Source organism: Dasypus novemcinctus, chromosome 11 (genome assembly GCF_030445035.2).
Source record: "Dasypus novemcinctus isolate mDasNov1 chromosome 11, mDasNov1.1.hap2, whole genome shotgun sequence".
NCBI classification, from domain to species: Eukaryota; Metazoa; Chordata; class Mammalia; order Cingulata; family Dasypodidae; genus Dasypus; species Dasypus novemcinctus.
This window is the reverse complement of record NC_080683.1, coordinates 18777767-19061119: the sequence shown is the minus strand read 5'-3', so window position 1 is coordinate 19061119 and position 283353 is coordinate 18777767. Positions and strand designations below refer to the sequence as shown.

At 38.9% G+C, this 283353-nt stretch overlaps 5 protein-coding genes and 2 pseudogenes across 37 annotated transcripts; 2 read left to right on the top strand and 5 right to left on the bottom strand.

The window, feature by feature from the left end:
- Nucleotides 1-217: 217 nt before the first annotated feature.
- ANKRD66 (ankyrin repeat domain 66) lies at nt 218-50577 on the bottom strand. Of its 28 annotated transcripts, XR_011650058.1 has the most exons (9): nt 43537-44002; nt 41383-41432; nt 40754-40853; nt 34254-34481; nt 28344-28518; nt 26867-27095; nt 10230-10323; nt 1002-6531; nt 218-912 (listed from the first exon to the last, which is right to left on the bottom strand). XR_011650058.1 is itself a non-coding variant. In XM_071218480.1 (8 exons), the coding sequence occupies exons 1-7, from the start codon at nt 43891-43893 to the stop codon at nt 10266-10268; spliced, it is 1197 nt and encodes a 398-aa protein (XP_071074581.1). In that variant the 5' UTR covers nt 43894-44002; the 3' UTR covers nt 218-6531; nt 10230-10265. The 28 variants fall into 28 exon arrangements, 27 of the variants coding, with proteins under 27 accessions (XP_071074581.1, XP_071074582.1, XP_071074585.1 ...); XM_071218480.1 differs by having other exon boundaries at nt 218-6531; XM_071218484.1 differs by lacking the exons at nt 218-912; nt 1002-6531; nt 10230-10323; nt 43537-44002 and adding exons at nt 20814-23071; nt 42364-42438; nt 50320-50458 and having other exon boundaries at nt 40754-40858; nt 41383-41447.
- Nucleotides 44112-93643, top strand: PLA2G7 (phospholipase A2 group VII). Of its 4 annotated transcripts, none has more exons than XM_058306833.1 (13): nt 44112-44240; nt 69700-69759; nt 72196-72338; nt 77843-77943; nt 78548-78692; nt 83608-83701; nt 85776-85844; nt 86454-86562; nt 87392-87505; nt 88982-89073; nt 90246-90416; nt 92670-92818; nt 93256-93643. In XM_058306833.1, exons 3-13 carry the CDS (start codon nt 72230-72232, stop codon nt 93378-93380), a joined length of 1278 nt encoding a protein of 425 aa, XP_058162816.1. In that variant the 5' UTR covers nt 44112-44240; nt 69700-69759; nt 72196-72229; the 3' UTR covers nt 93381-93643. The 4 variants fall into 4 exon arrangements, with proteins under 4 accessions (XP_058162816.1, XP_058162819.1, XP_058162815.1 ...); XM_058306834.2 differs by lacking the exon at nt 44112-44240 and adding an exon at nt 50568-50660; XM_058306836.1 differs by lacking the exon at nt 72196-72338.
- A 1462-nt stretch (nt 93644-95105) lies between these two features.
- On the bottom strand, nt 95106-109862 carry TDRD6 (tudor domain containing 6). The gene is made up of 5 exons (XM_058306831.2): nt 103711-109862; nt 102259-102383; nt 100486-100575; nt 96446-96509; nt 95106-95662 (listed from the first exon to the last, which is right to left on the bottom strand). Exons 1-5 carry the CDS (start codon nt 109775-109777, stop codon nt 95619-95621), a joined length of 6390 nt encoding a protein of 2129 aa, XP_058162814.1. The 5' UTR covers nt 109778-109862; the 3' UTR covers nt 95106-95618.
- Nucleotides 109863-122525: 12663 nt separating this feature from the next.
- Nucleotides 122526-124086, bottom strand: LOC101433686 (nuclear receptor subfamily 5 group A member 2 pseudogene; annotated as a pseudogene).
- Nucleotides 124087-147812: 23726 nt separating this feature from the next.
- Nucleotides 147813-175428, bottom strand: SLC25A27 (solute carrier family 25 member 27). Of its 2 annotated transcripts, none has more exons than XM_004454191.4 (9): nt 175067-175428; nt 171621-171812; nt 169397-169481; nt 166534-166656; nt 163738-163850; nt 160378-160462; nt 155682-155774; nt 154940-155042; nt 147813-149446 (listed from the first exon to the last, which is right to left on the bottom strand). In XM_004454191.4, exons 1-9 carry the CDS (start codon nt 175170-175172, stop codon nt 149375-149377), a joined length of 972 nt encoding a protein of 323 aa, XP_004454248.1. In that variant the 5' UTR covers nt 175173-175428; the 3' UTR covers nt 147813-149374. The 2 variants fall into 2 exon arrangements, with proteins under 2 accessions (XP_004454248.1, XP_058162813.1); XM_058306830.2 differs by having other exon boundaries at nt 148815-153390; nt 175067-175391.
- Nucleotides 175429-175591: 163 nt separating this feature from the next.
- Nucleotides 175592-280569, top strand: CYP39A1 (cytochrome P450 family 39 subfamily A member 1). Of its 2 annotated transcripts, XM_058306827.2 has the most exons (12): nt 175592-175996; nt 199650-199785; nt 213928-214102; nt 215548-215697; nt 216583-216676; nt 224764-224871; nt 229446-229536; nt 254752-254885; nt 258812-258907; nt 259771-259859; nt 276777-276864; nt 279845-280569. In XM_058306827.2, exons 1-12 carry the CDS (start codon nt 175820-175822, stop codon nt 279914-279916), a joined length of 1410 nt encoding a protein of 469 aa, XP_058162810.1. In that variant the 5' UTR covers nt 175592-175819; the 3' UTR covers nt 279917-280569. The 2 variants fall into 2 exon arrangements, with proteins under 2 accessions (XP_058162810.1, XP_058162812.1); XM_058306829.2 differs by lacking the exons at nt 276777-276864; nt 279845-280569 and adding an exon at nt 260440-260586 and having other exon boundaries at nt 175668-175996.
- Nucleotides 248167-253066, bottom strand: LOC139440042 (tumor necrosis factor alpha-induced protein 8-like protein 3 pseudogene; annotated as a pseudogene).
- Nucleotides 280570-283353: the final 2784 nt, after the last annotated feature.

The following is a 283353-nucleotide window of genomic DNA, read 5'->3' as shown; positions in this document are numbered from 1 at the left end:
CCTTCTCTCTTTTCCTTTTTCCTTCCTTTCTCTTTATTTTTCCTTCCTTTTTCTCTTTTTTCTTCCTTTTTCTTTTTTCCTTCCCTTCTTTCTCTTTCTTTTTTCCTTCCTTTTTCTATCTCTTTCCTTTTCTTTTTTCCTTCCTTTCTCTTTCTTTCCTTCCTTTCTCTTTCTTTTTCTTTTTCCTTCCTTTCTCTTTCTTTTTCTTTTTCCTTCCTCTTTCTTTCTTTCTTTCTTTCTTTCTTTCTTTCTTTCTTTCTTTCTTTCTTTCTTTCTTTCTTTCTTTTTCTGTTTCTTTTTCACACACACTGGAACAATTGTAACACACACACTGACATTGAACAAACACAAAAGCAGTTTCAAATCTATTAATCTAGAATTTCTTCATTGTTTCCTCTAATAATTCAACATTTCTTTTCCAGTTTTCCTCCTCTCAATTTCCTTCTTAATCTCTTTCTATCTCCAAGCCATACTTGCTTTATGATGCCATGCTTGAAAAAGTTCTGTAGTTTGATATAAAGCCATTCTAGTCTTCGGAATGAGACCCAGCCATTTCGTTTTCAGCATCCGTCTCTCCATCTGCATGACCAGAGGTTCTGGGTTCCACAGGTACTTTCCTCATCTCTTGGTGTTCATGGTATGGCTTTATCCGATGAGCTGGTACCCAAACAGAATGTTCTCCGTCTCCTGGGCAAATGCAAGCAAACCCTCGAAGACTTTGAAGGCTTTCCAAACCACTCAGGGCTCTGTGCTGTTACATTAACTTTAGTTTCACTCGAGGTGATCCCTTCTTTCTTTTGGGTCCCTGGTCAGGCACCAGTTGCTGCAAGCCTTCCTTTAGGCCCCACATTGGATGCCGGTTGCTGTGATCGGCTCAGCGATAGGTTGGCTTGAAGGGAAGTCGACACAGAACTTTACAAAATAAAGGACAGAGAGAAACATGAGAAAGGAACCAAGGATGGAACCAGGGGGCTTACAGCTTCTGGAACTGAGAACCTCACCTCTGGTCTCCACCATGCATGTACTGGAAACTGCCAAGCAGCTGTTTGCTATCTGAACTGCAACACCATCTACAACAATAGGGAACAACTGCAACATCCACAATAAGGCGATATCTACAATAAGGAACAGATCACACAGAGCTCAAACACAATTTAAACTCTTTTCCTCACAGATATGTACACGTAAAGTTTGAGATCTGGGGAACTTTGCAGGCAGCTCTTGTGTTGCATGAAGGGCAATCCCAGGGGCCAAGTTTAGAGAACCAAGAATGACTTCTACTTACCTGATGACCCTGATAAGTCTTTCTCTCCAGATGGGCATAAAAATGGGTTTGTTTTCAGGTTTTCTCCTTCATAGGCCCCAAGGAACACACGGTTGCTCTTCTTTCACAATATGAGGAAGAACTAGAGGAAGGCTTCCTTCATTTTTTGCCAATTCACTTCCTAATTAATGAATCCCTATAGAGTTCTTGAAATTGAAGGAGACTCAGATGCAGAGCTATAAGGCTGATCCTGATTTCAGGAATATGACCTCTGCTAATATGAGGTCTATCACTATCCAGGAATCCAGGTTGGACCATGGCAACTGGGAGGAGAGACAAGGAACATTGGAATTGTTGAGTGAAGGGATCTGGCTTTTCTCTGAAGGGAAGTGTGATTCTAAAGAGGAAGAGGTCTAGCTGTTTTCTACTGCCCCTGAAGTAGGGTAGGCTTGAATTGCAAAGGGGATGCACAATTGTTACATGCAAAGAACTTCCAGACCTTCTGGCTCCTTAGATCCTAACCTGTGTTAAGGAGGGAGACAGGTTAGTCACAGAGAATAATGCCACAGTTATAGTCTGGGGTGAGGCAGGATGGACAGATGAAATTCTTCAAAAAAAGGTGGTGATAGAGAAAGAACAGATGGAGTTTCATTTGAAGATTTTAATTTGTTCTAGGAGAAGTCATTCAGTTTTAAGTTCATCTAATAGGAGCAAGATGACGGTAAGTTTCATGTGTAACTTGATCCAGAGAACAAGAGGCTCAGTTCAGGCTTCTGAGAAAATAAATGGAATTTGTAATCCTATATTCCTTTTGAAAACCTTTGGGAGTGATGGAAATTCTCTGTATCTTGATTGTGGAGGTGGTTATACAACTGTATGTATTTGTGAAATCTTATCAAATTGTACACTGTTGAAACTGATCGTTTTTATTTCATGTAAATTATACCTCAATAAAGTTGACTTATAAAATGTTGGAAATCCTGGGGTCCACACTCCACTTCCTCCACCAACATACCAGATGATGTTGCACAAACCATTGAATCTATATTTTGGGTTCTTAATTTTAAAATGGGACTAATGAGAAGTGGTTTGCCTCTCTGTTACTAGGATAAGAGAATTCAAATGTGCAGGTGTATTAAATTCTACGTAAATAGGCAACTTATTATTTTTCCCTCACTGAGGGCTATTCTATCCCAATTTACAGAGGCCTAGAGTGAATTTAATTTTTGTCAGGTTTCAGAACATGTTGTTTTTTGGTCTTGCAAGAAGTCAGCCTTAAGACTGAGATAGGACTTCAGAGTCCTGGGTCAGCATGTTTTTGAGAAGACCCAACCATCTGTTTTGGATTTGACCCAAGTGGCTGAGCAGATGAAAACAACTTCTTCTGAAGCTTTTTGCCAAGAAGCTTGTATCTGAACATACTTAACAAGTCCTTGTCCCCTGTATGGATGGAGGAGCGAACACTGCTGAGGGTGGATCCAAGAAGCCTGATTATGGAACCAAATGAGCAATTAATATTTGCCTTTTTTGTTTCCTTTTTTCTCATCTAGGGGTTTAACCCCTTAATGCTGGCTATTTTTCTGAAGAAGCAGAAAAGTTTTCTTCTCAATTCTGAAGACAATTCTTCTGCCACCAATTTTTATTTATATTTTTTAATGAAAAAAATTAAATTTCATATTCTTTAATAAATATTTCATATGTATTTTATTTTATTATAATTCAGGATGCCACTAAGTTTTAAACTATTCACACTAAGAAGGAAAATGAATGGCACAGGTGATTCAGGTTGACATATGAACCATCCAACCATATTTATCTGCTCACCAATATGTACTTGGCCCCATGCTTAGGGGAAATTAAGAAGCATATCGCACATTCCTTGTCCTCAAGAACTTTAAATTTAAATTTTCCTCAGTGTTCAATATCTTCACATATTGGTTCAGGAAAATATTGTTTATAAAATTATAACATGTGCACAAATATTTTTAAAGAATTAAAATGATGAAAAGAAGAAGCACCATTAATCCTACTGCCCACCTTTGGCATATAGTCTGTTTCCTTGCAGTTTTTAAAATTATTTATGTATGCGTATTTTATAATAATAGAAATTCTTATCCATTGAACTTTCTAGAGCTCACAAGGAGTCACTGAATTGGAATGAAGCCTACTTTTCCTAAATTATCCTTCCAAGAGTGCTCACCAGTGTACATTCCTCCTCCAACAAGGCTTTTACCAATGCAGAGCCCCACCACAAGCACTGTGGGGCCTCAGATGCCTCAGCTATTTTTAAAATATTACTTGGTAAGTTCTCCTATGTTCACAGTTAATAGTTATTCAGTGGAAAAACAAACTGGAAAACAGAGTAGGAAAATGCTAATCTTAATTCCATGATCCAAAATAACCACTGCTAACATCTTAGTGTATGTCCTTCTAGATTTCCCTCTCCTTGTTTTTCTTTAAAAAAATGTTAGTTACGTTTATTGCCTGACTTATAAATGTTTCTTCATCTCAATAGATATTTTTCAACAACAAGATTTTTAGTGGCTATTTATATTTCCATTGAACAACTATGCCAAACTTAACTCCCCAGGTCTACGTTGTAGAGGTAGAAGTTGTTTCCAGTTAGTTTTGCTGACCAACTAAAATAAATATCCTCGCATTTGTAGTTCTTTGTATCTCAGGGAATAGCCATAGAACAAATTCCAAGAAGTGGAATCATTGAGTCAAAAGTATTGTTTTAGAATAAAAATGAGTGTAATTACAAAAGGACCCCAATCCCCCACCACCTGAAAGCATTTCCCAGAAAGGAGAAGGCAGTTTGAGCTCCTTTAGCCAAGATCTTAATACTGTGGGAGTTAACTCCTCAAGAAAAAAACAAAGTCAATGTACTTTGGCTTGATAGCTTTCAAAATGCAACACACGTTGGGGATTGCCATGGCTTCCAAGGCTTAGCCATCCCACAGCTCCAGCCTCAAGTGCCAGAAACTCATGGTTTTAACTTGAGCAATCAGTTTTTTTTGTCACGGTCTCTCAGATCGATGTCCTGAAGCCTCCTGCTTTGTGGGTTCCCAAAACAGCTTACTCATGGAGGATTTTGTCCCCACTCAGTCGTTTTTTTGTAGGAGAGATGATGTGGGTGGACTTACTCCAATGCCATCTTGTGGCTATGGAGACACCCAGGTCCTACGGTCATGGCAGATGGCTCTGGAATTCAGTGCCTTGCCAGTGGACCCTACTTTGGAATTTGTGCTCCTGAGTGTGATGGAGTGGGACTCAGATGTGAACTCTCTACACGTGCCTCTTCTGTCACTTTTACTGACTCTGCAGTTGGCACTAGGGTTGGTGGATTATCAGGAGACTTGAATCTTTGGACTGTCTATGTGCCAGCTGAGCCTTGAGACTCAGCAGATTTGCAAAACCTACTCTCTGGTTCATTGGACTTACCCAGGTGAGGATGGTCAACCACCACACCAGGGAATGGAGAGAGTCTACAACTGCAAGCAGGAGATCCCATCCATCAGCCATGTGGGATCTAAGCCCCCTCTCGATTCAGAGGTGGAGTGGACATCACCATCCCAGGGTCCTCAGGATGAAGGAATAAAATATGGATTAGAGTGGACTTACTGGTATTCTACTATAGAATTATTGTGACTCTAGCAATGGAAGAAATTGTACCATTGATGTGGAGACAGTGGCCATGGGAGTTGCTGAGGGCAGGGAGAAGGAAAAAGAGGTGTGATATCTTTTATTTTATTTTCGTATCATCTTTTTTTTTTTTAAGATATATGGATCACACAAAATGATACATTAAAAAATATAAGAGTTTCCCATATACCCTGCTCTCCACAGCCCCACAGCCCCCACTCCTCCCTCAGGGCCGGCAGTGATAACCAAGCTTCACTTCTTAAAGGACAAGATTCATAGATACTTGCAACAATGCTGAGGGCTTGATACATTAGTCTGTCCTCCTGCTTTGGGAGCTGCCCATGCTCTTGAGAGACATGCTCCCCTCTGTTTGAGAATATCAGGCTTCCCCAGGATGGGGGTATAACACCTTGCCACTCATTTATGGGTCTACACCCACTGATACAACACACTATGACATGATGAGCACTCACACACTCCCTAGAAGAAAAAAAAAAGACAATAAAAAAATGCAAATGTGAGGATATTAGGACTTACAACCTAGAAAAAAAGGAGTGCCCACTCTCCTGCTCTTTCTTAGATGCCGTGACACAGGTAATAGTGCACAGACAGAGTGATAAAAATGTAAGATTCCTATGGCAGGCCCTTTTAATGGAATAATAGATATGGATACAATAGACATGTCAGGTTTCTTAAGCCAACTTTCATTATCTAGATGCTACATACAAAATGGAGCCAGGTATTTGGCACCATTTTATCACTTAATCTTAATGCAAACTCTTAATGTGTGTATCATTGTCATCATCCACGTTATAGATGAGAAAATTTTGACTCAGAAAGGTTAACAGTTCATACAAGGTCACACATTAAGTGGTAGCCAGGTTTTGAAATTCATGTCTGCCTGTGCCATAGCCTGTGTCCTATCTATTCTCTTGCTCTGACTCTTCATGAAGGGAAAGCTGGTGACTATCTTTGGGATGTGATTTGAGACTCTGTTTGGACCTTCTCAGTCCCAAGACACATCCTTTACCATCTGAAGCAGTTCCTGAAAGGCCATTGTTAAGGATCATTGCTGAAGTTCCAGTGTCTTCTGCCATTTTGGAATTCTCCCGTTCCGCCCCCCCCCCCCATGCCAATTTAAAATTCTTAAACCCTTAGAAAGAGTAATACTTCAAGCCAAGGGATCTGAAAAGTAGCCCCATCCCCCAAAGTACAGTCAACCTGAAATTTCAAAAGCATTGCCTTTACATAATTAGTTAGACCATGAGTAAGGAGACCAACCAGACCAAACCAGTTGTCTATCAATGCAATTATGTTACAAACAAATGTCAAACAAGGAAGTTTGAAATAACAAATAATCATCATTTAAGTAAATGCAATTATTATATCTTTAGAGCTACTTAATTCTATAATTACATCTTGAAACTGCGGTGTTATGAAGGCTTACTAACAAAAAGAAGACAAAGAAGAACAAAGTGTCCATTATGCTCGTGACTTCTTTTTTTTTCTTTGAGTCTCATCAATATTTGTAAGCCAGATGTGGACCTTCTCTAATCTCCTTGCTATCAATTAAATATCCATGCAGGCACACTCATACAAGATTTCAGATCATATGGCCTGCCCTGAAAAAAAAACAAGTAGATAAACCGGTTATTAAATTTTCCCAGCCATCATTTTTTATTCAAGGTTGCTCTTGCTCTTGTGTTTCCTACCTCAGTTACTATCCACCAAAATGCTCCAAAACAGAAATTTAGCAACCATCTTTGTCTCTTCCCTCTCATGTCAATTATCAATATATTCTGGGGTTTCACCTTTATAATTAATTCTCACAACCATGTACTTCACTCCAAGGCAAGTCAGCAGCCCTTCTCCCTTCTATGATTGCACCTGCCTCTTAACTAGATCTTCACCAATTCACTCTATATAATGTGAGAAACTTTAGGAAGGTTTAAATGTTCTAGAAAAGGCATTATTATAAGTTTTTGTATGTGTCATATCACATATTTGTATCTATCAGGGCATGTATCTCTACATGGTCTTTTTTATGGATGCTCAGCATGGTAATGCTATTTTTTTGAAAGGTCTTTAATTCTAAGCACGGCCTCAGATCTGTGATGTTTTATGATCTGAGAACAAGCTACAGTTTCTCTGGGCCTTCATTTCCTCATCTGTAAAATGGAAAACTACACCTTGATAGTACAGTTCTCAAAGTCTGAGGTTCTGTGATGTGAGTTAATTACCTGGATATAGATACTTGTAGGACAAAAAAATAGATAAAATTGAGTAATAAAAATCTAGTTTCTTTCTTGAAGTGTATTTACTTGAAATTTCCATCAAATATAAGAAAAGTACTCACAGAAACAGAATGTCTGCACTCAACGGTATCATACCATTTATACTATATGGTGGGTTTATCAAAATAAGGCCATTGAGTAAAACACTGCTTTACAAATGGTTTCAGGGTACAGTTCTTCACAAAAACAAAGACAATTTGGAAAGCAAACAAGCAGTTTTGAGGGAAGATTCTTCTAAATATTGAGAAAAGTTGATTCAAGAATCTGTGTTTATGGGCTTTAGATAAATTATCATAGGATTTGGTAGGGTGATGGCAGTGATGATGGTGGGGGGGCAGAATAGGGAAAAGGGAGAGGAAGGGGAAGGAGGGGAAGTTTTGGGGGTAGGGGGAGAGTCAGGCAAAACTGACAGAGGATCCTGTGGACAGGCAGACATTAGGTCAACATATCAGACACCAGAAGGCAACCACCAGGCACACTGGATACCAGGAGAACTCAAATAGTCATGTAAAAGGCAAAGCAGCCACCCAGCCAGCGGGTCAGGGCATGGGGAGAAAATGTGAGAGATGCCGGCTACAGGAAAGTCTTCTTATAAGGCCATAGAGTTGGTGGGAAGTATGTGGGCTTTCAGTGTGGGTTTGAGTGACCTTCAGCAAGTTACTTAATGTCTCTGAGCCTCAGTTTCTTCAACTGTAGAATGAGGATCATATTACTACCTCCCAGTGTTGCCCTGAGGATTTAACGACGTCATAAATATATAAAGCAACTGGCCTGGCGCATGGTGAGTACTCCAGAAGCAGTAGCCCTAACATCACTATCATGTGAGGTATGGTTAGAGGATCATATTTTTTTTTGCTTATGGATATCCAGTTGTTCCAACCCTATTGAAAAGATTTTTCTTTTTTCATTGAATTCTATTGTTGCTTTCATTTAAAAAGTCTTGCCTATATTTGTTTGGGTCTATTTCTGCAATTTCTATTCTTGTTCCATTGATTTATATGTCTATCTTTTTTTTTTTTTTTTACCAATACCACACTGTCTTTATTACTGTAGCCTTGCAATCAGGGGCCATGAGTCCTCCAACATTAGTATTTGTGATGGTTAGACTATTGTGTCAAATCAGCCAGATAATTGTGCCCAGTTGTTTGGTCAAGCATGCACTGGGCTAACTCTAATACAAGGGCATTTATGGACTTTAGTCACCATTGACTTTACTGCAGTGGTAAATCGTAGATAGCTGGTTGTAATTACATAAATCAGGGATATTGCCATCAGCAGTGAGTGACACTTAGCCCAATCAGAAGCATTCCTTAAAAGTGATTCCAGCACTGAGAGAGAATTTCCCAGCTCATCTTTGGACAGCCAACATCCCCCAGAACTTGTCAAGAACCTTCACTGGACTTTCATTGCAGCCCCTGGTTACAGCCTGCCTGCGGAACCTGGACTCGTGCATCTCCATGGCTGTGTGAGAGACTCTTATAGAATCGCATACTATTGATGGATATCTTTTGTTGATTCTGTTTCCCTAGAGAGCCCTGACTAATACAGCTTGGTACTGGGAGTGGTTCTTGAGGAACAGAGACTTAAACATGGGGTGTCTGAGGTAGTTCTGGGAGATTTACAATTGTCTCTCTACTCTAATTAGACTCAAGGGTACTGACAACTCCTTTTCCAATAACCAAGAGGCTACTAATAGTCCATGGCATGAGTTGGCAATCAAGACACGCAAAATAGCATCACTGGATTCCCCTACTTCGATGCTTATAAGAAGCAAGTATCTGGGTGAGAGTGTTTTCAACACCTTAACAGAGTTTGTGGAGTCAAACTGTATAATGATGTTGGCTGGCTTCTCCTAGATACTCTGGAGACTGTTAAAAAAAGAGAGATTAGTTAAAGTTTTCAAATTTGAAACTTAAACACCAAATGGATCATGCAAAAGTTTCTATGTGTGTTCTGAAAGAAAATCTTGTTTCCTGAAACTACAGGCTCAAAATATCTGAGAACCAAACTCAGACTCTCATTACACAAGTAGCGGAGTTACAAAGGATACTAAAATCTCAACCCCACAGGTTTTCGGCAGTTAAAGTGGAGGCATTGATTGGAAAAGAATGGAATCCAGAGAATTGGGATGGAGACATATGGGATGATGATGATATTGATGGAGACATTGGAACCCTGAATTCTGCTGAGACTTTACCAGATAAGCCTGCCATGGCTTGCCCTGTCCAGGCCACATCTTGTCAACCTTGTATTATCCAGCCTCCAGCATGCCCCAGGGAGTCTGAAACAACTTCCAGCCCTGAGGTGGGTACCAGCCAAACTGAAGCCTGCCCTACCCAGGCTCTGGCCTGCCCCAGGGAGTCTGGACCTCCTCCCAGCCCTGAGGCATATACCAGCCAAACTCCAGCATGCCTGCCAAGCCTCCAGTCTGCCCTGAGGAAACTGCCTTCCAATCCCTGCCTGAAGAGATTAATCCTGTCTCACCAGAAGAAAATGCAAGGGAATGCCCTGAGGTCAGTAGTTTGCAAGACATTTCTAATCCTTCTCCTTACATCTCTTGTCTTCAAGACCTATTACTAGACTAAAATCAAACAAGCCCCCAAAGTTGAAATATAAATTGTGACCCATGAGGAAGTAAGATATACTCAGAAAGAACTGAATGAGTTTTCCAAACTATACAGACAGAAATCAGGGGAATATGTATGAGAATGGATACTAAGGATATGGGATAATGGTGGAAGGAATATAAAGTTGGATCAGGCTGAATTTACTGATATGGGCCCATTAAACAGAAATTCTGGATTCAGTGCTGTAGCATGAAGGGTTAGAAAGGGCTCTAACAGTTTGTTTGGGTGGCTGATTGAAACATGGGCTGAAAGATGGCCTAGCATGTCTGAGGTTGAGATGCCTGATTTGCCCTGGTACAGTAGAAGAGGGAATTCAAAGGCTTAGGGAGATTGGAATGCTAGAATGGATTTACCATTTGAGAACTGCCCACCCACCCCAGGAGTGTCCAGAGAACATACCTTTAAACAGGACTGTGAGAAATAAATTTTGTAAGACTAACTCCATCTTCCATGAAGAGCTCTGTGGTTGTTCTTCTCTATAGTCCAGATATTACTATAGGGAGAGTTGTGATGGAATTAGAATCCTTAAACATTATGGGGATGATTGGATGTCGGTCTGGTGAAAGTCAAGTATCAGCAGTTAATCACCAAAGTCAAGATGGGCAGGCTACCACAATGAAAGGCAGATTCAAAAAAGCACTCAAAATAGTCTGTCATGTAGAGTTATGGCAATGGCTAATACATCATGGGGTACCAAGCAGTGAAATAGATGGACAGTCTACTAAATTTCTTTGGGATCTGTATAAACAGAAGAGTTCTGGGTTGAGTGAATGAAACCCTAACTCAAATTACAGACTCAGAGAATCATGGCCCCTTAATCAATTCCCAGACTTAAGACAGTTTAAAAGACTGAGAGCCCCTTGAATGAGGAGGGGACCAGGTCTCCTTGGGGAAGGATCCTGTTAAACTGCCCAAATTTATACTCCTAATCTTCCTCCCACCTTTCCCCAAGGAGATCTTAAGGTTTTTACCAGAGTAACTGTGCACTGGGGAAAAGGAAATGATCAGACATTTCAGGGATTATTAGACACTGGCTAAGAAGTAACATTAATTTTAGGAGACACAAAATGTCACTGTGGTCCACCAGTCAGAGTAGGGGCTTATGGAGGTCAGTTGATTAATGGAGTTTTAGCTTAGGTCTGTCTCACAGTTGGTGCAGTGGGTCCCCAGACTCATTCTGTGATTATTTCCCCAGTTCATAATTGGAATAGACATACTTAGCAACTGGCAGAATCCCCACATTGGATCCCTAACATGTGGAGTGAGGGCCATTATGGTTGGAAAGGCCAAGTGGAAGCCACTAGAATTGCCCCTACCTAGAAAAACAGTAAACCAAAAGCAATACCAGATTCCTGGAGGGACTGCAGAAATTAGCGCCACCATCAAGGATTTGAAGGATGCAGGGGTGGTAATTCCCACCACATCCCCATTCAACTCTCCTATTTGGCCTGCACAGAACACTGATGGGTCTTAGAGATGACAGTAGATTATGGTAAACGTAACCAGGTGGTGACTCCAATTGCAGCTGCTGTCCTACATGTGGTATCATTGCTTTAGCAAATCAACATGTCCCCTGCTACCTGGTATGCAGCTGTTGATTTGGCAAATGCTTTTTTCTCAACTGCTATTAGTAAGGACCACTAGAAAGAGTTTGCTTTCAGCTGGCAAGGCCAGCAGTATACATTCACTGTCCTGCCTCAGGGGTATATCAACTCTTCAACCTTCTGTCATAATATTGTCTACAGGGATCTTGATCATCTCTCTCTCCCACAAGACATCACATTGGTCTATTATATTGATGATATCATGTTGATAGGACCTAGTGAGCAAGAAGTATCAAAGATTCTAGTCTTATTAGTAAGGCATTTGCGTAAGAGAGGATGGGAGATAAATCCAACTAAAATACAAGGTTCTTCCAGGTCAGTGAAATTTCTAGGTGTCCAATGGTGTGGGGTATGTTGAGATATCCCTTCTAAAATGAAGGATAAGCTGTTGCATCTGGCTCCTCCTATGACCAAAAAAGAGGCACAACACTTAGTTTGTCTCTTTGGATTTTGGAGACAACACATTCCTCATTTGGTTGTGCTACTCCAGCCCACTTACTGGGTGACCAGAAAAGCTGTTGGTTTTGATTGGGGACTAGAACAAGAAGAGACTTTGTGTCATGTCCAGGCTGCTGTGCAAGCTGCACTACCAATTGGGCCATATGATCCAGCAGATCCAATGGTGCTGGAGTTTCAGTGGCAAATAGAGATGCTGTCTGGAGCATTTGGCAGGCCCTATAGGAGAATCACAATGCAGACCCTTAGGATTTTGGAGCAAAGCCCTGCCATCCTCTGGAGATAACTACTCCCCTTTTGAGAAACAGCTTTTAGCCTGCTACTGGACCTTAGTAGAGACTGAACGCTTAACCATGGGCCATCAAGTTACCATGAGACCTGAGTTGCCTGTCATGAGCTGGGTATTGTCTGACCCACTAAATCATAAAGTTGGGCATGCACAGCAGCACTCCATAATGAAGTGGAAGTGGTATATATGAGATGGGCTTCAGTGGGTCCTGAAGGCATGAGTAAGTTACATGAAGGAAGTAGCCCAAATGCTCATGGTCACCACCACATATGTTACCTTCTCTTTCCCATCCCATAGCTTTGGCTTCTTGGGGAGTCCCCTACAATCAATGGACTGGTTTACAGATGGTTCTATGATATGCAGGTACCACCCCAAAGTGGCTGTAGCACTGCAGCCTCTTTCTGTGACATCCCTGAAGGTCAGTGGTGAGAGAAAATCCCCCAGTGGGCAGAACTTTGAGCAGTGCACCTGGTTGTTCATTTTGCTTGGAAGAAGAAATGGCCAGAGGTGCATTTGTACACTGATTCATGGGCTGATGCCAATGGTTTGGCTGGATGGTCAGGGACTTGGAAGGAACATGATTGGAAAATTTGTGACAAAGAGGTCTGGGGAAGAGGTATGTGGATTGGCCTTTTTGAGTGGACAAAAAACATGAAAATTTTTGTGTCCCATGTGGATGCTCACCAGAGGGTAACTTCAGCAGAGGAAGATTCTAATAATCAAGTGGATAAGATGACCCATTCTGTGGCTAATGCTCAGCCTCTTTCCCAGCCACTCCATCATTGCCCAGTGGGCTCATGGACAAAGTGGCCATGGAGGTAGGGATGGAAGTTATGCATGGGCTCAGCAACATGGACTTCCCCTCACCAAGGCTGACTTGGCTATAGCCACTGTGGAGTGCCCAGTCTGCCAGCAGCAGAGACCCACACTCAGCCCTCAATATGGCACCATTCCTCTAGGTGACCAGCCTGCTACCTGGTGACAGGTTGACTACATTGGACCATTTCCACCATGGAAGGGGTAGCAATTTGTTTTAACTGGAATAGACACATATTCTAGATATGGGTTTGCATTTCCCACACTCAGCACGTCCTCCAAAACTACCATCCATGGACTTAACTGAATATCTTATCTACCACCATGGCATTCCACACAATATTGCTTCTGATCAAGGAACCCAGCAAATGATGTGTGGGAATGGGCACATGCCTATGGAATTCACTGGTCTTACCATGTTCCCCATCACCTTGAAGCAGCTGGATTGAATGGTGGAATGGCCTTGAAGACTCAATTACAGTGCCAACTAGGTGGCAATACCTTGCAGGGCTGGGGCAGTGTTCTCCAGGAGGTTCTGTATGCTTTCAATCACCACTCTATGGTGCTATTTCTCCCATTACCAGGATCCATGGGTCCAGGAATCAAGGGGTGGAAAAGGGAGAGGCACTACTCACTATTACCCCTAGTGACCCACTAGAAAAATTTTTGCTTCCTGTCCCTGCAACCTCAAACTCTGCTTGTCTACTTTATGGTTTTAGTCCCAAAAGGAGGAGTGCTGTCACCAGGGAACACAACGATTCCATTGAACTGGAAGTTAAAACTGCTGCATGGCCACTTTGGGGTCTTCTTACCTCTGAATCAACAGTCAAAGAAGGGAATTACTGGCTGGGTGGTTTCCTGACTATCAAGGGGGAATAGGACTGCATCTACATAATGGAGGTAAAGAAGAGTTTGCCTAGAATACAGGAAATCCTCCAGGGCATCTCCTAGAACTGCCTTGTCCTATGATTAAAGTCAATGAAAATTGCAACAACCCAATCCAAGCAGGAATAACAATGGCCCAGAATCTTCAAGAATGAAAGTTTGGGTAACCCCACCAGGCAAAGAACCACGGCCAACTGAAGTGCTTGCTGAGGGTAATGGAAACATGGAATGGGTAGTGGAAGAAGGTAGTGATAAATATGAACTTTGACCACATGATCGGTTACAGAAATGAGAATTATCATGGTCATGAATCTTTCTTCCTTGTTTCATTATGATGATGATTGTATATGTACACCAAACGAATTTCTTTGTCTTCTTCCCCAAGCTTTTCCCTTATCATATAACAAGTTGTATCCATTTCATGTCATAATATTTGAGGATGTCAACTTTGAGAGTGAATATTACCCAAGAACTTGCACCCTTTTCTGTATGGAATTAATGTGTTTCCAATTGTATGCAGGAGAGTTGAATATTGTCAGGTGGAAATATATATATATGCATGTCTTTTATTGTTTTTACTTAGAGACTAAGTACGGCTTAAGGTAATGTGCATGATTGCCAAGATGACAAGGGGGGGATTGTGATGGTTAGGCTATTGTATCAACTTGGCCAGGTAATTGTGCCCAGTTGTTTGGTCAAGCAAGCACTGGGCTAATTGTAATGCAAGGGCATTTAAGGACTTTAGTCACCATTGACTTACTGCAGTGGTAAATCATAGATAGCTGGTTATAATTACATAAATCAGGGAGATTGCCATCAGCACTGAGTGACACTTAACCCAATCAGTTGAATGCCTTAAAAGAAGAAGTGATTCCAGCATTGAGAGAGAATTTCCCAGCTCGTCTTTGGAGAGCCAGCATCTCCCAGAACTTGTCAAGAACTTTCATTGGACTTTCATTGCAGCCCCTGGTTGCAGCGTGCCTGGACTTTTGTACCCCTACAGCTGCATGAGAGGCTCTTATAGAATTGTATACTATTGACAGATATCTCTTGTTGATTCCGTTTCCCTAGAGAACGCTGACTAATACAGAATTCTTTTTCTAAATTCAATTCTGGATCCTTTGCCTTTCCTTATAAATTTTAGAATCGAATTGTAGATTTCTAAAAGAAAAAGTCCTGATAGGATTTTCACTGGAATTGCATTGAATCTACAGCTCAGTTTATGAAGAATTGTCATCTTAGCAATATTGAGTCTTCAAATCCATAAAGACTCATTCTGTCCATTTATTTAGTCCTTCTTGGGTTTCTTTCTTCAGTGTTACACAGTTTCTAGCATATAGCTATTGCTCATAATTTCTTAGATTTATCCCTAAATATTTTCTGTGGTACTTTAAATTTTTTTCAATTACCAATAGTTCATTGCTATATATAGAAATAGGACTGATTTTTGTATATTTACCTTTCATTCTGCAACCTTGCTAAACTCACTTATTAGTAGCATTTCTCTGCAGATTCTTTGGGATTTTCTAGATAGTCGTATCATCTGTGAATAGAGATTCCAATGTGCAATATCTTTATTCCGTTTTCTAGCCTTTTGCACTACCTAGAACCTCTAGTACAATATGGAAAGGAAGAGGTGAGAGAATTGTTACCAATCATAGGGGGAAAATATTCAGTCTTTAACCATTAAGATTATTGTTAGGTATAGTGTTTTTGTTTTATTTTGTTTCTGTTTTTGGCAGATAGCCTTTATATGTTAGGAAGTTTCCAAACTTTCTAGTTTTCTGAGTTTTCTAAAATCGTAAGTAGGCATTGATGCTTTTCTCTTCAGCTATTGAGATGATCATATGTTTTTGCTTCTTCTTCTTTGGTCTGTTGATATTGGTGAATTACTCAGATTGGGTTTTGAATGTTGAACCAGCCATGCACTCCCGAAAAACTCATCATCTTGGCCATGATATAATATCCTTTCTATATATTGCTGGATTTGATTTGCTAGTGTCTTGTTGAAGATTTCAGCATATACGTTCATGAGGAATATTAGTCTGTAGTTCTCTTTTCTTGTCTTGCCTTTGTTTAGTTCTGGTATCAGGATAATGTTGGCATCATAAAATGAGCTGGAGAATATTCTTCCTTTCTATTTTCTGGAAGAGTTTGCATAGAATTGGCATTATTTATTCCTTAAATGTTTGGTAGAACTTGCCAGTAAAGCCATTTGGGTTAGGAGTTTTCTTTGATGGATGACTTTTTTACTGCAAATTCAATTTCTAAAATTTGAAACTATTTATTTTCTTCTTGGGTGAAATTTGGCAAGTTGTGCCTTTCAAATAATTTGTCCATTTCCTATAAATTGTCAAATCATGGGCGTAAAGGTTTTTGTAATATTCCTTTATTAATCTTTTAATGTTTTTAGGTTTGCCCCATTTCAATCAAGTGAATTATATCAAATTGACAGTCAGGAGCTAGATTTGCATTAAGGAACTAAGGTTATCTCACTGAATTGATGTAATTCCAGAACAAAGCAAAAACTTGCTGTTTGAGTTAGTTAAACCAGTCTTACCTAGTAAGAACAACTGATTTCTACTAATCATTTTGAATTATTATTCTTTCAATGTCTCTGTTCACATGTTTGCAACTCAGTGTTCTAATGCCAAACACCTACTTTATAATAGAGTAAGCTGAAACCAGAAATGCCACGTATTTGCCTAGAAACCATTTGGATGAAGGCTGAGATTTGGGAACTCAGCAAAATTCAGAAGGGAAGTAGACTGGGAGAAATATATAAGTAGGGCTTAAGGAATCAAGCACAGCAGATACAGTTTGCAACCCTGCATCAGTCATTTATTTATTGTTTTATTTCCTACAGATGACTTTACTAAACTTATATTTCTTTATCTCTAAATATATTTGACCTAAGGGGTTAATGTGATGTTTTGAAGAGACTGATACAGAACAACAGGTACATGGTCATTGCTCAGTAAATAGAAGTATCTATTATTCATTGCTATAACTGGGTTAAAATTAAACTTGTGCCAGTTTCTAAAGATTAGGCTTGAAAGACAGAAAGGTCAAGTCCCTTTGAGTTACAGAGAGAGCCATCCTTAATTTCTGACATACCAAGCTGCAGGGTCTTTGAGTCTTTTTTTCCACAGGGTTGGAAGTAAAAATTTTTCCTTACCCTCATCTAGAAAGAGCTTAGCAATTCTCATTCAATCAAGAACTGTGTATTGAGATTACTTGTGCCTAACAATGTGCTAAGTCCAATGGGGGAAATCCCAAAGAAGTATATGCAGAGCTCGGGGTTTGTAGAGAGGTTAAAGTAAAAGCAAGCTTACAAAGAGGAAAAGTGATATCCATGAACCAATTAGGGAAAAGGAGGAAGCTAAGTCATTATATATTTAATTAGAGTTCAAAGCAAGACTAGTGGGAGCTTTGTTTTCTGAGAAGGCAGGTGTAAATAGTGCTGTTCTTGATCAGATTGGCTTTAAGAGTTTCCTTCCTTAGAGATTTTTAAATTCACATTTGAGTCACTTGACCTTCTGAATTTGCCATCTCTTAATTCACAAAAATGTGTGTGTGTGTTGGAGGGGATTTGAGACAAGTATTGTCTTCTAAGTCAATGTTGCAGTATTAAGAGAAGGTGAACTGAATGATCCCTTTGAAGTATTGCAAGATAATTCGTGTGAACTATGTGATCTGGTTGCTTCATTTTGTATTAGATGTGTTTTGTCTTCACTCACGAAGTTCCTCTTCCCAGCACTTTTAAGGAAACATTGCCTGCCAAGGGAGTATATAGGATGGAAACAGAAAGTAACACCTTGGCCTTAATATATAAGATCAAGGATGAAAGTGAGAAAAAGAGTAAGAAAAAAACTTTTACAATGTTTTTGGTTGAAACCAGGCTATTTGGGATGATTCTGAAGCAAGGACAAAGAGTTGATACTGTTAAAAAATAAATCCTACCAACCTCTTTGGTATCTTAAATACTAAACAACACATTGTGGACAGCATTTTCCACTTTTCTAACTAGTTGCTTTTATTTTATACAGACATCCCCTGAATATTCTGTTCTGTGATACAGTTCTTAGAATCTGTTCAGTGAACATTGATTTTTATAAATAAGATATAAAAATCTTTCATGGCCAAAATAAAAACCTAACTGCTACCATGAGGGACACTGAAAATATACAATGTTATTTATCTTTGTGGTGTATTGGAAGTAACTATAAACTAAGAGTCAAAAGCTTTGGGACCTAATCTTGATTCTGTCCTTCAAAATTAATAGTGTCCAATGGTACTGATTCAAGCAAAAGAAACATTTATTAAGCCTCTCCAAGATTCTAGGTAACTGTGCTCAGAGTTGCAATAATGAATAATCAGAGAATTTCTTCATTATTTGATCAGTACTGTAATTGAAAAGGCTTCTACTCATCATCTATAAAGCAAGACAAAGATATCTTCCAATATTTTGATGGGAACTCATTTCACTTTCTTTTAGGAAACATTTACAATTATTCTTCTAGGCAACAGGTTTCCAAAGGTGAATAAAGTACCCTCAAGAATATGCAGCCTATCCTGGCCTTATTCAAATCTTTTGATCCTCAGAGCCAAGCATAGGGCTAGACACAAAGAATGAGCTCTATTAAAAATTTAATGAATGGCAAAAAGGAAGGGAGGGAGGGAAGAAGGGAGGGAGGAAAGGATTATTTCTGCTTGCTTTAAATCTTCCCTAATGACAAAGTCATTGCTTGTCATTTCCTTACTAAGTTCAGGGCTTTGTATAGGTCCAAATCTAATGAACCAGGCAAATGTGAACATCTTAATTTAAATATTTAGGTCGAATGCCTGGTTTGAATTTATTAGGCATAACATCCCGCTTTATCTTGATTTCTTAGAGAGTCTAGGTCTAAAGGATCCCCTATCTACTATCTCTATCTCTATCTCTATGATAGCAATAGAGATAGAGATAGAGATAGAGATAGAGATAGAGATAGAGATAGAGATAGAGATAGAGATAGAGATACATAATTCCAAAATAGCTGCTAGGTCCCTGCTAAGTCAAGCCTAGAATGGCTTCCCTCCTCTTCCACCGCCCTTTTGACAACATGCTGCTGCCTCTGTTTTATACTACATGTGTAGCTAATTATTGCCCACGCATGAGGGTGGGAAGAACAGATGAGTACTCCAAATTCCAGACCCTCCATCTGCTGCAAATTCTCAAATGGGCCTCATTGAAATGAATTGTCTATCATGGCAGAGGGAGGGTGAGAAGTTCATCTGTCACCCTTGTGTCTTGTGAGGGATGGGCCCACGGTCACTGTGAAGTGACCTGAGTCACGAGAACTGCTTGGTTGAGAGCTAAATCTCAAGGGCAGAAAAATAGGTGGGCACCTTCATTCAGAGCTTTGATAACCTTCAAGGAGAACTCTGTTCCCTAAATCTCTTTCTTTGGATTGAGCAGATCATTAGCAAGCTATTCTTTGTTGTGTACCTGGAATGCTGAAGGGTGAAAATAAGAACAACGAATGTTTAATGATCACTTAAAATGTGGAGGGCAATGTACTAAGTGCTTATGATGCATTCTCTCATTTAATTCTCACCACACCCCATGGCATAGCTATTATTAATACCCAATTTGCTTGTGAGGAAACTAGAGTGGTTAAACAACCTGTTCGAGGTCCCACAGCTTGGAGTGTTAGAACTCCATCCAAATCCAGGCAGGCTTTATAGTCTTACATTCGTGTTCCAACATCAGCCATTTGGTCTAGGGCAAGTTACCCAAGGAATCAGAGCTTCTGATTGTGATATCAATTGGGGGTAATAAGACCTGCCTTCACTCTCTCCTGCACAATTTTTTTAAGTTATAGCAAGATATATAATGGCCTCTACCTGTCATTGCAATGTCATTCAGGACAATTCCCGAGTCGCAAAAATGCCCCCATATTACACCCATTTTTCCCTGTCCCTCCCCTCAGAACCTCCAGTGGCTACTGTCTCCACCTCACAATGTAAACTATAATCCGTCCTTAGTGGCAATGCTCCAAAATGTGGTCATCAGTTGTAACAAATGTACCACACGAATGAAGGATGTTGTTAATGAGGGAAAACGTGCAAGGGTGAGGGAGCAGGGCATATGAGAATCCCCCATATTTTTTATGTAATATTTATGTAATCTAAGTATCTTTTTTTAAAAATTAAAAAGCATATTATAAGAAAGAAGCTGAAATGTGGAAACATGGGCTATGTTTAAAAATAGGCACTATAATCTGAACCATGCCAAATACTTTGCCATATGAAAATCTATGTTAAAAAAAAAATGGCCTGCCCTGTAGGTATGTCATGTAAATTAGCAATAATACTTTTAAAGTACTTAATACAGAGTCTAGCATGTGACAAATTCTTCATACAGGGAAGCTATTTCAGTGTCCTCTTCATGTTATTCTCAATTACTATAAAAAACTTAATGGGAGAAAAAATATGTCCCCTATGTCCCAATAAGAATGAAAAGAGGCACGCTGTGGACACTGGAAGACCATGGGGGCATAGATATGGCAAGGGACCCTAAAGATACTTTAGGTATCACAATTTGGTCATATCTGTTTGAAGAATAGGAGACAAGCTATTCTTCATGCTATAAAATGAGACAATGGATATCTATGGACTGGACAATGAAAAGCCTCACCTGACCCTTAAAGGGCAGTATTCCTGGACCCCTTTCTGACTCTCAGGGGGAAACTGAGCTCACTTGTACAGTAATGCAATAGCCATTTCATGGACCAGTTAGAGAGAACCAATGTGTGCCTCATCTTCACAGCAACCCCATGAAGGCTAATTTTGATTGTTTAAGTCTGCTTGACTCATAAACCCATGATCTTAAAACATCATGCTTATTAGAAAAGACTGCATGCAAAGAGGAAAAAAATCAATATATTGTAAGCAAAGATGAAATTTTATTATGCAAGTAGTATTTCATAGACCCCTCAGTAAGGAAACAAGAAAGGAAACCAGAAAGTTGTCATCCCTCTCTCTCCATCTTTTGCCTGGGTCTTCTCTTTCTCTTTGCAGAACAACTCTTTATATCCCTTATACCTACTGAAAAATTAACTATACCAAAATTCGTAAGTTGTGTGCTACTCATCCAACCTCTCATGAAGATTTTGTTTCAAGTTCCCAGGAGAAGAATCTTATTGGTAACTGAAGTAAAGTGTCTTCCAGTCACTAAAGGATCAGAACAAGCATGGCAACCAGGAAACACCACTGTGCATTAGCATAGAGAAAGGGAATTGATGCTCAAGGAGTAGACACTAGAAAAGGTTTTCTCTTTGGATGGATTTTCTACAATGTGTTCGAACATTTTCTTTTCATGTCAAACATGGCCTGCATTAACACAAGCAGTAACTGAGGAATGGATAATAAAGATGTCAGCTGGGGAAGCAGACTTGGCCCAGTGGTTTGGGCGTCTGTCTACCACATGGGAGGTTCGCGGTTCAAACCCCAGGCCTCCTTGACCCATATGGAGCTGGCCCATGCGCAGTGCTGATGCACGCAAGGAGTGCCCTGCCACGGAGGGGTGTTCCCCATGTAGGGGAGCCACACGCGCAAGGAGTGCGCCCCGTAAGGAGAGCTGCCCAGCGCGAAAGAAAGTGCAGCCTGCCCAGGAAGGGTGCTGCACACACGGAGAGCTGACAGAACAAGATGATGCAACAAAAAGAAACACAGACTCCCGTGCTGCTGACAACAACAGAAGCAGACAAAGAAAGAACACAGCAAACAGACACAGAGAACAGACAACGGGGGCAGGGGGGAAAGGCTAGAGAAATAAATAAATAAATCTTAAAAAAAAAAAAAAGATGTCAGCTGGCTCAAGACATTGATTTAGGCGGAGAAGTTAATTAATCTAGAATGTGGAGTAGCCAATTAAAGTAAAATGGACTTGACTAGTGCATTTTATGTTGTCTGGGTTCTAAAACAGTGCTGCCCAATAGCAATAAAATGTAAGCCACATAGGTCATTTTAAACTTTCTAGTAACCACATGTTTTAAAAAGTGAAAAGAGCTAAAATTCATTTTAATATGTTTTATTTAACTCAATATCCAAAACATTATCAACTTGCATCAACTATTCAATATTATTAAATATTATCAATGAGATAGTTTACATTATCTTTTGCACCAAGTCTTCAAACTCTGATGTGTGGTTTATATGATAGCATATCTAAATTTGGATGCTATATTTTCTTTGGAAATACCCAATCTGTATTTAGATTTTATAAAATTACAATTGAAAAAGTAGACCTGTAATCACATTTTCCATTACTGTGTGCTCTCTTATTAGTTATATGGGATGAAGTTAATTCATGTCAGGGTTTCCAGTTATTTCTCCCTCAGCTGAGGGTCAATGCACACACTGAAATGATCCCATGAGAAATGATCATGGATAACAAAGTCCATCCTGGGATTGGGATCTGTACCATACAAAGAAAAAATAGAGCTGGAAACTTGAAAATACATTTGCTCACCTCTTTGCTTGGTGAAAATACTTTTTTCCCCCAGAGTTATTGAACTGAGAATGTTGGGGGTTTTAGAGATTTTGTTGATAATTTTTTTTGCATGAAAAATGAACAAGTTTTCTTAACAGAAGTCCTTTGTTTTCCCCCCTTAAATTATTTAATTGCTTATGGGGGTCAGAAGATACTGCCGGTGCAAAGCGCTGAAGACAAAAATGCAAGAAGCCAACATTTCTCCCCTCCTGGTACTTCTTGTGTACAGCAGGAATTAGCAAGAAGGCAGCAGGCTTTGTAAGAGCGCTCCCAGGCATGACTTCCTGAGTGACTGAAGATCATGAACTCCTGGTGGAAGCCGCTGAAGAAGTGCCTATAAGTAAAACCATGTAAACGCAACACACTCAGAGCAACTTCTAGGCTGGTGCCAGGAAAGCAAGAAAAAAACAGGTTCAAGTCCCCCAGGCTGCTTCTCTGAAGTCTTCCTCCTCACACTCTCCTCTCCTTGGTATTACCGAGCTTGGCAGGGTGTCGACTCTTTTTATTCTTCTTCTCGTTATTCTTTTGGAGCCGGGCCGGAAGAGATCGCTCCAGCTCCCTTTTCTTGGCGTCCCAGTCTTCATCCCGCTGATCCAGGGGCAGCCCCTCCCGGTGGGCGGAGCGGCGGTGTTCCTGGCACTGGGTCTCGGCCCTAGGGAAGCAAGCAGTGAGCGGCTCTGAGTGCATGCATCCCAGCAGCCGCTCGGGCTCTGAACTTTGCAGTCTGCTTCTCGTCCTTCCTTCTGAACACAGCACGGACAATTCAGCCGCTCTGTGAGAAGGAGGAAGGCCAAGTTTGATCACTTCCAAGTGTACATTCAGGGAGGTCTCGGACACTTTAAACTACTATGAGGTGGAGAAAAAGTGTTGCTGGGAGTGGGATGTGACTAGAATCAAAGACAGTGAGTGAGGCACGCAGCATGAAGAAGGCGTGGCTCATTCTTAAAGTGCTCACATCTATAGAGCAATCCGCATATTATTGGGATAACTGCTTTCCTTCATTTATTTTCGAACTGTAATTTTCTAATTACAGAAGTGATGCATACTTATTATATAAAAGTTAGAAGTACAGCGAGGTATAAGAAAATAAAATTAACTCATCTCATAGATTGTGTATGTAGAGATTGCTTATACACAGAATAGATATGGATGGATGGATGGATAGGTAGGTAAATGATTAGATAGACACATGGATGGATGGAAAGATCGTTATATACTCATGGATAATAGGGAGCATACATATGTAGTTTTGTGTATGAGTCTAAAGATGAGTGAGTGACTTGCTTAGAAACATTGGTGAAAACTACTTCACAGAGACAAAATTTGAACCAATATGAGGACAAATGGAATGTGAGAGGTAGGCGATCATACAGGCAGAGCAAAAAGCATTTTAAGTACACAATATTATTAAAAGTCCAGTTTATTCAGAGGACAGCAACCCTGCCTGTCCCTCACCACCCCTCTCACTGCCAAAGAGCTGGAAGTGACTTCTCAAGTCTCATGCTGAGTGTCCTTCTTCTGTCCTGCTCTTTTGGCCCTTGTCGCTTTCTACCTTGTATTAAAGTTATTTATATAAAAAGATATTTCCTCTCCCAGACAGGGAACTTCTTGATGTCTAGCCCTGTATCATTATAACTTATTTTTCCAGTACCTAGTTCAATGCCATACATATAGCAGGGCTCAAAAATATTAACCGAGTTTATTTATTTATTGAATGAGTGATTTACTACTTACAAAGATTGAGTCAAAAGTAGAATTGGTTCACAATGATCTCTAGGATATTCAGAAAACTGTCAACTATTTGTTTAGGCCTCTTTTGAAATTATTTTACATCCTTTTGTTTCTGTCATTATCATAATCATCTTAGCCCAGGAGCTCACCTACTCACAATAAGAATCTTTTTAAAAAATGCTGTTAGTGATCTCCGTGCCCATACTCTAAATGCCTCCAATCCTTCCTGCAGTGCACCACTGTTGCCACTCCTCCACCATGAGTATCTCTGCTAAAGCTTCTACTTCATCTTGTGAATCCCTTGAGGAATACATGCTCATCTGCTTGCACAGCTGACTGTGGTCACCCACCCACACAACCTCATCCTCCATTTTCCCCCAGCATGAATGCTCTATTCAACCAGGCCATTCTCACCCATCCACCAACCCTCTACCTCCTCATGCTGAGATACAGCCTAGGCACATTTTCAATTGGATGCCTTCTGACCAAATCCAACAACCAGCCTCCCTCCTCCATTAGCCAGGTCTTAGCTAGCTTTCAAAGTCCAGATTAATTTCCCCTCAATCCAGAATTCTTTCTCTAAATTCTCTGTCAAAAGGGAAGTTCCTGGGAGATGCTGATGAGTAGAAATGATTCACAGATGACATGGTTGAACCTTGCTCTTTTTGTCTGCTCAGCACTGCCTCTCCACTTTTCCTGGAAGTAATATTCCCCACTATTTGTAGAACCACTCCTCCACTCCACTTATGCTGAGGCTGTCCCTCGTGCTCATCCACCCAGTGGTTCAGAAGGAAAGGGTGGGATTACTCTGAGAAAATCTGTAGAAGAGAGCCAAGAATAGAAGCTTAGAGAAATGAGAAGAAATGGGCAAAGAGAGAGAAGGAGATTTGAAGAGATTAATACCAGAGAAAGGGAGGAAGAAGAGTTTCAGGAATGTCAAGTGCCAAATCAAGTAGAGGAGAGATGTCATTGAGAAGCAGGCACTGATTAAGCCACCGGCAGTTCAGTGGTAACTTGAGTGAGAGTTGAATCAGTGCAATGTCGGGAGGTGAGAAAGTCAAAACAAGTATGTAGTTTAACTCTCAAGTATCCTAGATGAGCGGGGAAGGAGAAGAACACAGGTGAAATGGAGGGGCCTCAGGGTACTTTTTTGATATTATTTAATAAAAACTACTTGAACATGTCTACAATCCAAAGAGACGTGAAGGGAAGGAATAGAAATAACTGAAAACATAGGAGACAGAAAGATGCAATAAAAAATAAAAGAAAGATGGTCTTGTCAGAGAGGTAAAAGATGGGATCCAAGGTTGATTTGGGAAGATTACTCTTGTCACAGGAGGAACAAGGAAGAGATGTATTTGCATATAAAATCTATTGATAAAGGAGGTTGGAAAATGTCTACCCAATGGCTTCAGTTTTTTCTTTGAAGTGGAAGGCATGCTCTCTGAGAGGCAGGGCTGAAGTGTGATGAGAACTTGAAGTTGTCAATGAGGGAGAAGGAGGGGAAGAGAATTCCAGCTTTTCTGAAGGTTCAGCTAAAGCTGGAAATCTTAGAAATTCTGGTAGTACCAATCTACCTATTTGTGGGATTTTCTCCAGCAGAACAAGCAAAGGAATGAAGAAGATAGAAAATTGATCCAAGGTTGGGAGCTTTAGGTATATGCTATGGAAGGATAAAAGGCTGGAAAGTTAAGAATAGTAGGAAAAGAGTAGAAGAAGCTACATATCATAGTGTACAGATGCGAAGGGGAAATAGTGAAACCTTCAGGCAGGTGATAGGTTGAAAGATAAAGAAGAAATTCAATGAGGAGAAGTTTGATACATTCAAAGACCTGTGTGATGATCCAGGACCGACACAATGAAGAAAGGAAGTTAAAGAGTTCAGAGAAAAATGTCTCCTGATGCCAAGGTCCAGAGTGGGTGAAGGCAATTGAATTTAGAGGGTGATGTGATGGCAGGAATTGGGGAGAGGAGAGGGTCTGCCAATCAGGACTCAAGGTTCTGCCTCTCTGCTCCCCAAATCACCTTTCTTCTGATTTTGGATATTTCTATTGTAAGACATCACCTTCTAACTAATCTCTTCATAACCAAAGAGTTTTAGTAGTTTAACTTTCTGATGTTAACTTTATTTCCAAGTTCAAGTTCTTAGGGGGGCATTTCACTGTCATCCCCCAAAATCCAGCCTTTATGATTTGTTATCTATTTGTGTAAATCATTTTGGTTTCCAAGGAATGCTGCCTTCATTCTGTTACTTTAGTCATTCTTCTATGGATTACTTATGGACCCAACCAAATTATAAACTCCTAGATTTTATTTCCATTCCCTTAAAGCTGTGAATATTATGTGCATAATTAGTATTTACTTTTGTTGGAATGTCTGGACGAATGCATAAATTAAAAATGTTAGAACATCTTTCATCTTTGGCGCTTGTATATTTACAAACTTATGTATATGCATGCATGTGTGTGTGTGTGTGTGTGTTTGGGGGAGGTTCATAGGTAAATAAATATTTAAAAACAATGGGTCAGTACAGTTTCCCACAATATTATTCATTTCAGTAAAAATTAATGACAACGCAAACCAAAGTCAACCGGCTAGATTTCCTTGTTTCATTATCACAGACCCTGACCTGAGACCACTGTGTCAGCAAAGACCTTAGTCACAGGCTCTTGTTTCTCTGCCCTGACTGTAGTTGGAAAGAAATGAGTTTACTTACTTTTCCAGGAATGCCACACAGGCTTTCTGCCCGTAGATCTGCGCAATCCTCTTTGGCGTGTCTCCGAAGAAGTCAGGGGCATCGATGGCAGCGTGCAAAGCATGGAGAGCTTTGAGCACATTCAGATGGCCTGACTCAGCTGCAAAATGAGCTGGAGTCCAGCCCACATCAGTTACCAGGCACGGCCTGGCTCCATATTCTATCAGAAGGTGCAAAACCTCCATTTGTCCTTAAACGTACCAAGAAGAAAAAGGATGAGATTAAGATAAAAACTGTCCCTGCTGGCCTGAAGCCTGGGTCAGCCTAGATTGCACAAAGGAGGGGAAGAGATTTCCTTCTGAGGCTACTCCAGTTTCCTATCACCATTCCCTCCTCTCTCCTCCCTTTTCCTCTCCTTACCAGTCACTCAATGTTGTCCCCCCCAAACCCTTCCCTGTGAGCCTTGACTCCACTGGGTTCGAGGCCCCCCACATCTTCCTTGTGCTCCTTCCTGGACACTCCCTGACCTGTCCATTCCCTCAGGCCCCACTTAGGAGTCTTGCTTTCTCTTTCAAGTCACACTATACCTACCTCCTCTAGCATTGTTAAGGCTCACACTGTGCTAATTTCAAAACAAGTATCTTAAGTCCCACTTAACACTGTAACACAGATATGGGTTCATATCTTGGCAATATCACCAACGGTGACACTTTGGACATGAAACAAACATCTGAGCCTCAATTTCCTCATTTGTAAATTAACGATATTGTCACATATCTCACGGAATTCTTATAAAGTTCAAATGAAATCATGACATAAAGTATATAGCACAGTGCCTAGCACATAGAAAATGTACACTAAAAGGTATTTTAGTATAAGCAACATCATTTGGTATGCCGTTATGAAAAAAAAAAAAATCTCCTGCCTGATTTATCTGCAATTAGCCTCACTTCCTGCCAATTCATTCTCTACACAGGAGTCCAAACAAAGTTTTAAATATCAAATTTGACTATAGCACTTTCCTACACAACACCCTTCAGTGGTGTTCTATTGACCAAGCCCTTCATAAGCCCAATAGCTGAGTTTTTGCCACTATCCTCCAATTCTACAATTAAGCCATGATGACAGTGATGGGCAAGACAAATCCCTGTCCTACTAAATGATGCTCCATTCCTACTAGTGGATGTGAGGGCAGGGGACTAACATATACTGAGAGCAGACTACATGCCAGGCACTGTACACAATTATCTTACTGGATCCTCATCACAGAACTCCAAAGCAGTATTATCATCCCCCTTTTATAGATGAATAAACTAAGGTTTATTAAGTAACATGCTTAAAAGTGCTACAATTAGTAGGTAGTGGTGCCAGAATTGGAACACAGGTCTATCTGACTTCAAAGACATGGCCCTCCCACTACCTCACACAGACTACTGACTAATAGCCTCATGAATGGTACACTCAAAGGGATGGATTGTACATAGACATTGCTACTCACCACTGATCGCAGCCCAGTGAAGTGGGGTTCGGTCATTCCAGTCCATATCCTTGTAGTTTGGATCACAGAGACCTTTCTTCAAAATTTTTTTCACTAAATTGTAGTCCCCCGTGGCCACAGCCTGGTGGAGCTTTGTCATGTCTGACATTTTGGTCAATTCCATGGCAGAAAGCAACTGCCAGAGAGATACACCACTTAGGAACTTTTCAACAACCTTTCATCTCTAGCAAATAATTCTATATATTTCTGTATCACTGACTTTCTCTCCTGCCTCTTGAATTTGTCTCCAGGGCTGTCTAATGTGTCTTTTCTGCTAAGGGTTATCTGGATCTTAGCTACTATGATTAGTGCTTGCCGGTCCCCTACAAAAACTATCAATTTTTGTTTTATTGATGGTTGTCCACTGTCTACAGGCTTATGCCTTAAACACGTGGGCTGGTATTTAAGGCCTTCTAGTATCTGGCCTCAAACTACTTCCCAGTGCTTTCTATTGCTACTCCAAAGTGCTAGCAGTATGACCTTGAGTAAGATGCATACTTATTTGCCTTAACTTTCTTACCTATAGAATGAGTATTATCTGTAAGGGTGATTGTGAGGATAAAATGATAATCCATAGGTAAAGTTTATACTGGATACAGAGCACATGCTCCACGGAAATTATATACTATAGCTATACCAGTAGTGGAGAGGGACAAGATGGAAACATACAAATAAAGTAGATATAAACTGTTATTAATGTTATGCTATAAACGAGCAGTTCTCAAACCACAGTCTACAGACTCCTAGCGGTCCCTTGAGACCCTTTTATAACAAATATTAATATATTATTGCCCTTGTTCACTGTGCTGACAATTCATGATGGTGCAAAGGCAATGGTGTGGAAAACTATTGGTGCCTTAGCACAAATCAAGGCAGTGACACCAATCTGGACTAGTAGTCATGCTATTGTACAACGCCACACCCTCACAGGAAGAAAACAACTAAAACACCAGAATCGCAGAAACATCCTTAAAGAAACATTTAGGATTATTGTTATAAAATCTTTACTCTTGAATACATGCTTTAATAAAGGCAAGTTTTAAATATTGTGTAATGAACAGTGCTAACATTTGGAAAATCTGCATAAGTCAATGAACCACTATTTTCTGTATGACAAACATATAATTTTACAAAATCATGCAAGGGTACAGAGATCCTTTCAAGACAGGTCAATAGACTTTAATGAAACAGAGTTTGAAAAGTACATCAATATCACTTCAGATTCCACATTGCAACTAACTTTTAATATATGTGTTCAGTTTTGATATACTAAGAAGGAAGAATATTCCCAACTATTTGAAAAGACTATTAAAATACTCCTCTTTTCCAATATTTTATATGTATGGCCAGATTTTCTTCATACACTTTAACCAGAAAAATAAACTGACTACAGCTATCTCGTATTAAGTCAGGCACTAAAGAGTTTTGTTTTTATTTTTTGGTGGGGTGGGAAAAAAAACAATGCTATTCTTCTCACATTTTTTTTTAATATAGATATCTTTCATAAAATGTTTTTATGTAATGAGTTTACTAATGGTATTTGTAAATGAATTAATAAGCATTTTAATTTTTTCTCAGTTTTAATTATTAACAGGGTAAATAAATAAAACATAAATAAAAGTTATCTGGGTTCTAAATAATTTTTGAGTGTACAGGGTGTCTGAAACCAAAAAGCCTGAGAACTGTAAATAGCAACAAATGAAGGAATGTGATGGTTAGGCTCATGTGTCAGTTTGGCCAGGTAATGGTGTCCAATAGTTTGGTCAAGCAAGTACTGGCCTGATTGTTATTGGGAGGATATTTCATGTCTTAAATCATTAGTAAGTTGATTGAGCCTATGACTGATTACATCTAAGCAACTAAGGAGATTGCCTTCAGCAATGTGAGACTTCTCATACAATCGGTTGAAGGCTTTAGATGGAGAAGCGATGGTTGTCAGCAGTCACAAGACAGACTGTTCCTCTCTACTTAGCCAGCCCGCTCCTGCTGGAGATTTCATAAAGGACCTTCATCAGAGTTCCTGGCCTGAAACCTGCCCTATGAAATTTGGACTCGTGCGCCCCCACAGTCATGTGAGCAATCTTATAAAATTTCATACTATTTACAGATATCTCCTGCTGGTTCTGTTTCCCTAGAGAATCCTGACTAAAACAGGGGCTGAGATAGAAGCAAAGAGTAGGAGAGAATCACTTTAGATGGGATTATTGGGAATGTTTCTCTGATCTCAACATTTAAGTAGTGATTTCAAGAAGGAACTGGAGTAAACCATACAAAGCACAGCCCAGTAGCAGCAGCACCTGGAACTTGTTAGGCCCCCAGCCCAGAACTTAACTGTGAGGGTTTATTTTCAATTCCCTTGCATTTTCATGTGAATTTTTAGGATCAACTCATCAATTTCTCTGCAAACAAATTATACTGTCCATTTAAGCTTCTATGTGAATTGCAACTCATCCAATGGAATTTCCTTGGTATGAACTCGAATGAGGAACAGATGGTTGGTGCAAGTGTAAACCTGCATAAGGCTTGTGCAAAAGGCAAGTAAAGAAGCTGCCAGGCACCTGTTCTAAAAATGGTTTGATTTTTACCTACCTGGCACCCAGGGATTACTACCAAGTACCAGCTGATGATGTAACAAGAAAATGACCTTGAATAAAAGGGTCAACTCGGACCAGCAGAATATCTCAATCTACATATAATACCAGGAGTTAAAAATGCTTTTTGACCTGAATCAAGGGGGAAATGGAAAGGACACATGAGTTTATATGGCTATGAGTCTCCAAAAAGAGCCGGGAGGTTATCAGAGGGGTTGCCCTTATGCACACCTCAGCAGAGTCCCAGAGACAGATAAAGTAGATACAACCCCGGTTATTGGTTCTTCTGAGGGCTACAGAGACCCACAGGTTCTATGGTCATGGCAGATGGAGTTCAGTGCCATCTCAGTTGGCCCTACTTTGGAGTTTGTGTTTCTGTGTGATGGAGCTGGACTCAGATATGATCTTTGTTCACAAGCCTCTCCTGTTACTTTTACCGGATCTGTAGCTGGTGCTGGGGTTTAATATATACCCAGGGGATCTGAATCTCTGGACTGACCATGTGATAGCCAGGCCCTGAGCCTCAATAGACTTCAGCTCCTACACTCTGGTTTATTGGACTTACCCCACTCAGCTAACATGGTGTTGAAGAATGTCAACCACCACACCATGGAGCCAAGAGTGCCTACAACTGAAAGCAGGATTGCATCCAGCATCCATGTGGAATCTAAGCCCCCTCTTATTACAGATGTGGAGTGGACACAACCATTCCAAGGTCCACAGGATGGAGGAATAGAGTATGGATTAGAGTGGACTTACTAATAATCTATTCATGAACTATTGTGATTAGTAATCAAAGAAAATGTGGCACTGGTGTGGAGAAAGTGGCCATGGTGGCTGCTAGGGGTAGGGAATGGGAGGAAGAGATGAGATGTGGAGGTGTTTTTGGGACTTGGAGTTGTCCTGGGTGATGCTGTAGGGACAGTTACTGGACATTGTATGTCCTCCCATGGCCCACTGGGTGGAACGTGGTAGAGTGTGGACTATGATGTGGACCATTGACCATGAGTTGCAGCGGTGCTCTGAGATGTATTCACCAAATGCAATGAATGTCTCATGATGATGGAGGAGATTGTTGTTATGGGGGGAGGAGTAGGGGGAGAAATGTGGGGGGTATATGGGGACCTCATATTTTTGAATGTAATATTAAAAAAATAAAAATAAAAATGGTTTGATTTTTAATGATCCCTGCAGATTAAATATACTCTTTTTATTTACCATTTTATCATAGATCAACTACTCCAGTGTTAAGGTTTTCTACTAAAACAAAAATGCAACCCATGCCATCTTCTCTGTTACCTAACATAAGCATTGAGCACCTACTTCATGCAAATAGGCATAAACTTTGTCCTGTGCACACAGAGATCCTGATTCACTTTGTCAGTGCTGAGACTCAGGCAGCTGTAGTTTTTTTAATCCACAGGTGACTCTCATTTCATTTAGTCACCAGGAGATGAGAACTGCTGCCTCCTTACTGCCTTTACTTTACTTCAGTTTTCCCATCTTTTTCCCTGCCAGTCTATGTAAGCCCTACCTTACAGCCAGACATATATGGTTACTCAAAGCGTTGTCGAGGAACTAGGATAGGAGCCCCTAGAGGGACTTGTTACAAATGCAGAATCTCGGCCCTTGTCTCCCCACTGCCCACACCTATTAAATCAGAATCTGCATTTTACCAAGATCCCCAGATGACTTGTAGACAACAGAGTCTGGCAAAAAATGACTCATCAGCCTAATCTGACTAGCCTTCTGTTTTGAGAAGCCGCGGGACACCATTCCAAAAAGCTATCACTGTGAGTCAAGGGGACCAAGTCTAGACATTCCCTCCCGCCCCGGCTGCCCACTCTGCTCCCAATACTGGTCTCCCAGGCCGGGGGCTGCGCCTCGCTGCCGCAGGGCTCTGGGAACTCCCACCGGGTACCAAGCTGTGGAATCACAGCCCCGGACTTAGTGCCTGGGCAAGTCGCCTCCCCTTTGGCCAGCTGCCCACTTCGGTCAAGCTCTCGGAGAGGAGAGAGGGACGCTCTGGAATCAGGGTGGCGCTGGAGCGGAAACTGACCATGTGGTCGGCCAGGGCTCTGCTCCTAGGATCAGTTGCTCGTTGTCCTGAGAATATCTCCAACTTAGGTCAGTTTACGGGGCCCAAGCATGCCTGCCATCTGACTCTGGGGCGTCTGATCCTAGGCGAATCCCGCAGGACAGAGCAGAAGTTTTTCTCTCCTCTTACATATAAATTCCTACATAATGTCTGCTCTATACGTTCAAGTTGAGACTACCTGCATTTCACAGAATGTGCTTCCCGGGCTTTATCGAGCTGTGCTGGGGTTTGAGATGCTCCACAACCTGCAGTTGTAGCCAAGACTCGGGATCCAGCTTAGATCTCACTTTCAGAGAAAACTTCCTTTTACTTCCCAGTTTTGGTGAATGGTCCTTTCTCTCTACCTCCAGAGAATCGCCACCATCAAGGCGCTTGGGGCATTGTATATTAACTAAGTTACTTACTTCCCTGTCTCTCCTACCTTAGGGCTGATCTCACATTATTATGCTCTCATTCCCCTGGAGTATAAATGTCCATCAAATGATAAATGGATAAATGAAAATGTGGTATATCTATGCAATACAATAGTATTTGGCAATAAAAAGAATGAAATACTGATGCATGCTATACCATAGATGAACCTTAAATAAGTTATCATAAAAATATGATAATTAAAAGGAGCTGGTCACAAAAGACCCTATATTATATGGTTTCATTTATGTGAAATGTCCAGAAGGAAATCTATAGGTACAGAAGTTTGAGTTGCAGGTGCTTGGGCTAGGATGCTGTGGGGTTAAGGAGTGACTAGTAATGAGGGCAGGATTTCTTTTGGGGGTGATGAAATGTTCTAAAATTAGATGTGGGGTGATAGTTTCACAACTCTGAATATATAACTAAAAGCCACTAAATTGTAACTTAAATGGGTCAATTTTATGGTATGTGAATTATAGCTCAATAAACTTGTTTAATGAGACTACTAATTAGAGGCTTTTTAAAACTACAAAGTTTATTTGCATAAAATACACAATCCCCTAACCTACCGCTGACTACTGAAATGTGGCAAACTTTCCTTCACATGAATCCTTATAAATTTGATTTAGTGTACTTGAATTCCCGTCTTTCTGGTAGAGATGTCTTAGTTAATTTACAAAGGAGTCAGTAAATATAAGTTCTAATAAGAATCAGTGATCTCTAATGACTATAGGCTATACCTGAAGCCAGAAGTAATGTAAAAATACTTACCGTCTTGTTTGCAATCCCAGGGGCTCTGTGTTGGCAGGCAGTCTTAGTTGTTTGGAGTCTTGTTGTGTTAACCATGGAAACTGACCCCTCCTTCCTCATTAAAGCCTGCAAATCAACTTCAGTATCACTAGGTGTCTGCTGGGATGGAGACTGGCCCTCTGTACAGCATTGAAACTCTTCAGCAATTCCTATCTGCTCCTTTAGTTCAAGTGTGGTCCTTCGCAGGTTCTGCCAAATATCAGAAAAAGTGAAAATTAAAACAAACAAAAACCAAATATCCAACATTTGCCAGCCCATATAACACTGCGAAGGAGACAGAGTGTTAGTCACCACCACCTGCAGAACCAGCTGTGAGATCTTAGGCAAGTTCCTTAATTTTGCCGAGCCTCTATTTTCTCACCAAGAAAATGAAGTTTTAAGATCTTTCTCATAGGGCAATTAAGCAGATTAGCTAAAATAATTTATGAAGTACCTTTACAGGCTAAATGCTTTTTAAAAAATCCACAGGAACAAAAATCTTTAAGTGCTTTCTCCTTGCCCTACCTTTAGTCTCCCTTGCTCTAAGCATCTCACATCTCTTCAATAATGCTCATCTAAACACCTTCTTCCTACTTCCCTACTTCTCTCCTTCTTTCTTTCTCTCAGCACAACCTGAATATGGGTCTATGTGGCTCCCATGCATGGGGTCTATAAAAGGCTCTATATTACTGTCTTAGTTTCTGGAACTGCTTCCACCCAGCCGCCCCTGGTCCCATGTCTCATTTCATCTGTTCTAACATCTCCTGTGAGCCTATTGCCCTTAGTTCAACTGCCTTGAGGGAGTCCATTTAGAGAATAAATTCATAACAAACACTTCCTGAGGGCTTGATCATACATTTGGAAAAAACAAAACAAAACATATCTTGCTTTAAGGAGATAATAATCTAGTGGGGAGATAAGCTACTACAAAAATAAAGTGTAATTATAATTATGCTAAATGCCCTAAAAGAGGCACTAAAGCACTTTACTACCTAGCATTTAGGAAACCTTAAATGCTAGATATCTTCCATTGTCGCTGTAGATCTTCTCAACCCTGGAAAGCTAATCTGTTTAGGTGCAATTCATGGACTCCAATGCCCTCTGGCTTCTAGATGGATTGGTCAATCTGGAGCTACAGATTGGAGGGTGGAAGAGAGGGTCCCTTGGTTCCCCTTCTGACTGGTTGCAATGGTTTTACTGGAAAGGTCACACTCTCTCCAGAGAGGTACAGTCTTCAGGTCCCAGTCATTGCTTCCTCCTATTCCTTCAGGTCCATGGGTAGTATAAGTTCCTGCTTTTTATTTGCCCAGAGGTACTGCACTATGTTTTGTTGGGTTCCCTAAATTCTGCTCTCGCTTTTGTTAATAGTCCCTCTACTAAGCACTCATCAGATAATACTGTTGGAGCCTGCCCTATGCTTCCTCAACAACATGGACCAATAAAGTAAGAATTCAACAAGCAAAGGGAATGCAGCAATATAGCATTCAAAATCATTGAATGTAAGGTGAGTTGAGGGAAGCGGACTTGGCCCAGTGGATAGGGCGTCTGTCTACCACATGGGAGGTCCACGGTTCAAACCCCGGTCCTCCTTGACCCATGTGCAGCTGGCCCATGCGCAGTGCTGATGCGCGCAAGGAGTGCCGTGCCACGCAGGGGTGTCCCCCGCGTAGGGGAGCCACACGCACAAGGAGTGCGCCCCGTAAGGAGAGCCACCCAGTGTGAAAGAAAGTGCAGCCTGCCCAGGAATGGTGCCACACACACGGAGAGTTGACGCAGCAAGATGATGAAGAGTTGACACAGCAAGATGATGCAACAGAAAGAAACACAGATTCCTGTGCTGCTGACGACAACAGAAGCGGACAAAGAAGAACATGCAGCAAATGAACACAGAGAACAGACAACTGGGGTGGGGGGGGAGAAGGGGAGAGAAATAAATAAAATAAATCTTTAAAAAAATAAAGTGAGTTGAACATGTGAGACCTAAATGAAAAGAAGGTTGAGGCCAGATTCTCGAGGTCCAGAATGTCAGTGTATCTGGACTTTATTTCTCCCTGTATATAAAGTGAAACATCAACGGTTTCTGAAAGGGGAAGTAAAATAATTGCAAGTCCACCAATTTAAGAGAAGTAATTTTGCCACAGTCTGTAAAATGAATTCTGGGGTGAGGGTCACTGGTGGAGGATGGAGAAGAATTAGAAGGCAGTAAAATGCACATACTCTGACTCAGAAATTCCATTTCTAGGTCTTTACCACAAAGAAATAATTTAAAATATGCATAAAGATTTAACCACAAGGATATTCACTGAACTACCATTTAAAAAATTAAAAATTACAAACAACCCAAACACTTAATAAGAAGGGATAATTATTATACAGATGTTTGAACCGCCGCTGTAAGTATGGATTTGGTGGCTTAGTGAATTTTAGTATTATATTGTTAAATGAAAATAGAATCTTATAAAAATGACCTGTAATTGCAGTATTTATTTATATATTTGTTTAGGTGGAGAAAAATTATATTAAAAGAATATACATTGAAATGGTAACAGAGGTTATCTTTGGATGTTAGAGTTATGAGTGATTCAGATTTTCTCCTGAAATTCAACTATACTTTCCAGTATTTTTTCCTATATTAAGTATGTATGACTTGTATGAACAAAAGCAATAGTTTGTAATTGTCAATGGTGGAGCTTTTGAGGACCTTGATTATCATGATAGCAGTAGGAACCGGGAAGAAGGAAATGAATGACATTGGGGATGTAGAATCCAATAACTCAGTAACTAGATTAAGGAGCTGGGTGACTGTGAATGATGTGGCCACCAGTAAAAACCTTGGGGTCTTGGACTTAGCACACAACCTCTTACCTCTTAATTGAATTCAGCGGTGGTACAGTAGGTGGTTGTTATCAATGACTTTGGCAGGGGAAAGAGTCCTAGAGACCAGTTTGGCAAGACAGATCATAGACTACTGTTACTGAATGCATACAAACAAGTCAATTGTGACATCCAAAGTCCCAGGATCTCCAGGTAAACTAAGCCCACCAAAGGCATAAAGACAATGCTAATGAGAAATGAAGGCAAAGCCTGGCAATGGATCATGTATTTTGTTACTCTGCCTACTACTGCAGGCCACTCGCGCCACCAGGGCCTTTACATCTTTCTCTTTTCAGTTCTCAAATCTTTCTCTCTCTTCCTTCCTCTCAACCCCCTTTCTCCCCTCCCTCTATACCTCTCACACATATGTGTCTGTATATATAGATACACCTAGGCTAATAACTAATATTTATTAAATGTTCCCTCTGCTTGCCAGACGTTGTTTTAAACACTTTACATACATTACCTCTTTTAATCCCCACTAGGTCTCTCTGATGCAAGAGCTATCATTATTTCCATTTTACAGATTAGGAAACTGAGGGGTTAAAAGACTACATAATTTTCCCAGTGCCTTTGACTGTGTGTGTGTGGGAGTGCCTTTGGATTCAAACCTAGATTTGTCTGACTTTGCCCTTTTAAAATCACTATGTGTGTCTAGAAAAGTGTCTGGAAGATATATGCCAAATTGTTAAATCATTACCTGATAGAATTGGGATTATGAGGGAACGTCCACTTTCTATTTTTACTATTCTATTTTAGGTTTAGATTTTTAACACCATGGTTGTATTACATCTAAACCAGACACAAGTTCAATCTTTTCAAATCACCATCCGTTTGCTCATTTCTTTTGCCTTTGACCAGTTCATTCTCCCAGTCCCTAAGCACAGATAACCCTCCTGTCTATTCTTGTTTCTGGACTAGCAAACTTTCCCAGGAAGAGCACAGCGCCACATGCACCAACTCCATGAGCAACAGGCAAATTCTGGCCTCACAGGCCTACATAGAGCTCACAAGGCTTCAAATATCCCAAGTCAGATCCTATTACCATCCCCCAGATTTTCACTCTCATCATTCCTTCTTACTCAAGCCATGACCAAATCTCTTTCCATTTCTTCTTCATAAAATATCTTGAGAGTAGTCTATACTTCCTGTCTTCCTTCCCACTTTTACTCCTTATCCGACTCCCAACTTTCACCACTCCATTTTACTAAAATTGATTTTAAGGCTGAACAACGCCCTCCTAGCTGCTGGACTCCAGAGCCCTTTCTTTAGACCCTGGTAGCAGTTTGGTATAATAGATGAATTCCAAAAAGAAATATTGGATTATGTTTGTAATCTGATCCGTACCTGGGCATGATTGAGTTATCATTAGGGTGTGTAGTTCCCACCCAGCCCCCACCCCTTAGTGAGTGGAGGCTCACAGATAAAAAGGCATGGCAAAGGACAGAGTTGGAGCTTCTAATACGAGGGTTTCTGATGTTGGAGTTTGATGCTGAAGCCTTAAGCTGGAGCCCCAGGAAGTAAGCCCACAGAGGAAAGAGAAGCCAGGCCCAGGAAGAGAAGAACGCGGAGCCCAGGAAGAAGCAAGCCCTGGGAAGAGAGGAACCTTGAAGCCAGAGTAAAGCAAGCCCAGGTATAGGGAGCCACCCGCTGTGAGGCCTATCTACAGCCTCCTCCAACATGGCGGAGTTCACAAATCTGCCCTGTCATTTCCTTATTCTTCTCCTCCCTGCTTCTTTGTTCTCCCCCTCCCGCCACTACTCAGGTGACCACAGCAATACGCATGCGCAAGGCGCGAAACTCCGCAGACCCGGTGTGAACTGTCGGCCAATCCCCTCCTTGGACGTCTGCCACCCACAAGACCAGCCTATCACCTATGTACACGTTCCCTTCCCTCTCTATATATTCCCATGTTCTACCCCAATAAACGAGGCTTGATCAGAACCTTGTCTTGCCTCCATTCTTCTCTGGACTCCTGCCCCACCCCGCTTCTTCCCACAGGTCCCTGGACTCACCCCCGCCGGCTCGGGCACCCAGGAACATAGGAACCCAGGAAGCCTGAACCCTCACAGACGTTGGCAGCCATCTTCCTCCAAATAGACTTTGGTAAAGGGAAGTAACTTACTCTTTATGGCCTGGTATCTGTAAGCTCCTGCCCCAAATAAATACCCTTTATAATGCCCAGCAGATTTCTGCTATTTTGTCTGACTAATACAGACCCCATCCATCCTAATTGATCAAGCCTCTTGATCATTCCTCCTTTTTAAAAATCCTTTTGTTGGCTTCTATAGAGCTTCTCTCCTCTTTTCCTTGCTCACTTTGACCAATCATTCACAATTTCAGTCACTAACACCTCTTCCTCCTACTGTCATGAATGGGGTTTTCTTTAGAGTTCTACCTTCTGACCTCTACTCTCTCTGTAAGCTCCCATTGGCCTATCTCATGTGTTCTCAGCCCTTGCACTTCCAAAGGCTACTTCTGTCCAGGTCTGTATACTGAGCTTCAGACCTACATAACTACCCACGTACGGGATGGTTCCACCTGGAGGTGTGCCAGCTCCCTGCAGGGGTGGAAGTGGAGGGGGGAATCCTGTTTTGTAGTATTTTCCATTTTTGGTGGCATAAAGAAATCTCCCACTTCCAATTTCAAGCTAACAATATGAAGTAATTGAATATAGTTTTGGAAAGAGGTGCATACAACCAGCTCTCACAAGCAAGTATAAGCCACTCTACACATTATTGGCTCTATCTGAGTCACTGAGGGCAATGCCTCTCATTTTTTGACAGTGGTAGAAAATATATTCTGTATTAGTTATGTACATATTTATGCAATGGAAATACAAGTTCCATGAAACTTCTCTACTCATCACACTGATTTCATAGGCCATGAATGGTTCAAGATGCACAGTTTTAAAAAACACTCTCTTCAGGCCCTTGAAACTTAATATACAGTGAATTGCATTTATCTTGCTTACACAACCTGTTCCTTTTCCTTACTTTTCTTCCTCAATTCATGTTTCCATCATCCACCTGGTTTTTCCAGCTAGAAATCTCAGGGCCATTTTGAACTCATTCCTCTTTTCTATTCTCCCCATGTAATTCTGCTTTGGAAATACCTCCCCAAAAGTTCTCCCAACCTCCATTCCCACTGTCACTAGCCTGGACCTCTCTCCCTTGGACTACTCTAGCCTCCTAATTTATCCCCTCCTTCTGATTTCTCCCCTATCAATTCATCTTTTACAGTACAGAATTATCTTCCAAAAACAAGTAATGCTCTCTCTCCACTTAAAAATATTGATGGCTCCCCATTGGCCACAAAATATTTTTTGTTTATTCATTTGGGAAACATTTATTGAGCAACTACCATTTCCTGGGCTCTGTAATGGATGCATGGGAATAAAAATGATATGGTTCCTGTCCTCAAGGAGTGCACAGTCCAAACTCCTTGGCATTACTCAGAAGATTCTTTTGATAGTCCTAGCTCATTTTCACCCTCACCTTCTGCTACTCCCTATCCATGCACCTGATGCACTTGCCACAGTGAGAACATGACATTCCCAAGGTATATTCTTCACTTTCAGACCACGGTGCCCTTGCTCATACAGTTACCTGTTCTGTAGAATATTCTTCTTCCCTTTCTGCCCGAAGAACTCCTGCTATTCTTGAAGGCCCTATCTTGGTGAAGCCCTCTTCTTCTTCTTCTTTTTTCCTATTCTTAAAAAGTTTTAAATGCTTAATTAATGTGTTCATGCACATAGTTCAAATAATTAAATAGTACCAAAGACATAAAAAGAAAAGCCAGATTTTCCCACCTTACCCACCCCCAAACCAGTCCCATTCCCCAAAGAGAATCACTCTTAGGTTCTATTTTTCAGTTTTCTGGAGTTTATCTCCATGTTTCCAAATTAATATGCCATATCATTATTTCGTGCATCTTAGACGTGTTCCCCAATGCCCTTTCGGGGTGTAGCTTACTTACATGCTGGTCTTATCTTTTCTCCTCCCTATCATTCTTAGTGGAGTTTTATTTCTATGCCCACTTCCCTCTCCTCTGAAAAGTTACTACCACCCAGACCTTTAGTTCCTGTTCTCTTAACTATAGACAGCATCTATGGACTCTCCACTTTCTAAAATGAGAAATTTAGTAACCCAGCATTGTCTCCATCTTCCTTCCTGCTTGTAACCCCTTCTACCTATTTACCTTTATCTGCACATTTAAAAAAATTAAACATGCTTACCTTTTGTAGTATAATCGTAGTTTATTCTTCTTTGACTTTGTAAGGTGGTTCTAAAAATTGAAAATCTATCAGCAGTGTTTCCATTATTATGAGTATGCAAATATTGTAACCTGCAGTCTAGTGGAGCCTCTGATATGTCCTCCTCTGTGCCATTCAGAAGAGAACATTCTTGGAATTTCAGGTCTAAATGGAGTCTCCTTTTTAGACATTACAGTTTCTGAAAATCAAACCATTTTAGATTACCTCATCCTTGCATCATGCCTTTCCCAGGTATATACCTCCTTGAAGTGCTTAGTTTTTTAATTTTTAAATTTTAATGTAAATAATTTAATCTTACTTATTTTTTTCTTTGCAACTGTCACCTTCTAACAGCCTCCAGGTTTTCCCAAGTCCCATCAACTTTCAGTTTTATCCATTCCCTTTTTCCCTCCAGTCTTCCTGGGTGGAAGATCAGGATGGGCAGCTTTTGGGTGTAGTTCTTCACCCTGGGACTTCATCCTCTGCCACCTTGGTTGGAGCCACTCTTCCTTGGATCCCATGTCCTGAGGGCTTTGTTTTCTCCCACCACTTTCTCAGGATAAATAACAGCTCACTTCTCTAAAACTCCCCACCCCCAGTCCTCTGGGTTCACCTACATGGGGTAGTACTTTATGTTGTTATTTCTTTACCCTCCAGGGCAAGGACTGTATCTTATTCATTCTTGAAATGGTACCTGGCGTACAGTTGGCCCTCAATAAACAATATGTGAATAAAAGTCATCAAGCATATATTACTATTTAATTTAACATCTTGACTAAAGGGAAGAGACATCAGTCTAGCTCATACTAAAGAGCAAATAAGCACTGCTACATTGGGGGAGAAAGGGGTGTAGAAATTAAGAGGTAAGAAATAGCTCAACAAAGAATCAATTTAGAAACATAAATACATTCTTTTTTTTCTTCCCCACTTAAAAAATTAACACAACACCCATGTGAGACCCACCTTATAATCTGTACATCTATGTTGACTTGATGACCTTGTAGAATGTGAGGCTCATTCTTTATTAATTCCACTGGACTATGGTTACCAGATTAAATACAGTTTGTATGCCCAGACAAATTTGAATTAAAAAAAACAACAAAAACAAATAAAATTTTAGTATAAAATAAGCCACAATGACTAATCATTTTCCCTATTGGGGTATACTTACACTGAAAATTGTTTGTTGTTTATCTGAAATTCAAGTTTAACTGATGCCCTGTATTTTTATTTGCTAAATCTGGCAAACCTACACTTTACATCTTCTCAGGGCACTGGCCTGCACAAAGGCCAACCACCTGGGAACCCTAGGACATGTGATCTGATGACAGTGGGGGAAGGTGTGGCTCTGGCAGTGAGAGAAGTGACTAAAATATTTGATACCTGCCTTCAGACCTGCCCTGATAGCCCATTACCTTTTTTTTCTTTTAAATAGCAAACCCATTTTATTGATACATATTAATAAAGCATACAATTCATCATCAGTGGTATAATCATATAGCTGTGTGTTCATCACTTCAATCATTAGAGCAGTTTCATTATTTCAATAGTAATAAAAAGCAGACAAACAAACAAACAAGAAAATTTCTCACCTCACAATTTCTGTACATTTCCCCCACTGTACATAGCTGCTGTTTCTGGCTATTTGATTCAATCAATGGCTTTTAGTATAATCACAATGTTGTACATTCATCACCTCAAAAATGTTTTAGCAATTTCATTATTCCAAAAAGAAATACTCCACACTCCTTAGCATTCGTTCCTCAGACCTACATAACTACTGATCTCTTTTCATCTATATAAATTGATTTATATTTCATATAAATGGAATTGTACAATATGTAGTAAGCCGTGTCTAGTCTCCTTCACTTAGTATGTTTTGTTTTGCTTTTTTGCCTGATATTAACATTTTGTAGTATTAACTTATATTTGTTCAGCTTCAAAGAAAAACAGTCTTATATATACATTTCTACCCATATGTCACATGATATATTTAGTTCATGACAGGGCAATCATACAGTATTTGTCCTTTTGTGTCTAGCTTGCTTCACTCAAAATAATGTCCTCCAGGTTCATTCATGTTGTCATATGTTTCATGATTTCATTTCTTTTTACTGCTGCATAATATTCCATCACCTGTATATTCCACAATTTGTTTATCCATTCATCAGTTGATGGGACAGCCGGGTTGTTTCCAACTTTTGGCTTGTTGAAAAATAAAAAGCATAACCTTGCAGAAAAAATATCTAATGAGCCACTTCTGCCCCCACTTCTGTAAATCAGCCTGTGAGAACATGGCCTTTGCAGGAAAATATCAAATGAACAACTCCTCCCCCCACTTATGTAATCTACCAAACCACTCCTGCCCCTACTTCTGCAAATCAGCCTGCAAAAGCATAGCCTTGCACCTGCATTCTGCTTCTGTAACCCTGCTTGCAAAATTTCGCCTAGCAATGCATTAGCCAATGAGCAAAAGTCATGCTGATTCCACATAAAATCCTACATACACTATGAAAACTGAAAAACGGGGCTCAGAATTTGGAGACTGACTCTCCTCTGGGCCCGCACATAATAAATCTGTTCCTCTGCCTCTACAAGTGCCATCTTGGGTTTCTTCTGTGGTTCAGAACTCCTGGCTTTGCTGCCAGGAACCTTTAAAGGTTCCCTGACCGGAAAACCAACTGAGCAGGCCCTTTGAGCCTCTGGTTTGGGATTGGTGGGTGTGGTCGGAGGAGATCTCCACACACGAACGAGGTGGCACCACCTGTCGCCTTGACTGGGCCACCCCGGCCTGACTCGGTGGAGAGGTGGATTGAACAATATCAGGAGACGTCAGAAAGGTAAGCCCCAGGGTTCTGAGTCCTAGTCAGGCCTGTCTCTGGACAGAAGGTGAGACCGATCACCTCCCCAAATCTCAGGATTTGAGATTCCACGATAGGATAGTCCCTTGGGTGGGGCTGTGTAACCTCTGAGCAACTGAGTGAATGAATGGGGCATACAGAGCTTGCCTCTGCTGATCCAGTCTGTGGCTCCACGGCCTGTGCTACAGAGTCCAAGTGGGCTCCAACCTGCACTCTGAAGCTACATTTTACAGCATAATGGCTAATCCGGGCTCTACAGGGATGCCTTAGCTAAGACAAGCCTAAATTGTCGTGAGAGACACGGACAGGCGGGCATCTGAGTGGCCGCGTGAGAGGCTCCCCTCCTTTGTCCTGTGACACTGGTTCAGGGATGGGATCATAACAATCCAAACTCACAGTCTTAAATTGTATGTTAAAAATTTCAAAAAAGACTTTTCCAGGGATTATAATGTCCGTATGTCTCCCAGAACTCTCCAGACTCTGAGCCAATTAGAGTAGCCTAAGTTTGGTGTTAACTAGTCCTCAGAAGGAACCTTAGAGATGCCCAAGGTTCGTGCAGCTTGGCAGGCAGTCACTGGTTACCCTGATCAGTTTCCCTACATCAATTCCTGGTTAAAAAGTGCCCAAGCCCTACCCTCTTAGGTTTGATTCTGTGTTGGAAGGATGGGTCAGAATAGGGTCCTAATAACTCAAACGGCTGGACCTCGAAAACCTATTATTCTACCAAAAATCTCCAGAAGAAAACACCGTATGTTCCAGCCACTCCAGGACATCTCCCTGCCCGGGAGCCTCCACAAGATGATCTCCCAGAAACTCCTCCTTCAGTACCCCCGGGCCCATCAGGATCCCCTAAGGGGGATCCTGAAACCTCTTTGGCAAAAAAAAAAAAAAAAACTCCAGGGAGCACAACCTGCTCTTCAGGTGCCCCTCCATGAAACACAGGGTCCAGCCCAGATCAGCCAGGCAGAACAGCCCAACCCAGGGGGCCAATTCTGCTTTATCAACCTTTTACAACTACAAATCTCTTAAACTGAAAGCACCATACCCCTTCATGTCCAGAAAAGCCTCAGGCTCTTATCAACCTCATGGAGTCCATTTTCCAAACCCATCGCCCCATTTGGGATGATTGCTGCCAACTCCTCCTAACCCTGTTCAATATAGAAGAACAACGCCAGATCCTCATGGAAGCCAAAAAGTACTTGCAAAAACAGGCTTCTGCAGGTGTCTTGGAGCCAGAGGAGTGAGCCCGAGAAGTGGCATCAAAAGTTCAACCGGCCTGGAACTTAACACAAATCAGGGATGGGCTGCCCTTCAGCGGTACGGGGAACCCCTCCTCAGAGGTGTACGTGAAGGAGCGAGGTGGCCCACAAACATGGTCAAAATGGCCTCCATCACTCAAAAACCTGAAAAAGCCTCTAGGAAATTTTTATGAGCGACTCTGCAAAGCCTTCAAGATTTACACCCCCTTTAATCCAGAAACCCTAAAAAGCCAGAGAATAGTCAATGCAGCTTTCATCGCCTAGGTGGACATCAAACAAAAACTTCAGAAGCTAAACGGGTTCACAGAGATAAACATCTCCTACCTCCTCAAAGTCACAAAGTATTCATCATTCAGGATGAAACTACCAAGACAGAAGCAAAAAAGCAAATGAAACAGCAGCTCTCCCTATTAGCAGCAGGCTTAAAGAATCCAGAGAAAGTCCACCCCAAAAAGGGGGGAATACTTTGCTCTGAAACTCCCCACTGCTGCCAGTACCACCTGGGGCTGCCTGGATTACTTGTCTGGATTTAAAGGACACTTTTTTTCTGCCTGCAGGTAGCTTCCCAGAGCCAGTTTTTATTTGCTTTTGAAAGAGAGAATCCCAGGACTCAACAAAAAACTCAATTATCTTGGACTTGACTCCTGCAGGTCTTAAAAAGACCTCCCCCACCCTTTTTGGAGAAGCCCTGGTGGTAAATCTGGCTTCCTACCCATGGAAAATTTTAAATTATACTCCCCTTCAGTACATAGATAACCTCTTGCTGGCTAACAAAACAGGAAAAGTATATGTCAGCTACTCTGACCTCCAAAGAGGCCACTTCTTCACCCAGATCAAACCCTATTCACAAACAGCAGCAGTTTTATCAGAAATGGAGAGAGGCTTGCTGGATACACAGCCACCACAGCTAAACAAGTAGTAAAAGCAACTCCCCTACCTAAAAGGTAGTCTGCATAGCGAGCAAAACTCTGGGTGCTAATTTGAGCCCTACAACTGGCCGCCTTTGCCCTTAGAATCCACTAATTCTAAGGATGCATTCACTACTGTGCATATCCATAAAGCAATTTATAAGAAAAGGAGACTCTTAACTGCAGGGGAAAAAGAAAGAAAGAAGGAAGAAAGGAAGAAAGGAAGAAAGGATAAAAGGAAGAAAGGAAGAAAGAAATCCTTCAACTACTGGATGGAGGCAGTCTGGAAGCCAAGCAGGGTCACTGTCATACACTGTTGGAGACATCAGAAGGGAATGGGTGCAGTTACTAAAGGAAATACACTAGCCGGTGAAGTGACTCGACAGGCAGTCAAGAAAATCCTCAAACTGCAAGCCCTGCCGCCCATGCCTCACCTGTCCCTTTTAGGGCAATACATTAAAAAACTAAACTATAGCTGGGAGAAACAGAAGTGGGCAAAGAGAGAAAAAAAAACACCAAGCCCCAGAAGAAAACTGGCTACTCCTGGATGTTGGAAACTGAGGCACAGTGGCCTCACAAGGAGAGACGTGCTGTCTCCATGGCTACGCTTGCAACCTAAGGAATGCAGTAATTAAGAGTTCTGGGCAAACGGGATGAAGCTGTTAAAGGCTGAAAGAAAAAATGAGCACATACCTTTTGTAGTAAATAGAACACTTAGACTTTTTACCTTGAGATAAGATGTTTTGAGTTCCTTAGTAATGCTGACAGTTAACTGCATGTTGCTGCTTGTTGTCATGTAGACTGGGGTATATAGAGAGCCCCTTGTAAACAATAAAGTTGTCTGATGAGTCTCTACTCACAGACCCTCTGATCCCAGCTCTCTCATTCTTCCTTTCTCTCTCTCTCCTCTCTCCTTCTCTCCCTCTCTCCCTCTCTCCCTCTGTCCCTCTGTCCCTCTCTCTTTCTTTCTCTCTTTCTTTCTTTCTCTTTCTTTCACTCTCCTTTTTCTCTTTCTTTCATTCCCGATACCCTTTGGGCCCAAATCTCCCCAACACCTGGATAGCTGAGTCTTTATCCCAAAAGGGGCCGCCTACCCCTTGTTCAACAATACCACCAGCTCACCCACTTGGAAAAGACTGCTTTAAAAGCCCTGCACAGGAAATATTACTACATTGCTCAGATGACCTCGCTCTGCACCACCGTTAGCAGCCGATGCCCAGCGTGCACTAAAAACAACCCCTTCCAAGGTCCCCAGGCCCTGGCTGGCATCCAACATACAGGAACTGCCCCTTTTGAAAACTTAACAAACGTTAGGAAAATAAAACCAAGTCAAGGGAATAGGTACTTATTAGTAATAATATGCCCCTTCTCGGGCTTGGTCAAAGCTCTTCCCATCCACACTGAAAGGCAAGAGAACTAAAGCTTTGCTCTGAGAAATAGTTCCCCCGCATGGGATATCTTTATCCATAAGCAGCAACAATGGCCCAGCTTTCATGGCAGCCGTCATCCAAGAGCTAGCAAACTGTTAGGAATTAAGTGAAAACTCCACACAGCACATAGGCTCCAGAGCTCAGGGAAAGTAAAACGCATAAATCAAACCCTCAAGACCATCCTAGCCAAGTTGTGTAAAAACAAACAAACAAACAAAAAAAACAAAACTGGCCTCCTGTGAGTAAATCTACTCGAATTAGCCCTCCTTAAACTCAGACAGCACCCCCCCCCCATCCTCAGGCTATTCACCTTTTGAAATTCTGTTTAAACAACCACCCCCAATTATTCAACCTTCAAGGGAAATCTCAGGCTCCTAGGAAAAACTGGCCAGGATTCTACCCTCCAGCAAGTGGAAAAAACCCTAGCCCAAACACACAAAACTGTCCCATCTTGGGACAGGTATTATGTCACCCAGTACACCCACACTTACCCGGAAACCTAGTTTGGGTAAAAGAAAAAAAAAGCCCCCTCCAGCCCACCTGAACAGGCCCACATACAGTTATCCTTGTAACCCTCACTGCTCTCAAAGTTTCGGGTATTGCCCCTTGGATTCATCATACTAAAGTTAAAGTTAAAGTTAAAACAAGACCACTGTACAACTCACCCTGTCCTTGACTGTCCCTTGAAAATCCAAATTACCCGGAGCCACCAAGAGTTGCCATCACCTGACTAGATGGACTCCTGTCTCGGTAGTTCTTGCTCCTCTTCAAACTGCTCAGGTTGCTATTTGGAACTGAACTAACAACTACAGCTCCCAGAAGCTGGACTGTAGTTCAAACAATACTAACTTAATAACGTACTTGTGTTTTGTAAAATGCTTTACTACCTTTAGTTGCTTTTCCACTTAGCTCAGGTAACACCCTATAAAAATTATAAAGGCATTAAAGGAGGGGAATTGTTGAGAAATAAAAAGCATAACCTTGCAGAAAAAATATCTAATAAGCCACTCCTGCCCCCGCTTCTGTAAATCAGCCTGCAAAAGCACAGCCTTGAACCTGCATTCTGCTTCTGTAACCTCACTTGCAAAATTTCACCTAGCAACGCCTTAGCCAATGAGCAAAAGTCATGCTGATCCCACATAAAATCCTATATAAACTATGAAAACTGAAAAACTGGGCTCAGAATTTGGAGACTGATTCTCCTCTGGACCGGCACACAATAAATCTGAACTTCCGCCACTCTGAGTGCCGTCTTGGGTTTACTCTGAGGTTCAGAACTCCTGGCTTTGCAGCAACAGGCTATTGTGAGTAACACTGCTATGAACATTGGTGTGCAGATGTCTGTTCGTGTCACTGCTCTCAGTTCTTCTGGGTATATACCTAGCAATGATATTGCCGGGTTCCACGGTAAGTCTAGTCTTAGCTCTCCAGTTTTTTCATCCCATCTTAAATTCACAGAGAAGGGGATTTAGAGATCTCTTGACAGAGTAACACCAGTGTTAATTTTAGATTAATATTCTGGGACGAAATGTTTAACAGGGGGTTATTTCAGGAAGTACAAGAAAATGTCATTAAGCTGATACACTTTTATTTAAAATTGTATCTACTGTTAGATTCAAATAAGTCACTTCTTTAAAGTTATTAATAATAGATTTCAGGAATTGAAGGTTTCCCACATCCCAGACTCTGTCCAAAGCATTTCACATACATTCCCACTTCATTCTTGGCACATGCTCTGACAGATGTACTTTGATTATCTCCATTTTACAAGTGAGGAAACTGAGAAGCAGGGAAGATAAGTAACTAGCCCAAGGTCATATCACTAGTAAGTAGCAAGTTCATATCACCAGTTAAGTGGGAGAACCGAGATATAACCCACGTGTTCTGACTGCAGAGTCTCCAGGCTTAATCACAGAATAACAGCAACAAAAATTTCCCGCAGTAAATCTCCAGGAAAGCCAGATCACCCTGAAAATATGAAAAAAAAAAAAAAAAAAACACTACAAATGAATTTCTCTATTTTCGCTAAAGAATGAACTCTGAAGCATTAAAAGACCATGGTTTTTTTTGTGTGTGTGTGTGTGTTTTTTTTTAATTTATGAGGAAGTAGATTTAGGAGTTGAAAACGAAGGTGGGAATTTCAGTTAAAACCCAAATAACTCCGGGTTAAACTGAGCTATGGCCCTTTCTGGCCCCATTTCCCTCAAAGTCGTTATAAATCCTCTTCCTGATTACCCTGCATTGTATTTCCACCGAGAAATGAAACTAACAGAGGCAGACCTTCCAGCCGCGACCAGAGATCTCGCAACTCCTGAATTGGCGTCCAACACACAAAACACCGAAATGCGGAAAGCCCTTCAAATTATAGGTGAATGCACAGTGATGAAAGAAGCAAGGGTGAACTAAGGAGGGAACAGGTCTCGATCTTAGAACAGGAACTGCGCGGCACGGGTTAAGTTACCCTCGGGTCAGGACTGCAGGAATGCGGGCGCTGGGGCTGTGCTCGCGCGCTGCGCGGTCCTGGCCCCTGCGAGGCCGCCGGCCGCACGCTCCTCCCCGGAGCCTCCTCCCCGGAGCCTCCTCCCGCAGCGCCTGAGGAGTGCGCGGCGCTGCGACCGCGCGCAACCCGCGGAGGGGAGAGCCGGGGCTCCGCCCAGCCGCCCGCGGCGGGCCGAAGCTGCCGGGCCGCCCCGCGGAGACCGTGCTGGCAGCTACAAGCCGGCTTGGGCGCGCTCGGGTCGCGTGGCTGCGCGGCGGAACGCGCCCAGGCCCCCCAGTTCCCGGGAGCAGCGCCGCGCCCAGGTGAGGCGGGGACGAGGGGCCGGTTCAGGAGTGACCATCGCCCGGGAGAGGCGGGGAGCGGGGACTGGGGGGCGTCTGGGACCGGACTCGCCCTCCTGGCGGGTCTTGGGCTCCCCGACCCTACCGCCCCGAGGCGCACAGCTGGGAGCGTTGTAGGGAGGATGACGGAATTCGGACTCAGTTCTTCCAAACCTTTATTCCGAGGAATCAACCCTAAGAGTTAAGTGCTGAGAGAGACTCAGTCCAGAGGAGCCGGGAAAACGCGGTGTTCTTAACTGTAGGTCTCCCGCTGGGGCAAACAAACAAACATACTGCATTTTTGTAGTACCGCGTCTTCAAGATCAGGATTATAAAAACAAAGCAATACTCGCCTTCCCCGTGCTCTTTTGGAGTTCTACTGCCAGCCTGAAAGGATCGCAGCTGCTCACCCCTGATTTCGGAGGAAAGTTCGTTTTTAAAAAGTCAAGCAAAATCATCATCTCCTGAAGACTTTAGTGGAAGTTTCTAGTGCCCTTTTCACTTTAGTAGTGAGGAACCAGACAGACCTAACCACACTGCCTCACCCAGGTGTAGAGCAGAAAAGTAACATTTCTCAATTTCTCATCCTCCCTGAGGCTCTTTCAGCAAAGACCTTCCAAAAAAAAAAAAAAAAAAAAAACACTAACTAGGTGCCTGAGCAACTGGGGTGAGAGCTAGCTGGGTTTTAGGCAGACCCCTGGGAACTGTGTTTCTCTGATACCCCAGAAGATAGCTATTTTCTAGAAAGGAAGGTGCTATTTACTTCCTGATACATTTTAAGCCTGATTTCTTTAAAGATGGAACTGATCCCTGGAAATGGTGAGATGTTTCCCTAAAAGTGAATCATTTGAAGAGAAAGTGTTGAATGAAGCGAAATTGAAGGGGATCATTTAGTCCACCATCACATTTCTCTAGAATCTGGGGGAAGATCTGTGGTTTGAGGGGCTGAGAAGCAGATTCTTGTTGCCTTTCTCTATGATACTGGGCACCTGTTATGTCTGCTCACTGTCTCTTTGCTCTGTTTTACAGTATTATTCATAACACACAAAAGTGTGTTAAAGGAACAGGCCAATAAACATAGCTTGGTAGTTTAAAATTTTTTAAACATAAACGTAGCAGTTGCGAAGAAAGAAAAACTATGCTATAAGAATAGATATTAAATTAAGTGGGCTTTCTGATTCCTAGTACAGAGCTTCATTTGTCCATTTGTTCATTTCAAAAATATTTCTTGAGTACCTACCATATGCCAGGCACTTAGCAGAGAACAAGTAAGATAGATACGGCCCCTGCCGTCTCTGGAATGGAGCTCACATTCTAGAATTGTGGGATAAACAAGGTAAATTTAGGTAATCCTGCAAATCCAATGGCTGTGTCATGATGATGGGAACGAGTGTTGTTGGGGGGGGGAGAGGGGGGTGGGGGGTGGGGTTGAATGGGACCTCACATATATATTTTTAATGTAATATTATTACAAAGTCAATAAAAAATAAAATAAAAAAAATAATTGCAAAAAAAAAAAATTTAGGTAATACTAGATGTTTTGAAGAAAAGGAGGCAGAGGGCTGTGGTAGAGTGTTATGGTGTATGTGTGTGTGTACAGGTAGAAGGGGCCAGGCTTCTTGGATTGAGTTTTGAGGAGAGACTTCTCTGAGGAGATGGTTTTGAGATGAGACCCCAGGAAGATCCAGGCAAAGCATCCAGGCAAAGGGAACCACCAGCACAAAGTGCCTGGGAACCAGTTGGATGTATTCCAGGCACAATTGGAAGGCTGGCCTTCCTGGAGTGCAGTAAGGTAGAGCGGCCAGGGCCACGTCAGGCTTGGCCTCGAAGCCCTCAGGAAGCAGTTGGGATTTGATTTTGAGTGCAAAATAGAACATTTGAAGGTGGGATTTTGGGAGATACAAAAAAAAAGTTAGCAGACCTGCCTTTGTCCCAGATATGGCTATGTACAGAAATCCATGAGGGCTGAGGTAACTGAAAATCTATATAAATCTATACGTAGCAGTGGAGTTTCTAGAGAGGCCTGTGAACCAGAGTTGAATAAGATTGTTTCTGTTAGTAAAGTATTATCTTGAGAAAGGGGGGCTCTTAAACTTCTGTAGTTGATCACTTAACTGATTTTTTAGAGGGTCAGGGAAGAGTTGCAACGTCATTTGCCAACTCGGGTGGGTATGACCTTCTCAGAGACAGGGCAAGTAACTGTCATAATGAAACAACCCTATTTCTCCTTTCTGTCTCCCTTTGACTTGCAACTTCCTAGAAGTAGATGAATCTGTTTTGAAGGAAATAGAGCCATTCAATAGAGACTTTCAAGTGGAGTAGGAGATTAAGTTCCTTGTGACTTAGTGGTCTCTAGGTTATCTTTACTCGCTGGTACCATTATTTATTGGTAATTGTGTCCAAATTTCAGCTTGAGGCACCAGTTTAGTGACTTAAATTGCAGACAAAATGTGACAGTAATTCCAGGATCTGTACAATTTCCCTTTTGCCATATCTGCTATCATAGTCCCAATGGGGTCACAGTCTGTCCTGGAGACCAACAATCTATTTTGTTTGGTTCTTATAATATTTTTAAATGTTGAACTAAAAATCAAGAAATTTTACATACAAATGTAGTTTTCTAGCTTAAAAAAAAGAATCAAAGGACCTAGTTACATGGGGCTATCATTCCTACATGGCAGCAATAAATGACAGTGGAGTGATGGCTACACTCCTTTTTCAATGGTCTAGTATGCCACAGTCCTCACCATTCCTTATTGTATTACACAGACCTGCTTAATTCATTTAAGTTACCTGGTTGGTCCTTATGGACTTCTATTTTTGACTTCAGTTTTAAGGTTATCTATTCTCACCTGTCCATTTCACTCAAACCTACATCCAATGCAGGAATCCCTCCTCTGGTATCCCTGTTGCTAGTCCACAGTCTGTTGCTTAAGCTGCTTTGGAAAATTCCTGCTAATGCAGTTCTACAAACGGTATCCACCAGAAAACGTCCAGGACCTTTTCCTCAGAACCTTAGCTGTCAACATGCTATCAGTTTCCCCCATAGTAAACATTCCTTGGTTCCTTTGATAGCTCCTTCTGTGACTTGCTGTGACTTGCTGCCTTGTTCCCTCGTCATTCTGGTTATAGTTGGGTTATTGGCCCTTTAAATGAGACTTTGTTAAAATTCTTAAAATTCCCTCTGTTCAGCACAGCGTCTTCTGGCTTGCACAGAATGTACTGGGAAGGTGACCTTCCTTGCTCTAAGATGTTAAACTTCTCTTAGGCAGCTTAAGGTATCTTTATATATTTTTGATAGTCAACATATTGTTATTTGGACTTACTTTTGGGGCTTATTTTCCAATCAGATTGTTCCTGAGAGTTTGCGGCAGAACTGTTGAGTATAGAGTACTAGAACAGTGGTTCTCAACTGAGGGTGATTTTTACCCCGTTAAGGGACATTTGGCAATGTCTGGAGACACATTTGGTTGTCACAACCTGGGTGTCCTATGGGCGATTAGTAGGTGGAGGCCAGGGTTGCTGCTAAGCATCCTACCCCACAGGACAGCCTCCCACAATAAAGAATTACCAGCTCCGAATGTCAGTGGTGCTGAGGTTGGGAAGCCCTGCTTCAGAGTCAGCTCACCCAGGTCCAGACCCTGGTTGTGCTCTTCCTAGCTCTGTGACCTTGGGCATGGTATTTAACCTCTCAGTCACCAGTTTCCTGTTTGTACGTTGAGAAACTCTGGGGACTAAAAGAGTTACTTCATGCAATATGCTCTGATTGGTGCCTGGCACAGAGTATGTTCTCTTTATTGTCACCTGCCACATCAAGCACTGTCTTTTGGATTTTTGAGCTTCCGTACTTTGTTCTTTTTTGGTTCATGAATCTCCACGTCTTTTCAGACAGTAAATCAGTAACATTTGATGTAGTGTTTCATTTTCACCCTCACCTGTGTGATGTGTGTTGGTGTATCCGGGTGTTGTAAGAAGCCACAAACATCTTAACAGAGCTACCTCCTCTCTTTGGCCCCTGTTATCATTTCTTCAGATTTCTTCAGCATTTTCTTCTGCTGGGGAATATAGATTAGATTTAATACTTACACCCGCATTTGGAGAACATGGACATTGAGTTTCTTTTCCAGTAGAGGGTCTGTGCCCAGTGCTTATTCCTGTGGACCGCAGCCTCCTCCGGGCCTTATTCACCAGCACTGGCACATCATGACGGGTTCTCAGGGTTGAGCAGAAGTTGGTAGACTTTGGGTAATAATAATGACTTTATTTACAGTCACCCAGGCAGTAAGTAGCAAATTCAGGACTCAAATCTTGGAAGCCTGAAGCCGAGCTCGATTTCTTAACCTCTCTGGTATTCTGCCCCAGGTAGGATTTCTCAAGGAGTATCCCTGTGACCACTACCATCATGTAGCCAGTTATGCATAGAACTCTGAGAAGATCCAGTACTTTCACACTTAGAAGTAGTATTACATGCATAATACTCTGTCTCTGCTCCGTTTCATTTGCTGGGGGCAGGGGCTGATTGTGGCTTTAATTTTTCATCATGCAAGGATCCCTGACCCTCTGAGAGAAGCCACATTATTCCTCAGAAGCTCACCAGATGAATGTAGAGGATGCAAAAGCTGATAGGCCAGTGTCAGACAGGCTTAGCCTGGAGCCATGGGCAGGGGGCTACAGCAGCCATCGCAGGGCTGGGGCCCTGACCAGCCATCCAGAGACAGCAGCACTCCCATCACACTGTTAGAAGCAGGTGTGTTCACTTTAAGAAAACCCAGTGCACAAAATAGCACACTGTCTAAAGAGGCAAAATTGGACTGGTGAGAGTTATAAAAAAATGTGCTTTAGATAAAACTGACCTGGCATTGTTTAAATATCAGTCTTTTTTACTGGCTTAAAATACTTTAACTGTTAAAAGTCTCAAAGAAACCCAGCCTTTTCAGAAACCTATCTTTTAGTTAAAGCGATTGCACGCTGCAGAAGTTGTAATTTCACAGTACTTAAGATGCCCCTTCCAATCATGCTTTGGAGATGTACCACTCTTCCTTAAACGGGGTTGGGACTGTCTCAGAGTATGAAAGCCTATGACATGAATCTGACCATTCTATAGCAATACACTCCCTTTGTGGAGTCCTTAGGGCTTTCCAACCTTCTTCTTGGATCTCAGAAAATGGTTTGTTTGTGCTGCTACTGGCCCCAACTACCCCAGACCTCTCCCAGTCACTTCAAAGGGATCGATCAGTGTGTTGGCACAGCCAGAACCCATTCTCAGTACTGTGCAAAGCCAGCCCTCGGGAAAGCTCTGTGGCCATTTAGGAACCTGTAGCTCACTGAGAATATCATCATCTCAGTGAATAAATAGCCTTAAGCTGAAAGTTTTTTTGTCAGGTAGTGTTCTATTTCTTTTCTTTCCTTTCTTTTTCTTTTCTCTCCTTTGCTTTTCTTCCTCTTTGCTTACCTTCTATTTCCTTCCCTCCTTCCCTCCCTCATTCCTTCCTTTGTAATGGGTCATTCAATTACTTTTTTTTTTTAAGATCTATTTATTTATTTCCCCTCCCCCCCACCCCGGTTGTCTGTTCTCTGTGTCTATTTGCTGCGTCTTATTCTTTGTGCGCTTCTGTTGTTGTGAGCGGCACAGGAATCTGTGTTTCTTTTTGTTGCGTCATCTTGTTGTGTCAGCTCTCCGTGTGGGCGGTGCCATTCCTGGGCAGGCTGCACTTTTTTTCGCGCTGGGTGGCTCTCCTTATGGGGCGCACTCCTTGCACATGGGGCTCCCCACGCGGGGACACCCCTGAGTGGCCAGGCACCCTTTGCACGCATCAGCACTGCGCATGGGCCAGCTCCACATGGGTCAAGGAGGCCCGGGGTTTGAACCGTGGACCTCCCATTTGGTAGATGGACGCCCTAACCGCTGGGCCAAGTCCGCCGCCCTCAATTACTTTTATAATAAAATGCATCCAAGAAAGATACTTTAATAGTTGGTAATGGTAGGAGTGGTGGAGAGGAAGCAACAGCTTATATATTATTTCTCTCTGTTGGTGATTTTGGGCATTTGGCAGAATGTGATAAAATCCTGGTTTTTAAAAACGATATTAACTTTGCTTAAGAACAGAGGCATGTGTCCTCAATCCTTGATCATGTGCTATTCACTGTCACCCACACTCATATGATTCCATCACCCACATCTTCCTTCAAACCATCACAGCAAACCAGAAAACAGCAGTCACGTGGGTAAGCACGGGTCTGCTTCATTTCACTGACTCCTCATTATTCCCTGAGAGGAAAGTATGATGGCTCCCTTTTCACCAATGAGCTAAAACTGGTCCAAGGTAGCTTAGCCAATTAAATATAGTTGGGGTTTTGGAACCCAGGTGCTCTGATTCCAAAGCTCACAATTGAAACCACTGCACCACCTTCAAAAGCTAGTGTTTTGGGATTCTGTGACCCAAAATAGTGTAATTAACCTTCAGCAGAACCTCCTCAGAACTGCTGGGAGATCCCACAGAGTTGGTGTGTGAGTGACCTGTTCATAAAAACAGAGGTTTGTCAGTCTTAGATCTAAGATCCTGGTCATCTCATCTGTCAGAGTTCTTATTGTATTAGAAGCCCAAGTGTCATGGAGAAGCATGGTTTAAAACACACTTCTCAACCTTGCCTGCATCTCAGAGTCAGTGGGGAAGCTTTTACAAGGTACTGATGTCCATGCATCACCCCCAGAAATTCTGGAGTCCAGTCTGGGCACTGGTATTTTTAAAGCTGGCCCAGGAGAGCCCACTGTGCAGTCATGGGTGGAGAACCCTGGTTTTGAGGCTTGAATTGAACTGTAAGACCAGGAAACTCCAGTATTGCATCAACCCAGTGATCTTAGGTAACTTTTAACCTTTATGGTTGTGAGGCATTAGAGGGCACTAAACATCTGGACATTCTGACACTAAATGCAGGTGAGTTCCCATTCTCAAAATGTGAGTATGATCAATAACTTGTTTTACTTGCAGCCTTTAGGTATGTGTGCTCATTAGCGGCAGTTTATTAAATTATTCCCACAATAGAGAACTGCTTCTTGTTTTGGAATTTTGGTTCCTGCCCCTTTTCTTAGGTTGTGAAATGATTACACAAGAATTGCATCAACTGTGTCCAAGATAAGAGACATTAGATACTTCCGCAGCAGTCCTTTGAGTGCTGTATGTTTGAGGTAATGTCCTGATTAAGTTTTGTTTTCTATTAGCTAATATGGAAAAGAAAAAGTAATAATAGAGTTGGTATTATGTTTTCTTTTCTGTTCTTTAAATATTAGCAAGTATTAAGGCTTATAAAAGGAATCATAAACTCTTAGAGAAAAATAAGACCTTGCGTCCACCTCAGCCCTTTTTCAGCATCACTGGCAGGGATGAGATAGCAGTGTTCAAATCCTTCTTTGTAAAGGGATTTTCCTATATTCTGAGGTTCACATGACAAACGGCCTGATTATTATAAATTCTTCTTTTACTGACCAGGCATTTTCTCCCTATAACCTGTTTCAGAATGAGGTGAATATTTCTTCCTTATTTTTAAACTAGGGCATAGTTTTCCCAGCATCCTCTCAGACCAGAGTTTCTCAACCTCAGCATTACTGACATCTTGGGCTGGATAATTCTTTGTTGTGGGGTGTCCTGTGCATTATTGGATGTTTAGCAGCATCCCTGGCCTCTACCACTAGATGCCAGTGGCAGCCCTCATCCCAATTGTCTCCCTAGACATTGCCAAAATTTTTCCTTGGGGGGCAAAATCACCACCCACACCACCCACACCTGGGTTGAGAATCACTGCTATGGGGTGATACTCTAGTTGCCTTTAGCTGTCAGAAGAAAGTCCTTCTCAAACAAGGGAATACTTGCCTAAAAAATATTGCTCATAGAAAAGTATATGAGGTTATTTACATCTAATGTGAATAGTAGTTTTCACTTCTTTAGCAGGGGAGGGAGTGGGTGACAAGTTACAGAGATTTATTCTTTCAAAGTTACATCTTTTTGAATTTTTAAATAATGGATATGAAACACATATAAAACAACAATAGAAGACTCTGCAATAAAAAAAATAGTAATGACTAAATACTTAGAAATGCAGAGCTGGAAGATCAGCCATCTCTGGCCTTGCTCCTACTATAAAATATCCCAAGTAGAAGATTTTATCATCTTCCTCAGTCATTCAGTCTGGTATTGGGTAAATTTTGAGATATTTAAACAACTTTTTTTTTTTACTTTAATTAAGAACTGATTTGGCCAATTATTTGTTCTCTGGTTTCATTCTGTAACTTTATACACTCTTATTAGTTTTCTGTTGCTGCTGCAACAATTTAGTGTCTTAAAACAGTACAAATCTATTATCTTACAATTCTGTTGGTCAGAAGTCTGCCATGGGCCTCCCTGGGCTGAAACCATGCTGTGTTCCTCTCTGAGGCTCTAGGGGGACTCTGCTCCCCTTTCTTGTCAGCCTTTAGAGGCTGCCCACACACCTTGGCTTCTGGCTCTTGGCTCCTTCCTCCATCTTTGAAGCCTGTCTCTTCTGCCACCTCCTTCCCCTTTTAAGGACCCTTGTTTTTACATCGAACCCACTGAATAACCTGGGATAATCTCTTTAAGGACCACTGCTTAGCCACCTTTGTTCCATCTGCAATCTTAATTCTCCTTGCCATGTTTGTAACTCACTCACAGGCTCCAGGTATTAGGATGTGGACATTTGTGGGGGAGAGAAGGCATGCATTATTCTGCCTGCCACATGCTCCCATACTAAAAATTAATCAGAAAGAATTCAACAAAGAGAATGCTAGTACCCATGAAAGGGTATTTTCATTTCTTACTCTTTACCAGTAACAACAGAGTTAAAGCACATGTGCCCTAATGCTTTTATCCTGGCAGCTTATTTGCCAGCTCTGGACATTGATGTTACAGACCTGAGACTGGACTTTTCACAATAGCAGGTGGAATAAGGATTCTGAGAATTTGACTTTTATTTCAAAAAAGGGAATGATGCCTGATAAGAATTTGCACTGACATACAAATAGGGGGAAATCAGAGTTAATGGTGTTCTTGGTGGTATATGGAGATCTCAGCCGAGATTTGAAGAGTTCAGGAAGCAGGAATCCATGGTTTCAGTGGTAGTCCACAGTGATAGTTCAGTGACATCCACAGAAGAAAGGCAAAAGGGTGATACTGATTTTTAAATGGGCCTAAATAAAATGTGTTATCTGAGCTCTCATCAAAATGCCTTTTTGAATAGTTTTTTTATTTTTAAAGAAGCTTTTCATTACATTAATGTTACATCAAGAATTTAGGGGATTCCCATGTACCTCACCCCTCCCCTTCCCATACTTTCCCATATTAACAACATCCTTCATTAGTGTGGTACATTTGTTACAATTGATGAACACATATTGAAGCATTGCTACTAATCATGGACTATAGTTTCATTATAGTTTACACTATAGTTTACACCATTCTTAAATTTGTTTTTCATTATTTTTATTAATAAAACAGTATGTTTTATTGTAGAAAATGGGAAAAATGTGAAAAATACTCATATTTCCATCACCCTTATGATATTTATTATCTTATGGGTTTTATTGGCAATACAATTTTTTCCCATTAAAATTGCATTGTAAACAGTTTCATAAGTCATAAAGGATTATTTTGTGCATATTGTGTTAATCACTGAATAAAATACCATTGATTAATATCATAGTTTATTTAATCATTCCTTTATTGCTTGACATTTGGAGAGTTTCCTGGTGAAGAAGGCTCTTATAAATTAGAGTTGGGATAAACATTATAATACATTAAGTTTTAAGCTTTTATTTTCTCTGTTTAAGATATTTTGGTACTAATCCCAGAAATTCAATCAATTGGTTAAAGGGTATGGATAATTTAAGGCTTGCCAATTTGCCTTCCAAAACTCAGTGTATTCATTTACCACACCCACCAGTGTCGCTAATTTTTCTCTGGCCAATTTGCAGTTGTACAGCAGAAGTAAGTGCTGTATTCTCAGGCTTTTGTTTAGGCAGTAATTGCTCTGTTTGGCCAGTTTCATTTTTCTCCTTTCAGATTTTTCAGAGTCCTAAATCTCAAATGTAAATACATTTCTGCTAATATTTCCCAAGGTTGAAAAAAAGGTATTTTTTCTTTGGAAAGAGCTATTTGAAGGTTAAAAGACTTTTTTGAAATGCTCCTCTGTGTTTGGATTCCAACATCTCCAGTGGTCAACCTCTCAGAGATTTCAATGACCATCAGAAGACTAAAGGAGCGGTCTCTGAGGAAGCCAGGGCCTTGCAGTCATTTACAATAAAGCTGTGTTCAGAAGGGCAAGGAGGGCTGTTGTTTTGGTAACATGGGAAATATTTGGTCACATTTACCTATAATTTATAATCCTTCAAGAAGGGATTTGTTGCTCCTTTTGATAAAATCATGTGAAACAGTAAGACAGTTGATATAAAAATAAAGTCAAAGAAATGGATCAGACACCAGAAGAATATATTGTTAAGAGCCCACCATTTGTACCACAGTAGAGTAGAGTGGGCATAGTTTGTGGGTGCTGGGGAGCACTGGGGGGAGCTGATGTTGCTGTGAAGGAGAAGATCCCCCTTGATTCAAGAAAGATGAAGGTCCACAGCATGGGATTGAGAGCTGGTTGTAGAGGAGAGGGTAAACTTTGTCCTGACCTTAATCAGAGGTACATGAAAGAATTTCAGGAGGGAGTGTAATCCTGATGTTTTCTCTTTTCTTTGGGGAACTATATTTTATGATCCTCGTTGTAGGGAAAAGGGAGTGGGGTTAAGTAGGACCTACCCATTTAAGGAGAGAAGACTGTAACCCAATGGAGAGAGATGAGCTAAGTAGTAAAGAAGAGGGCTACCTTGCAATCACTAGAACACAAGCATATCTGAACCACAGCCTCTGGGCACAGCTTGAGGCTCCAGACCCCTCTACTTTGCATTCCCTGCTCCCACCCCACACCCATGCACACACGTACACGCAATGGTCATTGGGCCAAGGACACACACATACACCATTCTGGGGTGCAGAAGTCACTCCCATGTTGATTCAGCAAACATTTGTTGTGGAACTGGTAGATGAAAGGCCTTCACTGCTGGGTGCAGTGGAAGATCACCTGTAGGATAAAAGTCCAAAATGCAGGTGTACTATGTGCAAGGTTTGTTGTGCTCTGGCTCTGCTCTTGCCTCCAGCCTCCTTCCTCCCTACTCCTTTTTCCCAACAGATCCAACTGCCCCATCTTACTGATTCCCTGGCTGCATCACAACCCTGCTTTCATTCACAAAGTTTCCTCCCGTCCGAATGCCTTTCTTCTCCATATCAACCCAGCTCAGCTTGCTAACACTAATCCTCCTCCAGTGTAACTTCTGCTAATGGGACTTTCATCCCTTCTGGCAACACCCACCCGCAGAATTAAACCCTCTCCTCTGTGAGGGCACTGAACCCACTGCTACCCAAACACTTCTAATTCCTAATTGCCCTTTTGAAAATTCCACTGAGGAGAAGGGGGTGTCTTATTTCTCAGTTCATCCTCTGTACTTAGCCAAAGCAGGATTAAAACCTTTGCAAGTCACAATTGCTGTAAATACTATGGCATCCTCATACTCTACATGTAATTCCAGATAAAAACAATGCTATGCCCCCCAAAAATCCCCCAAAAAACTCACAAGTATGTTGATTTTAGAATAACTTATGTCTAGATTGGTATAAGTGAAAACAACTGAATAAATTCACCAAAACTGAAATTTTCCCTTAATGTGCAGCACTTGCTGCAATGGCACCCTACCCAGGGCTTGCTCTGTCCTGGAAGCCAGCCATGCATTTAGTCTTCAGTGCTCAAAGCACAGATGGTGTTTAATAAATGTTTGGATAGATGGATGGCTCAGTGAATGGTCTGGTGTATAGTCTATAGCAGTACTATATATATATAGTGTGTGGAGAGAAGCAAGCACTTTAAGAGAGGAGCAAATCCAATGCTGTGGGATTGTGGGGAGGGTGCAGGTGCTTCTGCTGGGGAAACTAGGAAAGCCCTCATGGAGGAAGATCCCCAATAAGGTTGACTGGAGAATAAGATGAAAGGTAAGTGGAGGGTTGTCTACTTGTCTTCAGTTGAATTCACTGAGGAATTCACACATCTTGTATACCTAAAAAAGATCTGTGCACAGTTTTAGTTTGTCAAAGGGCTGCTGATGCAAAGTACAAGAAATATGTTGGCTTTTATAAAGGGTATTTATGTTAGAGCAAAAGCTTACAGTTCCAAGGCCATGAAAAGTCCAACTCAAGGCACCATAAGCAGTGCTGTCTCACCCAAGTCAGTTGCCACATGTTGAAGCAAGATGGCGGCAGTTTCTGCCGAAGTTTCTCCCTTCCACTCTGGGCTGTACCATCTCACCTTGAGCTGCTGTGGGCCCAGTCTCTTGGGGTTTCGTGATTAAGCAATCCTGTGGTCTTCTCCTGGCATAGGGATTCTTTCCTTCTGGGTCTCCTATATCAGTCTCATCTCTTCTCCTCTCTTCCCAATTTTAGCTGTAAACTGTTGTGCTGAAAGCAAAACACACTTTTAAAAGGGGATGCAGAATTAGTTTATTAAGCTAAAGTTGCGTTAATGCAGGAGCAGCACCAAAAGAGGTTTCTGCACAAAAGGTTGAGTTGGGAGAGAAGCTTATATGGCTGCTTGAGACATAGGGAAACTATAGGGCAGGAATGGGGAGGCATACTGGGGACATGATTTAGGTTTTCATGTGTTTTCCGTGTATTCCGAGGCTCAGGGGCTGTTTGTGCAGGGTGTCCTTGAGGCCCAGTTTGCTAATTAGCAAGCAGGATATTGATATAAGCTGTGGCTATCTGGTGAAGATGAGCAGGCCTTGCTGGTGTCAGCTTGAACTCTTTGTTATAGTTCTTACTCCCAGGCTGGGGCAGGGGTTTTATCGGCACCACACGGGATTATTGATATGTCAGCGTGCTTCAGTTAATCTCTGTTTTTTCTTTATAACTTCCTGGATAAAATGGAAGCTCAAGCCAGTCAGGATGATTAGTAAAATCATTTATCATTCCAATTTCACAAAGCTATCAGGCAAATGGCTCATCTCTCCCCCGGGCCTCAGCTGTTGTCCCATAGCAAGATCAAAAATGCAGAGCTCTCTCTCTACTTCTGTCTGTCTGAATGAATCTGTTTCTATCAGACCCAGCAAAGGGGCAGGGAATCAACCTGACTCACACTTCATTGACATAGTCCAATAAAAAGCCCTACAGCAATCTTATTAAGTAGTCTAATCAGAGGCCCCTCAGCTGAATTTAAAGCAATCAAAGGGTATCACACCCAGAGGAAAAGATTAGTTTACAAACATAATGTTTCTCTCTCTTTGGGATTCATAAAATAGTCTCAAACTGGCACACACAGTTAGATAAACCTGTTTGCTTAGCAAGAGGGCTCATAGTTACAGTTATTTCTTTTAAAGTACATGGTTTTCCATCCTGTTCCTTTCTGAGTGTTTGGCTTTGTCCAGTTTCGTAGTAATGTTTATGCCCTAACAGTGCCCACTCTTCCTTTGTGCAGCCCAGTGGCTCACAACTGGAGGAGATTTTGCCTTCCAGGAAATATTTGGCAGTGTCTAGAAGATATTTGGTTGTCACAGCTGGGGGTTGGAGGGCTACTGGCATCTTGCGGGTAGAGGCCAGGTATGCTCTAAACATTCTACACTGCACAGGACAGCTCCCACAACAAAGATTACTCAGCCCAAAGTTTTAGCAGTGCCAAGGGTGAGAATCCCAGAAGGAGCGGGAGCCTGTGTCACTGATGATGCCTTGGCAGTTTAGCAAGATAAAATCACCAACTTTCCAGTTGTCAGTCTCCACTGGTTCCTGGTGCAGGAGGGAAGGGGATATTGTGACTCTGTGTGTCTGACCCCGTGCTGGTACTTTCTCCTTTTCCCTGCCCTCACCACCCAGTGAGATTGTTAATCCCACTTTACCGATGAGAGTTAGTTTCCTGTGTGAAATGACTGGTTTACAGCTGACCTTTCTGATTGCAAACCCAGGCCTTTACCGTTGCCTCAACATTCCCTCTTTGCATCTCTGCAGAACCTGTGTTCTCCATACAAGAGTCCAGGGATACCTCGCCTACAGTGCGGGGCTCACCACTGACGCAACTCAGTGGCACCGTGTCCAGGGAACCTAGTGTTCTAATTCTAGCGCTGTGCTAATTTGCTGTGTGCAAAGTTGCTTCACCTTTCTGGACTTCAGTTTCTTGTATGTATACCAAAGGGATTAGACTAACTCGTCTCTCCTGGTTTGACCTGAACTAGAGTAGGTTACTCCATGCCCATCTATCGGGATGACAAAATTGAATTCTTTGAAGGGTGTAATTTTAAAAATATTTCTCCTTCTATACCCCAAAAGCCCTTCCCCTCCTCCTCTACTCCTACCTCCCCCACATACACTGTTATGCCCTTAAAGATCTAGCTCAATGCCTGGCTTATGGTTACTAATTTGAAATTATAGTAAGAAAGTACAAACAACTGAGTGTTTTCTGGAAAAATACCTACCCCCAATTTTTAAACTGGAGCTAAGCATATCTTTCTCTTAAAATTATTGATCTGAAGCAAAGCCTCAAAACCAACATTTTCTCTGAATTGGACTTGAAATCTGTGAGGGTTCAGCTTCTTTCTGATAAGTTGCCAGTTGTTTAGATCTAATTGCTCAAGGGAAGTGCTGGGTATTTGTCTCTTATTTTTTCTCACTCATGTAATGTATGTTCATTGTTGACAAATTTTAACAAGTACATGTTAAAACTAAAATCACTTGTAATCTTCTTAAATATAAACACTGAGAACATTTTAAAATTACATTTGTCTGGACTTCTTTTCTATTTTGTATATAAGTGTATGTATTTAAACTAAAAATGAGAACATACCCTACTGATTGTTCTTTCACTTTCCCCTCAGAGGGCTGTGTTTGTTGATCATGGCTTTGAAGCCTAACAGCCATATGAATCAGTCAATCTCTCCAAGCCTAAGTGTTTTAACTGTAAAATGGAGGTAGCAGATAACCTAACTCTACTTGTGAGAAACAGAGGTTGCATAAAATGCTAGCAAATTATAGATGTTCAATAAAAAAGAGCTATTATGCCTCATATCACCTTTATTCTTAAGTAAATCATTTATCATGTTTAGGGTTTTGAAGGTCTGAGTAGAAGTCAAAATACTTCTTTACTTTATCTTAAGGAGTTTTTGCTTAATGTTAAAGCAAAATGAAATGAATCAGCAAGTTGAGACTCTGGTAGACCATAGGGGGGTGTCCCAGGCATTACAAGGGCACTAACAGCTGTGTGTGGAGAGGAAGAAGAGCTGGTTACACAAAGCTCCCCAAGAAATTCAGGACAAATAATAATTATGGTTCTTAGGGGAAGTTGGAGCCTTTAATGAAATCCATAAAAAATCTGCTTGGGAGTACCACCAATGGACAAAGGAAATCATTGACCAAAGAGTGACTTCAGTCATCAAAGAAATAGTCCTCCTGTTCCTTCCTCAATGTTGTGATTGACACCTTAACTTTACTTTAGTTCACATGGATTGAGCAACTAAGCTGTGACAATGTGTGGTGCTAGGAATGCAACACGCACATGGTAATATTTGCAATTTGTTACATGTAAAACACGGCTTTACATGTGTTTATCATGTAACCTTGGGTTATACTATTATTGTCCTCATTGCCATTTTACAGATGAGGAGACAAGACACACAAAAAGATTAAGTTGTTTGCAGGAGGGCACGCTACAAATGTCAAGGCTGGGATTTGGCCCCGACCATGTATTGGGCTCCAATGTCTGACTGATTGACAGTGATTGATGGATAGAGTATAACAACCAAATTGAAAAGTCACATCCTGGTCTGTGGTCATCTGGGAATGGTTTCTGGTGATACCCAAAGGAATATAGGATCCTTTACATTCTCCATTCAAGAAGTACTTGCAGGAAGCTGATGTAGCTGAAGTGGTTGAATGCCTGCTTCCCATGTAAGAGGTCCCAGGTTCCATTTCTTGTACCTTCTAAAAACAACCAAAGTGGGGAAGCAGACTTGGCCCAGTGGTTAGGGCATCTGTCTACCACATGGGAGGTCCGCGGTTCAAACCCCGGGCCTCCTTGATCTGTGTGGAGCTGGCCCATTCGCAGTGCTGATGCGCGCAAGGAGTGCCGTGCCAAGCAAGGGTATCCCCTACGTGCGGAGCTCCACGCGCAAGGAGTGCGCACCATAAGGAGAGCTGCTCAGTGCGAAAAAGAGTGCAGCCTGCCTAAGAATGGTGCCGCCCACATGGAGAGCTGACACAACAAGATGACGCAACAGAAAGAAACACAGATTCCTGTGCTGCTGACAACAACAGAAGTGGACAAAGAAGATGCAGCAAATAGACACACAGAACAGACAACTGGGGCAGGGGGAAGGGGAGAGAAATAAATAAATAAATAAATCTTAAAAAAAAATAAAAACAACCAAACAAATCAACAAAGGAAAAAACCAACTCTTATTGGGGAGTGGATATAGCTCAGTGGTTGAGTGCCTGCTTCCCATGTACGAGGTCCTGGATTCAATCCCCAGGACCTCCTTAAAAAAGTGCTTGCTCTATGTCAGGTCCTTTGCTAAGCTGTGAAAATACAAAGGCAAATGATACCAATCCCTGCCTCAGCGAGCTCACAAATGATTAGGCAAAGCAGTTTTGTAAATGGAGCCTTGCAGCAGAGAGTGATAAGTGCCTGAATGGAGGTAGGTACAGGATGCTGTCAAGCCAAGGGTAGAGCTGCTAGTCACCCCACACAGCCTGACTGTGCCCAGAAAAGTGAGCCTCTGCAGGCCAAGGTGAGAAGTGTCTTCTCCTTTGGTACCCTTGAAGGGGCCTGAGAACTTTCCTGACTGCAAGGGACTCTTGGTGAGGGGTGTCCATGGCTTAGGACACTACTGTCTGGGCAGCAACCTGGGGACAGCCTTGACATATCTTTCCATCTCACAAAGCATGCCAACCAGAGGCAGGAGGGAAAGGAAAGATATTCTCTGATGCTGGGAAGGTGGGGAGAGGGGAGGGGTTCCATCTGGGTCCTTCTATCACTCAGGACAAGGACGGAGATGTGCCAGCTAGTCCTGCCCAGGCCAGCAACTCGCTCTGTGACCTCAGGCAGGTTGCACGGCCCTTCTGTGTTTCATGGATCTTCACCCCAAAAATAAAAAATGGAGAGCTTCTTTCTCCCCCACTACATCTTGTAAATAGTCTTTTATAGCATATATTATAATTATTTGAAAGTCACTCTCCCCACTGGGTATTTTGAAGGTAAAAATCACATCTACTTTTATAAACTTTTATCCCAAACATAGTGTCTGACACATAGGCACCCTTAAAATTGACAAAATGCATATAAAAAATAATTTAGCAAGATAAAATCACCAATGAACCAGTCAGACATTAAATTATTTGAGGATTTTTAGTTTGTTCATGAGATCAAATAGCATATATGACAGGGCTTTGAAAAACTTCTAAATACCTGGTACTACTGTTGTTCCATTGCAGCAGTTTCCAAACACTTGATTCTTGGATCAGCATCAGAGTCCCTAGGCAGCTAAAATGTAAATGCCTTCCAAAGATTCTGAGTCAGTAGGTCTGGGGTGGGGCTCAGGAGTCACTGTTCCAGGGCTCCTCAGGTATTTTAGCTTGCCTGAGGGCAGGTTGGGGACCCTCGTGCGCCCTTCCACCTGGCCTTCCTTCTGCGCTGCTCACTGTGAGGACGCAAAGGGATGGTCCTGGCCCAGGTCTGGTAGGAAACGTGGGGAGGGCCGAGCCCCACTGTCCCATGGCGAGGACTTGAGGAAGGTCTGCCAATGGCTGACTGCTATCATCGTTCTCCTGGAGGCTATTGACTAGGAAGATGGAATGAATATTAAGGTGCTGAGGACAGGCTAACCTTCCCTGGTTAGTGTAACGTTCCTAAAAATCACTGTTGGTCTCCTTAGAGGTTTCGCTTAGTTTTCCTTTGCATGTTTCTGAGTTATTTTCCATTTTTTTCTCCTCTTTAATTCCCAGTGATCTTCAAAGTAGGCTGAATGACAGTCTCCTTATTCTGTGATAGGCTGTAAGCACCAGGGGTAGGATTTTTTTAAAGCGCTCAGCTCATGATGCTGTAAATGCTTACTGTGGGTGATATAACCCGATAAAAAACCAGCTTGTGACGGAGAAGTTCTGGAAGCCAGTGAGTATATGGCCTGGCTTTAGTTCAGCTTCTTTTATTGCTTATTTGAGAAACTCAGTAGTTATTTCTCAGGATCCATTCCAGTTTCCAAGTGTCTCAGCCTGTTACTCCAAATGTAAATTAGGGCAGGAACAATTTCTGACTCTTAGTTAAGTCATTGTCTTGATGCAGGGAGCAGTCTCCAAATACCTTAGCATCATTTAGATAACTGTACTGTTCTTTAGAAGATTACAGGTTTAGAGCAAGGAGAAATTGACACTACACAATGTTGTTATGTTTTATGTTTTTCTTCATCTGTAGTAGAGCGTTGCAGTTAAAAACAGGGACTCAGACACTCTGGATGTAAGCCTTGCGTCCAGCACTTATTAGCCGTGTGACCTGGACAAGTCAGTTGAAGCCTCCTTTTTTCAGTCTCCTCATCAGTAGAATGGGGATAGTTAAACTTCCTTAGAATTCTTTTTGATGATTATTAAATAAGATACTACATCCCAAAAGCTACGCAAAATGCTTGGCATGTAATAATCCTTTAAATGTTTGCAATATTATTCATTCAGTGAACAAACATTTCTTTTAATAACTCCTAAGTGCCATTTTCAAATAAAAAGACAAATTATAATCTATGCATTGACATGAAAGGTTATCTATAACATATCATTAAATTAAAAAGGTACGTTTATGTAGAGTGACAGAAAGCAGACCTGGAATCAATGTCCTAGGAGAGTAATTTTTCAAATATCTTTCTCCTTTAAACCTCCATTTATTGAAATATTTCCAGCTCCAGGGCCTGCCAGGGGATACCAATTCACACCAGGGAAGGAAACATTCAGGAAAAAAAGTAAGTTGATTATATAATATGAAGTTTTATAAATAATTATATATATGTATATGTGTATGTAAATATATATATGTTGCAGATATATAGTGTGTATGTGTTTGTGTGAGGACACACATGTATTTAAGCACAAAAATTAGAAAACAATCTGCAAGAGGTGAGGCATAAAAACATTGTAGAAGGAAGAAATATGGTCACTCTACAATTAACCCAAGCAGCTTAGAGCTCCAGTGGTAATTTCCCCGTCTGTATTTTTCTAGCTTTTGTGATAAGAGATGACCTTATTACAGCCCAAATTCCTTGGAAACCTTCCTCTCTAAATTCCTGTTGCCCTGATAATTTGTACCATATCATGTAAGAATTTTAAAAATATGTCCCTGCAATTTGCTTTCTTCATATATTATATGTGTAAGTCTTGTCCCTGGAAATTAATTGTAAGTTATGTTAGAATAGGAATTGTGTCAACTTTCCCCGTACATACCACAATTGTTGATATAGCAGAGGGTAAGTAGTATTTGCTTAATAAATACCCATTGACTGATTGACTGCATGTCTGGTATTAGTCAGGTTTGGCCATGCTATGCTGCAGTAATAGCTTAACTCTGCAATTTCAGTGGCTTAACAAACAACAGTTTATTTTGTGCTCAAAAAAAAAGTCTGATATGAATTGACAGGGACTCTTCTCTGTTCAGTGACTCAGGGATACAGTCTTTCTCCATCTTGACAGCACCAACTCAACACATGGTTTCTGAGTTTGCTTTATCAGTGATGGCAAGGGCTGGAGGGGGCACACCAACACCTAAATGCCCCCAGGCCATTTCTGTTCAAATTCCCATTTATCAGAATTCAGTCCCATGGCTCCAATCCAACCACAAGGGAAGCCAGGAAATACAGGGAAGCCCTGAGATATTCGGGGAGCACTAACCTTCCGTGCCACAGGTTTATGTTTATATCCTCCTACAAAATAACTATGCCACCTAGTTAGTGCCTCGTTAGTGTCAGTAGGACTAATCACACATCACATGGATCATTAAACTTGGCTTAGTTTGTGTCAGTAACAACGTGTGTTAGAAACTGTTTGCTAGGATTCAGAATTTGTTCACTCAGCAATTATTTGTTGTGTGCTTCCTCTGAACCAAACACTATTCTAGGACCTGGGAATACAGCAGGGAATAAAAGTCAAAAGACTCAGCAATGATGGAGCTGATTTTCTAGTGGAGGAAGATAGACAACAAATAATGTAACAGAGTATGTCAGCTGGTGATAATTAGTATGGAGAAAATAAGGGAGAGAAATAAGGTATATCGGTGTGGAGGAGGGGGTTGGATTGCAAATTTAAGTAGATTGATCAGAGAAAGCCTCACTGAGAAGGTTACATTGGAGCAAGCAGCATCCCGGAGGTGAGGGGAACAGTCTATGGGTATCAGGGCAAGGGCATACCTGTTGCTTTTGGTTAATGGCAAGGGAGCAAGTGTAGCTGGAGGAGTGTGCAGGAGGGGGGAGTGGTAGGATTGGGGGTCTGTTGAGACAGACGGCATAGAGTATTCTAGGCTACTTTCAGGTCTTTGGCTTTTTGTTCTGAGTGGGATATGAACCCTGTTGGGGGTTTTGGTCAGAGGAATGACATGATCACTCTGGCTGCTATGTTGGGGCAAGGGTAAAAGCAGACACACCAGGTAAATGTTATTGCCTAGCCTCCAGGTGAGAGACGGCAGTGGCTTGAACCACTTCCACCATCCAAAAAAGTTGGAGGGAGAATTTTCAAGGGGAAAAGTGATGCACAAATACAAGGTAGTTATTTTTGCTAACGTGATGTTAATGTAGAGTCTAATTGGAATATAATTTATTATTATCAGTAGTCCAATAATCTGTTGTTTCATTTATCCATTCAACAAACTGTTGAGCACCAAATGTGTGCCAGGCCCATGCTAGTCACTAGGGACAACAGATAAGACCTGACTTCTGCCTTTAAGGAAGCATACATCATAGTAGCATTATGGAGATGACCTAAAATATAACATCATCATCATCAAGAAAAACAGCTTTATCATCCCTTTATAATTACAGTGAATGTATTAGTCAGCAGTTACTGAGTATTTACTATGTTCCAGACATGATGCCTCTGGATATTATGATGATGATATATGATTGTTTTTATTATTTTATTTATAGTAATATTACTCTTTATAACCATGCTATACTGTTACAAAGTTAGAGAAGTAGTGACCACAAACCTAATACAGATGCCTAAGAGTCAGTATTATTTCCATGCGCTATACTTATCTAAAACCCAGACCAAGAAATACATTATATTTTTCCTATTTTCTTTCCTTATTATCTATAAAAATCATGTTACTAGTACCTCATTCTCACTGATTTTTGTCAACCTGTCATGTCCTCTTTATTGCATTTTTTTCCTTTTAATTCTCTGCTTTGAAGAAGGTTAAGCTGAAATCGTTGCTCAGCCCCTAAGATGGTGCCATCTGCCTTGCACGGGCTTTTCTGCCTCTGCACCTGCCTCACTTTGGTTCATCCTTTTGACTGGCAAGACCCAAATCCTGTTACCTATATTAAATTCTCAGGTAAGAGGTATATTTGTTCAAGGATTTGAGCGACTCACGTGTTGCCAGATTCTGAGTGGCCCCAGGGGAATTGCACGGATGTGGGATGATTAAGCAAGTCCTATTAAGAAATACACTCATGGCAACCCTCTATTGTGGGGCCCTCACTTTCTCCTGGTTCCACTTGGAACTGAAGAAGCTCCGGTCTTCTTTAATATCATGACTGCAGGACAAAACCAGGGTGAAATATTTTAAGACAAACCAGAAGCTCAGCTTGAGAACTTCATCAGCTCCGTGCCCTTTCCCCCTTAGTACCTTAACTCACTCCCACTGCAGCTCAGTACAGTACACAGGTCCTTGGCATTCACTGAAAGGCAACTTCAAAACCTGCTTCCGCAAAGGTGAAGCAGAAGCAGGTGTCTTAATCGACAGGCATGGCCCGGGTTACTAGTGCAGCTGCTATGAGAAAGTGGCAGCTTAGGGTCTTGGAATTGGGAGGGAAACAATCTTTTCCACCTAATAACAGGGAGAAACGGAACAAGTAGTTGTGAAGGAGCTCTCAATGAGAACAGATCTCCCTTGCATGTCCTTTCTTACCTCGGGTTGAAGGGAATGGGAGGAAAGGAAGCCTTAGTTGAGTCTAGGAGGGATGGTCAGAGTGTGATGGCTATCTCCAGACAGGTATACCTAATGTCACCAAGAAGGACATTTATTTAAGGAAACCGCTTCTAGAGCCTTGTGAATTCCTGCTAACCTCAGAGAGTTGTGATGCATGAACTTCGCTACCCAGTCTCATGATGTGAGGAGGGTAGGTGGCCTCTGAATGGCATCACACCATCTTTACCCACAGACTTGTGTACCTGGGTAGATGTGGTCCTCCTGGATCTAGATGTTCAGGCCTGATGGATGATTCTTAGCGTGGCATTTACAAAAGAGCTTTTCATAACCCAGTGCCTTATAAATAAGCCATACTCTACTTTGTAGTGGGGGAAATGAAGTCATCAGGAGAAGGCAGACCATCTTTTATAGCAACATTTGCATTGGAAATGGAGTGATGCTTCACAGGTCCAGTCATTCAGTAATCAGGCAGCTAAGAATCAGGGATACAGTGATGACTGAGACAAAGAACTTATAGAAAACTCCAAGGAGCTTGCAGTCTGCCTGGGCCGGTGGGGGCGGATTCCAGGGACCTGTGGGAAGAAACAGAGTGGGGCAGGGGATGAGAAGAATGGAGCCTCATTTATTGGGGGTAGAACATGGGAATTTATACTGAGGGAAGGGAACGTGTCCATGGGTGATAGGCTGGTTTTGCGGGTGGCAGACGTCTAAGGAGGGGATTGGCTGAAAGTTCGTGCCGGGTCTGCAGAGTTTCCCATCTTGTGCATGCGTATTGCTGTGGTCACCTGAGTAGTGGCGGGAGGGGGAGAACAAAGAAGCAGGGAGGAGAAGAATAAGGAAATGACAGGGCAGATTTGTGAACTCCACCATGTAGTTGGAGGCTGTAAACAGACCTCACAGCGGGTGGCTCCCCACAGCAGTCTAGTTGAAAGTAAACTCATTTTTTTCTGTGCTTTTCACTTGGATTGAAAACACATAATGTCTTACATCATGGGCAAATTATCACTGAGGAGACATTTAGATCATTCTCTTGGTATAGGATGAGAATTTCAAAACATGATTTGTATCTTCTCATGTCTTAAAATAATTGGAAAGCTGTCATTGGACTGGCAGAAATTTGAGGACAGAAACACTGCCTTATTCACTTTTGTGTTTCCACGATTGCGCCCAATGCCTTACTCATTGTAAATGCTCAAAAAAGAAGGCATAAATATTTAAAATTATTAGAAACAGTTTATTAAATAAAAGATTTAAATAATAGATGACTCTTTATAATCTTCTTATTAAATTGATAAAGAAAATATGGCTATACAGGTAAAATATTTGTAAGTATGTGCTGGAGATATTCTATTCGCTAATGGAGAACATAAAGCCATGCAAAAGAAGGTAGTTTTCCTAGCATACATACAATTCATCTTCAAACCCAGAACTGAATAACAGGAACATTTGACAAATGAACACTGAAAATGCATGGCAAGATAATAGCATACCACTAGATTCCAGTGCTGCTGTTAAAATAAAGTTGAAGAAAAATAGGCACTTCGTTTATAAATTCTGACCCACAAAAGGATGTCATCTAGAGAGCAGCCATACAACTTGACAGATCTTCTCCTTGCCTCTTCCTGTATGACGAGTCCTGATAGATGGTTGAGCAAAAGGAAGTCCAGGACCATGACCAGGTTAGCTGCAGGCTGGCGAGCCATTTCCACAGCTGCCCTGGCCAGCCCAGGACCCCGTGGGGCCAACCCAATCCTGAGTCAGTTTCAAGTTTCCTGAGGCCATTTCATTCCCAGTATCCTGGAATAGGCAGGTCTATAGCCTTACTTTGACCTGTGGCTCTTGAATGCTGGGTGAGGAGACTTCTCAGATGGAGCTGGTTTGGAAAACCAGAGCACTCCTGTGTTACTGGAAAAGGTTCAAGGGTCTAGATGGAATTGAAATCTTACAGAGTGAGCCTTGTCCAGGCTGGAACCCTCTTGTTCCACAGTTCCAGAGATACTGTCTTCAAGGCAGCTGTTAGTTCTCTGGGCTCCTCCCTGAACCAAGTGAACTGGAAGTCTCCTCCGACCCCTCCATGACCACACCATGGCCATGGGAAGGGTGCAGTAGCTCTCAGGCTGCTCATTGCTGGAAGGCAGGCAGGCGTGGCCTACTCTGCTCTCCTCTGCACCCAACGTCTCCCCATTACACAGGAAGCATGGCGCAGTAGCCAGCCTTTAATGGGAAAGGAAGAGCTTTTTATAATTCTAAATAGATCTTGAAATAATAGCCTCACAGGAAAAAAAAAACCTGTTTTTGTTTTAAACCTCTAAGGAAATGTCTTCACAGAAAAAAATTTTGATCTGTCCAAAGGGAAAGTAGCATGCTCCAGTCTAGATTTCCTGCTTTAAGGGCTTTACCATGAATCTGGGTAACCAGAGTCAATTAGTTCTGGAGAAAGGGACTGATTTTAGTTGTCCACCCATAATGTGTCGGGTTCTGTGCTAAATACTTGACCTACATGATCACATCTTCCTTACAACTACCTGCAGGTTGGTCAAGTGCTTTTATCCCCACTTTACAAATGAGGATCAGAGAGGTGGAGTAAAGTGTCTAGGATAGAATATCATGGCCTGCAAGTGTTACAGCTGCAATCCAGGACCACCTGGCTCCAATATCCAAGACCTGTCCATATCACACCCCTGCCTTCCTCAGAACTTCCTGCCACCATTTGACCATGGATTACTGACCCATTGGCACAACTTTTCTGATTCATGAGAATTTTGGTGAGGCTCAAGATTCTGCATTTCTAAGTTCCCAGATGATGCCAATGATGCTGGCCACACTTTGAGGAGCAAAGCCTTGTGTACTGAGTGGCAGGTGCTTCACACATGAGCCATCAGTGTGGAGAACTAAAGGTTCTTCTTCCAATGACTCAGAACCTCTCTGGGTGATGCCATGTAGTAGCAGTACAGGTGCCATACCTAATAAAAGCTCATGTCTGAATGGCGAGGCAGAGAGTGATGGAAAGCAAAAGGAGTTCATCCAGGAAAGGTAATCTACTCCCACAGCCTCATGCAGGGGAAGGACTGGGCAAGATGGATATATTTTAAAGAGTGAGTATCTGGATAGACTTGTATTTGGCCTTGACATCGTGGAATAAAAGAAGAATTTGCTCAGGATTTAGATAGGAGTAGAACAAACAAAGCTGCAGGCTTTGGAAAAGTGTTGGCCCCAGAGAAGAGAAAAGCAGTTTCAGGAGGGGACATGTAAAAAAAAACATGAAATCAAGGGTTTGAAGGAAGCACAAGAGACATCAGTGGCAGTGAAAATCATAGTTAAACTCAATTTCACAAATATTTATTGAGTAGCCACAGAGTGCCAGACACTGTTAAGATATGTGGATACTAAAACTGAATTCAGCTCCTGAGAAATAGCCTATGTGAGAGGCAGAGCATGCTTTTAATATAATATGATAGGAATAATGACAAAAATGGATACAGGGCATCTATGTAATTGTGAGGATGAAATGATTACCTCGGGGATTAGGGAAATCTTCAGAGAAGACAGGACATCTGATCAAGGTGTTAAAGGTTGAATAGGGGTTTGTTGATGGGGATTTCAAGCATTGCGGATAGCATTTGCAAAAATGCAAAGACATAAAACATTCCAGTGTAGCGCAGGAGTTCTGGAGTCACGGAAGGGGTATAACTTAAGGGAAAGAAGCAAGAGAGGAGCAGGAGGCAGCAGGCCTCCAAATCATGGAGGGCCTTTCCTACAATGCCCATTAAATTGAGATTTAACTTGTGTGCCTGTGAACCTCAACACGTTTCAACTCCAAAATACTAGAAGGATAGATAAATTTTTGTCTTAAATAGCAGTGTATTTGCTTAGGTGGGCTTGTGTAGATGTAATCACTTCTTACAAACTGGTATCCATGTGGCGGGGCAGTGCCCCGGGGTGTGATTGCCAAGTGCAGTGAGTGTGCCACGGTGGTGGTGGGAGGTGTTGATGTGGGAGGAGTGGGGTGGGAGGGGTGTGGGGTATGTGGAAACTTCTTATATATTTTTTAATGTTACATTAAATGTTTTTTTAATGCTACATTAAAAATACTAATTAAAAAAGATTCCAATACATTTCTGCTTCAAGAATCATCACCCAATAAATAGGAAGCCATTGAAGGATTTTAAGAACTGTCTGGTGAAGATTTGTACTTTAAATGACTCATGGAACTGCGTTAAGGATGCATTTGAAGGGTCCAAGATACAAGGGACAATGGGGGTTTAAAGGAGGCAGTTGAGTTAGAGGATTGGAGATATATTGGATAAATAATTGTAAGCTAAAAACAAATGTTAGAAATTGTGACTTGGGTGTAGAGGGTTCATGAGAGAGAGGTAGCTTGATCCCCAGGCTTTTGTTTTTGGGATAGTAATTCTAGAGTTGCAGGCTGTATGGTTGGAGGGTGAGGATGGGGAGTTGGGAGATGGTCATTTAGTTTCATTTTGGACCATCGGCATTAATGTTTCATGGAATGAATGTCATGGTGGAGATATCCAATGGGAGGTTGGAAACATGAATCTAAAGTTCATGTTTACATAAAATACATCTGGGGAGTCACCTTTAATAACACCTGGGTAGGAATAAAAGTGTGTGCAAGGACTTACGTTTTGGGGGCTGATAGTCTTAAGCATCTTGGGAGAAGGGTTATATCTACCACTGTTTTTTTCCTCCAAAACCCCACAGAATGCCTTGCACACAGGAGGCTCTCAGTACTTATTTGTGTTAGGTAAAGAAATGAGGAAGGCCAGAAACCATGGAAAATAACTTGATTCTTTTGGAATTCTTTTGCATAATAAAGTCTGGGGTGCAATGGATGACAAATGAGATAATATTTACCTGTTTTTCATTCTGGGTCAATGACATACAAGCTCTGATGGATGCTGCAATCTTTGGCCAAACTGGAATCCCCAGAGGAAAAGGACCTTATTCTGTGGGCTGTACAGACTTGATGTTTGGTTACACTGATGAGGTAATACTTTGACTAATAAAAAAAAATTATATAAGGATAAGTTTAATTTAAAAATTTTTTATTAGAGAAGTTGTGGGTTTACAGAACAATCATGCATAAAATACAGGATGCCTATATACCACCCTTTTATTAACACTTAGCATTCATGTAGAACATTTTTTAAAGTTGATGAAAGCACAGCTTATAGACTTTTAATATTGACTCATGCTATAGCCCACTAGAAGTTGTTGAAAGTTTCACTTGCCCTCGCCTAAGAATCACTTTGCCACTTGTGTTGCTCCATAAGAAGTCTTTTGCTAGTTTAGCCATTCCCCAAGTCTTTGCTATCTGATTAGCTTATCTGTAAACTCTTTGTTTTCTTCTTTTACTTTAATGGCTGAAGCCAGGCTGCTCATGACTTTTTTTCACTTAGAAAGCATATTGTTCAATTTCTCTTCTCTTTCGTGACTGTTTTTAATCATTGTAGCAGCTTAATTAGGTCTCTGAAGCTTTTCATGAACTACAGAGGTATCTGGGATTCCACTAGATAAATATGCAAAATAGCTGTTAGTATATGTTTGAGAAGTAAGTTGACTAAAAATCCATTAATTTCCTTCCTCAACAGAGCACCTTCTTGCGTCTGTATTATCCAACCCAAAATGATGACCACTCTGACACTCTTTGGATTCCAAATGAAGAATACTTTTTTGGTCTCAGTAAATTTATTGGAAAAAATTGGGTTATTGACAAATTGCTGGGCTTGCTCTTTGGTAAGATTTCTATTTACTTTGTAAGTTCGAGACAGTAAGAAATTCTTGAAAACAGCAAGAATTACAGGCAATTAAAAGACCAAAGTAGATATTCTTTAGTCTAAACTTCTCCTAAAATGAAAACATTTCTTAAAAATCCAGCCATCAGAGAATCAAGGATTCTCATTTGACCCATTCTTAATATAATGGAAGTGGGTGGAGAGGGTGAGAGAACAAGTACTGAATCTAGACTAACATCCTTCCATGGCTGCGTTTTAGTTTTCTTTCTTATATACTATTGGAGAAAAATAATGAGAGAAGCCTGTGACCACTATGCTAAGGTTCATTCTAAAGGCAGTCAAAAAAGAAATTAAAAACCACCAGACCATTCCAGGTCCAAAAGAAGAGAATGAAGGGAAATTTCTTCCTTGTCATAAATGAAAGACTCTACTCTCATTTTCATCATGCAACCCCCAAGAGGGCAATCTTCCACCTCTGGAAATCTGATTTGTGGCCATATGTTAATTTGTCTGTATTTTTTTAATGTAGATTTTTCCTTCCTTTTCTGTTTGACCAGACAGTACTGGTAGCCTAATATTAACTGTGTCTTCAAATGTTACCCACAAAACCATGTACAAATTTTTAGATTTATTTTAAACATCTTCTGGGGGATTTCTTTAAAACCACTTAATCCACATTAATAGAATGAAGGAAAAAACCCTAAATGATCATCTTGATTGATGCAGAAAAAGACCTTGGAAGACCTACTCTGTGGTTCATTGGATTCACCCAGGAATACAAACAAGGAGATAATGATGGACCGTGCCCATCCCAAGGAACAGAGAGTATCTGCAACTGCAAGCAAGATAGTACCATCCTTCTGCCCCATGGAATCTAAGCCTCCTTTCAATTAGAAACAGAGTGGGCATCACCACCCCAAATCCTCAAGGTTGGGGAATGAACAGTGGACAAAAGTAGACTTATTATTGCCCTATTATAGATTTATTATTCTAGCAATGGAAGAACTTTTATCATTGATATAAAGGCAGTGGCTACCAGAGGTTCTGTGAGGAGGGAGAGGGAAGAATAGGTGTAATATGGGGGCATTTTTGGGGCATTGGAATTATCCTGTGTGATATTGCAATGATGGATACAGGCTATTATATATTTTGTCATAACCTACAAAATTGTGCTGGGCAGAGTATAAACTATAGTATAAACTATAGTCCACAGTTATTAGCAGTGCTTCAATATGTGTTCATCAATTGTAACAAATGTACCACACTAACAAAAGGTGTTGTTAATGTGGGAAAGTGTGGGAGGGAGAGGAGGTGGGGCATACGGAAATCTACATTTTTAATGTAACAGTTATGTAATCTAAAACTTCTTTTAAAGTTAAAAAAAAAGAAAAGAAAAAGACCTTGGACAAAATCTAACCCTTTCATGATTTAAAAAAAAAGAAAAACACTAGAAAAAGAGAAATAGAAGGGAACTTCTCCAATCTGATAAAGAAAGTTTATAAAATACCCACAGCTAATAGCATACTAAATGGTGAACGACTGAAAACTTTACCCTTAAGATCAGGAATGAGACAAGGATGCCCACATTCACCAATACCATTCAACATTTTACAACATGTTCTAACCAGAGCAATGAGGCAAGAAAAAGAAATAAAAGCCATTTAAATTGGAAAACAAGAAGTAAAACTATCTCTAGTAATACATAACATCATCTCACAAACAGAAGATCCCAAAGGATACATAAGAAAGCCTGTAGAGCTAACTAACAAATTTACCAAAGTTGTAGGTACAAGATCAACTTGTAAAAATTGGTTGTGTTCTATAATCGGCAATGAAAAATTCAGAAAGGAAATTGAGGAAACAATTCCATTTACAATAGCATCTAAAAAATAAAATATCTAGGAATAAATTTAATCCAGTAGGTGAAAAACTCCTTAACTGAAAACTACAAAACACTGCTGAAAGAAATTAAAGAAGACCAAAATAAATGGAAAGACATTCCATGGTCATGGATTGGAAGATTCAATATTGCTAAGATGTCAGTGCTGTCCAAAGCAATCTACAGATTCAATGCAATAACTATCAAAATGCCATCAGCCTTTTTAATTTTTTTAAACAAAAGGAAAAGCTGATTCTAAAATATGGTGTAGTAGGAACCCTAAACAGTTAAAACAAATTTCAGAAAAGAAGAACAAAATCGAAGGACTCAGTTCCTAATTTAAAAACTTACTACAAAGCTACACTAATCAAAACAGAGTGGTACTGGTGTGAGGAGAGACATATAGTATTAATGGATTAGACTTGAAAGTTCAGAAATAAACCTACATATCTATAACTCATTGATTTTCAACAAGTATGCCAAGTCCATGCAATGGGGGAAAAATTGTCTTTTCAATAAATGGTGGGAAAATAGAATTTACACATGGAAAAAAATTAAGTTGGACCCCTACTTCATACTAGATACAAAAATTAACTCAAACTTGCCTCAGTCACTTACATATAAGAGCTTAAACCAAAAAAACTCTTAGAAGAAAATCATCATGACCTTGGATTTAGCAATAGATTCTTAGGTACGACACCAAAAGCATGAGCAACAAAGGAAAAAATAGATAAATTGGACTTCATCAAAATTAGAAATGTTTGTGGATGAAAAGACTATTAAGAAAGTGAAGAAGAAAACCTTTAGTTGCAAATCATATCTCTGAGAAGTATTTAATATCTAGAATATATTTAGAATTCCTACAACTCAACAACAAAAAGACAGCCCAATTTTAAAATGCACAAGGACTTAAACTGACATTTCTCCAAAGAAAATATACAGATGGACAATAAGCTCACGAGAAGATACACAACATCATTCATTAGGGAAATGCAAATCAAAACCACAATGAGATATCTATCACTTCACACCCACTAAAATAGGTTAAAAAAAAAAACAAAAACAAATGTTGGGAAAGATGTGGAGAATTTGAAACCTTAATGCATCACTGATGGGAATGTAAAATGGTACAGCTATGATGGAAAATGCTTTGGCAGTTCCGCAGTAAATTAAACATAGAACTACCATATGAGCCAACAATTCTACTTCAAGGTGTATACACCAAAGGATTGAATACATCAATGTACATGACAGCATTATTCACAGTAGCCAGTAGTTGGAAATGACCGAAATATCCATCAGCTGATGAATGGATAAAGAAAATGTGGTCTATCCATACTATGGATTATTATTCAGTCATAAAAAGAAATGAAGTTCTGATACATGTGACAATGTGGACAAGCCTTGACGACATCATGCTAAATGAAACAAGCTACACACAAAAGGACGAATATTGTATGACTAACTCCATCTTTATGAAATATCTAGAATAAGAAAATTCTACATATTTCTGTCTACAGACAGAAAGTAGATTAGAGGTTACCAGTAGCTGAGAGGAGCGGGGAATGAAGAGTTACTTCTTAATGGTTACAGGATTTTTGTTTGGGATGATGAAAAGTTTAGATAGTGGATGATGGTGATGGTAGTGCAACATTGTAAATGTAGTGAATGCTATTGAGATGTACTTTTAAATGGTTAAAATGGCAAATTTTATGTTATATATGTTACAATAAATGTTTTAAAAAACACTTTATAATGAAAAGGCTATAACTGCACATCTTTGTGGTCCTGTAATTTTATTCATTACTTCCAAAGCAATCACAGTCAATCTTCATTTTCACATATCCATTTTATAGGTGAAACATTGAAACAAAAATAATTACTAATAATAATGATGACAAAATAATGGCGAAGAAGTGCAGGAAGAGAAGACGATGTCTTACTTTTTAAAAAAGCCCCTACAATGTGATTGGAGAGGTGTTCAACATATATTGGTTAATTAAATAAAATTCTCACAAAAATCCCATGAGGTAGATATCATTTCCACCATTTTACAGAAGAGATATCTGAGGCTCAGACTCACAGATATAGTTCCTATAACTTGCCCAAGGCCAGTATCTATTAAGTGACAGAGCTGCAACAAAAGCCTTATCTAGATATGTGGTGGTTTGGAGCTATGTACCCCAGAAAAACTTGTTCTTAAAGTTAATCCGTTCTTGTGCCTGTGAACCCATTGTTGATGTTACTTCAGATAAGGTGTGGCTGAACCAATCAGGATGGCTCTTACTCCAGTTACTGGAGTCCTTTATAAGCAGAGTGAAATTCAGAGAGCGAGAGAGAAAGCCACAGAGTGAGCAGCCAGCAGCTGAACATCAGTGGAAACAGGAAGAAAAGGGAGAGGGCAGGAGAGGCCTCCATGTGGATTGCCATGTGACAGAGGAGCCCAGGATGAAGGATCACCAGCAGCCAGTCCCAGACCACCCAGTTTTGGGGAAGAAAGCATTGCCTTGATGATGCCTTGATTTGGACTTATCCTCAAACAGCAAGCCAATAAAATTCCTTTGTTTAAGCCAACCCATTGGCCGGTATTTTCTTGAGCAGCCATGGAAACTAAGACAGAGTACAAAGCCCATGCTCTCTCCAATTTATGCTGGGTCATGGCCAAGTCAGAATGAGATGAGTCTCTTATTCTCAAATTCTAACTCTCAAGCTTATTGGGTAGTCTTTCAATTTCAGAATATTTCCTCTGAAGGTTTGTTAAAACCTGAGAATGGTAAGAGAGAGCAGCTTTTCTGAATAGATCTGCAAGTAGGGAGAACTGTTAATTAATGATCCTATTTTAGGAAAAGACACTAGGCTCAGATCCTTGGTTGATGTGTGTCTGGTAGCAGATTTGTAAATGAGAGTGCTGTTCACCTATAAAAACATAGTTATAAATTCCATGGGTCAGGATTTTATGCCAAAGAAATAGAAGTTGAATTAAATAGCTACATTCTATCCAAAGAAATCACTAATTACAATCTCCCATGTGGTCTAGGTTCAATGACAACTCCTGCAAAGTGGGACTCCCCTCTGAGGACTGGTGAGAAATACCCACTAATTGTCTTCTCTCATGGCCTTGGAGCATTCAGGTAATGTTTGAAAGGTGGAATAATTTTAGCCTCTAGGGATCAGTAACTGAAACTTTTGTTTTGTTTTTTTTTAAAAAAAAAAAAAAAGGGTAACAGCTTTTGGTATGTAATGTTGGTCCCCTGTCCCAGAAGAGTGCTGTCAGTCCCAGCCCTGCCTGGTGTGGGCACAAGTGGTTTGTTCCCTACCTCCAGCTTATGAGGATTAGCATCCAACAGACGACAGAGGGTGGTGCATTTTTGGTTGTTGCCCTTCTGTGCTATAGATAGCATTTACCTTGCAAAATCATCCTCTGTGAAGCAGGTGCCATGATTGGATTAGGCATGAAAGAGATTTATTGAGGGAAATGTCTCTGAGGAATTAAGGGGAGGGCACAGGAAAAGACAAGGAGAGCCTTCAGCCCATGAGGCAGTTCTGAGCATGAGATGGGCAAAGCAGAATGATTGGGTAAGAAGAGTCTCAGCCTTCAGCACAGTCCTAAGAAAGTTTGGGCCAATGGAGGGGGGGGTGGTGGTGGTGTGTATGTGTGTGTGTGTGTGTGTGTGTGCGCGCGCACGCGTGCGTGCTTGGGCTTGAGCCAAAATTGTGTGGCAGAGCAGTTCAGCGCCTCAGAGGAATGGGGCTATGTTTGTTCCCACACCATGCTCAGTCACTGACTGAGAGCTGCTCACAGAAGTTTTGCTTTGGCTTGAATGTGGTAGTGGGTCCAGGGGCCAGGAACTGGGTGGGATTTTCAGTCAACTACACTCTCTGTAGCAGGATATCTGAGCAGAATGGTTTCATGACCATCACACCCTCTCCACTTTCTTCTACTTCCTTCTCAACTGCCTTCCCTTCCTCGACCCCATATGATCAAAAGACTTTCAGAAAACAAAAGGTGGCTTTTAGCTGGGAGAAAATTGGGTAGGACTTGCCTGCAAGAAAAAAATTATCTTCAGCCTTTTAGCTGAAGTCTAGCTAGTTCTTTTCATTTTTTCTAGAGCAGTGGTTGGTTAAATGCTGCACAAATGGCAGCCCAAATCCAGCCCACTCTGTTTCTTTAAATAAAGGTTTATTAGAACACAGCAGCCACACTCATTCATTTTTTTTGCATTATCTGTGTCTGCTTTTGTGCTACAATAGTGGAGCTTAGTTGTGACAAAGATTGTATGGCCCACAAAGTCGAAAATATTTACTCTCTGTCCCTTTGTAGAAAGTTTGCTGATCTCTGTACTAGACTATTTCCTCTTTCTAAAAAGATCCTGTATCACCAGAAGCAGAAGACACAGTTTCTGTCCACCTCCTTTTTATTCTTCGTGGACATTTTCTATTAATAAGGAAAAAGATTGTGCAGAATGAAGACATGGAAGAGGGTATAAATGCACTTGCTTAGCCCCTGATTTTAGCTATTTCACTCTGGTTGATCATTTATGTAATAGCTAACATGTGTTAAGTGTTTACCCGGTTTCAGACATGGTTATAAGCACTGAAGGTATATTAACTCAATCCTTAAAATAATCCCGTGAGGGAGCATGCTAATAAAGCTTCACCCTTTTGCAGATGAGGAGCCAAGACAGAGTAACTTGCCCAAAGTATACAGCTAGTAAGTGGTGGATCCAGGATTCAAACTCAGTGGTCAGACTGCAGGTCCTATTCTCTTAACTATCACACTATAGTGCCCTCATAGATCCGTGGTCATAGTCATAGAGCTGTTAAGAGGCAGAGCCAAGATTAAAACCTCAAAGGCAATACTTGTAACCATTGCACCAGGGTTTCTCAGCCTCAGTACTGTGGACATCTTGGACTGGATGATTTTTTGTTGTGGGGAGTTTTCCTGGGCCTTGTAGGACGTTTAGCTACATCCCTTTACAAACTAAAATTAGAACCTTTCTCTCAGTCATGATAACAAAGAAAATGCCTCCAGATATTGCCAAATATCCCCTGGATGGCAGAGGCGCTCCCTTTGAAAACTAAGGCTCTACTACAGCAACGTGATGGCCTCCATGTTCCCAGCTGTATTATGAGCCCAGCCTCGTAATCATATTTTTTCATTCCATATGGTCAGTAAGTGAATGCTTTCTTCTTTTTGTTCTGAAGGACAATTTATTCTGCTATTGGCATTGACCTGGCATCTCATGGCTTCATAGTTGCTGCTGTAGAACACAGGTATGTCATCTGGTATGTAGCTGGGCTCTTTAATGCAATACAGGGATGCTAATGCCCCTATATACTTGTAACTTTAATAAGGGTTATTAAAAGTGTTGATGGAATTGCCAGCTATGATTACATGATGAGAAAAAGAGATGAAGTTAGATTGTCAAGAATTGAGAAATAGGCAACATTTCTAGAGTATATATTGGTGCCATGTACTGAGTGTTTTTTATAAACCATCTTATTTAATCTACATAACAACCTGATGAGCTGATTATTATCACCACTAAGTAGAAGGAAAATAAAGCTTTGAAAGGGTAAGTAATTTTCCCAAGGTGATGCAGTCTATAAGTGACAAAGCTGGCATTTGATACTAAAGAGTGACTTTTCAAAACTGCTGATAGTGCCTCCAAGATTTGTGAATATAGAATGAATTGAAATTACTCACCACAAGGTCATTTTCCTAGGACTCCTTTGGGGGCCTCTTTGATGAAAAAAAAAAAGTAGAGTGAAAGAGGGAAGTTAAGAAGATCAGAGGGAAGTTGTGTCAAGGCAGGAGATAAGGGACACTGGTGAAATAATGAAGGGAAAGAGCAAGTAAAAATAATTCTATTTATATTGTAGGGATGGATCTGCAGCTGCAACTTACTATTTCAAGGACCAGTCTGCTGTAGAAATAGGGAACAAGACTTGGCTCTATATAAAACAAGAGGCACCTGATCGAAACTTTCAGGTACATTTCAGCGAGGGGAGGGGTGGGTTGGTGATCAAAGAGCCTCTGCATAATGACCTTTGTTGTTTCTAGCTGTCCTACTTCCCATTCCCAAAAGGTCTGTCAGAAGATTCTCTGTGTAATAAAAGTTCCTTAATATCTTGTTCATAGTAAAGATAAAGGCAAACACGAAAATCCTGGGAGATAAGTGACTATTCAGAATTGCTTTGCATCAGAACTTTTAATTTTAGACTCTCAAAAGTGCTAGAAAATAATGATATATAATATGAAATAAAATTTAAAATGACTACTGTTTAGAGAAGCAATACAGAATAATATTAAGAGTACACACCTTAGAAACTGCCTTCCTAGTTTAAATTTTGGCTCCATCACTTTGCAGTGGGGTACAAGTTATTTAATCTCTTTTTTGCTTCCTTGTTTTGTTACAAAATGTATAACAGAGCTGTAGAGAAGAGTAAGTGAAATAAAACACTGTGGCTGTTGCCTTTGTGCCAAGCTCTATACTGGGTGCTTTAAATCTGTTATCACTTTTAATTTTAACCACATTTCATTGAGGTGGGCATTATTATACAATGAATGAAAGCTCAGAGAGATTAAGTAAGCATCTGAGGTCAAACGGATAAGTAATAGAGCCAGGATTTGCATTAAGTTATATCTACTTTCAAACCTGGTGTCTGTGTTATGGTAAGTTGTGGTCTAATCACTTACCGTTGAGATGTTTCCAGGTTATAATCAACCAACTATTTTTCCTGCGTGCAACCTCCATACAAATTTGGAAGTGTTACAGCTTCTTACTTTGTCATTTCCTTCTTTGAATAACCATATCTAGGTACAGAAAAGAGCCAAAGAGTGCTCTCAAGCTCTCACTTTGATTCTGGACATTGATCATGGAAAGCCAGCAAAGAATGTATTAGATTTAAAGTTTGATGTGAAACAACTGAAGGTGAGCTAAGAAAAAAAAAAAAGCCTGTTTTACCTTGTCCTGTAGTTCTTTATTTTTTATTTTTTTAAAAGATTTATTTATTTATTTTATTTATTTCTCTCCCCTTCCCACCCCCAGTTGTCTGCTCTCTGTGTCCATTTGCTGTGTGTTCTTCTGTGACCACTTCTATCCTTATCAGCGGCACTGAGAATCTGTGTTTCTTTTTGTTTCATCTTGTGTCAGCTCTTGTGTCAGCTCTCCGTGTGTGCAGCGCCATTCTTGGGCAGGCTGCATTTTCTTTCGTGCTGGGTGGCTCTCCATATGGGGCGCATTCCTTGTGCATGGGGCTCCCCTACACGGGGCCACCCCTGCATGGCAGGGCACTTCTTGCGCGTATCAGTGCTGCGCATGGGCCAGCTCCACATGGGTCAAGGAGGCCTGGGGTTTGAACCGCGAACCTCCCATGTGGTAGGCAGATGCCCTATCCATTGGGCCAAGTCCGCTTCCCTGTAGTTCTTTATTGTCTGCTTTTCTTCTATAATTCAAATTACAATGTGATAAGGGACAACAAAACACAGGCAAAATATTATAGTAATGAGGACCTGATTAGGTTGAACTATGTATGAAATCGCCAAGACTATCAGTTTTGACCTACAAAAATGGCCATTTCACTTGATTCAGTGAAAGTACTGTAATTTATTGAAAGGCTCTTGAATGTCTTTGAGTTTGATCTAAATTGTTAAAACATTTGGAGAAAATGTGGGAGGGAGTAGAAGAATATCTGGCAGAATGGACAAGAGCCAAGACTCAGAAATATGTGTATAGGGCATGGAGTACAGGGAGTAGAGAATACTATAAGTATTTGTTTTAACATAAAACTATGCTCTGTTGTCCCTCAACTGGTCTCTCTCTATCTGCCTGTCTTTGCACATTTTTCTTCCTTTGCCTGACACAATCTTCCCCCTGGCTAATTCCTGGTTAACCTTCCAGACTCCAGTCAGGCTTCACCTCCTCTAAGTTTTCCTGAGCCCTAATGCCCACCCCTGGACTGGGTTCCACATCTATCACATGCACTCCTTGGCACAATTACATTGTATTTGCATCATGTATGTGTATCTCTCTCATCTCTAACAGACTGGGAGCTCATTTTAAATGAGACTAGTGCCTGGCATTATTAACTCTCGGAATGAAAAAAACAAATAAACATGGGGTGGGAAGCTAGAGATGTAGGCATTGATGTTGAAGTTTCAAGTGTGGGCGACTAGAAGTAACTTTTGAATTTTTAAAAATTTCAACATACACATATATATTTGTATATGTAATATATGCAAATAATTAATGTATTATATGTATGTATTCTCTTTTTAAGAAATCAAGGTACTTAACCATGCCCATGAAATGAATAATAGCTGTATGATTCATAAAATCACTTTGCCTATTCTTCTAACACCCTGTGAGATATCTAGGTATGAATTTATATCATGCTTTTTCATGTAGGACTCTATAGACAGGAATAAAATAGCAATAATTGGACATTCTTTTGGAGGAGCAACAGTGATTCAGGCTCTTAGTGAAGACCAGAGATTCAGGTAAGAGAATGAAGTTGCATAAAAAAAAAAATAGTAAACTTTGGGAGGGGCAGTTACACATGTGAGATATAATTTTTATTAAATTCTTAGTGGGCAAGGGATCCTTTGGGTCTTTTAAGTCTGTTCCTTTGCCTCCCAAAATAGTCTATATAAAATTTCTTGTGCAGAAACTGTCTACTTTTCTGGCTATTAAAAATTCCCCTGCTTCTAAAATTTTGCATCATTCTTATCTGATCTAAGAGCTTAACATTTTCACATAGGCATTTATCTTTATTTTGTGTTAAAATGATTGTGATGATAATATTGCAATCTTACAGTATTTCTAGACTGCCAGTGCAAGGCATTTTTTATTTGTTTTTTTTTCCCCCATCTTTAAAATGGAGTTGGGTCTAAATTACACAGTTATTTGGGCAAGAGTTGGAAACAGACCCATTCTTCTAGCTTACAGAAACATTTTCTTTTTGAACCACTTCATCCCAGACTGATACAGTCACATAGGGACAACCATATAGAGAGTGGGCAGGATCATTTGTGAAACTTTACCTTCTCATATTTCTTAAAATCTTTTTCAGTAGAAAGGAATTCCCTTCTTTCATCCCATTAGCACATAATACAGAGTGTCTGAAAGGTCAGGAAACATAGGATAATCTTTCTTTTTTAAACAGAATGATGGTTATATTTTCAAATGATATACTCATTTTCTTTAGCCTCCAGGTACTTTTTCAGGTAAAGCACCCCGAAATATAAAGCAACGGGTCCATTTGTTGGCTTGAAAAAACTCTAATAAATCCACACAGAATGCTAAGAAAGTCTAAAAACATTAAAAAATAGTGCATTTGTGTACTTTTTCAGATGTCCCACAATTTTGACAATGTTATTTTTAAAATGTATTTTGAAAAAAGAAGTGTTTTAATTGAAATTTAAGGATATTATATCTTTCTAAAAGTTTGCAATTCCTAAATGCTGCCTAAGTAAAATGATTCTATAATTCCAGGTCTGCTATCTTATCCCTTTTATATCCCTTTCCCACACTTTGAGGTATAAAACCTCCTAAACCCAGCAAGATAACCCGTAATAAACTGGTATGTCCATTAATCTTAGCGTTAGGAGGTCCTATATACCAGCCAGAGTGTAACCAGCCTTCTTTTATCATTGCCAACCAATATCTGCAGATGTGGCATTGCCTTGGATGCATGGATGCGTCCACTGAGTGATGAAGTATATGCCAGAATTCCTCAACCCCTCTTTTTTATCAACTCTGAACAGTTCCAACACTTTGGAAATAACACAGAAATGGTCCATTTCTACTCATCTGATAAAGAAAGGAAAATGATTACAATCAGGTAAAGTATTAGTGACATTTCATCATCTGGAACAGAAATCTCAAACTTGGATAAACATCAAAAGAGAGTAATTGGTAGCCATTATAAAATTGTTAAATTGGTTTTTCTACTTTTAATAGTGGAGAATATTAGATCTCAGTTTCTAAGTCCATTTAGCCTTACTCTTTTGAAAATGAAAATGTTTTGAATAGTGTTAATGTATGAAGAGCATATAATGGTAATTAAAATTTATATTTGAATACATGTTACTTTATCAAAACACAAGAGCATGCCTACAGTTTTTGGGCATTGGAGAGGTCTTCCACTATAAGGCTGAGCCAGGTACTCTTTAAAGAAAAAGTCAAATTAACTGTTGAGAACTGCATTGTGCTTACCTGTTAGGGAAAAAAATGACGTAATCAAATCCTCAAAATGTGGTCCCTTGAACATCAGCAATATGCTATATATTAGACATGAAGAAAACTTCCCTATTGGGAAGTTTAAAACAGCAACTAAGCTATTACAAAGCAAAGATAGATCTCATCTCTCCTTTATCTGAAATCTATTAATAGTTTAATTAGATGGAGAAAAGGAGGGGAGGCAAGGAGGAAGCACATGCAAAATAGACAAACAGTACAGGGTCAGAGAATGGAGGATCTTTTCCCATTGAGGTGGTCAGAAAAGGCTTCTTGGAAGAGATGGGATTTTAATTGGGTATTGAAGGATTGAGAGGGTTTAGATAGCTGGTGAGGAAGGTCTAGGTATGTCAGGTAAGGATTTCAATTTAGTCTATTTGAATGTGTAAGTCTTTCTAATTCTGAAACACAAAGAATATACAACCTTCCCACTACCCTACTTCCTTGCTAGGCTCCTACCCCATCATTTTTCTTCCCTTCCCTGCTAAACTATTTGAAAGAATAGCCTATATTTAATATTTCATGTCCTCACATTCACTCTTCCCCTCCTGCCGTCTACTTACTGAGTCCCCACCAGTCTACTGCAGATCCATAACTTGCACGCCACAACCTGCAGCCTCTTTGCAGTCTCAAGCTTTCTCCCTGCATCCATTTAACATTGTTGGCTATTCCTATTTCTCCTCCTTTGATGACTATGACCTTGCTTTTCCTTCTTCTCCTAACTTTCAGACTGCTTTTTTCTCCTCCACTCTCTCCTCAGCCCATTTTCTGATTCTTGGTGGCATCCAGGCTTCTGCTGTTAGCTCTCTCAATACCCTGTCTTTATTTACCTTCTTTATGCTTCTGACACTCAAGTTTTTGTTGGAATGTGGGGAAGAGTAGGAGGGGTAAGTGATCTCTATTTTCAGCTTGTGTGACTAAAAGAATGGTGGTTTGCTTATAAGAAGCAGAAAAGCAAAGAGGAAGAGTTATACTAGATAGGGCTAGAAAGGCATGTTTTTAACCTTGGAATTTCTTAGCTCAAGACAGGGAAATCCAGGTAGAGAAGTCTAACCACACACTGGAAGTGCATACAATTTGTATGATACCATGGATGAAACCTTTGGAGTAAAGGAGATTGCAAAGTGAGAAAAGAATCTTAAGAAATGCTACATTTAGCTAATGGGAGAAGAGGAAAGAACTAGTGAAGAACGAAAGAGAAGGAACACAGAATCAGAAGAAAAGTACAATGTTGAGGAAACAAAGAGAAAGAAAATGCAAGAAAATCTTCAAGTGCCAAATGTCCGAAAGGTAGATGAAAACTAAAAAAAGGCCATTCTATTGATATTAAGCAGTTGATCAATTTAGAGAGCAGTGTGATATTTATAAGGTGCTTACAGTTTAAATAATACAAGCAAGAGCTTTTTTGTTTTTTCTTTTTTGAAATCTGTTTAATCCAAGGCTTAATTCCAAAGTGATTTGTCTAGTGTTAAATAGATGTCAAGTAAGTGGTGGTGGTGAAGGAGCAGGTTTCTGGCTCTGAGTTAGGGCCCCTTCAACACACTCCATCAACTCAAATTGGAAGTATTATAGTCCACTGAAAGGCTATAATCAATTCTAAAACCAACATACCAAGTAAGGCAGGATACTCAGAATAGTTTTTCTAGAGGGGAAGATGAATATACTCTAGGAGCCCCAGGTGAACAGCCTGTCATCTTGAAATATATTTAAGGAGATCACATATATAATCTTGACTCCTTGGTATTAGGTTCGAGCAAATAGGCCAATCAGTCCCATATCTTTCCTGTACCCTAACTAAAAAATAACTTTATCAAACAAGGTGTGCTTTGTAAATGTTTCCTTTCCCTTTCTCTTTTAGGGGTTCAGTCCATCAGAATTTTGCTGACTTCACTTTTGCAACTGGCAAAATCATTGGATACATGTTCATCTTAAAAGGAACTATCGATTCATATGTAGCTATTGAGCTTAGCAACAAAGCTTCTTTAGCATTCTTACAAAAGCATTTAGGTAAGAAACAAATATTCTTTCATGACATAAACCAGATGATTCTCATGACAAAGCTGTCTATTTATACAGCATTAGTCCCACTTTTAGTTATCTACAATTGGTTTACAATTTAACATAGCAGTAAATCAGTTTGAAAACAAATTAATTTTGCTGCCTTACATACAATATATCACAGAAAGCAAGTCTACCTGTTAAAGCTAATAGTCTTTCTGTGAAGACTGGGTAGACTTCCATGTTGTGGATACTGGCAGCAAATGCCCGAATCCCATCTCATACCCGAATGCAGCAGCTAAAGCAGCCACATGGTGGCTGACACAGAGACTTCTTTGCCTCTCCATAACCTGTGCAATTTATGGACTTTTAGTGCCACCTAGGGGCAGCTGACTGTTTAATGCTCTCAAGAGTTTAACATGCCTACTGATATTTATATATTACAGGACTTCGGAAAGGTTTTGATCAGTGGAACTCTCTGATTGAAGGGGAAGATGAAAATCTTATTCCAGGGACCAACACTGACAAAACCACCAGGATTCTACAGAACTTTACAGGGATAGAGAAATAGGATTTGGATAAAAGAGCTTTTTTAAAAAGAAATTCTGGTTTCCCAGCTGTCTAAATGAATAAAAACACATATACATACACACACACATAAACATAAGCATTTATATACATACATATGTATATATGATTTGAATGTGTATATGTAATTTGAATGTATATATAATTGAATGTTAAAAATTGTAGTATACTATAAATAGTGACTGAAGCTTGGACTAAGATTTTTCCTCTGTATATATAAAGAAAAAATAAAGTAAATCAAACCAACTTAAATTTTAATTTTACTAAGATGACCTATTTTAGTGTCAAAATTAAAAACTTCTTTTACATAATGGAAAAGTATATTAAAAGAGGTACAAAGCCAATGAAAACATGTTATAATGATATGAGGCTTCCTAGAAATAGAATAAAAACAGATTTTCTTGCCTTTTTTCCCCTATTATGAGCAATGGAGTTGAATTTTAGCAACATGGTATTCCAGGTAGAATTTATATTGGACAGCACTTCTCTTTGTCTTTTGGTCTTAGAAGGAAAATTAGATCAAGCAGATAATAAAGTCATTCATTTTGAGAAATTTGACTTTTCCCCTGCTCTAGCCATTCAGGTCATTGTTTTTTTAATAGCAAACTCTTTAGCTTGAAATGGAAGACTTCTTATAATCTGACACTAAAGTATCTTCTCCAGCCTTTTCTCTGGTAATTCACAACAATTTCTTCTACACGAATAAGCCCAATTTGTCAATTTATTATCCAAGGAACAGGTAATATACTCATCTACCTCAATTATTTGTAATGTAAAACCTCTCTCCTTTCAACCAGTTGAAATTATAGCTAGCTTTTAAGTTCTTTATTTTCACTATTCTCCCACCAGACTTCAGGGTCTGATAGTTTTACATACATCCACCTGCTTTCCAGTTTCATTTGGCAAACTTTTTCCCTACCCATTTGAGAAATGGATAAACATTCCAAATGTATTGATTTTTTATTCAGTAGTATCTTTTTACAATCCTTTGTTGGTGCTTCAAACATTCCAAATGTATTGATTTTCTATTCAATAGTATCTTTTTACAATCCTTTGTTGGTGGCACAAGCTAATGCTAAAAGGAGAAAATAAAGGATCCTATGAGTTAAGGCTAAAAAAAAAACCTAGCATAGTACACTGTGAATATCTTTCAGGGAAATAAGGAAACATTTATTGAATGCCTATTCCTTCCTCTTCAGGCACTTTACATAAATTATTTATAATCTTAAAAACACTACAAGAAAGGGTTTATTATCCCCATTTTACAGATGAGGAAAATCCAGGCTCAGACATTCTATAACCTTCCCATGTCACATATCTTGTAAACAGCATATAGTAAGGATCTGTTTTCAAAAAGTAGAATCTATACTTTGCATACTATAGGCTATACAAAGCCATATTTAAAAGCACATATTTAAAAGCACGGGCTTTGAAGTTAGATGGATCTGAGTTTGATCAAGAATGTAGAATCACTAGCTATGATGTGGGGCAAGTTATTCAACTCTAAACTTCAAATTTTCTCACCTATAAAATATGGATAATATTAATATCTATGTCTGAGTTGAGATTAAATGAGACTGAATTTAAAGTACTAGCTGAATGCCTAACATGTAACATCTAATATTTAATATTACTATACATCCCCCATTATAGAGAGAGGGAACCATTCAAGGACAAATATTTCCTTTTAAATGAAATGAGACTACCGTACCTTTTAGGGTAAACTTTATTCAAATCTTCTGTCACGTTAGAATATTTCCAAATTCAAACAGAAATATTACATTTAATTAGACAAGGAAATGCTTCAAAAACAAAAATTCTGAAGGACTTAACTGCTAACAAAGCCATCCTCTTAAGTAACATTATAAACCTGTCATAAACCTATGTTTTTCCATTTTAATTTAAACACTATATCCAAAAGCTACCAAAACAATTTTTTGAAATGTGAAAAGAATGTGTTAGCAAATTGTTTTAGAAAATAAATCCTCTCCACTGATTAGAGACGTAAGTTATTTAAAAGGAGAGGAAAGAGCTGAGATCTCTATATACCACCATACCAAAATGAATATACTACACTGTTAAACTGAGACCTATTGAGCTTTAGGCAGATAGTTTTCGAAAATGATAGCTTCTTGTTGTTACATGCTCACGATTTTCTCAAATACTTCACTGATCAGGGCAAGATGCCACTTGTTTAAGAGCAGCTTCTGACTGGCCGCATCTATGGATCCCCAGTTAAATCTGCATCATCTCCAGATCCCTTTTCTAAAACAAGAGAAAAATCTCAAGTTGAGAAAAGAAACACAAAAACAAAATTCTTTATGTGGATACTACAACACATTTAATGTCTTTTAATAAAAGGGAGGGTTAGGTATTCAATTGCTATGGGGAATTATTCCTACAGAATTAATGAATTTTTAATATTTTGGTTCTCAAACTGCACCTATTATGAAAAGTTTCCCTAAAAGATTATGAAATTAGCATAGTTTCAATTTTAGTAGAGTAATGTTAACAAGGCTGATACCAACTAACTTCTTTTTGATTAGCATGTACTTTTCGCATAATACTAAAACCACCGAAAGTTGGTATCATTCTCAATGTGCCTCAATGCTAAGAACCAGGGTACTAATGAACAAGATCATGCAATAACTGATATTTCTATTAAATTTCAACAAATTTAATCTTATCATATAGGTGAATTAAAAATCCAGAAAGAAGTTCCAAGAGATTTAACACACATAGATTAGAATATGTGAGCTAATTAACACTATGAGAATCCTTTAATATATGCACTTATCAGACTCACAATTTTACTTTCAAGATTAATTCAAACAATACATTTCTTATGACATTTCAAGAAATCATCTTCTTGGTTATTTATCACCATAAGCACATTTAACAGATTTAGCTAAAGTTTATTTTTTTTCCTACTACTAACTTCCAAGGAAATGGATAAATCATTTTTATTCAGGACATTAGGGTAACAGTATCTTTAAGATTTGGCAATTCTGGGTGATATTGGCATTTTGTTTTAAAAACACAAGTTACCTTTTATTGAAGTATCATCTGATGACATGAAGTAAAGATCTTTTCCCACTGTTTGGAATATAGCCTAACGAAAGAAATCTTTAGATTACTACCAATTCATTATTATAATTACAAAACAAAACCAGAAAAAGGACCACAGATACATCAGGAAAAAGTCAAACAACAAAAGGTTTTCTATTAAAATGATGACCATTAGATTTTTTTTTAGTAAGGAATCATCTCATGGATATTTTTCATTCTGCAAATACTCATTTCTCTGGAATATCTCTCCTGGGGCATTCCACAAAGTAAAATACTCTTTACCCAATTTTTTATTCCCAAACCCTGACAACTATGGTGTTTGGTTCAGGTAGGAGGAACATCATTGTTCACGGGGCTGCTATTCAAACATATGATCCATGGTAAGCCACAGGTGTTTTATTAATGAGGGGGATATTTCTCCTGCATGCTTTTCAATAACTATAGCATTATGTGCATGCTTGATGGGATACAGGGATTATTAAGACATACGTATGGTGAAATGAAATAGCTCAGCTGAAGAAAAATATTCTAAAACGTAATCAGTTTGGTGATGGATAGTAGTGATGGTGGCACAATGTTGCTGTCACTGAATTGTACAGTGATTAAAATGGAACATTTTGTGTTGTATAAGTGGAACCAAAATAAAAGTTAAAAAATACATATGTATCAGAAACACTCCCAGATCTTAGTGACTTGACATGGCAAAAAAGTCAGGCATAATTTAGTACTTCACAAAATTCACACCTTAAGGAAACTAGCTCATTTGCAGATAGGAATCCTTATCTAAAAGCTTGCTCAGATTTGAGAAAAGGGTAATTTAAATCCCGTTAATAACCAAACCAAAAATGCTAAAGCCTTACACATAAGAAGTTTCTACAGACTTGTTAACTGGCTTAGTTAAAGCCAAAGGTAGTTGTGACTGTTATTATTTTTATGGCTACTTTAAATAGTACTAAAAGGGTCTCTCCCATTTGGCAGGTGTGGTAGTTTATGTGTGTGAGTGTGTGTATGTATGTATGTATGTACTTGACTGGGAACACTTTAAAGTTCATGGATGGAAAAGAACGTAAAAGAAAATGGCCATAATTATTGATGCTATAAAAGTGAAGCAGGCTATTATTTTTGAAAAGCAAACAAAAGGAGTTAATATAAAAAGGTGAAGAGAAACGTTCAATCTTTTCAGCACTGAAAAATTTCAGATGACCTAAATGTCCAACACTATGATAACTGGTTTAAATTATGGCGAATTAATGCCACACAATATTATGTGGCTATCGAGAATTGTTTATGGTCTTCTGGTGCTGTTCAGGATGGAGTAAGCTGACTACAGCCTTTCTCTTACACTGATTAAAACTAAAAATTCTGGATAGAATACAAAAAGCAATGGCCTGAGGACACAGAAAAGTAAAAAGAAACAGATTGAGGACCAAAGTAAACTTTGAATAACAACCCATAACAGGGTTGAGTTTCCTAAGTTTTCCTTTTTTTACTCCTTTGATTCTGGGTTTGACCCAAAGGTAGGCCAAACTGCAGAACTGCACAGCTGGGATGGACAGCCAAAATTCTGGAAGAAATTCTCTGTTTCTAGCCAGAGGATCAAGAAAAGGGGCCCGTGTATGTTTAGGGGGAGGGGAATGTGGTGGGAAATCCATTTCTTTTTTGTTTTTATCCTTTCTATTTTCTTCTGGCTCCACCCTGAGGGCAGCCCTGGTCAGTGCCTGAGGGCAGCAGTGGCAGTGCTGGCACCCACAAATCCAGAAGACCTGTCTCTCTGGCCAATGGAACTAGGACTTCTATTATCTGATGAGAATGCTGGGGAAAATTCCCATCATTTTTTCTCTCTTCTCTATCTGCTTCACCCCAAAGGCAGGCTCTGTGCAGGACAGCACAGAGGGAAATGAGAGAAATTTGCTCTCTAGCCAGAGAAACTGAAAAAAAGCGGTCCCTGAAATCTGGAAAAAGAAGACTCTTGGATCCAGAAAGTGTGAAGGAAATGTCAGATAGGAAAGAAAAAATTTGAACCTCTAATAGTGTATAGGAACTGATGAGTCCCAGGGTCATTTTGAGTTAATGCATATGTAGAACATAACAAAAGAAGTGACCACTGAAACATAATAAAAACACTACATGTGGTGGTTTGAAGCTAGATGTAACCCCAGAAAAACATGTTCTTAAATGTAATACATTCTTGTGAGTGTGGACCCACTGCAAGTAGGACCTTTTGATGAGACTACTTCAGTTAAGGTGTGTCCGACCTCATTCAGAATGGGTCTCAATCCTATTATTGGAGTCACTTATGAAAGAATGAAATTCAAACAGAATGAAAAAGTCTCAGGAAGGAAGAAGCTGAAATGGAACCCAGAAGAGAAGGAAGAGACCAGCAGTTGCCACCAAGAGCTTTGCCATGTGGCAGAGGAGCCAAGGATCTCCAGCAGGCCTTGATGACGCCTTGATTTGGACATTTTCCTAGCTTCAAGACTGTTAGCTAATAAATTCCCATTGTTTAAACCAACTCATTTCAATGGTATTTGCTGGGACAGTCTAAGAAACTGAAACACTGTCCAAATCCCACACTACACACTGGGTGGCTCATGTACTGGGCAGACCCAAAGAACATATCAAAAGTTTTGAAAACTAAATCAACTTTGAAACCACCAACCAAAGAAAGACAGACAGAACTTGTGATATGAACTTAACCAGGTTGATCATCTGCTAAAACAAAAATTTCAGCATTATCCAGAGGATTTTAACAAAGTATTACAACATAATATTGAAAATGTCATGATACAATCTAAAATTACTTGACATAAAAAGAACCAGGAAAATCAAACCATTTCTCAAGAAAAAAGACAATTTGCAGATACAAACCTTGAGATGACCAGATTTTGGAACTATCAAACAAATATTTTAAAGCAAGAAATTCAGGAAACACCCAACAGCATAAACTCAAATGCCCAGACACAATATACTGTCCTATGAAATTGACCATATAGTGTTAAACGAAGAACACAGAATACGAAACAGTAACAGTACGCAAAATGAAGTCAACTATGTCCATAATATAGAGATGATATATTTCATATAAATAAGAAAAATTACAAAAGAATAAACAAACTGCTAATCCTGTTTGTCTCAGAATGGGTGTTTTACAGGTGATTGTTACTTTCTCCTTTTTAACTCTGCCATGTTTCCCAGATTGTCTGCAAGAAACATATATATTTTTATCAGCTGTATGGGATCAAGGTCCCCTCTCAATTAGAGGTGGAATGGGCATCACCATCCCAGAATCCTCAGGATTGGGGAATAAAATATGAACTAGAGCGGACTTAATGGTATTCTACTCTAGACTTACTGATATTCTAGCAATGGAAGAAATTATATCATTGATGTGCAGACAGTGAGCACCGGAGGTGCTGAAGGCAGGGAGAGGGAAAAAGAGGTGTAATATGGGGGCATTTTTGGGACATGGAATTGTCCCAAATGACATTGCAATGACAGATACAGGTCATTATATATCCTGTCTTATGCTACAGAATTGAGTGGGAGAGAGTGTAAACCACAATGTAAACTATAATTCATGCTTAGTAGCAATGCTACAAATGTGTTCATCAATCGCAATGAATGCACCACACATAATGAAAGAAGTTGTTAATGTGGGAAAGGGTGGGAGGTGTGGAGCGTGGGGCATATGGGAATCCCTTGTAATTTTTTATGTAACATTTTGTATAATCTAAGTACCTTTTAAAAAATAAAAAAATATATAAAAAAAAATCAACACCAATTTTCAGTTTTTAAATCCTAAAGTGAAAATCAAGTAGTAAAACATGAATAACAAATTTTCTCAGTGTAAATCCAGAAACCTCTGTTTTTGTTTTTTTTTTTAATTGCTCTTCATTATTGTTGTTACAATACTCTTAATTTTTTCTAGCTTTTCCTTGACACAAGGACTTTGGAAATAGTTAAGTCACCTTTCAAAAAGGACAATGCTCTCATTATTAACTAATTATTTGATTCCATACCTCAGATGGACTCTTATCCAATTTGGGTATGCCGTTCCAGACATTTTCAGGGTTTACCAACTCCTCCATGCCATTCGAAAGGTTCAAAACCTACCAGAGAAAACAGAAAACAGAAACTGTAATAAAAATTGGCAGGTTGCAAAACCTGCAACTGATTTACGTTCCATAGAAATACTTTTTAAAATGAAATACTTTTAAAAGGTAAGGAAAACGACTTTATTACACTTCAGTCTTATGTTTCAACTCAATGGTACTTTAGTTCGGCAAACACACTGAGTATCTGGAGATCAAAGATGGATAAAATATAGATCGTACCTCAAGAAATTAAAATCTAGTGGAGAAAAAGACCTCCAAGTAGATAATTACAATGTAGTAAGTACATGCTTCTGTAGGACAAGGTCTAGGAATATAATAGAGGTGCAATGCTTTTGTTGGTGGGGCTCAGGGGGGCAGAGATGGGGAGATTTAGAAAATAATGTCAGTAAACGCTTCCTGGAAGAGGCAAGCGCTGAACTAAAACTTTAAAGGTAAGTGGGAATTATCCAGTTTGGGAATGGGATTGAATTACATTATTAAAGGCATGGAAGCAGCCAAGAAAAATGGTATTTATAAGAGGACTCAAACAGTTTGATGTCTAATATAAAGTACAAAACAGAATAGAATAAGAGAAGTACATGAAGGCTTAATCCTAGAGGACCTCCTATATAATGTAAATGAGTATAATTTTTATATTGCAAACCAGAAGGTCTCAAATTTTAATGGCATAAGAATGTATATTCTTGGATGCTACCCCAGAAATTCAGATTCAGCACATCAGGGTGAGGGCCAAAAGTCTGCAATTTAAGAAACACACCAGGGAAGCAGATTTGGCTCAACTGATAAGAGCATCTGCCTTCCATATGGGGGGTCAAACCCAGGGCCTCCTGACCCATGTGGTGAGCTGGTGCATGCGCAGTGCTGGTGCATGCAAGGAGTGCTGTGCCACACAAGGGTGTCCCCTGCATAGGGTTGCCCCATGTGCAAGGAGTACACCCTGCAAGGAGAGCTGCCACATGCAAAAAAAGTACAGCCTGCCCAGGAGTGGCGCTGCACACATGGAGAGCTGAAGCAGCAAGATGACACAACAAAAAAGCACAGATTCCCAGTGCCCTGAACAAGAATGCAAGTGGACACAGAAGAACATACAGCGAATGGACAACAGACAATGCGGGGAAGGGGAGAGAAATAAATAAAATAATAAATCTTTAAAAAGAAAAAAAGAAACACACCAGGTGATTCTGATGCAGGTGGTTTTCAAATTACAGGAGAAACACAACCAACTGGAAGTCTCTGAAAAGTTTTACACACAGGCAGGATGTAGTCAGATTTGCATGTGACAAACTTAACACTGGAAGTATGGGGAATCAATTGAAGGAAGACTTGAGGAAGTAAACGAAATAACATGATCAGAATAATCCAGTTGTGAAATGAGGGACTCAACTAAAGAAGGGGATTAAGGGAAAAATGTTTTAACTAAGATAAAAAGTGTAAAGGGTGGGACTTGGTGACGACGGGATTTCAGGGGTAAAGGGGATGAAAGAGCCGGATAATATTTATTGTTAGTGTGCTTATACATGAACTTTTAAAATGGATGTTTGTACTATATCAAATTACCTAGGAGAATGAACAGATAAGTATCTGTTTGATTGTATCCTCTGGTCTAAAAGAGTTTGGTAAAAATTTCTCAACAGTCTGCAAGCATGTTTTGAGATAAAGTATGTAAACTTCACTTACCCTTGTGCCTTCTTCAGCTATTTCCAAAATCTCACACTTAGACCACGTGTTTCTTAGACCTGACCACATGACACATTTGGAACCAACAGCAAATCCTTTCAGAGTATAGGCGTTCTCTAGTTGAACTGTTAAATGGAATAGTGTGATGACTCCAGAATGTATACCTCTTAATTATCCCTTAATGCTAGATACACAAGCAAATCATTTTACTAATCTGCATTTACTATTCCTGTGTAACCAAGTTCATGTAATTAATACACCGATATATGTTCTAAATATGTCCCCTTTCCTCCTCATTTTAAATCTGTCTAGTGCCCCCTCTCACCATATAATCCCTTACCACTTCCTTAAAATAAAAAACACCACCATTATGAGGATGTAAACCTGTTTCTAACACTGAAAATCACTACTTAAAGCTGGGACTGTTACTACAAGTGGTGTGGTCTATAGTTCTAACAGCCATTCCTATAATGAAGATATTATATTGAAAAAGGAGAGTAAGTGGGCAGATAGTCTTATCACAAAACTATTCTTTATTACGAAAATGTGGCAACTAAAATATTTTGAAATGGGATTGACATGCAGGATTTAATACTGTACAAGAGTATCATTTCCACTTAGTTTTAAAAATTACATATAGACAGACATATACAGAGTGGAGAAAGGCAACGTGAAGGAAGTATGCCACAGTGTTAACAGTGGTCATTTCCTGGTGCTAGGATTATGATCATTTTCATTCTCCTTATTCTATTGCTTTTCTGTATTTTGTACAATGGTTCAAATTTAATAATATAAAAACTGACACTTAAAAAGTCTAATATTGATTATTTTAAAAACAGTAAGTTGGCTATTTAATGTAACTTCTAAATCTATTTTAAGAAACAAAGAAAATAGTAGTAGGAATAACATAAAGTTAATGATAATGCATGTTTTTGAAGCTTTCCTCCTTGCTATTAACTTTTTTTGGCTAATGCAAGCTCCCCAAGTCCCCCTCCCCCCTTAAGAGTTTCTCAATGAATGGCAAGAAAAATGCATGAAATAAAACAAATTTGAAAAATCTGTTAAAATAATCCCTATTTAAAATTTGTGCTCACAGTAATGCTTGGCAAGGAAACACTTGTTTTAACTTACAAAAAAAAAATAACCTCTTCATTTTAAAGGTGATTAATTTACATTTTAAATATGATGATCTTTTGGAGCCTTAGAGTTGAATCATTCTATTTTTAAATACAAAATTAATAATTCAGCATTCAAAGTTTTATTTTACATTGACTTCAGAATATCTTTTCCCTGTGCTTAAAACTCTCTTCATAAAATCCAGATCTTATTTGATTTAATCTTTCCCCAAGAAAACTAATTTAAAAATCACATAAGAAATATTTTAAGACAAATAGGTATTTTTGAAAGACACTAGGCTAAACCTAAATAAAAGTGAGAGAAAAAATCGCATACCTGAGACATGATCTGGTAAGGCATTATTGTGTTTCCTTGCATCCTTAGATTCTTCTTCAGAGAACGAAGGGGTCGATGATATGGCAGCCCTTTTATATTCTGTAAATTCTTCTTTATGTACATTCATTTCAGTCTGCATTTGGGGACCACAATTGTTTCCATGTAGGAGCAATGGTATTGTGTGTTGGTCATCAAAACACTCCATACAACTTGACTTTCTGGTGTCCTCAGAGCACTTGGATTCCTGGGCTTTCTGACTAACTGTTAAAGACAAAGGATTTACTTTGTCATCCAGTGACAGCTGAGCTGTAGGTAGTTCTAGTTCTGGCTGTTTCTCGACTTCACAGTTGAGTGGAAGCTGCACTGTAAATGGTTCCAGGGTGGCCTTTGTATCACAGCTTTGGGAGAGTAGCACAATAGGTGGCACCAGGCCTGGCTCTTCTTTTCCTTCATCCCCAACTAGAGAAAGCTGTAATTCAGTGGATTCTAGTTCTAAAAATTCTTTTGATTCATCATCAGGAGAAAGTGGGACCTCAAGTGAATTCAGTTCTAATATCTCCTTAGTTTCATTCGCATGTGGTTTCAGTTCTAATATCTCCTTTGTTTCATTAGCAGGTGGTAATGATGTATTAAATCCTGGAATTAGATACTTATCATCAAATGTTGCTTTGTCAATCAAATCACAGTCTACTTTACCATGTAGTATCTCAGTATCAACTTTATCTTTGCATGGGTTTTCAAATATGTTATCAGTTTCAGGGTCATAGAATTTACTTATTTTGGTTTCAATGTTTAAATCTTTTTCAATTCCTTCAGAGAGCTCTTCTGCTTGTGATTCCACAAAAAGTGTTTTATTTTGTACAGTTTTGTTACTTTGTATCTTAAGTCCAACATCAGGACTGGGGGACCTAAGGGCCATCTCCAGACCATTTCTTTCACGGAGCAGATCACTGTTAGGAATACCAAAATATTTCCTCATTTTTTCATTAATACTTTCACCTTTGCTTTTCAAGTCAACAATGGCTAAAGGAATATCACAAACATCCCTTTTGATGTCTAATATTGTTACTTCCAACACATCTTCTGTTACTATTTCATAAAAGTAGTCATTTCCCTCTGGAGGGCACACACCTTCTGAAATATTAAATCCTGACAGGCAACATGGAAAGGCTTGCATGGGAACCAATAGAAGTTCAGAAGGAATACTCCAGAGAGCTTCTGGGTCCACACAGTCTTCAATGTTTCCAAAGTCCACAAGCCTGACAGAAACAAGAAAATCTTCACAAATATTAGTGATAAGTGCCCTATAATAGTGTCCATCTTCTCTATATCTCACTATGCATGGATCTCCAATATAAGGACATGGGATACAACTTCTCCCATCTGTTACTTGTTCTCCAGCAGTTTGTACTTCCACTTCTAAACATTGAAGTTTCTCGGTATCAGCAAACTGACACCAAAAATATTCTGGTCCATCTATCACAGTGGCATAAGCGCTTACCATCTTCATTTTGGGATCATACCAGTTAAGAAACACTGAAGTGTCAATGACTTCTTTGTCAGCAGACTTTGAACAGGTTCCTTTAATTATTTGGGTAGAAAGCTCTATTTGAGATTTTTCTCTGAAATCATACCTGCTAATCATATCTTCTGCTATGATCCCATGTTCATCAGCAAGAATAACTTCCCATTTGTCTTGAAATTTAACAAATTCACATCTTATTTGAGTCTCATCTGTCCTTTGGGAAAAGTAATGCATCATTTCCTTACAGTTTATAATCTCAGGAACCCAAAGTCCCCTTAATGAACAATGAATGCACAACCCTGGCAGTAGCGCATTAATTAGGTCAAGCTTACCTATTTTGTCAGTATGGACAACAGAAACATTGCCATAATCTATAAACTGTACAGAGAGAAAGTCATTCGATTGTGGCTCCTTGACCACAGCACGATACCATAAACTGTCTTCTGGAAAAATGGCACATATCACATCTCCTCTTTGCAAAGATGGACCTGCATAGGATTTAGGCCTTGTTCTAACATCGTTTAATCTCTCTGAAAGACAACTAATTTCAGCTTCATCTTCCATTAGTTGAACATAAAAGTCTGAAGGGTCATTTATGTGAGAAACATATACAGTTGTTTTAAAGCCAGGCATTATAGTCTTCTGAGGGAATTCACAGAATTTAAGAGGCAAATCTTTGTTATGTTCTCTTTTCCTCTCTGAAACTGTGATTTCAAGTTTTGTGGCTTTCAAAGGTGGCTCAGTGAAAACATCTTCCATTTCTGTTAATGGAGAAATTTTGTTATTTTTATTTTCCACAGGGTCCTGATATTGAGTGGCTAAGTTTGTCTTTGTTGAAGTTCGTAAAAGTTGGGATTCCTTACATGCTGAGGTAATCTTAGATTTGCATGATTCTCCCAAGACCTCTGTATTGTTTAATTTGTTCTCCACTGGTTTACTTAAATACTCTGTAGGTGACAAGTTCATAACTTCTTTTTTTCCTTCAGGAGTTTCAGTTGTAGAGAGAATTGCCTTACTTTCTTTTTTTCTTGCCCCACCTTTGTAACCAAGTAACCCTAACTTCTCATTAATACTAGCATTAATTTGACTGCTTTCATCATATAGTTCTATAATCAGCCGTCCATCTGGATCTTTTGAAACAACCAAGGCCTTCAATGACTTATCTAAAATTGTCTCCTGAAACCATGCTGTGACTTCTTCCGGTATATGAGTAGGAATATCAGATAATGAACATTTAACAGCTTGCATGGGCAAAAGCAAGACATCATATGCATCACTAGGTATTGGAAGTAGATCATTTTTTACTACGTAAACATCCCCAAAATCCACAAAGAAGACTCTGTTTGGTTCTTTTTCTATTACTATCCCCCTGTACCAGTTTCCATCAGTATATTTGGCAAGGCACAAAGTTCCAGGGATCAAGGGAAACGTTTTTAAATTCATCAATACTTTACTTAATTGTGCAATATTACATGACAACTGTTCCAAAATGCTTGCATTTCTAGCCAACTGGCAATAAAATGTCCAAGGGTCATCAACATGTGTTACATACACTGACTCTTCACTTCCAATTTTCATATCATGTGTAGAATAGTAAAAGGAATGTAGCCGAACAGATGGCTCAAGTGGCTTCTGAAATTCTACTGGCCTTGCAAGTCTCTTTTCTACCAAAAAATGGCAGGCACTCTGAAAGGGTGTTAGCAAATCCACAACATTAAACAATTCTTCATCGCCTATTGATGCCAAAGCAAATATTGTGCATTTTAATTCTAGGTTGTGTTCCCATGCATTATCTACAAATTCACTAAAAGCTTGTGTTGCCTTTTCATCCCAAGCAAAGGGATTCTGACCCGTTGGTTGAATTAAATTGTAAAGACTACACCTAAAAGCCTGGGCCTTAACCTCGAGAAATTCTTCACTAATTGAATAAATATTCTTCACTGATATCAAATCTTTGTCTCCATAATCTACAAATGTTACTTCGACATACTCTGCAAATTGTGCCCCAGTAATCAAAGCCCTGGACCATTTTCCATCTACTGTTCGTTTTGCCAAACAAGCAGGGGTTGTACCCTGAAAAGGAGTTGCTGAATTTTTGCAATAGTCTTGAATATTACACATTAGAGTTCTAAATGCTTGTATGTTCCTGATCAGTTGGCACCAGAAACAGCCAGGGTTTTCAACATAAGATACTTTGACTTCTACTGTACTCCCAACTTCTAACCTTCCTTTACAAGTAGAGCCTGGCTTAGTTTCCAAGAAATTCTGTGTAAGATAAGAATAAACAGATTTTTTTTCCTCTTTTTCCTGCACAACTAGTCCAGGTAAAATATTTGTAACAAATGTTGTGTCACTCAAAGCTTCTAAGACAGAGGCTGTTTTAATGTCTCTCTTGGTTTTCTGTTCTTCTACTTTCTTGGCAGAAAGTATTTTATTATTCTCTGCAGTAAAATGGTTTGAAACATGCCCCGGGGAGTGGGCACTTATGGGGATAGTCTCCTTTGTTTCAAATTCCTGATACTTGGCATATCCAGCTTGTGCAATTACCTTACTGATGTTTTCTTCTGCTGTTCTTGATTCATCAAGAATCTCAATAACATATTGATGATCCTTCTTATCAAGAACATGGATAACTAATTCTTTGTGGAGCACAGTCTTTTTAAAAAAGGAAATTGCCTCCTGGCTCCAACTTTTTCCCAAAGGCCAAATATCAGCTAAGGTGCATCTCAGAGCCAATATTGGTAGCTGCCTAAACTGAGGAAGCAGCATCCTAACGTCATACCAGTCCACATTTTCTGAATTGCCTCGGTCAACTAAGAAGACATCCACACTTTTGTCATCCAATCTGGTGACTATGGCCCGATAATAGCCATTATCTTTCCATTTGACACAGCAAAGATCATCAGGTTCAGGTTTCAAAACTACACCATCCAGCTTACTGGCTGAGGAATAGAAACTGCACATTCTCCTCAACAGTTTATTGAAGGTGCCGTTGTGTTTCCTCAACCTAATCCAAAATTCTGAAGGACTTTTAACAAACTCTACCTGAGCATCATAAAAGGCATTAATCTTTAGCCTGATAGACCTTAAGGTTGGCAGTGAAATCTCTTCATCCAGCTCTTCAGCAGGAGACTGCCACTGAAGAGCTGTTTCTGGTTCTTCTTCCTCCTCCTCCTCCTCCTCCTCTATTCCCTGGCTCTGAAGGAATCTGTCAGCCAAGCAACACGACTGGACTCCAAACACACAGTTAAGATTAACCCCATCTTCTCCATAGAGGGTGACATAATACACATGCTCAAAAGAACAATAAAATTCAATCTTTGCATTCAGTGCCTGGCCCAGTATCAGTGCCTTCAGATCGCCGACTTGTGACCGAGACCAGCCTCTTCCACCGTCCCAGAGTCCATACAAAGCACAAGGGTAGGTCACCACAGGCATTCGGAAATATTCAGGCAGCAAGTACCGAAGGCTACTACAACTCACTAACTCCTTCCTTCCATAGTCTATGTGAAGCACCTGGGCACAGCGCTGCGGCCGAAAAGTCTCAAGCAAGAGCGCCCTGTACCAATGTCCGTCCAATCCACAGGATGCACATGGAGAACCCGGTTTGTCTGGGCTCTCCTCCCTCTCTTCCCGGCTAGCACAGGTGGACTTCTCATCCCCTGTCCCCGTGGAACCCTGGTATACCTGGGCCATGCTCTCGGACAGGCGTCGAATCTCCTGCGAGAGGCTCCGGAGCTGACAGTGAATGCGGTGAGGATGGCACACTTGCGTTACCACTACGGGTTCCGTCACGCCCAGTTGCAGCTGGGGAAAGAAGTAATCCAGGCCAGGCTGCTCTTGCTTGGGCGGGACACGCGGGAGAACTGGGGCCCCGGGGCCCATGCCGGCCGTGGCCGCCGACAGGTGGCGCTTGAGCAGCGAGCGGAAGAGGCTGTCGGGCACCTGCCGCGCCAGGCCGAGCTCCTGCATCTGCTGGAACAAAGCCGGCACCTCCAGAAGCACCAGGCGATGCGTGAGCAGCACGTCCAGCACCCGCCCGTGCACCTCCTTGCCCTGCAGGTTGCTAAGGAAGTCCACGGCGCCCGGCGGCCAATGCTGCGGCTCGCCCCCGCCCGCGCCGCCGCCGCCCGCCGGCACCAGGCCCGCCAGCACGCAGCCCAGCACCTCCGACGGCAGGTGGAAGAACTCGCTGCGCCCCGGCGCCAGCGAGCCCGCGCCCGCCGTGATGGTGCGGCCCTCGTCCAGCAGGAAGACGCGGCTGTCCTGCGCCTGCCGGCTGACGACGCGGCAGCGGTGCCACATGAGCCCCACCTGCACCAGGCACAGCTCGCCCGGGGACGCGGAGGCGCCGCCCAGCGCCCACGGCCCGCGCGTGGCCGCCGTCTCCTGGATCTCTCGGCCCAGCCGCACGTACTCGTCCCGCCGCTCGCCCACCAGCCCCCAGAGCTGCACCGGGATCACCTCGGGGTGCACGTCGATGAAGGACACCCGCAGGGCCAGCGAGGCCCCCGGCGTCGGCAGCCCGGCTGTCGAGCACATCTCCCGGGCGCGCCGCCGACGCGGGTAACCGAGCGGTCAGGGCCGCGAAGCCCCGGCGCTTCAGGAAGCCAAGCGCGACCCAACCGAGCGCAAAAACACGGAGGCGGTGGGAAGACAGCGTGGCGGAGGGCCCCCTAGCCCGCGAGCCGGACGCCGGACCTCCCTGACATTCGACGACTGGTAAGAGCCGGCGGCCCGACCAACTGCCCACGGTTGAGCTGCAGCTCAGGCATTTCCCGCTTCCGGCGGCCCCGCTTCCGGCCGCGGGCTGCGGGCAGGCCCTGCCAGGGGGCTGGAAGGGAGCCCGGCCGGAAGCGGAAGCGGCGGGCTGGCGGCCGAGGGGTGGGGAGGTGGGTAAGGGGCTGATTCGGGAGACGTTCAGGAGGCTGTGAGGTGGAGAGTGTGCAAGGTGAAGGTTTGGCTTTGGGGCTGTCTTGAGGGTCAGACGGAAAAGTTATATCCCTTTCCACCATTCGATTAATAGTTTTTGAGCGCTGTGTGCCTGGCATGGTGCTAGTCATTGGAGTTCCCCATGAGAAAAGGAACGAAAAACGGAGGCCTCAACGGCTGGTTACCAAGCCTTAGGCCCTGAGGCGCCCCAGCCAGCCTGCAGGGAGCGACCTCCAGCAGTCCTTCGTCCTTGACTGAGACAGTGAGATGCGCAGGCGCCCCACGAGGTGTTGGTGGGGGCGGTTTGTGCAGAATGTACTCCTGGTGTTGCGCAAATTGCCTAACCTCTATTCTTTATGAAACTTTTAACGCGTCTGAATTGACAGACTTGTTAAGAGAGTTGGAACAAAATATGAGAACATATGGAGATTGCTAAATGTTTCCTCCCCCCTTGATTAACCCTCTATGGGTTTTGTTTGCCTAACCCTGGAACTGACCTTGAAGGTAGAGAGGTGCGTCCTTACTCTCAACTTATTCACAGAGCTAACACCGAAATGGACTCATGAAAGGAGCTAAAGAGGAATGAATAAATATTACTTCAAACCCTTACTCTATTACGTAAAACAGGATTTCTTCTTTGGACTTTTGTCCTTTAAATTCTTAAAAGACTTCATCGCAAACTGAATTCACTAATTCTTAATAAAAACTGGCTTTATAAAGTGGCAGTTCCCCCCATATTACAAATATTGGAGTGGATTTCCTTACATTAGAATGACTACTTTGAGGCATTAATAACGTTGTGAATCCTTGGATCCCAGTAAGTGCTCAGCAAAATAGCCCAGTGAATGACTCAAAGCTCTTTTAAGTCTTCCCCATGACTACCTGAGGTGATTACTTCCTCCACATTTCCTTGAACTTACTTCTAGAACACCTATCAGACTGCAACATACTTTTGATACTTTTCACTTCTGCTAAATTGAGTGCTCCTTGAGAGAAGGAATGGTGTCTTTTCCATTTCTGTGTCCTCAGCACCAAGTAGATAGCCTGGCTCAAACTGGGTGACTTTGGGTTAATTGAAGGAGTGAGTGAGAAGTTATCAAGCTCCACCAAGACAGGCATACATTACCTTAGTTCTACCTATTGGATTACCTCAGGACAAGGTAGTGGTACCTGATTTCAGTTAGGTTCTTTGACTGTGCTGGAGAAATGAATTTCAAGAGCACCTCAGGTGAGTTAGGCCAGTAATTTATTCAGGTAGGGAGGGAAGAGAAATGGGAGAAAATAACAGAGCAGGGGGCCCAAGTAGAGAGGAAGGGGTGAAAGTGATAAAGAGGGCTGATTTATAGGCTACAATTCCCCATTATAGGTCATAAATGCCCAGGTTTTACTTGTGTAGTGATCCAAGCAGGGTAGAAGCAGCTGGAGCCGAGGTCCAGAGGCAAGAGAGCAGGACAGAGAGAACTCAGGCCCTGCACCGCTTTTTAAACTGCTGATTATTCCACCCCTATGCTAATGGCAGGGGAGGAGTTCCAGCTGGTTACCACCTTAATTGCTTATTTCCCCCATCAATCTCCCAGGAGGGCCCAGTGATAAAGTCCTTGGGGGGAATATCTGAGGCTACTCCTGATTCTGGAGGAAGTCTTCTGAGTGGCAGAATCTGGGGAGAGGGTCTTCCAGCAGCCACTTGGGATTGCTGTTGTCCACATGGACTCTCTGCCAGGTTCCAGATCCATCTATTAATTCCCAGTCTTATTGGGCTGCTTCATTAGGAAGGGAGCAGCAACTAGGTAAACAGTGATTTTACAGTATTTTCAAGTTATGGTGATAACAAGCAAAAGTGGGCTCTTTTCTCATGCTGCATCTTTAAAGCCAATTTCTGAGACACCGGGATTTCAAAGAGAGAAAAAGTTTATTTGGTTATGCAAGCAAAGATCAGTTGCCTTAGATGGCCCCCAAAATGCCTCTCTGATCTGCAGAAATTCTAATATAACACAGAGTACTAATGAATAATTGGGGTGGAGCTGGACAGTTTCAGTTTCCTTCATTAATAAACATTAAAGGGTTGAACAAGCTAGGGGTGGACCCCCAACCAGGGGGAGTTACAAAGTTACAATTATTTTCAGAGATCAAAGTTCTGAGATAGAAAGTACAGAGTAGAGGTCAGTCACAAGGCTTTCCACATGGATATTAAATGGTGGAGGGTGGAGTGGTTACCATCCCAGTAGTAAGCATACCCAAGGGTGAGCTCAATCTAGAATTGCCATCACAATAGTAAGCCTACACAAGGGTGAGGTTCAAGGATAGAGTAACCATATACAAGAGTGGGACCACTAGCATCAGTAATTTCAGGTATTAACCTTTGCTATTTTATGATGTAAACACATCCATATAATGATTTAGTAGCCAAAATTATTTCTTAATTCTTTTTTTTTTTCGAAAATCATATATTTTTATTAGTGAAGAGCTTCCCCAAATTTAAGTCAAATTAATGAGTCCACAGTATTTTGAACTATTTTATACTGTTTTTTTAATATCTTTCCACATTTGTTGGAAGACAAGTTACTGCTTTATAAGATTACTCTCCTAGAATTAAACATGTGTTTAAAGCAATATTCTTTTTCTTTGAATTTCTTAATTCTTAACCCTCAGTTGCAAGGGGGCAAGTTAGTAGACTTACCTCTTGTAGTGCATTTTGAAATCAGACCAGAGGACCTCCTAAGTTATAGCTATGTGACCTGCGGCAGTTAACTTAGCCTGTGTGTCGTGGTTTCTTCATATATAAAATAAGTGATGAAACTAGTATAGAATTATCCTATAGGGTTTCTAGAAATTATTTTATACATAAATAAATATTTTATAAGTAAATAATCCAAATTAGTTTATATGATGCTTGTCAAGGACCTGGCTTGTAGTAAGCTCTTAGTAAAATTATTATTATTTAACTACCCTTTCAGCCATTGTTTTAGCACCCATCCTGCTGGCAAGTGCAAATTCCAATGTGAAAACATTGGAATTTAGTGGAATCTTAGGACCTGAATCATTTCATAGTAATGTACATTGTGGGACACATAACATACATTTAAAGTTATGAAAGATTACAATTGGAATATTGGATCTTCGATTTAATCCAGCCCCCCCACCCTTGTCATATAGGCAATGTATATTGATTCATTCCTCTTGTCTATACCTCTTATCTATACTTCCACTTTGAATGTTCTCCTTTATTGCTTCCACAGCTCCCTGCTATTCCTTGTTCCTTTCCACACTATGAAGACTTGCTTGTCTTCAACTTTGAGCTATCTTACCATTCTTTATGGAAGGTAGTAAGATTATATAGTGGTTCAGGCTGTAGAATATGGAGTCTTTAACCCCACCATTTTTTGGATAAATTATTAAAATTTTCTCGGAACCAAGTTCCTTATCTATAAAATAAAGATAATAATAGTACCTACCAGTTTCATGGGGAAATTCAGAAGAAAAAGTGAGAGCATAAGTCAGCACAGAGCCTAATGCATTGGAAACTCTAAAGAAATATCACTTGATATAATTGTAAATTTCTTCCCAGGTAGAAGAGAAAGCTAAAAGCCAAAGCTGGTATTGTGTACCTGAAAACATTTTGACTCAGGGACATTTTGCCCTGCTGTTTTTTTTGGTTTGTGTCTTTTATTTTTTTATTTATTTCTCTCCCCGTTCTTCCCCCCTCACCTCCCATCCCCCATTTGCTGTGTGTTCTTCTGTGTCCACTTGTATTCTTGTCAGCGGCACTGGGAATCTGCGTCATCTTGCTGCATCATCTCTCTGTGTGTGCGGCGCCATTCCTGGGCAGGCTGCATATTTTTCATGCTGAGCGGCTCTCCTCACTGGGTGCGCTCCTTGCGGGTGGGGTTCCCCCACGTGGGGTACACCCCTGTGTGGCAGGGCCCTCCTTGCGCGCATCAGCACTGCGCATGGGCCAGCTCATCACACGGGTCAGGAGGCCCAGGGTTTGAACCTTGGACCTCCCATGTGGTAGGCGGATGCCCTAACCGTTGGGCCAAATCCGCGTCCCTGCCTTGCTGTTTTGAACCAGCATTTATTCATTGCCTCTTTAAAGATGTGGATAGTTTTTACATTATTCATGAAATGGTAAGTATATGGGACTTGTTCATCACCTTTTTGTCTAGGTTAATTAAGAAATAAATACAAACCTTCAGTATTTTAGCTGATAATTGCAATCACTGTTACAACACAAAATAAACCCGATAGCTAAAACTAGACATAGCTGATTATAATTGATAAAAATTTTCAGAAGACCTCAGTCTTCATGATGAAATTTATGTCTGCAAAATTTACTTTGGGAATTGGAGTTAGTTGGTAGAATGTCATAAAAGCAAAAGATATTAGTAAAATTTGATACAGACAGAATGTTAAGCCAATCAAATCTTTGTTGGAAAATTTATATACAGAATTGATCCCAATGAAATAATTTGACTAAATAAATATCCATATGGAAAAATAGAAATTAAGCCAACAATTACATAAATTAATGGAGTTTGCCAGATAAAATTAATTTGTAATGAAGATTTCACAATAGGGTTTAATTTAAATTAACATTGTATTTGGTAATCCATGGACTCAAAAAATCTCAAAGTGGTGAGATAGTAGTTATACTTGGGGGTAGAATAGGGACTGGGAAGGGAAAAGGGGGTTTTTAGAAGCTGGGAATGGTTTGCTCCTTGATTTGGGTGCTTGTTACATGGATATGTTCATGTTGTTAAAATTATTTGAGCTTAAAACTTACAATTTTTACCCTCTTTGGATGCATGTATCAACTAAGAGCTTACTAAAAAAGAAGAGGTAGAAATAAAACTTCAAAAATAAATGTCAGAGTGTCAAAAGGTCCTGTAAACTGACTAAATCCGTTGACCCCACTGTATTGTACATAACGTTTAGAGGACTGTTTCTCCTAGTGCAATAGGAAACCCTTGACTGCAGAGACCTTGTACTGTCAACTTCCAGTCTTCCGTTCCTTGTGCAGTGCCTGGTACATTTTGGGTGCTCCACAAATGTATGTAATTTTATAAATGAATGTATTGAATTGTGATGAGGATAGAAGTCCTGAAACCTAGAGTGAGTTGCAGAATGTCACAAACTCACAAGGCAAGATCACAAAGCGACTTAGGGACTTTTCCTCCCTTATTTCAAATGATACAGAAATGGATAAAAAAAATACCTAAGGAAGAGAATTTCATACGTATTGTTACCTAACATACTAGTAATTTAAACATTTATTTCAACTTATTTTTTTAATTTTTAAAAAATATAACTACTTATTTTGAACATCTTTGCATGTTACTATTTCTAAATCTACCTCATTGTTTAAATTAATTACATGTATTCTGTTCTCTGGGTGTTGAATAATTTATGTTAATAGTGCACTCCTAAAAAAAACATTTAAACTGCTTTGAATACTTTGCTGCCTACTGTAATCAGTGTTACAGTGAACTTACTTTATAATTTGTATGTTTTAAGTGGATAACATTGGTTATCTCTAGATTGCAGTAGGCTGATATTTTGGCCTCCTCTCAATTCCTATCCCTTCCCCCTGACCCTAGCCCTTTTTACTGCTAGATATGCCTAGTTTTTTATCTACCAAGGGCACAAAACTGCTTTTGTTTTTTTTGTGTGTGTTTTTTTTTTAAGATTTATATATTATTTCTTTCTCTCCCTTTCCCCCCCCCAACCTGGTTGTCTGTTCTGTGTCTATTTGCTGCATCTTCTCTGTCCACTTCTGTTGTTGTCAGCAGCATGGGATTCTGTGTTTCTTTTTGTTGCATTATCTTGTTGTGTCAGCTCTCTGTGTGGGCGGCGCCATTCCTGGGCAGGCTGCACTTTCTTTTGTGCTGGGTGGCTCTCCTTATGGGGCGCGCTCCTTGCGCGTGGGGCTCCCCTATGCAGGGACACCCCGTGTGGCACAGCACTCCTTGCGCACATCAGCACTGCATGTGGGCCAGCTCCACAAGGGTCAAAGAGGCCCGGGGTTTGAACCGCAGACCTCCCATGTGGTAGACGGAGGCCCTAACCACTGGGCCAAGTCCGCTGCCCTGTGTTTTTTTTAAAGATTTATTTTTTATTTATTTCTCTCCCCCCCACCCCGTTGTCTGCCCTCTGTGTCCACCCACTGTACGTTCTTCTGTGACCACTTCCATCCTCATCAGCGGCACCGGGAATATGTATCTCCCCTTGTTGTGTCATCTTGCTGTGTCAGCTCTCTGTGTGTGGTGCCATTCCTGGGCAGGCTGCACTTTCTTTCGCGCTGGGCGGATCTCCTTACAGGGTGCACTCCTTGTGTGTGGGGCTCCCCTATGCAGGGGACACCCCTGCATGGCACAGCACTCCCTGCGTGCATCAGCACTGTGCATGGGCCAGCTCACCACACGGGTCAAGGAGGCCCGGGGTTTGAACTGTGGACCTCCCATGTGGTAGGCAGACACCCTATCCATTGGGCCAAGTCCACCTCCCACAAAACTGCTTTTGGAGACCACTTTAGCCACCTCTCACAAGGACAATTATATCTGAAATGTAAAAAACTAAAAATTACAGCCAAACATATAATCTGATTTCTTTCCATATATTGCCTTAAAGAATTTCTCAAACATAGCAGTCAAAAAAGAATTTAAGTGATCATTGTGATAGTCTATAATTACACATATAACACTGAAAGCCAAGCAAAAGAATTCTCTAAAATTTATGTTAAAATAAAACATGGAATTATTTCAATTGTTCACAGGTTTTCATAGTCCAATTTTGTAGACTAAATTTAAACTTTCAGGAAGTATTTTGTGTTTTATTAACCCACAGGGAATTGAATGAATCATTAAAAGCTAACTAAACTTTCTAAAGTCTCTCTCATAGCTTAAAAGTATATCTTCACAATTAGGCAGGCACCACTACTGAGTTTACAAAGGCATTTAAGTTACAGTTTGCAACTTCAACTTACAACTTTTTTATTTTAAAATTTACCTGTTATTTTCCACTCTTTTCTAATCCTTTCACTCACCGTGGTGACAAATGCCACTCCTCATACAATCTATTAAAAAGTAAGCAGGTTATCAGAACTTCAAACTTATTATCCTTTTCTGCTTAGGTGAAAAACATGAAAAACAAATATATGCACATACCACTGTATATAGTATTTTGTCCTTGAGTGAGCAGGTAACTTAACATTTTAAGCCTGATTTTTCCTCCATTTACAAGATGGTGATAAACATGCTTTTCCCAAAGATTGTGTAAGGATGAAATGAAGAAAATGCAAGTATATTTCCCGATGGCAGGTGGCAGTAAAAAGTTTCTTCCCTTTCCCACTATTTCAACAGGGCAGCCTTGGTGTTCTGGAATTTTGGACTTTAGATAATATTGCACTAATCCTGGAATGATTTTCCCAAAGATGTCATCTTTTGACCCCAGGGTCTTTCATCACAAATCCTATACTGCTAAAGCAATGGTTCTTCATCAAGTGGCATTTGAGAATCATCTATGAAACATTATCAAAGTACATATACCTGTAAACACTTTGCTTCTCTTTCTAGGTTTTGATAAGCCAAGGGATTTAGGAAACACAACCCAGCTGATTTATGATGATTTCTATAGAATGATATTCTAAAATATTGTGGCTGGAAGGTATGGGGACAGGTAGAAGAGGTGACCAGATATTGTTTGGTAAAGCCCACAAGTGACTGCCACATAGCCCTTCTGGTTGAGAATAATTTTGGATTATAGATAATCACCCTTTCTTCAAGAAAACCAGCTATGTTATTGACAGGATATATATGGTTGACAGGGAGTTATACAGGGTATATGCCCAGGGTATATAGTAATCTCTAGATATACTCATAGTGGAAACAATTAAAAATAACAGCTGGGGGGGGGGTACTGGGCCCCTGGCTGGGGGGTCACTGTCGTGGACCCTGGGGGAGCAGCGGCAGTCCCCCAGATGCAACGGCAAGAACCAGGAAGGAAGGAGGGCCCAACAGTGGGCTCCTGATACTAATGGCTATGCTTTTGAGCCTATACACCTGCAATAAGAACAAGGCCTAGAGTAGCACTGTGCCTGGGAGTTTCCTCCTGACAGCCTTCATGTTACTCAAATGTGGCCACTCTCACAGCCAAACTCAGCATGTAGATGCAGTGCATTCCCCCCAGCGTGGGACATGACACCCGGGGATGAGCCTCCCTGGCACCGAGGGATCACTACCACATACCAGCTGAAGATGCAACTAGAAAATGACCTTGAATTAAAGGTTCAGTACGGATCAGCAGAATATCCCTGTCTACATATAATAACATGACTTCAAAATGCTGTTTGACCTAATGTAAGGGGGAAATGGAAAGGAGAAATGAGTTTATATGGCTACGAGTCTCTAAAAAAGAGTCTGGAGGTTGTCAGAAGGAATGCCCTTATGCACAACTGAGCAGAGTCTAAGAGACAGATAAAGTAGATACAACCCCAGGTAATGGTTCTTTTGAGGGATAAAGAGACCCACGGGTTCTATGGTCATGGCAGATGGGGTTCACTGCCATGTCAGATGGCCCTTCTTTGGATCTGGTGTTTCTGCATGATGGAATTGGACTCAGAGGGGATCTCTTCTCACAAGACTTGCATGCTACTTTATTGGAATTGTAGTTGGTGCTGGGGTTTAAGATATATTTAGGGGATTTGAATCTCTGGACTGATAATATGACACCCAGGCCCAGAGCCTTAACAGACTTCAGCTCCTACACTTTGATTTATTGGACTTACCCCACTCAGCTAACATGGAGTTGAAGAAGGTCAACCACCACACCATGGAGCCTAGAGTGTCTACAACTGAAAGCAGGAGGAGTGCATCCAGTATCCATGTGGAATCTAAGCCCCCACTTGATATAGATGTGCAATGGACACAACCAATCCAATGTCCACAGAGAAAATGTGGAATGGGTGTGGGAAGGGTAGCCATGGTGGCTGCTGGGTTTGGGAAATGGGAGGAAGAGATGAGATGTGGAGGCGTTTTCGGGAGTGGAGTCATCCTGGGTGGTGCTTCACGGACAATTACGGGACATTGTAGATCCCCCCAGGGCCCACTGGATGGAATGTGGGAGAGTGTGGGCTATGATGTGGACCATTAACTACGGGGTGCAGTGATGTTCAGAGATGTACTTAACGGGTACAGTCTGAGAATATCAATATTTATTGACATACTGAAAAAATTCCATTTTGTTGAGAAATTCCTGGCAAGCACTGATATAACAATATGTATTTCACTGATTCAGCAAGAAAATGTCAACAAGTAGCCAACTTCACACTCTAAACATCTCATAGATTCAAACTGAAGGCAACTGCAGGTCTGCAATACAAATATACAGAATTACAGATTGTCTGTTTTCAAACAAGACCAACTATAACAAATGAAGCTAAACCAAGAACCTTTCAACTTGAGTTTGCTTTTACTCACTCCTGTAATTGATAAGGCAATTAAGTAAATGCCTGTTTATCAACTGGTTAACAATTAACATTAGAGAAATTTCATTTGCCAACTTTGCAGGGCTCACAGACCCTGGCAGTGGCACAGTCTTGATTATCAGCTTCTGTCCTCAATGTCAGCAGCAGTGTGTGGACTTAACTCTCCATGTTGCCACTCTTTCTAACAGTTAGAATACAGCTTTTTGACATGTTCTAGGTTTTTATATTTAGTGGGAAATACTGTATATTTAAGGTAAGAAAACACTGATTTTAAGAATGTGTCCTGCAATGTTAAACACCCTTGAAATAACTTCCCAACCCCCAAAATGATCTAGGCATCTCCATCCATGTTATATATACGTGATGGACCCATCTCACCAACTGCTGGCAAAACGGTCCTCTCCACCTCCTGGCTTCTGGCCAACTAGGTTTATAACTAGGAAAAGCATGATGCTGATGCTCTATTTCTTACTTTGAATATCACATTCTGGTCAGCTATTTTTTGTTTATTAAAATACTTTATTTTTAAATTAAAAAAAAAAGTCTATTCCTTTCCCCCCCCCTCCCTGCAATTGCTTCCTTGTTTGTCTGCTCATTGTCTGCTCGTTTTCTCAGAAGGCACCAGGAACAAACCCGGGACCTCCCATGTGGGAAGCTAGTGCCCAATTGCTCGAGCCACATCAGCTCCTTTGGTCAGCTGGTTTTTATTATTATTTGAACCATGAAGATAAACAACAGGTGACTAAGACTCTGTAAGAGGAGATATAGATGCCCACCTTAGCTAATGTGTACCTTTCATGTGGATGAGTATTAGCGGTAATTAGTAAAAGTAATAAAATAGTCCTCTTTGTATGCACAGAAGTCATAACTAATATCCTTGGCATACAACTTACAGTGTTTGGAAAGGAAAACCAGGTAAGACTCTACCTTGTTGAACTTACTTGAAAACAGAGGAATCTATAAATCTCATAATTTATAATAAATATTAAATAAACTATAGTAAAAATTATGAAAATTTACAGAAATTCAGTGAAGTGAGTGATTTTAATTCATTAAGACCCTTCCAAGTCCCTGAACTATGTTCCACTAACTTGAAAACATGCTACAGTAAACACACATATTTGGTGTCTTCAGTCTTGGTGATATCTCATACAAAGACCAAGGAACAATAAATTAGCATCATAATTGTCTATACTTGAAACTATGATATACAATATAAATAAACTATTCAAAAGCCAGAAGCATTTATGAGAAAGCTGAGATCAGGAGATGGGTTTTTTTTTTTTAACCGTTTCTGCAAGTGACTGTGTCACTGATAATTTCAAAAATTTAAAGTCTAAATGAGATTCCCCTTTTTTATTTTAGTGTTTAATGACATAAAATAATTAGATATTGTTAAAAATAATTACCAATCAGAAAAATAACAGTAAGAAATTACTGCTTTTGCAATTTTGTAATATCAGAGTTCCCCCACAGCTTCCCCCATAGGATCCAAAGAAAGTCAACATTATGTTTCATTTGACTTTAAAGTTTAATACTTTATTTTAAGCAAATGTTAATCCACATCTGCACGGCTACCTTTTAGAATCATGAAATAAGGCAAGACTTTCAAGGCTTTGGCATTACACATTAATACTGATATTATTTGGAAAGGTTTGTTTGCAATTGTTTGTCCTCTAATATTTGGTCTAGGGAAGACTTTGGTCTATGACTTAGAAAGGTCAGTACCGCCCTCCCTTGCCCTTTTGGTGAAGATTTCAGTTACCATAATATCTTTCCATGTCATATATGAAAAAGCATCCTTTCTATTCCATGTTTAGGGCATGTTCGGTTGCAACAAGAATGAAACTTGAATCAATCCATTGATCAGTTCATCCTTTCTTTTCCTTTTGCATCACTTAATATGCTTTGATTTTGTTTTGAACTTCTTGGAACTATTGCCACCCCAGATTATTTTTCGATGAACTACAAACTTAGACGGCTAAAAGACTGATGTATCCTAACAAGCCTTCTGGCAAGAAATTTTTATGAAATCTAGCAATGCCAAAGCCACATTTCAACAGTAATAGCTGAAATACAATCTAAGTTGCTTTAGCTATGAAGCATTTCTCTAAAAGTTTGTAGTCATTTCCTTTAATGTTAATTAATGCTTATATAAGACTAGAAGAGGGATACTGCCTGATCTTTTAAAAAATTATGAACATGTGACAAAACAAACCTCAGAACATATTTAAAATGGCAATCTATATTAATACTATTCTTATTAGCTGTTTGCAGGTTTAAGATATGAACATTCAAAATTAGGCGTTTCATGACTTGGTGGAGCTCTTACTGGGTTTGGCTGAGCACAGGTTCTCAGGACGAATTCCATGATCACAGGGCAGAAGGTGCTAGGTCCTTGGAAGGAAGAGGGAGGGGCTGTTGTAGGTGCAGCGGATGCATTCTTGAGAATTGTTTTCATTTCAGCTTTACCATGGAGGGATTCTGTGAGCTCAGACAGCTTGCTGTATAAGCCTAATTAATAACACAGATCAGTTCCTAAATTTCTTCATAGCAGACGTCAGTTTTAATATACAAGAATTTTTCTGTCCTTTTTATTCTGACATGGTGCGATATCCATCTGTGAGTTCAATCCACTCCACTACAATTTCTTTTATATGGAATCCTTTGGGGATGTAAAACATTCAGTTCAAAGTCTGCAATACAAATAACCTGATACATTATTTATATGCTATTAAGTATTTGACTATTATGCCTTTTTAAGTTAATATCTTTAAACCAAGTTAATAGTATTGCTTGGACTATTGCCGAGTATTTACTTTTCTTCTCCCCCACCCGCAATCTCTTTGTTTTGAAAACAGAGCTCTTAGGGATTGTAACTTAGGGTCTTTTTGCATGTAACATTACAATGGGGAGATTTTTATATGGTATATCTCCATTCAGGTGTTTTTGTAGTAGAGGTATTCTCAGCCTGCATGCTGACAGCCCAGATTTCTGGTAATTAAAGAAGTAGCTACCCACATTTCTTTGTTTGCTGTAGGTTGTTGCACATTGTATAGTCCGGCAGGGCAGCATTTACTTGTTCCTAGACACCTTTAACTAGCTGAAAGTTCTCAAGGTTTTTGATATCTAAACTAAAGAGCCCAAGAATTTCAGACACACAAACTCTCATTGATCAAACTGTAGGGAACGAAGCTTTGCCTCACTAATGCCTATGCTTGACTCATGCTATTATGGAATAGTCCACTTGTTTCCCAGGAACCAAGAAGATTGATCCTTTTCCATGTACCACGTGTCATTAAATGGGGTCAAGAACTAAGAGCTCACTCCAGCAGTTCTGAAGCAGCTGCATTTGGTCACCAACCTTAAGTTCTCTGAAGAAGGTACTATTCCTGGCCTACTCAACAACGGAAAATAGAGTTTGATTGGTCATTTTGCACATAAGGCCAAACGTGCTTAACTTTTCACACTTGCTCCGGTTAGCTTGCTCTTGCTGCAAATAAGTCATGATTTTGGCCTGTACTTGAGGGTCATGTGGCTCATAGTTCAAAAGTTCCAGTATCAGATGTGGGATGCTGGTCAGGGAGTTTGTCTGGTAACTATCTGTAGGAACAGCCCATGATCAACTTGGGGTCTGGGAACTCAGACTTGATGGCCCAGCTAGGAAAGTAGCCATATGTTTGGTAACCTTGCAGGCTGCCATGAGGTGGCATTGTCATGCTAATGGAGGTATCACAAGGGGACTTCTGTCATGGTCTGTTGGAGGCAGAGTAGATGTTCTGAATTGCAGAGGAGGTGGTCTGGTCAGAGGCCATTGCTTGATCACCTGAGACATGGTTTCTAGCTTAAGTCCACTGGCTGGGATGAGGGCTTTTTTTCTGTTGCTTCTGTGCCCTGTCTCTCTTGTACATGGGCCCAGAGTTATTCCTTCCTCTGCACATTCGGTCAGCCGTTACAGCTTCTAGCTTCATTCCAACACGCAGACATTTTTAAAGTCAACAGTGTTTTGTCAAGCTGGCAGTTCGGTTTCCTATACGTGTGTAACTTTGATTATTTTGGACTGCTTGCTTTAAAAATCCCTTGCCGCTTGCACAGGTGAGAAGTCGGTGATGGCACCCGGACACTATCTGCACACATGACAGCTCTTCCTGAGCTTCTTCGTGGGAGTAATTCACCTTTTAAACTGAAACACCAGGTCATACTGAAAAGAACAGTTTTTACACGGTGAAAATAAAACATCTTTTTGCTTCAGTGAGCATGCACTTCATATGTCCCAAGTTAAAAATAATTCCAAACTCCTTTGTTAACATTTTAAACTGACCACCGTTGAACACAAGTTTCCTAACTCTTGCATGTTTTCCGGCATCTGCCCCCGGTCCCCATGGGATGAAAGCGGACCCGGGGCTTCCATCTCCACTTTGGGCAGCATGACAAAGCGGCCGCGGGCAGTTCCGTGTCCATCCAGAGGCCAAGCACAGGACGCGGGCAGCACAAGATTCACCTCCTGCAGAGAGAGGGAAGGGGCGACCGGGGTGCTCGCTCACCCACCCGCTAGCTGGCGTGCTGTCGGCCTCCTGCGCCCCGTCCTGTCTTGTAGCTCCGGAGCTGCTAGGAGGAAGTGGGGGACTAGGAGACCAGGCCGAGATGGAGGCCTCTGGGTACCCTGGCTCGGTGGGCAAGTGTGGAGGCGGCGGCTGTGGCGAGAGCACAGCTGCCCTGGCCGGGGTCCACGCCGCCCAGCTCTGCCGCCTAGCCAAAGTGGCAGCCGGGCTGCCTCTACTGCGAGACCACTGGGTGGACTTCTTCCTCTGTCCACCCGCCCTGTGGCTTGGAATCCGGGTCTGTTTCTTAGCTCTCCATTCGAGTCCATTGGTTGACAGAGTGTCTGTGTACCAGTACCATGCTGTTTTGACCACAGTAGCTTTGTAATACTTTTTTAAAGTCAAGAAGTATGAGTCCTCCCACTTCATTTTTCTTTCTCAAGATGTTTTTTGGCTATTCAGGCCCCCTTACTCTTCTAAATAAATTTGATAATTGGCTTTTTCCATTTCTGTAAAGTAGGCTGTTGGAATTTTTATTAGGATCACATTGAATCTGTGCTTTGTTTTGCTAATCTGCTCAAAGTAAATACCGTGAAATATGTTGCACTGGCTTTAACAATGGGGATTGCTCCCTTTACAAGCTTACAGGTTTGAGACTGAGAAAGATGTCCAAATCAAAGTATCATTAGGCAATGCTTTCTTCCCAAAATCTGGCTGCTGGTAATCTTGAATTGCTCTGTCACATGCCAAGGCACATGATGGTGTCTGCTGGTCTTTCCCTTCTCATTTTGGTTTTGTTACTATCAGCTTCTTGCTTCTGTGCCTTTCTCTCTCTCTCTCTATTCATCCCACTTATAAGGGACTTCAGTAACAAGATTAATACCTGGGCCACACATTGGAAGTATCCATTCAAAAGATTCTATTTACAATAGATTTACAGAAACATGAATGGATTATCTTGAAGAACATGATTTTCTGTGTTACATACAGTTCCAAACCACCACAAGCTGTAATAAATCATTTTGGGTTGAATTTGCATCTTAATGATATTTAGTCTCCCAATCCATGAACACAAAATGCCCCTCCATATATTAAGGTCTTCTTTGATTTCTTTTTGCGGTGTTTTAAAATTTTCTGTCTAAAAGTCATTTACATCCTTGGTTAAATTTATTCCTAGATATTTTATTCTTTTTGTTGCTATTGTAAATGGACTTTTTTCTCGATTGCCTTCTCAGCTTGCTGTATTAGTGTATAGAAATACTACTGATTCTTGCATGCTGATCTTGTACACCACCACTTTGCTAACTTTGTTTAGTAGCTGTAGTAGCTTTGTTGTAGTTTTTCAGGACTTTCTGTATATAAGATCATGCCAAATGCAAATAGCCAAAGTTTTACTTCTGCATTTCTAATTTGGATGCTTTTTTCCTTTCCTTTGACTAATCTCTCTGGCTAGAACTTCTAGTACCATGTTTAATGACAGTGGTGACAGTGGCACCCTTGTCTTCTCCAAATCTAAGAGGGAAAGCTCTCAGTCTTTTACCATTGAGTACTATGATATCTGTGAGTTTTTCATATATGGCCTTTATCATGTTGAGGAAATTTCCTTCAATTCCTATTTTTCTACATGTATTTATCAAGAAAGGATGCTGAATTTTGTAAAATGCCTTTTGTGCATGTGTTTTTTTTTCCCCTTCATTTTGTTGATGTGATAGATTAGCTGCTTTTCTTATATTGAACCACCCTTGCACACCTGGGATAAAACTCACTTGAACATGATGTATATTTCTTTTGATTGTTAGATTCAATTTGCAAGGGTTTGTTGAGGATTTTTGCATCTATATTAATAACAGAAATTTTTCTGTAATTTTCTTTTCTTGTAATACCTTTATCTGGCTTTGCTATTTTTTTTTTTTCCTCTTATTATTATTATTATTGAGTTACCTAGGGCTGGGGATTGAACCCAGGACCTCATATGTGGGAAGATGTCTGGAACTGAGCCACGTCAGCTCCTCTGAGTTGTTCTTTTTGTTTTGTTTTGCTTGTTTTTTTTCTTAATTTTTTTTTTATTTTTTAGGAGGCACCAGGAACCAACCCTGGGACCTCCTATGTGGAAAGCAGGCACTCAACAACTTGAGGCATATCTGCTCACTATTATTATTAATATTATTATTATTTTTAAAGATGCTTTAGATTACATAAATGTTACATCAAAAATATAGGGGATTCCCCAGCATCAGGGCTGGGGAGGAGGAAAGGTTTTAAAAAGGCCTACCGTGGGGCCCCAAGTGCACATCTCACCCTGAAGCATGCCCACAAACCTTTTTCAGGCTGTGTACTTATTTCTAGTTTTCTTATATCTTACTAAACTCTTTACTCACTTGCCTATCCTAAAAAAAAGGGGTGGGGGAGGATTCCTATATATCTGACTCCCCCCCCCCACACACTTTTTACTGTTAACAACATCGTTCATTAGTGTGGTACATTTGTTACAATTGATGAACACATTGAAGCATTGCCACTAACCATGGACTATAGTTTACATTGTGGTATACACTATGTACCACACAACATACAATTTCATAGGTTTTGACAAAATGTATAATGAATTTTATCTGTCATTTCAGTGTTATGCAGAACAATTCCAATGTCCCCAAATTGCCCCATGTTACATCTATTCTTCCCTCTTCCTCCCCTCAGAACTTCTGGTGGCCACTGTCTTTATATCTATGTTACAATTTCTTCCATTACTAAAATAATAATAAGTCTACTTTAGTCCATTGTTGCCTTCCACCCATACATTGCTTGCAGTTGAAGATGCTCTCTGCTTCTTGGGCTTTCGTTGTCTGTCATCATCCTTTTGTTAGTAGTAGTATTGGCTGCTGTGATTCAAGGCTCACCTGGCATATGAACAGCCGGAAGATTTAAGTCTCTGGGACACATATTTAACAGGTATAGTGCTAACAAAGGTTCAAATAAAAGGGGCTTAAGAACCATGTGTAGGAGAATTGTAACTGAGTGTAACTCCAATACATTGTGGGGATAGTTTATCATTTATTCCAACATAAGGCCTACTGACAGGATGCCAAATACCTGGGGTTGTAGCAGTTTGATATTATGTATGAATTCTGAAAAGAACTATGGATTATGTTTGTAAACTGATCTGTTCTTCTGGGCATGATACCCTTTGATTGTATTAGATTCAGCTGAGATGTCTTTGATTAAGTTATGTTAAGATTAGGGCTTTGATTCGACCACAGCAGTGGGGTGTAACTCAGGTTAAGTTCCTGCCCCCTGGGTGGACTGATATATATGGGCACTCACTCATGAAGACACACAGAAGATACAAAAGAAGAAGAAGAGAGAACTTTGTTAGTTTTGATCCCGGAGCCCCAAGGAGAGATGAGCCATTTGCCTGACAGTTTACAGCTAACATTATAAGAGAACAGAGAAGCTGAGAATCCCTGAGAAATGAGTCCTATGCCAGCCTACAGCTGACATAGAAAGAAGATGGGCCATGGAGTCTTCAGAGGAAAAAAGGAGAGACCAGGCCCGGCATCTTACTTCAACACATGACAACTGACTTGGGTGAGGAAATACCTCTTATGGTACCTTGAATTAGACTCTTTAGGGCCTTGTAACTGTAAGCTTTACCCCACATAAATACCCTTTATAAAAACTAACATATTCCTGGTGCTTTTTATCAGCACCTCCTTGGCTCACTAATACACATGCCTATAGTGTCCAGTAGTGTCCAGATGACTCTAGAGCCCTCAGGGGTGCCCCTGCTTGAGCACTGTTTCCCGTGGCAGCCAGTGAGATCCTTTTAAGACATGCATAAGTGTAATCTCTAAAATGACCTCCCAACACACTTTGAAATCTCTTAGGCATAAAAATTAATTTGTGTTTAATATTTCCCCCTTTTGGTCAAGGTCTTTTTCCAAATGCGTCACTAGTTGTCACTTAGTAATGATCCCTTGGTACCAAAGACATCACCAGGAGTCGTCCTATGCTAGGGGGAAGGTATGAGTTTATATGCTGAGTTTGGCTTAGAGAGGGGCCACATCAGAGCAACAAGGAGGCTTTCAGGAGGTAGCTCTTAGGCAATATACCATACTAGGCTAAGTTTCACATTCACAAGAACAAGGTTCATAAGTACAAGCATTATTATCAAGGGTCTGGTATATTGGTCTGTCCTCCTCTACTAGGCCCTGCCCATGTACTCAGGGGATTCTTGCCACTCTATTAGAAAATGTAGCAGGACTCCCCAGGATGAGTTTCAATATTCTTTCAGTTATTGTGTGGGACTCCACCCACTGAGACAAGACCCCATGACCACTTGAACATATTCATATTCCATAGAGGCTTGCCTCAGGTGCACCACTCACTTCACATACCCCCACCACAGTACCCCACACCAGTTACCTTCCCCCACCACAGTAGTGACCCTTCTGCAATCCATAACCTCCATAAAAACATAGAAAAATTTTAAAAAATAAAAATAAAAACTATATATATAAATTTAAAAAAAATTTTTTGTACTTTTGTCTTTCGTTCCTGTAAGATCTGTTATCTTTCATGCACAGTGACAAATTCTTCCATATATTCCCCAGTTTCTTATTTATTTTTCAATTTATTTTCAAAGAACCTTTACATAATAGAAAAGTCACATAGAAAATATAGGGGATTTAATATACCCTACCCCATCCTCCTCTCACTTTTACCCCTACTAATTACATCTTACATGAGTATGGTATATTTGTTACAATTGATGAACAAATATTGAAGCATTGCATTAACCATGGATAATGGTTTACATTATGGTTTACATTCTGTACCATACACTTTTATAAGTTCTAACAAAATACATAATGACCTGTATCCATCATTATTGCAAGATCATGCAGAACAATTCCAATGCACTAAAAATGCCCCATGCTCCATCCATTCTTCCCTCCCTCTCCCCTTGGAACACATGGTAACCTGTAAGTTGCGATTTTGAAGCATAAGGTTAATAGTTACATGCATTAATATTGAGGGCTTGACATATTGGTCTGTTTTCTTTTTGTTAGGCTTTTGCCAGTATTCTTGAGAGACCCTTGCCCCTCTATTGGAGAACCCAGCAGGACTCCCCAGAATGGGAACTTACTATTTTCTTGTTTATTGTGTGGGTTTCCACCCACTGAGATAACCCTATGACAAGATGAACACTTTCATAGTCCATAGATGCTTGCTCCAGTTGTGCCCTTTCCCACTCCTGATGTCCTGCAACAATAACCCTCCCCTGCCATATTTGCTAAAAGAACAGTCTCACCTTTTAGTTTTAACCACAGATCTACAAGTCCCCAGAGTTCACCTATTCCATCTTCCAGCCCTCTCCCCAGTTCCCATGGATAGTCAACCTAACCCACCCCAACCTTCTCACCCTTATATTCCAGCTCTGTTGACCCACTCATATCCCTGCACCATAACCCCATCCACAGCCAAATCACCGCCTTCCACCTTTTTGTAGGTTTTGCCCATACTGGACTTCTTCTCAGCACTCTCTACTCCCTTTCTGTCTCCTGGTAACCTATCTTCCAGACTCTAGCTCTGTGAGTCTGCTCAGTTTGCTTAGGTCATATTAGTGAGGTCATGGAATATTTGTCCTTTAGTGACTGGCTTGCTTCACTCAACATAAGGTCTTCAAGATTAATCTGTGTTATCCAATGTGTCAGTACTTCATTCCTTCTTACAGCTGAGTAATATTCCATTGTATTGATATATAGTATCACAACTTGCCTGTCCATTCATCTGTTGATCAGCACTTGGCTTGCTTCCAACTTTTGGCAATAGTGAATAATGACACTGTGAACATTGGTGTACATATATCTGTTCATGTCCCTGCTTTTCACTTCTTTCAGGTATATACCCAAGAGTTGGATTGCTGGATCATCTGCCAGTTCTATAGTTAGCTTCCTGAGGAACCACCAAACCATCCTCCACAATGGCTGCATCATTCTACAGTCCCACTAGCAGTGGATGAGGGTTCCCTTTCCTCTACATCCTCTCTAACACTTGTAGTTCTCTGTTTTTTTTTTTTTTTAATAGCTTCCAGTATAGTAGGTGTAAGATGATATCTCATTGTAGTTTTGATTTGCATTTCCCTAATAGCTGGTGATGTTGAGCATTTTGTCATTTGCTTTTTAGCCATTTATTTCCTCTTTAGAAAAGTGTCTATTCAAATCTCTTGCCCATTTTTTAAGTGGGTTGTTTTTTTCATTTTCAAGATGTAGGATTTCTTTGTATATGATGGATATTAGGCCCTTATCGGAAAGATGGTTACCAAAATTTTCTCCTTCTGAGTAGGCTGCCTCTTCCCTCTTTTGACACACTTCTTTGAAGTGCAAAAATTCTTAATTTTGAGAAGGTCCCACGTATCTGTTTTTTTTTTCATTGCTCACACTTTTGGGTTTATGAAACCATTTCCTATTACAAGATCTTGTAGATGCTTCCCTACATTATTTCATAGGAGCTTTATGGTCTTGACTCTTATATATAAATCTTTGATCCATGTTGAGTTCATTTTTGTATAGGACATGAGATGCCAATCCTGTTGAATTCTTTTGGATATGAATATCCAGTTCTCCCAGCACCATTTGTTGAAGAGCCCATTCTGCCTCAGTTGAGTGGGCTTGGTGGCCTTGTCAAATATCGGTTTAATGTGTATGTGAGGATCTATATCAGAATGCTTAATTTGGTTCCATTGGTCAGTATATCTGTCCTTGGGCCAATACCTTGCAGCTGTGACCTACTGTAGCTTTGTAATATACTTTAAAGTCAGGTAGTATGATTCCTCCAATTTTGTTTTTCTTTTTCAATAGGTTTTAGCTATTTGGGGACACTTGTCCTTCCAAGGAAATTTCATAATTGGCTTTTTCAATTCAGTAAAAAATGCTTTGGTAATTTGTATTGGGATTGTGTTAAATCTGTAAATCAATTTGGGTAGGACAGATATCTTTATGATGTTTAGTCTTCTAATCCATGAACATGGAATATTCTTCCATTTATTTAGGTCTTCTTTAATTTCATTTAACAATGTTGTATAGTTTTCTTTGTGCAGGTCCTTTAGATCCTTAGTTAAGTTTGTTCCTAGGAATTTGATTCTTTTAGTTGCTATGGTAAATGGGATTTTTTTCTTGATTTCTTCCTCAGATTGCTCATTGATGTGCAGAAATATGACTGATTTTTGGTTGTTGATCTTCTATCCTGCCACTTTACTGAACTTGTTTATCAGCTCTAGAAGCTTTGTTATAGATTTTTCAAGGTTTTCTAAGTATAGGATCATGTCATCAGCAAATAGTGAAAATTTTAATTCTTCCTTTCCAATATGGATGCCTTTTATTTCTTTTTCTTGCCTAAGTGCTTGAGCAAGTAATTCTAACACAATGTTGAATAAGAACGGTGACAGAGGGCATCCTTGTTTTGTTCTAGATTTTAGAAGGAAAGACTTTAGCATTTGACCATTGACTATGATGTTAGCTGTGGGTTTTTCATATATACCCTTTATCATGTTGAGTAGCTTTCCTTCAATTCTTATCTTTTGAAGTGTTTTCATCAAGAAAGGATGCTGTATTTTGTTAAATGCTTTTTCTGCATCAATAGAGATGATCATGTGATTTTTTTCTTTCAGTCTGTTAATGTGGTGTGTTATATTGATTGATTTTCTTATGTTGAACCATCCTTGCATACCAGGGATGAAACCCACTTGATCATGGTTTATAATTTGTTTGATGTGTTGTAGAATATGATTAGTAAATATTTTGTTGAGGATTTTAGCTTTCAGGTTCTTTAGAGAGATTGGTCTGTAGTTTTTTGTTTGTTTTTTCTTTCTTGTGGTGTCTTTATGTGGCTTTGGTATTAGGATCATATTGGTGTCATAGAATGAGTTAGGCAATGTTCCCTCCACTTTCTTTTGGAAGAGTTTAAGCAGGATTGGTGTTGGTTCTTTCAGGAATGATTGGTAGACTTTACCTGTAAAGCTATCTGGTCCTGGGCTCTTCTTAGTTGGGAGTTTTTAGTTTAATTTAATTTTTAAAGAAACTTTTGATTATGTAAATGATACATCAGAAATACAGAGGAATTCCCATGTACCCCCCCCCACACACTTTTCCCCATTAACAATATCTTTCACTAGTGTGGCACTTTCGTTATAACTGATGAACACACATTGAAGCATTGCTACTAATCATGGTCAACAGTTTACATTATATTTTACCTCTTGCCATGTATATTTTTATAGGATTTGGCAAAATATATAGTGATCTATATCTGTCATTGCAATGTCATTCAGAAAAATTCCAATGTCCCAAAAATGCACCATGTTACACCTATTCTTCCCTTTCCCTCCCCTCAGAAACTCTGGTGATCACTGTCTTTATATCAGTGTTACAAGCTCTTCCGTTTCTAGAATAATAGTAAGTCTACTTTAGTCCATAGTTGCATCACCACTAATGCTTGTGCATTCCTCAATATTGAGGATGCCCACTTTGTTTCTAATTGATAGGGGCTTAGATCCCGTGGGGCAGATGGATGGAACTGTCTTGTTTGCAGTTGTGGATACTCTGTTTTTTGGGATGGACATTGTCCATCATCATCCTTTTGTTAGTTTTCCTGGGCAAGTCCAATGAACTGGAAAATAGTTGTTGCAACTCTGCTGAGATTCAGAGCTCAACTGGCATATCAACAGACTGAAGATTTAAGCCTGAGGGACATATATTTTATGAGCGTAGTGCTATTTATAGACTCAAGGGGCAGAAGAGCCATATATAGGGAAATAATACATGAATCTAACTCTTGTTACATTGGGGAACATATATTAGTTGGAAGGTTTTTGATGACTAATTCAATCTCATAACTTGTGATTGGTCTGTTGAGTTTATCAATTTCTTCTTTCATCAATGTAGGGTGCTTGTGTGTTTCTAGAAGTTTGTCCATTTCATCTAAGTTATCCATCTTGTTGGCATACAGTTTTACAAAATATCCTGTTATGGTACTCTTTATTTCTGTGATGATATCCCCACCTGCATTTTTTATGTATTTGCATCTTTTGTCTTTTTTTCTTTGTTGGTCTAGCTAAGGGTTTTGTTAATTAATCTTCTCAAAGAACCAGATTTTATTTTTTGTTAATTTTTTCTAGTGTTTTTAAATTCTCAGTTTCATTTAACTCTGCCCTAACTTTTGTTATTTCCTTCTTGCTGTTTGCTTTGGAATTAGTTTGCTGTTCTTTTTCTAGTTCCTCCAGGAACTAGATATAATTAGATATTTGATTTTAGCTCTTCCTTCTTTTTCAATATAGGCATTTATGGCTATAAATTTCACTATGACACTGCTTTTGCTGCATCCTATAGGCTTTAATACATTGTGTTCTCATTTTCATTCATTTCAAGGTAGTTACTGATTTATTTCACAGTTTCCTGCTTGACCCACTGTCTAAGTGTAGTGTTTAACTTCCATATCTTTGTGCCTACTATGGTTCTCTACCTCTTACTAATTTCAAGTTTTATTCCATTGCAGTCATTAAAATTATTTTGTATAATTTCAATATTTCTGAATTCATTGAGAGTTGTTCTGTGACCTGTCATGTGGTCTATCCTAGAGAATGGTTCATGTGTGCTTGAGAAGATTGTATATCCTGCTGTAATTGGGTGTAGTGTTCTGTATATGTCTACTAGGTCTAGATCCTCTAATGTTTTATTTAAGATCTCTGTTTCTTTCTTTTTTTTTTTTTTTTTTTTTTAGGAGGTACTGGGGATTAAACCCAGGATATCATACATGGAAGCAGGTCCTCAACCACTGAGCTACATCTGTCCCCTCTTTTTTAAAAAAATATGTATTTTTAAAAATTTTATTTTTTAATATTTTTAAAAAATATTTTAATATCTTTATTAGAGAGATTGTGAACTTACAAAACAATATGGACATGTGTGGAATTCCCACATAATACCCTTCCACCAACACACTACATTTTGTGGAACATTTGTTACAGATTATGAGATAATATTACCAGACTATTACTGTTAGCCATGGTCTATAGAATACATTGGGTGTATTTTTTCCATACCTCCCTATTATTAACATAGTACATCTTTGGAATTGATGCAAGAATATTACAGTGTTGCTGTTAACTATAGTCCATAGGTTATATTCACTGTAATTTTCCCATGCTTCTCCACATTCTTAGCACTGTACATTAGTGATGTACATTTGTTCTAGTTTATAGAAGGACATTCTTGTATTTATACTATTAACCACAATTCTCATCCACCTCTGGGTTCACTATGTTATTCAGTCCCTAGATTATTCTCTAGCTTTCTTTCAGCTGACATTTACATCCCTATACTATCCTTTTTGGCCACAATCCCATTTATACACTGGCTGCATTAGTTCTACTCACTATAAGGTTACCATCAACTCTGTTTCCACACTTTTACAGTCAAAGTGATAAAAACTTCCACATACATTAAGCATCAGTACACCTTCTCAACCCTCCTTTTATCTCCTAATAACCTTACTGTAGGTTTTAACTCTATGAGTTTATTCTTCATATTTAGTTCATATTAGCAAGACCATGCAATATTTGTCCTTTTGTGTCTGGCTTATTTCACTTAGCATAATGTCTGACCCTTTAGCCATGTCTCAACATTTTTTTTTGTACTGTCCAACTTTTTGTAATGGTATGTTGTGTTCCAGAAGAATTTCTTAACTCCTTTTTCAGCTTTCTAATTTGTTCTTAAACTATAATCATTCTGCTGTTCACTCAATCCACTGAATTTGTTTGACAATCAAATATTTTAACTTTTTATGATCCTTAGTTGGTTTTTATCTTAACAGATAAAATATACCGTTACTTCTCTCTGAGGATACGACTTATACTTACTGTGAAATATGATTTTATTTGCTACTGACTTTCTTTCTTTTTGGGAATGTTCTCCAATTTATTGAGTATGGTTTCTCTTTTTATGGTTTTGATTTTCCTCAAATATTTTGTTAATTCTTATCTTTATCTTTGAAATTCCCTCTTAGATTATCTGTTAGCATGGGTTTCTTGAGAATCGAAATGTGTCATACAGTGGCTTGAATTCTTGTTATACCCAATATCCCACATTCACTTCTCCAATTTGTTTTTGCTGTCAGCCAAAAGGGGGTGAGGAGGACCCCTAAATCTGCAAACTCTGGGTATGGAGCACACTTGGTGCCACTCCCGCCAGTGGTAGCAGTACTTTCCTGTGTGTTTTGGGCTGAGATTTCTTTTTTCAGTCTGTTCCCAGTTGTTTGTTTTCCAGCTATGAATAATGTATTCATCCACACATAAATATATGTACACATATATGCCCTCTCATTCATTTTTCTTTGCTTTAAGAGATTTCGATTATCAGGGAGATGCTACAGTTTGTGTTCAGTTCCTAAACTATCTACCCTTGAATTGAATCTTAAAAATGAAACAATCTTAAAAATAAAAGGAGCGGGAAAGGGTGGGAGGGGGATATATCAGGCAGAATTAGCAGAATAAACAAGAGGTCATAATGTCTGGAGCACAGAGTGGGACTTGGATGAATCTATCACTGTTTCAATAATTCACTACCATTTTTCTATGTAAGTACATGTATGTTATATGATTTCCCACACAAAAGTAAAGTGGAATCTGAGATTGAAATTCTCTGACTCCTTTAAATTAAAACTTTTGAATTCAGTGACCCTCACAAAGTACCAGAAAGCCATTCCTATACTGTCTTGGAGGTAAGTAAGTTTTAAAAAGTGGGCACACTGCTGTTAGCATTGATGACCTAGACGAAGTACGAGAAAAGCGTTGTTAATGTGTTTTTTCTCTATGTTTGTATTCTTTAACTTGATAAACATGACTTAAATTAATAATTCCAAAAATGGAAAAGTAAAAATGAACTAGAAATGCTAGAAATTGACTAAAAATGATGCAAAATTATTTCCTAACTACTAGGACGCTTAGAAACTAGTTTAACTTCGTTTGCATCATCGAGTGTCATGGGCAGAGTACACAACAGAGAACATCTAGTCTATTTTTTTTCCTTGTCTTGCAGATGAGGCAACAGGATCTCAGAGATGCCAGGGAATTTCGCCAATGTCAGAAAGCTACATTGGACTAAAAAAAATGCCAGTTATCAGGCTGCCTGTGCTGTGTTCCACTCTGCTTCACTGCCCAGGAGATCTGGAAGATATTGTCCCCAATCTGCAATGAATCCTTTGTTTTCTTTTATCCATCCTGTACTCTATCAAGGGAAAAGGAATTTCTGGTTTTTTCTTTCCTCCCACTGTAACTAAAATTGTGTGTCAATTTTTAAGCCACCTTCTTATATTTTCTAGCTATTTTGTCAAGAGGCAAGCAGTGGAATGGAAAAGTACAGCCAAATTTTGAGGTGGTCCTAGGGAAGTGTCTACATTAGATTTTTGTTCATTTGAAAAATTAGACACATCTCTGGGAACTTCTGGTACTTTGCCCATTTTTTTCTATTTTACTTCTTCAAATTTCAAACATATCTTCAATTACAATATTTTAATAGATAAAATTAAGACATTGCTTAATATGACCTTGACCTGTAAGTCTCTGGAACCTTCAATATTTCCATATTAAAAGCTATCATGTGCTTCCAGGTCACCTTGTGCATACACTTGCATGACACTGTTCACATTGTATTGCAGTTGTCAATCACTTTCATCCCATATGCCTACAAGGTCCTTTTGGCAAGGACTGCTCATTGCATTTCTGGAGTCCAGCATGGAGACAACACATAGTAGATATTCAATAAATATTTGCCAAATGAATAAATGAAAGAATGAATTTAATTTCCCTAAGGACTTAGAATTTTGCTGGATGAATTCATCCTTGAAGATTCAATTCTATTTTCCATTTTTTTCCCTAATTAATGTTTCATATTTATGGTGGAAGAAAAACAAACATTTGATTTAAAAACATCTAGCAAGATCAAGTTCAAATGTTTTTTTCTCATAATTCAACTATTCACCCAGGCAAAATTAATTGTTCTTTCTCTATACATATCTCTATTATAATATTAATATGTATCCTATTTTGCAACTATTTCCCCCTTTCTACTGGAATGTGAACTTCTTGTAAGAAGGAACCTTTCTAATTTATTTTTATACTCCTAATGCCTACACAGTGCTAGATAGTTACTCAGAACACAATAAATGTTTAACAAAAGAATAAGTAGATAACCTGTCACTGCCTTTTATGGTGGAAGGAAGAAGTTCACTACATGAGGTTTTACTGTCTTATTCATTTCCATGTTACAGTTTTTAGCTTTCCTTCTAATAATATACATGACCTTAGACTTTCCTTTTCCAACCACTGTCCTACATGTATAATAGCACTGCTAGTTACAAGCACTATGATATGCTTTAATGATTTCTATTTATTTCCAAAGATTTACAAACAACCTTTTTAACAATTCTGCAAAGATTAATCCTCAGCTTTCCATTCTCTACCCTCCTATTTTCTGGTGACCTATATTTTAATTATTAACTCCATTAGTTTACACAGTATATTTATTTCATAATAGCGCAGTCATACAGTATTTGTCCTTTTGTGTCTAGCTTGTCTCACTCAACTAATTTCCTCCAAAGTCATTGATATTGTCATATGCTTCATGACTTCATTTCTTCTTCTTCCTACATAATATTCCATCATGTGTATATACCGCAATTTGTTTATCCATTCATCAGTTGATGGATACCTGCATTGTTTCCAACTTTTGGAAGCTTTGGAAGTGTGATACCTTTAACTTAGTTCTTCCTTTGCAATCTTGATGTGGCTATTTGGGTTCCTTGCAATTACATATGAATTTGAAGATTGATTTTTCTATTTTTTCAAAAAAAAGTCTGCTGGCATTTTGGTAGGTATTGCATTGAATCTATAGATAGCTCTGGGTAAAATTGACATCCTAAAATACTAAGTCCTCCTATCCATGAACATGGGATGTCTTGCTATTATTTAGGTCTTCGTTTATTTCTTTCAGCAATACTTTGTAGCTACAAGTGCTTTACCTACTTTGTTAAATTTATTTCTAAGTACTTTATTTTTTTGAGGTGTTGTTAATGGGACTTAACAAAAATCCATTTCTGAATATTCTTAGGTGGTGTATAGAAACACAGCTGATTTTGTGTGTTGATTTTTTAGCCTGCAAATTTGCTGAATTCATTATCATTTATCCAGTAGTTTTCTTGTGGATTCCTTGGGATCTTCTTTATAAAGGATCATATCATCTGTGAATAAAGATAGTTTTAATTTCTCCTTTCTGATTTGGATGCTGTCTATTTCTTTTTCTTGTCTAATTCCTTTGACAAGGACCCCCTAGTACAATGTTAAAAAGAGGTGGTAAAAGTGGGCATCTTTGTCTTGTTCCTGATCTCAGTATTTCACTGTTGAGTATAGGTTTGTTGTGGGTGTTTCTGGTGTGCTTGTTATTTTGTTCAGGAAGTTCCCTTGTATTGCTATTTTTATGAGTGTTTTTATTATGAAAGGTGTTAGATTTTGTCAAAACCCTTTCTGCATCAATTAAGATGATAATTGATGATAATATGACCTTTTCCTTCATTCTGTTTAATGGTGTATGTGATGGTTAGTCAACTTGGCCAGGTAATTCTGCCCAGTTGTTTGGTCCAGCAAGTACTGGGCTAACTGTAATATAAGGGCATTTATGGACTTCAGTCAACATTGACTTACTGCAGTGGTAAATCATAGATAGCTGATTACAATTACATCAATCAGGGGGATTGCCATCAGCAATGAGTGATGCTTTATCCAATCAGTTGAATGCCTTAAAAGGGGAAGTGATTCCAGCATTGAGTGAGAATTTCCCAGCTCATCTTTGGACAATCACCATCTCCCAGAACTCATCAAGAACCGTCATTGGGCTTTCACTGGAGGTCCTAGTTGCAGCCTCCTGTGGAACCTGTACTTGTGCATCCCCACGGTCATGTGAGAGACACTTATAAAATCACATACTATTGACAGATACCTCTTGTTGATTCTGTTTCCCTAGAGAATCCTGACTAATAACAGTGTGTTACATTGATTGATTTTCTTATATTGAACCACCCTTGGATTCCTGGGATAAATCCACTTGTTCGTGATGTGTAATTCCTTCAATATACTTTTGAATTCAGTTTGCATCTTTGTTCATAAGGGAATTTTGCATCTTTGACCACACGGGAAATCCATCTGTAGTTTTCTTTTCTTGTTGTGTCTTTATCTGGCTTTGGTATTAGAGAAATGTTGGCTTCATAAAATGAGTTAGGAAGAGTTCTGTCCTTTTCTTTTGAAATTGTTTGAGAGATTCGTATAAATTCTTCTTTGGATGTTAGGTAGAATTCAACAGTAAAGCCCTCTGGACCTGGACTTTTCTTTGTTGAGAGGTTTTGATTACTGATCCAAACTCTGTGTTAATGAATTGGCAAGGACCTGGTGGCTAATTGTCCATATGTGTCTAAAGCAAAGGTCAACTTATCTATACATTACTAAAGTAAAAGCTAACTTATCTGTACACATAGAAATTGCCCAAATATGTCTAAGACAAGCTATCTGTGAGACAAGTTATTTGACATTCTCTGAGCTTACATCTCAGAATGATGCCCTTACATTCTTTGAACCTGGGTCTTGATTTCCCTGAACTCAGGGCTTTTGTCAGGAGGAAATAAATTTTGTTAACTCGCATTCCAACCCTATATAATGCTTGCTTTTCTTATTGTTTTTGCCCAATCAATCATACTTTTCTTTGTGTAACCACATATTTGCTACAGAAGCTGCTTCTTTCTCAGGGAAAAATGGAGCACTTTTGTCTCAGCATTGAGTGTTACCCAATTTGAAAATGGTCTCCTTTTGATAAATAAATGGTCTTTTTCTGCATTCTAAAACTTTTTCCTTTAATTGACACTTGTTATTGGTCTGTTGAGAACTTCTGTTTCTACTTGAGTCTGTTTAGTGTGTGTTTCTCTAAATATGTCCATTTCCTCTAGATTATCTAATTTTTTAGCATATAATTGTTCTTAGTATTCTCTTATAATCCTTTAAATTTCATTGGGAACAATTGTAATGTCCTACCTTTCATTTTCAATTTTAGATATTTGCATTCTCTTTTTGTCAGTCTAGCTGACAGTGGTTTGTCAGTTTTTGATGATGTTATGCATCTGAACATTTGTAAACAGTGTACAGTATCCATTTGTATACAATGTAAATGTACACCACCACAAATGTACAAATGTATACAGTTGTAAATGTACACTACCAAGATTAAGATTTAGGACATTTGTATTATCAACCAAAAATGTACTTTCGTACTATATGTCTATCTACCCACTTCCTCTGGGCTCAGTCTCTAGCAACCACTGATGGGATTTCTGTTCCTATATTTTTCCTTTTCCAGACTGTCATATAAATGCCTTTGAATTAATCCATGTTGTTGTATCAGTAGTTCATTTTTATTATATAGTAGTATTAATATATGGAAATGCCACATTTTAAAAATTCACTGGTAGAGGAATTTTCAGGTTATTTCTAATTTTTGGTGATTATGATTAAAGCTGCTATAAACATTTTAAAACATATCTTTGTGTGGAATATGTTTTCATTTCTCTTGGGTAAATACTAGGAGTGAGGTTCTAGGTTATATAGTAAATGTATGTTTAACTTTTAAAGAAACTGTTAAACACTCTTTCCAAAGTGGCTGTTCCATTTTACATTTCTAACAACATAAAAGTTGTTCTGCATATTAACCATCACTTGATATTTTCAGTCTTTTAAAATTTTAACCATTCTCGTGTTTTGTAGTAGCATCTCATTTTGTTTTAATTTGTGTTTTCTTAATGTTTTGAACGTTTTTCATGTGCTTATGTGCCATCCTGTTATCTTCTTTGATGAAGTATCTGTTCATATCCTTTGCCCATCATTATAGGAGTTTGTCTTCTTTTTGAGTTATAAGAGTTTATATGTAATATGGGTACAAGTCTTATGTCAGATATATGTTTTGCAAATACTTTCAGTGTGTAGCTTGTCATTTCATTTTCTTAATATTGTCTTTTAAAGAACAAAACCTTGTAATTTTGATGAAGCCAAGTTAATATTTTTCTTTCACAGGTGGTACATTTTGTGTCTCAAGAAATCTTTGCCTATTGTCAAAAGAATTTTTTTTTTTATAATTTTTTTATTTTTTATTGACTTTGTAATAATATTACATTAAAAATATATATGTGAGGTCCCATTCAACCCAACCCCCCCACCCCCCCTCTCCCCCCCCCCCCAACAACACTCGTTCCCATCATCATGACACATCCATTGGATTTGGTAAGTACATCTTTGGGCACCTCTGCACCTCATATACATTGGTTCACATCATGGCCCATACTCTCCTCTATTCCATCATGTAGGCCCTGTGAGGATTTACAATGTCCGGTGATTACCTCTGAAGCACCATCCAGGGCAGCTCCATGTCCCGAAGACGCCTCCACCTCTCATCTCTTCCTGCCTTTCCCCATACCCTTTGTCCATTATGTCCACTTTTCCCAATCCAATGCCACCTCTTCTATGTGGACACTGGATTGGTTGTGTCCATTGCACCTTTATGTCAAGAGGAGGCTCAGCTTCCACCTGGATGCTGGATGCAATCCTCCCATTTTCAGTTGTAATCACTCTAGGCTCCATGGTGTGGTGGTTGTCCTTCTTCACCTCCATCTTAGCTGAGTGTGGTAAGTCCAATAAATCAGATTGTAGGTGCTGGAGTCTGTTGAGGCTCAGGATCTGGCTATCACATTGTCAGTCCAGAGATTCAAATCCCCTAAATATATCTTAAACCCCAACATTAACTGTACCTCCAGCACATTAGCATGAAAGTCTTATGAAGGGAGATCCCATCTGAGTCCAGATTCATCACACATAAACACCATTTCCAAAGAGGGGCCATCTGCCCTGGTAGTTAACCCCATCGGCCATGACCATAACTCCCATGGGTCTCTTTAGCCCTCAAAGGAACCAATATCTGGGGGTTGTATCTGCTTTATCTGTCTCTCTGACTCTGCTCAGTTGTGCATGAGGGCAAACCTTCTGCCAGCCTCCAGACTCTTTTTTAGAAACTCGTAGCCATATAAACTCATTTCTCCTTTCCATTTCCCCCTTACTTTAGGTCAAACAGCATTTTAAAGTCATGGTATTTTATGTAGACATGGATATTCTGCTGATCCGCATTGAACCTTCCGTATAAGGTCATTTTCCAGTTGCATCATCAGTTGGTAGTTGATAGTGGTCCCTCGTTGCCAGGGAGGCTCATCCCCGGGTGTCATGTCCCACGCTGGGGGGAAGGCATTGCATTTACATGCTGAGTTTGGCTTCGAGACTGGCCACATTTATTGTCAAAAGAATTTTATCGCATTTTTCTTTCTAGAGGTTTTATAGTTTAACTCTTGTACTTAAGTTTTTGATCCATTTTGAATTAAATTTTGTATATATTGCCAGGTAATGGTTGAGATTTTTTGTTTTGTTTTTGTTTTTGCATATGGGTGTTCAATATTTATAGTGCCATTTGTTGCAAACCTTTTCCTATCCTGATTAAATTACCTTGGCATATTTGTCAAAAATCACTTGAACGTATATGAGTGGGTCTATTCTTTGACTTTTTATTCTGTTCCAATGATTTATATGTCTATCTTTTATGCCTATACCATACTGTCTTGATTATTATCCAAAGAACTTAAACTTGAATTTTGAAATTAGGCAATATAAATTTTCCAACTTTGTTCTTTATTCTTAAAACTGTTTTGGTATTCTAAGATCTCTGCTTTTCAAAATATATTTTAGGATACATTTATCAATTACTGCAAAAAAAAAAAAAAGTAACAAAAACCAAAAACAATCTGTTGGGAATTTGGTTAGGATGCATTATAGCTAGAGGTCAATTTAGAAAGAATTGACTCCTGAGCAATATTGAACCTTTCAATTAGTAAATACAGTTTATCTCCTCTTTTTAATTTTGGTCTTCAATTTCTCTCAGCAATGTTTTGTCATTTTCAGTGAACAAATCTTGCATACATTTTGTTAGATTCGTTCCTAAGTTTTTCATATTTTTGATGCTATTGTAAATGGCATTGCTTTTTATAAAGTTCAGTTTTAATTGTTTATTGTTAGTATACAAAAACACAATTTATATATATATATATATATATATATTACTCTTACATCTTTTGACTTTTGGATAAGACTCTATTTCTTGTAGCTTTTTCTGCAGAGTCCTTGGGATTTTCTACACAGTTATATTGTCTGTGACTAAAGACAGTTTTTTATCTTCCTTTCCAATAAGTATGACTTTTATTTCTTTTTCTTGCCTCACTGCAATGGCTAGAACTTTCAGTACAATTTTGAATAAAAATGGTGAGAAAGGAAATTCTTGCCTTGTCCTCAATCAAAGACTTCAATCTTTCACTAGTATGTTAGCTAGAGGTTTTATCTGGATTGCTTTAAGACAGTTCAGAAATTTCCTTCTATTCCTAATTTGTTGAGAATTTTATCTTGAAAGGATATTGAATTCTATCAAATACTTTTCCATGTCTTACTGGAATAATTTTTCTTTTTTGATTAATCTTCAAATGTTGAACCAGTTTCATATTTCTGGAATAAATCCCACTTAGTCATGATGTATTCACCTATATATTTATCAGGAAAACTGGTCTATAATTTTCATTTCTTTAATTTGATCTAAGCATTTTGGGCCAAAAAGGAAAGGGGAAAAAAAAAAAAAAAGAGAAGCCAAAGTTGATCCTGAGGTGTCTTGTCTGCAATACTGGTTGTATTTTACAATAGAGAATCCTGGAAGAAGACAGATTTGAAAGGGCAGGGAAGGAAATATTGATTTATATTGGAAAATTTGAGCTCACAAGGACTGAGGGCCATCCTGGTAGAGACAGAGTTGGCAATTGAGAGAACATGACCAAACCTTTGGAAATTAGAAAGGACAAGAAATACAGATAATGGTAAGGTTATAATTTATTGAATGTATTTGGGATTGCCAGCCTAAATATAGTTGCTGAAACCACAGAAATGCATGACTTTTCCTAGGGAGAGAGTGATAATGAGAACAGAACCTTGAATGCCCAAATTTAAAGGACTTGACAGCAAAGAAACAGTCAATAGAGACTGAAAAGTAATAATTAAAAATGAGTGCCAAGAGGGAATAGTATCATGGAAATCAAACTTCAACATGGTATTAAAAAGAAGAGACTGATTCTCCAATATATAAAGTAATTCCATTTTTTTTTTTTTCTTTCGAAGGTACTGGGGGCTGAACCTGGGACCTCATGTGGAAGCCAGTGCTCAACCACTGGGCCACATAGGCTCCCCTCAGTTGGTTCTTTCGTGTTTCGTTTTTTTTTAAAAGACTTATTTATTTATTTCTCTCCTCTTCCCCCCCACCCTGGTTGTCTGTTCTCTTTGTCTATTTGTTGCGTCGTCTTTGTCCGTATCTGTTGTTATCAGTGGCAGGGGAATCTGTGTTTCTTTTTGTTGCGTCATCTTGTTGTGTCAGCTCTCCGTGTGTGCTGCACCATTCCTGGGCAGGCTGCACTTTCTTTCGCGCTGGGCGGCTCTCCTTACCGGGTGCACTCCTTGCGCGTGGGGCTCCCCTACGTGGGGGACACCCCTGCGTGGCACGGCACTCGTTGCGCGCATCAGCACTGCGCATGGGCCAGCTCCACATGGGTCAAGGAGGCCCGGGGTTTGAACCACGGACCTCCCATGTGGTAGACGGATGCCCTATCCACTGGTCAAGTCCACCACCCTCGTTTATTTTTCTTGTTTGTTTTTGTTTTCAAGAGGCACTGGGAATGCAACTCAGGACTTCCCATGTGGGAGGTGTGCACTCAACTGCTTGAGCCACATCTGCTCCCAATTCCAATTTTTATTTCTTCTTCTGTCCTCAGCCAGTGGGCATGTCTATCAATGTAATTATTAGTTAACCATCATTTTTAGTCAGAACATAACTGGATTAACAAGAAGCAACAATAAAATTAAAATTATAGAGATGAGCTATTAGCATCCTTTCTGCTAATGTACATATCTCAAATTCAACATCCTAAATTAAGATGGTTCCTATTTTAGCTGTGAAAGATCAAAATTAGGCTTAAAAATCATCTCTAAATGTGTTAATATTTTCCCTCATAACCACACAAGGACAAAACAAAATCCTTAACCACAATTTAGGCACTTAAAAAACATTTATTTTCAAAGATCAGAATAGCACACTATATTTACTCACATATATTCCTGTTTATTAGCAGATATTTTCAGCAAACAGACATCTTTAAGTATCTTCAATGGCTTTTATCAAACCTTCAAAGTGGCTCCTGCTGCTGTTGACAATCACAGCAGCCTACTGGAGGTAAAGTGTAGGGAGAGAAAAATCATCATGTATTCCTCAAAATTCAGGAGAAAACAAGACACTTGAGTAGGTAAAATGTGCAATAGTATGGTATCATGGAGGCCAAAATTGTGATATAATTTCCATACACAACCTAAAATGAAGAATAATGTAAGAATATCACATATTTAACAAATATTCATGAAATAATCAAAGATTTTGTATTACTTAAAACTACCAAATTCCAGATTTTTGTGGAATAGCCATTAAGAAGTGAATACTTCTTAAAAATTGTAATAAAACCATAAATGTTTAAACACATGATCTTTTTTAGAATGCATTTCACTTAATATGGTAAAGAATCTTATGAAATCAGAAATGTTATTAAAAAAAAAAAAAAAAAAAAAAAAAGAAGTGTTATTGACCCAGCACGATTATTCTGAATGCAGGGGAGAAACAACATATAACTTAATCATGTGTGTGTAAATGTTTTTATCTTTTCTCTCCCCTCTCACCCTCCTGATAAAACAAATTCTCAATTCAACAAATATCTTCTACATGGCTCCTATTTGATATCTGTAAGGGATGCAGAGATGTATTACATGGTCCTTGCTCTCAAGCAGTTCATCCTCTAGCAGAGGAATAAATATATACATAAACAAACTTAATTGTTAAACACTGAGGGTCATAAAGTGCTATGGAAACACGGAGGTTTTGAAAATTCTTAAGGCTTCAGGGAGCAGGTAGTATGCAATCATTTTAGATATTCAAGTAGGACTTGACCAATACAGATGAGATGAATGAGTCGTGGCGGTGGGAGGAAAGTCAGGTGGCAAGTATAGCATGAACATGTCATGAGAAGCAGCCATGTGCAGAGTTCTTTCAGGGAAATATGTAGAGCAGTGTAGTTGCAAGAAGGTAGGGTACAGGCAGGCAGTGGAAGGCAAGCATCAGAAAAGTATAGTAGGTTGGAGTCAGATTGAGGGGATCTTGATTATAGTATTAAAGATTTTAATTTTTATTGCATGTGTATGAGGGAGCAATTGAAATTAAGAGTATGGGGTGATGTGCAGAGTTGTCTGAAGGAAGATGACTTTGTTTCCCTGTGAAGGATGGATTTCAGGGTGAGACAGTCCAGTCATAAAACAAGTTTGTATTACACTTAAAGGTCTGAACAAATCTTCCCCAGTCTTAATATATGAAAATAAATTAAACCCAGGAAAAAATCTTAATTAAAAAATCCTATTTTAAAAATATGACATCAATATAATGGTTACCTTTAAGTATATACAAGATTCCAGAGTTCAATCCCTTCATCTTATAAAGAAATGGAAATCCAGAGAACTAAAGGGATTTGATCCTAGTCATACTAATTTGTCAGAAGTAGAACCCCAAATAGGTAAAAGGTCTTTAAAATCTAGATTTAGTCTTTCCTCTAGATTACCTGGAAATCAGTTATATTTGCTTCTTATCTTTAAAGAGTCTTGGTTTAATTAAGGAGAACAGAATCATATATACCTCCCCCCAATTTTTAACCATCAAGTGTTAAAATTAATCATTTTTCTGTAGGTGGTTTTGTGGGAATCTGCTTTCATGTACATGTATAAATACACTGATTGTAAATAAATGAATACATGAAAATTTGAAGATGATTGAGCAGCAAATTCTTTTGCATTTAAAACCTCCTTGAATTTGATTCCTTTTTCCCTTAGCAAAGTGAAAGAGACATTTCAGAATAATCTTATATAATAGTCACAGATTGTTATAATAATTACACTGGAGCACTGAACTGGATTGTTGTGAAGATGGCCTAAGACATTCACTCTATACCTAAATAACATAGTAACTCTCAGTAATAATAATCATAATTATTAGGAGATCTGTTTCTTTTTTCCTGGCTCTGCTACTAAAAAACTTGTGAGTTTGAGCTACTCAGTTTCTCTGGGTCTCAGTTTCCAAGCATGTAAAATGACTGGATTAAATCAGATAATCCAAGGTATCATTTCTAGTTAAAAATTCCAGTTATTCATGTTGCCCCAGATCCCAATGAATAATCTCAATACTTAAACAGTGTTGTCACCCCAAGCCCACCAAAGAATGAAGTTAAATAAATTTTTTGGGGTTTGCATATAATTTTGCTGATCCAATTTTTAATTTTAAAAATTATAAAATTTAAAGTGGTTCCAACACAGACTTGCGAATTTAAGTGCATACCATATTTTAATATATTTAACAACTTAATTCATACAGACTGACATATGCAATGCAAAAGTAGACTATCTAAAGATTTGAAGAGAGTAAACTCTGCATTCTGCAACCATATGCCACTGCATTAGTAAATCACATTAAAATATTTTAAAGTATACTATTCCACCTCACTCCCCCCTCCGCAATGGCAGTGATTTATATATTAGTGCAACAACAAAGCACTTACAAACTTTTTTTCTATTCAGCATCATCAATATCCATCATAACAAGTTTTGTCTGGTAGAACTAAAGGATTTCTATGTTGGGTCAGAGCTTTTTGAGTTGTGCTATTTCAACAATTACAGCTTCTACTCTTAACCACAGCCATTCCTCCAGAAATGTCCACTCTCTGGGGCTGGGAGAGCAGATGCTGTATAGGTGCACCTGAATAAATCTTTTGCTATTCTAAAATAAGAAAATGGAAATTATTTTGTGACTAGAGACAAAACTGTACACTACAGTTTATACTTTGACGTTTTAGGCAGGAAGCTCTGTCAAACTGAGTAAGATTCAGGCTAGAGACAGCTTTAGTATGACTTTCTAAATTGTTATTTCTCTCGAGGACCCTTAGTGTTAGAAAAGGGGAGAAAAGAAAGATGCATGTCAGAGTTGGCTGACTTTATGTTGACCATGGTTTTAAAATACCACTGAAAAGCTGATAGTGACAGAATTTACTTTATAAAAAAGACCACCCAGCTTAATTTTAATTAAATAAACTATAAGTCTTATATATTGAGGTTCTTGATAGTAATGAGTCCAAGTTGTAATGGAATGTGTAACAAGGCAAATGCCCTTCTGCTTTCATCAATATTTGGAATTGTGGCTGTCAGGGGAAGTCATTAGCACATATAGATCTAACGATAGGGCACAGGTAGAAAACAGCTTCTTTCTGAAAGTCCAAATATCATCTCAACTTGAATTATTTTCATCCTCCTGGCAAGAAAAGATACATCAGCTTCCTTCAACAATAGGGAAACTCATATATTTATTGATGAATTTTCATTTACCTTCCTTTAATTTATAATATGTGTCCATTAGCAACAACAGAAAAGTGAATTGTCAAACTTCAATTGTTCATACTGACATAACAGGTTAAATATATTTCTAAAGCACTACACATATATTCTTCCACATTCTTGTTGCCTAGTTCAGGTGTGAGATGTTGTCTCCCTTCTGGCACTCTGCCTCTAAGCAGGCTGTTCAGCATAGAATACCAACTCACAGAAGGCCAAATCTTGCCCATGATAAAAGCTGTCAGGGTTGGAGTCTTCTTTAGAAAATGCTGTGCTGGATCTCGTTGAGTGGTCTTGTAGATATAAGCAGATTGCTTTTAGGCAAAAGAAGGAGTCAAAGAGACCTTGTGTCTCCAGAGAAAAATAAAGTGCTGCCCCCTATAAATCAGTCTCTGTGAAGTAAGGTGTCTTCCTAAAGAGGTAGAAATAACAGGGGGTATGTTGCAGATGCCCATTTTTCAATGATACTGAATACTGTATTACTGGTCTGCATCTTTAAGGGCTTAAAATGGACTGACTCCACTCATCTCTCTGATTTTTTCATAAGTAAGCCAGAACACCAGTGACCAAGGGGTCTGAAAGATTAACCAAAGAAGTTAGTGCATATTTCAAAGCAATTATTAATAGTTTACATATATGCATATACACCTTTCAATGACACAGTCATTTTGAATCCACCGTGGCTGAAAATAAATGTTTTGGTATTTTACTTTAAATTACAGAGCACTTTCATGTCTGATTTCTCATGGATTTCTCTAAACTATTTAATATAGAAAGGAAAGGTATTAACATTCCTACTTTACAGATGAGGACACTGGGGCAAATGCCTATTCATACATACGGAGCTGGCCAAGGGCACCTGGCTTCCATTCCTGGGTCCCTTCCACTGAATAAGACTGGCTGAAGGGCTAGGCCTCAGGACTCCTGGATGCTAGGCTGCACTCCTCCGTGTGTAGCATGTAGCATAATAACAATGAAGCACTTAAGAACTTGTAAATGAGGAAGATGAAGGAATGCTCTTTGAGCGTTAGGCCATAAAGCCGATATCTGGTATCACAACACAGATATTTAATATTCATCTTAAATAGGGTAAAGATCTTCCAGGACACAAAGACTAGACTTTCACTTGAGTGAAGGTGTATCTATACCTAGGAATTATAAGGGGATCAGAGTTATTCAACAATAGCAGATATGGAAGGTAAAGGTAGAGAGAAATCACAGGGTAAACACTGGAAATAACCTTCAGAGAAAGGGTGCCTTGGATTTAATTCCTGTCTGGTTCAGTTCATCATTGATGGATGGGTAATATTGATCACAGAGGAACTATATCATATTAGAGAAATAAGTTTAAGCAATTAGAATGTTAAAATATTTGGTTAGCGAGTTTGTAAAGTAGTATTCATGCCATATGCATTTAGAAATGCTGAAATGGTTGTATTGGCAGACTGAGAATGTATTAAGTAGATTTTGGAGAACTTATTTTGGTCAGTTGAATGCATGAATACATAGATGAAAAAAGGAGTATGATGCTCTGAGGATACTACATTCTTGGGACAGCAAAAATGAAGTGAACCGAGAATCTAACTGCAGTTGGATCAAGGAGGCAGAGTCTTGGTTAAGATGGACTATATAATTATGCCTAATTGTGCAGGTAATCAGACTTCATCCTCATATTAATGAGACTATAGCAACCAAACCATATGCAAGTGAAATAAATATTAATCAGGGACTGAAAAACACAAGGTCACACTACCTCTACTTTGTGGAAGGGGCTGGGATGGGGTTAAGCTGGGTTTTGAATAGAAGTTAGAAAGGGAGACCATATAACCTGAGAACATGGGTGATATGTAAGTGGGATATGCTCAGGTGGTCAGTGGAGCACATGTGGGGCACTATATTTACTTGTTGATTTACTTGCTGGGATAGTTGTAATCAATGTAAATAATCCAAGTGAATATGAACGGATGTTGTCTCCTCTAGTCTGCCTGTTGCCATAATGGCTAGGGAAAAAAACAGTACTTCTCCAGGCCTATTACTGTAGAGCTCTTGAGTTGATATTCTTAAAATACTAACTTTACAAAAAAGATCTTCCTTTTGTGATTGTAAGTTCAGCGAACAATCTTCTGATGATAACTTGGTTTCCCGTAAAGTTTGAGTATAGAAGAAAACATGACTTAAGTGGCTGGGTAACTTGCCAAGAGTGTTTTCAGTGTGAATAAGCAAGATATTTTGGTCTATTTTCAATAAGCTCAGTAAAGTTCAATCTGAATTTGCAAGGTTTATTTGTAGGTGCTGATCAGTCAGGTTACTGAGAACCCAAGGGTCAAGGCCATGCACTACGGGAAATCAACAAGGCAATGACACCCTGGTGATCTTTGACCTTAAGGCAGCCTTTTTTTGGCATCTCTCCATCACCACAGACACTCCATTTTCTTTTAAAACATCTATAACTAGCTGCAGGATCTTGAGCAACTCAGTATACAGTATTAGTTAGGAGTATGAGGTTTAGATTTGAACAGACCCACAGTCAATTCCCAGCTCTGCTACATAGTAGATATATGAATTTGAGCATGTTTCTTAACTCTTTGAACCATGGTTTTCTCATCTGAAAAATGAGGATAACACCATCTGTTTCACTAGGTTCTTGTAATATTTAAAAATAATTAATGTTTATAAAGAGCTTTATACAGTGCTTATCATATATTATATAGCCAATTGTTGTCATTTATACTTCCCCAAGTCTCTCATATGAAAATAATAGGTCAGAATGGGTGGACCTGACATTTCTTTGTACTGTGCTTACCCCTTTCCCCTCCTGACCCTGATTTGTGTTCATCAGTGGTCTTACCCATCTTCCTAGTGTCTCACACAAGAAACATAAAAGTACCATTTCCTTCTTTCCCTAACTCACCTTCTACATGTAATGTTACTAAGTCCTATAGAGTTAACCATGAACATCCTTAGAATGTATCTACTCTCCATTTTCACATTCATCTAGATAGATCACTGACAGAAATTCATTTTCTGCTATCCAAGCTCACAATATATCTTCAACACTGCTGTCAAATTAATACTGTCCCCAAATGAATCTTAGTGCATTGACCTCATGTTTAAACAGCTGCTTGCTGACTACAGTGTTACCCTTAAACTATTATGCTGAAGTCCACAAAGTCCTTCTCAGTCTGGTCCTTCAGTACTTCTCTAACCTTATGTCTCACCACCTTACCTATGAAGACCTATTCTCCAGCCACACTGAATTTTCTGCAGTTTGCCAAAAATATCAGGCCCACATGTGACTGATGTCTGCGCTCATATCCTCACTCATGTTTTTCTTGCCAAATGCCAATTAATCCTTCAAATTCCAGACTAAATATCACCTCTATGAGTCTTTTATGATTTCCCAGAATTACAGTTTTACTCCACTGTATTCCCACACAGTTTTGTTCATAATACTGGCAGAACATTAGTACAAACTCCTTAATAAGATTATGTCCTCTAGAGTCGAGATGCCTGGGTTGATACCCTGACTCCACTATTTAATATTTTTATCTAACCTGGCTAAGCTATTTAGACTTGGTAAGTTTTATTTCATCCTCTATAAAAGATGGATATGATAGTAACCTACTATACAATTTGGGAGTATTCAGTGAGTTAAGCCATAAGAAATTATCAGCACGGTGTTGGCCATATACTAAATGATTTAGTAATATTAGTTTTATTATTCCTATAATTTTAGGTATTTACATGCTTATCTTCTCCATAGCATTGCAGAACACTTCTAGTGCAAAGATTCTGTCTCATTCCTTAGTATTAACAGCATCTGGTTCATGCAGGCCAAAATAATATTCTTCAACTCTGGTATACATTTATATCAGATATTTCCAAGTGTTTTGACTATTAACTTCATGTTAATAAATAAATACCTATTCTCCCTTGGTGATGTAATTTATTACCATAATTTCAATTACCTTCCAAATGAAGACAATGCTCCAATCTAACTCTCCACCCCCATATTGTCTCTTAAGATCCAGACCTGTATATTAAACTTGTCATCTATACATCTCTACTTAGTTACTTTATGGGTATTGAAAACTTGACATGTCTTAAACTGAACTTGTGCTTTTATCCCCAAATCTTCTTCCTTGCAAATGATCCCTATTTCAGGAAATTGCATCATCATTAGTTGGTCGTGACATGAATCTGGAAGTAAAGCCTGACTATTCTTCTTCTCCAGCCCCAACCCCATCCAATCAGTCAGGTTTCTCTCTCCTCTCAACCTTGTAAATATTGTTTGAATCCCCTGTCTTCTGCTCTGCTGTCAAGCCACAGTTCCCTCTTATCAACAACTACTCCTGTCCTTTTCCCAATCCACATGGCAGCCAGGGTGATCTTTCTAAAAACGTAGATTTCATCAAGCCAGTGCCCTAGTTAAAATCCTTAGGCAGGTTGCAGATGTGGCTCAAGCAGTTGTACTCCCCATCTCCTACATGGGAGGTCCCGGGTTGGTTCCCGGTGCCTCCTGGAAAAAAACAATAACACAAAAATGAACGATAAGCAAAACAGGAAAAAACAAGTCAGGAAGCTGATACGGCTCAGTGGTTGAGTGCCAGCTTCCCACATGTGAGATCCCCGGCCCCCAGTACCTCAAACAAACAAACAAACTAACCAACCCTTAGGCAGCTTTCCATCATTTCATATGGCCTTCCTCTATCTGGTATCGCCTTATTATGGCCTCACTCTGTGCCTCACTCCTCCAGGTCTCTGTGCCTTGGTTCTTTACACTCATCGTGCTGTCTATCCACTTTAGTAACTAGGGTGTTCCCTTTATCGTTCTTTACCTGGCTAAGTACTACTCATTTGTCAAACCTCAATTCAGAAGTCTGTTCTCCATGAAAGCTTTCTCTTTTTTTAATTTATATATATATATTTAGAGAAGTAGTGAGCTTATAAAACAATCAGGCCTAACTTGCAGAATTCCCATCTATCATGCCTCCACAAACACCTTGCATTGTTGTAGAACACTTGTTACAGATGATGAAAGAACATATCAAAATATTACTGCTAACTATGGTCCATAGCTTAGATTTGGTGTATTTTCCCTACAACCCCTTATTTTAACACCATGTATTAGAATTGTACATTTGTTATAGTTCATGAGAGAACACTTTCATATTTGTACCATTGACCACGGCCCATCATCTAACACATGGTTCACTTTGGTCTCCTAGCCTAGACTGTGCTTATTTGCTCTGTATTTCTATGACATCATGTACTCTTCCCATAACATTCATCACTTATAGTGTCTTATTCACTGTTTATTCTCACCTAGATCATAAGCTCAAGCACCAGTGCACAGACTATAACTATTTTGTTCATCCAAAAGCCAGATCCTTAACACAGAACTTTGCATGGAGTAGGTGTTGAGTTAATATTATTATATTGTGCTAATTTCTGATTGTTTGAATTTCTAAACTCATAATGTATCCATTCTTTTAAATAGTCTCTAACTTATAAAAGTCTTGAATACCTTGTTTTTATTATATTGGCTATGTTACTTAAACAAGTCTATCTAATCCCATATCTTCATTTCATTAAATAATAGCATCTCAACCAAGAAAAATAACAGTGCAATGCTTTCTTACTAAACAGAGTCTGTGGTAACAAGGCTTAATGGGTAGAGTAATATTTGCCATCAAGGTAACAAATCTTATTTCAAAATGGTAAAATTTTCATAGGCATGGCCTCTAGTGTGAAATCTCTATACTTGTCTCAAACTCTGTATTTTGGCTAAATAGTACACTAAATGTTTTACATTGCAGAAAATCTGTGCATTAGTTTTATAACAATAATATCTGCCTATTCATTTCTGGATATAATGGAATTATTTACCTTAATCTCCCAAGGAAGATAATATGACTTCTGAAAATAGGTGAAAGAAAATAAAGGACCTTGATTTGGGGAGGGCCATGCCAAAAAATTAAAGGCAGAAGGGAAAAGGGAAGATACTAACAAATTTAAAATAACTGAAATATAAAGAAAAGAAAGAAAAAGGAAAAAAACCTCTTTACCATTCGTAGCCAAGATGGTAAAAAACCTTTATATAGACTCATGAATCCTTCACCTTGAACAGCCTGAATCAAGCAGTCAGTGGATGATTTATACAAAAGTCCCCTAAAAATAAAACATGACAATTCTGTTAAATTTTAGTGTATAAATTGATGTATAAATAAGTATAAATAATCATATTGTATAAAAGCATATATCAATTGAAAATGAAAGTATAGTCTAAGGAAACTTGTAAGTTAAATATTTCCAGTGAGTTTAGAACAAATTCTATTTGTGGTTCTATGGCTGTTGATTACTTCTTTTGAGCTTAAAGGTATTTTTAGGGTGATTCTTCTGATTCATCCCACCCTTGGTCTTAGAATTCATTTACCTTATCTCTTCTAGACAGATAAAATGTGATATTGTATATCAAATCAAATTCTCCAAATTACCTGCAAGTCATAAGCTTCTGAAAAAAATGCTATGTAAATTCTCAGCAGAGTATACTTTCAAAAACTCTTGAAAACAATAAAGGCACAATGAATACCTTGTGTCTAAACAATATGATTGTAAAGTAGCTTACTTCCTTAAATGCATGGTACATTTCCAACAGACAAAGAGCAGGTAATTGTATAAAAACAATTTCCTGTTTGAACAAATAAACACACAAATACATTTCTATCAGGAATAAATACAGAAGAATATCTTTAAAGACAATATTATTACAGATATTCAAACACATGGATACTGAAGACTTTTTACTACCTTCCTTTTTTATCTCTTGGTTGATTCATTATTCGGCTTTTGATGACATCAGCTGGTGTTCCCAGAATAGATGCTACCAGTCCAGAACATAAACTACAGACACAAATAAGTGAAATTGAAGAATAATCTGTAGCAGTTGCTAAATTTTAAGAAAAGGGAATTTTATATTTAAAAAATATATATTATATAATTTTCTCTTTAATAATGATCTTTTAGCTTAAATTTAATGCTAAATTAATTTATTAGAGAGTTAGAAAAACAAAATCCAAAAGACTGTTAGTCAGTTAACAAATATGCGTTGAGCACATCCTGGTGCCAGGCATTCTTCTAGGCAAGGAACAAAAAAGATAAGACTCAGCCCCCAAGGAGCTTACACTCTAGGTAAAAGTTAAGAAATAATTTCAGATAGTGATAAATGCTATGAAGAAAATAAAATGGGATCATACAATGGGGAGCAATGGGGTGACTGGCAGTAAGGGAGATGGCTGAACACAGACCTAAGTGGTATGAAGAAGTGTCAAGGCGAATCACTGGAGGAAAAGCACTGGCAGCAGAAGGAACAGTACAAGCAAAGGCTGCAAATCAGGAATACTCGTGATGAGTTATGAGACTGAAAGCAGCCCATGTGGCTGCAGGAAAATGAAAGAGGGAGAGAGTCCAGATCAAAGAGAGACTAAAAGCAGACAGGGATCAGACCATGCAGCCAATTTAAAGGAGTTTTATTGTATTCTATATGTGAAGAAAGTCACTGAGAAGATCTTAAGCAGGGAAAAATCACCTGATTTGGTTAAAAAAATTTTTAAAGACACTCTGGCCCCTATTTTAGTCTCTGTTCACTAAAATATTCCTATCTAATTGGAAAATGCCTATTTTTCTTTCAACCTATTCTCAGGTATAAGTCCTGAAGACTTTCTGCCAAAACCTTTCCTAAAAAGATTACCCCACAAGGTAAATCACTCATTCCTGAAAAACATTTTCTTGTAATTTACTCAAAAACAGACTAAATGGATGTAGTCAACCAACTAGGAAGTAAATCAAAAGAGAATCTGTAAATGAATGACTGGGGAGCAAAGAAACCACTAGCAGTTCAATACGTGATTGGGCATGATGTCAGAGAGCAATACAGGAACATAATCATAATTTAGTAAGCTGAAAACCCATCTACTGTTTTAAACTTTTTCAGAAGAAAGACATGTGATGACAAGAGATTAACCTGAATCATAGAATGGAAGGCTCAATTCCCAAAAGCTGGCAATACTGAGTCCTTGGGTCCTTGGGAATCTGAAAAGTAGTTTATGACTGGCTTATAGAAGGCCAGACGGAAAATTGTTCAAAATATTATGTCCTTCTGGCACATCAAATACCTCACAAAGATAAGAATCACTATATTCTGTATCTAGACTCTTGAAATCTCTGAAGGCTCTGTGGTAGAGAAGCTGAAGTTGCATTATCAATCTTTATAGCTTTCTCTTATTCTAATCTGCTGTAGCAGAAACTTTCAGGTCAATGTTTAAAACTCAAAATATAGGGAAACGGACTTTGGCCCAGTAGTTAGGGCGTCCGTCTACCATATGGGAGGTCCGCGGTTCAAGCCCCGGGCCTCCCTGACCGGTGTGGAGCTGGCCATGTGCAGCGCTGATGCGCGGCGCAAGGAGTGCCGTGCCACGCAAGGGTGTCCCCTGCGTGGGGGAGCCCCACGCGCAAGGAGTGCGCCCGTGAGGAGAGCCGCCCAGCGTGAAAAGAGAGAGCAGCCTGCCCAGGAATGGCGACGCCCACACTTCCCGTGCCGCTGACGACAGCAGAAGGGAACAAAGAAACAAGACAAGACGGAGCAAATAGACACCAAGAACAGACAACCACGGGCGGGGGGGCGGGGGGGATTAAATAAATAAATAAATCTTTAAAAAAGAAACAAAACTCAAAATATAAAATCACTTTACTTTAAATTCAAGAGGAAAAAAAACCCCATATAACCTATTTACATATTCCAGCAAATGGCCTGAAGAAAATGCACTACTCATCTTGTTTTAATGAAAAACTGTATGTAACTTTTCTTGGGTCTCTGTCCACATAATAGGCACTTCCTATGTAGAAAGAACTTACTGTTTTCCCATATTTATTACAGTAGTTGGAGACCACTGATCTTATATTCTTTCCTGTTTGTTCTGATTTTTTCAATGTCAAAGGTTATAACTGACTTTAATATACCTTCATTTTTTTCATGTAAAAATATCTCATCTCAACCAACTAAAATAGTCACCTAAATGTTGAATCTGTCTACCATAAACAGCATACAGAACTAACCAAAGAGTAAGGAAGAACAAAGAAATAATATAGAGATAGACACACAGCAGCTGATCTTTGCCAAAATAGCAGAAGAAAACACTAAATTTTCACTTGGTCATTCACATTAGAAAGGCTGCATGCCAGCTCACCTTCATATATATGTCCCAAAGAATGGAAGCTTCTTCTACCATAGAGTTACTTTTAATACATTCTATTAAAATAATATATAATCTTCACACAATGTAAACTGGTCCTTTCCATAATAGTTTTACCTCTGAATAGCCATATGACTTAAAAAGGAAAAAGAGGATTATCTGGTCTTTTTTCTCTACATACTTTACTAACCATTATTTCAACCCCTGCCTTTCCTCTGCTTCTCTTTTGAACACACGTCCCTATCTGCCTTACCCCCTCAGTCAAATCCTGGCCACAGTCTTCTACTGCTGCTGCTCTACCCCAGGACCTCATTTTACTTACAGCATTTTTTTGTTTTTCTTCTTTATCTCAGTCTACTCTTTCTTACCCTTAGATGTTAATGACTTGTGTAGAGCTCTCTGCACAACTTCTCCCCCATCAAGCCTCCATGAGCATTCATTTCATCCTAGAACATGGCATCCAGAATTCCCTGATCACACCACATTGCTCACCTGCCTAGATTTGAGTTCACAGTTAGCAACTTCTGAGCTGCCTCATATACCGTACATACTCCTACCAAGTTGTTTTAAAACCTGATCCAGTGGTGGAGCTCAAAAATGAGCCAAGAAGAGCTGGCAGGCTACAAACACATTATATTAAACCTACATGATATCCTCTATGTTGTTTGTTTTTTTGTGTTTTTTTTTTTTAATTAATCTCTCTGGCATATGCTGTTGTTGTTTTAAACTTTAAGTACTAACCATCCCTGTACTAGACCTGTACTAGAGAGTGATAAGGCTCCATTATTACAGATAAAGAGCTGGAATATAGTAATGGAAAATCTTATGTCTTTCCAAAACAGACAGACCTGTAGACAGAGTGGTGTATGTTAGATTTATACCTGCAGGGAAAGCCATGAATCTTAGGTTAGAAATGTGGTATTTCAAAGAACTTATGGGTAGAAATCAATAACAAAGAAACAGAGGTACTATCTATGAGGGACTATAGGACAGACATGACTATCCTGCTCCCCAAGGAGATGGGAAGAGTGAAAGAGAGAAGCATCTTAAAAGATGAAAAAGTCTCCAAAGATGACTTAACTGGAAGGAAGAGGGTAACAGCATCACAGGCAGAGGGGAGAGCATGAGCAGACAGCAGAGGAAAGAAGGTGAGAATGTTTACAGATGAAATTGTCATGTTTATAGGGATGGAGGTAAAAGGCAGAAGGAAATGTAAAATCCTCAATTTTCTCTGTGGAAGGAGGATGCCAGACCATTGGCTGGAGAAAATTTGGTATACTCTGAACATTCACTTGGGTGAGAGTTTGGAATGGGGAAGAACGGTGAGGAAACATACATAAAAAGAGGGCCCCTACAGCAATAAAGATAACATTTACTTGAAAAGAGGGAGAATGCAGAAAAACTACTCTCAAATATTACAGTTGGACTGAAATTAGGAAGCAGAATGGATATATAAGTGTGTGTGTATGTGAATATTTATATATTCTCCAAATCTTATTGGATTTGGCACTATTAATAAATAAACTTTTTCCAAATAGCATAAGAGTTCTAGAATTTGGAAACATGAAGCTAAATGAAATCACTATTGTTTTAAAGACACTAGCTATCTTTAAAGTAATGCACTATAATGATAATTTGAAGTTGTTTTGCAAATGAGATTTAAGGTACAGCCCCTTCCTAGAATTCCCTCCTTCCTGTCTTTGCCTGTCAAGAGCCAAAAATTCTTATCAAATTCCACATCCTTTGTGAGGCCTTTCTAAGTGGTTATTTTCTCTCCTTCCTCTGAACCTTTTAGTAACTAATCACTTTCTTTTTGCATTTACTGTACAGTGTTTTTAATACCTGTCTTGTTTTCCCTCTTGGTAAACTCCCTGGGTAGGAGCTGGGTTTCCTCCTTTTGTACTCACAGCAAGGGATTGTGCAGTGCCTTTAAAATACAAGGTGCTCAAACATATCTATTGAATTGAGTTGCAGAATCAACCATCAGAACATGAATCTGGGATGTCCCCATCAAGGTGCAAATATCTGTGGGGGTTTTAGTTAAAAATATCATGTGACTCTGTGTGTCTCTTCCTCATTTTTAACTGCAACAAATGTGAAGAAAAATTCCCTTTATAAGTAGTTATAACCTTTTTCTAAGGATGATACCATTAGATTCCAGATCAAAAGGGCCCAAAAGTTAGAATTTGCCAAAAATGGAAGGAAAGGTGGTACAGGAAAAAAAAAAAAAGAATGAATCTAATACAATCATTTACCTTGATAAACCATGAGTTAGAATATTGTCTTCAAGTGGTGTATTCAATACCAAGTAGTGTTTCACTGTATCATAAGTGGTTAAATCTGGAATTAGAAAGAAGGCTTAAATATCCATTTGGCAACAATGACTGTCTTGTGTTAAGAGCTATGCTAGACTTGGGTTAGGAATGTATACAAGAATGAAAGATGCCATTCTTGTTCTCAAGCAGAAGAAAGCAGAGGTACCGATGGATGGGATTTAAAAAAAAAAAAAAAAGGAAGAGAGGCAGACAATCATTTATATCATTTGAACACAATACAGCTATACCTAAAGTCAGCTCAACACCTGAAATTTTCAGTATTTGAGCCCCAAATTCCCCTTTTAGTCTAAGCTAGGTTGAGGTTCTGTCACTTATAAACAAAAAGTCCTGATCAGTATTCCACATTAAACTTTTTATGTATTTTTTTCACAACAATGAAGAGCCTGTAGAGGGTTTAAACAGGAACATGATGTTACAAAACTGAAATTTCATAAAGATAACCTTCACTGAAATATAGGGAATGGATTGTAATGAGGCAAGAAAGGATGGGTACTTTTGGTCATTCAGCAAATATCTGAATGTCTACCACATGCCAGACACTATTCTAGGCACTGGGGAAAGAGCCATGAACAAAATGAACAAAAATCCCTGCTCTCTGTTGAGATGAGACAATAAACAAATAAAAGTAACTAAACTTCATGGTATTTTGGATGGAAATTAAGTGCCCTGAAGAAAAATAAGGGAAGGATAAGGGACAGGAGGTCCCTTAGAGTGAAGAGGAACAGTGTATATGAATTTTAAATGGTTTTTCAGGGAAGGACTCTCTGATAAGATTATATCTGAGTAGAGACCTAATAGGAATGTGAGAAAATAAACCTTGCAGATATCTGAGAGAAAGTATCTCAAGAAAAAGAACAGTACATGCTGTTGCTCCTGAGGCAAGAGTCAGCCTGGCTATGTGAGAGGGACTACAGGAAGAGTGGTATAGCAGGAGCAGAGTGAACAAGGGGCAGAGAAGTGGCAGAGTCCACATTCTGGAAACTGTCAGAAACCACTGGAAGGTTTGTAGCAGAGGAATGAGTGACCCTGTTTCCTGTTTAGAAGAATCACTCTGGCAGTTCTGCTGAGAGTAGACTGCAGGGGAGGCAAGGCAGATTAGATAAGAGACTATGACAGTAATCCTGTAAGAGATGACAGTGGCCTGATCAGGGAGTTGTGGAGCCTTGGCCATTCTCTGGTATATTTTGAAGAGAGCGTCAATAGCAGGGGTTCTAAACCTTTTGTTCCAAGGACCCCTTTGCCAGTCACCAACATGTCACCACAAGAATAATGGTTTTTAAAATTTCATTCAAGCTCATGGACTCCTGTTTAAGAATCCCTGGTTAATAGGACTGGCTAGCAGACTGAATACAGAGGGCAAAAGAGGAGTCAAGGATGACTGTGATGTCTCTGGCCTGAGCAATCTGAAGAATAGTATATCCTCTTTTTTTTTTTTTTTTTGGAGATAGGATAAAAATTTACTCTAAATTTTTTAACAAGATGATAGGCATTGGTGACCTTTAAAAAAAGTTTCTGAGGTATAGTGGGGGCAAAATGGTTGTGGGGTAAATAAAGGAAGATCAGTTATGAAGCTTTAGTGGAATTCTAGTAGAAGGAGATAAGTAATACTTGGACAAAGTATTAGCTCCAGAATGGACAGAAACAGAGGAATTTGAGATATAACGGGATAGAATTGACTGTACTTATTAACTAATTAGGTAGGACAAGTAAGAAAAAGGAAAGGGTCAACAATCATGCATAGATTTCTAACTTATACAAATGAAAGAAAGGTAAGAACATATTTTGAGATTATAAAGAATGTAGAAGGAAGTGGTTTGATAAATGAGTTTGGTTTGGACACATTCCAGGTGATATATTAGAGATATCTAAGTGGAGCTACTGAGTTAATAGCTGGAATTTAGAAGTGAGATCTGGGCTACAACACATTTTAAAGCAATGAATTATCAAACTACAATCAAGAAGGTTTCCTGAAAACCAAAATACCCATTAATGTGATGCAGTAGACAGATGAAATAAAATAGTAAACCAGAAAATAGATTTACTTTCACTTTTGTTTAAGTGATATGTTACTGGAACCTTCAAAAGTGATATTTACCAATTTCTGAGAATCATATAATTTTGGTCTTTGAAAAAATTCATTATTTCATTCATCAAATGTTTATTGACTATGCAAGAATCAATGGGAAAATAAAGGTGAATAAAACAGTCCTTGCAGTCAAGGGACTTAATTTATTGGAGAATGTAGACACATAGTAGAAAGTAATGAAATGAGGTATGTGCAATACTGGAGATAAGCAGAGAATTTTATATAAACACATATAAGTGTATCAAACACAGTGAGGAAAGGGGTTGTGGAAAGTTCAGGAAAAATATCTTGGAGGAGAGGATGCCTAAACTGATATGAAAGGGTCTGCAGAAGAAAACGAAGTAGAAAAGGAGAGAAGAGGATAGTAAATACAGAGCTAAAGAACAGCCTTTTAGGCAGAGGGACCTTTTAGCTCATGACTTTTTGCTTTACTCTTCGTTCCATTATCAGTAATTTGCTCAGTTTCCTGTATACACAGGTCAGATTATGCAGAACTTCTAAGTCACATTAAGAAATTTCCATTTTGTCCTATAGATGATGAAGATATAGATGATAAAAACCAGTGAAGGTTTTTGAAGGCCCCAGTAATATGATGTGTTTTACACAAATGAGATCTCTGTTTTAGATAAATTACTCTGGCTATTGGATACAAATTTGAGGCTGGAGGAGGAAACTAGTTACATAGCTCTGGCAGTGTCTAGTTGAGAGGTTAGGATGGTTACTATTATAGAATACCGTAAGAAAAAACTTAGGAATTGAATATGAGGAAGAAGACAAAGATGAGTTAGGAAAATATTCAAGTTTCTAGCCTGGGATGGCTGACTATACAAAATGGATTATGTAGGAATATGAGCAGGATTACTGGGGGAAACATTTTGGATAGACTGGATTTAATATCCACCAGATAGATGGATATATCAGTTTGAATCTTAGAGTTAGGCCTAGGCTGGAGAGAAAATCTTGGCAATATTTTGGTCTCATCTCCCTGTCATAATTTGCCTGAAACCCTTTTCACATATCACTGTAGAATAAATAAAAATGCTCTAGGGATAATATTCAATTATGACACTACAACATATGATAATCCTGTCATCAACAAGTTATTAATAATAAAAAAATTTCTCTAATGCAGTGCTTATAACTAAAACTACGAAGGTAACTAGAACTTTTCAGAATTCAATAGTTTCCATTACCTCCCATATTCACCAGTGCTGCTCTTTGTATATTGGGCACCCAGCCTGCCCAAAGCCCACGTATTCCTCCTTCAGCTAATATCTTTGCAAATGCATGATGCACACCACGAAATCTAAGGAAAATAAGAATGAAAAATGTGGAAACTTTATATATTGTATATAAATGAAATGGATAAACTTCACCTATAATTAATTTAATTTGGAGTCAAATAAAATGTTTTTTATCTAGAATTTATCAGTAATTACCAGGAATTAAAGCACACCACATAAATCAAATTTATAAACTTATTAATCCTTTCGAAAAAGACTAACATTTGATTTAAGCATTTTTATGAAAATCTTTATAAACTATATCATCCTCTTATCTTTCTCAAAGAGATTATTTAAAAGATTAAAAATCCTTTGTTGTTATTTTATATCATCAGTGTATGTATTAACTATAGGAGGAGACTGGTTGTCAGACTTCTGGATTCATTTCATTAGTAATTTGGGGGACCTATAAACTTTTTTTTTTTTGATTTATTTCATTTATTTCTCTCCCCTTCCCCCCCAACCCCCCCACCCCGGTTTTCTGTTCTCTGTGTCTATTTGCTGTGTCTTCTTCGCCTGGTTCTGTTGTTGTCAGCGGCATGGGAATCTGTGTTTCTTTTTATTGCATCATCTTGCTCTGTCAGCTCTCCATGTGTGTGGTGCCATTCCTGGGCAGGCTGCACTTTCTTTCGCGCTGGGGAGCTCTCCTTACGGGGTGCACTCCTTGCGCGTGGGGCTCCCCTACGTGGGGACACCCCTGCGTGGTGGGGCACTCCTTGCGCACATCAGCACTGTGCATGGGCCATCAGATGCACATGGGTCAAGGAGGCCCGGGGTTTGAACCGCAGACCTCCCATGTGGTAGATGGGTGCCCTAACCATTGGGCCAAGTCTGCCTCCCACCTATAAACTTTTTGATTTGCCAATAAGGAAATTTAAAAATCAAAAAAGCCTCACAAAATCTCATAAAAGAAATGATATTTTTAAACCAAAAAGTAGGAAAGACAGTCTCTCATAATTCTTTAACATTGAATACTTTTATCTTTATGAAAATTTACTACCTTATCCTGATTTTCCTCATTTTGCTGTAAATAGATGAAAAAAAAATAGTGCTGACCATAAACCAACATGGGAACTTCTAATATGAAAGAAAAATCTGGACTTTGTATAGCTTGAAATACCTGGAATTAAATGCCATCTTTAGCACGTACTATCTATGTGACTTTTTGTCAGGCATTATTATACTTTCTGAGGCTCACCAAAAAAGATAATCTGACTTATTTACTTATTTACTGGGCATGCATAATTGGTATTATATAACATGGGAAGTTTGCTCAGATGGTGGAGATAATAGCTAACATTCATTAAGTACTCACTAAATGTCAGAAATTTTATATACATAAGATGTATTTTAATCCTGAAAACTCAGTAAGGAATGTATTACTTTTCCACCTTAAATCTGAGGAAAATAAGGCTTAGAGAGGATAACTTGTTTAGGGTTACAGAGCTAAAATGTGGTAAAACCTAGCTTTGAATCCTAGGCCATCTGACCCCAAGAGACATGTTCTTTATTACTAGATTCAATACAGTCAAACCAAAAATTCTGAGCATTAGGTACAAGGAGAGGGAAGAAATGCAACAGGGGGAAATAGAAACTCAGCAATTTCTAGATCCTGATGGCCAGTCTTCCCATATATCCAACATAACTTCTCTCTGCTACTTAGTAATTAAAAGCTGTTAAAAGATGACAAAATTGTGCCCTGGGACCCTAGAAACTATGTGGTTAAGGCAGAGTGGTACTTTATTTTCTGCTGTCTGTGTTCTCGCCCTTCTTTGAAGGCCAAAGAGGGGCCTGGACTGCAACAGCCCAAACTCATTTTCCACTGAGTCTGCTAGAGGAGGAGGGGAGCAGGTAGCAGTGGTGAATTACCAAAGGAGGCCTCAAACTCTCTTTCACTTCTGGTTTAACCAGGAGTGTTCAGAGGAGCTCAGTCCCTTCATATTCAGCTCACATCATCCTTTACTTTCCCTCTTTAGTGGGAGGGGTCTATCTGCAAGATTTTCCCCCTTTCTCAGGAGAAACTAGCCAAGTTATATATTTAATACAATGTTTAAGATGAACGCCTTTAAAGAAAGGGAAACTTTGATCATAGAGGGCAATGCAATGGAGGGTTTTATACCACAAAAGGCAGGATAAAAACAACTTCAAAAAACTTAGGCAAAAGAGTGTCTTAAGATGTAGGTGGAATGGGGCTGAAGAAGGAGGTGGGGATAATTTGCTATTTCCCTTCTTTCAGGAAGAAAGGGAAGGAAATCAAGATTTTTGACACCTTACGAGCTAGGCACTTTTAACTGTTATGAAAACCTTTTGAGATGGACCCTTTTAAAGAGAAAAAAGGTTAAGTGATTTATACAACACCAAGGCACCACAATGGTAAAATTGGGAATTGATTCACACTCAGGACAGATTTTCTTGATTACACTCTTTATATCAAGCTCTGCAACAAGGGGCAATTCAAGGTGCTTTGGCTGGGAAAAACAGAAAAGAGCTATCCAATTTGTCTGGTAAAGAACATGTACATCTTATCGTGCAAAGAAAAGATACAGCATAGCACTGTTCCTCATGAATACAGATTCCACATTAGAAGATTCAGAGTTAATTTCTTTATTGAATATTAATTTAAAAATGCATGAGTTCTATTAGGTAAATGTTTAAAATATGCTGATGGCAAAGGGGAAAGAAAAGTCAGTTAACTGGAGAACTTACCGCAATGGTTTTCCTTCAAGTTTCCTCTTTCCTTCCATTTGCATCTGAACCTTTATTAGGTCAGTTGGGTTGGCTAAAAACTGGCCAATAACGCCAGCCATCATCCCTCCAATGACTGATTTCCTAATTGTAAAGGAATATAATTTTTTGGTAGTGAACCAATATGGAGCTAGTGTAGCCCCTGGGTAAGAGATTTAAGACAAGTGAAGTAAAGGAAATACCCAAACAAATCACAGAGGAAGGTACTTGGTTTTTCCATTTTCTATAGGAAGTGAAAGGACTACAAGGAGTTGGAATTGAATTCAAAGGAAGGGCAGTTGCTTAACATCTGAAATGATAATTTAATTTCATTTTATTTTTGTCAGTTGGGGAGTAAAAACAGCATAGATGTAATCATCTTAACACACAGAGATTGGTAAGGGAAGTTTTACAAACTACTACTTCAGTAGTTTTCCAAAGTGAAGGGTTTGGAAACTTTCCTCTCTTTGAAGAAACTCTTTCTGTTCTCAGACTCCTCTTTCTCCTCACCTCCTCAAGCCAACAGTGAACAAGGCTAGACTATTATACTTAAACATGGTTTGAATCCATTCTCTTCTTTCCATTCCTGCTGCTCTTATCTCAGTCCAGGCTCCAATCATCTTTTACCTAGATTATTGCAATAGTCTCTTGGGAAAATGGGGTATTTTCTTTCTTTTTACTCTAAAAAAAATTTGAAGGGACACAAATGGTTATAAAGTAAAAAGTAAGTCTCCACCAGACTCCTATCCCCAGTTCCCTTGCCCTGAGCAATCATAATTACTCATTTCTTATATGCCTTCCCAGAGATAATGATGCCTTTGCTGAATGCAATCTATGTGTCAGGCACTGAGCATTTTATAAGTATCATTTAATCCTCATATTACCCCATGGCTACCGGGTACTACTGTCATCTCCTTTTTACTGATGAGGAAACTGAGGCAAATGGTTAAATGATAGCCCAGATGACACAACCAGTGAATAGTACAGCCCAGATGTAAACCCAGGTAGTCTGAGTACAGAGCCTACACCCTTAACTACTAAGTTACATTTGATAGTTTGTGCATACACAAGCATGTGTGCATAAATATATATAGATATAGAATATACCGTTCTGCACTTTTTTTTCTTAACAGTATATCTTAAAGGTGATGCCTATCAGTTCATATACAGCTACCTAATTATTTTTAATAATTTTATAGTATTCCCTTTTAGGGATATCCCATAATATATTTAACCAGCATAAACTGAAACTGAGAATTGTGAACATTTCCATAACACTTCACAGATCCTGGTGAATTTTTGTCTATCAAATTTATATCAATTTACCTTCCCACTGGCAACTTATGAGTGTCCCTATTTCTTCACACAGTGATGAGCACAATATATTCTCAAGGTCTTTTCTTTGCAAATCTTATAACCACCTTTTCTTCTGTAATTTTTACATCACTCTAATTGTTTATATGTCTCTTTCTTTTACTGTAGTCTCAGTGATGGTAAGGGCTGTCTTTTTCATTATTATAGTCTCAGTATTAAGTGCAGGGACTGGCATACCATAATCATTTACTAATACCTATCAGCTGAATGAATGGTTCTGGGTCAAAAGAACATCCAGCCAACCTATCTTGAGATTTGACTTCAAAATATAATATTTCCTTTGAACTTCTTACCTAGATCTTTCCCTTCAGGAAGAAGTCTAAAATGTTAAGGACTAATAATCTTCTACTCCATCACTAAGTCTGAGAAAGCAATTAGTATACTTAGGACATGGTGGTTTTTCAAATCAGTGCCAAGAACTTTTGCCTAGAAGGTGAAACCCTGCTTTACTGCTGTTCTCTTATAGTTGTAGTTCACCCCAGAAAATATTACAGACCTCTTTCCATATAAAACCTACCTCATTCTTTCAATAGCCATATTATGTTTTCCTATATAAATAAACCATAACTTATTTACTTACAAATTGATATTTAAATTAAAAGACATGTTTTGCTATTTTCAGCACTATTATAGTGAATATTTGTGTGTGTGTTGTGTGTGTGGTATGTCTTTACTCACAGGTACAAGTATTTCTGAACGAGTATAATTGTAAAGGAGGTGCTAGATCTAGGATTACATATTTAAAAATTTGAACAGTACTTTATGCTCAAAAAAGGCTATACTAAGATTTCCACTAAGACTTTAATGGCTAAAAGATAGTTTTAATTATTTTAATTTCCCTGATTACTGATGAAGTTGAGCATCTTTACATGCTTAATGAACATTCATATTTCTCTTCTTTTAAATTGTTCATAACCTTTCCCTCTTTTTCTATTGTGTCCTCTGTATTTTTCTTACTGAGTTCTAGAAGTTCTTTCTCTGTATTATTTATAAATAATCTATTTTCTTCTGTTTGTTATAAATATAAAAGTAACATGCACTTACATTCATCATGCCATCTATTTCTACAAGAACAAAAGCCTGCTGATTGTAGATATTACTTATACAATTGAAAAAACTGAAGATCAAAAAGTTGAAGTAGTTAGAGTACACAGTACTGGAACAGGAATTTGAGCCCACCTTTCTCTAACGCTAAAGCTCACAGGTTCTCAATAGAAAGAGGAATAAGGAAGGTGCTCTGTAAGATTTATTTTAATATTAAAATATTAAAGAAATAATATGCATAAATTTAGTGTGTGTATGTCTATATACAATGTATAGTAAATGCTTAATTATTTACATTTATATTATGACTTTATTATTTTAAGACTATAACAAAGCAATTTTGGTACAAATGCATACTTTTATATAAACTTACTAGATAAACTTTTGTGTTTGGAAGAATTGCATATTATTTAAAAATAAAACTTACCAAAGGGGATAATGATTATCTTCACTTTTGCCAAATACAACCTCACGGAGATGTTCGTATGTGACCATTCGACCTCCAGAGTACACTGTGTGAAAGAGATCATTAAAATGGTGAACACAGCTACATATTTAATAAATAAGAGGCCATTCTCATCTTGCCCAGCCTACCTCTCTAGCTATCTCTTGCACTCCCTAAGTTTCTGCCACATGGACTGACCGATGTTTCCTCAAAGGTGCTAAGCCCTTTTAAGCCCTAGGTCTTCCCACTTGTCCTGTCTTTCTAGAATGGAATCTCCTTTCCCTGCTTAGTAAGTCTTTCAAGACTTAACTCGAACAACGTATTTTCCAGGAAGTGCTCTCTGATATTTTCCTCAGTGTTCTAGGCTTTTACTGTACCTCTCACCCTCCTTGGTTCCCCCAGAGATATCCAAGCATGTGTGTCTGCTATAGCATTTTCAGAGTTTTGAAATTAACTTGATTTTCTTGCTTATTTTTCCTTCAGACTACGAACTCCCTGAGGTATGATCTGTGCCTTTTTTTTCTTCTATATGTCCTAATACAGAGCTTGGTACACAGCAGGCAGTTTTGTTGAATAAATAAGCATAACTTCACTGGAGAAGTTATTATATTAATGCAATTTTCAGTTATGTGTCAAACATCTGAAATGAATCTTAACTGTTAAACAATACATGATGGTCAACAAAATACAAATCAAAAGAAGTGAAACAAAAAATAATGGAAAGTGGGAAGCAGCTGTGGCTTAACTAGTTTGGCTCCCGTGTACATATGGGAGGCCCTGGGTTCACATCCTGGGGCCTCCTTGTAAAGGTAGGCTCCCTGGCACACTGCGGAGTGCCCCCTGGCTAGCAAGCACCACGGAGAGCTGACTCAGCAAGGTGACACAACAACAACAACAAAAAAGGGAGACAAACAAAAAACGCAGAAGAGCACACAGTGAATGGACACAAAGAAGCAGAGAGCAAGCAAGCTGCAGGGGGTAGGGGGTGGTGGTACATAAATAAAAAAATAAATACAGACAGAAGGACGCACAGAATGGACACAGAGAGCAGAGAGCATGCAAAAAGCAGCGGGGGGTGGGGGGGATAAAAAAATAATGGGAAGTAAAGAAGAACATGTAAAATAAATGAAAACCCTAAAACTACCACATGGTATTCATAGAGGAAGCTTTTCTTGAAATTTCAGGAAATCTAAAGAAGTATTTTAAGATATTTGAAAATACACAAAGTGCCAAAACTCTCTATGTACACTTCTAAATAGTTCTTGATGAATATACTCTAATTTACCTGAAAAACTGAAGCTTTAAAAACATTAAACTGGTAGGTAAATATTAGTACTGGATACTTGTTTGATGAGGGATCCCTTCATATTTATGTAAACATTATGAAAACAGAGGAGAAAAACGCCACACCTGTCCTACTTTCTTTTGCAGCTAAATTTATATTCTATCCACAACCTGAAAACTCAAACTCCTAACCTTGTGAGTGCCACTCGGAAGAAGAGCAGAAAAGTGTTCTCATCGACTGTAGCATACTTCCCACAATTTTTCTTTAAGAGTAACTGAAGGCCCACATAGCTAGTTAGACAGCCTGGGTAACAGGTCTAAATCAACTGTGTTGTATTTGTTTTATTTCCAGAGTGAATTTTACAGTCATCCCTATTTTCTTTCTCACAGTAGCCTAGTCTAATATTTGGGACAAAGATTCATAGTAATGACTTAGCATTATAATAAAATATAATTTTCAAAGAACATAAAAAATTTAAACCCTGTGTTTAAAGGTTCTGAAATGTAGAAAAATGTATCAATTATTCATGTTTTTCTTTCTTAAAGTAAACTTTAAAAATTTATTAGGGAAACTTTCACACATACAGAAAAATAGAATAATATAATTCCCTCTGTCTACCAATGAAATTTATCAGTTGTTTACATATTTGTCATATTCACTTCATATATTTTCTTAATTACTTTAAAGTATTTTGCAGACTGCACGACAGTACATCCCTAAATACCTCAGTGTGCATTTCTAAAACTTTAGGGCAGTAATTCTTTAAAAACAAAACATTTTCTTCTTCTTAAGAGGTTATATATTCATTTATCATATTAGCAGGAAAAAGCAAGCTGGCTTTTGAACTCAGCTAATCAGAAAACCACAGGAAATACATGCAAAGCTCATTAAAAACTTATCAGCTAGAATCAAGATAAATACCTATGTGTCTGTAAATGGCAGGTGTCACTCCTTGCCAAAGCTTTAGAAAGCCTTCCTCTTGAACGATCCCTAGGGCTGTGCGCACCATGCCCCTGTAAGGAGCAGATTCTCTGGCACTGTCTCCCAGCCGAGCAAGAGCAGCTTCTCCTTGCATTTGAAGTCGAGTTTTTGTGAGATCAAGAGGAAAGGTTGCTAACAAAAAACAAAACAAGGGAAAAACCCCACAACATTCAGAGAAACAAACAAACATTCTAAAATCATGGAACTAATATTTTCCCCACACCATCAGTGGTTCTCAAACTTTGGATACATCAGAATCAGCAAGGGAGATTGTTAAAAATTACAGATTTCTTGGCCCCGTACCTATGGATCCTAATTCTGTAGGTAGATATGGGTTTAGAAATCAGTTGATTTGCATGCAACCCCAAACTTAACAATCACTGTACCAGACTACTCCAGATCACCAGGAAAAAAACTAAAAAGTAATAAGCTTTAGGTTTTTTTATATATAAATTTCAGTCTAACATCTACTCTAATCCTTAATTTTGCTTTCCAATGAAGTTTACAGTGTCCATATTCCATGATGTCCCATTGCTTGCATCCATTATTTTTAAAATCATAATCAATTTTATTGAAACATATTTACAAACCATACATTCTACCTAAAGTGTACAAAGGGACTTGCTATAATCACAGTTGGCATTCATCACTTAAATCAGTATCAAAGCATTTTCTTTACTTAAATAAAAACCCCACAAAAAACAAAAACAAAAAAAGACCCTTGAAACTTACCCCTTAGTAGTCACTTCTCAATCTTCCTGACATACAGAACTGCTAATTTATTTCCCTTATATAATTTATTTGTATTTACATTTTGTATAGATGGAGTCAAACAATATGTCATACTTTTTGTCTGATTTCTACTTCCTTTTTATCATTAATGAAAGATTAACAACATATTACTATACACTACTTTCCATAGTTTGCTTTGTTTGTATTTTTCCCAAACAACACCGTGATTATTAACTTCTTGTAACATTAGTATGTTTGTTCTGTTTCAAAGAAGAACATTCTTTTATATTCTCTATTAACCATACTCATTTTTCACAGGATTCACTAGGATATACAGTCCCATGTTTCATTTTTTAGCTTTCCTTACAGTGATATACATGACCTTAGATTTTCCCTCTCAGCTATCATACCCATATATTAGCACTGCTAATTACACACACTGTGATGTGCTTTCACCATTTCTATTCATTTCCAAACAATCTTTTTACCAATTCTGTATTGATTAAACCTCACCTTTCCATTCTCTAACCTCCTTCTATTTTGTGGTGACCTATATTCTAGTTGTTAACTCCACGGGTTTTGCAGCTGTTATTTTTTAAGATCCCATGTTAACTTTTACAATGCTGTCACACTTATTGTAGATTCTCAATAAGTATTCTCAATGAAACTGAGTTATATAATTTCATAGGTGGTATTAACAGATGAATCACTGATCTGATGTTTTAGATATAGAAGATGTAATATGGAGTTTAAATGTAATCTATATACAAGGGTGACATGCTCAACATTATATCATTTAAGGCATATATTGGCTTGTTTTTTCCCATCACATGAGTTTAATGCATGGCTTTCTCATGATATCCTATAGGTATTAAATATATTTGTAATTTTTCTAATATTTGCATTTAGAATTAGAAAGAGATCTTTTACTTTGAAACAATGATCTCTATCTTGCCTACATGAGGAAGATCAAGCTCATAACTTTATACCTAGAGTGTTCTAAATAACTGAAATGACAACTGAGAGAAGTTCATGAACATTACTGACATTATGCAAATCTTCAATGACCATCACCTGATACAAAACCCTAGTTATGCCTTTCCCAAGAGAAGGGGGGTATGGACAATGATCAATCTTACCACTAGTCTTTGGAAAAGTTATCTTGTTCATAGTTTCCTTAAAAGAGAAATCATTTGCATATAGAGGAGTCAAGAAATGATTTATTGACATATCAAATCTGAAAAGTCTTAAGAACCAGGAGTCTCTCTCAAAATAATACTGGTTTTCTTGTTGGCTACTTACATAAAGATTCAGGTTCTGATCCTGAACGATTTGTTCTCCAAACCATCCTATATTTTCTTCTTCTCACCCTCCATCTCCATCCTCTCACTACTCTCTCCTGGCATACATTTTTAACAGGTAGAATCATTCTTTTACAAAAATCATTGACTCACAAGGGGGAAAATCAGTTTAAAAACAACACATATATATAATTATCCAGTAATCTGCTTTTAAATTTTTTAAAAGTTGAATTTTTTATTCAATAAAAACAATAAATAGAAAAAATTTCCCATTAGCTTTAGGAGAGAAGAAAAAATGGAAGGGCAAAAAGGCAGGAGTAGAAGAGTATAAAGGGCAAAAAACCAGATCATCTGCTGGCTCAGCTGGAAATAAGGGACAAAGTCATTTTAGAATAGGACAAATGGTTAACATTTACAAATGATAACACATCGGACTCTTTTTTTTTTCCTTCTTCAACTGTAAGGGTAATCTTCGCATACACAATGAAAGATACACAGGAAACAGAAAAGGCACTCTACTCACAGGACCCTTGGAAGAAACACCACCTGCTCATGCAAGGTCATCATAATTCCACATTAGGTGGCTGAGGTAAAGAGTCAAAGGGCCACTTAGATTTTCTCTGACTCTTCCGCAGATACAACCGTCTTTCCTATATGCTCTTACGATACATAATAATACCTTCATTATCGTAAATAGCACATTTTAATTGTCTGTTTCCCAACTAGCCTGTAAGATCTCTGAAGGTCAGGAGTGGGTCTTTTCAACTATGTACCTATAGTCTCTAGTATTATAGTAAGCATCTTAATTTTGCAATTAATGAGATATTAATGATTTATCAAAATCCTGCAAGGTAAACACATTATAGATGAATTGAGCTCAAAAAGGTAAGGGAAATATCCTTTGTTGAGTAGGTGATAGGATAATTAAAGTCTCACAAGATGGGTCCACAATTTGGAACCGAAAGACAATGACACAGTGAGGTAGAGTAAGACCATGAATCACAGAGATAATCTCAATAAAAGAAAAAAGTGGATTGCGCTTTTTTTTTTTTAAGTCATCCTCATGAAAGGGAAAAGGATTCCTATAGAGAAATGACCGCTCGCTCGTGGAGCTAAAAAGCACACTGCAGGCGAGACGAAATTGGAAGAAAAGACCTTAACGCCCTCCAGTCCCTCCTGCTAAGGAGGATGGCTTTGTCCGCGCCCTGCCACGTCTTCCACACTTTTCTTCCACACTTCCCTCGAGCGCTGCGCACCAAGTGGAACCAAGCCATCCGCCCGTCCCTCCCTCCCTCCCTCACCGCGGTGCCCCGGGGACTTGTGGGGGAGGCCCAGGCGTGGGCGGCCGGGTACCTAGCTCGGCCACGGTAGCCGCGCAGCCAGACAGGAGGAACTTGCTCGCTCGGGGCCATTTCTGGGCGAGCGGCAAAAGCCTCTCCTCATCCTCCGGGACGGACATTCAGCAGCAAGACAGGACCTCAATGCACCCCTTTCCACTGGCGCCCGGCGCCCACGCCCCTGCTGGCCTGCCACCCTGCTAGGACGGCCGCTCCTCAACCAGCGAGGGGCCAGGCAGTGATCATTTCCCTCTCCCGGCTCGGCCAGGCCCGGTGAACCCTCAGCCGTGACAGCCTCAGACTCAGGCAGTCCAGCTGCCCCTTGCACTCAGGAGGAAAACAAAGGTGGGCGCGCGAGGCTTCTGGGAAACGTAGTCCTCCGGGCCGCGCACCGCCTGGGCCGCATTCTGATTGGCCGAGAGCAGGGCGCCCGTGCGCCCCTGCCCGGGTCGCCACAGCAACAGAGAGTGTCCAAACTCTGCTCCTCCCTATTGGGTCCCTGCCTGGCACCCGGGGGATGAGTGCATCCCCTGCATTCTTTACCCAGTGGCAGAACTTGGAAGAGAAGTGGAGGTGGGCGGGAGTGATGATGCAAAGCCCGCCTAAAAATTGGGGCAGGGAAAGGAGGCTGTAGTTACTAAGAACCGGCTGCGGGAGTTGCCCCGGGAAGATTAGGAGGACTTGTAGATGTCGTAGCCCAGAGGAAAAGCCAGCGCAAGGACGGGAGGGCTTTTTCGTTCTCTGATCCTCGAAGACCCTGGACAAAAACATGGAACTAATTTCTCCAACAGTGATTATAATCCTAGGTTGCGTTGCTCTTTTATTTCTCCTTCAGTGGAAGAATTTGCGTGGACCTCCTTGCATTGGGGGCTGGATTCCCTGGATTGGAGCTGGATTTGAGTTTGGAAAAGCCCCTCTAGAATTTATAGAGATAGCAAGAATCAAGGTATGTCACCGTGGTAGGTGGGGTTTTCTTTTTCATTTTCTTTTATCGGATCTCAAGTGCAATGATAGTGCACAGGGAACATACTCGCTACTTTCAATTAAATGACTAAGTCATTTATGAATCACCCTACTAATAATCAACAACTATTTCCTATGCACCGTTTTGTAAAAGAAAGACATTTTTGTAATGAAAATACAGTGAGATTTGCAGTTGCCTTTTTGGAAGTAGACATTAATTTTTAAGTGTTAGTTTTTTTCATCATTAACATTTTTAAGCATATGATATTAACTAAATGCTTGCAGTAGGCAAGAAAGACAAAACTGTAATAGAACTTAAGTCTATGAAAATACTTAAAATATTAGTATCCAAATCAGAGTTAACATCAAACTATTGTAGAAAAAAAAAACACAAAAATAAAAACAAACAACCCCCCCCCAAAAAAAGTGCTTGCAAAGCTAGTCTTTACAAATTTAGTGGGCACTATAGTTTTAGCTGGTGTTATCTTTTGATGATAACAAATGAACCCCATTTTCACTGCACACTAAGTAGTTAAGTAATCATAAGTAGGTGTTGTTTTTAAAAATACTTAAAGTGTCTGTCAAATGTCTGTAAACTTTAAGGAACAGATTTTTCTTAACCTACTCATTTAAATTAAAAGTTAGAGAAATTATAGTTTTACAGGGAAAAAAATGCAGAAAATAATTTCTACATACCCATCCCCATTAACTTTTGCTGAGTATGGTACCTTTGTTACAATCAATGAGACAATATTACTATAATTGTACTATTAAATATAGTTCATAGTTTATATTATGGTTTACAAACCTATGTGTTTTTTAAAATTTTGATTCTGATAATATACACAACCTAAAATGTCCCCTTTTAGCCACTTACAGATATATAATTCAGTGGTGTCAATTACATTCACAATGTTGTCTTACCATCACTGCCATCCATTACCAAAACTTTTCCATCACCCCAAATGGCAGTTTTGTACCAATTAAGCATTAACTACCCATTCCCCATTCCCCACCCTTACTTTGGCCACTGGTAACCTATATTCTAGTTTCTGATTCTATGAATTTTCTTCTTCTATTTCATATCAGTGAACTCATACAGTATTTATCCATCATGTTGGCTTATTTCACACAACAATGTCCTTAAGGTTCATTCGTGTTATCACATGTATCAGAACTTCATTCCTTTTCATGGCTGAATGATATTCCATTGTATGTATTTACCACCGTTTGTTTATCCATTCATCTATTGGATAAACACTTGGGTTGCTTCCATCTATTGGCAATTGTAAACAGTGCCACTATGAACACTGGTCTGTAAATATATCTGAGTTTTCAATTCCTTTGGATATATACCTAGAAGTGGGATAAGATCTTTGTTAACCTGTTCATTTTTTTAAATTAATTTATTGAAATATATAACCCACACACAGACATACATAAACAATAAGTGTATAGTAATAGTTGTGAACTTACAAAACAAACATGTATAGCATCATACAGGACTTTCATAACTCACCCTACCACCAACACCTTACATTGTTGTTAAACCTTTTTAGCTAATGATTAAAGAGCATTGTCAAAATATTACTACTAACCAAAGTATTTTTCCCCAACCCTCCCTATTATTATCTTTATATCATTTATATATAAACATACATAAACAATTAAGTGTATAGTAAAAGTTGTGAACTTACAAAGCATACATGCATAACATATATACAAGAGTCCCATACATCAACCCTCCACCAACACCTTGCACTGTTGTGAGATGTTTGTTACAAATTATGAAAGAATATTGTCAAAATCTTACTGCTCATCACAGTCCTTATCTTACATTTGGTGTGTTTTCCCCCAACCCACCCACCCTATTATTATTTTTTAAATATATTTTTCATGACAGAAGTTGTAAACTTATAAAACAATCATGCACATTTGCAGAATTCCCAAACAAGACCACTCTATCAACACACAACACTGTGGTGGAACACTTATTACAGATAAGATAATATCATCTGATTGTTACCATGTCCATAGTATACATTTGGCTCACATTTTCCATACTGCCCCATTATTAACACAGTACATCTTTGGCATAGATGCAAGAATATTATATTATTACTGCTAACTACAGTCCATAGGTCATTCCAGTTTATTTTTCCCATGCATTCCTAACACCCTGCAGTAGTGATATACATTTGCTCTAGCTCACAAAGGACACTCTTGCATCCATACCATCAACCAAAATTCTCATCCACCTCTTGGTTTACTGTGCTATTCAGTTCCTAGATTATTCTCTAGCATTCTGCCAATTGGCATTTACATAGCTAGACTACCATTTTCAGCCACATCCCCATGTATAAACTAGCTATTACTCACTATTTGTTACCATCCACTCTATACATTTCCACAGTTTTACAGTAAAGCTAATTAAAACTTCTACATACATTGAACATCATTAGTCCATCTCAGTCCTTCTCTTATTTCTGTTAATAATCTACCACCTACCACCAGGTCTTGAAGATATTTTCCTACAATTTCTTCTACAAGTTTTATGGTTCTTGCTTTTATTTTTAGGTTTTTGATCCATTTTGAGTTAATTTTTAGATAAGGTGTGATATTCTTTCGGCTATGGGTATCCTGTTCTTTCAGCACCATTTTGCTAAATGGACTCTTCTGCCTGAGCTGCATGGGTTTGACAGGGTAGTAAAAAATCACTTGACCATACACGTGAGGGTCTGTTTCTGAGCCATCAGTTTGATTCCATTGGTCTATGTGTCTGTGTCTGTATTTATGCCAGCACCATGCTGTTTTTACCACTATAGCTTGGTAGTATGATGTAAAGTCCGGAGCTGAGGATTCGCTTTTCCTTTTTTGATATTTCTGGCTATTTAGGACTCTTTACCTTTCCAAATTAATTTGATAATTGTGTTTTCAATTTTTTTTTAAATGTTGGTGGAATTTTTATCAGGGTTGCATTGAATCTGTATATCAGTTTGAGTAGAATTGACATCTTAATGATATTTAGTCTTCCAATGCATGAGCATGGAATGTTCTTCCAGTTATTTAGGACTTTTTTTCTTTCTTTTAACATTGGGTTGCAGTTTTCTGGATACAGGTGCTTTACATAGTTGGTTAAGTTTATTCCTATTTGAGTTTTATTTGTCATTATTTTCTTTTCACCACTCTTTTGACACTTAGTTACTTTTATTGATAAAAATCTTCATTTCTAGACTCTCTTCCAGGCCTCTGTCTCCTGTCTTTTCTTTTCTTTTCAGGCTCTAGCACACCGTTTAGTATTCCCTGAAAATCTGGTCTCTTGCTTAGAAATTCTCTCAGTTTCTGTTTATCTGTAAATATTCTTATCTTGCCCTCATTTTTGAAAGACAGTCTTGCTGGAGATAAAATTCTTGGCTGGAAATTTTTCTCTCATAATATCTTAAATACATCAGACCACTGTCTTTTTGCCTCTATGTTTTCTGGTGAGAAATCAGCATGTAATTTTATTGGGTATCGCTTATATGTTATGCATTGCTTTTCTCTTGCTGTTCTCAGAATTATCTCCTTGTCTTTGGCATTTTTCATTCTGATTAGAATATGTATCAGAGTTAGTCTATTCAGATTTTTTTGGATGGAAGTACCTTGTGCTTCTTAGACATGGATATCTATGTCCTTCAATTGGGTTGGGAAATTTTCTAACATTATTTCTTTAAATATTCCCCTTTTCCCTTCTCTTCTCCTTCCGGGACACCCATGACATGTGTGTTTGCACATCTCTTGCTGTCATTTATTTCCCTGAGACCTTGTTCGATTTTTCCATTCTTTTCTTCATCTTTTATGTGTTCACTTTCGGAGGCCATTTCTTCAAGCTCAGCAATCCTTTCTTCTGCCTTCTCAAATTTGCTATTATATGATTTCAATGTTTTCTTTAATTTCATTTATCGCATCTTTCATTCCCATAAGATCTGCTGTTTTTCTCTGCATACTTTTAAATTCTTCTTTGTGGTCATCCAGTCTTCTTAATATCTTTAATCTCTTTAGCATCTCATTGAATTTATTAAGGATATTTGTTTGAACACCTATAATTAGTTGTCTCAACTCCTTTGTGTCATCTGGAGACTTATCTTGTTCCTTTAACTGGGCCATATCTTTCTGTTTGGTTGATGTGTTGGTATCTGGCTTGCTAGAGTATTTATTCTGGTTGCAGTTTTTCTCTTTAGTGTAGGACTCACTGCCCTTTATCCCTTGCCGGTTGTGCAGTAGGAGCCAAGGACGTAATTGGTGCAATAAACTGTGGAGGCTCAAGCTGCCCTCATTGCCCCAGGACCAATGAAGCTTCTCCCAACTTTCTCCTTTCACAGACGTAGGGATAGAGTTACAGTTGTATGGAATAATCCAAGTCGTGCAGGCCTGGACTGTGGTTGCCCAGAGAGACTGATGAAGCTTCACACCCCTTTCTCCCCTGCCTGGGGCGGGGATGGAGCTGAAGGTGTGGGCAGCAATCTATGCAATGTGGGTCCAAGATGACCACAGTTGCCCCCATAGACTTCAGATTATTCAGTCTGTGGCAGCCAAAGTTACCCAATGTTACCTGGATAGGCTGCTGCAGAGCTAGCCAGTCTCCTCCCTGCCAGAGGAGGGGCTAAAGCCTAGGCTATGGCTGCAGGCTGATCTGGGTGAAAGAAACTGGTTCCTACCATCACTGTGATATTTGGTCAGCCCAGCTTCCTCTCAGGCTGGGAGTGGAGTCAAAATGGCAGCCACTGGCCTCTTTCATTTCCAACTTGGACAGATTCACACCCCAGGTATTCCTTGGGTTATTTCTTAGCCATCTGATTCTACTTACTGCTCAGTAGCAGAAATCAGCAGCCAACCATCACCTCCTCCCATATTTTTGGGAAATGGAGCTTCCAGTTCCAATCACAGAACAGCTCCTGGAGCAGCTTGTGCTGCCAAAGTAGGACAATCATCAGCCTCTGTGGCTTGGCCGGCAATTTCCCAGAGAGGCTGGTGCAGGTCCCTGCAGCTTCCTCCCTGTTGGAGGTGGCACTGTGGCTTAGGCTAGACCTGCAATCTGACCTGCATGGAAAGAAGCTGGTCCCCACCAGCACTGTGATTCTCAGTCCACCCTGCTTCCCCTTGTGCCAGGCGTGGAGTTAAGATGGCAGCTACCGGCCTTTTTCTGACTTGGACAGGCTCAAACTTCAGCTGTTCTCAGGATTATACTTTAGCTCACTGAATTTTACTCATCAGTAGCTGAAGTTGGTGCCCAACCAACCATCTCTTCCTTGCCTATTTTTGGGAAGTGGAGCTTTCAATTTCAGCCATGGAACAGCTCCTGAGGCAGCCCGTGCCTCCGGTGGAGGACGGGCACAGGCCTCCAGGGCATGGAGCACTCTACTTATGAGTCTTTCTTACAGATGGGCAGTCTCCTCCCTCCATTCCTTCAAGAATGTTGCAGGATGCCGTTCTTTCCTCCTGAAGCCCCAAACAGTTGCTTCAGCTAGCTCAGATAGTTCTGGGTGTTTACTAACTGCCCTGTAGCAGGAGCTGACTCTAGGAGCTCCTTACTCCGCTGCCATCTTGCTGGTTGTCTCAACCTGTTCATTTTTATTTAATTTCCAGCCACCATGATTTTATTGTACTTGATTGTCTTATAAATTTGTATAATGTCGATCATCTTTATTATTATGTATTATTATTATGTATTATATTATAATTCTTTCTGTGGTGATCCATTCTCCACATGGGTTCCTATCCAGCGAGCCTAGTTTACGAAAGAATTTTATACTTAGTAGCATTATATATAAAACCCTGGTCATTTTTTCCCCAAAATTTCTGAGATTCTAAATTTGTAAAAAATTTGGAGAATACTGAAGAGAACTAAGATGAAAATAATAATCATCCAGAATATCATACTAGAAATAAATACTGTAAAAAAATTATGAGTATTTTTTCTGCCTTTTTTTCTATTTAGTAAACAATAAATGGAATAATATGGTAATACTGTTTTAGGTGCTTTTCAATTTGACATAAAATATCAAATATTCCCATGTCATTAAATATTTTTTCTGGATCTTTTTTCTACATATACATTTTAATGGCTGTATGATATTTCATCATGAAAATATGATAATTTATATAAATAAACCTCCATATTTTGTATTCAGTAAGTTGCCAGTTTTTTTCCCCTGCATTTCAGCCACTGCTTCAGTGAACATTTTCATGTGTGTGTGTGTGCACGTGTGCCATGTGGTTTTACGTTTTGTACGTATCTGATTCCTTCCTTAGAATAAATTCCCAGAAGGAGAATTGCTAAGTTAAAGAATATACACATTTGGCTTGCTTATATTGCTCTATTGCCATTGCAAAAGGATGCAATAATACATAATTTCTTTTCCTTTGAGTATCTGGGATTGCCCGGTTCCTCATATCCTTGACCATACTGGGTACTATAATTCTTTGTAATTTTTCTAGTCTGATATTTCAAAAGTACTATCTTTTAAAGGAATGCTTCTTTGTTTCTCACAGCCTTCCTTACTAATATGAATTTTGGTATTATATTGCTTTAGGAACATTTTTATAAGTCTGCCTTAGAAGAAGTCCATATGTTTTCAAGGACTCTGTGGCTTTTCTGATCAAATGAAACAATTTCTGTTAATCACCTCTTATATTGCATGGCACAGTATAAATTATTTTTTTCTGATACTGTAATAAATAGCCTGTATCCATTTGTTGATGTTTGATTGATAAAAACTTTTAAGTTTCACCCCTCACTGTTTCCTTTGTACTCCACTTCTAGTCAAGATGATAAGAAAGGCTGGATGTTCTGTCCTTTGGCTTTGGTGGGAGCCACTTCACAAAAAAAGAAACACTAGTGGACAATAGGCACATGAAAAGATTTTTAACCTCATTAATTATCAAGGAAATGCAAATTAAAACCTCAGTGAGATATTACACACCTACTAGAATGGCTAAAGTAAAGTAGACCGAAAATAATAATGGTTATTGATGTGGACTAGCTAGAACTCTCATAATCTGTTTGTAGGGATATGAAATAGTTAAATCACTTAAAATCTTAAATCACTTAAAATCAATCCACACATAGGAACCCTCACACCAGCCCCTCCTCCAACCACAAACAGAAACAAAAATGCTGAGCTTGTCTCTTTCTCTGCTCTCTCAAACCATTTTTGGACCAACTTGGGCGACCTTCCTTGCTTTCTCCCAAAAAGCCCCATTATATAAGAAATAACACTTTTCATACCCTCTTGGACTGTGCCTGGCATCATCAATCTCAATTTTCGAACCACATTTTGGGTGGGTGGTCCATTCTGTTCATTCAGAGTGGTTACAACAGATACTTGTTAGTAGACTTGATGGGAAACTCCATCTACATGGCAACTGTGCCAGTCACTTGTATCCTCAGCTCTTCCTGCCCCTGGAGAAGGAAGATAAGAGGAAACTTTTTTGACCACAAAAATCTTCCCTTTTTTTCCTACTAATATATTAAATTTTAAGTAGATTATGCATTTATATGGTTGAATTTTTTAAAATTATAAAAATTGTAGTGAAAAGTCCCTCTTACCTATGTCCTCCATCTACCTGGTTCTCATCCCTTATTCCCAGCATAAGTAATACTATAATTCATTTTTTATATGTCCTACCATAGTTTCCTTAACTGTATACAATCACATAAATTATAAATTATTTTCTACCTCTTAAAAACAAAAGGCATCATATATTCATACTGTTCTTTTGTTACTCCAATAAAATTATCAGTCAATGTATATTGAAATCTTTCTATATCAGTGCATAGAGAACTCTTTTTTTTTTCTTTAAGATGAATGGATGTAGGTTAATTAATTTAACCAGTGCCTCCATTCATAGACATGTGATAGGCAGACTTCTAAGTCTCCTGATATCTATGCCCTTGAGAAATAACCTTCCTTCAAGTTTCGGCAGAATCTAGTAATTTGCATCTAATGAATGGAATGTGACAAAAGTGATGGGAAGGTTTATGAGTGATTAGGTTACATAAGACTGTGACATTTTTATTTATCTGTTTCCCTCTTGGTGGACATTTGGGTTGTTTCCAGTTTTGGCTATTTGTGCTATAAGCTATGAACATTCATGTGTAAATTTTGTGGGACATATGTTTTCATTTTGCTTGGATAAATTCTTAGGAGTGAAATGACGGAGTTGTGTAAGTATATTTAAATGTTTTTGGAAATTGCCAAAAAGATTTTAAGTGATTTAACTATTTTATATCCCTACAAACAGATTATGAGAGTTCTAGCTAGTCCACATCAACAACCATTATTATTTTCAGTCTACTTTATTTTAGCCATTCTAGTAGGTGTGTAATATCTCATTGAGGTTTTAATTTGCATTTCCTTGATAACTAATGAGGTTAAAAATCTTTTCATATGCCTGTTGTCCACGAGTGTTTCTTTTTTTTGTGAGGTGTTCAAACTTTTTGGCATTTTTAAATTAGGTTGATCATTTTTGTATTTTTCATTGCAAGACTCACAGATACAAGTTCTTTATGTATTGAGAATATTTTCTGCCCTTCTGTGGCTTGCCTTTTTATTTTCTTTGCAGTGTCTTTCAAACAGCAGAAGTTTTTAATTTTTAATTTTTATTTATTTATTTATTTCTCTTCCCTTTCCCACTCCAGTTGTCTGTTCTCTGTGTCTGTTTGCTGCATTTTCTTCTTTTTGTCCACTTCTGTTGTTGTCAGCGGCATGGAAATCTGTGTTTCTTTTTGTTGCATCGCCTTGCTGTGTCAGCTCTCCATGTGTGCAGTGCCATTCCTGGGCAGAGTGAACTTTCTTTCCCGCTGGGCGGCTCTCCTTACAGGTTGCACTCCTTGCGCATGGGGCTCCCCTATGTGGGGGACACCACTGCGTGGCAAGGCACTCCTTGCGCACACCAGCACTGCACATGGGCCAGCACCACATGGGTCAAGGAGGCCCGGGGTTTGAACTGTGGACCTTCCATGTGGTAGATGGATGCCCTCTTCACTGGGCCAAGTCCGCTTCCCCAGGAGTTTTTAAAGTTGAACAAGTCTAAGTTAACTATTTTTTTCTTTTCATGTGTTTTATGTCTATCTAAAAAATCTTGGCCTGAAGCAAAAACATAAAGATTTTTCTAATATGTTTTCTTCTTAAAGGCTTATAGTTTTGATTTTACATTTAAGCCTATGATCCATTTTGAGTTAATTATCATGTGTGGTGTATGAGTAAACATTAAGTTTCATTTTTTTCTCATTTGGATGTCTAACTGATCCGTTATCACGTCTTAAGAATTTATTTTCCTCCTTGAATTGCCTTTGCATCTTTGCCAAAACTCAGTTGATGGAAAGTGGCTGTGGCTCAATCAGCTGGGCTCCTGTCTACCATATGGGAGGCCCTGGGTTCGTGTCCCAGGGCCTCCTTGTGAAGGCAGGCTCACCTGCACACTGTAGAGAGACACCAGCCCTTAAGTGCTGCTGGGAGCCGACTCAGCAAGGTGACACAACAAAAAAGGGAGACAATCAAGAAACACAAAAGAATGTGCAGCAAATGGACACAGAGAGCAGACAGCAAGCAAGCTGCAAGAGGGGAGGGAATAAATAAATAAAAATAAAATACAGCCACAGAAGAATGCACAGCGAATGGACACAGAAAGCAGACAGCAAGCAAAAAACCACAAGGGGTGGGTGGGTGGGGGGGCAAAAAAATCTCAGTTGACCCTATATACGTAGATCTATTTCTAGCTTTTTGATCCTGTCGACTGATTTATATGTCCATTCCATTTTTAATACTATACTGTCTTAATTACTGTAGCTTTATAGTAAATCAAGTAGTGAAACTTCTGCATCTCTTTTTAATGACCCTGACTTTTAAGATCATTTGCATTTTAATTTCATTTGCATAAATTTTAGAATCAGCTTGTCTGTCTATAACAAAGACTGGAATTACAATAGGGAGCTTGTTAAATCTATAGAAAAATTTAGAGAGAATTGGTCTTCTAGCAATATTTAGGCTTCCAATCTGTGAATGCTGTATACCTCTCCATTTATTTGGCTAATTAATTTATCTTAGAAATATTATGTATTTTTCTGTGATAATATTTTATTTTTGATTATTTTTTCCTAAGTATTTTATGTTTTTTGACAGTATTGTAAATAAAATTGTTTTTACTTTTGATTTCCAATTGTATCCAGAACACTTTTGTAGCTATAGACATAAAGAAGAATAAAGTGAGAATTATTCTACTCAGTTTCAAGTCTTATTACATAGCTACAGTAATGAAGATTAAATGGTATTGACAGAAGGATAGAGCAAAGATCAGTGAAACAGAATAGATAACTCAGAAATAGACCCACAAATATGCCCAACGAATTTTTGACAAAGGTGCAAAAGCAATTCAATGGAGGAACGATAGCCTTTTTAACAAATGGTAATGGAGCATTTGAACAATAGGCAAAAAGAAAATAAATAACTGCCATCTTAGCATCACACCTTAACAAAAATTAACTCAAAACTTCACAAATTCACATAAGTAAAACTTAAAACTATAAAACTTTTAGGAAAAACTGTAGGAGAATACCTTCATGATCTAGAGCTAGGAAATAGCTTTTAGACTTGATATCAAAAGTACAATCAGAGGGGAGCAGATGTGGCTTAAGCAGTTGAGTGCCTCCTTTCTGGGTTCAGTCCAAGGTGCCTCCTAAAAACAAAAACAAGCAAACAAATTAAAAAAACAACAACTCGGGAACTGATGTGGCTAAGTGGTTGAGCATCGGCTTTCCACATACAAGGTACTGGGTTCGATCGCCGGCCCTAGTATTCAAAAAAATTAAAACAAAACAAAACAAAAAAACAGTGCAATCAGAGAGGGAGGAGTAAGATGGCAGCAGAGTAAGGAGTGCCAAGAGTCAGCTTATCCAACAGGGCAGTTAGTAATCACCCAGAGCTATCTAAAGCACCTGTTTGGGGGGCCCAGGAGACCAGAAGAGCATCCTGCAACATCCTTGAAAGAATGGAAGGAGGAAACTGCCCATCTGCAATGAAGATTCCTGAGTAGAGTACTCCAGGCCACAGAGGCCAGTGCCTCTCCTCCACTGATGGCACAGACCACCCTGAGAACTCTTCTGTGACTGGAGTTGAAAGCTCCATTTCCCCAAAACAAGGGAGGAAGATACCATTGGCCACCAACTCCAGCTACTGATTAGTAAATTTGGCTGGCTGAAGTATACTAAGAACAGCTAAAGTTTGAACCTGTCCAAGTCAGGTTTAAACAATTTTAACTCTACCCTTGGCAGGAAGGGAAGCAAGGCTGATTGAAAATCACAGAGATAGTAGGGACTGGCTTCTTTCCACCCAGATTGAATTGTGGCCCTAGCCACCGCTCCAGCCCCAACTCTGGTAGGGAGGAGCCTGGGGGGACCTTCACCAGCTTCTCTGGGTAACTGCAGGAGCTTTTGGCCTTCACAGACTGGATACTCAGATACCTGTAGCTCTATCCTTGCCCTCTAATAGGATAGGAAGGGAGGTGTGTTTCCTCAGCCTCTCTGGACAACTGCAGACCCTTTAAACCTACCTGGACTGGATACTTGGATACCTGGGGCTCCATCCCCACCCCACCCCATAAGATTGGAGGGGATCTGTGTTTCCTCAACCTCTCTAGGCAAATGAAGGTGCTGTTGGTCCACATAGACTGGTTTGTTGAACACGTGTGGCTCTATCCCAGGCTCCCCCATAGGACTGTTGGGCACTTGTGATAGGAGGGGCTGGTGTTTCCTCAACCTCTCTGGGCGATAGCAGGCACTTATGGCCTGCACAGAGTGCAGTATTGTGCCTGTGGCTCTACCCCCAATACCCAATAGGATAGGAGGGGAATAGTGGTTCTGCAGCCTCTCTGGGCAGCTGCATCTGCTTTTGGCCCATATATAGACTAGATAGTTGGACACCTGAGTCATTATCCCTGCCCCTCTAATAGGTCAGGAGGGGAGTTGTTTTTCCTCAGCCTCTCTGGGCAACTGCAGGTACTTTTGACGTATATGTACTGGAGTGTTGGGCACCTCTGGCTCAATCCCCAACCTTTAATAGGATAGGAGGAGGCTGATGTTCCCTCAGCTTCTCTGGGCAACTGCAGGTGCTTTCGTCCTGCATAAATTGGAGTGTTGAGCATTCTGAGGAGTGTTGAGCATTCACACCCCTGGTAGGGTAGGATAGGGTGGGAGGCATTGCTAGGTCAGTCTACCTTGGCAATTTTAGTCAGTTTTGACCTGCATGGCTTAGTTTGCTGCCCACATGTGCAGCTCCATCCCTGCCTCAGGCAGGGGAGGAAGGGGTGTGAAGCTCCACCAGTATCCGCAGGCAGCTACAGATGGTCTTGGCCTGCATGGATTGGATTGCTGCACATGGCTGTAGCTCCATCCCTATGCCTGGCAGGGGAGAAGATGAGAGAACTTTTGTTTGTTCCTGGGGCAACACAGCATCCGCCTTTGCAGTGTACAGTACCAACTACATCCTTGGCTCCTATTACACAACTAGCAAGGGAGACCGGACACCAAAAAAAAAAAAAAAAAAAAAAAAAAAAAATTATAACCATACCAAGAAACAGGAAGATATGTCCCAGTCAAAGGAACAAGATAAGCCACCGGATGACATAGCATTTTTTAAACAACTAATCATAGATGTTCAAAAAATCTCCTTAATAAATCCAGTGAGATGGATGGATAAAGAGATTAAGGATATTGAGACAACACTGGGTGAGCACAAAGAGGAATTTGAAAGTATACATAGAAAAACTGCAGATTTTGTGGGAATGAAAGGTACAACAAATGAAATTAAAAATACAGTGGAGGCATATAATACCAGATGTGAGGAGGCAGAAGAAAGGATCAATGAGCTTGAAGACATGGCCACTGAAGGTGAACATAAAATAGAACAGATAAAGAAAAGAATGGAAAAAATTGAACAGGGTCTCAGGGACCTAAATGATGACAAGGAACATGCAAACATGTCTTGGTTGTCCTAGAAGGAGCAGAGAAAGGAAAGGGGCAGAAGTAGTATTTGTAGAGAGAATGGTAGAAAACTACCCAACCCTACTGAAAAGCATAGATATCCATATCCAAAATGCACAATGTACTCCCATCTGAATAAATCTGAATAGTCCTACTCCAAGACATACTAATCAGAATATCAAATGCCAAGATGGAAAATTCTGAGAGCAGCAAGAGAAAAGTGATTTATCACATATAAGGGATACCCAATAAGATCAAGTGCTGATTTCTAATCAGAAACCATGGAAACAAGAAGGCAATGGTATGATGTATTTAAGATTCTGCAAGAGAAAAACTGCTAGTCAAGAATTTTATATCCAGGAAGATTGCCCTTCAAAAATGAGGGTGAGTTTAGAATATTCAGAGATAAACAGAAACTGAGAGAGTTTGTAACCAAGAGACCAGCTTTGCAGGACATTCTAAAGGGAGTGCTACAGCCTGAAAAGAAAAGACAGGAGAGAGAGGCTTGGAAGAGAGTCTAGAAATGAAGATTATATCAGTAAAATAACTTAAAGTGTCAAAAGAGTGATGAAAATAAAATATGAAAGATAAAACCCAAAGGTTAAAATGGGTGAAATAAGAACTGTGTTTACAGTAATAATATTGAATGTTAATGGATTAAACACCCCAATCTAAAGGCACAGACTGGCAGAATGGATAAGAAAATATGAACCATCTATATGCTGTCTACAAGAGTATTTGCATTCAAGGATATCAATAGATTGAAAGTGAAAGGCTGGGAAAAGACACTCCATGCATGCAGTAACCAACAAAACAAAACAAAATAAATCAAAACAAAAAACATGCTAGATTAGTTATCCAATACATCTAATACATATATTGGATGAAATAGACTTTAAAAGCAAAACTCTTATTAGAGAAAAGGAAGGATATTATATATTAATAAAAATGGCAATCCACCAAGAAGAAATAGCAATCAAAAATGTATATACATCTAACCAGGATGACCCAAATTACATGAGGCAAACACTGGCAAAACTGAATGGATGTTTCTACAATAATAGTTATGTATTAGTCAGCAAAAGTGGTGCTAATGCAAAATACCAGAAACTGGTTGGTTTTTATAAAGGGTATTTGTTTGGGCTAGGAGCTTACAGGTACCAGGCTATCAAGCATAAGTTACTTCCCTCACCAAAGTCTATTTGGAGCAAGATGGCTGCCAACATCAGTGAGGGATCAGGCTTCCTGGGTTCTTATGTTCCTGGGGCTTGCTTTTCTCTGGGTTCAAGGTTCCTTTCTTCCTGCAAATGGCTTCTCTTTCCTCTGGGAGCTTACTTCTGGGGCCTCCAGCTTAAGTCTTCGGCATCGAACTCAAAATCAAAGCTCCAACATTGAAAGCCCTCAACTCTGTTCTTCATCATGGCTTTTATCTGTGAGTCCCCACCCACAAACGGGTGGGGTCTCAATGCCCTAATCATAACTCAGTTATGCCTAGGTACAGATAAGATTATAAGCATAATCCAATATCTATTTTTGGAATTCATAACCATATCAAACTGCTACAAGTTGTATAGATGTCTGTACAATAATAGTTGGATACCTCAATATACCAACTCTCAGCATTGGATAGAACATCTGGGCAGATTATCAATAAAGAAACAGAGAGCTTGAATAATATGATAAAAGGAATAAACCTATAGACATATACAGAATATTGTACTCCAAAATAGCAGGGATTTACATTCTTCTCAAGTGCTTATGGGTCTTTCTCCAAGATAGGCCTTATGTTGGGTCACAAAGCACATCTCAATAGATTCAACATGATTAAAATTACACAAAGCACTTTCTCTGATCATGGTGTAATAAAGTTGGAAATTAGCAGGCAGAAAAAGGGAAAATTCACAAATATATGGAGTTTAAACAACACTCCTTAATAATCAGTGGGTTAAAGAAGAAATTGCAAGGAAAATCATTAAATGCCTCAAGATGAATGAAACAAAAACACAGCATATGCAATGCAGGCAGTGCTGAGAGGGAATTTTATAGCCTCCAATGTTTACATTAAGATAGAAAAAAGCGCTAAAATCAATGACCTAACCACATAGCTGCTAAAAAAAGAACAGCATACTACTCCCAAGGTAATGAAATAACCAAGGAATGAAATAACCAAGATCAGAGCATAAATAAATGAAACTGAGAGAAAAAAAACAATAGAGGGAATTAACAAAACCAGACGTTTGTTCTTCAAGAAGATTAACAAAATCAACAAACCCTTAGCTAGACTGACAAAGAAAAAGAGAGAAGATGTAGGTAATGAAATGAAAATTAAATGGGAACATTACTACTGACACCACAGAAATTTAAAAAAATCCTAAGAGGATACTATGAACACTGTAATCCAACAAACTAGACAAACCAGTCACAAGAGATTGAAACAGTTACCAAAAAGCTCCAAAAATGAAAAGTCCAGGAACAGATGATGTCACAGGTGAGTTTTACCAAGCATTCAAAGAAGATTTAATACTATTCAGGGAAACGGACTTTGGCCCAGTGGTTAGGGCGTCCGTCTACCATATGGGAGGTCCGCGGTTCAAACCCCGGGCCTCCTTGACCCGTGTGGAGCTGGCCGTGTGCAGCGCTGATGCGCGCAAAGAGTGCCGTGCCACGAAAGGGTGTCCCCCGTGTAGGGGAGCCCCACGCGCAAGGAGTGCGCCCGTGAGGAGAGCCGCCCAGCGTGAAAAGAAAGAGCAGCCTGCCCAGGAATGGCGCCGCCCACACTTCCCGTGCCGCTGACGACAACAGAAGCGGACAAAGAAACAAGACGCAGCAAATAGACACCAAGAACAGACAACCGGGGGAGAGGGGGAATTAAATAAATCTTTAAAAAAAAAAAAATACTATTCTTACTCACTCGTCCAAAACTTGAACAGGAAGGAATGCTACCAAACTCATACTCTGAAGCCAATATCACTCTAATACCAAAACCAACTAAGGATATTAAAAAAAAAAAAAGAAAATTACTGATCCATTTCCCTAATGAGCATGGATGCAAAAATCCTCGACAAAATACTTGCAAACCAAATCCCAAAACACATTAAAAGAATTATTAATCATGATCAAGTAGGTTTTATGCCAGGCATGCAAGGGTGGTTCAACACAAGTAAATCAATCAGCATAATAACACCACATTAATAAAGAAGAAAAATCACATTATCCTCTCAATTGATACAGAAAGGTGACAACAACATACAGTATCCTTTCTCGATAAAAATATTGCAAAAGATAGGATTTGGAGAAAACTTCTCAACATGATAATGGCCATGTATGATAAACCCACAGCTATTTTTTAACTCAGTGGTGAAAGGCTGAAGACTTTCCTGTTGAGATCGGGAACAAGACAAGCTACCACCATTGTTCAACATATTGTTAGAGGCCCTAGCTAGAGAAATCAGGTAAGAAAAATAAAAATCATCTAAATCAGATAGGAAGAAGTAAAATTTCTGATATTCACAGATGATTTGATCCTATATCTAGAAATTCTCATAAAATCTACAGCAAAGCTGCTAGATCTAATAGATGATTTCAGCAGAGTGGCAGGATATAAGATTAATATACAAGAATCAGTAGTGTTTCTGTACACTAGTAATGCACAATCTGAGGAGGAAGTCAGAGAAAAAATTCCATTTACAATAGCGACTAAAAGAATCAAACATTTAGGAATAAACTTAACCAAAGATCTAAAGCACTTGTATTCAGAAAACTACAATGCATTTCTAAAAGAAATCTAAAAAGACCTAAATAAATGCAAGAACATTCTGTGCTCATGGATTTGAAGACTAAATATTGTTAAGATGTTAATTCTACTGAAATTGATATACAGAGTCAATACAACCCCAATAAAAATTCCACCAACATTTTTTAAAGAAATGGAAAACACAATTATCAAATTTATTTGAAGGGTAAGGGACCCTGAATAGCCAAAACATCTTAAAAAGCAAGTGCAAAGGTGGAGGACTCTTGCTTCCGGACTTTTAAGTAATATTACTTAGCTACAGTGGTTAAAAAAAAAAAAAAAAGGCATGGTACTGGCATAAGATAGACACATAGACCAATGGAACAGAATTGATCACATCTATGGTCAAGTGAATTTTGACATGGTTGTCAAATCCACCCAGCTGGGGCAGAACAGTCTATTCAACAAATGGTATGGGGAGAACTGGATATCATATCCAAAAGAAAGAAAGAGGACCCCTATCTCACATCTTCTACAAAAATAAACTCAAAATGGATCAAAGACCTAAATATAAAAGCTAGAGTCATAAAGCTACCCGAAGAAAAGGTAGGGAAACATCTTTAAGACTTGGTGGTAGGTGGTTGATTCTTAACCTTATACCAAAAGCACAAGCATCTGAAGAAGCCATGGATAAATGGAATCTCCTCAAACTTAAAACACTTTTATGGTTCAAAGGACTACATCAAGAAGATGAAAAAGCATTCCACTCAATGGGAGAAAATATTTGGCAACCACACATTGATAAGTGTTTGATTTCCATTCTATGTAAAGCAATCATAGAACTCAATAAAAGAGCAAGCAATCTATTTTAAAAATGGGCAAAAGTCTTAAATAGACATTTCTCCAAAGAAAAAATACAAATGGTCAAAAAGTACATGAAAAATGCAAATCAAAATGACAATGAAATATCATCTTCCACCACATAGAGTGCCATTATGGAAAAAAAAACAGAAAATTGTAAGTGCTGGAGAGAATGTGGAGATAAAGGAGCACTCCTTCATAGTTTTTTTACATAGGCATGTAAAATGGTGCATCCTCTGTGGGAGACAGGTTGGCAGTTCCTAAGGAACCTAAATATAGAGCTGCCATATGAGCCAGCAATTGCTCTATTAGAAATATACCCAGAAGAAATGAAAGCTGTTGTATATACAGACATTTGCACACCGATTTGCATAGGAGCATTATTCATAATTGCCAAAGGATGGAAACAACCCAAGTGTCCATCAACCAATGAATGGATAAATAAAATGTGGTATGTACATATAATGCAATACTATTCAGCTGGAAGAAGAAATGAAATTGGTAGACCTGTGATAACATGGATGAACCTTGAAGACAGATACAAAAGGACAAATATTGCATGGTCTCACTATACGGTACTAAATACAAAGAATAAACACATGGAGTTAAAACCTAGAGTATAGGTTATTAGGAGATAGGATGAGGGCTGAGAAGGGGTACTGATGCTTAGTGTATGTAGATATTTTAATTACCTTGACTGTAAAAGTGTGGAAATGTATAGAATTGATGGTAACACATTATAGTGAGTAGAACTAATGCATCTGGTTTATAAATGGGATTGTGGCTGAAAAGGGTAGTCTAGGGATGTAAATGTCAGTTGAAAGAAGGCTAAAGAATCATCTAGGGTCTAAATAACATAGTGAACTCAGAGGTAGATGAGAATTGTGATTAATAGTACAAATACAAGAATTGTCCTGTGAACTAGAACAAATGTAATCATTAGTGCAAGGTGGTAAGAATGTGGAGAAACATGTGAAAAATACAATTAATGTAACCTATGGACTATAGTTAACAGTAATACTGTAATATTCCTGCAACAATGCGAAAGATGTTCTGTGTTAATAATAGGGAGGTATAGAAAAAACTGTCAAACATACACTATAGACCATAGTTAGTGGTAATAGTCTGATGATATTATCTCATAATCTGAAAGAAATGTTCCGTCACAATATGGTGTGTTGGTAGAGGGGTGTTGTATGGGAATGCCACACATGTGCATGATTGTCTTGCTAGTTCACAACTTCTCTAATAAAAATATATTTTTGAAAAAAGTACAATCCATAGCTTTGCATTATATCAGTATCATAGCCAATGTAGTTTATCGAAGGTGCAATTATTGCTAATTGAAGTCTCTATGGAGACTGAAAAAAAAGAAAAAGTATGATCCGTAAAAGGAAGAATTGATAAATCAGACCTCATCAATATTAAAAAATTGATTCCTGTGACAGATCCTGTTAAAAGGATGAAAAGACAAACTACAGACTGGAAGAAAATATTTGCAAACCACATATCTGACAAGAAACTGGTATCTAGAATTTATAAACAACCCTCAAAACACAACAGTAAAAATCACAAAGATTACAGTTAGAAAATGGCAATTGATATTTCACCAAAGAGGATATGCAGATGGCAAATAAATGCATGAAAATATGTTCAGCGTCATTAGCCATTACAGATATGCAAAATAAAACCACAATGAGATATCACTACACACCTATCGGAATAGTAAAATAAAAAATAGTGACAACACCAAATGTTGCCAGAATATGGAGAACCTGGATCATCCATACATCACTGTTGGGAATATAAAATCGTACAGCCATTCTGGAAAAAAAGAAGGCAGTTTCTTAAACAACTTAACATGCAACTAGTATATGAACCAGTTATTGCACTCCTGGGCATTTGTCCCACAGAAATGAAAACTTACATTCACACAAAAACCTGTGCATGAATGTTTATAGCAGCTTTATTTGTAATAGCCTCAAATCAAAAAGAACACAAATGTCCTTCAACAATGTTTAAACAAATTGTCACAATAAAAAGGAATGGGTTGTAGTTTATATTATGGCTTACACTCTATACTGCACAATTTCATAGGTTTTGACAAAATATATAATGGCCTGTATCCATCACTGCAATGTCAGGCAGAACAATTCCAATGTCCCCCAAATGCCCCATATTACACCTATAGACCATGGTTAGTAGCAATACCTCAATATGTGTTCATTAATTGTAAAAAATATACACACTAATGAAAGATGTTGTTAATGGGGAAAAGTGTGGGGGGAAGGGTATGGTATATGCGAATCCCCTAAATTTTCGAGGTAACATTTATGTAATCTAAGGTTTGTTAGAAAAAATAATGTACAAAAAATAGTGTGTTAAATTTCCACATAATTGTGAATTTTCCAGTTCTCCCTCTGTTATTAAATTCTAGCTGCATTCATTTTGGCCAGATAAATTACACCGTATTATTTCAAAAATTTTAAAATAGATTGAGACTTATTTTGTGACCTAATTTATGGCATTTCCTGGATAATAAACCTGTACTCCCCACCACCCCCAAGGAAAAAGAATGGCTATTGATAGTCACAAAAAACCTGCATGAATCTCCATAGGATTATTCTGGGTGAAAAAGAGCCTGTCTCCAAATTTACATACTGTATGATTCCATTGATACAGCATTCTTGAAATGACAAAGTTCTAGAAATGTAAAAAGATTAGTGACTGTCAAGAGTTAAACAGGGACACAGAAGGAAGTAGGTTTGGCTATAAAAGGGCAATTAGAAGGATTTGAGGTTATTATGAGTCAAATTGTGTCCTCCAAAAAAAATATGTTGAAATCCTAATGCCGGTACCTCGGAATGTGACCTTATTTGGAAATAGGGTCATGGGAGATAGAAGTTAAGATGCTATCATACTAGAGTAGGTTGGGCTCTTAATCCAGTATGACTGGTGTCCTTATAAGAAGGGGAAAAAGAGATGCAGACCCATGGGAGAATACCATGTGACAACTGAGGCCAAGAGTGAAGTGCTGCAGATGCAAACCAAGGAATGCCAAAGATGGCTGGCAAACACACTGTTCAAACACAAGCTAGGAAGAGAAAAGGAAGGATTCTTCTCTGCAGTTTCAGAGAGAGTATGGTCCTACTGCTACCTTGATTTCAGACTTCTAGCCTCCAGTACTGTGAGACAATAAATTTTTGCTATTTTAAGCCACCAAGTTTGTGTTAATTTGTTAGGCAGCCTTAGGAAACTAATTCAGTGGTGATGGAAATATTCTGTATCTTTTCTGTGTCCATTTGTTTTCCTGGTTGTGATATTATACTATAGTTTTACAAGATTTTTAACACTGGGGGAAACAGGGTAATGAGTGCATTGGATCTCTGGATTATTTCATATAACTGCATATTAATCTACCATCATATTAAAATAAAAATTTAAAAATATACCAACATAACTTCTCCTACATACTGCATGTACTTGGCATTATTTCATAACATTGAGAGTGCTGATAGTACAAAAAAAGAACAAAAGGGGAGAAAATGAAACAAAAAGCCACTGTTACATAATTTGTAACACCATGCATGACCATTTTCCCTGTGCAATCTTTTGCATTAAGTGCAGCTATCTCAAATATTTGATGTATTCAAACTTGGCTGGTCTATATTTGTAGCCTTTGATGTAAAAAGCTACTTTCCACATGGAAAGTTAAGTTCTCATTTGAACAAAACTTTAGCAAACAGTGAGAAATGAAAACAATTCCAAGTATTATTCAACGAACAGCTGTAGATAGAGAATGTTGGAAAGCCATGTACAGGTCTGGATCACTAATGTTGGAGAATGGGATGTTACTATTTGATGGCTTAGTAATTACTGGGTCCACAGTTGCCTGAAATTGCCCAATTGTGTTGCATGAGTGATCATATGTGATCTCATGATGCATCTAAGAAATGCCTGTAATTTTGAAGTAGAGATGAGTGTAGCTGGTATTTCAAGATGTTTTAATAATGCTAATGGGATAGGAAAGTATGGGTAGTTTTATTTGATGGTAGAACCATGAGTAAGATTGTTGTTTATTGCCTACATTCACAGTTGAAGAAAATACTAAATTTTATTTAGAGGTTGGTGAAAATAAAGATAGAATTTTTTTTCTTCCAACCAAGGTCATAGACTACCAGAAATCTGTTCATTGATTCAAGGTTTTGAAACCCTGCACTAGAATATGTTTGTAGACTGCTCAGAGTGATCTGATGGAGAGGGAGAAATGGGGTGGGGCTATGGGAATTCCTTATATTTCTCTATGTAACATTTATGTAATCTAGAACTTCTTTAAAAATAAAAAAATTATTAAAAAGTGCATGGAATTCAGAATACAAGTGGAAAGGTGTTGACATTTCACAGAGGAAGACCTTCTATATATTTTAACAGAAGAGAAACATGTCTCTTTCAAGATTTGGTGGTGAGAAGAAGAGATTGTTCTTACGTGTTGCTTCCGTTTTTTTTCAGTGGACCACAAGGCAGGGATGCCTTCTCAGAGTGGAGAGGATTAGGTGAGGTGTTCAGGTGAAATAGTTATTGTGGAGCGTAAGAAAGTGAACATACTAGAGGAGTGTTTAGGATTATAAAGACATTGTTTTAATGTAATGTAATGTAGTAATGTCATGATGGCCCTGAATTTAAAGTGCAACCATTTGACAATTTCGTTATTTTTTTCTTTTTCTTTTTTTATTTTATTTTATTTTTTATTTAATTCCACTCCCCTCCCCCGGTTGTCTGTTTTCTGTGTCTTTTTGCTGCGTCTTGTTTCTTTGTCCGCTTCTGTTGTCGTCAGCGGCACGGGAAGTGTGGGCGGCGCCATTCCTGGGCAGGCTGCTCCCTCCTTTGCGCTGGGCGGCTCTCCTTATGGGTGCACTCCTTGCGCGTGGGGCTCCCCTACGCGGGGGACACCCCTGTGTAGCAGGGCACTCCTTGCGCGCATCAGCACTGCGCATGGGCCAGCTCCACACGGGTCAAGGAGGCCCGGGGCTTGAACCGCTGGCCTCCCATGTGGTAGACGGATGCCCTAACCACTGGGCCAAAGTCCGTTTCCCCGTTATTTTTTTTCTTGAGCAAAGTTGAGCTATGGATGGCTTAAAAGCCTACTGATACTTTGAACACAGTGTTCAAACATCTCAGTTTCTAATAATCATTCATACTATAAGAAAGGAAGTTGCAAGTAAATAATAATATGTTCAGAAGGAAGGTTAAGTATTAGGACAACAAATTAGCATTTGTATAATTTGGTTTTAGATGATCTAGCAGTAGATAGTGCCTTTCACTGTACTAATCTTGAGGTATCTGAACATTATCGAATAGTAGCCCAATAATAGTGAGATATCTCAAAATTAATTTTCTCATGGCATATGTCTGAATTAGTCAAAATCTATAGTTAATAGTTATTGTGATTTTTTAAAAAGATTTATTTATTTATTTCTCTCCCCTCCCCCTCCCCCCCCACCCTGGTTGTCTGTTCTCTGTGTCTATTTGCTGAGTCTTTGTCCATTTCTGTTGTTGTCAGCGGCATGGGAATCTGTGTTTCTTTTTGTTGTGTCATCTTGTGTGTCAGCTCTCCATGTGTGTGGCACCATTCCCAGGCAGGCTGCACTTTCTTTTGCGCTGAGCGGCTCTCCTTATGGGGCGCCCTCCTTACGGAGTGCACTCCTTGCACGTGGGGCTCCCCTACACGGGGACACTCCTGTGTGGCAGGGCACTCCTTGAGCGCATCGGCACTGGGCATGGGCCAGCTCCACACAGGTCAAGGAGGCCTGGGGTTTGAACCACGGACCTCCCATGTGGTAGACGGATGCCCTAACCACTTGTCCAGGTCTGCTGCCCTATTGTGATTTTTAAAATCTCAACTATAACTTCATCATTGGAATTTTTGAGGAACATTGTCTTAACCATAGCCCATAACTCAGTAACCTATTTCTCTGAGATGTTGAAATGTTTACTAATATGATCAGTGTTTTTGTTTTATTTCAGTATGGACCAATATTTACAATCTTTGCTGCAGGAAAACGAATGACCTTTGTTACTGAAGAAGAGGGAATTAATGTGTTTCTAAAATCCAGAAACTTAGATTTCGAACAAGCGGTGCAAGCTCCCGTCTATCATACAGGTAAAGAATGCTTTCTAATAGTTCATTTGAAATACAACTTTGGAATTCAAGAATTTATTTTATGTAAAATTTATATCCTCACTCCTCTATCTAGAATGTTGAGAGACTATTATTTGATTCTTCAGGGTAGAAAGAGAAGAGAGTATATGATGAGTTTATCCAGCCATTAAAAACCAGATGTTGACAGCCCAAACTACATAGATTTCAATTAGACATGATTAAGAGACGAAGTTACGTCTTGGTAACTTTTTGTTTTCTTTAGAGAATATTTGGAATCAGGAGACATGCTCCAAGATATTACTAGCTCTGTTCTGCTGCTTGTGTATAGACTGTTCTACAGGCTACAGTTCTTGACTTGATTACATGTTGCTCCTCTGCTCCCTGAACATAGAACCCTACTGCTTAGTAAGCCCTTTACAGTGACATTTCCTGACGTGCCATAGGTATGTGGGGCTTGGCTTGCCCTTTTGTGAATTTTCCATCCTCAGAGACTATTGGATAGTAGTGAGCAGCATGCTTCCAGTGTGGCTGTCTGTCTTTATTGCTTTGTGGACTGTAAATGTATGTGCTGAGGCCATTTGTCCTCCTAAGAATGCAGAGCTGGTTCATTTTGTGCTGCTTTTTTCCTTCTTTGTCTTCTCTGCTTTCACAATTTTTATGTTTCCTTCTCCTGTCTATAGCTTCTTTCTCTCTGTTTTCCATTTTTAATTCTCTTTTAAGATTTCTTTTCCCTGTAGCCGCTCATGAATTTCTTGCCATTAAGAACAAAAGTTTGTTTTTAAAGCTATCAGTGATCAAGAAGAGATAACTTTTTCTCCTTGTTTATATGAAAATTACAACATGATGGTTAAACTCTTTGGCTGTTTGGTGCTTCTTGAGTTTGGAACTATGGAACTAGATCAGAGAATATAAATATTTTGAAGGCTCTTGATCTGTATGGTCACATATGCTTTCAGAAAATTATACCAAATTACTTACCTATCAGAGAAATATGGAAGTTAACAAGGTATTTTACCTGTGTTTACCCTGGGCACTTTCATGTTTAAAATATTTCTATTTAACACACGAAATATGGTAATATTTACTCTTGTGCTACCTTCCAAATCATTTCCTATATCCTGCCACCATGAAGAAGATTTGTGCTCAGGAAATCTAAAAATTATTTTTAAATAACTTACTCAAAATGTAGCCTACACAAATTAAGATGATGAAATATAAAATTAAAAATTATTTTTTGAAAAAGTTATTTCAGACATAATAAAACAGGATTAAAGAAAAAATATAAAGAAATAACAGGTTAAAAGAAAACAACAACCTACTCATACTACTACCACCCCAATCCCACCAGAAGTTTGTATGGCCGAAGATATATGAACACTCTCATATGGTAGAAATAGTATGGACTTTACTGTCAGGTAGAATTAAATATAACTTTTAACTACAGCAATTACTATCTATGTGATAAGCTTCAATTTCTGCATCTGTGAAATAATAATAATAATACTTCCAAGAGTTACTGTGCAATTAAAGAAGATTATATGTTCTTGGCACAAGGTAGGTGCTCAATAATGTTAGCTGTCATTAATAATATAATTTTATCCTAAGTTTGAATATTACCTTTCACATTTCTCCGTAATTTTGTATATTGCCCTCATGGAATATGTTCTATTTGGGCTTTCGTATTCACTTAGCATGGCAAAAACTTCTCTGTTTCCTTGAATTCTTTGTATTTTCCATTTTATTTATTCCCATAGTAAAATCTATTAAACATCCTAACTGTGGAAGTCTTTTGTCTGAAGATTCAACTATTTGGCTCTTGCTAATGAGTAATTTCATTTTTTAAAAATTTTATCTTGAAATATGTTCTAATTTACAGGGAAATTACAAAAATAATTCAAGTCTTATACAGAGAATTCCAACAAAGCTATACCCTTTCCCTACCTAATTACTCAGATCCACCAGTTTTAACATTTAGCCACATTTGCTATATCACTCTATCATCTATCTATCTACCTACCTATCTTTCTATCTAATCTATGTAACTCTCAATCCATTTTCTGAACACTTGAGCATAGGTTGTATACATCATGATCCTTAAACACTTAAAATGCACATTTCCTAAGAACATTGATATTCACTTACATAACCATCTTAAGTGCAGTTTCCTAGTTAAAGAAATTTAACATTGATATAAAGTTTGCAGTCTATATTCTAATTTTTCGTATGTCCCAATAATGTCCTTTTGAACCTTTTCTTCTCCTTTGTTAAGCATCATGTGCTGTATTTAATTGTCATTCTCTCTTTAGTTGCCCTAATCTTTTTTTTTTTCCTAATTGTGGGAACATGTATATAATAGAAACTTTCACATCTCAGCTACTCCCAAGCATATCATTCAATGGGATAAATCACATTCATGATGTTGTGGTATCTTTGCCTCCTTCCATCACTAAACTTCCCCTTCTCACAAAACAGAAATCCTAAATCCATTATGCATAAACTCTCCATTCCTCCCACCCTCCTCCCTCCCCTAGTAACCTGTACTCTTAATTTCTGGCTCTATAAACTTTTATGTTCTCTGATATTTTCTTTGTCATTACCATGGAATTTAAACATCCTAAATACCAACTTAACTTCAATAATATACTCAAACTATGTTTCTATGTCCTCTCTCCCCCAACTTTAAGCAGTTCTTGTTACAAATTACATGTTTACACATTATCAATCAAAAACCACTGATTTATCATTACATTTTTTTTTTAATTAGAGAAGTTGTGAGTTTACAGAACAGTCATGCTTACCATAAATGATTCCCATACATGGCTCTTTGCATTGTTGTGGAACATTTGTTATAAATGATGACAGGATGTCATCAAAATATTGCTGCTAACTGTAGTTCATATCTTACATTTGGTGCATTTTTCTCACAAACTACCGTATTATTAACAACATGTGTTAGTATTGTGTATTTGTTATAGTTCATGAGAGAACGTTCTCATATTTGTTAACCATATCCATCATCCACCACAGAATTCACTGTTACATAGTCACTTGCCTCCTACACTCTATCCAAAGTGTACACTTAGTGGCTCTCAGTTTCATCACAGAGTTGTGCTGTCATCATCTCAGTCAATTTTAGAATGTTTTCTTTACTTCAAAAGGAAAAATTGCATATAGCAGATATAGTAACTTCTTTGCCATTGCTGGAAAAATATTACAATATTACCATTAACTATAGTCTATAAGGTAGACTAGTTGTATTTTTCCCATGTATCACTGTATTCTTAACACCTTGAAATAGAAGAATATTTTTTATCTGTACTATTAACTACAATCCCATCCACCACCAAAATCACTATCCAGTTCCTAGATTATTCCCTGGCTTCCTTTCAATTGACATTTACATCCCTAGACTACCCCTTTCAGCCACAATCACATTTATAAATCAACAGTGTTAAACTTACTAGAATGTGTTACCAACAGCTCTATCCATTTTCACACATTTACAATGAACTTTATTAAAAATTCTACATACAGTAAGGATCAGCTCCCCCTTTTCCACCCACATTCTATCTCCTGGTAACCTATACTTTAGAGTTTTCTTCCATGAGTTTGCTCATCATATTTAGGTAATATTAGTGAGATCATACAATATTTCTCCTTTTGTGCCTGGCTTATTTCACTCCACATGATGTCCTCAAGGTTCATCAGTGGTATTATATGCACCCTGACTTCATATCTTCTTAAAGCTGAATAGTATTCCAATGTATTTAAATACCACATTTTGTTTATCCTTTCATTGGTTGATAGTCACTTGGCTCGTTTCCATCTTTTAGCAATTGTGAATAATGCTGCTATGAACATTGGCGTGCAAATGTCTGTTCATGTCCCTGCTTTCAGTTCTTTTGAATATACTATTATGAGGAATGGCTGGATCATATGGCAGTTCTATATTTAAGTTCCTGAAGAACTGCAAATCTTTCTTCCACAGAGGCTGCACCATTCTGCATTCTACCACTACTGAAAGAGTGTGCCAATTTTCCCACATCGTTTCCAGCACTTGTAGTTTCTGTTTTTCTAAGTAATGACCATTCTATAAGGTATGAAATGATACCTCATTGTAGTTTTCATCTGCATTTCCCTAATAATTTAATAACTAGTGATATTTCGCATATTTTCATCTGCTTTTTGGCCATTTGTATTTCCTTTTTGGAAAAATATCTACTCAAGTCTTCTGCCCATTTCTTAATTGGGTTGCTTGTCTTTTATCATTGGGTCTTATGATCTCTTCATATAACATGGAAATCAAATCCTTATAGGATATGTGGTTTCAGAAAATTTTCTCCCATTGAGTAGGTGGCCTTTTACTTTCTTGACAAAGTTATACGAAGCACAAAAGTGTTTAATATTGAGGAGGTCCCATTTTTCTATTTTCTCTTTCATTGCTCATGCTTTGGGTGTAAGGTTTAAGAAACCATTACCTATCACAAGATCTTGAGGATGTTCCTCTACAGTTTCTTTCAGGAGTTTTATGGTTCTAGCTTTTATATTTAGGTCTTTAATCCATTTTGAGTTAATTTTTGTATAACGTGTGAGATAAGGGTCCTTTTTCTTTCTTTTGGATATGGATATATAGTTCCCAGAACCATATGTTGAATAGACTGTTTTGCCCCAGCTCGCTGGGTTTGGTAGCCATGTCAAAATCACTTGACCATAGATGTGAGTGTCTATTTTTGAACTCTTGGTTCGAGTACGTTGGTCAGTCTGTCTATCTTTATGATAGTAACAGGCTGCTTTTACCACTGTAATTAAGTAATATCCTTTAAAGTCAGGACATGAGTCCACCAATTTTGTTCTTCTTTTTAAATATAGTTTTGGATATTCAGGGGCCCTACCCATCTAAATAAATTTGATAATTTGTTTTTTCATTTCTGAAATAAAGCTATTGGGATTGCATTGAGTCTGTTTATCAGTTTGGGTAGAATTGACATCTTAATGATATTTAGTCTTCCAATCCATGAACATGGACTGTCCCTCCATTTGTTTAGGTCATCTTTGATTTCTTTTACAGGTCCTTTATGTCTTGTGTTAAGTTTACTCCTAAAAATGTGAATCTTTTAGTTGCTGTTGTAAATGGAATGTTCCCCTGATTTCCTCCTCAGATTGCTCAGTGGTGGTATAAAGAAACACTACTGATTTTTCAGTATTATCTTGTACCCGCTCCCCCCCCCCCCCACTTTGCTGAAGTTGTTTTTTAGCTCTAGTAGCTTTTTTTGTGGATTTTCCAGGATTTCCTAGGTATAGGATCCTTTCCAATTTGGGTGCCTTTTATTTCTTTTTATTGCCTAATTGCTCTAGCTGCACCTTCTAGCACAATATTGAATAACAGCAGTGACAGTGGATGTCCTTGTCTTGTCCCTGATCTCAGTGGTAAAGTTTTCAGTCTTTCGCCATTGAGTGAAATGTTAGCTGTGGGTTTTTCATATGTGTACTTTATCATGTTGAGAATCTTTCCTTCTTTTTCTATCTTTCTGTTTTCCTCAAGAAAGATGCTGTATTTTGTCAAATTCATTTTCTGCATCAATTGAGATGATCGTGTGATTTTTCTTCTTTGATTTATTAATGTGATGCATTACACTGATTGATTTTCTTGTGTTGAACCATCCATGTACACATGGGATAAGACCCTTGGTCTTGATGTATATAATTCTTTTAATATGTTTTTGGCTTCAATTAGCAAGCTTTTTATTGAAGATTTTTGCATCTATATTCATTAGAAAAATTGGTCTGTAATTTTTATTTTTTCATAGTATTTTTATCTGGCTTTGATATTAAGGTGATCCTGGCTTCGTGGAAAGAGTTTGCTAATGTTCCCTCCTGTTCAAATTTTTGGAAATGTTTGAGCAAGATTGGTATTAATTCTCTTGGAATGATTAGTAGGATTTACCTGTAAAGCCATCTGGTCCTGAGCATTTTATTTTTGGGAAGTTTTGGATGACTGTTTCAATCTCTTTATTTGTAATTGGTTTGTTGAGGTCTTCTATTTCTACTATGGTCAGTATAGTTTGTTCATGTGTTTCTAGAAATTTGTCCATCTCATCTACGTTGTCTAGTTTGGTGGTTCATATTATCCTCTTATGATCTCTTTTATCTCTTTAGAGTCAGTAATAATGCCTTTTCCCTCATTTCTTATTTTATTTATTTGCATCTTCTCTCTATTTTTCTTTGTCAGTCTATCCAAGAGTTTGTTGATTTTATTGATCTTCTCAAAGAACCAACTTTTGGTTTTGTTGATTCTATCGGTTTTGCTCTCAATTTCATTTATTCCTGCTCTAATTTTTGTTATTGCTTTCCTTCTGCTTGTGTTGGAATTAGTATGTTGTTGTTTTTTCTACTTCCTCCAGGTGTGTAGTTAGGTCTTTGATTTTTAGCTCTTTCTTATTTTTTAGTGTAATTATTGAGGGCTATAAATTTCCCTCTCAGCACTTCCTTTTCCTGAATTTCATAGGTTTTGATATGTCGTGATCTCATTTTCATTTGTCTCAGATATTTACTGATTTGTCTTTTAATTTCTTCTTTACTCACTGATTATTTAAGAGTTTCTTGCTTAATCTCCATATATTTATGAATTTTCCCCTTTTTCTGCCTATTTATTTCCATTATGATCAGAGAAAGTACTTATGTAATTTTAATCTTTATAAATTTATTTATGTGAGCCAACATATGATCTCTCCTGGAGAAAGATCCATAAATGCTTAAGAATAATATATATAGTGCTATTTGGAGATGTAATGTTCTGTGTTGTTCTGCATATACCTATTAGGTCTAGTTCATTTATTGTGTCATTTAAGGTATTTGTTTCCTTATTGAACTTCTGTCCAGTCATTCTATCCAATTATGAGAGTGGTGTGTTGAAGTCTCCAACTATTATTGTAGAGACATCTATTTCTCCCTTTAGTTTTTCCAGGGTTTGCCTCATATTTTGGGGCCCCCGGGTTAGGTGATGCATATTTACTGTTATTTCTTCTAGGTGATTTGCCCCTTTTATTAATTCTTCATCTCTTATAATAGTTTTGCATTTAAAATTTATTTTATCGGATATTAGAATAGGTAATCCAGTTCTATTTTGGTTATCATTTGCATGTAATATCTTTTTCTAACCTTTCACTTGCAACCTACTTGTGTCTTTGGGCCTAAATCGAGCCTCCTGTAGATAGTATGTAGATGGATCATATTTTTTATCTATTCTGCCACTTGTATATATTAATTGGGGAACATAATCCATTAACATTCAATGGTATTACTGTAAAGGCAATACTTCAAACATTTTATCTTTAGGCATTTATATGTAACTCTTTTTACTCTTTTAGTTACTCTTGCTGATAATCTTCCTTTCTACATACTCCTACAAACCTCTTTCTTATGTCTTTTCCTTTCAGCCTGTAGAACTCCCTTTTGTATCTATTATAGGGCAGGACTGTTGTTGATGAGTTTTCTCATTTCTTCTTATCTCCAAATATTTTAATATATCCATTTATTTTCAAAGGACAGTTTTTCTAGATACAGAATTCTTGGCTGGCAGTTTTTCTCTTTCAGTACCTTAAATATGTCATATTATTGCTTCTTGCCTCTGTGGTTTCAGATGAGATATCAGCATTGAATCTTATCCAGCTTTCCTTGTATGTGATGAATCTCTTTTTTCTTGCGACCTTCAGTATTCTTTCCTTATCTTTGGCATTTGATAATCTGATTAATATTTGTCTCATAGTACTTCTGTTAGGATTTATTCTATTTAGAGTATGCTGTGTATTTTGGTTTGCCAAAGCCACTAAGTGCAAAATACCAGAAATTGGTGGGCTTTTCTAATGGGATTTATTAGGGTAAAATCTTACAGTTTCAAGACTGTGAAAATGTCCAAATCAAGGCATCATCAGGGATTCTGTCTTAGCAAAGGTTGTCTGCTGAATCCTGGACTCCTGCCATTTGGCACAGCAAAATGATGAGTCTTCCAGTCTCTCTCTGCTTTCTCCTCCAGATTCACCTTCTAAATAGCCTCTTGGAGGTCTTGTTGCTTCAGTTTCTCCACTGAGTCTAGACTCTGGCCTCTCTCTCAGCTTCTCAGGATTTCTCTTGGCCTCTCGGCCTCTCAGGGTTTCTGTCTTTCTCTTTCGGCAACTGTAGGTAATCCTGGAGTCTCCTCTCACATGGCAGGGTAAAATGGCAGAGCTCTTTCTCTGTGTTCTCCTCCATTTATATTTGACTCCATTAAAAGGATTAGGACCCACCCTGGACCCCACAATCTAATCAAAGGCCCTTAAGTAAAGCAATCTAATCAAAGGTGAACTAACCAAAATGTCCCTTAATTTAATCTAAACTAAAAGTCCTACATAAAATCAAACCAGGACACTGTGCTTCCTGGACATGTACATCCATTCCCTCATACGATTTGGGAAATTTCCAGCAGTATTTCCACAAATACTCCTTCTGCCCCCTTTCCCTTCTCTTCTATCTCGGGAACACCTATAATGTGTATGTTTCTGTATTTCATCTTGCCAATCAATTCTCTGGGACTGCCTTTTTTTTTTTTTTTTCATTTCTTTCTATATCTGTTCTTCTATCTGTGCAATTTTGGTTATCTTCTAATATACTGATTCTTTCCTCTGCCTGTTCAAATCTGTTATGTGATTCCAGTGTATTTTACATTTCTTTTACTGTGACTTTAATTACCATAAGACCTGTTATTTTTTTATATCTTCCCTTTTCTTAGTATGGTTTGTAATTTTTTTTGCTGATGTCTAAGCATCTGTTTATATTGATGGATTTACTTTTTGTCAGTTTCTCTCTCTTGCCTAGGATTTTAATATTGTTAGACTTTGTATTAAGGCTCTTCTTTGACACATGGGCAGTTTATTCTAAATCTTTAGAATTGCCTGTGTTTAACGTATTAAAAGAAATAGAAGAAGAAAAATGGAAAAGGAAAGAAGGAAAAAGAGAAAAAGGGCAAAAAAGGTAAAAATAAAAGGGGGGGTGGAATGTGTTTCCCTCACATACCACCCACATCACTTGCCCTGTGTCTCCCCACTTCCCCTGTGCCTTGCTGGCTCCCCTTGCCAGTTACCTGCACTGCTGGCCTCCTGGCCCTGTCACTTCCCCTAAACCCAGTAAAACTTCCTGTCTTCTCACAGCTTCTGGAGGATGAGTGCACCCTGCTGCACTCTACTCCACCATCTTGAATCTCCTTTCCCTCATTTTTGAAAGACAGTTTTGCCATATATAGAATTATTAGTTGGGAAGATTTTTTGCTTTCAGCACTTTAAATATGTCATCCTACTGCCTTCTCGCCTCCGTCATTTCCAATGTGAAATCAATTCTTTATCTTATTGAACCTCTCTGTATATAACACTTTGCTTCTTTCTTGCAGCTCTCAGAAATCCCTCTATCTTTGGCATTCAGGAGTTTAGTGATTGTATTCCTCAGTGTGGGTCTATTTGGGTTTAACCTGTTTAGAGTTTGTTGTGTGTCTTGGATGTGTGTATGTTCATGTCTTTCCTTAAATTTGGGGAGTTTTCAGACATTATTTTTTGAATATTATCTCTTTCTCCTTTCTGTTTTTCTTCTCCTTCTAGGACTCCCACAATATGTAACATTTGATGATGTCCCATAGGTTTCTCAGACTTTGTTCACTTTCCTTCATTCCTCCTTCCTGCCCTTCAGACTGAATGATTTCAAGTGTTTTGTCTTCAAATTCACTGATTTTTTCTTTTGCCAGCTCCAATTTCTTGTTGAACCCCTAATTTTAAATTTCTGTTATGGCAATCTTAAACTCTGCTTGGTTCCTTTTCATAATTTCTACATCTCTATTGATATTCTCTTTGTGTCCCTGTATTGTTTTCCTGATTTCCTTTAATTCTTTGTCTATGTTTTCCTTAGCTCTTTGAGAATACTTCAGACCATTGTTTAAAAGTCTTTATCTGAAATGTCCCAGGTTTAACCCTACTCATTGAGTTCAGTCTTCTTTGTCTGGGCCATCTCAGACTAATGATTCAGTCTTCTTTGTCTGGGCCATCTCTTCCTGTTTTTTCCTATGGTTTGTAATATTTTGTTAAAACATGGGCATTTTGATATTTTAATATGTTATCACTGGAATTTAGACTCTGAGTCATCTGTCACATAAGCTAATGTTATGATAGAGCTTTCTTTGAATGTAAGAAGCTAACAAAAAAAAAGGAAAAACCGTAACACATCTTTCCCAGTTTTGCAGATTTACCTAAGTACTTTCCTTCAGTCTTATCTAAAATAAGTTTAGAAAATGGCTCCTGGCCAAAGTATAAGGGCCTCCGTGATCTCTTCTACTCTTGTGTTTTACTTTGGACATGTGTCGATGACCCCAAGGATTCCCCCATTTACACAGAACAAATTTCCCCTCTTCCCTAGCAAACATTTTCCTTATGGTCCTGGGAACTGCACTATATGTATTACAGCCATCTTTCCCTTGCCCCAGACAGCCATGTCTTGACTCTTCTCCCATAGTGTCGTGTAAGAGCTTGGTGTGCTGCCTTCTACATGAAGGGCAAGTTCTGGGATGGCGAGCCTGTGTTGAGTGTCTGGGTTAGTCCCTCAGTTAACCACCAGACAGATTGTGCCAGTCATGCTTGCTCCCAGTATGCACATGAGGGTTACTCTGCTCTCTCCAGAACCAGGACCAGTGACCCATGCTGAAGTGTGGGCCAGCTCCATGCCAAACCTATAAAGGGAAGGGATAGGGGCCATCCAGGGCAGCCATAAAATCCTACTGCTTTTAAGCAGCCTTTCTCTTGAAAGGTTCACTCTGTTACTATAATCCTTTCATTATTTTGTGGAGCTGTAAGAAAGATTTCTGCCAGTTCTTGCTGGTGGTTCAAAGCTTCTGTTGGGGCATGGAGTCCTGAAACATTTCACTCTACCATCTTCATTAGGGCAGTGGCATGAATAAACACATTTTAATTTTATTATTTTTGGCTTGTAAATTTTAAAGAGGTACTAGGCTTTAGAAGAGAGGTCAGCAACTTTGCCTCCAGTTTCTAAGCTCCCTCACTCCTTACTCCCTGTGCTAAAATCACTGCGGCCAGTCCCTGTTTATTGGCTCTGTTTTATTTTACATTTTGTTTTTAAATTTTTATATAATAAAATTGACATTTTTGGTGTACAGTTTTATGAGTTTGATAAATGCACAGATTTGCGTAAGCACCATTACAAGCAAGATATGAAACAGTTCCATTGTGTAAAACCCCCTCATACTCCCTTACATAGACAGTCCCTCACCTCATCCCTAACTCTTGAGAACCACTGATTTCCTCTCCATCCTTATGGTTTGCCTTTTCCAGTGTCATACAATTGAAATCATACAGACTATATCCTTTGAATCTGACTTATTTCACTTAGCATAATGTGCTTGAGATTTATTCATGCTGTTGTGTATATCCATAATGCTTTGCTTTTTAATATTGACTAGAATTCTGTTGTATGGTTTTACCATATGTTTATCCACTCACCCATTGAAATAGAGATGAATTGTTTCAGAGTTCTGGCAGTTGTGAATAATGCTACTATAAACTTGCATATAGCTATTTTGTGTGAACATATTATTAAGTTTTCATTTCACATGTTTAAATACCTAGGAGTGGTATTTCTGGGTAATATGACGTGTATGTTTCACATTATAAAAAGCATTGAAACTGTTTTCCAAAGTGGTTGTACCATTTTACATTCCTACCAGCAATGTATGAGAGTTCCAGTTGCTCCCTGTCCTCTACACAACTTATTATTATTATTATTATTTAATTGTAGATGTTTTCATTGGGGTGTAGTGTATCTTGTGGTTTTAATTTGCATTTCCCTTGTGACTAGTGATGCTGATCATCTTTTTGTATGCTTATTTGCCATCTGTATACCTTCTTTGGTAATGGGGCTGTTCAATGTTTTTCCCATTTTAAAAATTGAGTTGCTTTTTTTCTTTGAGAGTTCTGTATATATTCTGAAAATAAGTCTTTTGTCAGATAGTCGATTTGAAAAAATTTTCTCCCAATACCTGGTATGACTTTTCCTTGTCTAAATATTGCCTTATGTAGAACAATATTTTCAAAATTCTGATGAAGTCAAATTTATGATTTATTTTAAGGGCCATGCTTTCAGTATCAAATTTAAGAACTCTTTCCTTAATCCAAGGTCACACAATTTTTTTTCTTCTTTTCCTTTTTAAAAATTCCATAGTTTTACATTTTACATGTAGGTCTATGATCCATTTGGAATTAATTTTTATATAATATGTGAGGTGTATGTCAAGGCACATGACTTTTATATGAATATCCAATTATTACAGCACTATCTGTTTAAAGGCTTATGCTTTCCTATTAATATAGTTCTAATTTTTTCTGAAGTTATGTTCATTTGTATGCAGGCTTTTTTTTCTCTCTGTCTTCAGAGTGTATAATAAATGTTGGCCTATCTTTCAGTTCACTGACTTTACTCTCTCATCTCCATTTTACTATTGAGCCCATCACTGAATTTTATATTTCAAATACTGTATTTTTCAGTCCTAAAATTTCTATTTGGCTCTTTTTTATGGTTTCTATTTCTCCACTGAGAACTTCTATCTGTACAGTCTTTCAAGAGTGTTCCTCTTTACCTCATGGAGGGTGGTTATAATTGTTGCTTTGAAGCCCTCCTGTGGGTCATCTTAGGGTCAGCATCTGTTGATTGGCACTTTGTTGAGAAATATAAATGTTTCTGCTTCTTCATATGTTGAGTAATTTTGAAATGTATCCAAGATATTTGGATATTTATTATGAGGCTTTGGCCTTATAAGAATTTGGATCTTTTCAAAATCTTCTGGAGAATTTTTTTGTTTTGGCAGGCATTCAGTTTTTTGTGTTCAATGTCCATTCAGTTTTCAAAGTCTTTGCAAAGCTATCTGATCTAATTTGTGCATGTGCCACTCAGGATTTAATCTGATATTTAGGTGCTATATAATATTTGGTTTATATAATAGTTCAGTTTTAAAACCTTTTCTATACTGTTTCAGGTCTGTTCTGCATATGCACAGCTTTGGGATGAGCCTGGGCCTTGTTTTAGTTCATACATACATTTAGGAGGACCCCTTTCCAGTTGTCTTCTAAAAGGATTTACCCTACACTGTCTGGCTCCAGAGGCGCCTTTTCCTAGTCTTCTGGTTAGAAATCCAGGACTTTCTCCCAGAGCTTTAGTCGCTGTCACTGTTGTATAATTCTTTGTGACTGGAGTTGACCTCAAATGAAATGTCAATAGAAAAGAGAGGGTAAAAAATAACAGGGATTCCTCAACATTTTGTACCACAAATTCCTCTTTTCCTGGTTCCTCTGTCCAGGAAGATGGGTTTTCTCTCAGGATTTTAGGTATCTGTGTTGTTGCTGCTGCCATTGCCGCTATTGGAAGTATGGCTTTGGAATTGGGAACACCCTTGAAGCATGGCCAGGAGAAAAAAATAGGAAAATAAGTAAATAAAAGAAAATGGGAATTCTTCTCACATTCTCCACCTACAAGACAAATCCCATTTTTCCTGTTCTTTGGCCACAGGGTGGGGGTTAGTAAAAGCCTCCTGGAGGAAAATTCAAAAAGAAACTTGAAGAATGAATAGAATTTAGCAGGGGAAACTTGAGATTTATGGTGTGTGTGTGTGGGAGGGGGAGGTTGCAGGGCGTGGTCGTGTAAAATTGAGAATGTCCAAGCAGCGAGAACAGCATGTGCTGGGATGTAAAAGACTGTGTTTCAGCATGCTTGGAGGGAGAGGGAGCTTGAAATACTGCTGGAAAACTGGAGAGATGCTGGAAGGCCCTGCAGATTTTGTTAAATAGCCAAGAAAAAGTTTTAAGCACAGGAATAAAACCTCCAGAGATGAGAGAGGTTCTCAGAGGTCCTGTTAACCATTCATTTATAGACCGTCCTTTAACTTGAATTACCCTACAGGCTTTTACTACCTCACAGTAGAAGTTGACTCCTGTTTTATTTGTAGTAGATGATTTTATCCCACTTACTGGGAACACTTGGCTATAGCCCCAAATGACCCAGTAATACTAGAGATATGCTTAAAGGAATTGTTGCCTATTTTGAAAAAGTTTTCTCTGTTTCTAGCATCTATTCCAAAGAATATCTTTTTTACACTTCATGAAAAACTCTATGTTTTGATGAAAGGGAAAATGGGGACTTTCAACTTGTATCAATTCACTGGGCAACTTACTGAAGAATTGCTTGAACAACTGGAGAATTTAGGTTCTCATGGGACAATGGATTTGAACAACTTAGTAAGGTAAATAGATGCATTAATATGATTTAATCTTGCTTTTTTGGAATAAAAATTTAAGCCTGTAATTTAGACTTTAAAATCTACCAGGCAGATGAATGAAATCTATGTAACTGGACTATTAAGAAGTTTTTAAGCTTTTAAATTCTAATTAATGGGCAATTTTCAGTTTAGCATTCCTATTTTCTGGTTATCAAAGCAAATCCAATCTTTGTGGTACACTTACAGTAATTTCTGTTAAGCCATTCTACATGATTGTGTCTTCTCTATATGGATTTACCTCTTAAAATTCTTAGGAATCAGTCAGAATTTTGGTAAAAGAGTCAATGTAGTTTGTGATTTTTAGAACAAGAGGACATTGAGAGGTCAGGAGAGAGAACAGCTTCATGAAGTAGATGACAAGGGTACAAAAAATGGTTGAGGCTAAAAGTCAGCTGAGGCAAAGTCAGTGTTGGCCTATGCACTGAGCCTCAGCGTCCTGCTGGAGCGGAGCTGCTGACATGCACAACCAGGAAGCTGGAGTTGCCAGGTAGTGCTCAGCCACATTCTGAAGTTTTCTGGCAAAGTTCAGGACTGGGTATGGGCCATGTGAAAAATCTCCCACATGAATAAGGAGATTGAAGTTACCTGAAGTAGGTTTCCATCTCACATTCCTAAAATGTAGAAGACAGGATTCAACAGTTCTAGTTCCGACTCATGAAACAGAAAAGTATTGAATAATTTGTTAGAGGTCCAGAAGGAGGAGAAGGTGGAATGGAGAAAACTTTTGGTATGCCCATTATCTACAACAAAGCAAAGAAAATTTTTAGGTATCTTTGAAACCTTGGGAGAAGGGGATCTGGAAAAATTGCTTGTGAGAAGGCATGGTAAATAAAAATTAAGTAAACAATATTTGGTGTTACTAATCTAGGGCATCATAACAATCTGCTATTCTATTACTTAAGTTGCTACAATAATAATTTTGTTATAATTAATTTGAAACTTGTTGATAGGTATTAAATTTTAATATGCAATAAGTTAAATTTATAGGATCTTAAGAGATATTAGGAAATGTGGTGATTCTTTGGTTCTCTTTTGCTGCTTCCAAAAGTCATAGGCTATATCTTAGTGATTGCCATTTCTTGCTTAATAAATGCTTGTTGAATGCTATTGAGTCATTTTATTTCTGCATATCCTCTTACATTCGTCAGTGCTAATAATGCTTGTTTGGAAAGCATTTTAAAATCTTTAGGTACATAAGACCATAATTTCTGTTTCCCCAAAACAATCTTGACCATAGTAAGAAAATATTAAAATATTTTAAGAGTAAATTTTCCCCAAAAGTATTGCCACATATTATTTTCTACCCCTAATATATAGCTATTAAATAATGCCCTCTTCTGTATCCTGTATCTTGTGCCTTTCTTCTTTTGGTTGTTGGTATGACTTTTTGTGCATTTCTGTCTTTGTAGGTATCTCCTTTATCCAGTTACAGTGAATGCGCTCTTTAAAAAAGGCTTTTTCCCCACAAGTAAGAAGAAAAGCAGGGAGTTCCATCAGCATTTTCAAGCATATGATGAAGGTTTTGAGTATGGGTCCCAGATACCAGAATGTCTCCTAAGGTAGGGAGTTGTTTCCTGTAATTAATGTATTGACCAAGCTTCTTTCCACAACTCATGTATTTCTCTGTTCTAAGTAGACATAATAACAGTTTAGGTGGGAGAGAGAAGTTTTTTCTTTATGACCTATATGTTTTTAGTGTGTGTGAATTGACGGAGAAACAGAAGCAGAAGGAGAGAGAGATGGTCTTCTTCCTTTTTTTCTTTTTAATGAGCAAAAAATAAAAGAAAGAAAAATAAATGGAAATCGGATGAACAATTTAATTCACAGCCTTCTGTACCACTTGCTAGCGTTTTATGATCACATTCATTGCTACAGTTTGGATCCATTAAAACCCCAGCACAACCATTCTCACAATCAGACATTGTTGTCCTCATCCTCTTTCAGGCAAAAGTAATCTGGAGGTATAGCCAAATGTATTTCTCACAATTGGCTCGGATTAATGTTTATAAAATGCCTCATATGCAAAGTAAATGAATAATTTGTTTAATTTCTTGGCAGTAGGTCTACAATGGTGACTGGCAGAAAGATTAAATGGATTAAAGCTAGTTTGCTGTACCTGGCTAAACCCTGCCAGCAGTTGGTCCCTGCTGTGTTTTCATCCTGCAATTTATAGCAGCCAAAGAAAAAGCAAACAGAGCAAGTTGTGGGGCCCTGTTTTCTTAGTCAAAGCCAATCCTATAGGAATATAAACATTTATTTATTTGCAAAATACTAAAATATGGCTGGCTGCCTTACCCCTCAACTGTCTGAAGGTAGACCTTTCATGAAATTCCAGCTGAAAATAAAGAAATTTGGAGAATAGTAATTTCATAGACATTTCCGCTTTCATGCTGTGATCTGTTATCCCTGATGTGATTCTACCCATGTTCTTTTCTCTCACTTAGAAGCTGGTCAAAATCCAAAAAGTGGTTCCTCGCACTGCTTGAGAAAAACATTCCAGACATAAAAACATGCAAGCCTGCAAAAGATAATTCCATGGTAAGCATTCCTTAGATTTTTTGGTTAAAATATATGAGATATAGTAATAAACTATGATTATTAAAAATATATTTTTGCTAAAACATGTGGGACTAGATTCCATTTTTTGTGCCAAGCAGCATGCTACATGTTTTCTTGCATTATTGTATTATTACATTCTCCATTGGTGAAGTAGGTATTATTCCTGTACAATATGAGATAAAACTGAGGCTATGAACAACAAAATAAAATAAATTTCTGAGGTTCTTTATTGATATATACATTATCTTGTAGTTGGCTGTGTCAGTAGTGCCTGGTGGGAATGATGGTTAATTAAGAAAGTATAATAAAGCCCCAAATCTTCAAGACTGAGGAATGAATAAACATAAGGGGAGAATAGAATTATGGACCAAAGTAGACTTATTATTATTCTAGTAATAGAAGAACTTGCAACATTGATATAAAGACAGTGGTCACCAGAGGTTATGAGGGAAGGTAGAGGGAAGAATAGGTGTAACATGAGGCATTTTGGGACATTGGAATTGTTCAGCATTTGACGTTGGAATGACAGATATAGGTCATTACACATTTTGTCAAAACCTATAAAATTGCAGTACAAAATGTAAACTACAATGAAAACTATAGACCTTGATTAGTAGCAAGGCTTCAAAATTTGTTCATCAATTGTAACAAATGTACCACACTAATGAAAGATGTTACTAGGGGAAAGTGTGAGAAGGGGAGGAGGAAGGGTATATGGGAATCCCTTATATTTTCAATGTAACTTTTATGTAATCTAAAACTTCTTACAAAAATTCCAAAGCCTTCTTCATAAAAATGAAAAAGCCAATTATCAAAATCATTTGGAGGGACCAGGGAACCAGAATAGTCAAAATTTTTAAAAAAATAGCCAAGTTGAAGGGCTTATACATCCTAATTTCAAAACTTATTACAAAGATACAGCTATCAAAACGGGTGGTATCAGCAGAAGGACAGACCAGTGGAATTGTACAGAGAGCACAAACATAAATCTACTCTATGGGCAACTGATTTTTATAAGGGAGTCAAGTCCACTCAATGAGGGCTGAACAGTCTCTTCCACAAATAGTGGTGGTAAAACTGGATATCAACATGCAAAAGAATGAAAGTGGACCCCTACCTCGCACATAAACAAAATGGATTGACAACTTAAATATTAAGAAGCAAGACTCACAACTGAGCAGAGTCTAAGAGACAGATAAAGTAGATACAATCCCCAGGTATTGGTTCCTTTGAGGGCTAAAGAGACCCACGGGTTCTATGGTCATGGCAGACGGGGTTCACTGCCATGTCAGATGGCCCTTCTTTGGAGCTGGTGTTTCTGCATGATGGAACTGGACTCAGATGGGATCTCTTTTCATAAGACTTTCATCCTACTTTACTGGAATTGTAGTTGGTGTTGGGGTTTAAGATATATCTAGGGGATTTGAATCTCTGGACTGACAATATGATAGCCAGGCCCTAAGCGTCAACAGACTCCAGCTCCTACAATCTGATTTATTGGACTCACCTCACTCAGCTAAGACGGAGTTGAAGAAGGACAACCACCACACCATGGAGCCTAGAGTGCCTACAACTGAAAGCAGGAGGATTGCATCCAGTAACCATGTGGAATCTGAGCCTCCTCCTGACATAGAGGTGCAACGGACACAACCAATCCAAGGCCCACAGAGAAAAGGTGGCATTGGAGTGGGAAAAGTGGACATGATGGCTGATGGATATGGGGAGTGGCAGGAAGAGATGAGATGTGGAGGCGCCTTTGGGACTTGGAGTTGCCCTGGATGGTGCTTCAGGGGCAATCACCGGACATTGTAAATCCTCCCAGGGCCCACTGGATGGAATGTGGGAGAGTATGGGCCATGATGTGGACCATTGACCATGAGGTGCAGAGATGCCCAGAGATGTACTTGCCGGGTGCAATGGATGTGTCATGATGAGGGGAGTGAGTGTTGCTGGGGGGGGGGAATGGTGGGGTGGGGGTGGTGGGGCTGAATGGGACCTCATATATATATATATATTTTTTTTTTAATGTAACAGTTTTACAAAATCAATTAAAATTGTTTAAAAAAAAAAGAAGCAAGACTATAAACATCTTAAGGGAAAATAAACAGAAGTATCTGAAAGACCTTAATTTGGCAATAGATTCCTAGACTACACTGAAAGTGCAAGCAACAAAGGAAAAAATAGATAGTGTACTTCATCAGAATTAAACACTTTAGTGCATCTAAGGACGTTATCAAGTTAATGAAAAGGAAACCAACAGAATGGGAGAAAATATTTGGAAACCATATGTCTGATAAGGGTTTAATATTAAGAATATATAATAACTCCTACAAGGGAATAAAAAAAATGGGCAAAGTACTTGAATAGAAATTTCTCCAAAAAAGATACACAAATGTCCGATAGGCATGTGAAAAGATGGTCAACATCATTAACCATTTGGCAAATGCCAATAAAAACTATAATGAGATACCATATCATATGCAGTAGAGTGGCTACTATTAAAAAATGGAAAATAACAAGTATTATGATGTGGAGAAATAGGAACAGTTCTTCATTACTGTTGGGACTGTAAAATGGTTCAGTCACTGTGGAAAATTGGCAATTCCTCAGAAATTTAAGTACAAAATTACCACATGATCTGGCAATCCCACTTCTAGGTATATACCAGAAAGAACTGAAAGCAGGGAATGCAACAGATATTTGCACACCGATGTTTATAGTGGCTTTATTCACAGTTTCCAAAAAATGGAAGCAACCCAAGTGTCAATCGCTGTTGAATGAAGAAACAAAATGTGTTATATATACATACAGTGGAATATTTATTCAGCTGTAGAAAGGAATGAAGTTCTGACACATGAGAAAACATGGATGACCCTTAACAATATCATGTTGTATGAAAGAAACCAGACACAGAAGGACAACCATTATATTATCCCATTGATATGAAATAATTAGAATAAACAAATTCATAGAATCAGAAACAGGAATACAGGTTACCATGGGCCAGGATGGGGGTAGAGAATGGGGTTTTAATGCCTAATTGGTAGAATTTCTGTTTGGGTTGATAAAAAGTTTTAGTAATGGATAGTGGCAATGGTAATACAACATTGCAGATATAATTAATTAGCACCACTGAATTCTATATTTGAAAGTAGTGAGAATGGGAAATTTAAAGGTTGTGTATCTAGTTATCAGAATAAAAGTTTAAAAAAAAAATTAAAAAAGAAAGGATAATAAAGCTCTACAAAGTACTCTCTGTTCTCGATGCCACTACCACTAATTTTTTGCCTTTTCAAGGAGGTAGGATAGTATAATTTTAAAATTATACTAGGAGTCATGTCCTAAGAGTTATTCCAAATCTGTGGTTCTCCAAGTGTGGTACCCAGACCAGCAGCAAACTGTTGTTAACAAGCCCTCCAAGTGGTTTTCATGCTCACAGACAGCTGAGAACACTTCTCCAGAAGAATGGTCCTCAACCTGGCTGCTCATTAAAATCGCCTCAAGAGCTTCCAAAAATGACCCAGTGCCTTGGCCCATACTCAAGACTGGGATGCCTGGACTCATATCTGTTCATCATTTGTGTGACCCTGGGCAGCTAGTAACATCTCGGCCTCAGTTTCCTTACCTGTTAAATGGGACTTATGATAATACCTACCTCATGGCATTATTGTGGGGACTTAATAAGTTAATATTTGTAAAGTAGTTACAACAGTGCTTGGCACCTAGTAAGGGCTATGTAAAAGAGTTTGCTTTCATTGTTTTTATCATTTTAAAAAATCACTTAGAATCTTTTAGTATTTAAAAGTGACATTAAGAGTATTTGTTTGTTTTTTAGCTGTGTAGCAAGTGTTGTTGCAAACAATTCTGCTTAATACTCAAGATGAAGGTAGCCTATGTGAATATTTAGGTATCTCCGGCTGAATAAAGGGAACAAAATGCTATCCTGGAACTCCCTTACTGATAAATTATATTTCAACTAATATATATATATATTTTTTAAATTTTTATTTTGTTTAATTTTTCTTAAGGAGGCACAAGGGACTGAACCCAGGACCTTGCTTGTGGGAGGCAGGTGCTCAACCACTGGGCTATATCTGCTCCCCTCAGCTAGTATTTTACTTACAAGCAGACACAGACAAACCATGCAATTTTTTTTTTAATATTTATTTATTATTATTTTTTTTAATTACATTAAAAAAATATATGAGGTCCCATTCAACCCCACCGCCCCCGCCTCCCACTCCCCCCACAGCAACACTCTCTCCCATCATCGTGATACATCCATTGCACCTGGTAAGTTCATCTCTGAGCATCACTGCACCCCATAGTCAATGGTCCACATCATAGCCCAGACTCTCTCACGTTCCATCCAGTGGGCCCTGGGGGGATCTACAGTGTCCCGTAATTGTCCGTGAAGCACTATCCCGGACAACTCCACGTCCCGAAAACGCCTCCACATCTCATCTCTTCCTCCCGTTCCCCACACCCAGCAGCCCCCATGGCTACCGTTCCCACACCCATTCCACATTTTCTCTGTGGACATTGGATTGGTTGTGTCCATTGCACACCTATGTCAAGTGAGGGCTTAGATTGCACATGGGTACTGGATGCATTCTTCCCGCTTCTAGTTGTAGACACTCTAGGCTCCATGTTGTGGTGGTTGACCTTCTTCAACTCCATGTTAGCTGAGTGGAGTAAGTCCAATAAGTCAAAGTGTAGGAGCTGAAGTCTGTTGAGGCTCTGGGCCTGGGTGTCATATTATCAGTCCAGAGATTCAAATCCCCTACATATATCTTAAACCCAGCACCAACTACAATTCCAATAAAGTAGCATGCAAGTCTTGTGAAAAGAGATCCCCTCTGAGTCCATTTCCATCATGCAGAAACACCAGCTCCAAAGAAGGGCCATCTGTCATGGCAGTGAACCCCTTCTGCCATGACCATAGAACCCGTGGGTCTCTTTATCCCTCAAAAGAACCAATACCTGGGGTTGTATCTACCTTATCTGTCTCTTAGACTCTGTTCAGTTGTACATAGGGGTATTCCTTCTGACAACCTCCAGACTCTTTTTTAGAGACTCACAGCCTTATAATCTCATTTCTCCTTTCCATTTCCCCCTTACATTAGGTCAAACCGCTTCCCGAAGTCATGTTATTATATGTAGACAGGTATATTCTGCTGTTCCGCATTGAATCTTTAATTCAAGGTCATTTTCTAGTTGCTTCTTCAGCTGGTATGTGGTAGTGATCCCTCGGTGCCAGGGAGGCTCATCCCCGGGTGTCGTGTCCCACGCTGGGGGGAATGAAACCATGCAATTTTGTTTGCAGGTAAGGATTTAGGGCAAAGCCACATGGGTATGAAAAGTGCAGACAGGTAGATCTCTAATCAATGCAGACAATGTTTTAAAGCCGTTTAAAGCCGAGCTAAATCTAGCTAATGGCAATACTTCTAGAAGAGCATTTATTTTTCTTACTTCAAAACAATGAGGCATTTTAATCACAGTCACTCTAACTCCCTATTTGTATGAAGACAAAATTGGAAGTTCTCTGGTGATAAAATTTAGCTTAAACATTTATGAGCAGTTTAATTTCTTTTTTTGTGTGTATTGCTTCTCTGTTTTCCTGTACAGTGTTCACAATGACCTTATGTTTTTGTGCCCACATTCTTTTTAAGTGAGTCAAGAAGAAAATGAAAGATTCTGTTGTCTTCTACTACATAAGTGGATTTCAGTGGCCTAGTTAAACAGAATATTGGGTAGAACTTTTTGTATGTTTTAAAATATTCTACAGACATTTTATCCCATAATAAAGATAAAATATGATTTTTCCATATTTTTCTAGATATATATTAAACCAGTATTTTTGTTTAAAATTATATTGTTCTGCAGAATAGCATATTAGAAGAATGAGATATATCTATAGGATTTCCATGAGTTATTGATGCAGGCTTTATAACTTTGGGCTGTAACAACTTATAAATATGATAGAAACCAGCAGTGGTAGAAATTTATACTTAAACTATTTTCAACTCTGCTAATTTGTTATTACAAAAGTAACAGCAATATGTCATCAGCTTACATTTGTGTGGTGCTTACTCTGTGCCAGGCTACTGTTGTACATTTAACAAATTCATGATCTCACTTATTTTTCATAATAACTTCAATCCTCAGAAAACGGGATTATTAAATTGAGAAAGCTACTATGATCAGAGTGGCTAATTACTTTTGAAAAATTACATGCCTTAGAAAGTAACAGTAACAGTCTATATCATCATGTATTTTTTTGAAAGTGATTAAATAGTCATTTACCGGGCCATAGGATCTGAAACAAAACTACTGTATTGTGGTTCTCCATTCTCTTAATCTCTACTGTAGCACATTGGCTTAGGATATGGGCCCTGAAACCATGTTCACAGGGTTCTGCTGCTCTCAGCTCAACCACCACTGAGCAGCTGTGTGTCTCCTGCAGTTGCCTAACTTTATTTTATGTGTCCTCAAAAGTGAAATGCTGGAGATAATAGTACCTCCTCCTTGGAGTTGTGGTGAGGAGTGAAATGGTTAAATACTTATAAAGCACTTAAAATCATACTTATTAATTTTTAATTGGTGCTGCTTCTGCTTGGGGTGATGGAATAATTTTGTTACCATATAGTGGTGATATCAAAATAACATGGCAAATGTAATTCAACACCTTTGAGTTATATATCTGAATGTGGTTAAAAGGGGAAATTTTAAGTGGTATCTTTGTTGCTAGAATTAAAATTAAAAACAAACAAACAACCATTGGACTGTAAAACACGCAGTGAACCCTAATGTAAAGTATGAACTGTAGTTAATGGTGCAGTTATAATACTATTCTGTCATTAATTGTGACAAAGACACCACACTAATGCAAAATATTACAAATGGGGACAGGTATATAGAAAATCTGTATTTTCTGCATGATCTTTTTATAAACCTACAATTTCTCTAATAAAAACAACCAACCAAATAAATGGTATAGAAGAACCATTTATTTGAACCTATAATTAGTACTATATCCATTAAATATGTGTCCCAGAGACTTAAATCTTCCAGAGGCGCCTTGAATCTCAACACACTTGAAGCCAACACCTACTCTCCAGTTCAACAGACTCACCCAGGACAAAACTAACAAAGGGATGATGATGGACAATGCCCAACCCAAGAAGCAGAGAGTATCTTCAACTGCAAGAAGACAGTTCCATCCCTCTGCCCCATGGGATCTAAGCCCCGTCTCAGTCGGAAGCAGAGTTGGGCATCACCATCCCCAGTTCCTCAAGACAGAGGAACAAACAAACAGAAGCTATGGACTAAAGTAGACTTATTATTATTCTAGTGATGGAAGAACTTGTAATATTGATATAATGACAGTAGTCACCAGAGGTTGAGTGTCACACCGAGGGGAGTGACAGGGAACAATAAAGTAGCATGGGTATTTTTGAGACATTGGAATCATTCTGCTGACCTGGAAGCAACCATGCTAGGTGGCCTTGCAAGGGTCCCCATGCTGAACTGACAGCCTTCAAGTCAAATGTCAGTAGAAAAGGGTCACTTGGAGAACAGGGCATCTCACACAGGTGGTGGGACTCCTGGATGTGCAGAGGTGGGTCTGGGGACTGAGGCAGGTCTAGAGGTCCTTTGAGCACAGCTCCTCTCACTCAGCAGCAGAGTAGGGAGTAGGGACTTTAGGGCTTCTATTCAATTCTCACGGCAAATCTATGAAGTAGGTACCATATGACCATTTTATAGGTAAGGAAACTGAGGCACAGAGAGCTTAAAGTGACTTGCCCAAGGTAGCCCAACTCTTAAATAGCTAAGCCAGTATTTGAACCAAGGCAATAAAGCAGTTGATCTCCAGAGCCCGTGCTCCTAATTACTATATGACCAGTAAGTGTGTAAATCTCTTATCTTGCCTTGCCTGCAAGTCCAGGAATGGCAGGAATAATATCTTTTGAATGTATGAAAAATGCGTAAGCTGATGTGATGTTTATTAACATCAGTCTTTATCACATAATCGTGGTTTGATGCTATTTATTTCTTTTGAATAGGCATTAATGCCGGCTCTGCTGGATATGATAGAGACGGAAACAAATGAACAAAATGGTCCCAAATACGGGCTTTTACTCCTTTGGGCTTCTCTGTCAAATGCTGTTCCTGTAAGTATACTAATAAAGCAAGGGTTGCATTTCTGTCTGGTGTACTTTCTTTTCTTCTTTTTTTCCTTCTTTCTTTTTTAGGAGGTACTGGGGATTGAACTTAGTACCTTGTACATGAGAAGCAGGCTCTTTACCACTGAGCTACACCCATTGCCCAGTACTTTAATTTTTTCCCTTCATTTTCCTTTCTTTTTTATTTTTTTCAGTGCTTTCACTTTTTATAATGGGGAAGAAAAAGGCTACAGTGGATTTGGTTGTGAGAAAGAAAAAAACAAAACTGAATACCTAATGAAATCTGATAAGGTCAAAAGGAGGCAAAGCAGAGATGTGAAGTGAATTTTGTCCTCTGAAAGGCAGCATGTAAAAGGCCACGGGAAAAACTTGCCCTTTGGGGCCAGTTTTGACAACAGCTGCTTACGGAGCCCTTTCTGTGTGTCAGTATCTGTTATGTAAAGATGGATAAGGCCTGGCCCCAACCTATCTAAGAGGTTGTTGTGAGGATGCAATGAGATAAGCCCGGCTGGCACCCATTGGACAAGAGTTCTTTGTCTTCCACCGCACTCATTCTCCTTCTGTGTGCCTTTCCCTTTTGCATTACTTTGCATCTCGGTCCTGTAAGCTTCCCTGTAAATGGAGCCGGTGTCTTTGGAACTTACAGTACTTCTAAAGAGAGAAGAGCCTCTTCAGCCTTTTCTTTTTAAAGTAGTCATTAACTAGATTAAAGCTGAGATTTGCCTGCCATTTCAGGTTCAACACAATCAACTTCCTGGGTCAGTAGGCTCTCACCTTAGACTAAGCTGCTACTTCTATTATCTGTGAAATTAAAGGGTACATTTTTTAATATATTTGTTTTCTACTAAACAGGAACATTCAACCCATCTCTAATGATACATATGATTATTTTCTTCCTTTTTCTTCTAGCAAATAGAAATAAAGGAGACATTTCCTCTATTGTTTATTTTTCCTTCACCTATGCAGGGATGGGTTGTTAAAGGCTTCCTAAGTACTGATATTCTAGTTTCCCTTAGCCAGTTGAAAAAAATTTTGGATAAAAAGCAGAAATAGAAATTTGGCCTCTCTGTTCAACTGCAAATCAGCAAGTAGAATATATAGTTTGTCTGGTGTGGATAAGTAAAAATAGTCTAATCATTTCTCCTCCTTTGTGCAGCTCTATTATTATTCTCTGATTTTTCCTCAAGCAGATTAAGCAATAGCAAAATGAAAAAGAAAATAGCAAAACAACTCCCAAAGCAGCAACAAAACAGCCACTTCCATGAAAGATTAATTTTCAAGATCTCATTAGAAAGGTCTCTGAGAAGAAAGCCATACAAAGCCCCATTGATCCAACACGAGGGAAGTCAGCTCTTCAGAATTTGTTCCTGGTGCTGATTCAAAGGGATTTAATTCGTTTATTTCAGAAAAGAAGTATCTGATGATTAGTGAAAATTCCATCTTGCTGGCTCTTGTTGGCAATTCTGAGAGGCAGCCTTGTATGTAGACGGAGACCCTGGAAAATCTTTAGAGTCAGGTCCAAAGCTAAATCCCATCACTGAGTGACAGTGGCCGATTGTTTAACCTCTGTGTGCTTTGGTGTCCTCATTTGTAAAAGTGGAATTAATACTACCTACCTCATGAGATAGTTGTGAGGATTACATGGAAAAGAAATGGAAGGTGGCTAATAGTATCTGGTACTTGATAAATGTCAGCTTTCTTCCCTTAGACAAATTATTGCCCTGGTTTAAATCGCTACTTTCAATGGACCATTAGCAATGAACATAGACTGCCCCGCCTTTCAAACACTTGATCCTTCGCAGGCCCCAGGGTCAGAGTGGCTGCTATCCTGGCGTCTGGGACCTGGCTTCTGAGCTGGGACAGCTGCTGGAAGCCCTGCCAGGGGTCTAGGGGGTGGGGCCAGTGCTTTCATGGCTCCCATATCGTATCTTTAGTTCCTCCCTATTTTGTGCTCTGCCTCAAGGACCAATGGAACTCAGACCTCAGGTGCCAGATAAGCTTGGTACCAGGTCACTAGGAGGTTCCATTATAAGCCCATAATGGTGGAATTTGTTGGACTAGTCCAAGATATTAACCAAAATTTATGAAATTATTTTTATGGGAATAAGTTTTTCAAGTTCCAAAAAATTCCTGATTGTCAAATGAACCATTTAGAACATATCTCCAAATGCAATCTTAATGCTGACATTTTACCTTTTCTATCTGCTTCTTCTCTGGAGTCCTTTCAAAGTACTCCAGGAAAGTTCTTCCTTCTCCCTCTTTTCCTTGGTTTATTCTTCTCTAAAGCAAAGGAAAGGCCTGTTTGCTGCCTCTGCAGTCCCTTGAGCCCAGTGTTCCTTCTCCTTTTTTCCAGCTCCCGACCATGGACTTGAGCTCTTTGAAAAAATACTAATTGGTACTATAGAGGCATTGTTTACCTTCTGTCCCAGATATGAGTGCACAAAGACCTCAAGGTCATTTATTCTTGTTTGCTGATTAATATATATAAACTTCCTGTTGTTATTTACTCTCTCTTACATACTTTTTCATTTCTTTTTGAAAAAGTACTTTGGTTTTTTTTAAAAATAAAAAATAACATATTTAGAAATCTATTAAGAAAAAATATTAAAATAACTAACATTATTGGGCAGCTATTTATAGTTTAGCTGAATTCCTTGTGTTTGTCATAAAATAAGTCTTACCAATTTTTGTGAATCTCTAGAGTTCTAAGCACAGAAAAGCTGAACCCCTCTCTTGTATAACTGAGTATCTTATCTACTATCACTAAGCTGTTTTTCCCCAAATGAACTCTGACTCTTTAGATGAGCTAAATTGAATATGGAGTGGTTCTTAATTAAATCCAGTAACTCAACACTTCTGCCTAGATAACAGTAGAAAGGCCGTGATGGGGGAGCCTGTGACATAAGCTCTCTGAGCCACCCCTTCTTCTCCTATAAAAATGAACTAGTTGATATCTGGAGTAAGTCTTTTCTAAGTCTTTTCTGTGGATGGTGCCATAGAAAGGGTCTCTGGATGATAGTGGCCTTGGTTCTCCAGTTCGCTTGTTTATGTGAACAGTACCATATCTAGCCTTGCAAAATCAATGTCATGTCAAAATGGGAAAACAAGGAGTAGTAGTGCCTTTGGCTTATTTGAGTACTTCCTTTCAAACAATTGCCCTTCCTCTTTTGGCCACAGAGGGGAGGACTAGGATTATTTAAAGGTGCATGATGTAGCTTCACATAAAAGGCAAAAAGTCAAGTTACACAAAGGATCTTCTGAGTCATTTCAGGACTGATTTTCCAAGATAAAACTTCTTTCACCATAAATGTTTAAGAAAGATTGAAAGGAAAGCCCAAACTACTTTTAATGAACATATACAGGTTTCCTTTTTTTGTGTAAACTAAAATTATAAGCAAAAACAAGTATTTGAGTTACTGGAAAATTAATTTTTTAACCATTCAGAACAGTATCATTTTATTTTATAACAATAAGAAAAGCTATGAAATAATGTTTTTTAGACCAGAGAGAGGACTTGTAAGTATATTCTGTTCAATAAATCCAGGTCTGAAGTGACCCTGTTTTTGACATTGAGGCTCTGGTGATTTAGTTCATTTTATGTATGTATGTATGTAGTATGTATGTTTGTATGTATGTATGCATGTATGTACGTATTTCTACCCGTCTCCCACCTCATTGTTTTTGCCCTCGCTGTCTGCTTTTTGTTTCCATTCGCTGTGTGTACTTCTGTGTCTGCTTGTCTTCTCTTTAGGAAGCACCATGAACCAATTCTGGGACCTTCTGGAGTTGGAGAGAGGTGCTCTTACCTCTTGTGCCACCTCAGCTCCCTGGTCTGCTGTGTCTTTTATTGTCTCTCCTCTGTGTCTCTTTTTGTTGTATCATCTTGCTTTACCAGCTCTCCACACAGGCCAGCACTTCATGCAGGCCAGCACTCCTGAGTGGGCCAGCACTCCACATGGGCCAGCTCTCCACTCAGCCCGGCTCACTGTGTGGGCCAGCTTGGCTTCACCAGGAGGCCCTGGGAATCAAATCTTGGACCTCCTATGTGATAGACAGGAGCCCAGTCGCTTGAGCCATGTCTGCTTCCCTAGTTTATGAGATTTTAAGCATATTTAAAATGACCATATTTTATGCATAGAATATATGATTTGCTAATTCATTTTTATTTGAAGGAAATTAAATTTTGAAAAATGTTTTTGTCTTAGATTAAGGTTCTTAAGTGTCATAATTAGTTGTTTCTGAATATTTAATATTTATCTATGTTTTACACATGCATAAAAAAAACCACTTTTCCTACTTTTTGATTAAAGATAAAGTATACAACCTATATTAACAATTTAGCTTAGCAATAGTGACAGAACAAAATTACAGATTTGACCTCAGAGAGTTATTTAACATTTCTCTTATTCATGAAATCTAATGATTTTCAAAGATGTCTTTTAGTGCCATGTTGTTGTTGTTGTTTTAATTCAAACATTTATTTCTTTTAAATGCTTATGACTCATACTAAATAACCTGTTTTCACTTAAGTTCATAATTTGATATATACTTTTCTTTTTAAGGTTGCATTTTGGACACTTGCTTTTGTCCTTTCTCATCCCAATATCCATGAGACCATTATGGAAGGCATATCTTCTGTGTTTGGCTCAGCAGGTACTAAACCAGAATTAAATTACATAATTAAGGACATATTGAATAATGTGTAATTGTCATTTTTATCAAAGCTAAAAACCCATAATTTAATAGAAATACAGCATAAACCAAAGATTAACAAAATTTGTTATGTGTTTCAAGGTATAAATCGACCAGGTAGAATCCTAAAATTTAGTAACTGCCAGGCAGTTTAGAGGTCATTTAACACAACTTCTTATTTGTCAAATGATGAAATGAGTGTTAGAGCAATTGTGACTTGCCTGACTTCTCTAATCAAACCTAAATTTACATACATATTCAGACTTTCTTCTTCTAATACCTTGACCTCTTACCTCAACTGAGCTATGAATACAATTCCACAGCCCCTTACCTGAGGCCTTAGGGACCAAATGTGTTTTAGGATTCAAGATTTTTCACGTGTTATAAAAGTAATATGGTGCATAGTCCATATTTACATAACAGTCCCGATGAGGTGTGGAGGTCAGGTAAGGTTTTACTGCCAAGTAAATTACTAAAAACAAACTTACAGATGTTAGGGATTTGTGGGTTCAGGACTTGCAGATACAGATTGTGTGGCCTTGCATTTTTTTCAGTTCAGATGTGGGCTTTCCATTTGTTATCTGTTTTAAAAAGCTGAAACAAGCGCATATGGAAAGGGCTCAGCTACCATAATTTGACCTGTTTGGGGGAGAGTGTTTTTATATGTCAAATTATATATCCCAATGTAAAAAGAATAATAAATGACTTGGTTTATTTTGAAGAAAACAATAAAATGTTAGGGCAAAAGTTATGATGCCAGTTAACACCCCTCCTCATCCACGATTCCTGAAAATATACTATTTGAAGTTTTTTTTTTCCTTTATTCTGGACTGCTTCTTACTGAGTTGAACCAGAAAGCAAGCTGATGAGACTAACATGAATATCTAAGCAATATTGAATGTAAATTAGCAGATGCTGGGTCTTAACTCATAGAAGTGGTGAGCATTAGAATAATCGAATGCCAACAATATACCAGACACTGATATTCTGGAGATACATTAATGAATATAAGAGATCACTTTCCTTTAGGGAGCTTATATCTACAAAGTGAATGGAAATGTACAAGTCACAAGTCTACAAATGATAAAGGTAATGTCTTCTTGACCCTCGCATACTTTCCTTATCATTTCCTTACTAGATTCTTTTCTTGACTTATGGTTCTCCAGATTCCTGGTGTTAAGGAAATAAAAGATGGCAGGGATTATGTTTGGGAGTCTATCTTAACCAAAGCCTACAAAAAAAGTGTTACATTAATTTAAAATTTGACAATGCTTGAGCTCTTGAACACAGTTCTAGTGAAGAAAGGCAAAGCTTCCCCCCCCCACCCCCATATTCTGGTTTATTTTCAGAATCCATTGTTCTCCCTTAAAAGAAACATGCTCCTTCAAAAGGTAGTACCAGCATCATAGCTACACTATATTAATGGTTTTAGTCTACAAGACTCTGTTACAGAATTGAAAATCTATTTTTTTTCAATCAGACTTTTTTGCCATGCTTTTACAGAAAAAAATTCAGATCAATCCATGTACAAGATGTAGTAGTAGCTCAGGAACTTGATGTGAAGGTAGACCACAGATCGCTGGAGATTGATATCAAGGTAGATATCTAAGTTCACTATACAAATAACATCATCTTCGTCTTTTTAGGCCAAGGTCTTTTCAAGCAATAATAATTACTTATAGTTTCAGGTGAAATCTCCTTCATTTGTAAATAGTACCCTAGGTAGTCTACATATGGTGTTCAAAGTTGATGGAAAAGAAATAGTTTTGTGAGAAGCTCTTGAATAATTTACTTCTTCCTTAGATTCTATTCCAGGATTTTAAAAGCTAGGCTAGCAAAGAAAAAAAGGCTTTATGAGAAATATCCTGTATGATATGCCAGACCCTTCAAAAGCTCCATATTAGATTCATAATGGGCTACCAGAGGGAGCGGAGATCATTGTTTTAATAAAATAACTTTACTCTGTTTATAATTCCATTGGAGTGCCCTTGGCTCTGCTACTTGATCTCTTTGCTCAATATTTGGGCAACATGTGGCATAAATGGCCCAGAATCCATCACAGATGCAACTTTGTGTGTAAGCCATTGAGCCCCTGTAGCTGCAGAGGGGCCGTGTGAGTGAGCTTCTTCAGTTAGCTGAAGGGACTTGGCTCTATGATGTGCTATGATAAAGTCCCCTCAACAATGTCATAGGGTGGCAAGATGGTATTGAGACATGTCCATGGAGAGAAGTTGCATGCATAATATCAGCAAGAAATAACTATATACAAGGCTTAAAGAATGAATGAAAATGTTTAAATGCATTGATGTAAATCTGGTGAACTAATTAAATAAGGCAGGCAACGTGGAGTTTGCATAGAACGTCAACTCTAGGAACCGAATTTCCTTTATCACCTTGATAGTTTTTATACTTGTTTGTAATTATATGCAGAGAAAGGCTCTTTTCTTATTTGTAAAGCAAAGAATTTCCTGGTAAATTCTTACCAGTTTGTGGTGAGTGTAGCCATCTGAGTCAGTGTTACCATGTAATAAACACCTGGCTCTCCCACACTGTCAGTGTGTCCCCAGTTAGGATTGTTAGTAAATTAGAGCACAAAAGCACCCAAAACATTGATTGGCTATGAGTAAATTTTCCCTTTTATTCAAAGTAACATAATTCATGACTAACAGAATTGAAACTCCCAAATCAAACTCTTGACTCTCCAATCCAATGAATTCTCTACAATGTGCCTTTCATAATGCATAAATCATGATTTACATAAGGTAGGGATTATTTCTATGTAGGTGTATTTCTATTAATTAAACTACTCCTTTTTAAATTAATAGAAAAAAAGTTGTTAATTTCTAATCCAATAACCCAGCCTTAAAAATGAGGGTGAGATTTACATGTATGCTATCTGGCCTACAAGAGATTTTTCAGGAGACTGTGCATCTTCCACTAATTTAGCCTTTAAATTCTGGACTGGGTCTTGAGACACTTGAACTCAGGAGATTTTGTATGAGGTCACCCTCTCCTCCTTTATTTCCTTGCTTTAGGAGACCAAACGAGAAACAAACTGATGACGGTAGATTATTTGATATCCCTGTTCAAATTTATAAGCTTGGCGATAGATCCTATTCTAAGTGCTCCTCGTTTTATTAATTCTTTCACTATCTCACTCCAGTGTCTCATTGTTCATCTGCTTTATTTATTCTCTGCATTTTTCATTCAGACAGAGCTCTTTTTTTCAGAGTATTCAGTTGAAGAATTGTTTAGGCATTTGGATAATCTTTTTTTCCTCCTCAGAAAATATTGAGGTATTAAGTCAGGTCCACATCTCTCCAGAGTACACAATCTAAAAACTCAGAATCAGTATACAGCCTTTATGCATGAGGAATATTTTTAGGCCAAAATTAATTTTACATTTTACATTTTTGTCTTATTTAGTCACATATCATCTCCATTTTATTTATTCTAAATTGGACAGTCTTTTTTTTTCCTTGGAAGAAATTTCATAACTATGAAACAGGCTCCATTTATCTTCCAGTAAATGCAGAGGCTGATGATCACTTTTTAATACATGGGAAAAATATTTCTGAAAGTACCAGGAAGTATTAGGATTTCAGAAGAGACTCTTATATGATTGACTTGTATAGAGGCATTAAACTTTTCTTGAAATGATAGAATGAGATTTGGGTCATTTTATATGTGTGGTATGGATGAGGAAAGAGTGTGCAAGTTCGGATTATTAATTACTAACTCCTTATCTTCCATCTGTAATAACCTGCTCTGAGCAATGTTGCAGTTCTTGGAATATTTCTCAATCCATTGTTGTCACTGCCTTTTTTCATACTTGGTCTTCTATTGCCATGAATGTCAAAGTGAAGCAGCTGAGCAGAGTTTACTTTCAAAAGGTTATTGCTTAAAATTTTTAATAGGAATATGCTTCTTTGATAATAAAATTTTATCTAAGTCCTCAGAAGCCAAAAAGCCAAATCTATCCTGAAAGCTCAGAAATGACTGAAGTGTTTGGAAGAAGCTGGTGACTAGAAGGAGAGAGTGGAAGGAAATGTAGCTTGCTGGGCTTTGACTACAATCCCTAAAACTCCCTAATGCCCATTGTCCCAATCTCCATGGACAATCTCTGGGCTTCCTTTGCTTTCCAACACAATTATCCTTCTCAACCTTTTAAAGCCATCTTTCCCATTTTATGTCTGTCTTTTCTATTCCTTAAACTGTTATTTCTCTTTCTAATATTAAGAAATGGGGTTGGAGGAAGCGGACTTGTCCCAGTGGTTAGGGCGTCCATCTACCACATGGGAGGTCCACGGTTCAAACCCTGGGCCTCTTTGACCCATGTGGAGCTGGCCCATGCGCAGTGCTGATGTGCACAAGGAGTGCCCTGTCATGCAGGGATGTCCCCGCATAGGGAAGCCCCATGAGCAAGGAGTGTGCCCCGTAAGGAGAGCTGCTCAGTGTGAAAGAAAGTTCAGCCTGCCCAGGAATGGTAGCACATATGGACAGCTGACACAACAAGATGACACAACAAAAAGGAACAAGGGAAATGGACTTGGCCCAGTGGTTAGGGTGTCTGTCTACCACATGGGAGGTCCGTGGTTCAAACCCCAGGCCTCCTTGGCCCGTGTGGAGCTGGCCCATGTGCAGTGCTGATTTGCACAAGGAGTGCCCTGCCACACAGGGGTGTCCCCCACGTAGGGGAGCCCCACGCACAAGGAGTGTGCCCCATAAGGAGAGCTGCCCAGCGCAAAAGAACGTGCAGCCTGCCTAAGAATGGCGCCACCCACACGGAGAGCTGACACAAGATGATTATGCAACAAAAAGAGACACAGATTCCTGTGCTGCTGACAACAGAAGTGGACAAAGAAACAAGACGCAACAAATAGACACAAGAGAACAGACAAATGGGGCGGGAAGGGAAGAGAAATAAATAAATCTTAAAAAAAAAAAAACACAGATTCCCATGCCGCTGACAACAGAAGCAGACAAAGAAGAACACACAGCAAATAGACACAGAGAACAGACAACTGGGGTGGGGAGGAAGGGGAGAGAAATAAAATAAATAAATAAATCTTTTTTTTTTTAAAGTGACTTAAATGTAATTGATTAAACTCTCCAATCAAAAGGTAGAGATTGCCAGAATGGATAAAAAAAGAATGACCCAACTATATGCTGTGTGCAAGAGACTCATTTTAAAGTCAAAGATACAAACATGGGAGTTCCAAGGTTCAAACCCAGAGCCTTCTGAGCCATGTGATGAGCTGGCCCACGCAGCAGTGCTGATGCGCACAAGGAGTGCTGTGCCACAGAGAGGTGTCCCCCATGTAGGGAAGCCTCACATGCAAGGAGTGCACCCCGTAAGGAGAGCCGCCCAGCATGAAAGAAAGTGCAGCCTGCCTAGGAATGGTGCCTCACACACAGAGAGCTGACACAAGAGGACGCAACAAAAAGAAACACAGATCCCATGCTGCTGACAACAACAGAAGTGGACAAAGAAGAACACACAGCAAATAGACAGCAAATAGAGAACAGACAACTGGGGTGGAGGGGAAGGGGAGAGAAATAAATAAAAAATAGATCTTTAAAAAAAAAAAGAAATGGGGTTTGCACAAGACAATTATGTCTGTGTGCTATAAGGAAACTACAGCATTTTATGGAAATATTAAAAAAAAAACCTAAAGAAAGAAAGAAGCATACCATGTGATTGGCTGGGAAAACTTTTTTTTTTAAAGATTTGTTTGTTTATTTATTTATTTATTTATTTCCCCTTCTCCCTGCCCCAGTGGCATGGGAATCTGTGTTTCTTTTTGTTGCATCATCTTGTGTCAGCTCTCCATATGTGCGGCGCCATTCCTCGGCAGGCTGCACTTTCTTTCACGCTGGGCGGCTCTCCTTACGGGGTGCACTCCTTGCGTGTGGGGCTCCCCTATGCAGGGGACACCCTGCGTGGCACAGCACTCCCTGCGTGCATCAGCACTGCACGTGGGCCAGCTCCACATGGGTTAAGGAGGCCCGGGCTTTGAACCGCAGACCTCCCATGTGGTAGATGCGCGCCCTAACCACTGGGCCAAGTCCGCTTCCCTGGGAAAATTTAATATAATGAAAATGTCAGTCTTCTGACAATATATATCAAATATATTGTTATATATTTAGTTACTAATAATCAGAATTCCAATGGGGGTTTTCTTTGGAAATTAATTAAATAACTTAAAAATGTAAATAAAAGAATAACTGCAAAAATTGCCATAATGTATTAGAAACATAAATTAGTAAGGCCAGATAGGCCCTACCAGATATTAAAACTTATTACAAAGCTTCTGTAACAAAAAAGCATACAATTGGCACAAGATTCCAATATATATGGGAATTTAATATATAATAAAGATTGCATTTCTGTATGATAGGGGAAATAATTTATTGAAAATTTTTTTAAAAATTGGGCCTCGACATGGAGTGAAATAAAAGATTTTATCACTCACAAACAATTTGCAGGTGCCTTAAATATCTAAAGGTAAAATATTAAACTAGTAAAACATTAAAAGAAATTTTAGGGAAATATTTGTGTAATCTCTGTGGAGGAAGCCTTCCCAAGAAACCATAAAGCAAAAAATAAAATAAAAAAAGGACAGAGCTGACTATATAAAAATTAACAACATCCAAAACTTTTGCATGACAAAAACGGCTATAAACAAGGTGAAATACAACAGATAGACTGGGAAACCTTATTTGCAACATGTATAACAGGTATTAGGTAACTTAATTTGCCACATGTATGTAAAAAATGGTCAATTACCAGCAGTTCCATCATGGTTCAACATAACATGAAGAGCACACAGGAAGTGGTAAGAGAAAGAGAAAGACTATAGAAAAATTGGCAAATAGTATAAATTAGTAATTCCCATGAAGGGGAATGCAAAACAAATGAAACTTATTTGTGATTGACTCAATTATGTTAATTCATTCCATAGAATACTACATAAATATTTAAAAAGAATGAGTTGATTAATATGTATTATTGGGAAGATGTACAGGTTATGTTATTTAGGAAAGCAAGCAAACTGTGAAGTGTAATTATAATTCCATTTATACCTTTAAGAAAAAACAAAAAAACAAGAACAGGAAAATATTGGGAATCTGCCACTTTTTCACTGTTCTACACTTCCCCTCTTCCCTGGCTTGAATACCATGGTCCCTCATTATAATCAACCTTTGTATAACCTTTAACTCCTTGTACCACTCTCACTTTATCATTTTTGCTGAATATGGCTTAGACAAAAACACACACGCATGCTCCCTGACAGGTTTCACTTTAAATAACTTCAGAACCATTAGGTTCAAATTGGTTCTTGGTGCTGGCGGGCTGGCGCCCTTTATATCTAGTTGAATCATTTATTCTTCTAGCTGACTGTGTCTCTCTCCTCTCTCCTATTCTCCCTCTTGCTCTAGTGCAGACTCTCTGCTAAGAGAACTAAAATGATCAGACAAGAACTTGTCCAAGCTCCCACACATGCTGCCCTCCTGCCCATAAGCCTGCCCCACCCCTGCCTTCCCGCCGTTCCTGTGCCTGAATGGGAGCATCTCTAAAGCCGTTCCCTGCAGCCACCTCTACAGCGGGCAGCCACATCAATCCGCCACCGCCTTCCTCCCCTTTCCCGTATCCTCAAACTTTCCCTCTCAAGAGGGGAACAAAACCCTCTTGACCCCATCTCCTCCTCCAGCTACTGCTCCAATTCTCAGCTTTCCTTTACAGCAGACTCCATGTGCTGTATTCACTCTGTCCAGGTTTTCTCCTCTGATCAGCTTTATTTTTCTCTACTATATTTATCATCTGACAGTGTGTAATAATCCTAATTATTTCTCTTTTATGTCCCCATTCGATCACCATACTAAAATGTACACTCAATGAGAACAAGGATGTTTGTCTGTCTGGTTCACTGGTGTGGTGTTCGCCTAATGCCAAGAATGGGGCCTGGCATGTTGCTGACTGACTGACCAACTAACTGGGTGAATTAATATTTAAGTAAATACATGCACAAATAAGCTTGAACAAAGGTGTGGAAGATTTCATAGCAAATTATTAACAATAATTACAGGGATTGGATTGAAGTAAAGGGGATGCAATTATTGTTTCTTTATATACACTTGTATTACTTTTATAATAAAAACAATATAAAGTTTTAAAGAAAAAGTTTGTTTGAGAACAAATCCACAGCATGCCATGGCCTCACCTACTTTGAAAATAGATTTCACAAAACCACTATGGGTGGGTCTTAAAATCACCACCTAAGAGGAGCTCTGGCCTGCTGTTTATCATGGAACTGAAATGACTTCTCTGCCTGGAATTTCTTTTATCTCCCTACAGTTGTCAGTACAAAATTGTATAGTTGTGTCTGGAATAAAGTCAGCATGACCCTTATTTGCTTACCTTTATGCCAACAAAAAGCAAAATTCACAATTTTTTCTAATAAAGTTAAAAAGTACTTTAAGAAAAAAAAAGGTCATTTTTCTTTTCTGTTTTGCATTCTTGAGGAAGTTTCCAAATTGTCAACATTTGCAATGAATTAGTATTGTAGAAATCTACAGTCAGTACAGAGACTTTACCTTTAAAGAATTATAAGAAATAGCAGTGAATTGAAAGGCATGTAACATCCTATGCTCCCATGTATTTCAGAATAATCTACTCTCATCCTCCCTTGAATTTTCTGTGTTTGACTTAATATCTGTCTCACTGATATTTTGTCTCACAGAACACATGTACAAGAGTGAAGGAGGTTAATGTTTGGGGGGAAAACAAAACCCAAATAGTACATACTTTTTCTCTGTTAAAGACATTGGGAAATAAAATACTGACTTTCAAATTGCATTTTTGAAGGATCTCTTAGCACAGTAAACTTATAATTTGCTTGAAATGATTACATAACTATTATGTTTTCAAGAAGGCTGCTAGAACCTTATCTTTTATGTATTTTATATGTTCTCTGGAACTTCTCTGAGCAAACCTTATTTTGTTGCTTCACATTTAGAGGTTTTCATGAGATGTCTGAATGAGACAGCAGGACATAACCAACCTCCAAGGATCCATGTCCCCCCTTTTAAAATAATTAATATTTTTATTGGGAAAGTCATAATTACTCCCCAATTATTTCAGGTGCCTAATAAGTTTCCTTCTATGTGTTCAGTTGCCATAAATCCAGAGCTGCTCTTTACTACCTACAGAAGGATCCGGGCATTCTCCGAAAGGGAGGAGGGAAAGAAATGGAGGTAGGAAGAAGAGTTACAGGGGAGGGAAGGACTAGAGAACTGAAGGCTGTCTTTCTAGGTAGGCTGTTTTTTTGTTGTTTGTTTGTTGGTTTTTTTAATTCTTCAGGCCTCTTTCCTCCATGCCTTTCTCTATCACTTCCTTCTTAAAAGCAAAACAGCTTCTTCCTTTCTTGACACACTCTTTTGAAACTTCTTTATTCCTTTCACATCGGTTCTATAATTTTATTTAAACCTGATATTTCCTACATAAAGACATTTTTGAGGTAGTGTGCCAGGTGTCTAGCTAATGCCCCAGGGCTGGTCTTGTGACTATTACCACCTGGGGAGTTTGGAGCCCAAAATCAAATCAGCCAAATTAGAGGAAACCTGTGTCTTTACTGTGCTGAACAATTATGTCCCTCCTTATTTGCCCCTTCCTTAACCAAGTTGGCTCTAAGACCATGTTTCCTCATTAATTCTTTTATCATTTCTTAGCTTCCTATTCCTCAATTCCTGATATACCCCAGTTCTAGGCATTCTTCTCACTATCCCATAATCCTCGGAAAAACAGTGAAACATATGTTTGGAGGCGGAGAAAGGTCATCTGGGTTTTTAATAAAAATGTAAAATTAATTTTTCTTTCTTTCTTTTTAAAGATTTATTTATTTACTTTTAATATATTTCTTTTCCCTTCCTCCACCCCCCGTTGTCTGCTTTCTGTGTCCATTCGCTGTGTGTTCTTTTTCCGCTTGCATTCTTGTCAGCGGCACTGGGAATCTGTGTCTCTTTTTCATTACATCATCTTGCTGCATCAGCTCTCCGTGTGTGTGGCCCCGTTCCTGGGCAGGCTGCACTTTTTTCGCATGGGGCAGCTCTCCTTACAGGGTGCACTTCTTGTGCGTGGGACTCCCCTATGTAGGGGACACCCCCATATGGCACGGCACTGCACATAACCCAGTTCACCACATGGATCAGGAGGCCCTGGGTTTGAACCCTGGACCTCCTATGTGATAGGTGGATGCTCTATCAGTTGAGCCAAATCCACTTCCCTAATTTTTCTTTCTACTAATCAAAGATCGGTTTTACAAAATTTCTTTTCAAAGTTAAAGAATACTTGTACAATAGGGTTATTACTTTTCCTTTTGGGGGAAACAAGTCAACAGATAAATCTTCATTTCAGCAGAAATTTGGGAAATCTGTAAACAGCACATTCTCACTACTTAGAAGTGCAAGTGTCCATGGGGTCACTTGACATATAAAACCTATTATAAATGGCATTATCTACTTCAGTACAATTTATCCACTTTTATCCTCTCTATTTGAGATTTACTAACCTTTTCCAGTGAATATATGTTAGATTCTGAAAAGAAAAAGCCATTTCTTAAATATAAGAGAATATTCCTGAAATAAAAGTCATAATTTTTAAATGGAATTTTTGAGTGCTGCTTATCACATTGAAGTTTTAAAAATGCCTAACATGAAGAGAGGGACTTTAAAGTACCTTCCTTTTTGTTCTGGAATACTGTGCAGTCTTTTTTTTTTTTCACTATTAGGAATCATGATTTTATTTTTTAATGGGAAGCCATGAGAAGTTCTAAGTTAGAGAATTATGTTCAGTTTTAAATTTTAAATTATCACTAGCTTTCCTGTGCCTAGAGCATTCTTTTTTCTTTCTTTCCTTTTTTTCCTTTATTTTCTTTTAAATGTTACATTAAAAAAAATGAGGTCCCCATATACCCCCCATCCCCACCCTACCCCACTCCTCCCACATCAACAACCTCTTCCATCACTGTGGCACATTCACTGTACCTGGTGAATATATTTTGGAGCACTGCTGCACTACATGGACAGTGGTCTTCATTGTCATCTACACTCTCCCCCATTCCATGCAGTGGGCCATGGCAGGACACAAAATGTCCAGCATCTGTCCCTGCAGCACCACCCAGGACAACGGCAAATCCTGAAAATGCCCCCACATCATATCTCTTCTTCCCTCTCCTTACCATCAGCAGCTACCATGGCCACTTTCTCTACATCAATATTACAATTTCTTCCCTTACTAATCACAGTAGTTCCCCAGCTGAACACCAGTAAGTCCACTCTAATCTATATTCCTCCATCCTGTGGACCCTGGGATGGTTAAGTTCAGTCCCCCTCTACATCAAGAGGGGGCTTAGACTCCACATGGATGATGGATGCAATTCTCCTACTTGCAGTTGTAGGCACTCTTGGCTCCCTGGTGTGGTGGCTGGTCTTCTTCACCTACCTGTTAGCTGGCTGGGGTAAGTCCAATAAACCAGAGGGTAGGAGTTGGAAGTCTGCTGAGGCTCAGGGCCTGGCTGTCACATGGACAGTCCAGAGATTCAGGTCTCCTGAGTATACACCCACCCAAACACCAACCACAGGTCCGATAAAAGTAACAGAAGAGGCATGTGTAGAAAGGTCATATCTGAGTCCAACTCCATCATACTCAGGAAAACAAATTCCAAATTAGGGCCAACTGACATGGCCCTGAACTCCAGAGCCATCTGCCATGACCGTAGAACCTGTGGGTCTCTGTAGCCCTCAGGAGAATCAGTACCTGGGTTTCTATCTACTTTGGCTTTCTCTGGTACCCTGCTTAGGTATGTGTAAGGATTACCCCTCTGATGACTGCCTGACTCTTTTTTGGAGACTCATAGCCATATAAATTCTTTTGTCCTTTCCATTTCCCCCTTTTATTGAAGGTCAAAAAGCAGTTTTTAACACCTGATATTACATGTAGGCTGAGATATTCTGCTGGTCGGAGTTGACCATTTTATTCAAGGTCTTTTTCTAGTTACATCATCAGCTGGTGCTTGGTAGTAATCCCTCAGCACCAGGGAGGCTCATCCCCGGGATTCATGTCCCACACTGGGGGGAAGGTAATGCATTTCCGTGCTGAGTTTGGCTTAGAGAGTGGCCACATTTGAACAACATGGAGGCTCTCAGGAGGTAACTCTTAGGCACCCTGCAGCTCTAGGCCTAGTTCATATTTCAGGCACACAGCTCATAATCGTAGTCATCAGTATCAAGGGCTCATTGTTGGACCATCCATCTTTATTGGTCTTTGCTGTTGCACTTGGGGGATTGTTGCTGTTCCATTGGGGAATGGTGATAGAGCTCCCCTGGCTAGGAACTTTGCACTCTCTCAGTTGTCATTTTTAACTGAAACCACTATGAAAATATCTTTACTGTTCTTCTTTATCTTTGTCTCTATTCTTTTACACTGATTTTCTTTAGAAATTTAACATGAGATCCCATGGTTGAGAAAATCAGCCAGAAATCTAAATGATTTCCTGCCCTTATTTTCTGACAGCAATTGATATCATTACTCCATTCTTTTGGGGGAGAAGTTATAAACATGCTATAATTTTTTCAAAGCTATTATATAATTTTTGTAAATGACTATCTAAAATAAACATTTTTATTACTTGATTTTACTTTTTAAATAAATTATTATAAAAATTGGAAAGTAGATATCTTGAACATAGTTTGATAGAAATCATTGCGTAAGATTATTTCATCAGCTTTTAGTTTTTCAACCTTTGTCTCATGTAATTTTTCCCCAGATTTTGTCCTCTTAATGTGTGCTGTGACCTTTTGCATACACCTTAACTTTAAATCTTTTTGACAAGCTATTCTATGAATAGGAAAAAACAGCCTCTGTGAAGGAAAGCTACCTCTAAACATAGACCAGCAAAGAGAACTGGGAATCTATGCTTGCAAAGATCAATAAAGGGCTGGTAGAATGTGTAAGGATTGCTCTCTTTAAATTTTTATGAGATTTTATTATTTGCTCTTCTTCATCTTTTCCTGTGTCTCCTGGTATATATATTACAGTCTGTAATTTGTGAGTGAACAGAGACTTCCTCAATATTCAGTCTTACTTTCTGACCCCCCATTCTGTGTCAGTTTCCTCAGAATATGTCTCAAGATCTCTGAATGACTCAGCAAATGCCTACCATGACATTCTTTTTTTTTTTAAATTGGAAATTACTGGTTCTTTTCTTTTCTGTCAAAACATGGATTATTTAGCTAAATTTATTAGTTAAATCTTTACGTAATGTTATTCCAGGAGTGTAGAAACAGAATTTTTATGTTTTTATTGATTTTGTATGTGTAAGGAGGAGGAGAATGAACCTCTTAGAAAAGGGGCCCATCTCTCAAAGAAGGAACTTCCTTTAGTGATTCAATTTGAGTAATGTTTCTTTTATTTAACTCCAAGAAATCAAATTTTTGCAACTAATTTTGGACTTTACGTTATTTTTCATTGTGCCTGGGTGACTCTTACCCATCCTTCCAGGCTTGGCTGAAATTCTAGCCCAAGGCTAGAGAAGAACTCCAGAGACACAGAAAAACTTAGTTATTTATACCTAGGTGTTATTTTGTGCCTTTGTGTCCGAACTCCTTTTCGGCAGTGGCTGTGTCTTTCTCATTTCTTTCTCCTATTAGGGAAAGCAGTATAGCATAGTAGCAAGTGTGATGACTTTTTAAGTAGACAGATGTAGGCTTGAAGCCTGCTCTAACACGTTCAAGCTGTATCCTTGAGCACATTAACCTCTCTGAGGCTTGATTAGCTGGTAGGTTATTATGAAGAATAAATTAAGTGATCCAAAGTATTTACTACACTAGATAGTCAATAAATTTATATTATTCTCTTCCTGTCTCTTACATCACCTGTAATTGGGCTACCATGTAATAGACATGTAGTAAATACATATTGAGTGAATGAATAAATGGATGAACTAATGAAATTTCAATCTATTAAATGTCCTTAGCAAATATATAGTTACTATCTTATAGTATGCTTGTCATCATATATGTGGAATCTCAAAGTTGTGTATAAAATTTTAGATGTGTTTTTTGTTATTTCTAAATGCAAGAATGTCATTTTTTGTATTAGGTTTCAAATATCCTAAGATTCGGTTCGACATTCATTGCATTTATGACAAGAGCTAAATAGATGATTTCTGAATTTCACCCCAAATCACCCAAAATCACCCAAAATTTCTTCCCTGGTCTGTCTACTGTACTGGTCCTAGTCTCTGTTAGGCTCTAGCTCTTTTGATGATTTACCTTGGCATTCTTCCAAGCTGGGCCTTCTATTTTTGGAGTCAAAACACTGGAAGAACAAACCACAGATGTGCATTAAGATATGCACAGCATGGTTAAAGAGCCATTTTTTAGTGTTATAATTTAAAAAAAGATCTTTTACCCTAAAGTTGTTTGAAAACTTACTGTATTTTTTTTTCTTTTTCTTTGTCTGATCCAAGAGTACTATCCCCTGCCCCCCCCCACCCCCAATATCCCTCTGGGATTTGAGAAACAAAAAATATATTATCAAAACATTTGTTTTTCTAAGTATAGTCTACATCACTCCTATGTTTATAGGTCATAACAGATTTTAAATATTATTTTCAACTCAAAACATTTGTTTCTATATTAAATAATATAAAACATGTTTGTATCTCATAGTTCAAATAGCCTAATGACAATACTTAATAAAAACTTTTTCCAAGGGTGGTTTCAGAAACCTCACTATTTCTAGAGTCCAAAAAAAATATTTGGGGGTGGTCAGCAGTATAATAAGCGGGTCACTTTGGAGTCACACAGATCTGGTTTTGAAAACAAATCCTGACCCTCGGTAGCCTTCTATTCTTGGTCAAGTAGAAAAATATTTCTTTTCTGTATCTCATAACTGCATCCCCATAAATAAAATACTATTTAAAAATAGAGGGATCCTTTGATAAATTTGACCAATGTAGATGCTCTAAATTGGTTTTTAAAGAGAAAACATTTTTTTAAGAATGTAGGATTTAGAATCTGAATTTTAAGTTACCTCCAATATATTTGTAACAGTCATTTGCCAAAGATTTTTTAAAAGATAAAGGTGAAAATGGTCAGAACTCTATCCTGGATCTTAAGGAATCTGGATGAAGAAATGGGGAAGGTGGCATGAGGTGGTCGTTTATATACCTTCGAGATTTCTCTTGACAGCTAGTTCCTGCATTTGTTGATTTCTCTTTTCCCTTCTGTACATTCTATCTCTTTTCTGCATTTCATTGCCTCACCAAGCATTACCCAGTTCTCTTTATTTCCCCAGGTGTTAACTTAGGTTCCATGTTAGCTGACTTTATTAAAATATTAAAAAGTTTGAGACAAGGGAAGGGAAAATTTTATCACAACCAGAAACAACTTAAAATCAGGTATTTGGCATAAAGCTGAATATTATCCTTTTCTTAAAAGTCCCTTTCTCATTGGGTCCATGGAGAATTTGCCTTGGCCTTCTATTAGCTCATCAGTGACCTCCCATTTAACTAGGCCTCGCTCCTCTTGCAGATCTCCACCCTTGTCTTCCAAACCTCACATATTCCAAATTCTTTTTCGCTTACCCTATAGAATTGTCAACTCTCCCTCTTTATCACCACAGAAGTATTACAGGACTCACACCATCCACCATAGGGCTTCATCTTCTAAAAATGCCAATAGGCAAAGGATTTCAATTTTTTATTAAATTTAAATATGCTATAAAAAGAATTTCATGTCCCCTCCCACATTTTTAAGTCGGTATCTAAAGTTTTTTATCTTACATTTAAATAATTGCAAAGGATGTCTTTCCTAGTTTATAACCTACATCTTTTAGACTATTTAAAATATTTAGACAGTAAGAGCTACAGATTTAGTTCTTTCTGTTATAGATAATGGCACCATATAGCCTAATTCACAAAGCCAGTCCTTATTACCAAACTAATCAGCCAATCAACGTTTTTTCACAGAAAATATGTCTTCATTTTTCAACTCAAATAAATATGTTACTTTGTATTGATGTGGCATCCATCTGACTTATGAATTCTAATTCTAAGATAGATAGACAACCATCTAAGACAGATGGGCCAACATGGAAATAGAGATATGTGTTTTTGACAATGGCTGGTGGGCAGAGGTAAAATAAAGCACCTCTGCTTTCAGTATTCCCTGTGGCTGGTTTTACTTTGCTTTGAAGGGGATCTCCCTTATGTGCCAAGCATTCTCTCGTTGCTCTTTTGTTTACTTCCAAGAGAACTTAACTCCAGGGAAAATGACCAGAGTAAAAATGTGATGACTAGGAGCAAGCCTTTCTACTGTAAAGTGAGGGAAAGGTGATTACGTTAAGGAGGCCAAGAAAGAGAAGTGAACCACCCTGTTTCAGATGCATCAGTTTTTGAAAAGAGTAAATACAGAAGTCGAGTGTCAGGAAACTAATGTCCTTAACATCATCTGTGTCCATGTACCACTTGCAACTGAGAACGTAACTTTGAATAACCAGTATTGTAGAGGATATACTAGACAAAGATGTCTTTTCCCATGTAAAATAACCATCTTTTACTTGGTTATTCAGATACTATGCTAGATGTTGCACACTTGACTAGGTTATATAAATGATATGCGTAGTGAAGACACAAAGAATTTATAGTATTTATGCAATTCAAATGCTGGAATAAAATCTGGACACCTGAGCAAGAGAAGAGACATGAGGAATAAATTAGTGGCCTGTCTCCTTGATGCTCATTAGTCAGGTGGATAGCAATTTGTTTCCATAAAGGGCTCAATAATAGATATAGTGTGCTTGGCGGACCACACGATCTCTGTGGCCACTCCTTGATTCTGCCACTGTAGTTTGAAAGCAACCATAGACAACTAATAAACAAATAAGTATGGCTGTATACCAAAAAAACTTTATTTACAAAAATAGGTGGTACTAGCTGGATTGGGCTCCCTTACCATAGTTTGCTGACCCCTGCCCTTAGCTATGGCCTCATCCAGGTGAGAAGAAAAATCGGACCCAGGATATATGGCTACATGTAAGTTCAAACCAATAACCTCCAAAGCCATGCTGACATTCCTGTTCTGTAAAAATTATATACTTTTGGACCATTTCTGAATCCTTGGCAGATTATAAGTTTCAATTAGAGTTAATCATCACATTGTCCAGTTTTATGTTCATAATAAGAAACAGAGCTCCTTTTGCCTCTTTTTTGCACTAAGAAAAGCTTGTGGCCTTCAGTGTCAGTATATCCACTCAGGATTTCTGACTTAAATTATAATTTTACCTGCTAAGCCTGTTAACATCTATATTTTTTAAATAGAGTATTATAAAATTGGTAATAAGAAGCATTCTAAATACAGAATATTTAATAAGTAAAATCCAAAATATGTTATTTCTTTTAATCTATCACGGGTTCTTAAAGTATGGTCTGTGGACAAGCAGCATCAACATCATCTGGGAACTTGTCAGAAATACAAATTTTGAGCCCTTCAAATCTCTTGAATGAGAAAATTGGGGATGGGGCCTGGCCGCCAGTGTAGCAAGCCATCCAGGGGATGATGATGCACGCTACTGTCTGTGAACCACTGCTCTAGCAGGTATCAGGTTTTCAGTAACTTCTTGTTTCAAGACTTGTACATTCTCCCGCAAAAATGTCTTTCAAATTTGGCTGCTCCTCTTTATCTCTGCCATCACAGTTTCACAAACTAAAAGCTTCTTAATTGATCTCCCCTTCCACCATTTTAGACATTCATCGATTCCTTTTTTTTTTTTTAAAGGGTAGTTTCAATTTATTAACAAACCAGAGAGAATAGCACAGATTGACTGTGAAGGGCCAAGAAAGACGGACAGGGATTCATTCTGTCCTATTCTCCCACGTATACCAAATAAACCCTCCCTGAGCCTCATGGATGGCACCTCTCAGATGAGGCAAGGCCAGTCCTGCAGTAACACAGTACTTTGCCACTTCTGTGTCCATTTGCTGTGTGTTCTTCTATGTCTGCTTGCATTTTTGTCAGTGGCACCAGGAAACTGCCTCTTTTTTTTTGTTGCATCGTCTTGCTGCGTCAGCTCTCCATGTGTGCGGTGCCACTCCTGGGTGGGCTGCGCTTTTTTTGCGTGGGGCCGGTCTCTTGTGGGGCACACTCCTTGTGCGTGGTGTTCCCTTACACAGGGGACACCCCTATGTGGCCTGGCACTCCTTGTGCTCAGCAGCCCTGTGCATGGGGAGCTCACCACATGGGTCAGGAGGCACTGGGTATTGAACCCTGGACCCTCCATATGGTAAGTGGATGCTCTATCAGTTGAGCCACAACTACTTCCCAAAAGTGATTTTAAATACAGACCTCTTCAGAGCACTCTGGGGATACACACACTTGATCTCAGGGCAGCATTAGCATCAGAAGGATGACTAGGACAGAACGTTGACATCTCTGACATGGGTTTTCTCTTGTTTTCCTGATTCTCACCTGGACCACATTGGGTGCTGTAACTTTAAAGTAGCAAAAGTCCAGAAGGAGGGAAGGCATTCAAAGGATTTTCTTATCTAGCAATTTATGGGTTCTACCACAAATCCTTTTGAGGTTGGGCCTACAGTCTTCATCCAGATTATGGAGGGTGGAGAGGAACTCTGTATCTGCAAAGTGATTTAAGACGTGGTTGATGGGCCATGGGTGCTGGGCATCGGGTGTCACTGAACCAGTTCATGCACCAGGTCCTTCGCACTCATGCGAAGAAGCTGGGAGAGCACGTTCCTGTCAAAGGTGTATTCCATCTCCTAGAAGCTGATGATGGTCATGGCAGTCTGGTTCAGCTTCTTCCTGAATTTCTCCACGAGAACAATCTCCTCCTGGTTGAACTGGTTGTTTCTGTAGAAGATCCCGATTTTGATTGCCACCTTGCTTAAGTCTTTCGTGATCTTGTGAGCTTCCTTCTTGTTGTGGGTGTGCTCTCTGGTGATTTTGTAGAGCTCATCAAAGATCTTGCTGCTGATGTCATCTATCAACATATTGGCCACGGTTTTGCTGGCTGTTTTGCTCAGAATCTTCTTCTGGGCTTGAAGGGCAAGGCTCTTTGAACTAAAGACATTAGGACCTGTGGTGCCTCCTGGCTCACTGTCGCTCTGCTCGCCAGAGTCCGAATCCCTGCTGTTGGCTGCTGGCCGGGTGTCCTCAGCTGCCAGCCAGTGTGTGGGAAGCTCGAACCAGCATCCCTACTGGGCAGCCACCGTACACTCTGTGCGGGAAAGCAGGGCGGTGGGAGCTGAGCCATGCTCTGTGGCCTTGACCAGGGGGTGGCTCCGCAGAGGCAAGCGTCGCCGGCCGCCCGCACCCAGCTCCCAGCCCCCAGCCCATTGATTCTTTGATTCAGTAAGAACTTATCCAGTGACTCTGTGTGCCAGGCTCTGTGTTAGATACGATACTGGATATACATCAAAAAACAGAAGGAACAAGATTCCAAAACATGGAATCACACCCTATTTGGGGAAGCCCAATAATAAACAAGTAGATAAATTATTTCATTTGGTAAAGAGAACGATATAGAAAAGAAATAAAATTTTATGATAGTGATTAGGGAAACTAGCTGAGTGGTCAGGAAGGGCTCCTTGAGGACAAGATGCTTTAGCTGAAGCTTGAAGAATGGAAAAAAAAGCCAGCTTTTCAAAAGTTGGAAAAAGGCAGAGGAAATAATAATAACAAAAATAGCAACAATAAAAATAATACTGGGGGACGCGGACTTGGCCCAGTGGATAGAGCCTCCGTCTACCACATGGGAGGTCCGCGGTTCAAACCCCGGGCCTCCTTGACCCGTGTGGAACTGGCCCATGCGCAGTGCTGATGCGCACAAGGAGTGCCCTGCCACGCAGAGGTGTCCCCCACGCAGGGGAGCCCCACGCGCAAGGAGTGAGCCCCATAAGGAGAGCCGCCCAGCATGAAGAAAGTGCAGCCTGCCCAGGAATGGTGCTGCACACATGGAGAGTTGACGCAGCAAGATGACACAACAAAAAGAAACACAGAGTCCCATGCCGCTGACAACAACAGAAGCGGACAAAGAAAAACACGCAGCAAATGGACACAGAGAACAGACAACTGGGGCGGGGCGGGGGAGGGGGTGGAGCCGGGAAGGGGAGAGAAATAAAAAAAAATAAAGCAATCTAAGATTTATTAAAAAAATAATAATACTAAGTAACACTGAATTTTTGCCACATGGCAATTTAATTGTAAGAGCTTTGCATGCATTAACTATTTTAATCCTCACAACAATCATATTAGACAGATAATTTTAATATTCCCATTTTATAGATAAGCAAAGTGAAGCACTGAGAAGTTGAATAATTCGCAAAAGTCACACAGCCAGGATTTGGTGTGCTATGAGATTAGAGGGGGGAAATAGGACCTTACTTGCCAAAGTGAGACTTTAACAGTTCTAAGCAGGGTACTGACAAGGTCTGTTTACCAAGTTAGTAAACTGCGTGAGGATGGACTGTAAAGTAGCCTTGTGGGAGCAGGGAGCATGATAAAGGCCATTGCCACTATTACCCTGGACCAGGTGAGAGATGAGGGTGACTTGGACCAGAGCAGTTGCTATGGAGATGGAGTATTGTGGACAGACAGAAATAGGATCTATTGTGTGGATGGAAACAACAGGCCCTGGTGATCCATTAGAAGGGAGTAAAAGGGAAAGGGCAGAATCGTGGATGACTCCCAGGTGTTAGGCATGAACAACTGGGCAAACGCTGCTACCATTTTCTGTGACGGCAAGACCAGGAGAGGAAAGGCTTTACTTCAGTGGGGAAAAATGACAGATGTCTGTTAGACATGCAAGCAGAGCCACTAAGGCGCCAATATTGGATAAAAATTATCTGGACCTCAGAAAAGAGATCGAAGCAGAAGAGGCAATTCTGGGTGTCAGCAGTCCCTTGGTGGTAGTTATGGGGGAGGGTTTGTGTGGATCACCTAGGGAAAGAGTGTGCATAGCAAAGAAAAGGGGGCCCAGAAAAGAAACCTGGGCACTCCTGCTGGACACATTCAAATTATGACAGAGGAAGAGGAGCCTCTTGCCGTTATCTCTGGCTTCAGCTGATCTGGCAGAGCAGGACCTCATTGGAGGACCCTTATGAAGGAGGCTGGGCCATTTCCAAGCCCAGAGAACCAAGTGTGGCAGCTCCTTCAAACCTCCATCCACAGTTCATTGATCTGGTCACTTCCTGCATTGGACTCCAGCCACACTGAACATGCCCATTACCTGCATGTCTCCAAGCCTTTGTTCAGATTTTATGTCTTCTAAGAAGCCTCTCTGACATCCCCTCCCTGTCTGATCACAGCCACCACTGTGCACGCCACAGCATTTTGCACATTTCAGTGTGATTTCACTTCGCATATTTTAACTACTTTTAGTTTTTATCTTCTTCAGCCAGGGCCATGCTATTCATCTTCATACTTAGCACTTGCACACTGCCTAGAGATTCTCAAGAAATGTCTGTTGAATGAGTGATCAAAAGAATTCCCCAGGCCTGGTATAAAGATAATGTTGGGTATACCCCCAAATATGTAGCTTTTCCCTCAAAAAAGGTTTCAGGTAAAAGAATGACTTTATTTGCTATGGAGCAGAAGTAAATAAAGAAGGGGTGGCTTCTAGAGAGGCATTAGTAAGGTAACACTAATATTGATAATAATAATAATAAAACAACTCCTTGTATTGAGTACTTATCACATGCTAGGCACTGCTCTAAGCTTATGTGTCATTCGTGAACTAACCCACAAATTAGAACCTTGGAATTTTTTTCTTTATTTACACAAGCTGATCGGAGTGTTTACATTTCCTTCTCTTTAGTTTTAGAATTTATGAATTTGAGGGCAAAGACCCCCAAAAATTAAATTTCTTGTATCCTTAGCAATGCTAAGGACTTTGCTTTTCCAATAAATGCCAAATAAATATTTGTCTAGTTTAATACAGGTATCTGTTACATAATATAAAAATATTAGTCACTTTTTCTAATGAAGAATTTCTAATTTCAGCCATGGCTTTCCTAAATTATTTTTCTTCCAAATTAGCTTAGAAAATACTGGGATAGTTCAGGAAAAGTGTGAAATAAGTAAAATTTTCATGCAACTAGTTTTCTGTGGCATAGCAAGGTAGTTTTCAGTTGGTAATACTTTTGGTTTTTCATAACTTTTTGTAGAAGATTAGGCTACATTCATGTAAGGACATTTGATATATGCTGGAAATGCCTAGAAAGATTGAAACCAGGGTTTGTTTATTTGTTTTTTTAAGAACTGCCTTAGAACGTATTCCTGGCCATTATATAGCTAGTTATCTTTTATGTCCTATTAAATAACTAATGATTTTCTTGTTTGGGTAATGGAGAGAGACAAATTCCATATTTAAAAAGGCTTGAAGTGTAGACATAAACGGAATTTCTTAAAGAATTTTCCATATGCTAATGTATCCAGAGAATCACCAGTAACATGTATCATTTCCCATATTTGATTGGCCAGAGACTCTTTTTTTTTTTTTTAAAGTCAGAAAACCTATTGACAGTTGTATATATTCTATAGGCCATAAACTGTGAAGATTTGGAAAGCATTCCTATGATGTTGGGATTGAATCAAGCTCCCCACAAAAGATGTGCAAGTCTTAATCTCTATTCCTGTGGATCTGAACCCGTTTGTAAATTTGACCTTTGAAGATACTATTAGTAAAGGTGTGGACTCACCCCTGAATAGGATTTTTGAAGATGCTTTTTAGATGAGGCCACATTGAATCAGGGTGGCCTGAATCCATTATGACTGAAATCCTTCTACGGAGAGGGAATCTAGACAAAGACTCACACCACTGAGCAGAAGTTGAAGCCAGAAGGAGCAGCTGAGTGACAGAGGCAGAGGTGCAAGCAGGGGAGCCCCAAGGATTGTGGCAAGCCAGCACCAAACGCTGCACACTCCAGGAGAAAGCATGCCATGTCGAGACTTTTATTTTGGACTTCTAGCCTCCAAATCCGTGAGACAATAAATTCCCACTGTTGAAACCAACCAGTGTGTGCCATAGCAGTCCTGTAAAACTAAGACATGATTTTCAAATCCTTGTTATGGGAAAGCAAGCGTTTTGTGGGGCAGTGTCTAATCAAATTAAAACAAGCTCATAAGGGTGCTTGTCTCTTTTTAATATTAGGTGACTTAGATCTGAGCAAATAAACAGAAAGTAATAATTTAATAGATAGCAGTGCTACATATCACTCTCATTATTAATGTTTGCCCCCTCTCTTAGACCAAGACAGGAAGTCTCCAAATTCTCCAGACTTTCCAGAATGGCATAAAGAGCCATCTACTGTGTGGCTTTATTAGATCTCTCACAGTTCCATCATATATATTCCACCTTCCAGGCAAGCTAGACCCATTGCTGTCTTGTGGACATACTTCTGCTTTCTGCCATCTCCCCTTTGCTTTTCCTCTTTCCTTTTCCTAGGATATCTACCTGTTCATCTCCCCATGTTGAACTTGTACCATTTATCTATCCATATGTATTTATTGAGGCCTATTTAATGGAAGGCACTAATTATGCTTATAGTTTTAGAAAAAGATGCTCAGAATATTTTGCATTCCTTAGTTGGACATTAACCCTCTCTCCTTTTAACTACCTTAAAATATTTCCCATCTGACAGAATTTCACAGAATAGTTTCCTTGCCTGCATGATATAACAATTAACTGTGTTATTTGTTTGCAATACCCTTAACTTCTGCTAGATTAAGAGTATTGTAAACAGTTGCTGTGTCTTAATTGTTGTTAACCTGGTAGAGCCTAACTCAGCCCCTAGTCCCTAATCATTGCTCAAGAATCTTTCAAATTCAGTTGAATGCATAGGTAACCCATAAAGGAGGCAATAACCTTGGTTGCCAGATTCCACTAGCAAATGATTTGCTTCTGGCTCCTCAGAAATTGCACTGTATGCTGACAGTCAAGGATTCCCAGACAACACTTACCCACCAGCCCTCTCCTGCTTTGAAACAAGCCTCATCCTGAGATGAAGACAGAGATGCTTGAAGACCTTAGAGCAGGGGTTCTTAACATTTTTAATTCCACGGTTCTCTTTGCCAGTCAGGTGAAAGCCATGAACCCCTTACTAAGTGCACACTATCCTATGTATTATTTAATAAATGTATCACCCACACCAACACATCCCCACAAGAATAATGTTTTTTTGAATTTCCATATAAGCTCATGGTTAAGAACCCCTGCCCTAGAGCCTGCTCTCACCCACTCGTTCCCAATACTGTTGGGTAGCAAATATGAAAGAGTATTGCGTTGACTTAATGAACTGATAATGTTGTTTACTTTTTTAAGCATTTCCTATCAAAACGAAAATTGAAACCCGAGTCTGTGTTTTCAGTAATTTTCAAGACAAAAGCATTTACTTGAAATATGATTGATTAAGCTCTCTAATTTGTCTGAAAGGCCTTAACCATACTGAGGGTGGCAGAAAGTTTGAGTCTAATCCTTTCTCAGATGACTCCAATCCACGTATTAGATAAGGTTTTCATGGGTAGGAAGGTTTGATATCTCTACATTTACAGGGGACCTTCTTCATCCTGAATGACATACATGTACCCCATCTGCCCGTTCCTAGCATTTTTTTGGATCTTCTGAATTGAATGTTTAAAATAAAAATAACCAGCAATGAAGAGGTATAGGAAGAAGAAAACCAGATGTCTTCTTGTCTCTTTTCCTTTCTGCCTATCTCCTATCGCTCTTTCTTCACATGGAATGAGAATCTGGACAAGAAAGAATGAGATGAGTGAAAACTGAACGTCTTTCTGACAGGGACTATCTTAATCATTTGAGAACCATAGGATTCTGTAAGAACCAAACTTGGATACCCATCCATCATGTTATTGTAATCAACTTGGCTTGGTTTTTTTGTGCCATACGTTTTATCTTGTCAAGAGGAAAGTGATAAAGAAAAAGAGACAAGAAATCACTTAATTTGGTATATGAAATGTAATGGTAATATTAACCCTTTACCTGCTGTTGGAGTCAGTATTTGACTTATATTGATGAGCTTATGTAAAATCACTTTTGTATGCTTTTATTTAACTTTTTTTTTTTAATTCTCTTTACAGGGAAAGACAAGATTAAAGTGTCTGAGGATGACTTAAAGAAACTCTATCTAATTAAATGGTGTATTTTGGAAACTATTCGTCTCAGAGCCCCTGGTGTCATTACTAGAAAGGTGGTGAAGCCAGTTAAAATTTTGGTGAGCTTTGGTTTGGTTTAAAAATAATTAGCCTTCTAGAAGAGAAGACTTTGTTTAGTAATATGTTTGCGTACATGCATTTAGACAAAGCCTTTTGTTCCATTAAGTACAAAGTGGCCAGAGAACAGATTACTAACAAGAACTGTGCAAACAGTATTTCTTTAATATATGTATGTATCTGTTGGTGGGGTATTTTAGTTAAAATGTAACCATTTGGCCATATGATTCTGTATCTAGATTAGTGCAATCTATTTAATTCAAGCAAGTAGATTAGATAGTTGACTCAGCAGTCAACCAACAATTATTCTTGAGCAGCAACAGGTTGAGGAATTCAGAATATGAAGGAAGTTCTTTTGGATACCTGGAAGACATTACAGAAAGGGGGACACATCGCAGAAACACCCTGGGTAATCTCACCTGATCAGTGGAGTCAGCAGCAGAGTGGGGCAGAGGTTCTTTCTTTGGCAGAAGTAGGAGAAATTTCTCAAGGGCACCATGGAAGGTATGTGTGCATGGCAGACTTTCATTTAAATATTTGGTGATGCAGTTATCAAAGTTTTGTGGGGTTTTTGCCTTTTTTTTTTCCCCAGAAACATTGCTTTTAGGACCTGCATTATGCAGATCACATTGAGGCAGTTCACTCAGTCCTGCACTCTTGACTCCTTTTTTATACAGAGTTTGAGGGTACTTGGATCCAACCCAAGAAAATTTTATAGTGGTAGAAGACAGAGACAAAAATTCACTTGTGTAAAAGTTATAACTTGCTAAATCCAAAGGAAATATAGTTTGTTTAGCAAATCTCACATAAATTATTGCACTTAATTTTAATGGGATTTTAACAGATTGGCTTTTAAATTATCAAATACTTTAAACTGTTAAGTATTAAAGACTATGCTTTGAGAGGAATTGGCCAAACAACTTGGTATAATTTAATAAAGAAATGTGTTTATTACCCTGAATATTACTATAATTTTAATCAAGCTTTTATTAAGCCCAATGTATACTCTGGTAAGTAGATGATTAGCTGAAATACTGGCTAGGTATTTATCTGTCGGTAAATGTATTGGTTATTGTTTTTAGCATGCAGATCCTATACCTGTGTTGTTTGTTATTTACCTAAATATTTCATTTGGGGGGAGCATTGTAAATGGTATTTTAAGTTCGAAGTTTTGATTTCCAATTTTATCTTGATGTTTGTCGAGTGACCTTGTATCCACATCCTTGCTAAACTCACTTATTGGTTCTGGGAATGTTTTTGAAGATTCCTTGGGATTTTCTATATAGACAATAGGGACAGTTTTATTTCTTCCTTTCCTATCTGAATGCCTTTTATTTCCTTTTCTTGTCTTATCGTAACAGCTAGAACTTTCAGCACCATGTTGAGTAAGATGGTGACAGTTGATATCCTTTGCCCTTAGCGCTGTTCTTGAGTTCTAAAAGAGAGTCTTGCCCTCCCCTCCCTCTTCAGGAAAATACCTTCTCCAGACAGCAGGTGAAACTCATTTTGCCTCACCATAGCCCTGTGAGGGGGGCTGGCTGGATTCATTTGTCTGTGTGGGAGATGCAGTTATTATAATACAGAGATATGTTGACTTCCCTTTTCTAGTGATGTGTGATTTGATTGTCTTGCTTCCCCCTTGATGTTTCTCTTCATTTGTCATGTAAACAGACAAGGTCTGTTTAGACTGGGCAGGATGATGACTGTTTTCTTGGAAGGCTCTCTGATACAACCAGCTCTAACATTCCTTTCTACCATTCATCATTCTGACTTTTTCTGCTGCAGCAGGAACTTCCTTTCCCATTGGTAATGTTAATTCTGTTACTGAAGCTCCATTTGAAGTCTTCCTTCCTCTATCATCTGCTTTGTAGGCTGCAGCAGCCAGCAGTCTCCAAATCATTATCATAGCAATTCGAGAGCAACTGAAGAGGATGATGAGGTGGGGAGGGGAAGGCGGCATTTGTACAGGCATGAGGCCTGCCCCAGGGCTGCCTCAATGCTGCCCCCAAATACACATTAGGTCCCTCCATTGCTGATTTCAGAGTCAATAAAGACTTCACTATCCTCGGTTCCTATAGAAGTAATGCAGACGAATTAGAATTTCACAGGTCCCTTTCTACTTTAAAAACGGAAAGCAAGAGCCAAACCCGCTTTTGAGTTTAGGATCTGACTTTCGCCAGCTCTCCTAACACTGAAATTACCAAACTTAAGTAATAAAGTAATATTCAGTTCCCTCTGGAACTATCATGAGTTCTCCTGGGGTTAAAAAAAAAAAAAAAAAAGGTGACTATTCCCACATATTTTACTCTGTGCTAGCATAAAAAAATATTTTTAAGTATAAGATGCTAATATTTTGGCTATGTAAACTTACTTTTACAGATATTATGAGGGCATTTCAAAATTGTGCAGGGTTAAAATTCATTGAATAGGTGTGGCTTACGGTGACTGACAATGGGAGTTAATAAAATGTCTTCACCTCAGTAAAGTCACATTTTTTAAATTAAACTTTTAATTTTAAGATAATTATAGATTCATATGCAGTTGAAGTAAAGAATATGAAGAGATCAAATGTACACTTTACTGAGTTTTCCCAAATGGTAACATTTTGCAAAAGTGTAAAACAATATCACAAGCAGAATATTTAAATTAATATAGCAAAGACATAGAAAATTTCCATCACCAAAAAGATTCCTCATATTTCTCTCATCCTTGCCCATTTCCATACCCACTTTCTTCCTACACCTTCCCATTCCTTAACCCATAGCAACCACTGATCTGTTTTCCATTTCTATCATTTTGTCATTTCAAGAATATTACATAAATTGAATCATATAGTACGCAGTCTTTGGTAGGCTGATGTCTTCCCCTGTTCAACATTATTCTCTGGAGATCAGTCCATGTTGTTTTGTGCATCAGTAGTTCATGCCTTTTATTATAGAGTAGTATTCCATAATATGAATATAACAGTTTGTTCAACCATTTACCCATTCCATGAGATCTGTTTGGAACTATTATGAATAAAGCTGTTATAAACATTTGTGTACAGGTTTTCGTATGAGTGTAAGCCTTCATTTCTCTGTGATAAACACCTAGGAGTAATTGCTTGGTTGAATGTTTTGGTTTTTTAAAATTTACTCTTAAGGAAGCATTAGATTACAGAAACGTTACATTGAAAATATAGGGGATTTTAATGAGATCTCTTTATCCCATGGTTTCTGAATATGGTAATGAAAGGGAGAGTCTATAAAACAGATTGTAGATCTTAGTATAGTTTATACATCATGAAAACTTATTATAGTGTGAATGGTGAAGGATAATGGAGACTACTGCTTGAGCAAACACTCTACTATTCTCAGTCCCACATCTACCACCACCCCGATAAAAAACCAACCCAAACAAATGCATAACCTCACTTTTACTTTTGTCTTCCTATTTGATTTCACATGCTTTCTTCCCTAACAGCCGCAGCTGAGGTGAAAGAAAATCCATTGCCCTGCCCTGATACTACTACCATTAGGGTCCCCAGGGGCAGGATACCCACTGCCCCAATGCCTAGCTATTATGGCCATCAGTCCTGCCCCAGAGCTAGATTCCCTTGTTGCCTAACCTAGAGAGGCACCGTGGTTTCCATCATCAGGAGCGCTCGTTGCAACCCCCAATATCTAACATCAAAAGCGGCATTAGGGTAGACTTATTCTTTAATCTAAAATTTGGAGATTTATCTGGTATTTTTCCCTGTATAACTGAATACATATATATTTCATAGCTGTTTGGAAATTGGAAATGACTTGTCTAGGAAAGAGATAAATTTTCTCACTATCAATCGTAAGAAATGCATGTTTGTCACAATATAAGCATTATTTTTAATGACCCAGACTCTCTTTAAAGCAGATTTTAAAATTTGATTTTGATGCTATTTTTCTCTTAGAATTACACCGTTCCTTCTGGTGACTTGTTAATGTTGTCTCCATTTTGGCTACATAGAAATCCGAAGTATTTTCCTGAACCTGAATTGTTCAAACCTGTAAGTTTTCTTCTTCAATATACATTGTCCTTTGATTTTAATTTCTTTGTATACAAAGAGTATGAATTCATACAGTATCTAGAATTATATAATTAAGTGGTCATATTTCACCAGTATCAAGAACCAAGTTGGCTATAACATAGTAATTATATTTGTAGAAGGTACAACATTTACAAATGAGATAGAAAAGTGTTTGGAATAAGGTTTCTCAACTTTAAAATAAATTTTTATCTGCAGTCAGCAGGTCATGTTAAAGTAAATATGATTGATTCTGATAGAAGACTTATTTCATGTTCTTCTTCAGGCAATTGCTTCTCTTATTGGTTTCCAGGGAGTGCAAAAAATAAAAATAAAACACATTAAAACCATACTCTGTCATTTCTTAGAGTTGTGGAGATATGAGGCTGAACAGAATTTTAAGAGGTCGTTTAGCCTGTTTTCTGCCTTTAGGTAAAACTGTCAGAAGTGCCATCCACATATGCTCACTCTGCATCCCCAGCTTTCTCCAACAGGCAGGACTGTCAGTGTCTCATTACAAAAGTTATTACTGAGGGCAATTTTATGTCAGAGACTGAGGCCTATTATAAATAGTCTTCCTCTTCTGATGTCAGTTGTGTGGTTGATTTACATTATCATTTACATTTACCACTTAACAGTATTCTTTTTAAACCTTTTTATTTATAAGTTCATGTTCCAAAAGCACAATTGTGTCTGATATTAATACACAGGTTGGAAAAACTACCAACAACCCTGCAACTTTATATGCAAGGATTAGCTGTACAAGGTCATTTTTAGCCTAGAGAAATAAAGTTAAGCTTATTTATATAAGGCTGATTTGGGAAAAAAATGTTTTCTTCCCACAGGAACGTTGGAGAAAGGCAAATTTAGAGAAGCATGCTTTCTTGGACTGCTTCATGGCATTTGGAAGTGGGAAGTTCCAGTGTCCCGGAAGGTCAGTGAGACAGCTGGGCTGCATTTATCCAGAAAGTCTGCAGAAAGAGGATGGCTCAGAGGGGGAAAACTTTGGTCTAATCCCCCTTTTCTTTATTATCAAATTACAAAATCCAGGAAACCCCATTTGGTCTGGTTGGTCAGTCATGTTGTGCAATGCCTTGGTGGGAATGTCTAAACTGGTTTCTGATGAGAGACCTCGTGAGAAGAAATTGCACTTGTAGCTGCCAGATAAAAGCAGGATTTAGGGTTCAAATGTCCAGCTTTCATATAAAGAAAATCAAAAGTGGTTTGAGTTCTACCTTTTTGAAAATATAAAGCTGGAAGTCATATTCCTTTAAATTCACTGCTATCCTGGACATTAACTGGGGTTATAGAACATTCTTAGCTTGGCTCATAGCAGCAGCTCACTGGATGCTTTTTGATTATTGAATTTGGTTTTTGTTTTCGTAAAAACTTTCCTTTGATTCCTTATATAGCTAAATTAATTCGGCACCCAGGACTCCTCTTAGTGTGATGTTCTAGTATGTGGCTGACATTTAATGAAAGTTATTTTACATTTATTTTGTTTATTCAAGTAGCAAGTGTTTTTGAACATCAGGCCTGTGGCTGGCACTGCCCTGCACACCAGGAATAGAGCACTGAAGATGACGAACGTGGCCCCTGACTTTGCAGAATTCACAATCTACATTAGAAAGTCCCATTTCTTCCCTAGTAATGTTTCAGTTGGAGAAAAGTTGGCACCTGTTTGTAACTAAATCTCACTGAATATACAAATCCTTTTAAAATCTTATATCCAAAAAATTGTAGTTTCTTTTTTTAAATTGAAATTTATCATTCACACATGAACATCCATAAACAATAAGTGTATAGTAAAAGTTGTGAACTTACAAAACAAACATGCGAATTATTGTACAGGGCATTATATACATCGTAGACATTAGCTCACCACTAACACCTTGCATTGTTGTGAAACTATTGCTACAAACTATGAAAGAGCAGATTTAAGAAGTCACTTGTCTTAAATGCTTGAACAGAAATGCCAGTCTGTATTTGCAGTTAAGACTGCACAGCATCCATTCTATCCCTCCCTTATTTTAGAGTATCCATTTGCTTGTAGTAATTTACATCTTCCCTCACTCCCAGGATGGGCCTAATTAGTCTAAGCCAACCATGGGAATTATAGTCACCATTTTAGAAATTCTTCCAGAAAGCTAAGCCTAAGAAAATTGGTGTCTGGTGTTTCCCAGGATAGGCAGTTGGTCTAAACTAGCACATCAGACTGAAGGGAGATACTCTTCTTCTACAGGAGAGGGGCCTCGTTCATCCTGCCCCTCTGGATGTGAACAAGAAAACATGCAGTCTCAGTTACTAGTAGCAAGTCCAAGAGGAGCAAGCCTTAAGGTGATGCATAGTCTGTGGGCAGCAGAGCAGAGATAAGAAAAACCCCTGGGCCCATGTGATATTGTTGAGTCACTGAATTCATCAGTTCTGAAGAGCTCATCTACTTCTTGTTATTTGAGAGAATTAATTACCTTATTTTTCACAATTTGAGTTGGGTGTTCCATGGTTAGAGCTGAAGTCATGCCGACATACCTCCCCAAAATACCAAAACAGAATATCGTAATTGAATGTCAGATACTCTAGGGGCATAGTATAATCAACAGCAACAACACTCTTGTCACCAGTCTTATCGTGCCTGGTTCTTTTCACCTGAGAGAAGCAGTTCTTAAAGCAGCAACAAATTCATTATTTTTGTCACCTATAAGGGTCAATGCCATGCAAATAGGTTTTCCTAAAATAGTAGAAAATATTACTTTCTTCCAGTTCCCTTTCCATATAATAGCAAGAGTGTATTATTGCTACCGTTGAAAGTGAGCTAAAGTATTTTAAACCAAGGAATCATGTGCTGTGGGCCAATGGTCAAGGATTAACTGAAGACGATTATTTCTAAGAGAAGCTATTACCATATTACTCTGATATCTTTTGAGGCTGACAGACATTTTCCTGAGTTTGACAGTAATGGATACAATAGAGGGGACCATGACACTTCAACTTGATTATAGTACCTTATTTATATAGAAGCTATATATATTTTATTGTGGGAACAGATATGTGTATATATACACACATATATGTATATATGTATTATATCACATAAAATTTGCCATTTTAACCTTCTCCAATGTACAGTTCAGTGGCATTAAGTACGTAATTACATTTACAAGGTTGTGCTACCATCACCACCACATTACCAAAACATGTTCCTCACTACAAACAAAAACTCTTTACCCACAAAGCAATAATTCTCTACTCTTTCCTAGTGGAGAAACGATGCCTTTTTAAAATGCACAAGGTCTTACTATATGTGAGTAAAGTAGGTACTGCAAAGGCTTCAGACATGAGTAAGACATGTTCTCAGCCCTCAAGCAATGACATCTTGGTAGGGGCAAGGAGGATGCCAAGTTCATAAATAACTACAAGGAACCACACTGTGGAGATTCAAGAGAGGGTACATCCGGTCAGAGTGACTGCTTTTCTGGAAAAGTGGCCGTTGAAAGACTGAACAATTTCCTAGTCTTAGGAAATAGAATAAAAAAATGTTGTTAGGAACAGAGGTATGTAGGTTAGGACTTAATAGTTGTATTGTTATTGGGAATATTACAGAGAGAGGAGAGGTGAGTAGAAGAGTGATGGGAAGTGGTACTGAAAAGATACATTGGCCAAATTGGGGAAGTCCCTTAAGGCCTGTTTTAGGAATTTTTTACTCAGACCACTAGGCACTTATGAAGTATTAAAAGGTTTTGGGTAAGGAAAGGATACCTGAGTAATTGGTAGTATGTAGACTGGATTAGAGTGGGGGCATGGCTTAGGCTGTATGGTCATGCTAATAAGCCACAGGAGAAACAAGGAGAGGTAGATTCTACCAGATTTGAAAAATGATTAGAAATGGAGATAGCGGAGAAGGAGGATTTGCGCTGTACTGTGGCTTCGAATCTGATTGACTGGAAGAGATGGTGGAAATGGTAAAATCAGGAATATGAAGTAGTTTGGGGACAAGATGTTGAAAACTTTGAGCCTCAGGTTGGCAAAATATATTCCATTGGCCCAAAATCTATAGGCTATATAGGAATGTGGAATGAATATGACTTAATTAAAAAACATTCCTCGACCTACAAGGAACTGACTCCTACCAGCCATGTGAACTTGGAAGCAGATCCTTCCCAAGCCAAGCCTGCAGATGAGACCCAGCCCTGGCCCTTAGCTGTAGGCTTGTGGGCAGCCCTGAAGGAGAGGATCCAGAAAAAATCATAGACTTCTGACCCACAGAAACTGAGATTGAAATAATATGTGTTGTTCCAACACATATTGGTGGCAATTTGTTAAAAAGTAATAGATAACTAAGGCAGAATTTTATAAGCTATTTAAGAAGCAAATATAATGATACATATGTTTAAAAAAAACTCTTTAGGGCTAGTTTTCTATATTCCTGTTTTAACAGTTGTTAATTCTAGTTTTCTGTTTTTTATTTTAAACAGCTAGCCCAGGAAACTTTCAATTTTTTAAGACAGAAACAAATTAGAAAATTGTACAGAAAAGCAAATGACTTCATTTGGGCAATGAGTATCAAGATGGATCTTTCCACTAGAAATATAATCCCATAAGCCTTTGGTATGATCCCCAGAAAACTGCACCCATTCTAGTTTGTGAACCAGGAGCCAATTTATTTTCTCATGTACCAAATATTCAGTGAGTCAGAGAAAGTTGCCTGTAATATAGCTGATGATCAAAGTTTGCCATGAACACATACTCTTGTGCCTTGCAGCTGTCATCTTGGAGTTCAAGCCATTGAGGCAGTTGAGAGCCATTTTCACACATGAACACAGAAGGTTTTGTCCGAGTTTACTAAATAAGTGCTTGGTGCTGCCATTGTCTGCCAATCAAAGATCAGAATGAAAGAGCTATAGTTCCTCCTCATTATAGTGGGAATTCTGAAAATAATCTTAGAGGAGAATACCTTGCTAGGGACTTCCCTGTAGCTGGGAAGCTCCTGAGTACACAAAAGAAGGCAAGTCTTCCCAGTAGTTTAATTGCTGAAAAAGTCTTGTGGTTTTGCAGAAAAACAAACAGGAGAAAGCAGCGTAATCCACCAGACTTCTTCAGCGATAGTAATAGGCAAAGTGAAGAGTCTCATTATTTTGGAAATTCTTCTCCTAAATTATGAGATTTAAATGGAGAAAGAAGTTGGGATTTCCAGTATTGAGAAACACTTCTTTGACTGGTCTCTCTGAGAGCTGATGGTCTTAGCACAGTGTGATGGGCTCTGCCTACCCTTGGGATGCACACAAGAGCCAACAAGCTCAATTTTCCCTGGTACCTTTCCCTGCAAGAGGATGCCTGGTTGGCTGTCTCGTGATTGACATGGGTTAGATGACAGAGTGAAATAACAGCCCTGGTCCTTTTACATAGGCATGCTTGGATACTAAGAAGGTATGAGTAAGGTAGAGGTACCTGAGAACTGGAAATGAAACATGGATTCCTCTGGATTCCTCTGGATTCCTCTGGATTCCTCTGGAATAGGAGCTGTGATTTCTACTTTGTGTGTGTGCTGGGCTCCTTCATATATCCTAGGGCAGTGCTATGGTACAAAGTCAAGGACTTGTCACAAAGTACTAATGAAAATCACACAACTTTGGGGAAATTAATTCAAAGCATAGGGTCAGCTGATGGTCGCTTAGTATTAGTAGTATTCAACCTAGCAAATATCGCTTGAGCATCTAATACTAATGTGATTATTTTTCATTCAATAAATATTTCAGTGTGTGTTGAATGGCAGGCAGGATTGCAGGCACTGGAGTTACCTTGGGAAACAAATTGGATGAGACCTCTTCCCTCAGGGAGCTTATATTTTAACTCACTTTTTTAAACACTGGGGAGATTCATAGATGCATAACATTCCTGAAGCACTTATAATGAAGGTGGGGAGATGATACACTGCAACATTGCAGGAAAAAGTGCTATTTACCTAAGATGGCATGTGAGAAATGTCAGACAATTTATTTACCTAACAACTGCCATATGAGTTTTGAAGAGGAGAGATGAGAAAAGGCTTTGTGGACTAGATGGGAATAATCAATGACAACAGAGAAGAAAGCACAATTAGAAGAGAAACACGGTGCAACTCTAACAGAGGAGTTTTACTTGGGACAAAAGAGGTAATTGACAGAGTTTCCAAGAAAACTGTCAAAAATTGTCTCCAATTTATATTATTTATGTTATTATTTCTTCCAGACAGTAATGGGTATCCACCTACTCTTTAGTAAACATTCATTGAGAGCCCAGAGTTCATGTGAGAGTCCACATTGGGGGGTCAGCCTTTGGTGATATTAACAAGTTAAGAATCCTATTACTTTTGGGCTTCCATGTGCTATTCCTATTTCCACTGTGTTCTTTCCTATCATGACTTTTTCCTTATCACTTAAAATTTGCTTTTACCTTCAGAAAATCTTCCAAAGATTCATGCCAGAGGTGCATCAAAGTTTAAGGGAAGAAAAAAAATGTATGTGCTCATAACAATGTAATGAATCTACATGTTAACAATAGCAAGGCAACTATATATTTGGGATTTGTGAAACAGTTGTTTCTATGTATTTACTCTAAATACAGTGTAATTTTAATAATTATGCCTTATTCAGTAAAATATCTTTACAGTCTTGTATTTGAGAAGTACTGTGAGTGTCTTTCACCCTTTTATAGTTACAAATAGCTGATTGCTTTTGAGGAGTGAGCAAAACTCAAATCTCTATGGATCTCATGAGGGACTAAAAATTCAATTTATTCTGAAGAATTTGTTATGTAAATAAATGCACTCCCTCAATTCCAGTTGCTAAAGAGAATTGAATGAACTGTATTTATTTCTATAATTGTTTCCTAACAATTTCACTGTAGTGTGCACATGTCCTGGAGGATATATAAAAGGAGTGAGGGTGGGAAAGGTAGAAGTGGTTTACTCCAAGCCTCTGAGCTAGGCTGCCAGAATCCTTTTTAAAATTTTAGCCATGCTTTTCTCATTTAACTGCTTTACTAAAGAGCAGTGACTCACTCAGCAAAGCATGGAAACCATTGGTAAATTTGCAGCCATCACTTTACTAGCTATATCATTTTGGCATTATGTATGAAGCTAAGATTTAAGTCTGCCAAGAACAGAAGCGATTCAAGAGTGCCTTAAAATACTTAGGCTAAAGTGCTTTTAAAACCAACATGTTCATTTCTGAGCAAAGATTTCAGAAAGGATCACCTTTTCCTTTGATTTACAAAATAGATCTCCAGCCACTTTGTGGTACAGAGATTACCTGGACGGGATTTGTATCTGTGGAGAGAAAGCTTTTGGCCATATTTCTCCCCTTTTTTGATGGTCTTTCTCACCTCATCAAAATAAGATACTCCTCTTTAATTTAAAGTTAGGTTATCTCAGCTATTGAGAAAGGCCTACTTTGTAGCAAAAGAGAATTAGAATTAAAATTGTAATATATCATAATAGAGCCCATTGGCTGTTATCTCCCCATCACCTAACCCCCTCACACCTTTCTAATAACTCTAGTTTTTTTGGAGATCCATCCAACTCCAAATCTAGGCTTGGAGGCCTGTTCCTTTGCCAGTCTGCACATTCCATTCCTACCCCATCCTTCCCTTCCCATGGTGATTGGTTTAGATGTTGGCAGATGTTTTCAGCAGTCCAGTTAACTACCAGGGGTTTGTCGAGACTTCTGGGTCAAAAATAATCATTCCCTCCAGGACATGAACAAGGAGGCACATGACACCTGAAACTGTTGGCAGCTATTTTGAGAAGGTAAGAGCAGATATTGTGAGGGTGAACAGAGATGTTAGGGTGAACACAGAACAGAGTAGCAGAGGGAAATTTGCTTGTCAGTAACGTCATAGAGTGCTTGAGTAATTTCTGCCTGAGTCCAGCACCATCTCTAGGTTTTTCAATTACATAAAGGAAAGCATTCTCTTCACTATAGAAACCAGTTTAATTTGGGTTTTCTGTTACTTGCTACAGAATACATCCTAAATAATGTAATTGTCCAGGTCTCCTAAATCAGAAACTGTAGTGGTGGGGCCCAGCCATCTGTGATTTAACAAGTCCTCCACATGATTCTGAGGCATGCCGAAGTTTGCAGACCACTGTTCTAGATTATCCTGCCTCCTGCCATCAACTTGATTTTATTTTCCTAAAAGATTCCTTAGTGATGGGGTTGTGGGAAAAGTTACTCCCCCGTCAACTTTAATAACTTTGCTTCAGTGTAGGATATTTGTGAAACTATGCCTGCCTGTATGCTGCCTTCTCTGAATTCCAGGACGAGATCATTCTATTTTCATAAGCTGCAGCTGGTAGCAACTAGGACTCTACTTCAGAGCCCCTGCTCTTGGCAACAGCGGCAGTTTTCCAGCTCATGCTGGCATTGCCCTCGATGACTCTTAGGAGAGAGGGCCAGTGGGGGTGGGGAGTAGGACAGCGAGAGGGAGAGGGAGATTGCCCTTTAAAAGTAAGGGAGGGATTCAGACTCAAACTGAAGACATCTGAAACTAAAGTCCTAATTCCCCCCAATGCTAGCATTCCTTCTTTACTCTCTGTATCTTTTAGATACACTGCTGTTGTCCTAGACATCTGGCTCTTGGAGTTAGTTATCCTTTATTCCTCCCTCTCTCAGGGCTTTCACGTCCCTTCCTACCTCCTAAACCAGGTCTTCATCACTTCCACATCAGATGATTATTATAGTTTCTAACCCTTCTCCACGACTCTATTCTCTCTCCATTCAATCCAGTTTACTCGCTAGATACCAATTAATTTCCCTTAAATAATCATCCCTGGATTATCACTTTCCTGTTAAGACTCTGAAGCCACTGCCTGCAGGCCACACTCCTTAGCCTTGATGGCCGTGCTGTTCATAATCTGACACCAATTGTACCTTTCTAAACACATGGAGGGAAGTGGGCTTGGCCCAGTGGTTAGGGCGTCCGTCTACCACATGGGAGGTCCGCGTTCAAATCCCAGGCCTCCTTGACCCGTGTGGAGCTGGCCCATGCGCAGTGCTGATGCGCGCAAGGAGTGCCCTGCCACGCAGGGGTGACCCCCGCGGAGGGGAGCCCCACGCGCAAGGAGCGCACTCCATAAGGAGAGCCGCCCAGCATGAAAGAAAGTGCAGCCTGCCCAGGAGTGGTGCCGCACACACCGGAGAGCTGACACAACAAGATGATGCAGCAAAAAGAGACACAGATACCCTGTACCGCTGATAAGGATAGAAGCGGTCACCGAAGAACACACAGCGAGTGGACACAGGAAGCAGACAACTTGGGGGCGGAGCGGGGGGAGGGAGAGAAATAAATAAAAAATAAATCTTTAAAAAAATAAATAAATAAACACATGGAGTAGCCTCCCCAGAGCCGCCTGCCATTCCCTAGCTGTAGGGTGCCCCTTTCTCCCCTTGCTCGTGCTATTTGCTGGCTCTGGAATGCCCTCACTCACCAGGTCTTCTTATTTAAAGCCTGTCCTTCTGTCAAGGTCTAGCTCAAGTTTCCCCTCCACATAAGCTCTTCCTTGATTATTCCCGGTCACAGAGCAGGCGCCACAAATTTCCACAGTCCTTCTGTTTTTACCTTTATCTTATATTGTCACCTTGTCCGTCTGTCCTTTTGCATTACTAGCATCATGAGGGTTAGGGTGTGTGTTTGGTCTTAATGCCGTAAGCACTGTTCCTTGAAGAAGTACCTATCCAGAAATGGGGAAAACATGCAAGTACAAGTATTTAAGGAATTTTCAAACATGTTTATATTTTATTAAGCTTTATTTGTAGATGTGTAATGTTGTTCTTCTAAGTGTAAAAATTAGATGTTATAAATAATATGCTCGTTATTTTCACTGTTTTGACATTAGAAGTATTAAGAAAACATTCCTAATATATACATAGCTCAGTTTACTTCTGAAGAGCTTTCGTAAAAATACAGATTTTTGAAGCCCGTTTTCTTTGACATAAAAAGCTTTTAATGTCACAGATGTATATTTCAATATCTAGTATTTGAGATATACAACAAAATTCAATGTCATGGTAAAGACTGGAGAAACAGTATATTTTTGCCAATGTAAAAAAGAAAACATGGTATTTAGTGGTTTGAAATAACTCTAATAGTATAGCCAAATATTTGAATTTGGAGAAAATAGTATTAAATTCACCTTACTTTTCAATAGGATATCAAAATGCTTAATTACTACATTCAATACTAAACTATAAAACTAAACTCTAAAAATGAAAGGAGAAAAATATTAAATCTTTACTAATTCAATGGGCAGTATGGGTTTGTCAAAAATCCAAATTATCTTTAATTTAAGGGGAATATATTTCAATGATTGTTAAGAACATTACAGGAACTAAAGTCAGTTAACAAAATACTGCCTGAGTTCTAGTGGAAACCTGTTTTACTGAATTGATAAATATTACTTCTAATCAAAATATACATAGTATTAATAAAAAGTTTAAAATTGTGCTTTTAAATAGCTTATGAACCTTGATCTTCTTTACATTATTCATTTGCTTAGCAAACCCTTTTTGTCATAGGGGAGTATTTATTGAGGACCCATTAAGTATAATAATGCTTAAAGAAACCCTGTTTTTTCACATGAGTAAAATTTTTAAATAGTATAATTTATTCACTGAGTTCATAGCACTTTCAGGATCAAAACCTAACACTGTCTCATGGCAAATTCAAACCCCCGCATGAACCAACTTCTCCAGCTCTGTCCAGGTCCATCTCTCATCACCTCACCTTCTGCATGGAGTAAACAACTTCTAGGCCTCTAGGTGTTCCAGAGCCCCTGGAACGAGTCAGTGCCTTGGAACACATCCCTCTGCCTGGAGTATCTTTCTGCATTGGAACAACTCCCCCACTGCCTGCCAAATTATTTATTGTCTTTATTATTTTCATTCAGTTCCTGTTCTGATATCTTCTCCTCTAGAGACTTAGGAGGAAGAGTTGCCACTCATGGATACTTGACCTCAGCTGCTAAACTCAGAGGAGTTGGGGATTACTGCACAGGTCTATAGCAAGCTACTGTTAGAAAAGGGCTCACAAATAGCGTTATTTAAAAAACAGGATTTGTTTGAAAAACCTATAAAACTTTTATAACTCCAAATTCCGAATTAGCTACTATTTTTCTAGTACTGTCAAGTAAAAATTGAATATTTAGGAGCCACTGTTTAATTCTATTGCATACAAAATATCAGCTTAGTTGTCTGCAAGAGTGATGTCATCTAATTTATTTCTAGGAAGAAACGCAAGCACTGAGAAGGACTGGTCCTTTCAAGTTTATAAGTGGGAACTTTAATGTCTAATTCCCCTCATTGGTACTCTGTGCCTCCTTTTCCACTTACTCTTTCCTTTATTACACATTTCCCTACTTTATCCCTTTAGCTCTCCTTATTCCTTACTCTTCTTTTTTCATGGGACTTCTGAGACACTGCTCTCTTGGTCCATTTACCCTTCAGGCTATGTCTCAGGCTCCCTTCTCATCTTTTCAATCTTCCTGACCTCCAAATGTTGAAGTGCGTTAGGGCTCTCTGCTCAGATTTATCTTTTCTATTTAACTCACTCCCTAAGTAAACTCATCCTGTCTCGTGGCTTTAAATAATTGTTTAAATACTGATGACTCCTGTATTTATATCTCTTATCTCATCAGCCATCAGTAAATGCTTCCTAAACACCAGACTCATTAACCAATCTTCCACTCAACCCCTCCACTGGCTGTCTAAAAGGCATTAGTCAATAGCAAGCTGTACTGAACAGGTCTGAAACTGAGCCCCAGATTACAACTCCCACAATCTGTACTTCCTTTGGTTTTCCCCAGTGCTGAGGTAAATAGCGGCTGTATCCTTCTCTTACCTCTGGCCAAAAACTTTGGAGTCATCCTCTATGTCCTCCTCTATGTCTTTCACATCTATAGTCCAAACTGTCAGCCCATCCTAAAGAGTGTATCCAGACTCTGGCCAGCCACCACTATTTCTACCATCCTATTCCAAGTCAACACTTTCTCTTATCTGGAAAAGGGGAATGTTTCCTAATCAGTCTTTCAGCTTCCATCCAGTCACCAGATATTCTATACTCAACTAGCAACAAGAATATCCTTTTAAAACTTAAGTCAAATTTCTTCAAACTTAGCCAATAGCTTCCCATCTCAGAGATTACAGTGAAGTATTTAATGACCTACAATGCCCAGGATATTTCTCTGACATCGTTTTTCCCTACACACCCTCTTTCTTGCTCATCTCCACTAACACTGGCCTCTTCATTGTTTTTCATTCTCCTACCTCTGGTTGTTTATACCTTTTAATTCCTCTCATGGTGCACTGCACTCCAAAAATGCTCATGACTTATTCTCTTACTTTATTCCAGTGTCTGCTAAAATGTCACCTCATTAAAGAGAGCTTCTTATCCAAAAAAAATATTTTAGCCCACATCTCCAGCTCTATTTTCCCCCTTACTTTGCCTTATTTCTTATTTTAGTACTTACCACCACTTAATATTCACATTTCTTATTATTATCTGCTTATTACATCTCTACTGAAATTTATTAATTTAGATTTTATTTTATCTTTTTTAAAAGTTAATAGATCACACAAAACGTTACATTAAAAAACACAAGATGTTCCCACATACCCCACTCCCCACCCCCCACCCCATCATTTTTTATTGTATTTTTTTGCAGATACATAGATCACAAAAAATGTTACATTAAAAAATATGAGTTTCCCGTATATCCCACACACACACATACACCACTCCTCCCACATCAGCAACCTCTTTCATCATTGTGGCACATTCATTGCATTTGGTGAATACATTCTGGAGCACTGCTGCACCACATGGATAATAGTTTACACTGTAGTTTACACTCCCCTCAGTCCATTCAGTGGTTATGGCAGGATACTGGAATTTAAGCTTCAGGAGAGCAGGCATATTGTTTTACACTGCTGTAACTTCATGCTTAGAAGAATATAAAGCACATAAAGTCACTCAGTACATATTTATTTATTAAATGGATGGAGAGCTTATTTTCTTATGAGAATTCTTAATGTGTAACCTTAGTGTCCGTTCATTCAGTTCACTATTCCAGAAGGGTCACTCCCTGCTAGTATTTGGGGGAGGAAAGGCAGGCGTCTTCATCTACACCCTAGTTGTCTACTCAGAATTTGCTCCTCAGTATTCTGCCCTCTTTGCCCTCCCAGTTCTTCCACGTGTTACTACCAACCTCACTTAGGATGGAAAGCTGCCTCTTTCATACTATCTCCAGCAGAAGCGTAAAATTGAGGCTCTTCTCATTTCCTGCCTGTGTATCATCTCTTTATTCTTCACTTTACTATCATGAAAGATAGAATAAGATTGACTGAACTTTTGAGGTAACTAAATAAAATTACAGTGTAAGCATGGCATCATTAAAATATTCCTTTACCCATAGTCTAAGAGAGTCCCCTATTTCTAAACTTATAGTCCTGTACCTCAGGGTGAATTTGCATCTTTTTTTTTTTTAGATTTATTTTTTATTTCTCTCCCCTTCCCCGTGCCGCCCCCCGCCCAGTTGTCTGCTCTCTGTGTCCATTCACTGTGTGTTCTTCTATGTCTGCCTGTATTCTTGTCAGCAACACCAGGAATCCGTGTCTCTTTTTGTTGTGTCATCTTGCTGTGTCACCTCTTCGTGTGTGCGGCGCCCTCCTGGGCAGGCTGCATTTTTTTCGCACTGGGCAGCTCTCCTTATGGGGTGCAGTCCTTGTGCACAGGGCTCCCCTACATGGGGGACACCTCTACGTGGCACAGCACTCCTTGTGCGCATCAGCACTTCCACGTGGGCCAGCTCATCACATGACTCAGAAGGCCCTGGGTTTGAACCTTGGACCTCCCATGTGGTAGGTGGATGCCCTATCCGTTGGGCCAAATCCACTTCCCAAATCTGCACCTTTTGCAAAATAGTGGCAGAACAACAACCGTCCTTTTAGGCTCATCTCTACCCCAGGGTGTTTATTTCACCCCAGAATCCATTTCCCTTTCACCATAAGTACATTTATTAAAGTCTGAGCATAAAATAACACTGAGGACTTCAGGAAGATGCTCCATGGTTGTGTTCTTGGTACTTCAGTTCCTCAAAACAGTCCTCAGTGGACACAGGTACACCATGTCCAGTTCCCTAAGGATACACCCAATTTTAAATTCTTTGAATGGTTGACTGTCATTTCAACATCTCTCACATCTCCCAAAAACAATATTTCAATCTTTTTTTTGTGTGTGTGTGTGTGAGATAGTATAATTTAAGGAGGAAATTAAATGTTTCTTCCCAAATTATCAATGCCACCTATTTCACTGTAGAGTTTTGTTTTTGTATTTTTCATTTCAGCACATTAAAGATATTGTTTCATTATCTTCTGGCTTATAGTTTCTGATGCTAAGTCTGTGGTAATTTTTTATTTTGTTTTTCTCTATTATGTCTTTTTTCTCAATACTTTAAAGGTTTGGGTTTTTTTTCCATTTGTGACTGGTTTTTAGTTCTTTGTTATGATTTTCCTTGGTATGGTTTTCTTCTCCTTGGGATTCACTGAATTTTGGATCAGTACATTGTAGTTTTCACAAATTTGGAAAATTTTCTGCATTATTTCTTCAAACATGTTTCCTGACCACCCATTTGCATCTCCAATTACATGTATGTTAGACTTATTGAAATTATCTCATAGGTCACTGGCACTTTATTCATTTTTTTCCAGTTTTTATAAATATATATACTTCATTTTGGATGGTCTCTAGTGCTTTGCTAAGTTCCTTTATCTTTTCTATTGCCATATCTAATCTTGTATTAATCCCATCCAGTTTAGTTTTTTGTTTCAAATGCTGTATTTTTCATTTCTAGAAGTTTGATTTTGATATTTTCTATATTGTCCATTTCTTTCCTTATCATGCTCATTTTTCTACCTTTTTGAACATATGAAACCTTTTAATTGGTTGTTTCTGATATCTCTGTCATTTCTGGGTCTACTTCTTTTGAACGACCTTTTCTTGCTTATATCTCACTTTCCTGCTTCTTGAAGGCCTGCTACTTTTGATTAGATGCAAGATGTGATTTTAAACACCATGGGTATTGAATTTTATTGTATATCATTAGTTTTAGGCTTTATTATAGCATGTAGTTCATTGTTTGGAATGACTTTGATCTTTTCAAAATTTGTTTTTAAGTTTTATTAAGGTAAGTCTTGAGCAGTCTTTGGTCTAAGATAATTTAAGCCCACTACTAAAACAATACCCTTCTAAGGACTTTACCTGATGATCCACATATGACAAGGTTTTTTTGACTCTGGCCAGTGGAAACACAAACTTCCATGCCTTTGTGAGCTTTGGGCACTATTCAACTTGTTGCTCTTTGGTGGTGTCTTTTCCTGCCTCAATAGTTTCCTCTCACACAACATAGACCAATACTCAGCCAAAGGCTTGAGGAGACTCCTCTGCAGAGCTCTGGAGCACTTTCTCTCCCTGCAACTTTTTCTTCTCTGATATTCTTCCTTGCAAATTCTAGTCCATTACCCTACCTGAACTTCAATTTCTGTCTCCTTAGTTTAGTCAGACTCTCCAGTCTGTTTGGGCTTCCTCCCCATACTGGAAACTTGAGGCAGTCATGGGGAAATCGTATGGCTCATCTCTTTTCTTCATTTCCTCTTGGAAATCTTTGTCCTATGCTGCCTAGTTTTTCCCAATTCTCAAATTATTTAAGACAGGGCAATAAAACTTATCCCAGTTACTGCATCATGGCCAGGTGTAGAAGTTCCAATTTGTTAGAAATCTGACAGAAACCTACTCATGAGAAATTTTGAACCTGCATGCAAATTAGCTAAACTGCTTTTTCTTGGGATGAATCACTGCTTTATTAAATCTGAATCAGAAAGTATTGGATATATCCTATTTCATAGGCATTTATACTCTATCGGAATAAATTATCTTTAGTATTTATAAGTAAGTAGAATTAATTTGCATCATAAATATTTATGAAGAATTGATGTGGTATTCAAGTGGGTTACAAAAACCCTGAAGGGCTCCAGATTTCATTTAAAATAAAATATATCCAGGTTGTTTCAAGAATACTAGTGGAGAAAAAATCTAGTTATTTGGCTTTATACCAGATCATATTCATTCACTCATTCATTCAACAAATACTGATGATTTAAAGATGAATAAAACATGGTTCCTGCTTTCTGTGAAGACTGTAGTTTATAAAAGGATACAGACATGTAAATGGCTAGCTATAATATAGGAGGGTAAGGACTTTAGTAGAGAAACAAGGGAGGGTGAAAAGGATAGGAGGTTAAATCTGCTTTATGGAAGCTATAACCTCTCATCATATATTCAATTATTCAGTTAACACTAATTAGGCACCAATCATGTGTTATGCACTGTGCTAAGACCAAAAAATGGAGATTAAAGACACAATTCCTCCTCTTAAAGAGAGATAGCTAATAAGCAATCAAGATTCAATGCAATGGATGCTACAGTTGAGCTATGCACAGGGAGCCGTAGATGTGGAGAGGCAGCGCATGTCAGTCCTGAAGTGAGGGATCAAGGGATGCTTCCTGAGGAGACTGAGCCTCAGACAAGGAAAGGGGCTACAACAGAGAGCATCATTACAGTGTGGTAGGAATGTGGATTTCACATAAGAGCTATGATGGGACAGGAAGCCTCAGAGATAGATAGAAGACAGATCTCCTATATAATGAGGAGGCAGTGAAAAACTCATGGAGACAGTTCACCCCAGTGGTATAGTGAAGGATAAAGTGAGACTAATCTGGAGGCTGATTTAGTCATCCAGAAAATATTAATACATGATGAGGAACTACAATGAGAGACTGGAGATGAAGGAAGGGATTCAGAAAATATTTAGAAGATAAAACAGAAGGACCTGGTACCTAATTAGATATGGCATGTGCAAGACAGGAATGAGTCCACGATACTTTCCAGGCTTATGGCTGGTAGACTAGACAGATGCTAATGAAATCCACTACGTGCTGTGATTCCAAAGAGGGCCTGCCTATCCTGAGGAGAGCACAAAACAATCTACTTGGATGCAAGCAAAAATAGCAGAGTTTCATTTATACTTTATCTCAGCTCTTTAGTTTCTATTTATATGTGTCTTAGAAAGTAGACAATAAACTAATACAGTCATATATCTATATACTTTATAAATAAATATCAGTATATTGTGGAGCATGCTTAGGAGTTTAGTACTCCTGAGAGAAGTATTACAAAAGGAGGAGCAGATTTGGGGGTTATGGGGAATTTGAAATGCCTTTAGAACAGTCAGGCAGTAATGTCTAGTGGGCAGTAAGGGTCAGAGCCAGGTAGGACTATTAAATAGAACTTTCTGTGATGATAGAAGTGTTTTATATGTGCACAGTTCAGTATGATAGCCAGTAGCCCTATGTAGCTCTAGAGCATTTGACATGTGGCTAGTGCAGCTGAGGAACTAAAAATTTCTATTTGTTTAATTTTAATTTATTTAAATTTAAATACCCTCATGTAACTAATGGCTATTGTATTAGAAAGCACAGATCTAAAACTTAGAGGAGAGACCTGGGACTCTCATTTATTGAGTGCTCCCACTCTCTAAGCATTTTACATACATTTTAAAGCAATTAAATCATCCCATCGACTCTGTGGAACAGGTGATATTATAAAAGAAAAGAGTAAATTTATATTTACTCTTCTCTTTAAATAGCAAATGTTTATATTGCAAAGAAGAGCACAATTGCTTTGAAATACATGTACTTTCTAGGTAGTCTGTATTAACTATTTATGCATCTTTTGCAACAAACTAAATTTTGTATTTTTCTTTCAGGTGGTTTGCACTGTTGGAGATTCAATTATGTATTATTTTAATACTTTATAAATATGAATGTAGTCTTCTGGACCCCTTACCAAAACAGGTAATTATTTTCAGAATTTTAAATGTCATGGTAACTTGCAAATCTAATATATATTCTAATTCCTTTGTTTTAATTACTAGAAATGAACTGTAGGCCTCATCTAGGCCTGATCTTAACAAATGCTGAAAAGATACTCCGTTGCCTTAATTCAGGAATCTAGTCTACATGCCCTGTTACCATATGGCGAGGACCTGATATTTTTGTTTCTGCCACTTACTGTGTTAGGAGCTCCTCCATGAATTTACTGATTTGACCCTTTGCCCTGGATTAAATAAACATGACCTCTATGTTGGGCTTGTTCCCTTAGAAAGGTATGTCTGTTTGTCCAAAAGTGAACCATCAGTTCTTGGTGCAAGTCACAGCCCTCGGTCTGTTTGAAAAGCCATGGCATAAAAGAAGACTAATGCAACAGTAAAAGCAGCAAAAGAAAATGAAAAGGTCCTGATCCTCCTGTTCTTACTGCGAACTATTCGCTATTCGAATCATTTAACTTGGCTGTGGTCTGTATGTCTGAGCTCCCAGACCATTGGCTCTCAAATTGGAGCTAATATCAGAATCACCTGGGTGGCTTGTTAGATTACAGACTATTGGGCCCCATCCCGAGAGTTCCTGCTTTGGGAGATCTGGGGAAGGGTCCAAGAATTTGCATTTCTAGCAAGTTCCAGGTAATGATTCTGCTCCTGCAGGTATTACCCTTTGAGGGCCACCATCCTAGGAAATAAGAGGAAGGTCATTTTCATTCCACATGTTTGGAAGCCATTTTGAAAACTTTGGCTAAAAGGTACTATTTAAACTGAGGCTGAAGCTGAGATATTAAACATTGCAATCTCAGGGCTATTCACATGGAATTTTGCACTTTGATTTGCTCTTGAAGTAATAAGGCTAATATAGAGAGTGATAAAGCTATTTTTTTAAAAGATTTATTTATTTATTTCTCCCCCTCCCCCCCCCCCCCCCCGTTTGTTTCTTCTCTGTGTCTATTTGCTACATCATCTTCTTTGTCCGCTTCTGTTGTTGTCAGTGGAACGGGAATCTGTGTTTCTTTTTGTTGCATCATCTTGTTGTGTCAGCTCTCCGTGTGGGCGGCTCTCCTTACGGGGTGCACTCCTTGTGCGTGGAACTCCCCTACGCGGGGACACCCCTGCATGGCAGGGCACTCCTTGCGCACATCAGCATTGCGCATGGGCCAGCTCCACACGGGTCAAGGAGGCCCGGGGTTTGAACCGCGGACCTCCCATGTGGTAGACGGACGCCCTAACTACTGGGCCAAGTCTGCCGCCCCCTGATAAAACTCTTAAGCTACAGTTCAATAAAAACTATGTAAAAGAATAAGTGAATCAGAAAATATAGTACTTATAGATGTGCACATTTCAGCCCTTCCCCTGGATTTCTCCCACACTTGTATTTTGAGCACAACTATCAGTGATGAAGGATCCTATGACAAAAGGGAAATTAAAGCACCCTTCACAAGATTCTTAGCCTTGTACAATTTAGTTGTCTAAATGAAGATTAAATATTATTTCCTGGTCCTCCGTGTTGGAAGTCTCAATTTTTTAAAATATATTTTTTTAATTTGAGAAGTTGTAGGTTTATAGAAAAATCATACACCCCCCTCCCCCCTCACAACAGTTTTCTCTATTATTAACACTTTGCATTAGTGTGGTACTTTTATTAAAATTGATGAAGCAATATTATTATGATATTAATTATAGTTCATAGTTTACCATTAGGAAGATTGGTGGTTCTCTAAAGTTGGGCTTGGAAACAAGCCCACCAAAGTAATTTTCTTGCCATAGTAGCAAAATTCAAACACTTAGAATAGCCCAGTGTTTCATTTTACCTCAAAGGGTCTTAAGAAATTCCCCTAACTTCTTAGATTAATTTAATTTAAATTCCCTCTCACAAAGAACCTATCAAAACCAAACAATGAGACAAAGCCTTTCCAGAACAGTGACTGGGTAGGAGACTCTAATGATGTCAATAGGGGCTATTCTGTTTTGAGCATTCATAGGCTACCACTTCAATCTTTTGCGAAAGCAAGCATATTTTTTCTAATCAGTGGACTTTTTTTGTTTGTTTGGCTTTATTTTCCCTTTTTCAAGGCCATGGATCCTTAGAAAATATCACAAAAACCTATGGGCCCCCATTCTAAAAAAAGTATTTATTTGTTCATGCCTACAGAATTGTGGATGTGATTTCAAGGGGTTCATGGAAACCCTGCAACTCATTCTATGTATTCCTCTAATAATCCTGACAGTGGGCTCATTCTGTTCATCTAAATTGGATCCGCCTCCTCTTTCCTCACTTCTTCTCTCCCTCCAGCCTCCATGGTTTCAAAGTTGACAGGGCAAGGCCCTTAGATGTTATTTTTCTTTCTCAAGCTACTGTCATCCCTTTTTTTATTATTTGCAATAAACTGACTTCTCCTACATCCTCACCCCCATAAACACACACTCATTCACACACTCATATTTTGTTGGTAACTAGGGAGAAATAAATCAGACTATATTGAGCCCACAAAATATCCTTTTGGAAAATGACTGTAGTCAGATACACTGTAATAGTGGTTCAAACCACCAATACATGTTGTTTTTTTAAATACCTTTAACTTATGGTGAGGAGATCTCACTGGAATTATAAGGGAAGTGTCAAAGCTTTTGAACTAGAAATATATAAATAGCCTTATTTGGGGCCTCCTCTTTAGCCCCAGAAATTGAGAAGGGCCTCTCATGCCCATTGACTGGGGCCTGAGACAGACGAGACCACTGTTAGAATAAGGGATGTTCCCCCTTTCCTGCTCCTTGAATCAAAGGCTAAATGTGATGCTTGACCTTGTGAAATTCATCATGGCAAATGCCTCTCAACCTTCCAAAACTAAACTTTGTACCTTTTAGAGAAAATTACAATGGAATAACCTTTAGGAATAAAAATCTTGACTTCCATCTCAATGTCTACATTTCATCTGCATTTCTGTTTTTAGAGTTCTGTCCGTTTGGTGGGTGTCCAGCAGCCAGAAGGACGATGCCGAATTGAATATAAACAAAGAAAATGAGACCTGCTAGGCCCCGGGATGACAAGAGCCTCCAAGCTGAGTGACGTCCACCCTGCCAGTTAACCTGGCAGCTCCTGGACCCAAGCTCTGCTAACACATACTGCTTAACTTCATTTTAGGGTTTTAGGTCAAGAAAATGTCCAAATGGTTCAAATGCGTGGTATCTTGAGAGGATTAAAGAATCTGACCTCACTCTCACAGCTATAGAGACCTGAATACATAGTTTATGGAAATGGTTAAATGGCCAGAAAAAGAGACACATTCTTAAGAATTTGGTTTTCATGCATACTACATTGAAACTTTAAATGAAAATCTTAGTGCACTAACTCCACTGTAAAGCCAGCACACTTAAATTTCTATTTTGGAAAAGACTGTCTTTAGACTCTAAAAAATATAATAAATAATGATTTCTGGAAAATTTCTATTTTTCTTAGTGTGATTATTAGTTAGCACTTGAAATTCTTAAGTTCTATTAATATCATCTTTATATCATCATTAATTGTATACATATCAAATGCTAAAAGTGTGAATAAAATGATAGCTTTCTAAGTCCTGTGAGAGCAGGATCAAAACTTACTCTCATTTCTGTATTCCCCTACACCTAGGACAGCACCTATTCTATAGCAAATGCTCAATAAATATATGTTGATTGATGTATTGCCTTGCTTTTTAATTAAGGTAAAAACAATCTTTTGACTCAAGGGTTTGCAGTTATATTTTGATAGCGAGAATATTTTGCTAACGTGTAGAAACAAAAAATGTAATGGCATTTCAAGGTAAAAGAATGCATTTGAATCTATTAGTGAAGATTTTAAAACTGTGAAATCTGGAAAAGAAATCTTAAGTTCATATAATGTAACAGGGTGAACATTATTTGTGTAGTAATATTCAATAATATGCTACTTTTCTCTGTTACTTCAAAGAAGCTTTACAGTGCATGTTGTTCTCTGTGGCTTATTTGCTCCCTGAGCATGAGTGCTTAGTCATCTCTTTCTTACCAATGAGCAGATAACTCCCTAGGAGAAAATCAAGTACTTTGGGGTGCATTAACTCTCTGAAGCTCATGTAGTGATTTTGAAGCTTAACTACAGGGTTTGGAAACTGAAGAGTCTGAAGAAAACAGTTCAGAAGTCCGCAACAGCTCTGAGCTTTGCAGACCTCAGTCTGTCAGGTTCTACTAAATATAGCAGGTGTGCTCTCTCAGAAGAAGTGTCCTCCCAAACAGCTTAGGCGCACAGTGAATACTGCATTAGCATGTAATATCCACTTCAGCTAAATCTGCAGTCATTCAAGGCCAGTAGAAATCACAAAAAAAGAATGTCAGGAATTTTACCTTGGCTATTTATCTCCTTATTCTTTCTTGGTAAGGATAAATGTTAGCTGACAAGTTTATGCACTTTAAAAAAAGGGTGCTGATGACCTCACTGATATTATCTAAGTATATTGAGCAGAGTCAAAGAGATAGAGACTGAAAGATTAGCAGGAGACAGAAAGGGAGTAGAGTGTAGTGAGCCCATCCCCAGTACTGGCAGAACCTATGATAAGGTGGAAGGGGCTGGTGGTGAGTGGTGCTGGAATGTGAGGGTGAGCAGGGTAGGGGGTTGGGTTGGGCTCTCCATGGAACTAGGGGGAGGGCTGGAGGAAGGAGGAGGTGAGCTCTGGGGATTTGTAAGTCTGTGGTTGAAACTATAATGGGAATGTTCTTTTGGCAGTTACGGCAGAGGAGGTTCCCTGGTGCAGAACATTGGTAGTGGCAGGATATGTGGGATAGGGCGCGCCTGGGGCAGGCTTCTAGGGAATATTAAATGTTCATCTTGTCACAGGGCATTATCTCGGTAAGTAGAGATCCACACAATAAACAAGGAACATTAAGCTCCCATCCTGGAAGTCCTGCTATGTTCTCAGATAGTGGGGCAAGAATCTCTCGAGTACATAGGCAGTGGCTAATAAAAGAAAACAGACCGGTGTGTCAAGCCCTCAATATTAATGCATGTAACTATGAATCTTTTTCTTGAAAACTTGAAACTTACTGGTTACCATAGGTTTCAAGGGGAGGGGGAGGGAAGAATAGGTGGAACATAAGATATTTTTAGGGCATGGGAATTGTTCTGCATGATTTGTTCTGCATGATACAGGCCATTATACATTTTGGCAAAACCTATAATTTGTACAGTGCAGTAGCAGGAAATTGAGAGAATTCTCATTTGATGGGTTTATTCTCTGTGAAGTGGAAGGTGAGGCTTTTTCTGAGAGGTGAGGAAATGGAGAAGTGGGGTCAGCAGTGAGGGAAGAAGGGGAAAGGGCTCTGGGGAAGAAGGATGTAGCACTAAGAACCTAGTTGGAGACCAACAATTTTAAGGACATCGTATCAGTCATAATAGTCTAGGCATGATTCAGTAATAACTCCCAGAGTTCTATTTTGCTCATGCCCCATGTCTTTCAGTGGTGGACAAGAGATCTGCTCCAGGTGTTTTTCGCTCATGGTTCAGGCTCACGGAGGCTTCTCCATTTAAACTGTCACAGGCTGCCTCGTAAGTGTTTCACTTCCACTCACATTTCTTATGTCAAATAAAATCACTTGATCATGCCTAACTTCATGGAGGTTGGGAAATGCCTAAAATGGAGAGAATACCCGTGAACTGAAATAATCATCATCACAGTTCTGTGTTTGAATTCTCTAGGAACTTTCTTCAAACTGCAGTACAGGTGGAAAAGTTGGTTTAATTTACATTGGGATTTTGTCCTTTGGATGAATGTGGGGCAAGAGAGAGAAGTGTGGGTGAAGATAAATCATTGAATATCAGGTGATAGGGAAGGAAGTGTAGCAGCAGAAGACTGACAAGGAGGAATGGTTGCCTGTAAGACTAGGCTTTCCATGAGGACAAAAAACGAGTAGTGGGAGTGAATGAGAGAATTGGGAGGGTAGAAGATTGTGGCTAGATGATAGAGGATCTAAATTTAAAATGTTGGAGGATTAGTAGTGAGGGGTAGGATGACAAAGTTCAAGTGTGGGGGTAAGAAGGGTAGCTGAAGTGGCGTGTAAGTGAAAGATTAGAATTATGAATGTAATTTTGATCATATTTTAGTACAAATGTGAGATCTCTTATGCAGGCCATTCTGTGGGGACAGGTATGGGGACACTTACTTGTGGTAGTAAAAGTTCACCTCTTTTTTCTTGTTCAAAGGAAAGAAAGAGGCACAGATTATAATTTAGTTCTTACTCAGCAGCTGGAAGCAGAGAAGAGTTCATGTATTTACTGATAAATTGTAGAGCTTAAAGTTGGTGTAATTGGAAATTTGTAATTAAAGCAGGAAATGAGGAGAAGAGGCCATTAAAACTTCAATTAGGAAGTTGCGGCCAAAACTTAAGTGGAAGCATTAAGTCAGAGGTTGTGTTTGTTTAGAGGCAAGTTATTTCAAGATTTTTAAGTTAAAAA

What these genes read in the sequence shown, in the direction of transcription:
- TDRD6 (XM_058306831.2), bottom strand. Translation starts at nt 109,777, where the DNA reads ATGTGCTCGACAGCCGGGCTGCCGACGCCGGGGGCCTCGCTGGCCCTG. An exon ending in TAGCTGAAGAAGGCACAAGG is followed by an intron (nt 100,576 to 102,258) that starts GTAAGTGAAGTT and finishes TTTCTCTGGTAG; the next exon opens with GTTTTGAACCTTTCGAATGG. An exon ending in AGATGATACTTCAATAAAAG is followed by an intron (nt 95,663 to 96,445) that starts GTAACTTGTGTT and finishes CTCTTGTTTTAG; the next exon opens with AAAAGGGATCTGGAGATGAT.
- CYP39A1 (XM_058306827.2), top strand. Translation starts at nt 175,820, where the DNA reads ATGGAACTAATTTCTCCAACAGTGATTATAATCCTAGGTTGCGTTGCT. An exon ending in ATACCAGAATGTCTCCTAAG is followed by an intron (nt 215,698 to 216,582) that starts GTAGGGAGTTGT and finishes TCTCTCACTTAG; the next exon opens with AAGCTGGTCAAAATCCAAAA. An exon ending in TTCTGTGTTTGGCTCAGCAG is followed by an intron (nt 229,537 to 254,751) that starts GTACTAAACCAG and finishes TTCTCTTTACAG; the next exon opens with GGAAAGACAAGATTAAAGTG.
- SLC25A27 (XM_004454191.4), bottom strand. Translation starts at nt 175,172, where the DNA reads ATGTCCGTCCCGGAGGATGAGGAGAGGCTTTTGCCGCTCGCCCAGAAA. An exon ending in GATAATCATTATCCCCTTTG is followed by an intron (nt 166,657 to 169,396) that starts GTAAGTTTTATT and finishes CTTTACAATTAG; the next exon opens with GAAATCAGTCATTGGAGGGA. An exon ending in CTTGAAGGAAAACCATTGCG is followed by an intron (nt 163,851 to 166,533) that starts GTAAGTTCTCCA and finishes TATTTTCCTTAG; the next exon opens with ATTTCGTGGTGTGCATCATG.
- ANKRD66 (XM_071218479.1), bottom strand. Translation starts at nt 43,893, where the DNA reads ATGTGGAATCAGCATGACTTTTGCTCATTGGCTAATGCATTGCTAGGC. An exon ending in CTGGGATTGCAAACAAGACG is followed by an intron (nt 28,519 to 34,253) that starts GTAAGTATTTTT and finishes TCTCTCTGGCAG; the next exon opens with TTGCTTTCTGCCATGGAATT. An exon ending in TGTGTGGCATTCCTGGAAAA is followed by an intron (nt 23,072 to 26,866) that starts GTAAGTAAACTC and finishes TTGCTTCCCTAG; the next exon opens with GGCCGAGACCCAGTGCCAGG.
- PLA2G7 (XM_058306832.1), top strand. Translation starts at nt 50,037, where the DNA reads ATGGCCCTTTCTGGCCCCATTTCCCTCAAAGTCGTTATAAATCCTCTT. An exon ending in GAAAGCCCTTCAAATTATAG is followed by an intron (nt 50,227 to 69,699) that starts GTGAATGCACAG and finishes AAATATTTCCAG; the next exon opens with CTCCAGGGCCTGCCAGGGGA. An exon ending in GTTGCTGCTGTAGAACACAG is followed by an intron (nt 85,845 to 86,453) that starts GTATGTCATCTG and finishes TTTATATTGTAG; the next exon opens with GGATGGATCTGCAGCTGCAA.